The 259,582-nt window shown below is 42.9% G+C and overlaps 3 protein-coding genes and 1 non-coding gene across 34 annotated transcripts; 2 read left to right on the top strand and 2 right to left on the bottom strand.

Moving 5' to 3' along the window:
- The first annotated feature begins 3,988 nt into the window (after positions 1-3,988).
- On the top strand, positions 3,989-161,504 carry BPTF (bromodomain PHD finger transcription factor). 31 transcript variants are annotated; one of them, XM_063656485.1, is made up of 32 exons: positions 3,989-4,830; positions 32,344-33,166; positions 44,840-45,063; positions 52,849-53,052; positions 53,584-53,772; positions 64,114-64,302; positions 70,185-70,375; positions 71,706-72,061; positions 72,366-72,497; positions 82,332-82,461; positions 83,246-83,384; positions 88,174-88,353; positions 89,469-91,779; positions 97,307-97,431; positions 98,574-98,702; positions 101,387-101,537; positions 103,111-103,153; positions 106,876-107,122; positions 107,480-107,641; positions 107,859-108,010; positions 110,429-110,537; positions 118,971-119,188; positions 122,677-122,899; positions 123,939-124,852; positions 126,228-126,310; positions 126,583-126,808; positions 137,985-138,319; positions 141,754-141,927; positions 142,634-142,826; positions 144,985-145,069; positions 154,194-154,380; positions 159,836-161,504. In XM_063656485.1, exons 1-32 carry the CDS (start codon positions 4,215-4,217, stop codon positions 159,840-159,842), a joined length of 9,447 nt encoding a protein of 3,148 aa, XP_063512555.1. In that variant the 5' UTR covers positions 3,989-4,214; the 3' UTR covers positions 159,843-161,504. The 31 variants fall into 31 exon arrangements, with proteins under 31 accessions (XP_063512555.1, XP_063512553.1, XP_063512554.1 ...); XM_063656483.1 differs by having other exon boundaries at positions 160,484-161,504; XM_063656484.1 differs by having other exon boundaries at positions 64,117-64,302; positions 160,603-161,504.
- Positions 161,505-169,098: 7,594 nt separating this feature from the next.
- On the bottom strand, positions 169,099-174,447 carry C19H17orf58 (chromosome 19 C17orf58 homolog). Its single transcript, XM_054459642.2, has 4 exons — positions 174,101-174,447; positions 171,412-171,972; positions 171,039-171,230; positions 169,099-170,103 (listed from the first exon to the last, which is right to left on the bottom strand). Exons 1-4 carry the CDS (start codon positions 174,174-174,176, stop codon positions 169,913-169,915), a joined length of 1,020 nt encoding a protein of 339 aa, XP_054315617.2. The 5' UTR covers positions 174,177-174,447; the 3' UTR covers positions 169,099-169,912.
- Positions 174,448-199,207: 24,760 nt separating this feature from the next.
- TRNAR-CCG (transfer RNA arginine (anticodon CCG)) lies at positions 199,208-199,280 on the bottom strand. Its single transcript has one exon. It is a non-coding gene; the product is annotated as a tRNA-Arg (tRNA).
- A 15,250-nt stretch (positions 199,281-214,530) lies between these two features.
- On the top strand, positions 214,531-226,714 carry KPNA2 (karyopherin subunit alpha 2). The gene is made up of 11 exons (XM_054459643.2): positions 214,531-214,866; positions 216,137-216,234; positions 216,386-216,523; positions 220,354-220,442; positions 221,772-222,040; positions 222,297-222,391; positions 222,490-222,753; positions 223,253-223,486; positions 223,735-223,917; positions 225,630-225,779; positions 226,368-226,714. Exons 2-11 carry the CDS (start codon positions 216,160-216,162, stop codon positions 226,458-226,460), a joined length of 1,590 nt encoding a protein of 529 aa, XP_054315618.1. The 5' UTR covers positions 214,531-214,866; positions 216,137-216,159; the 3' UTR covers positions 226,461-226,714.
- Positions 226,715-259,582: the final 32,868 nt, after the last annotated feature.

A 259,582-nucleotide genomic window follows, 5' to 3' on the forward strand; every position in this document is an offset into this window, starting at 1 on the left:
TCTTTTTTGAGATGGAGTCTTGCTGTGTCGTCCAGGCTAGAGTGCAGTGGCACGATCTCGGCTCACTGCAACCTCCGCCTCCTGGGTTCAAGCAATTCTCCTGCCTCCCTAGTAGCTGGGATTGCAGGCGCACAGCACCACGCCCAGCTAATTTTTGTATTTTTAGTGGAGACGGGGTTTCACCATGTTGGCCAGAATGGTCTCAAACTCCTGACCTCAGATGATCCACCCACCCTAGACTCCCATAGTGTTGGGATTACAGGTGTGAGCCACCACACTGGGCCAAGACTGCTTATATTTTTATCAATCCGTAGTGTTTTGTTCTGAGACAGGGTCCTGCTCTGTCACACATGCTGGAGTGCAATATAAACATATATTAATATTTATTGAAATAAATGACTACCAAAAAGTAATTTAAAGAAAAATAGTTGTCTGGGCGTGGTGTCTCACACCTTCAATCCCAGCCCTTTGAGAGACCAAGGCCAGAGAATAGCTTGAGGCCATGAGTTTGAGACCAGCCTGAGCAACATATTGGGACCTTGTCTCTAGAAAAAATTTGAAAATTAGCTGGGCATGGTGGTGCGCACCTGTGGTCCCAGCTGCCCGGGAGCCTGGGAGGTGGACTGGGAGGTGGACGTTGTAGTGAGCTGCGATTGCACCACTGCACTCTAGCCTGGGTGACAGAGCAAAACCCTGTCTCAAAATTTAAAAAGAAAGAAAGTAAAGAAAAGAAACCTAACAGGATTCTGATTCCATCTACCAAACGGCTTATTTCTTTTTTCTTTTTTTAAGACAGAGTCTCACTTCATCACCCAGGCTGGAGTACAGTGGTGCGATCTTGGCTCCCTGCAACCTCCGCCTCCTGGGTTCAAGCGATTCTCCTGTCTCAGCCTCCAGAGTAGCTGGGATTACAGGCAAGTGCCACCATGTCCAGCCAATTTTTGTATTTTTAGTAGAGATGGGTTTTCACCATGTTGGTCAGGCTGATCTCGAACTCCTGACCTCAGGTGATCCGCCCGCCTCGTCCTTCCAAAGTACTGGGATTACAGGCATGAGCCACTGAGCCTGGTGGCTTATTTCAATCTAGATAGGAAAACATAACACATATGTGAAATGAAAAAATACAAGCACTAATTGCCAAATAAATGTATTCAATATAGTTTGGTTGAGCACTACGGGTGACAAATCTGTATATGCCTCCAGGAACCAGGTAAGTAATGAAAGTCAATAAAGTAGGGCAAGATGAGGACTTGGCCAATGGAAGTGCCTCCCGCTTTCTTTTTTTAGACAGACTTTCGCTCTGTTGCCCAGGCTGGAGTGCAGTGGTGTGATCTCCACTCACTACAGCCTCCACCTCCCAGGTTAAGCGATTCTCCTGCCTCAGTCTCACAAATAGCTGGGACTACCGGTGCCCCACCACACCTGGCTAGTTTTTAGTAGAGACAGGGTTTCGTCATGTTGACCAGGCTGGTCTCGAACTTCTGCCCTCAAGTGATCCGCCCGCCTTTGCCTCCCAAAGTGCTGGGATTACAGGCATGAGCCACCACGCCCGGCCCTGGCCGCGTATTGAGGGACCCGTATTGAGCCACCCCGTTTAAAGAGGGTGGCTGGGTACAGTGGCTGTGGCCTGTAATCCCAGCACTTTGGGAGGGAGGCACTGGTGGATTGCTTGAGCTTAGGAGTTTGCAGTGAACCAAGATCGCTGGGATATGCATATTTAAGGTTTCAATTTTTGTGTCTCCAAATAATTCTCAGTTCCTCACTACCTTTTTTTTTTTTTTTTTTTTTGAGATAGTCTTGCTGTGTCACCCATACTGGAGTCCAGTGGCACGATCTTGGCTCACTGCAACCTCTGCCTCCTGGGTTTAAGCGATTCTCCTGTCCGCTTCCCAAGTAGTTGGGATTACACGCATGAGCCACCACGCCCAGCTAATTTTTGTATTTTTAGTAGACAGGATTTCACCATGTTGCCCAGGATAATCTGGAACTCCTGGGCTCAAGTGATCCGCCCACCTGGCCTCCTAAAGTGCTGGGATTACAGGCCTGAGCCACCGTGCCTGGCCACCCTCTTCTAACAAAATATGGGCACCTACATTGGCCTAGGTCTTCATCTTGCCTACTTTATTGACTTACATTACTTACCTGGTCCCTGGAGACATATACACATTTGTCACCCTTAGAGCTCAACCAAATTGTATTAAATGCATTTCTTTGGCAATTAGTGCTTGTATTTTAATTTTCATTTCACGTATGTGTTCCATTTTCCTAACAAGATTGAAATAAGCCATTTGGTATACAGAATCCTGTTAGATATTTTTATTTATTTTTATTTATTTATTTTTGAGACGGAGTCTTGCTTTGTTGCCAGGCCGGAGTGCAGTGGTGTGATCTCGGCTCACTGCAACCTCCACCTCCCAGGCTCAAGCGATTCTTCTGCCTCAGCCTCTGGAGTACAGGCTGGGACTACAGGCACGCATCACCACACCTGGCTAACTTTTGTATTTTTAGTACAGAACTTTTGTATTTTTAGTAGAGATGGGGTTTCACCATATTGGCCAGGCTGGTCTCGAACTCCTGACTTCGTGATCCACCCTCCTCAGCCTCCCAAAGTGCTGGGATTACAGGCGTGAGCCACCGCGCCCAGCATCCTTTTAAAAAAATTTTGAGACAGGGTCTTGCTCTGTCACCCAAGCTGGAGTGCAGTGGTGCAATCACGGCTCACTGCAACATCCACCTCCCAGGCTCAAGCAATCCTCCCACCTCAGCCTCTCGCTAGCTGGGACCACAGGTGCACACCACCATGCCCGGCTAATTTTTCAAATTTTTTCTAGAGACGAAGTCCTGCTATGTTGCCCAGGCTGGTCTTGAACTCTTGACCTCAAGCTATCATCCAGCCTTGGCCTCTCAAAGGACTGGGATAGCAGGTGTGAGCTACCACGCCTGGCCAACTATTTTTCTTTAAATTACTTTTCGGTTGTCACTTCTCTCAATAAATATTAATATGTTTATAAAACCTTTCTCTTATCTGAAAAGCTGACCTCAACCACTCAGGGTTGAGTCGCTGTGATAAGGTTTGAGGTTGCCTGAAATGTCATCATGATTCGTCCTTTGGGCTAAGCTGAAACCTAGTGACTTGTCAGGTCAATAAATTAAGGTTATTTCCCGATAATACAAACGTGTAACATCGTGAAGAAGGTTTTAGGCAGGATTCCCTCTTTTCCACTGCAAAGGAGAGGTAAGTTCTTGCTGAGGTGATCAAAGTCCCACCTGGGGCACTGGGAAGGTGGCGGGACATTGGAACGTGCAGTAGTTGCGTTCTGGAATTTACTGAGGCTTTCCCAGTGCGGATTCCACGCCACAGGTCTTAGGGCGCCCCTCCCTCCGGGCGCGGCAGCCCCAGGCGTGGCTCCTGGCACAGATCCCGAGCAGTTGTCATTGGAGTCATTTTCTGGACTCCAGCTCCAGGCTTCGGAGTTTCCTAAGTTCAGGGGGCTTGTCTCTCTGTCCCCTTGACTAATTTCCCTCCGTCGCTGGCACTGCCCGGTGCCCTCGGTCGCTTGGGCCGCCCCTCTCCGCGACTTTTTTTTTTCTTTCTCTCCTGGCTCTTTCAGCATCAGTCTCCACAGGGGGCGGGAGGGGAATGATATTTGGGGGCTCCCTTGCCTTCCTCTCCGAGCCGTGAAAGGGGAGACGCGGGGAGGAGGTCTGGCCGGCTTTGGGCTCCAGCCAGGGGTCCGTGGAGACTTTGGTCTCCGAAGGCCTTTGACGCCGGGCATTTCGCGAGCTGCGCGCCCCTCTCAGCCGCGCCACCTGCGCCCGGAGTCCAGCCGCACCGCGCTGTGCCGAGCCCAGGCGCCCAGGGCTCCCCGCCCCGACTCGACGCTCCCGCGCTCCCCCTAGCGGCCGCCGCGCCGCCTCGCTCCGTCCCAGGCTCGTCGGCGGCGCAGCTCACGTGACCGCGCTCTGGGCCTGCGGCCGCTGTCGGTTCTCCCAGTCACCGAGCGAGAGGGAAGAAACAAGATGGCGGCTGAAGGCGATCCGGAGTGGGGCCCCAGCAATTCGGATTGAGCCTTCTCCCTCCACCCGCTTCCGTCGGCCGGGCCCCTCCCGCCCGGCCCCGCGGGCCTCCCCACCCGGCCCCGGCGCTCCCCACCGCCCCCCCTGCGCCCGCCCCTCCCCCTTCGCTTTCCTTCTCCCCCCGCCTCGGCTCCGACATGAGGGGCCGGCGGGGCAGGCCGCCCAAGCAGCCCGCGGCTCCCGCTGCGGAGCGCTGCGCCCCGGCCCCGCCGCCACCGCCGCCGCCGCCCACGTCCGGACCCATCGGGGGGCTCCGCTCGCGGCACCGCGGCAGCAGCCGGGGCAGGTGGGCCGCCGCCCAGGCTGAGGTGGCGCCCAAGACGCGGCTGAGCTCGCCCAGGGGGGGCAGCAGTAGCCGGAGGAAGCCGCCGCCGCCGCCGCCGGCCCCCCCCAGCACCAGCGCCCCGGGCCGGGGGGGGCGAGGAGGCGGGGGCGGCAGGACGGGGGGCGGGGGCGGCGGCGGCGGCCACCTGGCCCGGACCACCGCGGCCCGGAGGGCCGTCAACAAAGTGGTGTACGATGACCACGAGAGCGAGGAGGAGGAGGAAGAGGAGGACATGGTCTCCGAGGAGGAGGAGGAGGAGGACGGCGACGCCGAGGAGACCCAGGATTCTGAGGACGACGAGGAGGATGAGATGGAAGAGGACGACGATGACTCCGATTATCCGGAGGAGATGGAAGACGACGACGACGACGCCAGTTACTGCACGGAAAGCAGCTTCAGGAGCCATAGTACCTACAGCAGCACTCCAGGTACCCACCCAGCCCAGTTGCTGCAGACTCCTTCCCCACCTCCTCTGCCCTCCCCCCTTGCTCACTCGTGTGCTGTGCATCCTGCTCGGATCTCCCCCCAACCCCGCCTCCCCCCCAAACAGAGGGGAAATGCGACGGCACATCAAGTGGCAAAAAACTAGATTTACAAGAGGAAAGAGGCGCATTGTTCAAAATGGAGATTGCATTGTTGCAGTTTGCAGGCCACACTCGCTCGCTCTCTCTCTCCCCCCCCCCAACCCCCTCTTTTTCCTCTTCAAAATTTGTGCCAGTGCAGTGTCTCCACCGGGCAGGATTGAAACTTTGGCAAACATATCCATTGCATTCATTTTTCTCCCCTTGTTTTGGTGTGGTTTTCTGGAATGAAAGAAGCCTCTTGTTTTGCAAACCTCTTTGCATTTCTAATGTGGTTTCTTTCGGATTTTTATTATATATCTGTTACTTAAAAGGGAATTAAGGATTTGGACAGATTGTGGTACACAAACACACACACAAAAAATGCGTTTTCACACCCCTAGCTGTGGTTTCAAAATTGTGTTAAGGAAACGGATCGTTTGGGTTAGTAGGGGAACCTTATCTGGTCCTGTGTGTTTGTTTTTATTCTTCGAGTGCTAATGGGCCCGTGCAACAGTTGCTGTTAAATGGCTGATTAAAAAGCAAAGCAGAAAGCCAAACAAGAGCCAACCAAATTTGGTTATTCATCCGATTCGGAATTATTTTGGTTAAATCAAAAATAAAAGTACAAAACCGCAGGAACGCGCGTCTTAACTCATTTGATCGCGTTGCCTTGCTTGGGAAATGCAGTTTCGTGTCACCTGTTGCAGAAGATATGTAGTTGATCATCTAGACATAATTGCCGAAGATGAACTTTTGGAACAACTTCTAAGTCACACAGCATCATTATCAGATTTATTACACAACGACTTTTTCTTTTCACTCTATTTCTGAGGAAAAAGCCCTCCCGAAATCCGTAATGAATTTCTCCATGGTAACCCCTCTTATGTTTTCTCACAGAAAGTTTCTCTAGGCTGGTGCTGAGATGCATTTTGTTAAACACCCCCGGCCCACCGCAAAAGGCTGCTTTGTACGTAGTTGCAATTTACTAAATTGTGAAATTAACATAACCAAAGCAACAACCGGCAAGACTTTTCCTTTATAATTTTGCAAATCTGGATTAATTAAATTAGAATCTGGTTTTAGAAGCCTTTAAAAAATAAAGTTTATGAGAAAATATTTGTGAAGAAAAAAGACCTTTTTTTCCTTGAAGTAAGGTGTGTCATGTCTTTCTCAGAGAGACTAGGGTAGTAGAAGTGGTTAACTTGAAAAGTTTGATTTTAATAAATGCTTAAGTACTTATTGGAGAAGTAGGGTAGTATTAAGCCAAATGTAAACCCACATAGGTTATCCTAACATAACTGAAAAAGGGTAATTTCTTTTGCCCAATGGTCAGAATCGTTGCCAGTCTTGTCCGGGGCAGGCTGTCTGGTGAATGAAGGGAATGAATCAAGTGTCAGGTATTTATGTCTTATGTGTAGAAAGGACTACATGTAAATCCTTGCCAACTTCATTTTACTACTTTTTTTTTTTTTTGAGAGGGAGTCTTGCTCTGCAACCCAGGCTGGAGTGCAGTGTCCCGATCTCGGCTCACTGCAACCTCCGTCTTCCAGACTCAAGCGATTCTCCTGCCTCAGCCTCCCGAGCAGCTGGGATTACAGGTGCCCACCAGCACACCCGGCTAATTTTTGTATTTTTAGTAGAGATGGGGTTTCACCATGTTGGCCAGGCTGGTCTCGAACTCCTGACCTCGTGATCCGCCCACCTCGGCCTCCCAAAGTGCTGGGACTACAGGTGTGAGCCACCGTGCGCAGCCTAGTACGTCTTTTATAGTAATAATTTTTACCTTAAATCACATGTTGGTCTTCTTTGTACCCAGAGCCGGTAATTGAAACATGGAGACTGAATTGCATACACCCCTGGAGGAAGTTTTTTCTGGTTAAACAGAGCTGAGACATTTTGGCAGGGCAGTTCAGCTAACTTTAAGTCCTATTCGAAGGCATGGCAAATAATATTTAAGATTGATGGGTGTGCATATGCTGATTTAAATTACAATTTGTAGCTAGGTGTTCTTTAAGAAAAATGTGTTTACTTTTGATACTTTTGTGACATTTTGTTTTTCTTTTTATGAGAAGGAGTTTTGCTCTTGCTGCCCAGGCTGGAGTGCAATGGCACAATCTTGGCTCACTGCAACCTCCGCCTCCTGGGTTCAAGCAATTCTCTTGCCTCAGCCTCCCGAGTAGCTGGGATTACAGGCATGCACCAGCACGCCCAGCTAATTTTGTATTTTTAGTAAAGACGGGGTTTCTCTGTGTTGGTCAGGCTGGTCTTGAACTCCCAACCTCAGTTGATCTGCCTGCCTCGGCCTCCCAAAGTGCTGGGATTACAGGCATGAGCTACGGTGCCTGGCCTGACATTTTGTTTTTCTTAATGACACTTGTAGCCTACCATGTGTCTAGTTGTCTTATCTTTATATGAAATTATTAACTCCTTAGAGATAAGTATTGAGCTTATTCCCCTTGCAGCTTCTGTAACAGTGTTTTGCACATAGCAGGTGCTCATCAAAGATTGGTTGGATAAATTATTTTTAGTAGATGAGAACTGTAATAGATGAAGTTTTGATAATTCTACAGTGGGTGTCATAACCCCTAAATACTTTGGATTTAGGAAACTAAAAATTGGTCTAATTGTTTTTTGTTTTTTTTGGTTGTTGTTGTTTTTTCTAATTGGGTTTTGATGGACAATTTGATCAGTGAATGTTTTTCTTTTTTTTCTGTGAACATTTTTCATTGCAAGGGTTACTTTGTTTTTGAGTTGCTATTTCATATTGCTTGCCAGGCATTTTCCTTTATTGGCTGTGATGTTAATTTGGATGTTTTACCTTTTGCAACACATTATTTTTTAAGATTATGGTAAAATGGATGTAACTCTTTTTTCCTTATCTCTTCTAAAAAAAAAAAAACGGGATAAATGTGCAGAACGTGCAGGTTTGTTGCATAGGTATATGTGTGTCATGGTGGCTTGCTGCACTTACCGACCAGCCCTCTTAAGTTCCCTCCCCTCGCCCCCCACCCCCCATATGACATTTTGAGTTCTAAACTTTTAAAACATGCCCACTTGCCTGGAATGAGTAACAACGCATGACAGTGAGTTGATTAGGCTAAGTACCAGTGTCATTGGTTTTATAGTCTGTACTTCCTGGAGGAAGGCTGTCAGGTAAATGTGTAGATAGAAGAAAAAAAGTTTTAGAACTGGTTTAAGATATCCGAATAACACACAAAGAAGTATGATTGATGAGTTTGAATCCTGTTGTACTGTGAAGGCTGAAAGAGGAATTTATTGGTAATTTAGAGTAATTTGATTAATTTTTACAGTTTACAGGGTTGGTTTAAGTACTGACGTGACATTCCTAACATAAGAAATAGCTCACTCCTAATACAAGAAATAACTCAGTATTTTGTAGGTAATGTAACTTAATGCAAAGACATTAGTTGACATTACTAAAGTCATGAAAGGTTTATTCATTGAAGATTGTTTTCCTTTTATGGAAAAAATATAAGGATGGCAACTTTTTAGTATAAAATTGAAATCACCTAGTTTTGTTTAAGCTAAAGGCGTATGGCTGAATAATGCTTTAACTCATTTTTACTTTTTAAATTTAGAATTACTTCAGCCTATAGGTTTTATGACATTGCCAATATACTGAGAAGGATTGTATAGGAAGTGTTTTCAATAGGCATTTGGTAAGGTTCTGACAGCACTTTGAAATTAAGCATTTGCTAATTTTAAGAAATTATATTTAAAACAGAATGGTTCTTGTGTTGCAGTCTCAGTCTTGTGTGAGACTTCTGAGAATACTTACCTGGAATTTTAAAACTTGGAACCTCTGATAAATTCGTAAAACAAAAACCCTGGTGTTACCCTGGGAGAGTTAGTGATTTATGTCCTCTAAGGATTGTGACATTGGAGATCAGTGGCAGAGATGCCATGAATGAACCATAGATTCAAATTCAAGCAGAATTTGTCACTGGTTTGACAATATTATTCCTACCAGTGTCAACTTAATATCTTTTCAGTATAATTTCTGATTGTGGCATGTGAGGTACGAAGTGCAGTGGGCATTTTAAGGAGGGCGAGATAATATACCCCATTTAAGGGGATTGATGTGGGCATACACTTCCTGGATGGGCATGTGGAGAGTAAGGAAAGGCAGATTGAAGGAGGGAGGGAAAGGGAGCGGGAGGGAGCAGCAGGCACTGATAGTAAAGTGTGGGCAGTCTCAAGTAACTCGGTTTAGCAAGAGCCTGAGTGTGTGAATAGGAAATAAACCAAAGCTCCTTTGTATGCTGTGTTGGGTAGTACCTAGAGGATCAGGCTATAGCAACTGTACTTTCCCCCTTTTCTGTAGAATAGGGATTGGGCTGGATCGTGATCCTCAGCCCTTTTTCACTCCTGAGCACCCAGAGGAGTTATGTTGTATTCCCAGCAGCACCATGCACAAACATGAAACAGAACCATATCAAATCACAGAGATGCTGTTGAACCACTGGTGTAGCTGTTTCTCCCAAATTGAGAGAATTACTGGGGAAATGGCCTGAAGCTCTCTCTCTTTCAAATCTATTTCAAATCTGTTTAATTTTGGGTATTGGGATGATCGGAAGATCTTGAAAGAGTGGGGTATGATTTCAGAGGGATGCCACGAAGTATAGCTTAGATTCTCTTCTGCAGGATGGATTGACAAGGACGAGATAGCTGGTGGGTTTTGTAGCCCTGGATGGAAAATCAGTCCAGGAGGTACTTTAGAGTTCTTCAGGCCTTGACACATAGATGTGTAGAGAGAGGAATGCATTACATATGCCTCCCTAAGAATGGTAGCACTTTCAGTAACAATGGGGAGGTCAAGATTATAAGGGAGATAATGACATCTGTTTTCAGGTATCAGCACCTCAAGAGGTTAAACATGAGAATTAAACAAAATGAGAGCCAAAAGGGTTATGAAAAAGTTGGGCAATATGATTTGTGAGTAGTAGAGAGGTGTGTCCTAGGTATGCATTAATAAATAGTCTTGCACACAGTTCGTGCTTTTCTATTCTGCTCACCCACGGGTGTGTTTGGAAGTTTGTATTGAAACATGTATCACAGGACTGGGGATGTTAAGACCAGGAACTCTGGTCTCTTCTGTTGGGTCCTCCTTTCCTCTCTCCTCAAGACCCTGTGTCTTCCCTTTGACTAAAGACCCTTAATGGTGGAGACATGGGGGTGAGAGAGTGGTAGTCATGGTGGGCAAGTAGTAACCTGGGTGACACAGGAGCAAATCCTAGCTGATGCCCTTTTCCCTTCCTGCTCCTTAGCCAGGCTGGAATCCCTCTTCCTGGGAGGTCTTCCCTGAGTCCTGTTTTGCACCTTGGTCTTCCTTCTCTTTGAGTGCCTGCTTACAGTGGTTATGATCTCAGCACTAGCTTAATGCAGACACTGATTATTCTAATTTTATTTATTTATTTATGAGACAGAGTCTCACTCTGTCACCCAGGCTGGAGTGCAGTGGCATAATCTTGGTTCACTGCAACCTCCACCTCCTGGGTTCAAGCGATTCTCCTGCCTCAGCCTCCCGAGTAGCTGGGACTACAGGCGCCTGCCACCGCGCCCGTCTAATTTTTGTATTTTTAGTAGAGACAGGGTTTCACCATATTGGCCAGGCTGGTCTCAAACTCCTGACCTTGTGATCCGCCCACCTCGGCCTCCCAAAGTGCTGGGATTACAGGCATGAGCTGCCATACTCAGCCTCTAATTTTTTTCATGCTTTTGGTTTTTTAAAATGATAAGCCTCAGGAGGCAGCATGTTTCTTAATTTAAAAAAAAAAAAAAAACACTTATACATCAAAATGCACTTTAAAAGATCGAAGGTGACCATATAGAAATAATTAAAATGCACGTAGTTAAATATAATTATAATGTTTTAATTGTTTTGTCTGCTGGTATATATCTAAAATTTTTATGTTTTTCTAGATAGTAAGTTATATTCAAATATTTTGTGATTGTCACATTTTAAAAATAGTGACAGTAATAGCTAACATTTATTGGACATCTTCTGAATTGCTGAATGATTTTCAAGCAATATTTATGAAAATTCAGTTTTTAAAAGGTAACAGCTTTATGGAGATATAATTTATATACTGTAAAATGTACCCTTGTAAAGTATATAATTTAGTGGTTTTTTTAGTATATTAACAGAGTTGTGCAACCATTAACACTACCTAATTCCAGCACGTTTTTATGCCCCCGCAAAAGAAGCCCGTACCTATAGCATCACTCTCTGTTCTTCACCTCCCTCCTGCTCATCCCTGGCAGCCACTAATCTACTGTGATTCTCTGTTGATTTGCCTCTTTTTTTTTTTGAGGCAGAGTCTCGCTCTGTCACCTGGGCTGGAGTGGAGTGGCGGGATCTCAGCTCACTGCAACCTCCACCTCCCGGGTTCAAGCGATTCTCCTGCCTCAGCCTCCCAAGTAGCTGGGATTACAGGCACCTGCCACCGTGCCCGGCTAATTTTTTGTATTTTTTTTTTTTTTTTTAGTAGAGACAGGATTTTACTATGTTGGCCAGGCCGGTCTCGAACTCCAGACCTTGTGATCCACTCTCCTCAGCCTCCCAAAGTGCTGGGATTGCAGGCGTGAGCCACTGCGCCCGGCCTGATTTGCCTCTTATGGACATTTCTTATAAAGTGGAATCATATAGTATAATATATGGCTTCTGTCATTTAGCCTAATGTTTTCAAGGTTTATGCATATCTTAACATGTATCAGTACTATATTTGAATAACACTTCATTGTATGGCTATACCACCTTTTTTTTTTTTTTTTTTTTTTTTTTTAATGGAGACAGAGTCTTGCAATGTTGCCCAGGCTGACCTCAAACTCCTGGGCTCAGGCAATCTTCCTGCCTCAGCCTTCCAGCCTCCAGAGTGGCTAGGTTTACAGGCACACACCTCTGTGTCCAGAGACCATGTTTTGCTTATCCATTTCTTAAGTTCATGGACATTTGAACGGTTTCCACTTTTTGGCCATTAGGAATAATGCTGCTGAGCACATTCGTGTACGTTTTTATCTATACGTATGTTTTCATTTCTCTTGGGTATATAACTAGGATTATTTGCTGGATTATTGCAAATTCAGTTTTAATTTCTTTCTTTCTTTTTTTTTTTTGAGACAGAGTCCCTTGTAGCCCAGGCTGGAGTGCAGTGGCATGATCTTGGCTCACTGCAACCTCTGCCTTCTGGGTTCAAGCGATTCTTCTGTCTCAGCCTCCTAAGTAGCTGGGACTACAGGTGTGCGCCACCATGCCTGGCTAATTTTTATATTTTTGGTATAAGAGGGTTTCACCATGTTGGCCTTGCTTGTCTTGAACTTCTGATCTCAAGTGATCCACCCGCCTTGGCCTCCCAAAGTGCTGGGATTACAGGTGTGAGCCACCGTGCCTGGAAAAAAGTAATTCAGGAGTTAGAATGAATCCTTAGTGATAGATTGGTTAGGCTGGGATGTGGTGAATGGGAGAAAAGGATTCAAGGATGAACTGACTTCTGAATCTCCCTTATTTTTCTTTTCCTTATTCACTCCTTATTTCTTCTCTTCATCTCGAATGGATCTAGTAATACTGATTTCTTTGTAGTTCTCACACACCTAACTCCTAGTCACCCATCCATCACCTTCTCCAGCCTGCCTTCTCTGATCACCATTCCCTTTACCCCCAGGTGGGGCTAAGTTCCTTTGTTTCCCACCCATGTAACCTCCAGGACCATGTGCATTAATTGTTTTAGTTTCCAAATATTTGGGAATTTTTTAGTTATCTTTCTGTTACTGATTTCTAATTTAATTTCATTTTGTTCAGAGAGTATACTTTGTATGACTTTAATTTTATAAAACATTTTTAGAGGTTTGTTTTGCACCCCAAAATTTTGTCAGTCTAAGTGAATTTTCCATATGTACTTGAAAAGAATTTTGTATTCTGCTCTTGTTGGGTGGAATATTGCATAAATGTCAATTAGGTCAAGTTGGTTGATAGTGTTATTAAGATCTGTCTTTCTGCTTGTTCTGTTGATTACTGAGAGAAGTCTTGAAGTCTACAGCTATTGTGAGGGATTTGTCTGTTTCTCCTTGAAGTTCTAGCAATCTTCATGTATTTCGAGGCTTTGTATTCATGTATTTTGAGGCTCCTTCCTAAAGTCCATAAACCTTTAGGAAGGATTATTTTGTCCTCTTAATTATTTAACCCCTTTATCTATATCTTTGTCTGTTAAGACATGGAACTGAAATGGGCTTTTAGTATCTGGCCCTTTTTTAATTACAACCTACTTTGGGCAGGAACAGTCTCATTCAGTCTCTGTAGTGCCTGGTTCAATCTCTTGAATGCGGTAGGCAGCACAAGTAATTGTGGAACCGAATGATGAGTCAAAGAAAGCCTGTGGATTCTTTTCACGCTCTATACTGTCGAGTAGGGTAGCCACTAGCCACATGTGGAGAGTTAAATTAATTAAAACTAGGTAGGCCAGGCGTGGTGGCTCATACCTGTAGTCCCAATACTTTGGGAGGCTGAGGTGGGAAGATCACTTAAGGTAGCAGTTGAAGACTAGCCTGAGCAACATAGTAAGACACCGTCTTTACAAAAGAATTAAAATAGTTGGGCATAGGATGGCGTGCCTGTAGTCCTACCTAATTGGGAGGCTGAGGTGGGAGGATTGCTTGAGCCCAGGAGTTTGAGGCCCTAGTCAGCTATGGACCATGCCACCACACTCCAGCCTGGGTGACAGTGAGAACCCATCTCTTAAAAAGAAAATTTAAGTAAAATGAAAACTTAGTTTCTCCTGTGGCATTAGCTGTTATACATTCATTTCATTTCAAGTGCTCTGTGGCCACGTGTATTGCACCACACAAATGTAGAGCATTTGGGGCATTTCATATCATTGCAGAAAGTTCTCATTGTAGTCAGTTTGCCTCTGTTAGACCAGAGGGAATTTACCAAACATCTCTTTTTCTCTAGCCTTTTATTTGCCCTAAATCCTGCACAGCTTGGGTAGCCCCAGCACTCTGGCTGAGTGAGGTCCTCCTTTGTGGAGACTCTGGGCCCAGCATTATTTGTGTATGTGATGGTATTGCATTTCTGCAATAAGATTTGGGGTCATGAGTGAGATGACTTTCCATCATTTGTTGTTCTTGGTGGTAGGGTGAAGAGGAAGTTAAAGTGATTAGAAAATCTGCCACAGTCCTGGTAAATTTTTTTTTTTTTTTTTTTTTTTTGAGGCGGAGTCTCACTCTGTCGCCCAGGCTGGAGTGCGGTGGCGCGATCTCGGCTCACTGCAAGCTCTGCCTCCCGGGTTCACGCCATTCTCCTGCCTCAGCCTCCCAAGTAGCTGGGACTACAGGCACCTGCCACTGTGCCTGGCTAATTTTTTGTAATTTTAGTAGAGACGGGGTTTCACCATGTTAGCCAGGATGGTCTTGATATCCTGACCTTGTAACCTGCCCACCTCAGCCTCCCAAAGTGCTGGGATTACAGGCGTGAGCCACCGTGCCCGGCCCAGTCCTGGTAAAATTAAGCTAAAAGTTATGTATATAGGCCAGAAGAGAAGGAAGGATTAGGATTCAGAGACTTTTGGTTGAGAAATTAAGTTTCATAATTCAGAGAATTTCAGTGTTATAAAAGTGTAAAAGCTGATATGCAAACTGAATTGTGAGATGTTAGTATGTCCTAGTGTGTCTGGGTTCTCCTGTATAAAACCTTTCTCAGGAGTCACTGGCCAAATTATTTATCTGTGGAACCCCCTGAGATTTGCTAAGAAAGTTAGACTTCTTTCTACTCATGGATATGTTCTGTAATTCACACACTTGGGAAATGGCATGGCCATGTGATTCATACCAAATGGCAATGTTCAGTAGGTGCAGTTTATATATTTTACTAGAAATATGGCTTCTTGCTCGATTTCAGTATGTTCATAGTGCCTCTTTTGAGGTCTGTGTATAGTATATAGTATATTCTATTTATGGAAGTTAAGTATTTCAGAAATGCATGTATTAATCTGTGTGGAATTTCTCTTGTCCTTTTTCCTTTCTAATTCTTGCATAGATACTTGTCTCAAGAGATGGTCCAACATTTAAAATAGTGAATGACATCTTAGCCCATCCTAAAACGATCATTTCTAAAGGTTTATGAACTTATTAACGAGCCTCAAAATACATGAGGACTGATAAAACTCCAAGGAGAAACAGACAAATCCTTAACAATATCGTAGACTTCACTCTTCTCACAGTAATCAAGAGAACAAGTAGACAGAAAGAAAGTGCAGTTTTCCCTGTTTTTGTAGACATCAAAATTATTTCACACACTTCTTAAAGTCTTATTCAGTAAGTTACTCATTTCTCCACCTTATGACTGTACTGTGCTTTCAAAGTGCTGTGCAAAGAGTAAAAAGTTTTAAAGTGGTTTTACTGTAATTTCAGATACATATTTGAACTTTTGAGTCTGAATTATCCAGGTGAAATGCATTGGATTTCTGATCCTGTGTAAACTTGGAAGATTACCTTCTTCCAGGTATATTGGTTTTCCTTAATTGCCTTAATAGCATGAGTTGTGAATCTTCTCTGTATCTCAGAAGGAACCTAACAATGGAGATTGTTTAAGGCAAGGGTCACAAATTTACATGCTCAGGTTAGGAGCCTCTGTAAGGTAAAGACATGAAGTGCCCCCCTCTTTATTAATACATAACTGCATTTGCTGATAATATTGATTTGCCTTAAAAAACTAGTCCTATTGAGAATTCAGGCTTTTTTTGCTTTTACAGACAGTGCTGTCCTGAATGTGCTAGAGATGTACCTTTGGTCTCTTAAGCTGGTGTTTCTGTAGGGTAGATTCCTAGGAGTGGGATTGGATTGTTGCGTTATAGTGTGTGCCATTTAAAAGTCTGGACCAGATTATACTCTCAACATCTGTTTTTAAACCTTCCCTAGTCTGTGCTTATGTGTTTTTGTTTTTTTTTTTTGGGGGATGGAGTCTCGCTCTGTCGCCCAGGCTGGAGTGCAGTGGCATGATCTCGGCTCACTGCAACCTCCACCTCCCTGGTCCAAGCAGTTCCCCTGCCTCAGCCTCCTGAGTAGCTGTGATTAAAGGCGCATGCCACAACGCCTGGCTAATTTTTTTGTATTTTTAGTAGAGATGGGGTTTCACCATGTTGGCCAGACTCATCTGGAACTGCTGACCTCAGGCAATCTGCCCACCTTGGCCTCCCAAAGTGCTGGGATTACAGGCGTGAGCCACCGTGCCCGGCCTATGTGGTTTTAAATTAACTTTCTAGAATCTGCTAAGGTTTACTCAGACCTTTAGCAGGTGTTCTTGGATACTGACTAGGCCCAGAGTCCTCTTCTCATCAATTTATTGGCAAATACACTCACTTGCGATGTGATAGGAGACCCTGAGTTTTACCTCCCAAACTGCAGGATGTCTGTTTTGAGAGTTTCCTGGCCAAGTGGTGGAAAGTACCATGGAAAAGGAGTTCTTCATTGCTTCTTACTTAACTTGAGTTTGGACCATAGAGAAGTCATTCTTGTGTGGACCTCAGTTTACTCACCTGTACAGTATAGGATGGACTACATGATCTAATGGTCAGGGGATTGGCAGACTTGTTCTTAGGTTACCAATTAGTAGATATTTCAGGTTTTGCAGGCCGTCTGGCTCTGTCACAGCTGCTCAGCTCTGCCCTCATAGCAGGAAAGCAGCCATAGACAATAAGTAAACAAATGAGCATGGCTGCTTTCTAATAAAACTTTATTTACAAAAACAGGCTGTGGCTGGCCATAGTTTATTCACCCTGTTTTTGAGCTCTTGACATTCATTAGTCTGTGATTTCGATAATTAGTTTAGGAAAAAGCTTTGAGTTTTACAAATAATGCTTCTGAAAATCTAGTAAAACCTTTAAATTTTATTTTTGCTTCTTCTCTTTATCAGAAAAGTAATGTAGAACATTTAGAAAACCCAGAACATTAATATTTTGGTTCCTCTCATTAGGTAACCATCTTTGTGTAAACATGTGTACGTACATACTTTTTTTTTTGAGCTGGAGTATCGCTCTGTCACCCAAGCTGGAGTGCAGTGGCACAGTCTTGGCTCACTGCAACCTCCACTTCTTCAGGTGATTCTCTTGCCTCAGCCTCCCGAGTAGCTGGGACTACAGGCGCTCGCCGCCATGCCTGGCTAATTTTTTGTATTTTTTTAGTAGAGATGAGGTTTCACCAGCCCAGGCTGGTGTTGAACTCCTGAGCTCAGTCAGTCCTCCCTCCTCGGCTTCCCAAACTGTTGGGATTACAGGTGTGAGCCACCGTGCCCAGCACATGTGTGCATACATACTTTTTACAAAATTGGATGAAGTATAATTCATTTGCTAAATATTTTCACTTATGCCATGAAATCTTATTTTATCTTTGTGTATAAAGATACCTGCTCTGCTGGGGCTTCTAGTTGAAAACTAATGAATTTTAAAAATTAATTTTGTATTTAGCCACCTATTCTTTTTTCTAATTGTTTCTTGTAGCTTTTGCTTTGATTGGAATAATTTTATTCTAGGAATAAAGTTGTGTCATCTGCAAAAATGAATCATATGTACACATCTGATTTTCTTATATTTATATCTCCTTTTTCTCTTCAAATTATATTACCCTCTACCATTGATGGGAACCTGGGTAATAAAAAAAAAAGGAAAAAAAAGAAACAAATTGCATTGCGTACCACCTCCAAAACAATGTTAAATGTTAGTTATAACAATAGGCATCTTAGTATGCTTTCCGAATTTAATGGAACTGATGCGAATATTTCATGGTTAACTGTTGGTTTGAGACCTTCAATATGTTGAATGTATTCACCTGTTTCTCTTTTTTTTTCCTGTTTTATTATTATTATTTTTTAAATCAGCTATGGCTATTGTATTTTGTCACATGCCATCTTAGCATCTTTTAAGATGATCATATAGTTTTTCTCCTGCATGCTACATATTAATTACAGTGGTGTATATTCATAGAATTATATTAGATCTTATAATATTGATCCACCCTTACATTCCTGCAGCAAACCTCTCTTGATCCTATTTTTTCATGTACTGTTTGACTTTTAAAAAGGTATTTTAATTTTTAAATAGTTTATACATGTACAGTGCGTAATGTATTTGAGATTCATCTGTGTTGTTGTGTGTATCAGTAGTTTCTTTATTGCTGAGTAGCAGTCCCTTATATGAGTGTATCACAGTGCATTTATCCGTTCAATAGTTGGATATTTCAGTTATCTCTAGTTTTTGGCAACTATGAATAAAGCTGTCCTAAACGTTTCCATAATGGTTTTGTATGAACACAATACTTGTTTCTCTTGAGTAAATACCTAGGAGTATGATTTCTGGGTTGTATGTTTATGAGAAACTGCCAAAACTGTTTTCCAAAGTAGCTGTACCATGTTGCCTTCTTACCTGCAAATGTATGAAGAGTTCCGGTTGCCCTGTATCCTCCCTAGCACTTGATATTGTCAGTTTTTGTTGTTTTTTTTTTTTAAGACACCTTAATAGGTATATAGTGATATCTCCTTCTGGTTTTAATTTGCTTGTCCCTAATGACAAATGGTTCTGAGCCTCCTTTTATGTGCATCTTTTTATTTGCCATCTGTATACCATTTTTTATGGAAAAATACTGAATTTTTTTTTTTTTTTTGAGATAGGGTCTTGCTCTGTTGCCCAGGCTGGAGAGCAGTGGCGCAGTCACCACTCACTGCAGCCTCCACCTCCTAGCCTCAAGCCATCCTCCCACCTCTCAGCTTCCCCAGTAGCTGGGATTTCAAGTACGCACCTCCACAGTTGGCTAATTTTTTATTTTTATTTGTAGAGATAGGGTTTCATTATGTTGCCCAGACTGATTTCAAGCTCTTGGGCTCAAGCAATCCACCTGCCTCGGCCTCTCAAGGTGCTGAGATTACAGGCATGAGCTGCCATGCCTGGCCAAGATACCAAAATCTTTATTTGAGATGTTTAATTGGGTTGCTGCTGCTCCTCTTGTTGTTGTTGTTGTTGTTGTTGCTGCTGCTGCTCCTCCGCCTCCTTCTTCCCCTCCTCCCCCTCTTCCCCCTCTTCCCCCTCTCCTTCTCCTCCTTCTATTTTTTTAGACAGACTTTCGCTCTTTCACCCATGCTGGAGTGCAGTGGCATGATCTTGGCTCACTGGAGCCTGTCATTCCCTGCCTATCCAAGGCTCAAGGTGATTCTCCCACTTCAGCCTCCCAAGTAGTTGGGACCACAGGCACATGCCACCACACCTGGCTAATTTTTGTATTTTTAGTAGAGATGGGGTTTCACTATGTTGCCCAGGCTGGTCTTGAACTCCTGAGCTCAAGCAGTCCGCCTGTCTCAGCCTCCCAAAGTGCTGGAATTACAGGCATGAGCCACCATGCCCGGCCAATTTCTTATTATTGAGTAGTAAGAGTTCTTTATATATTTTGGATATAAGTGCTTTGTTAGGCTGTGTGATGTACATATATTTTCTCTCCATCTGTGCCTTGTGTTTCATTCTCTTAACAGTGTCTTTTTCCCAGAGCATAAGTTTTAAATTTTGATAAAGTCTAATTTACCACTTTTTTTCTTGTAGACATTTGGGGTTCGTCTAACAACTCTGCCTAATCCAGAGCTTGCCAGACTTTTTTTGTAAAAGGTCAGATAGTAAGGCCAGGCACTATGGCTTATGCCTGTAATCCCAGCACTTCGGGAGGCCAAGGCAGGCAGATCACCTGAGGTTGGGAGTTCGAGACTAGCCTGACCAACATGGTGAAACCCCGTCTTTACTAAAAATACAAAAAATTAGCCGGTCGTGGTGGTACATGCCTGTAATCCCAGCTACTCGGGAGGCTGAGGCAGGAGAATGGCTTGAACCCAGGAGGCGGAGGTTGTGGTGAGTCGAGATCGCGCCATTGCACTCCACCCTGGGCAACAAGAGCGAAAATCTGTCTCAAAATAAATAAATAAAAAATAAATACCACTATTTAATACTAATATAAAATTATTTTATATTAGCAATAATATAATACTTTTTTTGACTAGTGATAAAATGACATATCTTTTTCTGCCCTTTTGCTTTTAATCTATGTATCATGATATTCATCTATTTTTTAATTTGTGAAAATAAAGATGGGGTTTTGCCATGTTGCCCAGGCTGGTCTTGAATTCCTGGGCTCAAGCAGTCCACCCACCTCACCCTCCCAAAATGCTGAGATTACAGGCGTGAGCCACCATACCTGGCCATATCATTATAATTTGAAATGGTTTCTTGTTTGTTTTTCTTTTAAATTTAATCTGACGGCCTCTTTTAATTGATGTGTTTTGGACCATTTACATTTAATATGATTGATAATGATTGGATTTAGGTTTCTTATTTTATTATTTGTTTTCTGATTATCTCTTTTTTGGGGGGTTTCTTCTGTTTCTTTTTTCTGCCTACTTTTGGATTAATTGAATTTTTTTAGTGTTTTATTAATTGGCTTTTGGTTATATCTGTGCTATGTTTTTGCTGTAGGAATTACAAAATATATACCTAAACTGTCTACTTAGAGTTAGCATCTTACCTCTAAATAAAATGTAAAATAAAACGTAAAAGTATTGCAACCATACAGGTTTCTTTATTCTAGCGCCCCTCTTTTATGTTATAATTGTACATATGTGTGTATGTATGTGTGTGTATATATCTTTATACACCTTCAATCTATGTAGATATATATAGATATGTATCCACATACACTTTCAGTGTATATCTATATGCATACATTGTCTATATACATAGACATCTGTCTACATACATGGAAAGGTATGTGTCTACATACATGGAAAGATATGTATCTACATACATATACAATGCATGCATGATACCTTTGGCCACTACATCCTTCTTAAATTTCCTGTTGCAACTCATGACTCAATTTCCTTGACCAGTTACTCCTCTTTCAGACATCCCTCTTACATGTGATAGTCCTCAGCATTTAGTTTCCCCAACTTTCCCCTAATTATCAGTTGACTCAGTTACCGCCAAAATATCAATGACTTCTAGATCCATTTTTCTTCTCAGACCTCTCTTCTAAACTCCAGTTATGTATTTCCAACTTCCTATGCTGTCCCAGATAAACTCCACATTGTAGAAAATAAAAAGAAAGGAGTTATAAAAGTTTAGGTTCAAAGCAAAATTTAGAAACTCACAAAGGAGACAAAGATTTTGTGATGACAAAGGCTGTGGTCCACAATGAAAATACAAAATATGTTTCTATAAAACATATATGTGATAGAGTCGGTCCCCAACTTTAAGCCTTCCAGTAATTCATGTAACTGTAGAACATCTTTAAAGTACTGAGAGAAATGTCAATCCAGAATTCTGTATCCAGCAAAAATACTCTTTAACAATTAAGGCCAAAAAAAAAAAAAAAAAGACATTTAGGATGAAGAAAATCTAAGAGAATGTGTTGCCAAAAGTTCTGCTCTAAAATAAATGTAAAAGAAGGTCTTTAGGCCAAAGGAAATACTAGAACTTCAGAGATAAAGAGCAACAGAAATGGTATCTGGGAAAAAGTAAAAACACAAACAGTTGTTTCTTAAGCTCTTTAAAATATCTATAGTGGTTGAAAGCAAAAGTTATAACACTGGTGAGACTTTCAATGTGTGTAGATGTATATGTAGATACATATATCTATATACATGTAGATGTATGTAGATATATACCTATATCTCTACATACATGTAAATATATATCTACATATACAGATAAATACATATAGATATGTAGACATAGATACATATAGATATATATCTACGTGAGATTGAGTCTAGCTTTATCGCCCAGGCTGGAGTGCAGTGGTGTGATGTTGGCTAATTTTTGTATTTTTAGTAGAGACAGGGTTTCACCATTTTGGTCACACTGGTCTCGAGCTCCTGACCTCAAGTGATCTACCCTCCTTAGCCTCTCAAAGTGCTGGGATTATAGGCATACCCAGCCTTACGTGAGACTTTGAATGTATGTAGATATATATCTAGATATATATATGTATAAATATCTGTGTATATCTAGATATACATACAGAAAAGCTTAGTTAATGTCTCTGTAGCACCTTTACTATAGAGCAGTTCTATCACCTTTGGGGGTGAGGGTGGTCTTTTGTGATAATGAAATTTTTAAATTGTCTGGAGCAGTTGTCTTTTTTATGAGATGCAGTTTTGCTCTTGTTGCCCAGGCTGGAGTGCAATGGCACAATTGTGGCTCACTGCAACCTCCGCCTCCTGGGTTCAAGCGATTCTCCTGCCTCAGCCTCCTGAGTAGCTGAGATTAGAGGCATGTGCCACCACGCCCGGCTAATTTATTATTATTAGTAGAGATGGGGTTTCACCATGTTGGTCAGGCTGGTCTCAAACTCTTGACCTCACGTGATCCACCCACCTCAGCCTCCCAAAGTGCTGGGATTACACGTGTGAGCCACTGTGCCCGGCCCCTGCCTTTTTTTTTTTTTTTTTTTTTTTTTTTTTTAAGATGGAGTCTCACTCTGTCACCCAGGCTGGAGTGCAGTGGCATGATCTCAGCTCACTGCAACCTCCACCTCCCAGGTTCAGGTGAGTCTTGTGCCTCAGCCTCCGGAGTAGCTGAGACTACAGGCATGCACCACCATGTCTGGCTAATTTTTTTTTTTTTTTTTTTTTTTTTGAGATGGAGTCTCCCTCTGTCGCCCAGGCTGGAGTGCGGTGGCACAATCTCGGCTCACTGCAAGTTCCGCCTCCCGGGTTCACGCCATTCTCCTGCCTCAGCCTCCCGAGTAGCTGGGACTACAGGCGCCCGCCACCACGCCCGGCTAATTTTTTGTATTTGTAGTAGAGACGGGGTTTCACCGTGTTAGCCAGGATGGTCTCGATCTCCTGACCTCGTGATCCACCCACCTCAGCCTCCCAAAGTGCTGGGATTATAGGCGTGAGCCACCACGCCCGGCTAATTTTTTTTTTTTTTTTTTTTCTTTTTTTACTAGAGACGGAGTTTCACCATGTTGCCCAGGCTGGACTTAAACTCCTGAGCTCAGGCAATCTACCCATCTCGGCCTCCCAAAGTAGTAGGATTGCAGGCGTGAACCACTGTGTCCAGTCTGTTGCTTTATAGTATGTCTCGCCATTTGGATTTATCTGATTTTTTAATTTTATTTATTTTTTTTGAGACGGAGTTTCACTCTCGTTGCCCAGGCTGGAGTGCAATGGCACAATCTCGGCTCACTGCAACCTCCGCCTCCCAGGTTCAAGCAATTCTCCTGCCTCAGCCTCCCTAGGAGCTGGGATTACAGGCATGTGCCACCACTCCTGGCCAATTTTGTATTTTTAGTAGAGACAGCGTTTCATCATGTTGGTCAGGCTGGTCATGAACTTCCAACCTCAAGTAATCCGTCCGCCTCAGCCTCCCAAAGTGCTGGAATTACAGGCATGAGCCACTGTGCCCAGCCTATCTGATTGTTTTTTACGTGCATAGATTGAGTTTAGATACTTGCAGTAGGAATGCTGTATAAGTGCACATCTCCTCCTCAGCACATCTCATCAGGAGGTACACCATCAATTTGTTCCATTATTGATAAGTTTGATCACTTGGTAAAGGGGACATGTGCTAGAATTATCCCTGTAAAGGTATCTTTCACCTTTGAAAGTCATATTTATCTGTAAGGTGATTCTTTGAGAATATATCTATTGCCCAACAACCTTTCACCCAATAGTTTTAGGATCTATTGATGATTCTTGCTTGAATCAATTACACCGGTGATTGCAAATGGTGACTTCTCTGTTTCTATCATTTCTTCGTTCATTATCTGGCATTTGAAGACATCTCCCTTTCTTCCTGTCTCCCTTTGGAGTCTTACTGAAGAGTGGGCTCGAGTTCTTTTTTTTATTCATTGTGAAAAACAAGAGACCAGGTGCTTCACGCTTGTAATCCTAGCACTTTGGGAGGCCCGAGGTGAGAGGATTGTGTGAGCCCAGGAGTTCAAGACCAGCCTGGGCAATATAGGGAGACCCCATCTTGACAGAAAATTTAAAAATCAGTTGGGCATGGTGGTGCATGTCATTAATTTTTAATTATTGGGACATAATTTAATTTTGTCCCAGCTACTCAGGAGGCTGAGGTGGGAGGATCTCTTGAGCCCAGGAGGCGAGGCTGCAGTGAGATGTGATAGCACCACTGTACTCTATCTAGCCTGAGCGACAGCAAGATTCTGTCTCAAAAAATATATATTTTATTTTATATATATTTATAACTATATATCTATATAAATGTATATAATAAAAAAGAAAAACAGGGGATCTTTATGTTGTAGGGTTTGAGCCACATTTTAGGAATGTTTACCAAACTATCCTAGAGCCATACTTCTTGGGGAAAAAACCAAAGAGATATGTGAAAGCTATTTTTATCTTTCAAAGGCTAAAAGACATTAAATGAGTTCTTAAACTTTTTCGAAGCCAAAATTTTTCTTTGTCCTGTTTTTCTACTGAAGCAAAATTTTTTCTTGAATATATGATAACATTCACTAGTGGTTGATGAACATTGTATTTGGTGGCAATCTTCTGTAAATAAATCTTTCAAATATAAAAGAAGTTCTCCCATTAAAATAATTATAAAATAGTCCAAACATTCAGAAAAGTTTTAAAAATATAGGCTGGGCATGGTGGCTCACACCTGTAATTCCCACACTTTTGGAGGCTGAGGTAGGAGGATCACTTGAGCCCAGCAATTTTAGAGCAGCCTGGGCAACATAGAGGATACTGAATGTATTTTAGCTTTGTATTGATAACCCACTGGGTTATTTGAACTTCAGTTATTGTGTGGTAGTCCCTAGATGTATTTCTAGACCAAGGCTGTCCAATAGAACTTTTTGTGATGTTGGAAATATTCTGTGTGTGTACTGTCCTGTATGGTAGCCACGAGACACATGGCTATTAAGTAAGCACCTGAAATTTTTGTTCAGGTCTCATACTTTATAACATTGTCACTTCACTGATTTGTCTCCTTTATCTGTCATTTCTCCCACCTGCACAATAGGCACTTGTTATTTCTCAAATTCCCTTTCACTGAGAGGTCAAGTCAGATGGTTTTTAACAATATGGGAGGAAGTCTAATATAGTAGTAAAGACCATAGCTTAGGACTTGTGTGGGTTTGTTTGTTTGTTTGGAGACAGGGTCCCTGTCGCCTAGGGTGGAGTGCAGTGGTACAGTCTGGGCTTACTGCAACCTCTGCCCTTTGGGTTCAAGCAATTCTAGTGCCTCAGCTTCTGGAGTAGCTGGGATTACAGGCACACGTCACCACACCCAGCTAATTTTTGTTATTTTAGTAGAGACAGAGTTCGCCATGTTGGCCAGGCTGGTCCTGAACTCCGGACCTCAAGTGATCCACCCGCCTTGGCCTCCCAAAGTGCTGGAATTACAGGCATGAGCCACCAAGCCCAGCTGGACTTGTGGGTTTGTTGTTGTTTTTTGTTTTATTTGGGACCTGTGTTGGTTGTAACTCTTAGTGGTACTGGCTGTGACCTTGGACAAGTCATTTAGCCTATAAACATCTTTGAAAGGAAGTAATAATGGTATCTATTTTATGGAGTTGATCTGAGGATAAAAATAAGATAATGCACTTTAAAATGCTTACTTAGCACAATGTCTGGCAAATAGAAAGCACTCTATAGGCCAGGCTTGTTAGCTCACACCTGTAATCCCAGCACTTTGGGAGGCCGAGGTGGGTGGATCACCTGAGGTCAGGAGTTCGAGACCAGCCTGGCCAACATGGTGAAACCCCATCTCTACTAAAAATAATAAATTAGCTGGGCGTGGTGGCACATGCTTGTAATTCCAGCTACTTGGGAGGCTGAGGCAGAAGAATAGCATGAACCGGGGAGGCGGAGCTTGCAGTGAGCAGAGGTTGTGCCACTGCACTCCAGCATGGGTGACAGAGCGAGACTCCGTCTAAAAAAAAAAAAAAAAAAAAATGGCCGGGTGTGCTGGTGGGCGCCTGTAATCCCAGTTGCTTGGGAGTGAGGCAGGAGAACGGCTTGAACCCGGGAGGCAGAGCTTGCAGTGAGCCTAGATTGCGCCACTGCACTCCAGCCTGGGCGACAGAGCGAGACTCCATCTCAAAAAAAAAAAAAAAAAAAAAAGAAAGCACTCTATAAAAGCTAGCTGCTGATTTTTATATTATTACTGACACAGAAGATAGGGATTGGGGGCAAATGGAATGTACTCGAAGTGCATAACCTTGTTCAGTAATAATGTTAATACTAGATTGGGACACTATTCCACATGAAAAGGTGAGTCCTTGTTACATTTGACAAATAAGTTTTATAATTTTTAAAATATTTCAATGCATCACAGATTATTTCTTCTTGATGTGCCAGTCATGGTTTATATATATGTAACAGTAGATTAAATAATTAGATTTTATTAGTTCTGGAGTATTAACTTCGGCTGGAAATGAACTTCCCCCTTCTCTATACCAATACCGAGTGAGGCCACTTTCTCTCAGATACCAATTAGAAATAAGGGGACAATGTTACATTTTTTTCTTCTAGAAACACACATTATATAGAGTTGTCTTTTGAGGTCTAGAAGTCTGAAAACACTGTAAATTCTTTTTTTTTTTTTTTAATTCAATAAATGTAGGGGTCAACTCTAAAAAATCGACAGTGGTTTCTGGGATTTAATCTTGGCATGACTTTACCCCTGCATCTCTGCCCTCGGCAGGTAGTTTTGTTTATGGGTGTCATTGGTTGAACAAATATTTTTTTAGTTGCTACAATAACTAAAACATGATCTGTCCTCTAAAGGAGTCAACAAATGAGCCAGGGGGCATGAGTAATTGCCTGTAATATAATTGTGCTCACGCTGTCATGGAGGACCGTACAAAGTGTCAGAAGCACAGCGCCTGGAGGCACAGCAAAGGGTAGTAGAGGTGACATTTGAGCCCGGCCTTGAAAATTGTTTAGGATTTCTCAGAATTTCAGCGAAGTAAGGCAATTTCTGTCTAAAATATATAGGCAAACTTTTTTTAAAAATTAAAAATATGAGAAATTAATTAAATAACAGATAATGACTACAATGCATATTTAAAAACCAAGGCATGATGAGTGCTGTTGACCAGTTCATCCGAACAGTTCAGAGAAGAGAACATCCATGTAGATCCCTCTTGTGTTACAGAATACAAAGGAGCGGAAAATTTTGCCTCAATAACTGCCAGGTCATTCTAATTAGAATACCTATACATTGTAACATAATTCCTCCATTGAGGTAATAACCGATCAGGTGGTCCAGAGTTTGCCATTCAGTCAGGGAATTCACTCCCTTAACCTAGACTGTGCTGGAAATTCATTGACAAATTTTGTTCTTTGATTCTCCATTTTTCTTCAGAATTCATGCAGACCACTTGACTTCCTTAGCATTTTCATTTGTGGGCATATATTAATGTCTTTGGTTAAGCTTCAGCTTCCCTTTGCATCAATCCTGTTGTAATTGTGCCTCCTGAGGCATCTTTTTGCTTCCCTTGCATGAGTTTCCAAAACCCTTTCTGCTTGGTAAGGGGAGTATCCATTTTCTTTAAAGCAGTGGTTTCCAAACTGGCCTGCACATCAGAATTATTTGGGGAGAAGGATAAAAATACAGATTACTGAGCTTCACCTGGGGTTCTGTGAATTTGGGTTGCATTTGAGATTACTTTTAACAATTTACCAGATGATTTTTCCTGCACCTCTGTTTCAGGGCAGCTTTTCAAACTTCAGTGACCATATAAATCACCTGAAGATTGTGAGAAACTGCAGATCCTAATTTAGTAGGTCTGGGCTTGGGCCTGAGATTCTGAATTTCTCTCAGACATGATAATGCCAGTCACTTGTTGAGTAGCAAGTTTTTTGTTTTTTATTTTTTGTTTGTTTTTCTAATATTTTCATGACATTCAATGAATAACAAGGTTTGAAGGTAACTTCTGGAATTTCATCTAATGTGTATTAATTTTTACTCATCTGGATCTTAGGGGAAATAACCTATCAGGTTATAGGGAGGTGTTTCTCAGAGTATGGTTTGCCAGAACAGCACAACCTGGGAATTGTTAGAAATGCAAGTTCTCGGCCGGGCGTGATGGCTCACACCTGTAATCCCACAACTTTGGGAGGCTAAGGCGGGTGGATCACTTGAGGTGAGGGGTTTGAGACCAGCCTGGCCAACATGGGGAAACCCCTTCTGTACTAAAAATACAAAGAAAATTAGCCAGGCGTGGTGGTGGGCACCTGTAATCCCAGTTACTCGGGAGGCTGAGGCAGGAGAATCACTTGAACCTGGGTGACAGACGTTGCAGTGAGCTGAGATCGTGCCACTGCAATCCAGCCTGGGCAACAGAGCAAGACTCCATCTCAGAAAAAAAAGAAATGCAGGTTCTCAGACTCTATTCTAGACCTATTGAATCAGTGACATATGCACTCTGAAGTTTGAGAACCACTGTTTTAAGGCTTCTCACTGTAGTCCTGTACTTACATAGAAATCAAAACACATTTCTAATGTCAGATAATGCAAGAATATCATTTTCGTGTGTAAGTGCATGTGCTAGTACTTTCAAAACTACTAATTCTTGTAATAAATCTTTATTTAATAGCCTATTATATGCTAGCCACTACTTAACATTGGCAAACTTAAAAAATCCCTGCCCTTAAGGAGATTATATTCTAGTGGTGATATTAACTACTAGTTCATATATGTATTCATCCGTAAGTAGTATATAAACTGTATTTCCATGGTTTTACACTTTAAAACTTTTCTTTTGCTTCATGGTGTTTTTGTTTGTTTGTTTGTTTTTTGAGACAGAGTCTCGCTCTGTTGCCTAGGCTGGCAGTAGCATGATATCGGCTCACTGCAACCACTCCGTCTCCTGGGTTCAAGCGATTCTTCTGCCTCAGCCTCCCAAGTAGCTGGCAGTACAGGTGTGTGCCACCACGCCCAGCTAATTTTTGTATTTTTCTTAGAGACGGGGTTTCACCATATTGGCCAGGCTAGTCCAGAACTCCTGACCTCGTGATCTGCCCACCTCGGCCTCCCAAAGTGCTGGGATTACGGGCGTGAGCCACTGTACCCAGCCCTGTGTTTTTGTTTTTAAGATTGATCCATGTTGATATGCATAGCCTTAAATTACTCAAAATTGATCTATAGAATTCTATCCAATGAATAAGCCCACAATTTGACTGTTTTCCTGTTGATGGACATTTTGGTTGTTTTCAGCTTGGTTGATTGTTTCTTTGCTTTTATAAACAATATTAAATGCTCTGCATTGTTCTGTGTGGGAAACATGCTAGGGGAGAAGAAAAGACACACACGCAATACCTTTAAGGGTAAACAAGCTTTATCCCACGTAAATGGCAATGCAGATATAATAAGCAAATGATATAATAAGCAAATTGATACAATAAGCAAATTGTAATGGAAAGGGGAGAAGGGAAAAGAGGTATATATATATTTACACTCGCCAGACTATGGAGGATTCATCACCAGACTGGGAAGCAACAGCCTGGGCTCCAGAGTCGACCACTTATCTGTGCACATGCAAGGAGAGGTCTCATGAAGCTTCGGTAGTGTCTGGGACCCTAGCTCTTTTTGTAATGAGTTGTTTGGCATGAGGTCCAGTCACGAGGGGCCTTCGTGACTGGGCTCAAGGAACACAAAAAGGTCAACTTGTTTTTGCGATTTTCTGCTTTTTTTTTTTTTTTTGATAACCATCATATAGGAATAGATTGAAATAGAGATTTCTCTGAGACAGTGCTGGATGAACGCCTCAAGGGGCTCACACAACCTTTTCCAAGACTTGGTGACCATTGTTTGTGTGCACGTTCAATTGAGTTCAGATTTAATATTTAACTTCTCCTCCACATGTATATGCATAAGGATAGTGTCTCTAGAGAAGTGTTTTTCTAATTGTGAGCTGCAAGCGGCATGTTTTAAAAGTAGAGAATAGAATAGACAATGTTGGTAGGAGAGAAGATACTAGTATAAGGCATGTAGTGAGAATAGTGTTTTATAGAGCTTTTGTTTTCAGGGGTATGTGTACTGGATAAGATGTAAAATATATTTCTTACTTTGGTTGTGGGCAAACAGGTGTGCAGGCTGTTCAGTTATATGCAGAACCTTAAACTTGACAATCCTGAATTTCTCTCTGAAGTTGTGATACCAGTTTACAGTCCCACTGGTGGTAGACTGGTGTTACCATTGTTTTGCATCCTTCCCAATAGTTAGTTTGGTTAAACTGTTAAATTTTTTTCCATTGAGGAGTATGAGAACAGTTATCTCATTGTGGTTTTACTTTGCCTTTCCTTGCTAACTAGTGAGATTGGGGTCCTTTTTTTTTTTAATGCAGGAAAATTAATATAATTCACCTGGTAGAGAGATACCAGATTAGTGTTGAAAATGATAATGAGTGTAATGCTCAGTGGCATATTCTAAATACACTTGTGTGAAGAAGTGAAATGACTTGACTTGCTAATACTAATGATTGACAGTTGAGGGGTTTAATTTAATGTGTTCTCTCTTTAAATACTGTAGTCTATGTTCAATTCTATAAACTTGAATCTTTGAATTTAGTATAATGACTTTGTATTTATACAAGACTATGAGTAGTCATTAGTGGCAGCATCATTTTATTGATTTGAGTATTAATATTTTTATGTTTTTATAGATACCTGTCCAATTTTTTCTTTTAAAATTTTATAATGAAAATACATGCATGAATTATTTTTTAAAGTATAAAAAAGTAAAAAGAAATTAGTCTTCTTTTCCTGTCCAACTCTCCCCAGAAGCAACTACTATAAAAGGATTCTTATATGACCTCTTAGATATATATATACTTTATCACTATCCCCTTGCCCTCCTCTTTTTATTTTTAGTTTATTTATTCAAATGACATTCTATTCATTGTTCTGTAGCTGTTCATTCCTTCTGCTTAACACTGTATCTTAAAGATTGTTTCATTTTAACACATAGGAATTTTACCACTACTGAATTTGATTCCATTCTGTAGATGCATCATAATTCATTTGACTATTTATGTATATTTAGATTAAAAAGAAAACCCACATAAATTTCAGCTTTTGTAAACTATATTGAATTAAATATTTTGTACTTAAATGAATGTGTGAGTATAGGTTAAATTCCAGGAGGTGGAATTACAGGGTCAAAGGGATATACATTCAGATAGATGTTTGCCAAATTGCCTTCTAAAAATCCAACCAATTTATACTCTCCCAAAAATAGATCAGAATGGGCCGGGTGCGGTGGCTTACGCCTGTAATCCTAGCACTTTGGCAGGCCGAGGTGGGTGGACCACCTGAGGTCAGGAGTTCGAGACCAGCCTAGCCAATATGGTGAAACCCCATCTCTACTAAAAAATAGAAAAATTAGCCAGGGGTGGTGGCGCCTGCCCGTAGTCCCAGCTACTCAGGAGGCTGAGGCAGGAGACTCACTTGAACTTGCGAGGTGGAGGTTGCAGTGAGCCGAGGTCACGCCACTGCACTCTAACCTAGGTGACGGCTATAGGTGATTAAATGAGATAGATACGTTTGTTAAAAAACAAAACTCTCGATTATTTATATTGATTCATTTATATACTTACATATGTATATCTGGACATCACATCTCATAATTGGGGAACAGGTATCTAAAAAGTTGTTTAACTGACTGTTAAGAAATGTAGTCTGTTGTCTGTTTCCTAGGTAAGCCACTTTTCTTTTCTCCCAGCATTGGAATTCTTCTCTTCTTTCCTCCTCTGCACTTCTTTTCTGTCTTCACCTTGAGCCCATGCTTCACTGTGGAACTCCGCTTAGGAGGTACTTCTGACAGAAAAAGAGGTCTACACTGGGAATTTCCTGTCTGGTTGTTGACAGGCATTTCTGTATTGCAGCTGACAGTGTGAGATCTGTTGCCCCTACTTTGTGCTGTGTATCTTATGTGTAAATGTTTTTTCTCATTTATATTCTTGTCAAATCATTCACAAATGCAGTTATTTATTATTATCATTATCATTATTATTATTATTATTATTATTATTTCCTTAGAGATACTTGTTCTGACACTGTTATTTTTTAATCATGATTGCCTGTGAGCCTGTTAATCTCTCTAGGTAATTGAGAACTGATTATAGTTTATAATTTTTTTACTTCTGGTTTATAATCTAATGGGAAAACTTTGCATTTAGATTTTCTATAGACTTAAAAATTAGAGCTGAATCATTGCTGCTTTGTATTATTTTAACTTGACAATTATAAAAGAAATGTACTTATATATTTTAAGGGGGTATATGTTCAAATAGGAAATTTGTAGAAATGATGTAATGTATTGATTTGTAATGATGTCATATCTTTATTTACAGGTAGGCGAAAACCAAGAGTACATCGGCCTCGTTCTCCGATATTGGAAGAAAAAGACATCCCGCCCCTTGAATTTCCCAAGTCCTCTGAGGATTTAATGGTGCCTAATGAGCATATAATGAATGTCATTGCCATTTACGAGGTACTGCGGAACTTTGGCACTGTTTTGAGATTATCTCCTTTTCGCTTTGAGGACTTTTGTGCAGCTCTGGTGAGCCAAGAGCAGTGCACACTCATGGCAGAGATGCACGTTGTGCTTTTGAAAGCAGTTCTGCGTGAAGAAGACACTTCCAATACTACCTTTGGACCTGCTGATCTGAAAGATAGCGTTAATTCCACACTGTATTTCATAGATGGGATGACGTGGCCAGAGGTGCTGCGGGTGTACTGTGAGAGTGATAAGGAATACCATCACGTTCTTCCTTACCAAGAGGCAGAGGACTACCCATATGGACCAGTAGAGAACAAGATCAAAGTTCTACAGTTTTTAGTTGATCAGTTTCTTACAACAAATATTGCTCGAGAGGAATTGATGTCTGAAGGGGTGATACAGTATGATGACCATTGTAGGGTTTGTCACAAACTTGGGGATTTGCTTTGCTGTGAGACATGTTCAGCAGTATACCATTTGGAATGTGTGAAGCCACCTCTTGAGGAGGTACCAGAGGACGAGTGGCAGTGTGAAGTCTGTGTAGCACACAAGGTGCCTGGTGTGACTGACTGTGTTGCTGAAATCCAAAAAAATAAACCGTATATTCGACATGAACCTATTGGATATGATAGAAGTCGGAGGAAATACTGGTTCTTGAACCGAAGACTCATAATGTAAGTGAATCTGGTCTTAATTTTTTGTATGCATTTAAAATTAAACCAGCTTCCTTCATGATTGATGTAGCAGAGCTATGCTGTTGATGTGGTATAAACCTTTGTAACTTAATAGTAAGAACAGTTAAATAATTTCTTAATTGAAGGAATATGTGCATTAAAATAGCTTTTAAGAAGGTAAAGGAAACATATATGAAAGAAGCAAAATTCCATTGTTTTTGATGCCTAGGATAGGAAATAGAATGTTTCTAGTTGGGACTGGGCACAGCAGCTCCCACCTGTAATCCCAGCACTTTGGGAGGCCAAGGTGGGTGGATCACCTGAGGTCGGGAGTTTGAGACCAGCCTGGCCAATATGGTGAAACCCCACCTCTACTGAAAATATAAAACTTAGGCAAGTGTGGTGGCGCACACCTGTAATCCCAGCTACTCAGGAGGCTGAGACAGGAGAATTGCTTGAACCTGGGAGGCGGGGGCTGCAGTGAGCTGAGATCACACCACTGCATTCCAGCCTGGGTGACAGAGACAAATTCTGTCTCAAAAAAAAAAAAAAGTTTCTAGGTGGAATGCCACTGTGGGCCTGTTTTTGGTTATGTTCCCCTATAGCCTAACTCAGCTTATCCACCCTTAACTTTGGTGTTAGGGTTGTTTTACTTCTCTTTTTTGGTTTTACCATATCTATGTAAAATGGAACAGCAAGAAAATGTTGTCTAAGGAAAGGTGAGGTCTGCCATTATTGGTTGGAATCCCCCAGGAGAAGATGATCCCAACAGACTCGGGGTCATAGTCTGGCCTCATTGTTCCCAAGGGTTTTCGAGAAGCTCTTCTGGGAAGACTGTGGGCGAGGTCAGGAGATAGTCTCAGGGTTTACCTCAGTCAGGGCATCAGGCAGGGTTATAGTGTGGACTGAGTATCTGACATCCTGTAGATATATGGTCAGAGGAATGGGCTACTTTGTGTCTTCAGCTTCTGAAGTCTTCAAAGTCCTCTTCCAGTTCTTAGAATTAGGTCAAATGAAAAAATCTGGTAGGATGAAATGAATGTCAGAGCAGGGCATGGAAAGGAGAGTAGAAACTTTATCAGTGTGCTGTCGAGAAGTCTGAATCCACACTGATTCTTGATTCTTTGTGGCTGGAAGCTTATAGAATCTTCACTGTCTATGGTGTTCTGCAGTTTTACAGTGATACGCCCTTGTGTGGGCTGCTTTCATCCACGAGGTATTTTTGGTGGGCATTTTCAATCTGGCAATTGTGTTCTTTGATTCTGAGAACTTCTCTTGACAACTTCCTCTTTTCCCTCTTGTATTTAACTTGAGCTATGATTTTATTGAATGTTGGACTTCCTATTTTGGTCTTCTGACTTTCTTATCATTTCTCTCCAGTTTTCCTCTTTGTCTCTTTTTCTCTTTGGGGTATGTGTATGTGTTCAGTTTTTTAAGATTTCCTTATCTTGGTCGTCCAGCCCTACTATCCAGTTTTTCCTTTCTGCTACCATATTTTTATTATCTAAGAGCTCTTTTGTTTTTAGAATCTTCCTTTAAAAGAAATAGTAAAATCCTGTTTCTGTGTCTTGGATATAGTATTTTCTCTTACCTTTCTGAGGCTATTAATGACAGGTTTTTTTCTCTCCTCTGTGCATGGTCTGTTTCTTCTAAGTTGCTTCTTCCTATTCTTTGTTTTGTTTTTTCTATTTCATATTCAGATGTTTATTAATTCTTAATTTTCTGCTCCTCATTAACATTGTGGTACTATGTAGCCAGTTGGAAGCTCTGAGCAAGTGGGTGGGCCTTATCAATTTTGACTTAACCATTGGATGATTTTCATTGTCTCTTTTATTGGGGGAAATCCCTCTTGTCAGTATCTTGAGGTCTGTCCTCGAGACTAAGCTCTAGAGGAGTGATGGCATGGAAGGGCCTTTTCCTGTGTCCTGGTTGAAACATGAAGGTCTTGCTGGTGATATTCTGGTGGCTGAGTGGTGGAAGAAAGCTTCATTTATTGTGCACACAGTATTTACTATGTGTATTGTCACTTAAATCCTCAGTTTTCTGTACAGTACCTTTGTTCACAATTGAGCGTGGTTTCTCCCAGTCCAGGGAGCCTCAGTTTACCTCCTCTAGAGACTAGACCTTTGGCAGCTTGAAGGGGAGAGAGATGGTTTAGGAATCTGCTCCAGCCAGTTCCCTATTCTAGAGACACCCTTTCTCGTTATCATTGCTTTTTGAGGATTGTGTTCTCAACCTTACCTTTCTTTTTAGTTTGAGATCAGGCTTTCTTGGGTCTGCTGAAGCAGTAATCACTTGTTCATCTACTTTCAGATTGTTTTTTTTGTTATCATGTCTCCCCTACTTTATCCTTATGAGTTTGTCTTTAACAATTTTTTTTTTTTTTTTTTTTTTTGAGACAGAGTCTTGCTCTGTTGCCCGGGCTGGAGTTCAATGGCGCGATCTCGGCTCACTGCAAGCTCCACCTCCCGGGTTCACACCATTCTTCTGCCTCAGCCTCCAAGTAGCTGGGACTACAGGTGCCCGCCACCGTGCCTGATTAATTTTTTGTATTTTTAGTAGAGACAGGGTTTCACTGTGTTAGCCAGGATGGTCTTGATCTCCTGACCTTGTGATCTGCCTGCGTCGGCCTCCCAAAGTGCTGGGATTACAGGTGTGAGCCACCGTGCCTGGCCAGCAAATTTTTTTTTTTTTTTTGAAGACAAGATCTCCCTTTGTCATCCAGGCTCTGGAGTGCAGTGGCACTATCTCGGCTAACTGCAGCCTTGACTTCCTGGGCTCAAGCAGTCCTCCTGCTTCAGCCCACCAAGTAGCTGGGACTACAGGTGTGTGCCACCATGCCCGGGTAATTTTTGCATTTTTTGTAGAGATAGGGTTTCACCATGTTACTCAGGCTGGTCTCGAACTTGTGAGCTCGAGCCATCTGCCCTCCTCGGCCTCTCAAAGTGCTGGGATTACAGGCGTGAGCCACTGCGTCTAGCCTAACAATATTTCTTTAGCATGGTTTTAAGAAGGTTTCAGGAGGGAACAAAATGAAGTCTGTCACCTTAACCCAGAAACTGCTGTGAGAAACAATCCATAAGGTTTTAAATGTATATTCTGTGTCTTTTGGTTTGGATCAGATATTTTAAGAAATATGTGTAAAATATGTGTAACTTTTTTCTTTTCTTGCTCCCTTACCTCCCAAACATCTGGTCATGGTATTCATTGTGCCGTTTTTTGTTTTTGTCTTTGTTTTGACATTTTGCTGTTGAGGTGGTAACACGGAAACCTTTGTCAGCAAGGTCATTCCAAATGGTGAAATAACTGTAACCACATTTTTAAAGTTTAAAGTTTAAAGTTTATTGCTCTCGGGAAGCTGTGGCACAGGAATTACTTGAACCTAGGAGGCGGAGGTTGCAATGAGCCGAGATGGCGCCACTGTACTCCAGCCTGGGTGATGGAGTGAGACTCTGTCTCCAAAAATTAAAAAAAAAAAAAAAAAAAAAAGTTTACTAATGTGTTGTCATTGTAAGTGGAAATTCAGTCATGCTGCCTGTCAGGGAGCCCAGTGCTTGTACTCTGTATAGACATTCAGCAGTTAGCAGGTCACGTTCATGCAATCTCAAGTGCCCTCTTGAAAGGAGCTCATAGTCATCAGGATGGCTGGGAACAAATTAGGAAGTAAGTGAAATTTAGTCCATGCTCCAGTTCTCCCGTTCCTATGCCTTCCTTCCTGTGCTGCTTGTCCACACCCTTTGGATATTCACTCTCAACTGCCTCTTTCTTTCCCTGTGCTGCCCTTTTTGGCCAGATGGAGACCAAAAGTGTCTTGTCCGCATACAGAAAAACCTTGACATCTTAAGGCTCACTACACAGTAATCAGTGGTATAGGTCTTAGTTTCAGAGACCTGTAAAAAGTAGTAGTTGTGATAAGTAGTAACAGCCAAGAGCAACATTTATTGAGCACTTCCATGTGTGCCTCACAGTGTCCTAAGCATTTTATGTATTTTAAAATTAATCCTCCCAACAGCCCAATAATGCAGGTACTATATTTTTTAATTTTTATTTTATTTTTAATTAATTAATTACTTTTGGAGACAGGGTCTCACTGTCGCCCAGGCTAGAGTGCAGTGGTATGATCATGGCTCACTGCAGCCTCAATCTCCCAGGCTCAGGCCATCCTCCCACCTCAGCCTCCCTAGGAGCTGGGACTACAGGCATGTGCCACCATGCCCAGCTAATTTTTTTATTTTTTATTTTGAAGAGGTCTCACTGTGTTGGCCAGGCTGGTCTCAAACTCCTGGGTTCAGGCAATCCTTCCACTTCAGCCTCCCAAAATCGTAGGGTTACAGGCCTGAGCCACCATGCCCTGCCTTGCAGGCACTATTTTTGTCTGCATCTTATAGATGAAGAGACTAAATCTCAGAGAGGTTAAATAATTTGCCCTTGATTTGCCCAAGACCCTGTGGCTCTTAGGAGGTAGAACCTGAAATTTTTTTCAGAATGTGTTTTGTAAGAGTATTTTCAATACCTTATTTTATACTGTAGTCTAGTTTTCAAACCATGTTGAGAAATCTGCAACTTGCATTGTTTTAGCTGTTAAAACCAATGCTTATAACTTGGGGAGAAAGATACTGTAATGGTTTCTGTTGTATCTGCAGTGAGTATTTATGAAATCTTTAAAGATTTGAAATAAAGGCGTTTTTAGAAAATCTAAACTAAGTGGCAGTTTCAGAAAAGTTCTGTTTCCTGATATATCAGTATCAGTCTATGAAACAGCATTCAGGGAAGCAAAATGTATACTATTTGATAGTTACATAAATGCAAACCTTTGAAATCACGTGACTCAGATGACGTTTTAAATACGTGTGGGTGAATTTTTGATACATTGTCGAGGAAATAAAATATTTTATTTTTCTTAGTGGAACAGTAAAATACTTATGTTTGTCAATAAAACTGTTCATTTAAGTTTATTTGCTTTAAAAGCTATAGTTGTCATTCAAATTGCCTTTTTTTGATGCATAATAAAGTGCACAGATTTTAAAGATGATTTCAGGCAAATAGTATTATCTTTTTCCATGTTGTGATATCTTGAGTATTTTTTTATGTAAAATCAAGTAGGAAACTTTAAACATAGTGATATGTGTCAACAATTTTGACAAATCTGAAAGATTTTACATCTTTTATGAAAATGAGATTAAAATAATTTCAGTTTAACTGTACTTTTGTGGTAGATTATATGTGGACTCCTCGTGATAGTTTTAAAACCATGTAGAATTTTCACGCAGTTTATAGTATGCAGAGGTTTTAATTGTAATGTTACCAATTTATAGAAATTAAGTTTTCCGTTATTGCTTTTATTTAATAAGTGCTTAAAAATATGTTATTTGTATAGATTAGTGAAGCTTATAATAAAAAAAGGTTCTTATACATGAATTTATAGTCCATCTGAGAAGCCAAGACATATTCAGCATATAACTTAGAGGCCAGTTTTCATTCATTATGTAAGTGGGCCAATCTTTCTTAACTATTGCTTTTATCCTGTCAATCCTTTGCTCTGAATTAGGATCTACTAAAATAGAAATTACCAGATTAGATTAGCATGTTTTTCTGTCACTCTCCATTCTAAATAAAATTACGTGAACACAGCATTATATTTTATTTTTTTGCAGAGACAGAGTCTCACTATGTTGCCAGGCTGGTCTCGAACTCCTGGGCTCAAGCGATCCTCCAGCCTTGGCCTCCCAAAGCGCTAGGATTACAACAGGCGTGGACCACCACATGCCTTTAAACAGCATTTTAAAAATCTGTATTCGTTTTCCGAATGAACTAAACTATGCTTTTAAATCTATACAGCTTTCTACTCCCCATTCTAGGTACAAACCACATATTAACTTACTGACTTCCTGTTCCTGAATTCCTTCTGTCCACGTTCAGTTCTGTATGTCCAGCAGACTCCTGGACGTGTCCGCAAAGCAGGCACCTCAAATGTGTTTAAAACCGAACTCATCATTTCCACCCATTACCTACTCTTCATCCAGTGTTCTCATCTTAGTAAATGGGATTACTGTCCCACCAGCTGCTCAAGCTAGAAATATGGGAATAAACTTTTTCCTTTATTGTTTGTTATGCCTTTAAAATAAATATTGAATCAGTTTCTCTCCATTCCCACTGTCCCTCCATGATACAAACCAGTGTCATCTTCATTAGACTAGTCAGTCACCCCTAAAGTGGTCTATATGTAACCCCCTACCCCAACCTTCCAAGATTTTCTTTTTTTTTTTTTTGAGATGGAGTCTCACTCAGGCTGGAGTGCAGTGGCCCAATCTCAGCTCACTGCAACCCCCTGCCTCTTGGATTCAAGCGATTCTTGTACCTTAGCCTCCCGAGTAGGTAGGATTACAGGCGCCTGCCACTACACCTGGCTAATTTTGTATTTTTAGTAGAGACAGGGTTTCACCATGTTGGCCAGGCTGATAATGAACTCCTGACCTTAGGTGATCAGCCCACCTCGGCCTCCAAACGTGCTGGGATTACAGATGTGAGCCACCATGCCCAGCCATAGCTGGATGATTTTTAAAATAGCAAGTTTGATCAAGTCTCCTTTTCCCTAAGTGGAAAAACCTTTTAATTACAATTACTTCCATTTGCCCTTAACCAAAACTTGACTCTTTAGCACAGATCCGTAACTTTGTACATTTAATTATCTTGCTTTCTAACACTTAAGACAACATAAATAAAAAGCAAACCAAAGCACCTAAAAACCTCTTGGCTAACTGGCTCGTTCTTGAGGTCTCAGCCTATTTATGCTACTTCCTAGGGATTTCTTTGCCTGCACCCCTTTCTTTCTCTGAACCCCTTTTTCTCTTGCATCGTGAAATACTACTTTTTAAAACACCCATCCTACCAATAGTTTTTTTGTTTTGTTTGGCTTTTTGATACAAGTCTCACTGTGTCGCCCAGGCTGGAGTGCAGTGGCACAACCTTGGTTCACTGCGATCTCCGCCTCCCAGGTTCAAGTGATTCTTCTGCCTCAGCCTCCCAAGTAGCTGGGATTACAAGTGCCTGCCACCACACCCGGCTAATTTTTGTATTTTTAGTAGAGATGGGGTTTCACCATGTTGTCCACGCTGATCTTGGACTCCCAACTTCAGGTGATCCACCTGCCTCGGCCTCCGAAAGTGCTGGGATTACAGGCGTGAGCCATTGCGCCTGGCCTAGTTACTTGTTTTAAGGTAAATATTATACACTTCATAAGGGAGGAAAATGATGACAACTATGTATATTATACCCATGAAGTGTTGGTATTACTATAAACACTTCATATATTTTAATTAATTTAATTCTAGCAACAGCATCTTCCAGGATACGTACCATTACCCTGTTTTTGAGATGGAGAGACAGGCATAGAGAGTTTTAAGTAATTTATCCAAGATCACACAACTGCTGAGTGGTGGGATTGGGATTTGAACCCAGGCATTCTGGCTCCAGAATGTGTGCTCCTAAGCACTACTTGGGCTGCTTGACCAAGAGCTTAGGACCTAGCTTTTGTCTTTAATTGCTGAATTGCTAGTTGTATCAGTTTCCTGCAGCTGCTATAACAAAGTACTGTACAAAAAAAAAAGTAATATAAAACGGGGTAGTTTAAAACAGTAGAAATCGATTATTTAACAGTTTTGGAGAATAGAAGTCTAAACTCAAAGGTGTCAGCAGGGCCATGCTCCCTCTGCAGGCTCTAGGAAAAAATCCTTGCTTTTTTTTTTTGGCCTTTTCTAGCTTCTAGCACCCCAAGTGTCCTTGGCTTGCTGGCAGCATAATTCCAATCTCCCTGTCACCATCTTTTCAAGGCAGCCTAGGTGTTTTCTATCAAGCACCTAACAGTTCTTCCAGCCTCTTCCCATTACCCAATTCCAAAACCACTTTCACATTTTTGAGTATGTTAGCAGCAGCACCCTACTTCCCGTACCAAAAGTTGGGAGTTTCCTAGGGCCACCATAACAAAGTACCACAAATGGGGTGGCTTGAAAAAATATGAATTTATTGTCTCACAGTCCTGGAGGCCAGAAGTCTGAAATCATGAGTCAGCAGGGTTGGTTTTTCTGGAAACTTTCAAAGAGAATCTGTTCCATGCCTGTCTCGTAGCTTCTGGCAGTCCTTAGCATTTCTTGGTTTACAAACAGACATATCACTCCAGTTTCTGCCTCTATTCTACATTCTTTTCTTTTTTTTGAGACACAGAGTCTCTGTCGCCCAGGCTGGAGTACAGTGGCACGATCTTGGCTCACTGCAACCTCCACCTCCCAGGTTCAACCGATTCTCCTGCCTCAGCCTCCCAAGTAGCTGGGACTACAGGCGCATGCCACCATTCCCGGCCAATTTTTTGTATTTTTAGTAGAGACGGGGTTTCACCGTGTTAGCCAGGATTGTCTCCATCTCCTGACCTTGTGATCTGCCCGCCTTGGCCTCTCAAAGTTCTGGGATTACAGGTGTGAGCCACCACGCCCAGCCCATTACCTTGTTTTCTATGTGTCACCTTGGGTCCTCTCCTTTTCTAAGGATACCAGTCAGTTGACTTAGGGGCCACCCTAAATCCAGGATGACTTTTATCTCAAGATCCTTAACTAATTACATCTGCCAAGACCCTATTTCCAAATAAGATCGCGTCCTGAGGTTGCAGGTGGACATGAACTTTGGGGACATTATTCAACTCATTTCACTAGTGTTCTTTACTCTTCATTTCTGTGGGTTTGTTTAGAAACGAAAGTTGAAACTTACTGTGAGTAATTAACCTTCTACTTAGCTAGCCTAGGTAAAAGTCAAAGAAGCTTTAAAATGTAGACATGTAATATGTATGTTTGCTCTTAACTATATTTTTAGCAAACCTTTTCTTGCCAGTCTGTCTTCTCTTTGCCACCCTATGAGTCCTTGAGAATGTGTGCCGAGTGGTAACTTCAAGGAAGCCTGGCCAATTTGGGTGAGCCTGAGGAACATGGTAGGCCTTGTAAGAACCAGAGCTTCTACAGAACCACATTATAACTCCAAAACCAAATATACATACATAATGTATGTTTATGCGGAAAGCTGTTGTCACTTTTACAATGAGGACAAATAATTTTGATTATATAAACTGTATATAGGCCAAGTAACTAAGTATAAAAAAACAACTTTTCATCCCGGTGTGGTGGCTCATGCCTGTAATCCCAGCACTTTGGGAGACCGAGGCGGGCGGATTGCTTGAGGCCAGACGTTCAAGACTAGCCTGGCCAACATGGCAAAACCCTGTCTCTACTAAAAATACAAAAATTAGCTGGGCGTCGTGGTGTGTGCCTGTAAATCCCAGCTTCTTCAGAGGCTGAGGCATGAGAAGTGCTTGAACCCAGGAGGCAGAGGTTGCAGTGAGCCAAGATTGTGCCACTGCACTCTAGCCTGGATGACAGAGTGAGACTGTCTCAAAAAAAAAAAAAAAAAAAAGACTGGCCACAGTGGCTCACGCTTCTAATCCCAGCACTTTGGGAGGGCGAAGCAGGTGGATCGTGAGGTCAGGAGTTCGAGACCAGCCTGGCCAACATAGTGAAACCCCGTCTCTACTAAAAATACAAAAATTAGCTGGGCATGGTGGCGTGCACCTGTAGTCCCAGCTACTTAGGAGGCTGAGGCAGGAGAATCGCTTGAACCCAGGAGGTAGAGGTTGTGGTGAGCCAAGATTGCGCCACTGCACTCCAGCCTGGGCAACAGAGTAAGACTCCGTCACAAAAAAAAAAAAAAAAAAAGGAAAAGAAAAAAGTTAAACAAAACAAAACAGACCAAAAAAACCCCCAACTTTTCTTTGAATGGATTAGCAGGTATTCACTGTTTTGCTACTTTATGCTTTAATGAATTTATCTTTCTGTGGCTTCAAGAAGAAAAATGTTAAGTCAGTGAATACTGTATAGGTTGAGTATCCCTTATCTAAAATGCTTTGGATCAGAAGTATTATGGGCTTTGGAATATTTGCATTATACTTACCAGTTGATCATTCCTTATTTATTTATTTTTTTGTTTGTTTTTGAGACAGAGTCTTGCTCTGTCGCCCAGGCTAGAGTGAAGTGGCGTGAACTCGGCTCACTGTAGGCTCCGCCTCCCGGGTTCACACCATTCTCCTGCCTCAGCCTCCCGAGTAGCTAGGACTACAGGCGCCTGCCACCACGCCCGGCTAATTTTTTTTGTATTTTTAGTGGAGACCGGGTTTCACTGTGTTAACCGGGATGGTCTCGATCTCCTGACCTTGTGATCTGCCCACCTCAGCCTCCCAAAGTGCTGGGATTACAGGTGTGAGTCACTGTGCCCGGCCAGTTGATCATTCCTAATCTGAAAATTTGAAACGCTCCAATGAGCATTTCCTTTGAATGGCATGTTGGCACTCAAAAACTTTTGGATCTTGGAGCATTTTGGATTTCAGATTTTCAGATTAAGGGTACACCACCCATATCCTTTTATTTATCTATGATTTAATATAGGCCTTCTTTCTTCAGAATTACTGAATGACTTATTCCTGGAATGCTGCTAAATTTTTATTCATTTATTACCTTAATAATAATATTTAACATTTATTGATCACTGATGTGCCCAGGCACTGTGTTAGATGCCTTATCATTATACCTTTAAGTCTTATAGTGGCCTTCAGGCAGGTTTTATTATATCTTCATTTTACAAGTGAGGTAAATAGAATGGCTTAGAGACTCAGAGAGGTTGTGTCTTGTCCATGTCCACATATCTTATAAGCAAATGAGTGTATTTAAAGCCAGATCTCTCCTAAAGCCCAGTTCTTTCAGTTCCCTCAGTTTCCCTTTGAGTAAACAGGAAAATCAGGCTCACTTTCATCGAGTGCCTCACACATACTCTTGAATTCCTTTTGAGTGGGGACAGAAATACCATTGTATGTGTTCATCTGTGTCTAGTTCTAGACATTAATTTGCCTGTTTGTTTTAAGTTAGTGACCATCTCTGTTGAAGTCTTTAACTCCATTAAAAGTGAATGGAACCTTAGGAGAGTTTTAGGCAGGAGAGGAAGCTCCTCTTCTCTCCAGTTTGGGCTTCGATTGTCCAGAAGTAAAGAAGAGGGATGAGATATTATTTGAGATAACTCCTTCAAAAACCAGAACTTAGCAAAGCATTTACACCATTTTGTTAGAAATATTTCTAAACTATATTATAGAGTTAGCTGGGTATCGTGGCACATGTCTGTAGTCCTAACTACTTGGGAGGCTGAGGCAGGAGAATTGCTTGAGCCTAGGAGTCTGAGTACACAGTGAGCCACGATGGTGCCACTGCACTCTATCTAGCCCGGGCGACAGAGTGAGACTCTGTCTCTAAAATAAATGTATTTTATTCTAAAATAATTCTAAATACATTCTTCTCATCATATTGTTACATCGATGATCTTAAAGTTGGTTGAGATGTAGCTGAAACTGGCTTCCACAAAGTACTCTCACACGGTTCTGAATTTTGAGGTCATTTTTCTTTGTGTCATGTTTTTTAGATATCATTTCTCAGAGTAAATCAAGTTTGAGTGAGACCTGCAGGGTTTTCTTGTGAGTGCCTATATTGAGTTTTAGTGCACAAGCTTTGTTTTGAGTTTTCACTGGGTAGATGAACTGTCAGATTAGTGGCATTATGTCTAATATATAAAGTATTTCCCCCCATTTTTAAACAGAGAAGAAGATACAGAAAATGAAAATGAAAAGAAAATTTGGTATTACAGCACAAAGGTCCAACTTGCAGAATTAATTGACTGTCTAGACAAAGATTATTGGGAAGCAGAACTCTGCAAAATTCTAGAAGAAATGCGTGAAGAAATCCACCGACACATGGACATAACTGAAGACCTGACCAATAAGGCTCGGGGCAGTAACAAATCCTTTCTGGCGGCAGCTAATGGTGAGAGGGGCATTTTCTCATTTTATTTTTGTTAAGTCTGAGCTAAACCGTTGGTATGAAATCACTGCAAAATTTGAAAACAGATTAAAATTTTCAAGTACAGTCATGCATTGCTTAATGATGGGGATACATTCTGAAAAATGTGTCATTTGGCAATGTCCTCATTGTATGAACATCATAGAGTACACTTACACAAACCATACACCTAGTTTATACAGCATAGCCTGTTGCTGCTAGGCTGCAAACCTGTACATCATGTGACTGTACTGAATCCCATAAGCAGTTGTAGCACAATGGCAGGTATTTTTGTATCTAACCATATCTAAACATTTAAAAAGGTAATACGTATAATCTTATGGGACCACCATCATGTATGTGGTTCCTAGTGGACCGAAACATTGTGCAGTGCATGACTGTGTGTATATTTTACTTTAGTTCTCCATATTTCATTTTCCCAAGAGAACCTTGTTCATTCCACTGTAAATTAGGGATGCTATACATTTTGGTGTTTTATTTCTGCTTGGGTCATTACTGATATTCCCCAAAATGTTAGTTTGTTTCTTTAATTCAAGTATCTTATTAAACTTTTTTTGGCATTCCAGTTTTTAAGAAATAATATTCTTTTTGAACTTTTTGCCTTTTTTAAAAAAATAAAACTTTAAATTTTAGAGTATTTTTAGATTCATACAAAAGTTGCAAAGATAGTAGAGGGTTTCCATATATCCTGCACTTGGTTGCCCCTGTTATTAATGTCTTAGATTAGTATGAGATATTTGTTACAACTAATGGACCAGTATTGATACACTGTTACTAACTCAAGTCCATACTTTATTCAAATTTCCTTAGTTTTTACCTGATGTCCTTTTTCTGCCTCATGATCCTGTACCACATGGTATTTAGTCATCATGTTTTCCTCTGGTTTGTCGGTTTCTCAGACTTTCCTTGTTTTTGATGGCCTTGACGGTTGGAAGGAGTAGTGGTTAGGTATTTTGTAGAAAGCCCTCGTTCTGGGTTTTTCTCATGGTTAGCCTAGGTTTATGCATTTTGGGGAGGAAGACCACAGAAGTGAAGTGCAATTTTCATCTTCTTATCAAGAGTGCATGCTGTCCTCGTGACTTATCACTGATGATGTTAACCTTGGTCCCTGGGTGAGGCAGTGTTTGTCAGGTTTCTCCACATCCTCCGGCATCCCCTCAAACCCCCAATACTGTACTTTCTGGAAGCAAGTCACTATAAACAGCCACATTAGCGGGTGAGGAGTTATGTTCTACCTTCTTGAAGGGGCAATATCTACATAAATTATTTGGAATTTTTCTGCACAGGAGATTTCTTTATTTTTTCAGGCATTTATTTCTATGAGTATACATTCATGGATATTTTATACTTACTGGGTTATAATTGGATATTTATTAGGTTATAATTCAATGTCACCTTATTTATTTTGTTACTCAACTCTTTATTTTTTTAAGTTATAAATACATATATATTTCAAAAGTTTAAATAGTATAAAGGGTGTGCTGTGAAAAAATGAATCTCTCTCCTCCAAAATCTCCAATCTGACCTTCCTTTCTCTGGAGGCAATCATTATTGCTATATGTTTTTTTGTCCTGCCAGATGTATTCTGTGCATGTTTAATAAATACCACCTGTGTTTTCTAATATAGCCATCCCTCAGTATTCTCAGGGATTGCTTCCAGAGCCCTCTGCAGATAGCAAAATCCATGGATGCCCAAGTCCTGCAGTCAGCCCTGTGGAACCTGCTGATATGAAAAGTTGGCATTCCATATCCAAGGGTTCTGCATCCTGAGATACTGTATTTTCAATTTGAGGTTGGTTGAATCCAAGGATGCAGAACCTTTGGCCACAGAGGGCCGACTGTAGTGCCTTTTAAGTTTTAACTTAGATAAAATTATTAGGTAAGATTCTGCAAGTACACTTTTAAGTGCCTGGTTCTGAGTTCTGCTCTTCTGCATACATTATCTGCCATACATATAATCCTATTTTCCCCATTCTCCATTTGCTTGAAAATAGAATGTTTATATTTAATAAAGATACCCAGATAGCTGTATCCAAGCTTGTTCTCACATATTCTACATCAATATTCCTGTGAATTCATGCATATTTTTGGAGAATGATAGGCTCTCACATATAAATACTGTTGGGCACAAATATACTTTGTCTTCAGAAAAAGCATTCTTAGTTACCATGAATTATATTTATTCATATCTGGTGGTTGGAAGTATTTCTCTATTAGATCTGTTTAGAAAAATGTGTAATTTTTTTATTAGAAAAGTTTTAGTGTTCAGAAGTCTTTGGAGGATAAGTAATTGCAGTAACACAATCTCCATCTTACTCTCCCCTCCATATAGATCAAATCATAGGAAATTTTATTAATTTCAGCCAGCTTACTTCCCCCCTTAATTTCCTTTTATGAATCATGGCATTAAAATAGACAAATCCCTTTTTGCTCTCCTGTGTTTTAGTACAACAGAGAACCATCTTCAGTCCTCTAAAAGGCAATGCGAGATAGGATTTTATAAAGTACATTGAATTAAAATATTTTCCAGAATAAAAAATAAAAATAGAAAAAACAAAAAATTTTTCTGCGTATTAAATTATGTATACAGTATAATCATAATTAAATAAAGAACAAAGTCAAAACAGGAATGGGCAATCAAGTGTTAAGTGGTGTGATTTGGGGGAATGTAAAAACCTAAAAATGTTAATATAGGGGAATTGATAAATTTCGTTATGAATTATGTGATAGAACACTATGTATTGGAGAGTTAAGTGTACCATGCAAAAACTGTGAGATGCTTAAATTCTTCTTCCTCTAAATAACCAACTGGATCAGGTTTTATCATTAAAAAATAACCAATTAGCATAGTAGAATTGTAGCTGGTTTCCTTTTCATATTTTTTGCATTTCCTACAATGAGCATGTTATAGTTCAGTATGATTCAGCATGTAATGTACTTTTAAAAATTAGTTAAACCGGCAGGGCGCAGTGGCTCACGCCTGTAATCCCAGCACTTTGGGAGGCCGAGGCAGGCGGATCACGAGGTCAGGAGATCGAGACCATCCTGGCTAACATGGTGAAACCCCGTCTCTACTAAAAATACAAAAAAAAAAAAAAAAAAAAAAAAATTAGCCGGGCATGGTGGCAGGCACCTGTAGTCCCAGCTACTCAGCAGCCTGAGTTAGGAGAATGGCGTGAACCCGGGAGGCAGAGCTTGCAGTGAGCCGAGTGAGCCACTGCACTCCAGCCTGGGCGACAGAGCGAGACTCCGTCTCAAAAAAAAAAAAAAAAAAAAAATTAGTTAAACCTTTTGTAGTAATGGGGAACAACAAAGAGAACATTCAGCTTTAGGCCACAATATGCTCTTAGAAAGTTAGATGACTAAAATTTGTGTGCTGTGAGATTCCCTTGCAACCTGCAGTTATCCTCTTAGTACTACATGGAGTACATGGAAATAAGGTGAGTTGTACCTTGGATTTGATGGTGAGATCTGGACCCCAAAAATGACATAAATATTTTTTTCTTTCTTTCCTTTTTTTTTTTTTTTGTTGGCTAAGGTACAACATCAACCTGGTACTGTAGGAGGAGGGATTCACAAGAATTGAAAATTGTTGGGGAAGAGAAGGGGACACTGACATTTTTGGGTGCCTCCTGTGGGCCAGGTGCTCAACTAGGTGTTTTACAATTCTTTAATCCTCTCAGCAACTTTTTAAGGAGTGTATTGGTAATGAATTGAACATTCAAATAGAAGATTCCCGATTAAAACACCAATCCACCACTGTTAACCTTTATTTGTTCTCTCTGGTAACTAAAATCTTGGCTGTGATAGTCAGTTTAGGACCACCCAGTCCAGGTAAATACCCAAAATAATATTTAATCATGTTCTTTAACTTGGGGTTTTATGAGATGAAAACAATGGAAACTACTGGGGTTCTGATAAGAGCCAAGAATAATTTACAGCATAACAGGAATTTCAGAATTGTGGCCTGTCCTGATGACTTTGACTTGATGTTAACCTCTCAAAGAAAATACTTCATTTCTAATGTATAACTCTCTGGTTTTTATGTACACACACACGTGTCTACTTTAGGAGAGTTTAATTCTATTTTTGATAGTTAAATTTTTCTTCTCCATTTTTCCTCAATATTTTACAAAAAATTTCAAATATACACAAAAGTTGAAAGAATTATACAGTTACCAGCCTGATCAACATGGCAAAACCTCGTCTTTACTAGAAATACAAAAATTAGCTGGGCTTGGTGGCGCACGCCTGCAATCCTAGCTACTCAGGAAGCTGAGGCAGGAGAATCGCTTGAACCCAGAGGTGGAGGTTGCAGTGAGCCGAGATCGTGCCACTGCCCTCCAGCCTGAGCAACAGAGTGAGACTTTGTCTCCAAAAAAAAAAAAAAGAAAAAAAAAGAATTATACAGTAAATACTCATATATTCATTGTATAGATCTGTACTTTATATTTGTAACTAAATATACAGCTTACTATATTTGCTTTATCCTATGCTTGTATGGTAATTATGAAATGCTTTATTTTGCTTATTTGAGGGAAGTTTATTTTTAGAAGAATTTTTTCTAAGTAGAGATGGCTTCTAAAACCCGGTAGGTTAATTCTTTGTTTAGTTTTGAAATGTTCATGCAAAGTATAGAATATACTTGTTGATAGAATATGCATATTTAGTATAGATCAGATACAACGTAATTTTCTTTCATCCTTTAGTGTTTTTCTCTCTGCTGAACATTTTGGGTCTCTTTTTCTTTTTTTTTTTTTTGTTGTTGTTTGTTTTGTTTTTGTTTTTTTGAGACAGTCTCGCTCTGTCACCCAGGCTGGAGTGCAGTGGCATGATCTCGGCTCACTGCAACCTGTCTCCTAGGTTCAAGCAATTATCATGTCTCAGCCTCCCAGGTAGCTGGGATTACAGGCGTGTGCCACCACGCCCGGCTAATTTTTGTATTTTAGGTAGAGACGGGGTTTCACCATGTTGGTCAGGCTGGTCTCAAACTTCTAGCCTCAAGGGATTCACCTGCCTTGGCCTCCCGAAGTGCTGGGATTACAGGCGTGAGCCACTGCGCCCAGCCCTATTTTTGGTCTATTTTTCTTATGGCTATGATTGCCATAGTTTTTTGAACCTAAAACTAGTATGAATGTATGTATGTATATGTGTATTTAACAATACAGACTATTTGAAATTAGAATCTTTATAGAAAGTCAGAGAACTATGGTCATGCAACCTGTGCTTTTCTACCAATTTAAATGGTCTAAACTTAGTAGGCAATTAAAACTATTTTTTTGGTTTTATTTTCATTAAATGGCACTGGGAAAGTAGGGAGGAAGTACAATGATTTGGTTAAGAAAAGCTATAGGATGTAGTTATGTTTGAAAATGGCCGGGCGTGGTGGCTTACACCTGTAATCCTAGCACTTTGAGACGGGTGGATCACTTGGGGTCGGGAGTTTGAGACCAGCATGGCCAACATAGTGAAACCCTATCTTTACTAAAAATAAAAATATTAGCCAGATGTGGTGGTACGCGCCTATAGTCTCAGCTACTTGGGAGGCTGAGGTGGGAGAATCGCTTGAACCCAGGAGGCAGAGTTTGCAGTGAGTCGAGATAACGCCACTGCACTCCAGCCTGGGCAACAGAGTGAGATTCTGTCTCAAAAAAAAAAAGAAAGAAAAAGGAAATCTGTGCCTCTAAGAAAAACAGATAATCGGTAACTACATTTTCTTTTTCCAAATAAAATGTTCTTTAAAATATAGTAATTAAGGGCTGGGCACTGCTCACACCTGTAATCCCAGTGCTTTGGTAGGCCAAGGCACAGGGGAGTTCAAGACCAGCCTGGGCAACATATTGAGACTCCATCTCTATTTTAAAAAAGATTAGAAAATTAGCCAGGCGTGGTGACACATACCTATAGTTCCATCTACTCGGGAGGCTGAGGTGGGAGGATCACTTGAGTCTAGGAGTTCAAGGTTACAGTGAGCTATGATCACACCAGTGTACTCCTGAGCAAGAGTGAGACTCTGTCTCTAAAAAAGTAAAAAATACATTTATAAAAAAGGAAACACAAACCCAAAAATCCAAGAGGAGTACTGTGGATATACATGGTATTAAGTGTTTCTTCTGGCCCGGTGCAGTGGCTCACGCCTGTAATGCCAACACTTTGCGAGGCTGAGGTGGGCGGATCACCTGAGGTCAGGAGTTCAAGACCAGCCGGGCCAACATGGTGAAACCCCGTCTCCACTAAAAATACAAAAATTAGCTGGATGTGGTGGCAGGCGCCTGTAATCCCAGCTGCTTGGGAGGCTGGGGCAGGAGAATCGCTTGAACCTGGGAGGCGGAGGTTGCAGTGAGCCAGGATTGCGCCATTGCACTCCTGCCTGGGTGACAAGAGCAAACTCCGTCTCAAAAAAAAAGAAAAAGAAAAACCGTGTTTCTTCTTATTCACAAGTAGTGTACTCTAGTTGATAAATTTATTTTTATGAGGAAACAGTTTAGCAATTCCGAAACTATTCTACTGTGTGTACTAGGCATGAACAAATAACTAGATATATTATAGATAATGTGAGTCAGATTTCTCACTGTCAGAGAAGTTACAGATAAGCAAGTGGGCAATGGTAAATGAACCCTATACAGACACGTAGGCATTCACTCATATACATATGTACCCACACAAATAAATACAGAAATAATATAGATGTGTATATTTATGACTACATTTTTTAGCTCTGTTGGCTGAGAGACTCTAGAATAGCGACACCCCAATAGTAACAAACACACCAGCCACTTAGATTGTGACTTCTAACATCATTCTCCAATTTGTTCTTCAAAAAAGAACAAAAGCTCCTTGGAGAGATGGTGGATTGTAGGGCTGGGGCAGGGAAAATACAAGGTGAGCCCGGAGCATCTTGTAATAGTGGAAAGTAAGAAAATGCTGGATGGATGGACGGATGGATGGATGGATGGATATGTGTCAAAAGGACACTGGACTCGGAAAAAGTCCCCAGTGGCCAAAGCTGAAACAATTTGTGCAACAAAATTAAAAGTGATAGTATTGCATGATAACCCAAAGAATATAATTAATATCCATGAGTGCATACTGATATACCGTGTGTTCTGTACACTGTGGTCCTTCTGTATCCCGTGGTCTGTAACATGCCACAGTATCACTCTGTCTAAGTTGAAAGAGGGTATGTGTACTTAGAGACTTAGTGACTTTCAGGACAGTTAAGGGACTTCAGAAAGAAAGTTGTTTCCAAAAGGGCCTCTGTTTTCTCTTTTTACAGTTGAGGAAATGACGGCCTGGAGAGGTTAGGTAGCTTGTCCAGAGTCACACAGCTAATCCAAGTTAGATTTGCAGTGGGTTTTGGGTTTCTAGGTTTTGATCACTACAGTGTGCTGCTCAGACTGTGGGTCTATGTCAGCTTGTAGTTTTTGTCATCTGTCACAGATATCCGTGACAGATATCTATATCAAGGCTATATTTTAAAAAGAAAGACTAATTTTACTTTTTTTAAAAAAAAAATAGAGCCCATAATTAGCATGTATTACCTAGAGGTGAAGGTACAGCAAATTGATTGAATTCTGTGAACACTATTTTGTTTGTAATCTTGATTTTTATTTCATAGGTCTAATGCTTTAAAAATACTTAATTTTTCCTCTTTAATAGCTTGTATTGAAACTCGTAAGTGACATTTGTGGTACTGTTCTATTTGGTTATATATTGGAATAATTTTTTTGTTTGTTTTACACATTATAGAAGAAATTTTGGAATCCATAAGAGCCAAAAAGGGAGACATTGATAATGTTAAAAGCCCAGAAGAAACAGAAAAAGACAAGAATGAGACTGAGAATGACTCTAAAGATGCTGAGAAAAACAGAGTAGAATTTGAAGACCAGTCCCTTGAAAAAGACAGTGACGACAAAACACCAGACGATGACCCTGAGCAAGGAAAATCTGAGGGTAAAAAAATTACTTGATTAAAAAGAAATATTTCATTAGTGTTATTTATGAAATCTCCAGTTTTACTTGCAAAATGAAAGTGAAATATTGCAAGCAGCTACCTAATATTTCTAAAGAGATCAGGATACCGTCCCCTCTTGTAACATGTGTAACAATTGTAATGAGTTTTATGTATTAGTGAATTTACTATAATGTTATATTCATGTCTCTATAATTCCCATTAAGTTGCCATTTCCCTATGAAAAAGTACTATTTTTTAATATTATACCAGAGTATACACTTTTGTATGTGATAAAATGTTCATTTTTATATTAATTACTTAAGCATTCTTAATATATTATTAAATATTCTTAAATACTCTCTGAATTACCTATTGCAGCAATATCCCAGAATCTACTTGCTTTAAAATGGCCATCCAATGGAAGCAGGTTTTTTGGTGATTGATCATTTAGTAGTTGACTGAATGTGGCCATTTGCTCTGAAGCAATTTTAAAGAATATCTTTAAAGTTTTGTTGTGCATTTTGCTGTAGAGCCAACAGAAGTTGGGGATAAAGGTAACTCTGTGTCAGCAAATCTTGGCGACAACACAACAAATGCATCTTCAGAAGAGACTAGTCCCTCTGAAGGGAGGAGCCCCGTGGGGTGTCTCTCAGAAACCCCCGATAGCAGCAACATGGCAGAGAAGAAGGTGGCATCTGAGCTCCCCCAGGATGTGCCAGGTACAGAGGGCAGCATATCAATGCCTCTGTAATGGGGGGAATCCTTCCCTTTTGTAGTAAAAGCCGAATGTCACCTAAAACTTTAAACTATGTGTTCATTCATGCTGCTTGCTTACAGTGCCATCCCCGTTTGCTAAATTGTCACCTAACATTTGGAGTTTGATAAATGTCCTCACAGTTAGTGCTTGAAACTCATCATAATTTTCATGCTTCTTAAACTTCATTTAGCTGTTTTTGTTTAATAGATTTATTTTTATATTTTATCACCAGACCATAGTGGCAGATATTTTGGTTTTAATTACTTATGTACTAATGGCTCAGTGTTGAATGATCTGACCTTTCCAGTTCTGTAGATACTAACAAATTAATTTTATGTTTGCATGTGCTCGTGTAATATTTATAGCATTTCAAACCGTAGTGTTATGGTAGAAAACCATTATCACAGAACGTTGTTGTCAGATGTATTTTGACATAAAAATGTAAGTTGACCAGTAATTCACGTTTTCAGTTTTTAAAATTAAAGTTATACTCCAAGTAAGTTATAGCACACCAAGAATGTCCTGTTGCATAACATGAAGGATTTTGACAACCTACAGTTCTTATGGGGACGACTTCCATTTGAGTACTGGTCAACAGTGAGCTGTGTTGCTGAAAACACCAGTTTAACAGGGCGCTACAGATAGGGATGTAAGTGTAAGCTCCAGAAGAACCACAGCAATCAGCAGTAAGTCCACCATATTTTATACTGATGAAAGATTGGTCATTAAGATCAAGAACAGGGCCAGGTGTGGTGGTTCATGCCTGTAATCCCAGCACTTTGGGAGGCCTAGGCAGGCAGATCACCTGAGGTCAGGAGTTCGAGACCAGCCTGACCAACATGTTGAAACCCCGTGTCTACTGAAAATGCAAAAATTAGCTGGACATGGTGTTACGCACCTGTAATCCCAGCTACTTGGGTGGCTGAGGCAGGAGGATCGCTTGAACCCACAAGGCAGAGGTTGCAGTGAGCTGAGATCGTACCACTGCACTCCAGCCTGGGCGACAGAGCAAGACTTCATCTTAAAAAAGTAAAAAAAGAAAAAGAAAATATATTTATATGAAAACATAAGCAAGAAGTTTCAAGGAAACTAGAATGGGAGCAAATATAGCAATTGTCAGTGGCTGGCATCAGAGAGGATTTTGGGTCATTAGCAGGGTGAGAGTGTTGGACAGCTGAAGATGCTGTCCCAACAAATTCAAAACCTTCCCATTTAATAACTCATAGTTCTCTTCTTGAGTAGAGTAAAAAACAAAACAATTATCAAACATGAAAAACGTTTTAAAAGACTTTATTAAATATATCATACCAGATTTTAAAGAGCAGTTTGGTACTTTTGTAAAGTAGATAAACATTTTAATAGGTCCCTGACTTCAGAATATACTAACGGGGATGTATCAGTGACCAAAATAGATAAGGTCTGGGCCCTTGGTGACTTACATTCTAGTGGGCAGTAGACAGACTGAATAGAGTTCTGACCTTCACCTGCTTCCTTCTGTTTCTGCGGCTCTCTATGCAGTTATGTATTCAACAGCTATTTACTGAGTGCCTACAATGTGCTAGACACTTTTGTGATGTCCCTGGACCAAAACTCTGTTACCACTGTTTACTACCTATGGTCAGTGGATGAGATGCCTTGTTAGAAGAATTGGGGCGGGAGAGTTATTAAAGGCAGATTAAGAACAATAGTCATGATAGAAGACGTCTTACTTGGTTTTCTTTTCTAAACTTTCAGAATGTATTTAGACACCTAATTTAATGATTAAAACTTATTGACAAAAGATAACTGTCAGATTGGAAAGCATTTTGGATGGAAAGATATTTTTGGTAAAGTTTTTTTTTTGAGAGAGAGTCTCACTCTTTCACCCAGGCTGGAGTGCAGTGACGTGATCATGGCTCACTGCAGGCTTGACCTCCCAGGCTCAAGTGATCCTCCCACCTCAGCCTTCCAAGTAGCTGAGACTACAGGTGTGCACCACCATGCCCAGCTTATTTATTTATTTATTTAGTAAGTAACTAAGTAGAGACAAGGTCTCACTGTGTTGCCCAGGCCAGTCTCGAACTCCTGGGCTCAAGCCATCCTCCCACCTCAGCCTCTCAAAAGTGCTGGGATTACAGGCATGAGCTACTGCACCCAGCAACTTTAAAAAATTGAAATATAACCTGCAGTAAAGTTTATAAATATTAAGTGAATAACTTGATGGATGTTTACGAAGTTAACACATCTGTGTTACCATATCATGCCCCCTTTTAGCTACCACTACACCTAGCCCAATAAAGGTACTAACTATTCTGACTTCTATCACCACTGATTGGTTTGCCTTTTTTAAAAAAATTACTGGAACCATACAGTATATACTCTTTGATGCCTGATAGCTTTTTTCTCACCTCAACAAAACATCAATGAGAGCCATCCAGATGTTGCTAGTAGTAGCAGCTTATTCTTTTTTATTGCAGTATGATATTCCATTATATAGATATGTCATGATTCTTGTTATATTTTGGTGGTGATTTTAATGGTTTTTGGTTTGGTACCATTATGAATAATACTACTATGAATATTTTACATGTTTCTTGTGCACATATATATGCATTTCTGTAGGTGTAAGCCTAGTTGTGGATTTTCTAGGTCATGGAGCTGGTTTATGCTCATCTTTGGTAGATACTGCTAAACAGTTTTCCACAGGGGTTGTAGAAGTATTCAGTTCAGCAGTGTATGAGAGTTCTAGCTCCTCTGCATCCTTGCTAACACTAGGTATCATCAGCATCACTCTTTGTCTTTTTGGAGGACTGAGGGGACATGCTGGTGGGCATGTAGGGATATTTTATTGTTCTTTGCACTTGCTAGCTCCCTCGTGACTAAGGATGTTGAGCGTCTTTGTGTGTTCATGTGTGTGTGTGTGTGTCAGTCATTTAGATATCCCTTTTTGGGAGGTACCTGTCTGCTCCTTTGTTCGTTTTCTATAAATGTTCTGTTTTTTGCTTTGTAGTTGTTTCATGGGAGAGGGTAAATCTGGTTCTTCCACTTTACCTTGACTAGAAGCAGAAGTATCTACACTGAATTTTGAATGTTAACCTAATCTCATGTTCCTGGGGTAAATATAACTTGTTGTGATGTATTTTCCTTGTTATATATTATAGCATCCAGTTTATTAATATTTTGTTAGGATTTTTGCATTTACTTTCATGAGTAAAATTGGCTTGCATTTTTCTTCTCTGATAATGTCAGTCTTTAGTATCAAGAATATTTTGGCCTCATGTCATGAGTTGGTACTAGAAGAGTTTTTGTGGGGCTGTTGTTAATTATTTCTTTTCTTTTCTTTTTTCTTTTTGAGATGGAGTTTCACTCTTTCACCCAGGCTGGAGTACAGTGGTGCGATCTTGGCTCACCACAACCTCCGCCTTCCTGTTTCAAGTGATTCTCCTGCCTCAGCCTCCCAAATAGCTGGGATTACAGGTGCCCACCACCACGCCTGGCTAATTTTTGTATTTTTAGTAGAGACGGGGTTTCACCATGTTGGCCAGGCTGGTCTTGAACTCCTGACCTCATGATCCACCCGCCTTGGCCTCCCAAAGTGCTGGGATTAGAGGTGTGAGCCACCGCGCCTGGCTAGGGCTGGTGTTATTTCTTAAATGTTTGCTGGAGTGATTTAGTTCTGGAGTTTTCATTGTGAGAAGGTTATTATAGATTTCATTCACTTCTTTAATAGATAATGGGTGTCTTAGTCCATTTGTGTTGCTGTAAAGGAGTATCTAAGGCTGGTAATTTATTTAAAAAAAGAGATTTATTTGGCTTTGTGGTTCTGCAGACTGTACAAGAAGCATGGTACTGACATCTGCATCTGGTGAGGGCCTTATGATGCTTCTACTAATGGCGGAAGGGGAAAGGGGAGCCAGTATATATTGATACCTCATGTGAGAGAGCAAATGGGGAGGCAGGGGTGGCAGATGACAGGCTCTTTTTATACCAATCAGCTCTAGTGGGAACTAATAGAGTGAGAACTCACTCACCCCCAACACCCAACCCAAGAGCATTAATCTGCTCTTGAGGGATCCGTCCCAGAATCCAGACACCTCCCATTAGGCCCCACCTACAACACTGGGATCAAATTTCAACATGAGATTTTTGGGAGGACAAACATCTAAACTATCTAAACTACATCAGTGGGCTATTCATATTTTCTGTTGTTTTCTTAGGTTCATTTTCTTTAATCGCCTTTTTTTAAGGAATCTGCTCATTTTGGCAAATTTTTACAATTTATTAGCATAATAACATCATATCTTTTTTATATATATAGGGTCTATACTCGCTCTATTTTTCCAATCCAGAAATTCGTTACCTGCCCCCGTTAATCGTGTTGTGAGGCTGTTAGCAATTCCATTAGTCTTTTTTTTAAAAAAACAACTTTGTCTTTGTTGACCTTCTTTATTGTATGTTTTTCTCTAAATTAATTTCTGGTCTTAGTATTTTGTCCTTCCTTTTATTTTCTTTGTACTTTTGTGGATTTTCTTTCCTAGCTTCTGAAGATGGTTGCTTTGATGGTTTGTAGTTTAGTTTTGTTTTTTTATGATGTCTACTATCAAGGCTATCAGCTTTCCTCTGTGTCCTGCTATAGCTACATCCCACAAACTTATTTTATTTTTAAATGCATGACCAGAACACAACCACAAACTGTAATATGTCATGTTCCCTTTATCATTTAGTTTAAAATATTGTCTAATTTCTGTTTTAATGTGGTGTGTGATGAAGTATATTGCTTAATATTCAAACATTTGTAGGTTTTTGTTTTTGTTTTTTGGTTTTTGGTTTTTTTGTGTGTGTGTAAGACAGGGTCTTGCTCTGTTACCCAGGCTGGATTGCAGTAAAGTGGCCATAACTCTATGTAGCCTGGAACTCCTGAGCTCAAGTGATTATCCCACCTCAGCTTCCTAAGTAGCTGAGACTATAGGCTAATTATCTTTTTTTTTTTTCCTGGTTGATTTCTAGTTTAACCCTCTATCAGAGAACATTCTATGCATGATTTATGTCCTTTAAATTTTATTGACGCTTGTTTTGTGGTCCAACATTTAATTAATGTTGATAAATGTTCCATGAACAATTGAAGAGGGTGTATGTGTATTACATATATATATACACACACACACATACACGTATGTATATTACATATATATATTTTAGGCTTTACTTTGAAATAAAATCTTGTCAGAATACTGTCATTTTCATATAATTTGGTAGAAGTTATTATGTGAAGGAAAAAATGACAAAATTGTGGTATAAAAAATGATGGGAGTGAGAACATAAGAAAATTGGGCAGATTTCATGATACCCATTATATTGAGTATGATTAGTGATCAGAAACATTTTGTGTGGCTCAGATTAAAGATTAAACTGAAAAAATTGGGCAATATTTGGGGAATGATTGCTACATATCACTTTTAAAAGTTAAAAAGTTAAATCTCTTAATACCTATTCAGTTTCAACTGTCTTTGGCAAGAATACTTTATAAACAATGTGCTGGTTAATTGATATTGTATCACATCAAAAGGCTCATGGTATATGGTTTTTCTACCTTCAGAGATGCCTAGATTGATCGGTTAGTTTAGGTGGTGAGATTACAAGATTCTCTGTTAACCTCTCACTCATTAATGATCTTTCCAGAATCAGGGTTTGTTTGTTTTTTGTTTTTTTTTTTTTGAGAGACAGAGTCTCGCTCTGTCACCCAGGCTGGAGTGCAGTGGTGCAATCTTGTGGCTTACTGCAGCCTCCGCCTCCCAGGTTCAAGTGATTCTCCTGCCTTAGCCTCCCGAGTAGCGAGGACTATAGACGCGTGCCACCACATCTGGCTAATTTTTGTATTTATAGTAGAGATGGGGTTTCACCATGTTGGCCAGGCTGGTCTTGAATTTCTGACCTTGTGATCTGCCCGCCTCGGCCTCCCAAAGTGCTGAGATTGCAGGCGTGAGCCACCTACCTGGCCCAGAATCATTTATTTGGAGACTGTAATATGGAGTTTGGGGACTTTTTTTTTTTTTTTTTTGAGACAGGGTCTTGCTCTGTCACCCAGGCTGGAGTGCAGTGGCACAATCTCAGCTCACTGCAACCTCTGCCTCCTGAGTAGCTGGGATTACAGGCGCCCACCACCACACCCAGCTAATTTTTGTATTTTTAGTAGAGACGGGATTTCACCATCTTGGCCAGGCTGGTCTCGAACTCCTGACCTCAGATGATCCGCCCACTTCAGCCTCCCAAAGTGCTAGAATTACAGGCGTGAGCTACCGTGCTGGCCGGACTTCTTGCTTTTTAGCAGAATAAAATGTTTGAGGCTTATGTTACACAGTACCCATCCCGACTTGGAGTCCTTTTTTTCTCCTCCAAGAAGTCCTGGTTCCTTTTAATGGGAAATGATATTTAGAGACCACAATCTAGACTCAGGGATACTTTTTGCGGTTGGGCTGTCACTGTCCCTGTGCTTTTTTGGTGGGTAGTGTTATGAAAGACATATTTTTGAAAAGAAAAAGATCATCAGTTTACATTGACATTTCAGATTCAGATTGCGGATAGCATACTTAGTTTCTTTGTTTACATTTGTATCTCTGTTCCTTTACACTGAAAGCCTCAGTTCCAGCAACAGTAATTCAGCTGTATATTTGCTTTATCCCAATACAGGGTATTCCTATCCTAATGTGCATTAATAATAAGAGGAAGTGATTTATTTTAAATAGTAGTATTTTCATCATACCAGTGTTACTGCTCACACTAAGACTACTGAATGGCATTTACGACTTTTTGCTGCTCTTTATTTCTCATTATACTACATTTCTAGTAAGGATGTACAGACAAAATATCATATTCCAAAGTCACTTAAAATAATCCCCTGGGCTGGGTGTGGTGGCTGACACCTGTAATCCCAGCACTTTGGGAGGCCAAGATGGGCAGATTGCTTGAGCTCACAAGTTCAAGACCAGCCTGCCCAACATGGCAAAATTCCTTTTCTATAAAAATTAGCCGGGCGTGGTGGTGCTTGCCTGTAGTCCTAGCTACTCAGGAGGCTGAGGTGGGAAGATGGCTTGAGCCTAGGAGGTAGAAGTTTCAGTGAACTGAGATCACGCCACGCCACTGCACTCCAGCCTGGGTGATAGAGCCAGACGTTGTCTTAAAAAAAAAAAAAAAAAGAAAAGAAAAAGAAAAAAAGGGCTGGGCTTGGTGGTCCACGCCTGTAATCCCAGCACTTTGGGAGGCCGAGGTGGGTGGATCACAGGTCAGGAGTTCGAGACCAGCCTGGCCAGTATTAGTGACACCCTGTCTCTACTAAAAATACAAACAAAATTAGCTGGGCGTGATGATGGGTGCCTGTAGTCTCAGCTATTTGGGAGGCTGAGGCAGGAGAATCGCTTGAACCCAGGAGGCAGAAGTTGCAGTGAGCTGAGATCACGCCACTGCACTTCAGCCTGGGCGACAGAGCGAGACTCCATCTAAAATAATAATAATAATAATAATCCTTTGTGTAGTTATGCACAACTTGATACACAGTTCATTTGTTTCAGTTTAATTTTTAGGGATTGCATTTCTATAATAACTTTAATTTTTTGAAAATGTAGAACATGTACATTATTATAAATTCAGAACTATGTAACTGGAGATATTCAGAGAATTTTGACTTTCATTCCTTCTCTCTCTAGGTAACTATGTCTTTCTTTTCTCTTATAAGTAGCCATTTTTATTGGTTTTTGGTTATTCTTGAATGTTGCTTGTTTGTTTTGTGTGTTTTGTTTGTTTGTTTGTTTTTGTTTTTTTTTTTGAGACAGAGTATCACTCTGTTGCCCAGGCTGGAGTGCAGTGGCACGGTCTTGGCTCACAGCAACCTCCACCCCCCTGAGTTCAAGCAGTTCTTCTGCCTCAGCCTCCCAGGTGGCTGGGATTACAGGCGCCTGCCACCGCGCGCCCAGCTAATTTTTGTATTTTTAGTAGAGACGGGGTTTCACTATGTTGGCCAGGCTGGTCTCGAACTCCTGAGCTCATGTTCCACCTGCCTTGGCCTGCCAAAGTACTGCGATTACAGGCGTGAACCACCACGCCTGGCTCGTTTTGTTTTTTATAAATAAAAGTAAAATCTGTTTATAAATTTGTATTTCCTCCTCTTCTCACACAAAAGTAAGCATATTATAAGTATTGTTCTACACCTTGCTTTTGACATTTAATCTTGGAGATCATTTTATGTGTGAACATAGTGATTATCCTCAGTTCTTGCTACAATGCATGGTATTTCGTTGTGTATACCAGCTTTTATTCAACCAGTGCCCTATTGATGGGCATTTTCTTTTTTTTTTTTTTTTGAAACAGGCTCGTGCTGTCACTCAGGCTGTAGTGCAGTGGCGCGATCTCAGCTCACTGCAACCTCAGCCTCCCGAGTAGCTGGGATTACAGGCGTGCACTACCACACCTGGCTAATTTTTGCATTTTTAGTAGAGACAGGGTTTCACCATGTTGGCCAGGCTGCTCTCGAACACCTGACCTCAGGTGACCTCAGATGATCCGCCCACCTCAGCCTTCCAAAGTGTTGGGATTACAGGCATGAGCCACTGCACCTGGCCCCTCCCTTTTTTTTTTCAGACAAGGTCTCACTTTGTTACCCAGGCTAGAGTGCAATGGCACAATCACGGCTCACTGCAACCTCCGGCTCTTGGATTCAAACAATCTTCCTGCCTCAGCCCCTCAAGTACATAGGACTAGAGGCATGCACTACTATGCCTGGCTAATTTTTGTATTTTTCATAGTGATGGAGTTTCACCGTGTTGCCCAGGCTGGTCTCGAACTCCTAACCTCAAGTGATCTGCCTGCCTCAACCTCCCAAATTGCTGGGATTACAGGTGTGAGCCACTGCTCCCAGCCTTCATAGGCATTTTCTTTGTTTCTGGGTCTTTTGCCATTTTAAATACTCCAATGAATAGCTAGCTCTATAGAAAAGTAATTTAGTATTTTTTTTAGCATATTTTGGGCTAGATTTCTAGACACAGGATTGCTATGTTAAGTAAATGCAAGTGTAATTTTCCCTTCGTGTATTGTGAGACTTGGATTTTTGCCAGTTGATAACTGAGAGTAGTTTCTTCATATAGTTTTATTTTACATTTCTCATAGTTTGAATTGGGCGTATTTCCATATTCCTAAAGGCCATTTTCTTTTCTTTCATGACTGTTCACATATTTTCCCATATTTTATCAGGTTGTCAGGTTTTTTTCCTGAAACCCAACATTATACATTAAAGATCGTTACTGCAATAGACTATCAACCAATTTTTACTTTAGGTGATTTGAAGAGTATCTTGTCAGTGGCAAAAACAAATGGAGAGGGAGACTTTTAATTTCTGAACTACCATGGAAAGACAGGCTTTCTGTTCATGGTAGTGGTAATTTTTATATGCTTTTAAGAACTATACTCTTAGTGATACTATTAAATTGTCCTCAGAAGTTAACAATCACAGCTGGGCACAGTGGCTCACGCCTGTAATCCCAGCCACTTTGGGAGGCCAAGGTGGGTGGATCACCTGAGGTCAGGAGTTCGAGACCAGCCTGGCCAACATGGTGAAACCCTATATCTACCAAAAATATAAAACAATTATCCAGGCATGGTGGCGTGCACCTGTAGTCCCAGCTACTCAGGAGGCTGAGGCGGGAGAATCTCTTGAACCTGGGAGGTGGAGGCTACAGTCAGCTGAGATTGAGCCACTGCACTCCAGCCTGTGCAACAGAGTGAGACTCCGTCTTAAAAAGAAGAAGAAGTTAACAATCGCATTTAGGCATTACTTTTCAGTTAATTTGGGGGGCATAGTATTCAGGCAGAAAACCATGGAGTTAAATAATCCTGCTTAATTCTGTTTCTAATACTATTTGAGTACTTTTGAAAAGTAAGACTATAAGCTTCAGATTTTGAATATTAGCATACTACCTCTGCAATATCTGGTGCACTGTAAGTTTTGAGAGATAGTCATATCACTTGGTTATTCTCCAGCTCTGGGGTATCCGAAAAATTGTCTGCCTTGTGCTGGAGACTAAGGTGATACGAGTCAGTGAGTTAGAGTTGGGTCCTCACCCCGCCAAAAAAAGTCAGTGAGTTAATAGCCTGGAAGACTTAAAAAAATAAGGTGTTGCCTACCACTTTCTTTTATACATTGCATTACTGATACATGAACAGATTTTCTTTTAAAAATACAGCTTTGTAATGAAATCCTAAAACAAGTGTCTTTTCTGACAATTCGTCATTTTTCATGTGATTTCCAATTTAAAAATCAGGTATTCTATTTTTCTAGAAGAACCTAACAAGACATGTGAGAGCAGTAACGCTAGTGCTACCACTACCTCCATCCAGCCTAATCTGGAAAACAGTAACAGCAGCAGTGAACTAAATTCTTCCCAGAGTGAATCTGCTAAGGCAGCTGATGATCTTGAAAATGGAGAAAGAGAATCTCATACACCTGTCTCTATTCAGGAAGAGATAGGTAAGAATATACTTCATCCATTCCATTAAAGGGAGGTTTTTTCTTTTTTTTTTTTCCTTTTTGTGTGTGTGTGTGTGTGTGTGTGGTTTTTTGTTTTTGTTTTTGTTTTTAGTTTTTTAGTTTTTTTTTTAGTTTTTAATTTTTTAAATGAAAGTTTGGTGGGGGGTGGAATTTAGATGTTCTTTTCCTTTATTTTTCATTTTTTTTTTAAACACAGATAGCACTTGCACTCAATGTTTTTGTTTTAAAAATCTACAAAAGCACACAGAGCGGGGAAGAAAGATCCTTTTCATACTCCCCTCCCCAAAGGTAACCACCATCCATCAACAGTTTGGTGTATAACATTTTAGATCTTTCTCTCTGCAGTTACATTTATGTATGTATGTTTACAAAGTTTTTGGAGGGCTTTGGGTGATTTTTTAGTTTTGGGGGTTTTTGAAATATAAACAGGATCATTCTGCATGTGTTGTTCTGCATCCTGCTTTTTTTACTCAGTGATACATTGAGAGAATCTTTTTGTGTTATGAATTGAATTCATTTTTTTTTAAAACTGCTGCATGGTACTCCAGAGTATGGATGAACCATAATTCATCTACTATTTCTCTATTAATGGACATTTTTGTTGTTAACAGTTTTTCATTATTACAAATAGTGGTGCTTTTGAACATCCTTAACATATATCTTTGTGTACTTGTGCAGGTATTTCTGGCAGTATAGAAACAGTAAGTGGACTTGCTGGTCAAATGGTAGCTACATTTAAAAACAGTGATGGCTACTGCTTAATTGTATATCAAAAGAGATTTATACCAGTAACTTTCATACATTTTTGTTTCCTTATTCTCTCACTTAAATTCAACAACATCATTCCTCTTAACATTTTTGCCAATGGTGAAAAGTATTTCGTATACAAATTTACATATTCTTACTCACGTGGTTAAGTTTCTTACATGTATTTGTTGAACTTCCTGTGAATTGCTTATTCATATCTTTTTCTCACTTTTTCCTAATGAGTTTTGTTATTTTTCTTTAATGAATTTTAGGAATGCTTTATGTGTTATGGCTATTAATCTTCAATTTTACATATATTTGCATAGTAATTGCCTACTTTTAGCTCTTTGTTGTCATACAGAAATTTTTACATTTTTATATAGTTAAATTTATCAATCTTTATCTTTAGAGTTTCTCTAGATTTTGTGTTTTATTGAGGAGGGTTATCCCCATCCCAAGAATATACATATGTTTTACAGTAATTCTTCATAATACTTCTATAACTTTGTTTTCAACCTATCTAAAGTAATAATTTTCATTTGATATGAATTGGAAATCTGTTTTAATTAGGACATTTTCTTTTTTTTTTGAGACGGAGTCTCGCTGTGTCCCCCAGGTTGGAGTGCAGTGGCACGATCTCAGCTCACTGCAAGCTCCGCCTCCCAGGTTCACGCCATTCTCCTGCCTCAGCCTCCCGAGTAGCTGGGACTACAGGCGCCCGCCAACACGCCCGGCTAATTTTTTGTATTTTTAGTAGAAACGGGGTTTCACCGTGTTAGCCAAGATGGTCTCGATCTCCTGACCTCGTGATCCGCCCGTCTTGGCCTCCCAAAGTGCTAGGATTACAGGCGTGAGCCACCGCGCCCGGCGGGACTTTTTCAATTGCAAGTTGCAAACCAACTTAAACTAGCTTAAGTGAAGAGAGAATTTAATTAGCTCACGTAGTTGGAAAGTCTGAGCCATCATCAGGTATAACCGGACCCTCAGGTATCAAACTCTTTGTTTTCCTCTCTCACCTTTTAGGTCTACATATATTTATGTGTGTTAACCTCATTCTCTCCCAATACAGACAGGCTATTCCCATGTGGCAGGGAAGATGGCACCATCAATTTGAATTTATATGTTTCCAAGGTCTGTGACCCAAAGGCAAGGCCCCTACTTCTGCTCCAAATCAAAAGCCCTTGAGGAAGGAATTTGAGTGGCTTATCTTGGATCATATTGTTTCTAACCCTATGGCCAGGGCAGGCAAGGTACTACGATTGATGCCTCCAGCAAAAGTGTATGACTAGAGTTGGGTAGGAATGGTTTTCTAAGGAAAGAGGGACGCTGCAAATATTATAGCATAGTAAATATCTACACTTCCATCCTTTGGTAGCTCAGCATGTGTGTGTACTCACATTTGTTCCCATACATACAATTCAAAAATGGTTCTGCCTAATATAATGCAAAGATTTCACCCACAACTTAAAACTTTTTCAAAAACCTCTTTCCCACAGTTACATCCTATAGTTGTATCTAGACCTAAATCTAGTATTTCTCTGTGTGTATGTTAATTTCAGTAGATCTGGGCCGGGCTCAGTGGCTCACGCCTGTAATCCCAGCACTTTGGGAGGCCAAGGCGGGTGGATCACGAGGTCAGGAGTTCGAGACCAGTCTGGCCAACATAGTGAAACCCCATCTCTACTAAAAATACAAAAAATATTAGCCGGGCATGGTGGTGTGTGCCTGTAATCCCAGCTACTCGGGAGGCTGAGGCAGGAGAATTGCATGAACCCAGGAGGCAGAGGTTGCAGTGAGCTGAGATCGCACCACTGCACTCCAGTCTGGGTGACAGAACGAGACTCCGTCTCAAAAAAAAAAAAAAAAAAAAAATTAAATTCTAGTAGATCTCGAGGTGACTTATCTTGATCTCACAATCCATGAGCCACATTATGAATTTAACTGCCTATGACACTCATAAACATAGTAGAGGGTGTTCTTTAATAAATCTGGATGCCATTGGTTTTCTGGGAGAATGGCTGTGTTTGAGAGGTGAGAAGCATATAAGAAGATTCCCCTTCTGGAGGCCATTCTGTTTTAGCTGCCTAGTTCCTGCTGTCTATTACTGGGGTTGGGTTACTGGGGACTTCTATAGGATTAAAAAATCATATAACCCTATTTGGCAGGTTTGGGGTTTTTTCTGACAGTAGCACTCACTTGTAGATTCCTAGGTTCCCAGCTAGTACTTAATGCCCAGTAACTTGCTTTAGGATCCATGAAGGTGAACACCCTCCACTTCCTCAGTTTATCTGTTTAGTAGGCCAGTAGTCCTAGTCCTCAGGTGAAGAGTTTGTGTAGGCTTATGCCTGCTGGTATCATTAAACAATGAGCTGCAGAGGCTGATGTAGATCTGTAGCCTGCTGCCAGGCTGCATCACAAGGATCCACTGCTTTATAATAGGAGGAATATGGCCTTTGGGCAGAGGGTGTTCAGTAAAGACCTCTACCCTCAGTTTAGTTCTTTTTCTCCATTCCTTTAAGTCTTACCCCTGTGGTAATTTTCTCCTCCTTTCCCTTATTTGCACTCAATTTAGCAAGTGATAAAGGATTGACTCTGAGTAGTTTTGGATTGTTGGCTCTGAATTAGGAAGCTTTTTAAAAGCACTGTGTCATTGTCTTTCTCTTTTCAGGAAATCTGACCCAGACCAAATGATGTCTAAAAAGTATCTATTACAGGACTTTATAGATGGTCCCAAGAACTAACCACCATAGTTCAACATGTTGGCATAAAACTCCATGATCTCGAGGCCAGGCGCAGTGGCTCACGCCTGTAATCCCATCACTTTGGGAGGCTGAGGCGGGTGGATCACCTGAGGTCAGGGGTTCAAGACCAGCCTGACCAACGTGGTGAAACCCCGTCTCTACTAGAAATACAAAAATTAGCTGGGCATGGTGGCGGGCGCCTGTAATCCCAGCTACTTGGGAGGCTGAGGCAGGAGAATCGCTCAAACCCAGGAGGCAGAGATTGCAGTGAGCTGAGATCGCACCACTGCACTCCAGCCTGGGTGACAAGAGTGAAACTCCATCTCAAAAAAAAAAAAAAAAACCTCCATGATCTGAGACCCAAGAGAAAATTGATAATCTGACCAACTGCTTTGTTACCACACATCCAAAGTGACTTGCTTTCCAGCCTGGGGTGGCAAGATGCTCAGCACCCTCTCTCCATTTTGACTTATTATTTAAGGAGGGCAAAGAGGTGTGTTCTTTCTGTTTAAAACAAAAATCTGTGGAATGTGAGATAATTTTAATTACCATACTTTAAAAATCAGGGCTGGAAATTTGTAGAAATTTCTAGACCTACTTTTGAATTGTATTTTCTTTATTTCCAAAACTGTAGTAGTGTGATATTTTGGAGTCAAAATCTTAAAATATGCTACCGGATTATTTAGAATTTACTGATTTTGATAGAAATACATCAAACTTGCTTAAAAAGGGAATTTTATTGACATACACTATTGAGAAGTCCAGTGTTGGTGACAGCCTCAGGTGCATTGTTGGATCTAGGGAGCCAAATGAGGTTATCGAGGCTACTTCTGGTTTTGCTGTTTGATATTTTTCTGTTTATTTTTTCTCTGTGATGGGCTTATTGTTTGCTGTTATCAACAGTTTTCTCCATGTTGTGGGAATAAAAGTGGCCAACTTCTGATTTATACCCTTCCTCCTCATTAGTACAAAAAGCAAAGACCCCTTCTCCATCTCTGGATTTTAAAAACTGGAAAAGGGTGCTGAGAGGATTGAGCCAAAGAGCCAGTCCTGGGACAGTCACTGTGGCCAGCTAGTGGTGTGCTTTGTCTGGCCACGCTGGGTCCTGCTGCTCACTCCAAAGGGGCAACATACTTGATTTGCAGCCCTGGCAGAATCATATGATTAAAGTGTGGGAGGGCGGTGGTGAGGGAAGGGAAGTATCTCCCCAAAGGAAAGAAGGGGTATGGAACAGGTAAAATTAACAGATGTTTACAAAATTGTCTTAATTATTTTCCCCAAAATGCATAGCCAGTTTTCCCGATCCTAGTTTGTCTCTATTTACTTAAAATGCCATCTTTATTATATATAATATAGTAAATTATCTGTCTTTTCATTTGCCAGTGCCACAGTGTCTTCATTTTTTAAAGCTTTAAATTAAAAAGGAAAAATCAGAACTTATTCAACTGTCTGGTCAATGGAAATTTAACAGTGATGCAGTAGTTTTAGAATGTATACAAATTTTTCCAGCCTGGGCAATATGGCAAAACCCCATCTCTGCAGAAAATACAAAAAAATTAGCCAGGTATGGTGGTGCATGCCTGTGATTCCAGCTACTTGGAAGGCTGAGATGGGAGAATCACTTGAGCCTGGGGGGTTGAGGCTGAGGTGAACTGAGATTGTGCCACTGCACTCCAGCCTGAGCAACAGAATGAGACCCTGTCTCAAAAAAAAGAAAAAAAAAATTCAGCCAAAGTGAGATTGATCAGTATATAAAGCAGAAATTGCTCCTGTGCAGTTTAGAAATTGCTCCTGTGTCTTTAAAAATTTACTAGGAAAATGTTGAGAGGTCTTTATTAGGTTATAAAAAACTAATTTAGTTGATTTTTTTATATTGATAAGCATACACAGTTAATTATCTAAATTCCCTAGTGGAAAATTCATGACATTTATGTTTATAAGCTCAAAACTATTTGGTATTTAAACAATTTCAGTGGAAATCTTTCAAAAACTTACACCTTTTTATACAGATATTTTTATTGAATATATAAAGCAATGCTTTGTTAGTTTGCTTTTTGAGTTATTATTATGTTTGTTACTTGTAAGTTTGTAGCAGCTCTTCCTGTTTTCAAACAGATGAGCTTTTAAACAGATAACCTAGCATTTTTGAATTTTTTGTGGAATAATAGATGACTCACAGTAAAGTTACAACATATTTTCTTTTAAGTAAAACCTCAAGGAATAATGATACTTGCTTTGCCATTCAAGGGCCTTTTTTTATCTGTTTACTTTGTGGATCTTACACATACACCAGATACCTGTTTTGGTGAAATAAGGTGGTTATAATTATTTACTTATTGTCAGCAATTGCTTTGTGGCCTATTCATTTGACAGTAGGTGATTTCAAATCGGAGAAGTCCAACGGGGAGCTAAGCGAATCTCCTGGAGCTGGAAAAGGAGCATCTGGCTCAACTCGAATCATCACCAGATTGCGGAATCCAGATAGCAAACTTAGTCAGCTGAAGAGCCAGCAGGTGGCAGCCGCTGCACATGAAGCAAATAAATTATTTAAGGAGGGCAAAGAGGTGTGTTCTTTCTGTTTAAAACAAAAATCTGTGGAATGTGAGATAATTTTAATTACCACACCTTAAAAATAGGGGCTGCAAATTTGTAGAAATTTGTAGACCTATTTTTGGATTATATTTTCTCTATTTCCGAAACTGTAGTGGTTAACCAGATTGAAAATATTAGGCTTTATAAGTATAGTTGTATACCCAAATTTCAGTCAAGGCATAAAAATGCTATAAATGGCTGATACACTTTCTTACTACATGATCAGTTTTATTCTGCATATAATTCCAAAGAATTAAAGCCTTCTTTACACATATGAGTAGGCTATTTTGGGTTTTATGGTTTATTAAAGAACTGTAGATGATTCACTGCTCAGATCTAGCTATGATCACTTCAGGTGAACCTGCAGCTAATTAGAGGATGAGGCTTACCCATTGATAGCAGAGTACTATAGATAGGACAGCATGGCATCCCAGCTCTGATCATGAACAATGGGATCAGAGCTAGGACTCGGTATCTCTGCGCTTCGGCTAGCCATGGTGACAGGACATGGCCCCAACTTTGTCTCCCATATTCGAGAATTATTTGCAGGGTAGATATGCAAGAATAAAGGACGTTCTTAACATCACAGCAGTTGCTTAAAAGCAGTGGCTTTCATACTTCTTTTTGACTCTGACCCTCAGTCACATACACATTTTTTCATAGCAGCCCAGTATACATATTCAAAAGCTTTCTGAAATACTGTTTTACCTTATTATGTGGGAAGCACTCTGATATTTTCTGTGCTAGCCTATTGCATTATATTTTATTTTTTAAAAAGCTGAATAAGGCCACTGTTTATTTCATAGTCCACTAAGAGTTGGGATCAACTGTCTGAAAATACTATTTTGAAGTATCCATGGGGTCTTACACTATAGCTGGAATGATAAAAGGACCCGAAAGGATGTTTTTAGGAATATGTTTTTTGGGGGATAGTACATGCAATGCCCTTCTTTTTCACTTAAGTATATGTTATAAACTTGAAAAAAATGGTAGGTGAGTAATTTATATGTATGGTTTCTTGGGTATATTTGAAGTATTAATACATGAAAGCAGTGAATAATAGTATCTGACATGTAATAGGTACTTAATATGTGTTAGTTTTCTTTCTGCAGGCATATCTTGGTGGTTTAATTGTAAACAATTAGCTTTAGCTTTTAACTTAGCTTTTAGACTTCAAAAGTTCTATCGTAAGATTTATCTTACTTTGAATGATTAATTTTAATTATTGAAAGACAGTTGATTAGATGAAATTTACATCTTTGATTGACATAAATAATGCAGTCTTTTACTTTTTTTGGTCAGGTACTGGTAGTTAACTCTCAAGGAGAAATTTCACGGTTGAGCACCAAAAAGGAAGTGATCATGAAAGGAAATATCAACAATTATTTTAAATTGGGTCAAGAAGGGAAGTATCGCGTCTACCACAATCAATACTCCACCAATTCATTTGCTTTGAATAAGCACCAGCACAGAGAAGATCATGATAAGAGAAGGCATCTTGCACATAAATTCTGTCTGACGCCAGCAGGAGAGTTCAAATGGAACGGTTCTGTCCATGGGTCCAAAGTTCTTACCATATCTACTCTGAGACTGACTATCACCCAATTAGAAAACAACATCCCTTCATCCTTCCTTCATCCCAACTGGGCATCGCATAGGTAAAGGAAACTAAGGTTAATTTATTGCTGTAAATACACTAAATGTTTATAAAATGATTGTTCAAGATGTGCACTTGAAAACGTCGTTACCAATGAGTTGAATGAAGTCAGTGTGGTCAGCAGACAGGACGTTAGAGGCATGAGTGTACTTCTAACTTACTGAACCAACACCACTATTTGGAGGATTTCTAGGAGTCATACTCTTTATCCCTGGAATCAGATGGAGGCCAAAGTAACAACTATTGTGCTTTTAATTTAAGGTCAACCTAGTGAAATAATTTCTTCCATTTCTTCTGAAATATAGGGCAAATTGGATCAAAGCAGTTCAGATGTGTAGCAAACCCAGAGAATTTGCATTGGCTTTAGCCATTTTGGAGTGTGCAGTTAAACCAGTTGTGATGCTACCAATATGGCGAGAATCTTTAGGACATACCAGGTAAGTGAATTCTGAGCCTTGTAAATGATGAATGTTGGACTCGCTTTTGAAAAACTAGCCTACTAATTGTGAAAGGTAATATATTTAAGAGGCCATATTGAAGACTTTACTTTTGGCCTCATTTTCTTCCTATATAAGTTGTAAACATGAATGAATATTATTAGTTCTTTCTTTTTTTTTTTTTTTTTTTTTTTTTGAGACAGAGTCTTGCACTGTCACCCAGGCTGGCGAGCAGTGGCGCAGTCTCAGCTTGCTGTAACCTCTGCCTCCCGTGTTCAAGCGATTCTGTTGTTTCAGCCTCCCGAGTAGCTAGGATTACAGGCACCCGCCACCATGCCTAGCTAATTATTTGTATTTTTAGTAGAGACATGGTTTCACTGTGTTGGCGAGGCTGGTCTTGAACTCCTGATCTTGTGATCTGCCCTCTTCGGCCTCCCAAAGTGCCGGGATTACAGGTGTGAGCCACCACACCCACCATGAATGTTAGTTCTTATTTGCCATACAGGATTGTGATGAAGATCAAAAGAGATCTGGTATATGAAAATTTAAAATATTTTCTAAAGTAAATAGCATTTTTATTGACTAGAAAGAGCACTCACATTTTTTAGTGTTCTAGAATCTTGTAGGCACTATGCTAGGAATCTGATTTACATCCTTTTTTAAAGTTCATTGTCCAACCAAAGATCATGTGGCTCCCAAGTAGACCCAGGGCTGTGCAACTTCAACAGATGATTAAAAAGAAAGAAAATTTTGTGACTTGAATCTACTTTTTAGCCCTGATAGACTTGCTTTGTAACTTTAATCTTTAAAAAGTTATTATTACAAAACTAAGGTTATGGTAAATAATAGAATATTTAAGGCCATGAAGCAAAAAGTAAGAACCATTTTATCTTCTCTGCCCCAATCTTTTCTACAGAGTCCACTCCAAAGGCATAGCCCTATAGTTTTTAAAATATAAATACAAGCCAGGCACAGTGGCTTAACCTCTGTAATCCCAGCACCTAGGGAGACCGAGGTACTAAAAACACAAAAATTAGCTGGGTGTGGTGGCACATGCCTGTAGTCCCAGGTACTCGGGAGGCTGAGGCAGGAGAATCGCTTTAACTCAGGAGGCGGAGGTTACAGTGAACCGAGATTGCGCCACTGCACTCCAGCCTGGGTGACAGAGCAAGACTTCATCTCAAAAAAAAAAAAAAAAAAAAAAAAAAGGAACATAATATATGTTTTTGAGAAAAGTAAATTTATGCCTGCTAAATGGTTTTCATCTGCTAAAGGTATGGCTCCCAGTTTTCTTTGGTGTTTCCACCACATACATTTTTTTTTTTTCTTTTTGACACAGGATCTCACTGTCACCCAGGCTGGAGTACAGTGGTGCCATCACAGCTCACTGCAGCCCTGACCTCCCTGGGCTAAGGTTATCCTCTCACCTCAGCCTCCTGAGTAGTTGGGACTACAGACGCATTCCACTATGCCTGGCTAATTTTTGTATTTTTTATAGACATGGGGTCTCATTATGTTGCCCAGGCTGTTCTTGAACTCTGGGCTCAAGCGATCTGCCTGCCTCAGCCTACTGGAGTGCTGGGATTACAGTTGTGATAAATTTCTGATAAGAGTGCAATTAGTACAATGGTTGCTATAACCATTTTAGAGAATGGTTTGACAAAAACAAAGTTAAAAATGCAATTCGACTCCTTCCTAATACAGTAGAGAAACTTTTACCCTGTGTACATGAGAAGACATTATAGCAGGGTGTTCCTTATAATATTATTTCATAATGGTGAAATTTGGAAACAATTCCTAAGTACTCATAATCAGGCTTTTTTTTTTTTTTTTTTTTTTTTTGAGACGGAGTCTTGCTCCGTCGCCCAGGCTGGAGTGCAGTGGCATGATCTCGGCTTACTGCAGCTCTGCCTCCCAGGTTCATGCCATTCTCCTGCCTCAGCCTCCCGAGTAACTGGGACTACAGGCACCCACCACCATGCCCAGCTAATTTTTTATATTTTTAGTAGAGACAGGGTTTCACCATGTTAGCCAGGATGGTCTCGATCTCCTGACCTTGTGATCCGCCCGCCTCAGCCTCCCAAAGTTCTGGGATTACAGGCATGAGCGACTGCACCCGGCCAATATTGGGCATGTTTAAATTGTGTTATTTCATAATGGACTGTTACATAGCAGTGAAAAACACACTGGAGCAACAAGTGTCAAGATTGAGTCTCGTAAGTTTACAATAGAATGAAAACATTTGGAGAGGGTGGGAGGGGCACAAGGGTTGTAAAAATTACCTATTGGGTACGGTGTTTACTATACAGGTAATGAGTAACTAGAAACTCTGTTCCCCCCAGTGCACATATACCTCCTGAATCTAAAATAAAAATTTTTAAAAAGAGAAAACAGTTCCATCACTAAAAATACATCAGGATAAATGTATATACTACATACATTTGTGTAGATTTTAAAAGCATATGTGATAATACAATGTTACAGTATTGTTTAGGGATATAGATATTTGTAAAATTTTAAAGGCAAGGGCTATATGCTTGAAAGGTAAGAAATATGCTTCTAAATAAATAAATGCTCAACTATAAATCATAAAACTGGAAGACATTTTGATCTGGATGTTCATGAAAGTACTACATACATTGAAATTTGTCAGATGCAATTAAAGATTTCCTAGGAGAAGTTGCTAGCTTTTAGTGCTTATATTAGAAAAGAAAAACTGCGAATTAATTAGCTAGGGGTACATCTCAAGGAACCAACCTAAAGAAAGAAAATATTAAAGATGAGCAAATATGATGAAATAGAAAACAAATATACCTTTAGATCCCATTATGTTTTATAAGTCTCTGATAAGATTATCAAGGGGGGAAAAATAATACAGCACAAATAACCAATATCAAGAATAAAAAAAGAGGCTGGGCACGGTGGCTCATGCCTGTAATCCCAGCACTTTGGGAGGCCAAGGTGGGCAGTCGCCTGAGGTCGGGAATTCGAGACCAGCCTGACTAACGTGGAGAAACCCTTTCTCTACTAAAAAAAAAAAAAAAAAAAGCGAAATTAACCAGGCATGGTGGCACATGCCTGTAATCCCAGCTACTCGGGAGGCTGAGGCATGAGAATCGCTTGAACCCGGGAGGCGGAGGTTGCGGTGAGCCGAGATTGTGCCGTTGCACTCCAGCCTAGGCAACAAGAGTGAAACTCTGTCTCAAAAAAAAAAAAAAAGAGTAAAGAAAGAGACATACTAACCAATATTTCTGATTCTCTTTTACTAGAACTTGGAATTTTAAAGCCTTCACAGGGTCACTAACACAGTATTCAGGTTTCCTACATCCACAAAGGGGTCCACCTAGAAAGAGTGGACCAAGATGGTGGAATAAAAGTCCCCAACTCATCGTGCCCCACCTTCCATCCCCACCGCCACAGACAGGGACCCACCAAGCTCCTTTTGGGTGGGGGGAAGGGTTGGGGAGGACGCCACACTGATCTTAGTCCTTAGTAGGGCAGAAGCCACACTCTTAGGCAGGAAAAGGATTTCTGGTTGTTTATCACTGCACCTGTCATCAAGGTGATGGCAGGACCAGATGATTTCATAAGGTATTTCTTAAATTTCAAGAACCAGATAGTTCTATGTAAACTTTTCTACCAGAATAGAAAAAGGAAATTTTATAGATTATTGTTTTTGTTAGTGTGAAACTGTTAGGAAACTTGATAAATAGACAAATAGAAAATTATGGCCCTGTTTTCTTTATTAATATTTATTAATAATTAATAGCAAATAGGTGTATCTATAAGAAATCTGAAAATATTGGTATGCAGATACATTCAGGAGTAAATTTAAAGAATAAGAAACCATGGCTAAATTGGCTTCACTTTAGACACCAATCTCCAATACTAGGAGATTACTAATACCATGCTATTTTAAGAAGTCAAAGAAAGGCTGGATGCGGTGGCTCACACTTGTAATCCCAGCACTTTGGGAGGCCAAGGCGAGTGGATCACTTGAGCCCAGGAGTTTAAGACCAGCCTGGCCAACGTGGTGAAACCCCATCTCTACTAAAAATTAGCCAGGCATGGTGTTGCATGCCTTTAGTCCCAGCTACTAGGAGGCTGAGGCAGGAGAATCACTTGAACCCGGGAGGCAGAGGTTGCAATGAGCTGAGATCGCACCACTGCACTCCATCCTGAGCAACAGAGCAAGATGCTGTCTCAAAAAGAAAAAAGTTGAAGAAAAGAAACCTTTTGATCATCTTATTGGATGCCAAGAAGGTATTTTATCTAAGTTCATTATTGTTTATTGGGTTTTATTATTTTTAATTTTTTTACATTTTTAATTTTTTTGTAGAAATGGGGTCTCCCTATGTTACTCAGACTGATCTTGAATCTCTGACCTCAAGTGATCCTCCCACGTTGGCCTCCCAAAGTGCTGGGATTACAGGTGTGAGCCGCTGCACCTGGCCTATTTTTTCTTTTTTCTTTTTTTTTTTTAAACTCTTAGATAAATACGAGTATATGAAGTCTTTTTTTTTTTTTTTTTTTGAAGATGTATTGCAAACCAAATTATTATGCCTTTTGGTGAAACCCTTGAAGCATTCCCAATAACATTCAGATGGAACAAAAAAGATACCCACTATTGGCTGCGTGAGGTGGCTCTCCCACCTGTAATCCCAGCACTTTGGGCAACCACGGCAGGAGAATTGCTTGAGGCCAGGAGCTGGAGGCTGCAGTGAGCCATAATTGCGCCACTGCACTCCAGCATGGGCAACAGAGTGATACCCTGTCTCAAAAAAAAAAACAACAACAACAACAACAACAACAAAAATTTTCTAAAAGTACCAGGAAATGCAGTTTGCCAAGAGAGATAAAACTTATAAATATTGTCAAGATACAGACACAATTATTATATGCAGTTGATCTAATTAATTAACCATGTAATTTTGTTCCACGCTGAACTCCACCAAAACTGTGGCCAAACTTTTGTAAAATTACAGACCCATAGGGACAAGGGGAACAACAGAAAATACACCACCTATAAAATTGCTGAAGCAATAATGCAGGTAGACAAATGGCCCCCTACCCACGAAGGCCAAATCCCAAATCAGTGGGAGAAAACAGTCCTTAAAAGAGCCAAAAGCAGGAAGTACAGAGCCAGCCGCTTTGGATGCTTCGCTGTAGTAGACCTGTTTTATGCTGCAGTCACGCCAGATACCTTGATTGTGGTGAGCCCTGTATCTTCTAGGGTTTGCTCATGATCTCGCCCACTGATTTCACCAAAAGAGGTCTGTAAACTTTCCTGAAAGCTGAAGCCAGACTGTGACCTAGAGACAAGTTTATATTTTCCTGGCAACCTTTTTTGATAGTAACAATACTGCTCTATGCAGGTAGTTTTATACTTGATGCTGAGTTTTCTTTTTTTTTTTTTTTGAGACAGAGTCTTGCTCTGTCGCTCAGGCTGGAGTGCAGTGGTGCAATCTCAGCTTACTGCAACCTCCACCTCCCGGGTTCGAGTGATTCTCCTGCCTCAGCCTCCTAAATAGCTGGGATTATAGGCATGTGCCACCACGACCAGCTAATTTTTGTATTTTTAGTAGAGATGGGGTTTCACTGTGTTGGCCAGGCTGGTCTCCAACTCCCAACCTCATGATCTGCCCACCTTGGCTTCCCAAAGTGCTGGGATTACAAGCGTGAGCCACCGCGCCCGGCCTATGCTGAGTTTTCAAAAGGCAAACTTTATACTGTTTAGGATGCACACACATAGGTTCTAAAAGTATAAGGAAAAACAAGGGAATGTTTAGCACAAAAGTATTGATTGCCAGGGAGTTGGACACACAAGCATCTGATGTATTGGTTGTAGATAAAGTTCTGTTTCTTAACCTGGTTGCATTTTACATATTTTTGAAAATTTTAATGAAGCAAAAGATTCCAGGAACAACAACAACAAAAACCTACAACACCTAGGAATAATTGTGTGTTTGTGTGCATAAGTGTGTCTGTGTGTTTTGAGACAGAGTCTCGCTCTGTCGCCCAGGCTGGAGGGCAGTGGCGCAATCTCGGCTCACTGCAACCTCCACTTCCCGGGTTCAAGCAGTTCTACTGCCTCAGCCTCCTGAGTAGCTGGGATTACAGACAAGTGCCACAATGCCCGGCTACTTTTCGTGTTTTTAGTAGAGATGGGGTTTTGTCGTGTTGGCCAGGCTGGTCTGGAACTCCTGTCCTCAAGTGATCCACCCTCCATGGCCTCCCAAAGTGCCGGGATTACAGGCGTGAGCCACCGTGTTCGGCCAAATGTAACAAGAAATAGTCAAGGCCTGTGTAAAGCAATCTTTAGGCCAGGTGTGGTGGCACACGCCTGTAATCCCAGCACTTTGGGAGGTGAGGCGGGAGGATCACTTGAGCCCAGGAGTTCAAGACCAGCCTGGGCAACATAGGGAGACCTTGTCTCTACCAAAAATAATAATTAATTAATTAATTAATTAAAAAGTTAAGCAATCTTTAAAGCTTAACTAAAGACATGAAGAATACTTTGGGAATAAGATTTTCCATCCTGGAGCAGGGGAGGTTTGACCAAAATGATACTAATATTTGATCTAGAAAAGTTAATGTGCAACAAACTGCGCACAGTAGCTCACGCCTATAATCCCAACACTTGGAGAGGTTGAGGAGGGAGGATCACCTGAAGTGAGAAGTTTGAGACCAGCCTGGGCAACATAGCAAGGCTCTGTCCCTACAAAAAAATTAAAATTGGCCAGGCATGGTCTTGCGTGCCTGTAATGCCAGCTACTTGGGAGACTGAGCCCAGAAGTTGGAGGAGGATTGCTTGAGCCCAGGAGTTTGAGGCTGCAGTGAGCTATGATTGCGCCACTGCACTGCATCCTGGGCAACGGAGTGACAACCTGTCTTTAAAAAAAAAAAAAAAAAAAAAAAAGTTATTGTGTAAGAATAGCCAAAAGGGGAAAAAATAGATGTTAGTGAAAAAGGTACTAGATATTAAAGCACATTTTGAAGCTTCAGTAATTTGTTCTACAGAAGAAGCAAATCAGTAGATAAAATACAGAATCCAAAAATAGACCTAAGCATGGGGATTTAGCTGTAGTAGCATTGCACATCACAAAGGGAAAGCATGTTTGGGAAAATATCACTTAGATCTCTGCCTTAGCAAAAAAACATTTAGATTGATGACGAATTATTTTAAAAAAACCCAGAACCCTAAAAACAAAAGAAAACTTCAATAAGAAAGCATGAATTAATTTCTGTTTTTGTTGTGATACTTTCTTTTTAAACAGATAAAAAATCCAGATGCCATAGAGGAAAAAAGTGGATACATGTATTTAAAATTCTGAGTGGAAAAATGTTACTGTAATCAAACTCAAAAGACAGATGACAAACCGAGGAAAAATATTTGTACCACAAATGGAAAATTTTCTTAATTGACAAAGACCTTTTATAAATGAGAAGTACTAATAGTCTAATACAAACAAGACAAAGGATTTGAATAGGCATTTTGCAGAAAAATAAATATGAAAGGCCAGTAGACATAAAAAATGATTACTTCTCTCATAATTAAAAACAATGGGATAGCATTTTTTACCTCTGAGTTTAACTAACAGTTTAGAAGTTCAATACTAACTCAGCATGAGTTAAGGTGTAGGAACGCAGGGTGGCTTTATGATTGCACTGTTCTGAAGAGCAGTTTGACCCTATATCTGTCAGCATTTTCAGTGCAAGAACTTTTGGACCCAGCCATCCCACCACTGGAGGTTAGAGAGGGGTACTCCCCAGATTTACCAAGAAAGACATAAAATATTGTTTGTTACAGCTATGGCTGTGATAGCAAAACACCACAAAACCCTGAGCACCAGTGGAGTTGAAGTTCAGTTCATTCTCTTGGTTGGACTTCGTTGGCCAAGGAGAAGTAGAAAGAAAATCTGCCACTGGCACACCCACCAGCATGCTACTGTGGGATAGGTAGCATCACACCCACCAGCATGCTACTGTGGGATGGGTAGCATCACACCCACCAGCATGCTACTGTGGGATGGGTAGCATCACACCCACCAGCATGCTACTGTGGGATGGGTAGCATCACACCCACCAGCATGCTACTGTGGGATAGGTAGCATCAGAGATTAGCCATAAGACTGCCTAACTGGCCTTGCTTCCTCCACAAAGAGAAGCCTTTGTATTTGGTGATAAAAGGGACCTCTTTGCCTTGTGGACACCAAGAACACAACTGAGCACCTTGCCCAGCTTTGAGCTCCTAGGGTGTCACTGCGCTAGAGTCCTTCAGACAGTGCTCCATTCCTGGCCTCTCTCAGCGAAAATGGCCCAGTTGCCATGCTGGACCTGGCCTTTCAGAGGTGTATAGAAGCCAAGCCCTCAAAATCTCCATGAGAAATCCTACACAGTCCTCCTGGCATAGTCACCCGGCCTTACTCCTGTAGCCTGAGACTGTCAGGTTATCCACCGTATTGTGCCTGCAGAGCTTGTCCTTCTCCTTAGTTCCAAGCGTGTTGGCAGAGGGATGGAATTTGAGTACATTAGCTCCCAGTGAGGATCCGCTCCCTTTCCCCTCCTCCCATCAGCTTATGAGAGACTGTGAAGAGCCTATGGAGAATGTTTGCTACACCAGTTGAGTGCAGTTAATAGGCATGAGCTGTCAGCCTGGGGGAGACTGTATTCTGGGAACCTACAATCACAGGGACACAAAGCCTTCGTAAAAGTTGGGAGGGAGAGAAGAAGCAGGGAGGGTGATGGGGAGTTTTTGGTGGGGGGGAAAGGGGATAAAAAGACTGAAATCCCCTCCCACATCTTTTCGGCATCACTACTCCAAGTTAACAAAAGGTCTCTATTCTTTCCGCAGAGCTGTGCATGAGAAATTGGCTGCATCTGGTTAGGGTGTGATAAAAGCAGTTCTTCTGCCACTAGCGCTCTTGGAGACAAGAGCTCCTTTCTTTGTAGGTTTTGCTTCGTGTCTCTCTGAGAAATATTCTGATTCATAAAAATCTAGTCTAATCCCCTAAATGTAGAGCCTCACCATAGGCCTGGTCTTTGCTGGTAGGTGCAGTGATTTCCTTTCCTGCCTGAGAAGGAGTTGTGGCCGATGCCTGTGTCTCATGATTTAGGTCAATATGGGCCAACCTTCCTCATCCTTCCTCTCTTTCTCTCTCGAAAGATGGGGCCCCATGGGCCCCTTTCTCTGCGGATGTAAGAAACCTGATTTCTGTTAATAGATTCTGTGAGTGCTTTAAAATCCCCAGTCCTTGTGAGAATCAGAAATACCGGTTGATAAAATAAATGTTTTTGTATTCTTTGGTCTTTGTTTTTTGGAAGGAAAAAACTCTGGAAACAAAGTATTCTTTAACAGTGACCTGGTTTAATAAATTATGGTGTATCCATGCAATGGTGTATTTTTTAATTCCTTAAAAAATCTGTATATTTTGATAAGGAAAGGTCTTCTGGTGTGATTATCCATTGATTAAAAACTGTGGTTGTGTGTGCACTAAAAAGTACATATGTGTGAATATGTAATGGACTATGTAAAGAGATACATAAATGTTGGTATATACCATATATACGTGAAATGTTTTAGAAATAAATAATAATTATTTCTTATGGGGAGGCATGGAAAGGATAGCATTTCTTGTTTTTGCCTTTTTGTACTCTTTATCTTTTCTTATTAAGGAATTGTACAACTACAACTAAGTTTTGTCAGTTGGGGTTGTCTGGTTTGTAGGATTATAACTAAGTCTGCTTTGTCTTCCTGATTTTTCAGTATTGCATTTTTATCTTTTGTGTTTATTTTTCCAAGTTAACATTGTCTTTCTATGCATGAATTCTTAGGTTACACCGGATGACATCAATTGAAAGAGAAGAAAAGGAGAAAGTCAAAAAAAAAGAGAAAAAACAGGAAGAAGAAGAAACGATGCAGCAAGCGACATGGGTAAAATACACATTTCCAGTTAAGCATCAGGTAATTTTTAAAACAACCCTTTAAAATAGTGTTAGCCATTTCTGAGACTTTTGTTCTGAAACTTTGAATACTTAACTAATTTTATTTTATTTTTGACATAGTCTTTGTATTTTATTTATTTATTTATTTTGAGACAGAGTGTCGCTCTGTTGCCCAGATTGGAGTGCAGTGGCACAATCTTGGCTCACTACAGCCTCCGCCTCCTGGGTTCAAACGATTCTCCTGCCTCAGCCTCCCAAGTATCTGGGATTATAGGCGTGCACCACCACGCCCGGCTAATTTTTGTATTTTTAGTAGACATGGGGTTTCACCATGTTAGCCAGGTGAGTCTTGAACTCCTGACCTCAGGTGATCCGCCTGACTTGGCCTCCCAAAGTGCTGGGATTACAGGCATGAGCCACTGCTCCTGGCCTACTTTTGACATAGTCTTTTAATTAATATGTTAGGGATAAAGTACATCTTCCTGGCAAATTTACAAAGCATCGGTTTATCTTAGAATATTGGAGGCTTACAAGGCCAATTTGTTGAAATTGTTATAAAACTGTAAAATTGTGTTAAATTTTACATGCTAAAAAGGAGTATTACTTCATTAATCTTTGATTCCCAGTGAAAGCTAAATTGATTAGTAAATTTTTTTTGTCCCCACTTGGAAAAACCTGGGGATGATTAGTAAATTTCGTTTGCCTGACTTTGAAACTTGTTTGGTAAAAATGCATGAAACCACATGTGGTTTATAAGCATTGTTATTCTTATTGTTTAATCAAAATGTTTTCATTTACACCAGGTTTGGAAACAAAAAGGTGAAGAGTACAGAGTGACAGGATATGGTGGTTGGAGCTGGATTAGTAAAACTCATGTTTATAGGTTTGTTCCTAAATTGCCAGGCAATACTAATGTGAATTACAGAAAGTCGTTAGAAGGAAGTAAGTAATTAAAATTACATGTCCTGCATAATCGTTTCTGCTTTATATTTCTTATAAATTTGTAGTATATTGACTATATTTTAGATAAAAACATTTTTCTGAAATTTTTATTAGTACTGCAGAATTACTAGTTTAGTTTACTAAAACCCTAAAACTTTAAAAATTACCTTTATTCACAGGAATTTGATGTCTCAGATTTCCGTAAGATTGTAGAATGGAACTTGTTTTTTAGAAGAGGCCTTAGCCGCCTGATTATCATTTTTCAAAATCTTAAATTCAGGCCAGGCAGCCAGGCGGGGTGGTTCACGCCTGTAATCCCAGCACTTTGGGAGGCCATGGAGGGTGGATCACTTGAGGTCAGGAGTTCTAGACTACCCTGGCTAACATGGTGAAACCCTGTCTCTACTAAAAGTACAAAATTTGCTGGGTGTACTGGCACACGCCTGTGATCCCAGCTACTGAGGAGGCTGAGGCAGGAGAATGGCTTAAACCCAGGAGGCAGAGGTTGCAGTGAGCCAAGATTGCACCACTGCACTCCAGCCTAGGTGACAGAGCAAGACTCTTGTCTCAAAAAAAAAAAAAAAAAATTCAGGCCAGCCACAGTGGCTTACACCTATAATCCCAGTGCTTTGGGAGGCTGAGGCAGGAGGATCACTTGAGGCCAGGAGTTCAAGGCCAGCCTGGGCAACATAGCAAGACCCCATCTCTACAAAAAAGTTTTAAAAATTAGCCAGGTGTAGTGCCACATGGCTGGGGTCCCAGCTACTTGGGGGTCTGAGGCAGGAGGATTGCTTGAGGCCAGGAGTTTGAGGCTGCAGTGAGCTATAATTGTGCTGTTGCACTCGAGCCTGAATGACAGAGCGAGACTCAGTCTCTTAAAAAAAAAAATCTTAATTCAGTACTAATTCACTTCTTGAGGAGTCATGTATCTAGTAACCTTAGCATTGCTGCAAGTAAGAGAAAACCAGAAAGGAAGTGATAGAGGCTTCCAAAACACTGTCACATAAATGAGGTTTTTTCAATGAGAACATTTGGACACAGGATGGGGAACATCACACACCGGGGCCTGTCGTGGGGTGGGGGGAGGTTGGGGTATAGCATTAGGAGATATACCTAATGTAAATGTAGAGTTAATGGGTGCAGCACACTAACATGGCACATGTATACATATGTCACAAACCTGCATGTTGTGCACACGTACCCTAGAACTAAAGTATAATTTAAAAAAATAAATAAATAAATGAGGTTTTTTCGGGGGGGGGGGGGGGGGTTTGTTTTTGTTTTTTTGAAATGGAGTCTTGCTCTGTCACCAGGCTGGAGTGCAGTGGCGTATCTCGGCTCACTGCAACCTCCGCCTCCTGGGTTCAAGCAGTTCTCCTGCCTCAGCCTCCCGAGTAGCTGGGACTACAGGTGCACACCACCATGCCCAGTTAATTTTTGTATTTTTTATAGAGACAGAGTTTCACCATGTTGGCCAGGATGGTCTCAATCTCTTGACTTTGCAATCTGCCCACCTCGGCCTCCCAAAGTGCTGGGATTACAGGTGTGACCACTGCGCCTGGCCTATAAATAAGCTATTAATTGAGTTTTTACAACTGGCTAATGAGCTTTAGTATTTAGAATCACAGAACTCTACAGAGATGAACTGCTCTTTTAAAAGATCATGTGTTTTTAAACTCATGTTCAATGAGCTGATTATTTCGTGAGGGTGCTAGGTGACATAGTGAAGACCACATATACACAGAGTGATAGAACGCTGGCAGGACCCAAGCCCTTTTCTGTGATTCTTTTCTTACCTCACCACTATCTTGCTCTTGACAGGATTACGGTTTCTTTGCACCGTCTTCCCTTCCTTCAGCCAGACCTTTCTGGAAGAAATCATTCATTTAAATTAAAAATAGATATATTTTTTATATCTATTTTCTCACACCAGTATCTTGCTCACAACAGAATTATGATTTCTTTGCACTCTCTTCCCTTCAGCCAGACCTTTCTGGAAGAAATCATTCATTTAAATAAAAAATAGATATACCTTGCTAGGTCCTTGGGATATTTAGGTTCAAGTGAAGAAGAAGGTAAAGAATAGGAAAATGCCTTTAAGGCCAGGTACCGTGGCTCACACCTGTGATGGGATGCCAAGGCAGGGGAGGATCAATTGAGCCCAGGAGTTCAAGAAACAGCCTGGGTGACATGGCAAATCCCCATCTCTACAAAAAATGCAAAAATTAGCCGGGCATATTAGTACACACCTGTATTCCCAGTTATTCAAGAGGCTGATGAGGGAGGATCGCTTGAGCCCAGAGTTCAAGGCTCCAGTGAGCCGAGATCAACCCACTGTGCTCCAGCCTGGGTGACAGAGCAAGACCCTGTCTCCAAAAAAAAAAAAAAAAAAAAAGCCTTTAAGGCCCAAGAATATTCATCTAGACAGTAGTTCTGTTTTGGGAGGCTTGATTTTTTTTTGTAATTATTATGGGAAATTTAAAACTACACAAATACGAAGAGAATAATGAACTCATTCAGCTTCAACAATTATCAAAGTTTATCACTTCTTTTTTTTTTTTTTTTTTTTTTGAGATGGAGTTTTGCTCTGTCACCCAGGCTAGAGTGCAGTGGCATGGTCTCAGCTCACTGCAACCTCCACTTCCCGGGTTGAAGCAATTCTCTTGCCTCAGCCTCCCAAATAGCTGGGATTACAAGTGCCCGCCACCACGCCCAGCTAATTTTTGTATTTTTAATAGAGACAGCGTTTCGCCATGTTGGCCAGGCTGATCTCGAACTCCTGACTTCAAGTGATCTGCCTGCCTCGGCCTCCCAAAGTGCTGGGATTACAGGTGTGAGTCACTGCTCCCAGCCAAATTTTATCACACTTTGTTCAGTTGTCACTGACCACTTTTTTTAATCCTGCAGTGTTTTAAAACAAATCCCAGAAATCACGTTTCACCAGAAGTTCAATATGTATCTCTATGTAGACATTTTTCCATAACCGTCATGTCATTATCACACTCAACAAATTAACTGTAATTAACAAATGAATCATCTGATTCTCAGTCCATTTTCCACTTACCCTCGTTGTCTTAGAGATACTTTTTTACTGTAAGCAGTAAACAAGGCCACAAATTGCCTATGATTATTTTTCTTCAGTCTTTTATTCTGTTACATAAACTTCAAGGAGGCCAAGAACCATCGAAATAGATTACAAAAGTTTATATACATAACTTTTTTCCTTGGTAGAGGATCATAGCATTTATCCATTTCTAATAGGGTTCTGTGACACAAACTATGTTAGAAACCACTGATATGGACTTTCTGGAATGATCGAACAGGTTGTGATAATCCTTCATACACGAGTTTTCTTTCATTTTTGTGTGTGTGTGACAGTCTCGCTCTGTCAGCCAGGCTGGAGTGCAGTGGCACCATCTCAGCTCGCTGCAAACTCCACCTCCCAGGTTGAAGGAATTCTGCTTCAGCCTCCCAAGTAGCTGAGACTACAGGCTCGTACCACCGTGACTGGCTAATTTTTGTATTTTTAGTAGAGATGGGGTTTCACCTTGTTGGGCTGGTGTTGAACTCCTGGGCTCAAGTGATCTGCCTGCCTCAGCCTCCCAAAGTGCTGGGGTTACAGGCATGAGCCACCACACTCACCCAAATTTTATCACATTTGTTTCAGTTGTCACTGACCACTTTTTTTTTTTGAGATGGAGTCTCACTCTGTCACCCAGGCTGGAGTGCAGTGGTACGATCTCAGTTCACTGCAACCTCCAGCTCCCAGATTCCAGCGATTCTCCTGCCTCAGACTCCTAAGTAGGGATCACAGTTGCTCACCACCATGCCTGGCTAATTTTTGTATTTTTAATAGAGGCGGGGTTTCACCATGTTGGCTAGGCTGGTCTTGAACTCCTTGTCCTCAAGTGATCCGCCCACCTTGGCGTCGAAAAGTGCTAAGATTACAGACATGAGCCACCACACCCATCCAAATTTTATCACTCTTGTTTCAGTTGTCACTGACCACTTTTTTTTTTTTTTTTTTTTTTTTTTTTTTTTGACGTGGAGTCTCGCTCTGTCGCCCAGGCTGGAGTGCAGTGGCGTGACCTCAGCTCACTGCAACCTCCGCCTCCTGGGTTCAAGCAATTCTCCTGCCTCAGCCTCCTGAGTAGCTGAGATCACAGGTGTGCACCACCACACCCAGATAATTTTTGTATTTTTAGTAGAGATGGGGTTTCACCATGTTAGCCAGGCTGGTCTCAAACTCCTGACCTCAGGTGATCCACCCACCTCGGCCCCTCAAACTGCTGGGATTACAGGCATGAGCCACCGCACCGGCCTGTAGTATTAATGTTTATCTTGTAGCTGACTATGTTACTGAATCACAGTTTTGTTTTGTTTTTTTATTTTTGGACACAGAGCCTCACTCTGTCACCCAGGCGGGAGTGCAGTGGGTCCACTTTTTTTTTTTTTTTTTATCCTGCAGTGTTTTAAAACAAATTTCGTAAATCATGTTTCACCAAAAATGTTCACAAAGTTTTCTGAAATGTCTAAAGGCATTCCTTCTATGTTTTAGGTCAGCCAGGCATTCCTTCTATGTTTTAGATCAGCCAGGCATATAGGATTATATGGTACCTATACTCAATGAGACCTTTGTCCTTTTTTTTTCTTTTCTTTTCTTTTTTTTTAATGAAAAAATGAAACATAACTTGCTGGAAATTACTTGTTTATTTTCACTAAACTTGACATATTAAAGTGTTAATACTCTGGAAATAACGTTAATTATCCTATACGTGGTTCTTTTTAGCCAAAAATAATATGGATGAAAATATGGATGAGTCAGATAAAAGAAAATGTTCACGAAGTCCAAAAAAAATAAAAATAGAGCCTGATTCTGAAAAAGATGAGGTAAAAGATTCAGATGCTGCAAAAGGAGCAGACCAAAATGAAATGGATATCTCAAAGATTACTGAGAAGAAGGACCAAGGTAAGGGGAGTCAGCTGTGGAGGGCAGCCTGGGGGTGATAAGAATGCACTGGATCAGGGTCCCACCACAGGAAAGGTACTGCGTTGTGTTTTCTTGATAATAGCTTTATCAAAACGTAATTGATATCCCATACAATTCACCCAATTAAAGTGTAAATTCAGTGGCTTTTAGTATATTCACAAAGTTCAACCATTATTACCTCAATCTTACCACGTTTTCATAACCTTGAAAAGAAGCTTCGTTCATACCCATTAGCAGTTACTTCCCAACCCCTCCCCAAAGTGCCACCAGCTTAGTGGTCTACTTTCTGTCTCTCTGGATTTGCCTATTTTGGACAGTCCATAGAAATGGAATCAGACAATATGTGGTTCTTTGTGGCTGGCTTCATCTTTGTAGCATGTTTTTAAGGTTCATCCATGTTGTAGCATGTATCAGTACTTTCTTTCTTTTTGTTTCTGAATAAAACTCTATATGGATATGCCACATTTTGTTATCCATTCATCAGTTGATGGACATTGGGCTGTTTCCTCTTTTGGCTGTTATGAATAATGCTGCTATGAACAGTCATGCAGAAGTTTTTTGTGGCCATGCATTTTCACTTCTCTTGGAGATATACCTAGGAATGGAATTACTGGATCATATGGTAACTCTGTTTAACCTTTTGAGGAACTACATTGTCTTTTGTAACAAGTCGTTTTTTAAAAAAACTAGATAAGCTAGATAATGCATGTGGCTAGAGATACTTTAAAAAATATTTTTGGCTGGGCGTGGTGGCTCATGCCTGTAATCTCAGCACTTTGGGAGGCTGAGGTGGGCGGATCACCTGAGGTCAGGAGTTCAAGACCAGCCTGGCCAACATCGCGAAACCCTGTCTCTACTGAAAATTCAAAAATTAGCCAGGCATGGTGGCACATGCCTATAATCCCAGCTACTTGGGAGGCTGAAGCATGAGAATTGCTTGAACCCAGGAGGCGGAGGTTGCAGTGAACTGAGGTCACGCCACTGCACTCCAGCCTGGGCAACAGAGTGAGACTCCATCTCAAAAAAAAAAAAAATTTATAAATTCCTCCTTTCAGAGTAAAAATTACATTTATATAAATGTCTTTGTTTCACAGATGTGAAGGAGCTCTTAGATTCTGACAGTGATAAACCCTGCAAGGAAGAACCAATGGAAATAGACGATGACATGAAAACAGAGTCACATGTAAATTGTCAGGAGAGTTCTCAAGTAGATGTGGTCAATGTTAGTGAGGGTTTTCATCTAAGGACTAGCTACAAAAAGAAAACAAAATCATCCAAACTAGATGGACTTCTTGAAAGGAGAATTAAACAGTTTACATTGGAAGAAAAACAGCGACTCGAAAAAATCAAGTTGGAGGGTGGAATTAAGGGTATAGCAAAGACTTCTACAAATTCTTCAAAAAATCTCTCTGAATCACCAGTAACAACAAAAGCAAAAGAAGGGTGTCAGAGTGACTCGATGAGACAAGAACAGAGCCCGAATGCAAATAATGATCAACCTGAGGACTTGATTCAGGGATGTTCAGAAAATGATTCCTCAGTTCTTAGAATGAGTGATCCTAGTCATACCACAAACAAACTTTATCCAAAAGATCGAGTGTTAGGTGATGTCTCCATTCGGAGCCCAGAAACAAACTGTCAGAAACAAAATTCCATTGAAAATGACATAGAAGAAAAAGTCTCTGACCCTGCCAGTAAAGGCCAGGAACCCAGTAAGAGTACAACAAAAGGAAATGATTTTTTCATTGATGACTCTAAAGTAGCCAGTGTGGATGATATTGGTACTTTGATCTGTAAGAACAAAAAACCGCTCATACAGGAGGAAAGTGACACCATTGTTTCTTCTTCCAAGAGTGCTTTACATTCATCAGTGCCTAAAAGTACCAATGACAGAGATGCCACACCTCTGTCAAAAGCAATGGACTTTGAAGGAAAACTGAGATGTGACTCTGAATCTAATAGCACTTTGGAAAATAGTTCTGATACCGTGTCTATTCAGGATAGCAGTGAAGAAGATATGATTGTTCAGAATAGCAATGAAAGTATTTCTGAACAGTTCAGAACTCAAGAACAAGGTATTGAAGGCTTGGAGCCATTAAAATGTGAATTGGTTTCTGGTAAGTCCACTGGAAACTGTGAGGACAGGCTGCCAGTTAAGGTAACTGAAGCAAACGGTAAAAAACCAAGTCAGCAGAAGAAATTAGAGGAAAGACCAGTTAATAAATGTAGTGATCAAATAAAGCTAAAAAATACCACTGACAAAAAGAATAATGAAAATCGAGAGTCTGAAAAGAAAGGACAGAGAACAAGTACGTTTCAAATAAATGGAAAAGATAATAAACCCAAAATATATTTGAAAGGTGAATGCTTGAAAGAAATTTCTGAGAGTAAAGTAGTAAGTGGTAATGTTGAACCAAAGGTTAATAATATAAATAAAATAATCCCTGAGAATGATATTAAATCATTGACTGTTAAAGAATCTGCTATAAGGCCATTCATTAATGGTGATGTCATCATGGAAGATTTTAATGAAAGAAACAGCTCCGAAACAAAATCGCATTTACTGAGTTCTTCAGATGCTGAAGGTAACTATCGAGATAGCCTTGAGACCCTGCCATCAACCAAAGAGTCTGACAGTACACAGACAACCACACCTTCAGCATCTTGTCCAGAAAGCAATTCAATTAATCAGGTAGAAGATATGGAAATAGAAACCTCAGAAGTTAAGAAAGTTACTTCATCACCTATTACTTCTGGAGAGGAATCTAATCTCAGTAATGACTTTATTGATGAAAATGGTCTGCCCATCAACAAAAATGAAAATGTCAATGGAGAATCTAAAAGAAAAACCGTCATCACAGAAGTCACCACGATGACCTCCACAGTGGCCACAGAATCAAAAACTGTGATCAAGGTAGAAAAAGGCGATAAGCAAACTGTGGTTTCTTCCACAGAAAATTGTGCAAAATCCACTGTCACAACCACCACTACAACGGTGACCAAGCTTTCCACACCCTCCACAGGCAGCAGTGTGGACATCATCTCTGTAAAGGAGCAGAGCAAAACCGTGGTCACCACGACAGTGACAGACTCCCTGACCACCACAGGAGGCACGCTGGTTACATCTATGACTGTGAGCAAAGAGTATTCCACACGAGACAAAGTGAAACTGATGAAATTTTCAAGACCAAAGAAGACTCGTTCAGGTACAGCTCTGCCATCCTATAGAAAATTTGTTACCAAGAGCAGCAAGAAGAGCATTTTCGTTTTGCCTAATGATGACTTAAAAAAGTTGGCCCGAAAAGGAGGAATCCGAGAGGTCCCTTATTTTAATTACAATGCAAAACCTGCTTTGGATATATGGCCATATCCTTCTCCTAGACCGACCTTTGGCATCACTTGGAGGTATGTACTTTAAAATGTATTTGGGGGAGGGAGAAAATTTTAAAAAGAATTATCTCACAAGAATATCTCATTTTTTAAAAATGAGATAATACAGATAAGACAGGAAACATATTAATGGCCAAAGATAGTAATGGAAACAGGATACAGAAAGCTTCAAAATTGGCCAACTGGTATGTACTAAAGTTTTTGTAGGGAAAAATGTTTAAAGACTTAAAATTTAAAGGAATGTTTTAAAAATGAAATTCAGTTTTAACTTTCATAAGACAAAAGGAACATGTCAGATGTGATTGTTTTTGTGGTCTGATTTTCTGAGTTACTGCTCTGGGAACAAGATAATCACCAACTTTCTGGAATGTTTGTATTTTATTTTTATTAGGTAATTCATAAAAAAGACATAAACACGCCTGTAAATTTCATAAAGCTTATCATAATGTGAAAATCTTCCTAATGTAGTTTATTTGCATGATAAACATTTGTTTTGGAGTTCTCTGTTACTTATGTATGAATAGGTAGTCTCTAAGATTCCTTAGAAATTTTTTTAAACCCAGAAATAGTCCTAATTTAAAATTTTCTGGACACTTTAGGTTTAGGGGATGCGTCCTAAATAGTCTTGGTAGTTATAAAATCATGTAGTTTTATGTTGGGAAGGGATCTTAGAAATTCTTATCTTTTGTAAATGTACAGTAATTTGCCTGTGGCTACAGAGACACAGGAATAGTGCCCGGTTTTCCTAAATCCCAGTCTAGTACTTTATCTGCTATATCACATTTCACTTATGTGTCCTTGCTTTCTCCTTTTTCATGTCCTTGTCTTTATCTTTTCACCCCTGTAATTGAGAAGGATGGAACATAAACATCGAAAACATGAGAGTTCTGGGAACATCTTTAGAAATCAGAATCAGTCATAGTTGCAGTTAGATTTTGCTAGGACCCTCAAATTATTTCAGCGAGTTACTGAGCCGTTTTCATTTCCCCTTAGGCTTCGTTTTTGTGTGTCTTAATATTTTTCCAGTTTCTTTAAAAATCACACTTTTTTGGTTTATATTAATTATAATCAGCTAGAAAAAAATATAAGTACTCTCTATAAAGGAATTCATTTATTAATACAACCAGTCATAGTTTGTTTGACCAAGTTTTTTATAACTCATCTTTTGATTTGAAATAAAATATCATCACTCCATTACACATTCAATAGAGACAGCTGAAAAGTACAATTTCTCTGCAGGGCCTGCAATGAAGGATTTGCAGAATCCTGCAGGGAATCAAGGAACTCTTCATTACAATTCATGGATTTATAGGATTACTCTGCACTTTTCTGCTTTCTTCATTGAGAGCGGTCCCAAAATGTATCCTTGACTGTCCTGCAGGTAACTTCTTTCCCACTGGAAAAGTTACTATGTACAAATACTTTAATTAAAGTGATCTGGCAGTTGTGGAGGCCAACCTTTCTGCTCTTTGTATTCTAAAATGGAGGGTAGGCTCAACTGGGAAGCACTCTTCTCTGAACTCTCCAGGAGAGTTAGGCACTGGTCCCAATCAAGTGTTGCTCGGGGCCCTGTTCTGCACAGCTGAATTTCTGGAGCTGAATTTCATGTCTTAGTATGCACTGTGGTACAGTTTGTATTACTTGATTTCACATTTTTTAATGGAAGGAAATACCTTCCATTAAACATTATTCATTTTAAACTGATACAGCCTTCAAATGTATGCTAACGTCTTAATTTGCTGAAACAAATTTGAGAGAAGCATAATCCTTTCTGTCTAATGGAGGCATGGGTAAATATGTAAATTGATCATGACTTTAGAATGCATTTTTTAAAAGCATATTGCTATAAAAAGCCATGCACGTGAAATGCATTTTTATACTAACACTAGAATAGAATACATCTGATGGTTAGGAGTTAAGAATGCCAAAGGTGCATGTATGATCTTTGTTATTAATGTTAAGGCTGAGCAATATTGGAAAACTTGTCTCATACACTCAATAGGGCCTCTCTTTCCCTCCACATCATCCATTCCCTTATGCCCATCCTCCCAGGCCCTGATTCTGTGCTTCATTGTCACGTTGAACTGATAGTTGTCCTCCACAGTGCTGCCAGAAAGATTCTCCTAAAATGCCCCTCTATCCTGTGAATAGTCTAACTGAGCTAAGGGACTTGGTAACTACTGCAGCAAGGAGCGGGGAAAGCATTTGTCACCTGTAGATCACATTCATGGAAAGTACTTCCCTTTACAACCCATCCAGTACTGGATAAATCTCAGAGGACTTAATATGCATACCCTTTAATGCTCTTCTTTAATCTTTTATTTTGGTACGGCGCATTCTGGCTTCTGCCTTTTTCTCTCATGCCACCTTCATCTCTTTCTGTACCTCTACACCCCTTCCCTCCAGTCGTAAAACACTGGATGTGGTTTCTGGGAAGAAATGTGTATTCCTGCACACTGTTCTCTTTAGCATATGTGTGCCCCTTGCCTTTGATCAGCAACCCCCATACTCTTAACTTGTCCTTTGAGACTCCAGCTCTGAACCTCATTCCCGAGCCAACTCAGATGTCCCTCCCTTGTCCTTTCCTCTCTTACAGCGCCTTGAGAACACAGACAGATTCCAGTTCACCTCTGTGTCCCCAGCTCCTTTCACATAGTCTAACACATAGAAGATGCTCAAGTATTTTTTGAATGAATGCTTGAATGAGCAGACTTACCATGCATGTGGTGTGTTCCTCTCCGGTGTTATTTCCATTTTAAAATAAGGATACTTTAAAGTCATTGTATGACCACAGAGAATGAGGATGAACTTTTCCTTGCAAATAAATATTTATTTGCTTTCTCTTATGACACTAAAGATCTCTAGGAATTACTATAGGGTATGGTCTGAAAGTGACAGATACTTTCCCCCTCTTGGGACATCCCTGCAATAGTTAACATTTCCCCTCTGATTTCCCCTTGACCTGCTCTGTCCAGGTCAGAGGATTCATAGTGCGATAACACAGCGGAGAAAGTAATGGTGTCACAAGTGGATATGGGAAGTTAAGAAGCTGCAGCAACTTTTTGGCTAGAGCTTTCTCTTTCACAGTGTTCGTTTTTCCAACTGAATGCTGTCAATAGAAAGCATTGTCTTTCAGGTCGGCACGGTGGCTCACGCCTCCTGTAATCCCAGCACTTTGGGAGGCCGAGGCAGGTGGATCACCTGAGGTCAGGAGTTCGAGACCAACCTGACCAACGTGGTGAAACCCCATCTTTACTAAATATACAAAAATGAGCCGGGCGTGGTGGCGGATGCTTGTAATCCCAGCTACTCAGGAGACTGAGGCAGGAGAATCGCTTGAACCCGGGAGGCGGAGGTTGCAGTGAGCCAAGATCGCGCCATTGCACTCCAGCCTGGGCGACAAGAGCAAAACTCCGTCTCAAAAAAATAATGATAATATACAAAAATTAGCTGGATGTTTGGGCGGGTGTCTGTAATCCCGGCTACTCGGGAGGCTGAGGCAGGAGAATTGCTTGAACCTGGGAGGCGAAGGTTTCAGTGAGCCAAGATCGCTCCACTGCACTCCAGCCTGGGTGACAGAGCACTACTCTGTCTCAAAAAAAAAAAAAGCATTGCCTTTTACATACAGAGTTGTTTGAGATTTATCTTCCACCTCTGTTAGAGGAGGAAATTATTTTTATTTTATAGCCTTTGTCTACACCATAATCAACCACTAAGTTCATTTAAGTAGAGTAAAAATGTCAAAGTATTCAGTTACACAAAGATATATAGTGAATTCCATTTTAGGACATGATATTTAATGCAGTTAAGTAAATTTATTTTGAAATACGTTTTTAGTATTTTTTAAGAATGTCTAAAACGTTTAGTACCTCCACACACAATGTTTAGAAACAAACATGAACACAGAGAGATTTGTCTGTTGATAAGTAACTAATATGGTATTGTCCTTTTTCTTTCTTTTTTTTTTTTTTTTTTTTTTTTGAGATAGAGTCTCACACTGCCGCCCGAGGTGGAGTGCAGTGGAGCGATCTCGGCTCACTGCAACCTCTGCCCTCTGGGTTCGAGCTATTCTCCTGCCTGGTCCTCCCAGGTAGCTGGGATTACAGGTGCCCGCCACCATGCCCAGCTTAGTTTTAGTAGAGATGGGGTTTCACTATGTTGGCCAGGCTGGTCTCAAACTCCTGACCTCGTGATCCCCCGCCTTGGCCTCCCAAAGTGCTGGGATTACAGGTGTGAGCCACTGCGCCCAGCTGATATTGTCCTTTTTCTAATATTTTATTATTCATTGTAGAATTTGAAAACTACACTAATGCTGTTAAAGTTTTATTAGTATTAACTTTATTCATCATCCAGTTGTTCATGTTTTGAAGAACCACCATTTGGATGCAGAATGTTTTTGTTTGTTTGGAAAGGTCTTACTAGATTTGTAAGATTTTTTTTGGTTAAATTAAATTAAATTAAATTAATTTATTTATTTATTTATTTAGAGACGGAGTTTCACTCTTGTCGCCCAGGCTAGAGTGCAATGGCATGATCTTGGCTCACTGCAACCTCTGCCTCCTGGGTTCAATTGATTCTCCTGCCTTAGCCTCCCAAGTAGCTCGGATTACAGGCGTGCACCACCATGCCCAACTAAGTTTTGTATTTTTTGTTTTGTTTTGTTTTGTTTTTGAGACTCTCGCTCTGTCGCCCAGGCTGGAATGCAATGGCCGGATCTCGGCTCACTGAAAGCTACACCTCCCAGGTTCATGCCATTCTCCTGCCTCAGGCTCCTGAGTAGCTGGGACTACAGGCACCCACCACCAAGCCCGGCTAATTTTTTGTATTTTTAGTAGAGGTGGGGTTTCACCGTGGTCTCGATCTCCTGACCTTGTGATCCGCCCACCTCGGCCTCCCAAAGTGCTGGGATTACAGGCGTGAGCCACCACGCCCGGCCCTAAGTTTTGTATTTTTAATAGAGATGGGGTTTTGCCATATTGGTCAGGCTGGTGTCGAACTCCTGACCTCAGGTGATCTGCCCGCTTCGGCCTCCCACAGTGCTGGGATTACAGGCGTGAGCCACCGCATCTGACCTCATTTTATTCTTTTAGAAAATTTAAACATTTTCAGGTTTCTTGTTTTTGCAAAAGTTAGGATTTTTCCTTCAAAACTCCTTTATCACATTTAATAACAATTATCTATTTCTCTATATTTGGTCCCCAAAATTTTCCTAACAGATATTTTGGAATTAGGTTAACTTTATAAAGTCTTCATGAATTTTTGCCTTATCAACCTTACAATGAAACATTCTCATTTTATAAACTTATATGGCATTTAAAATGAATATAGACCCTTTTTAAAAAAAATGTTAGGTGCGTGTTATGCCTATGAACAAGTTTTTCTTTTAAAGGACATATAATACCAAAGTCTTACAAAACCATATTATAAATACTGAAGTCCTAATGAGGACAAGAAACACAGCCCTTCAGTTTAGTAGAGTGAATATGAATGTGTATGTGTGTGTATATACATATATATGGATTTCTTTGGTTTTTCCTTTCAGGTATAGACTTCAGACAGTAAAGTCCTTAGCTGGAGTGAGCCTGATGTTACGGTTACTGTGGGCAAGTTTGAGATGGGATGACATGGCGGCCAAGGCTCCTCCAGGAGGAGGGACTACACGGACAGGTAACGGGGAGAGGGGTTATTCTCTAATTGAAGTTTAAAAGCTAAAATCACAGGCCAGTCGCGGGCACTCATGCCTGTAATCCCAGCACTTTGGGAGGCTGAGGCGGGCGGATCACGAGGTCAGGAGATCCTGACCATCCTGGCTAACATGGTGAAAGCCCGTCTCTACTAAAAATACAAAAAATTACCTGGGTGTGGTGGTGGGCTCCTGTAGTCCCAGCTACTCGAGAGGCTGAGGCAGGAGAATGGCGTGAACCCTGGAGGCGGAGCTTGCAGTGAGCTGAGATTGTGCCACTGCACGACAGAGCGAGACTCTGTCTCAAAATAATAATAATAATAATAATAATAAAATATAATGCTTGTATTTTAAAAATACAGTTTTGGCCATGTGTGGTGGCTCTCACCTGTAATCCTAGCACTTTGGGAGGCCAAGGCAAGAGGATCACTTGAGGCCAGGAGTTTGTGACCAGCCTGGACAACATAATGAGACTTTGTCTCTTCAAAACTCTAATTTAAAAAGAAAAAAATCAGCTAGGCCTTGTGTTTGTAGTACCTGCCACTTGGGAGGCTGGGACCAGGAGGATTGCTTGAGCCAGGAGTTCAAGGTTGCAGTGACTGTGGTCCACTAATGTCTTCCAGTCTGGATAACAGAGCAAAACCCTGTCTCTTAAAAAAATTTTTTTTTCACATACAGCTTTGTTGAAGTTTGGCACATGCTATAAAATCCCAGGGGCCAGGAGGGGAGGTTCAGATTATAAAGTGAGTCACTTATGTGTGAACCAGTCTACATTTTTTAAAAGACATTTATTATTGTTTAATTAAAAATTTAAACTAAGACTTCTGGAGGCCTGTGCTTGCTGCTTCTGTCCTAGGCTTTTTATTATTTTGATTGAGTATTGCCACCAGGAGCTCAGCTATACCCAGCAGCATTTTGTTTCATTTAGGAATTTGCAGTGAGGAAGAAGCTCGGTATTGTTGCAGTCTCGCAGTGATCCTGCTAGATGTTAGTGATCCTATTAATTAAGTCAGGTGTTTCCAAAAGTTTATTCCACATGTGTCTCTTTTTGAAAGCACCAGATGTACCTTTTTAGTCTCTGAGTATTTCAGTTGGTTATTAATACTATTGAATTAAATCACCATAGAAACATCTGAAACTGAAATCACAACAACAGAAATAATTAAGAGGAGAGATGTTGGTCCTTATGGCATTCGATCTGAATATTGTATCAGGAAAATCATTTGTCCCATTGGAGTTCCAGAAACACCAAAAGGTAAGGAATAGAAAGAATTCTGTTCTTTCATTATTAACCTGTTAACCGTGTATTTTATGAATTGAAATTTGATATAATTTTTTCTTCTCTGTTCACCTTTTAAAAAAGACATTTTTTACAATTACCAAATTTTGAAAATGATATTAAAGTAATAAACATATCAAGATTCTGGTAGGTACACATTGATGCCTATAAGCCTTGTTCCAAGCACAGCAAAGGGCTATAATAATACCTCTTGTAATTAAGATGTGAGACATTGATTGACCCCAGACCAGCAGCTCCTGGAGAGCAGCCATCTCCTATGTCTGGTTTATTGAAGTCATGGCAGCTAGTACCGAATCTGATATGTAAGTGGGTCAATAAAGGTTTCTTAAGGATTAAAACTATTGTGAAATACTTCAGTGCTCAAGGTAGAGATAATCTAAGAGGCATAAAGAGTTACTCAAGAAATGTTTATAGAGCACCAATACAATAGGCACTGGGTGGCAAATACATAGAAGAATGATATTTGGCCCCTAATCTCAAGGAAGCAAAGAAAAGCTTATAGTATTATAATATCAGTGTTATATGTGTTGCAGTAAGCTAATAGAGTAATATTGGAAAAGAAGATTAACACTAATTTATAGATAATTATGAATGTCTACTTAGAAAATTCATGAGAATTAAAAGTATTAGCACTAATAGGAGTTCATTGTAGTATCCAGATTGAAAATATATAAATTCCATTTTATTTTATATAAACAATAAAAATATTTAGGAAAAAACCTAGTAAGAAATGTATAAAAGGCCGGGTACAGTGGCTCACACCTGTAATTCCAGGACATTGGGAGGCCAAGACAGGTGGATTACTTGAGCCCAGGAGTTCGACCCCAGCCTAGACAGTGTAGTGAAACCCTATCCCTACAAAACATACAAAAATTACAAAAATAGTGGTAACGTGCACGCCTGTAATCCCAGCTACTCAGGAGGCTGAGACCTGAGAATCGCTTGAGCTTGGGAAGCGGAGGTTGCAGTGAGCTGAGATCGCACCACTGCACTCCAGTCTGGGTAACAGATTGAGACTCCGTGTCAAAAAAAAAAAAAAAAAAAAAGAGAAAAGAAATACAGGCCAGGCATGTGGCTCAAGCCTGTAGTCCCAGCACTTTGGGAGGCCAAGGCGGGCAGATCACTTGAGATCAGGAGTTTGAGACCAGCCTGGCCAACATAGCAAAACCCCATCTTTACTAAAAATACAAAAAATTAGCGGGGTGTGGTGGTACACACGTGTAGTTCCAGCTACTTGGGAGGGTGAGGCGGGAGAATCACTTATACTCAGGGGGCAGAGGTTGCAGTGAGCCAAGATTGTGCCACTGCATTCTAGCATGGGCAACAGAGTGAGACTCCATCTCCAAGTAAATAAATAAATAAAAAGATAATGTCCTTAGATAGAAACATAGTGTTTTTATAAAAGTTAGTTCTCCCCAAATGTATACAGTTAATTTTTGAAACTTGATTAAATTAAATTGGAAGTTCTTCTTGGAGAATAACCTTTTTGAAAAGAGTACCAATGAAGCAATACCTGTTCCTAGTAGATGATAAATTTTAGCTTACTTAAAACAGCGGCCAGGCGTGCTGGCTCACGCCTGTAATTCCAACACTTTGGGAGGCCAAGGCGGGTGGGTCATTTGAGGTCAGGAGTTCAAGACCAGCCTGGCCAACATGGTGAAACCCTGTCTCTTCTAAGAATACAGAAATTAGCCGGACATGGTATTACACACCTGTAGTCCCAGCTACTTGGGAGGCTGAGGCAACGAGAACCGGTAAACCCAGGATGGGGGTGTTGCAGTGAGCCAAGATCACACCACTGTACTCCAGCCTGGCCAACAGAGCAAGAGTCTGTCTCCAAAAAAAAAAAACTGAAAATCACAAGGTCGTCCTGGCACAGAAAGAGCTCTGTTGATGGGCAGAGACACAGATGGGGGATGTACCTGACAGGCCTTCAGTCTCCTTGACCCCACAGCCTCTGATGCAAACCACTGCACTCCCCTAAAATCACTTTTCTTTGGCTTGTATCCCTTTGTACAATTCAGGTCCTGCTTCCATTTCCGTTTCCTTCTGCTGCTTCCTTGTGATTGAATATATGGGAAGGTTCAATGCTTGTCCCTCTCTACTTTTTATTTTTTAAATGTTTTTATGAGGAGATTTTATCTATTCTTAGATTTCACATCTCCCCTTTATATTGGTAACTCTCAAATCTCCCTTCTCTATGCGGTGATAGGGAAACACATATTGTACACCCAAGTGTGAGAAGAACATGCTAGGCTTTTGTAGGAAGTTGAATTCATGTTGGGGTCTGGAGGATGAATTGACATTAGTCAGATGAGCAGTGGGGGCTTGGAATAGTGCTCCAGGTGTATAAAGGCTCATAAGCCTTTTATTTTGGGGGTCAACAAACCACAGCCCATGAGCCTTGGCCTACCCTGCTTTTATAAATGAAATTTGATTGGAACACAGCCACATTTACTCACTTATGTATTGTCTTTGGCTGCTTTCATGATACAAAGGCACAGCTGAGTAGCTGCAGCAGAGACCATCTGGCTATTTAAGAAGAAGTTTGCCAACCACTTTTTCATAGTAGAAGATGCCAGAAGTACTTTAATTTTAGAAGCAATATTGCTTAAAATATTCTGATTTCCTTTCCAAAGAAACACCTACACCTCAGAGGAAAGGCCTTCGATCAAGTGCACTGCGGCCAAAGAGACCAGAAACGCCCAAGCAAACTGGCCCTGTTATTATTGAAACCTGGGTAGCAGAAGAAGAGCTGGAATTGTGGGAGATCAGGGCATTTGCTGAGAGGTAAGGAAATGGTTAATACCTGGTCAGCTATTTGAAGATTTTATCACTTCAGAATCAAGAAATTACTTTTTTTTTTTTTTTTTTTTGAGACAGGATCTTGCTCTGTCACCCAGGCTGGCATGCAGTGGCACAATCTTGGCTCACTGCAACCTCTGCCTCCCAGGCTCGAGTGATCCTCCCACCTCAGCCTCCCCAGTACCTGGGACTACAGGTGCATGCCACCACGCCCAGCTAATGTTTGTATTTTTTTGTACAGAGATGGGGTTTTGCTATGTTGTTCAGGCTGATCTTGAACTCCTGGGCTCAAGCAATCCACGCAACTTGGCCTCCCAAAGTGCTGGGATTACAGGCATGAGCTACCCTGCCTGGGGTGAAAGAACACTTTAATCATTTATTCAGTGCAGTAAAGTCCTAGCTTGACTTTACTCCACCTTTGATTTTAAGTGCTAGCTGTAAATAGTTTAGTAAGGTCCTCTCTCTCTCTCTCTCTCTTTTTTTTTTTTTTTTTGAAACAGAGTCTCGCTCTGTCAGCTAGGCTGGAGTGCAGTGGCATGATCTTGGCTCACTGCAACCTCTGCCTCCTGGGCTCAAGCAATTCTGCCTCAAACTCCTGAGTAGCTGGGATTACAGGGGTGTGCCACCATGCCCGGCTGATTTTTGTATTTTTAGTAGAGACGGGATTTTACCATGTTGGCCAGGCTGGTCTCGAACTCCTGACCTTGGGTAATCCACCCGCCTCAGCCTCCCAAAGTGCTGGGATTACAAGTGTGTGCCATCACGCCCGACCCTCTCTCTTATTTTTAATGTGTTGCCCATTTGTCGATTTCTAATGACCATAAATATTTTATCTTTATTTTTTATTTTATTTTATTTTTGAGACAGTTTCACTCTGTCCCCCAGGCTGGAGTGCAGTGGCGCGATCTCGGCTTACTGCAACCTCCACCTCCCAGATTCAAGCGATTCTCCTGCCTCAGCCTCCCAAGTAGCTGGGATTATTAAAGGCATGTGCCACCACGCCTGGCTGACTTTTTTTTTTTTTTTTCAAGATGGAGTCTTGCTCTGTCATCCAGGCTGGAGTGCAGTGGCACAATCTCGGCTCACTGCAAACTCTACCTCCCGGGTTCAAGCAGTTCTCCTGCCTCAGCCAGGCGGCCACCACCATGCCTGGCTAATATTTTTGTATTTTTAGTAGAGATGGGTCGAACTCCTGACCTCAAGCAATCCACCTGCCTCGGCCTCCCAAAATGCTGGGATTACAGGCATGAGCCACCGCACCCGGCCTGAGCCACTGTGCCCGGCTCCAGCTAACTTTTGTATTTTTAGTAGAGATGGGGTTTCACCATGTTGGCCAGGGTGGTCTTGCACTCTTGACCTCAAGTGATCTGCCTGCCTTGGCCTCCCACAGTGCTGGGATTACAGGCATGAGCCACCTCGCACAGCCAAATGTTTTATTTTTAAATTGAGATAATATCATACCTTTGTATGATGTGAAAATCAACCAGATTTCACTTTTATTAGATGCCAGATGCCTAATAGGATAGTTTCTGATAAGTTTCTCCTTTTTTTCCTGCAGAGTGGAGAAAGAAAAGGCACAAGCAGTTGAGCAACAGGCTAAGGTTAGTGAACAGAAGAAAGCAGAGGACATCAAGGCCCAAATGGAGGCTCTTTCAAAACAAAAGCACTTGACTTCCCATCAGCAGGGGGAGTTGGTGCTGGTCCCACTTGACAACATACGTACATTTTTTAGCCAAATTCATGCACAGTAATGATACATTCTTGTGGGTTTTGGTGTTTATTTTTTTGAGACAGTGTCTCACTATCACCCAGGCTGGAGTAGATCACAGCTCACCGAGCCTCGACCTCCCTGGTTCAAGCGGTCCTCAGCCTCCCTAGTAGTTGAGACTACAGGCACACACCACCATGCCCAGCTAATATTTGTATTTTTTGTAGTGATAGGGCTTAGCCATGTTCCCCAGGCTGATCTCAAACTCCTGGACTCAAGCGATCCACCTGCCTCAGCCTCCCAAAGTGCTGGAATTTTAGGTGTGATCCATTGCACCCATCCAGGTTTTTTTTTTTTTTTTAAGTGTATCTCACATATATCTTATTGTCATTATTTGAAAACAGCTCTGTGGGTACACCAAGCTATGGTTTTGTAAAAAGTACACATATTTGGAGGACATCTGAAATAAGATTTCTATTATTTATTATCTTTAGAGTTTCATAAATAATTTCTGAAAATAATTTTTTCTTGTGCATTTCGAATCTGGAAAATTTCTGTAGTCTATGAAAAAGCAAAGTATACTAAAACTCCATAAGAGTTTGTTGTAATTGATTATTATAAAGCTACTGATGGTTTCTTAGTGTTTTCATACTGTAAATAATGTGCCATGGCCAGGTGCAGTGGCTCATGCCTGTAGTCCCAGCATTTTGGAAGTCCAAGGCAGGAGGATCCCTTGAGTCCAGGGGTTTGAGACCAGCCTGGGCAACATAGGGAGACCCTGTCTCTAATAAAAGAAAAAAAACAAAATTTTAAAAATAAAAATACAATGTGCCATATGTGCCTAAACATTGAGGACCTGAATAAAAGATGATTACCACTTATTCCTATTGAGAAAATACTATAAAAGTTTTTACCAACTTCAGTATATAAACATTGAGGATACAAGTGAATAGATATATCTATATACAGTATTACTAACATAGTTATACATAACTAAAAATTGCATATAAACCAAATTATTTGTTTCAAACTAGTTTTCCCTTGCATTCTATAAAACATTTTTTCAAATTCTTGTGTATCTTTCAGTTTACTATAGGTCCTTATCTTCACTTACATCAAAGTTTGAGATGATAGCACTTTTGGATTCTATGTATGATGCTCTCTGTCACAGGAAATCAATCACTAAACCCAAATATCTATAACAACTGGCTAGTTGTATTGTTTTTTATTTTATTGGGTGTATTTTCTCATCTCTGCAATGTAACCTAACGTATTACTTTTTTTTTTTTTTGAGACAAGGTCTCACTCTCTTGCCCAGGCTGCCGGAGTGCAGTGGAAGGATCATGGTTCACCACATTCTCAATCTCCTGGGCTCAAGCAATCTACCCACCTCAGCTTCCCAAGTAACTGGGACTACAGGCATGCACCACCGTGTCTGGCTGATTTTTGTGTTTTTTTGTAGAGATAGGACTTTTGCCATATTGCCCAGGCTAGTCTTGAACTCCTGAGCTCAAGCGATCTGCCTACCGGGGCCTCCCAAAGTGCTGAGATAGCGAGCACCACTGCATTTGGCCCTAATATACTACTTTTTTTTTTTTTGAGATGGAGTCTCACTCTGTCACCCAGGCTGGAGTGCAGTGGCGCGATCTCGGCTCACTGCAAGCTCCGCCTCCTGGGTTCACACCATTCTCCTGCCTCAGCCTCCCGAGTAACTGGGACTATAGGCACCCACCACCACGCCTGGCCAATTTTTTGTATTTTTAGTAGAGACGGGGTTTCACTGTGTTAGCCAGGATGGTCTCGATCTCCTGACCTCGTGATCCGCCTGCCTTGGCCTCCCAAAGTGCTGGGCTTACAGGCGTGAGCCACCGCACCCAGCCAGTATATTACTTTAAAAAATTTATTTAAAATGCTTATTTATGAAGATAGCTAACACTTCAACTTTGAAGGCATATCCTCCTATAAATAAAGTACTAATATATCTGTTCTATTTCTTTGCCTCCTTTTTTTTTTTAGAGATAAGGTCTTGCTCTGTTGCTGAGGCTGGAGTGTAGTGATGAGATCATAGCTCATTGCAACTTTGAATTCCCGGGCTTAAGGTGATCCTCCGGCCTCAGCCTCCTGAGTGGCTGGAGCTACGGAAACACTACCACACCCACCTTTGCCTCCCTCTTTTTTTTTTTTTTTCTTTCTTTTTTTTAACTGATTTAATCAGGTGATGTCTCTAAGAGTTGAAAACTAAGCTCTTTTTCTTCTGAGGAATGAGAAATTGTGTAAAGTACTTTATATTATATTCAGGTATATAGGATAGGTACAAAAGTAGTCCTAAAAAAATTGGACATGTTGTCATAGGTGAGCAGTTTGCAAAGGTAGGAGATAGTGGTGCAGGATTGGAATTTGATTTTAGCAGACATCCCAACATGACCCTTAACTAGCTCTGTGGCCTTGGGCCAGTTACACAACCTCTCTAGTCTCCGTTTCCTCAGCTTATAAGATAATGAAGGTAAAGCATCTGCCACCAGGTTTGAAATAAATTTCACCTGTTGTTTTACATGTGTATGGTTATACTGTTACTCATCACACCACTGTTGATAAGCTGTTAGAAAAGTTTAGCAATCTATAATAAAGGATATACAGAATATCTTTAATAACTGTAGTTTTAAAGATCGTATTATACTACTCTGTATATTATAAAGTATTTTTCTGTAAAAATATTTGAATGTATAATAGAAGAAGTCTAGGAAAACTATTCTATAATTTTCAGCTTGCTTGATTGCAGGTTTGCCAACTTTAATAATAGTGTCATTAACTATTGACATGTTTTTATAGTTGGATAAATTAACATTACAGTGAAACAGAAACCTTCCACAGCTCCATTTGTTCTCAGCTCTGAATCTCACTGCTGATAAGCATGGTGTTTCTGTCTCCAGTAAGCTTACCCACATCTCTGTTGTTTTCAGTCTGAAACCTTGGATATTTGTACAAGCCAGAAAAACTTGATATAAAATTTTCTGCTATGAACAGCTTAGTACTTTTAATGTTATATATGTGGTATAGAGACATGAAAATACTGCCTTCATAGATAGGTACCTTGGAGGAATTAAAAATATATATATGGCCTTCATCAAGAAATTAAATTCAGGTAATTTTTTTTTTTTTTTTAAGAGATGGAGTCACTCTGTCACCCAGGCTGGAGTGCAGTGGCATGATCTCAGCTTACTGCAACCTCTGCCGCCTGGGTTCAAGCAATTCTTCTGCCTCAGCCTCCCGAGTAGTTAGAATTACAGGCATGAGCCACAATGCTTGGCTTATTTTTGTATTTTTAGTAGAGGTGGGGTTTCACCATATTGGCCAGGCTGGTCTAGAACTCCTGACCTCAGGTGATCCGCCCACCTCAGCCTCCCAGAGTGCTAGGATCACAGGTGTGAGCCACCGCAGCCAGCCATAAATACGGGTAAATTTATATGGACATATATTCTTTTTGGAGGTAAAATACTTCAGAAATGTAGTGGAATTTCTTAAGGTGAGAGAAATTGTGGACAGACTTCTTGTAGAATGGTATTGTTTTTATTTAGAACTATTTTGATTCATGTTTCCTCTCCCTCACTTTTTTAGAAACGACTGGAACAGCAGAAACCGACAGTGATTGCAACTTCCACTACTTCCCCAACAAGCAGTACAACCAGTACCATCTCTCCAGCACAGAAGGTTATGGTGGCCCCCATAAGTGGCTCAGTTACTACTGGAACCAAAATGGTACTAACTACTAAAGTTGGATCTCCAGCTACAGTAACATTCCAACAAAACAAGAACTTTCATCAAACCTTTGCTACGTGGGTTAAGCAAGGCCAGTCAAATTCAGGTATGGAACTATCATTAAGTAAAAGATTACTTTGGTTCAGGAAAAAGAATTTTCAACCCTTTAGCTACTGAAATGAAACATTTTTTTAGAAGATTGTTTTTCTTTTGCAGCCAGTTGAGCAAACAAGCTGTAACAGTTGGTTTGTTACAAATAATGTTCATAATATTACATTAGCAAACTCCTCTCTTACATTATTTCACTTTCAACATTTACATAGTTCACTTTGAGTGGAGAGGAATGTTTTTATTAAAAATACAAAATGAGCCACATTTCATGCATTGGTGCCCTTTCCTAGAAGTCACTACGTTGCTGGTTATTTTAAATCTAAAGCTTATTAAATGTCTTATACCCCATTAGCCACCAGCACAGCTGCCACATCTGCTACAACCATTGCCAGCACAGGTCAGACGTTCCAAATTACAGGCAATCCAGTCACTATGGCAGGAAAAGTAATTACCAAACTGCCACTTCCTGCAAACAGCAAGATTGTCGCTGTAAATGTGCCAGCAACACAAGGAGGTAAGGGAAATGTGAAGAGTTTTAATTCACATTTGCCAGATCATACTGTTGCCATTATTTTTCATCTCCTTTTCACTGATTTCAGTCCTTGGATCTCACATTCTATGTAGCCCACTATAAAACCCTGCCACACGTAGTTTCTCCTCAGCAACCGAGCACCACGTAATGCTTTCCAATAAAGTGATAGTTTTTAATTATGGCTTCATCTTTTTTTAAGGCGTTGTTCAAGTACAGCAGAAAGTCCTGGGTATCATTCCATCAAGTACAGGTACCAGTCAGCAAACCTTTACTTCATTCCAGCCCAGGACAGCCACAGTCACAATTAGGCCCAATACCTCAGGCTCTGGAGGAACCACAAGCAATTCACAAGTAAGAATTCTTACAGACTTATTTGGTTTGATGTGTTGAGCCCATCACATTATTTTTAGAATGACTTCTTCCAAGACTAATCCAACTCAGTTTCCTTTGCCTATTACTGAATCTGTGACAGAGTACTGATTTGGAAAAAAATCTGTTATATTTCTGATAAGTGAAAATGGTACATGAAGTATTAATGTTTAACATTTAGTTAATGACACATTAGTATGGTTTATGAAGAATAATAATTGCTTTCTAGGATTTTATAAAGAAAATTTCTTTATGTAAAACAGTGGACAGCACTAGACCACCCAAGGAAGTGTGCTGTGCAGGCTCGCTAAGAAATTGAATTTAAAATGCTGGGCCAGTTGCAGCGGCTCACACCTGTAATCCGAACACTTTGGGAGGCGAAGGCGGGTGGATCACTTGAGCTCAGGAGTACAGGGCCAGCCTGGGCAACATGGTAAAACCCCGTCTCTACAAAAAATACAGAAATTAGCCAGGCGTGGTGGTGCTCACCTATAGTCCCAGCACCTCAGGAGGCTGAGGTGGGAGGATGGCTTGAGCCTGGGAGGGGAAGGTTGCAGTGAGCTGAGATTGTGCCACCACACTGTAGCCTGGGCAATAGAGCCAGACCTTGTCTCAAAAAAAAAAAAAAAATTAAAAAGTAATCAACAGTACTGTTAACTAGTTTGTTATCAGCTAATATGTGCACATATTAGATAACATCATTTCTTTTTTTGAGACAGAGTTTCAATCTTGTTCCCCAGGCTGGAATGCAATGGCGTGATCTCCGCTCACTGCAAACTCCGCCTCCTGGGTTCAAGCGATTCTCCTGCCTCAGCCTCTCAAGTAGCTGGGATTACAGGCACCCACCACCACGCCTGGCTGATTTTTGTATTTTTAGTAGAGATGGGGTTTTACCATGTTGGTCAGGCTGGTCTCAAACTCCTGACCTCAGGTGATCCACCTGTCTCGGCCTCCCAAAGTGCTGGGATTACAGGCCTGAGCCACCGCACCTGGCCCAGATATGTAATTTCTTTGTTAGTAGTATGGAAAAGTCTTAAAGTTTTGTAGACTAGCATTGTGGAAAAAGGTTTAAAGTTTTAAATTTTTGAAAATGTTCTGAACCTAACTATAAAACTGAAAATAAAATACTTTCTAGTTTCCCTTTTAAAACTACGAAAGGACCAGGGGCAGTAGCTCAAACCTGTAATGCCAGCACTTTGGGAGGCTGAGGCTAGAGGATCACTTGAGGCCAGCAGTTCCAGAACAACCTAAACAAAATGTCAAAACCCCATCTCTACTAAAAATATAAAAAATTAGCTGGGCATGGTGGCATGTGCCGGTAGTCCCAGCTATTCCCAGCTGCTTGGGAGGGTAAGGGACGAGAATTGCTTGAACCCACAAGGCAGAGGCCACAGTGAGCTGAGATGGTGCCACTGCACTGCCGTCTAAGTGACAGAGTGAGACTCTGTCTCAAAAAAAAAAAAAAAGAAGTTCAAGGATTAGCTGGGCCGGATGCGGTGGCTCACACCTGTAATCCCAGCACTTTGGGAAGCCTAGGGGGGCAGATCACGAGGTCAAGAGATCGAAACCAGCCTGGTCAATATGGTGAAACCCTGTCTCTACTAAAAATACAAAAATTAGCTGGGTGTGGTGGCACACGCCTGTAGTCCCAGCTACTTGGGAGGCTGAGGCAGGAGAATTGCTTGAACCTGGGAGGCGGAGGTTGTAGTGAGCCAACATTGTGCCACTGTACTCCCGCCTGGGTGAAAGAGCGAGACTCTGTCTCTAAATAAATAAATAAGCAAGACTGTCTCTAAATAAGTAAATGAATGAATGAATAGCTGGACATGGTGCCATTCACTCATAGTCCTAGCTTCTTGGGAGGCTGAGGCAGGAGGATTGCTTAAGCCCAAGAGTGAGCCAGGCTACGATAAGCTGTGATTGCATCACTGCATTCCATCTTGGGCAACAGAGTGAGACCCTGTCTTTAAAATAAATAAATAAATAAATAATTTTTAAAAAACTTTGAAAGAACATTTGGTTTCTGATCTTCCTGTTATATTCTGTGGGTTACAGGTATGGTCTGGAGCTTACAGAAAGTGGGACTCCACATTTTCCTGTGAGCACTAGTTACAGAGCAGAGCCTCGCTGGCACACGTTCCTTCCTTTTATTCCACAGGCTATTTTGGTATCAAGTGGCAGGGAATTTTGTATGATAGCATTTGAATTAAGTTTTCTTTCCTCAAAATTCCGTCTTTATTCTGATGTTTAATACAATTTAAAATGTAATGTTCAAGAGCCCCTGTCATTTCTGTAAACATTTTTATTAATATAGAATGTTTAAAGATCTTGTGTTCTAAGTCCATTATACTTTAGTCTTTTTAAAGCATTTTAATTCATTGTTCTTTGTGTCATTTATAGGTAATCACAGGGCCTCAGATTCGCCCTGGTATGACCGTGATTAGAACACCACTCCAACAGTCAACACTAGGAAAGGCAATTATTCGAACACCTGTGATGGTACAGCCAGGTATTTATCCATCCAGCATTATCATTTTACATCTCAACAGCCAGTCTAGGAAATATGTAATTCTCTGCATTTGGCACTACATATGAGAAATACAATTTGAATTAATACTTCAAAGCATGCTAAATTTCTAATCCATTGTGAGCTCTATTCATTGATATTATTTCATTTTGACATTGACAGTAAAATAGGTTGAAGTATGCTTATTAAAAATGTAACAGAAACCACTAATAAATAAAATACATAATTGAAGTAAAGAAAACAGTCTGTATAGCAAAAGACAGAAAATCAAGGAGACAGCAAAGAAACATATAAAACAAAATTACAAATGCAGTGCCAGACGTTCATTTATTACTCTTAATGTGAATACATTAAAACTACCATTTTAAAAGTTGAAGACTGGCCAGGCTAGGTGACTCTCCCCTGTAATCCCAGCACTTTGGAAGGCCAAGACAGGGGTATCACTTGAGCCCAGGAGTTCAAGGCCAGCCTGGCCAACATGGCGAAATGCCATCTCTACTAAAAATATAAAAAAATTAGCCAGGCGTGGTGCCTCATGCACCTATAATCCCAGCTACTGGGGAGGCTGAGGTGGAAGAATCGCTTGAACCCAGGAGGCAGAGGTTGCAATGAGCCAAGATCATGCCACTGCACTCCAGCTTGGGCAGCAGAGTGAGACCCTGTCTCAAAAAAGAAAAAAAGTTGAAGATGTTAAAGATTTTTTTTAAACCCTATACATTTATGAGAAATTTAGCTAAAGTCAAATTACTACAAAAGCTACAAAAGATAAAAAAACTAAAGATGGACACAGGCACACAAAATAAAGGCCATAAAAAGAAAGAAAAGACAAGGATGGCCGTACTGATACTGGACAGAATAAAATTCACTGTTTAATGAAAAGGAAAAATTTATGAAAAAGAGTCATTTTTTATTGGCTTAAAGATAAAGATCAGCCAGGCGCAGTTGCTCATGCCTGTAATCCCAGCACTTTGGGAGGCCAAGGCAGGCCAGATCACCTGAGGTCAGGAGTTTGAGACCATCCTGGCCAACATGGCGAAACCCTGTCTCTACAAAAATTAGCAGGGTGTGGAGGTGGGCACCTGTAATCCCAGCTACTCTACTCGGGAGGCTGAGGCAGGAGAGTCGCTTGAACCCAGGAGGCGGAGGTTGCAGTGAGCCGAGATTATGCCACTGTACTCCAGCCTGGGCAAAAAGAGTGAGACTCCGTCTGAAGGAAAAAAAAAAAAGGTAAAGATCGTGGCCAGGCACAGTAGCTCCAGCCTATAATCCCAAAACTTTGGGAGGCTGAGGCAAGAGGATCACTTGAAGCCAGGAGTTGGAGACCAGTCTGGGCAACATAGTGAGACCCCATCTCTACAAAAAATAAAAATTTAGCCAGGCGTCCTGGAGCACGCCTGTAGTCCCAGCTACTTGGGAGGCTGAAATGGGAGGATTGCTTGAGTCCAAGCATTGGAGGCTGCAGTGAAGTATGCTCATGCTACTGCACTCCAGCCTGGGAGACAGAGCACGACCTGTTTAAAAAAAAAAAGAAAAAAGATTGCAGTTAAGGTATAATCTTGAATCTTTATGAATTAAGTAACATGTCATATTAAAGTGTACAAAGCAAAACTATTTGAAATCAAGGAGAAATTAATAGGAACATAGTAAGCCACAGTTAAACTATGTATCAACTTTTGTACCTTCCAAAATACACATTCATTTAAAATATTTGTAGGCTTAACCCAGGCGCAGTGGCTCATGCCTGTAATCCCAGCAGTCCGGGAGGCCGAGATGGGCGGATCACCTGAAGTCAGGAGTTTGAGACCAGCCTGGCCAACATGGTGAAACCCCATCTTTACTAAAAATATAAAAATTAGCTAGGCATGGTGGTGGGCACCTGTAATCCCAGCTACTCGGGAGGCTGAGGCAAGAGAATTGCTTGAACCCAGGAGGCGGAGGTTGCAGTGAGCTGAGACCCTGCCATTGCACTCCAACGTGGGCAACAAGAGTGAAACTCCATCTCAGAAAAAAGAGAAATAATAATTCATAGGCTTTTTGGTGGAAAAGTAGTTCTTGAGTCATAGATAAAACCTTGATAAATTCCAAAAAATAAAATGTGTATAGGCCACATTCTTTATAGTAAAGCTAGAAGTTAATATTAAAATACTATATTATGCTGTAACAAGATGTGTTAGGAAATAAAAGACATGACCAGGCGCTGTGGCTCACACCTGTAATCCTAGCACTTTGGGAGGCCAAGATGGACAGATCACCCAAGGTCAGGAGTTCGAGACCAGCCTGGACAACATGGTGAAACCCCTTCTCTACTAAAAATACAAAAATCAGCTGGGTGTGATGGCGAGCACTTGTAATCCCAGCTACTCGGGAGGCTGAGGCGGGAGAATCACTGCATCCTTGGGAGGTGGGGGTTGCAGTGAGCCGAGATTGCACCACTGCACTGCAGCCTCGGCAACAATAGTGAAACTCTGTCTCAAAAAAAAAAAAAAGAAAAGATATTAGATATTATACTAATAACCTTAACTTGCTTAGAAGTATGTAAGTACAGCTGGGTGTGTGTGGTGGCTCACGCCTGTAATCCCAGTACATTGGGAGGCTGGCGGGTGGATCACGAGGTCGAGAGATCAAATCATCAACATAGTGAAACCCCGCCTGTACTAAAAATACAAAAATTAGCTGGGTGTGGTGGTGCACGCCTGTAGTCCCAGCCACTCGGGAGGCTGAGGCAGGAGAATCGCTTGAACCCAGGAGGCGGAGGTTGTGGTGAGCCGAGATGGCACCATTGCACTCCAGCCTGAGCAACAAGAGCGAAACTCTGTCTCAAAAAAAAAAAAAAGCATGTTGAGTACATTCTGAGTAACTTTTAAGTTAAAGATACATCAAATATGTAATTACAAAACAATTCTCAAATAGCAGCCTTAAGCCTTGAAGCCGCAGTTAAACTTAGAGGTGATTCAGTTTATTCAATACATATTTGAACACCTACTCTAGACAGCTGAAATAAATCAGTGAATAAAACAAACCAAAAATACCTCTATTCTTAATCAAAAGTTAGAAACATACGTGAAACAAGTTTCGAAAGAAAACAAGACCTGATGCGGTGGCTCACACCTGTAATCCCAGCACTTTGGGAGACCAAGGCAGTCAGATCACTTGAACCTATTAGTTCTAGACATCTTGGGCAAAGTAGTGAGACCCCCATCTCTACAAAAAATTTCTAAAAAATTAGCCAGGCGTGGTGGCATATGCCTGTGGTTTCAGCCACTTGGGAGGCTGAGGCAGGAGGATCACATGGGCCCAAGAGGTCAAGGCTGCAGGGAGCCACAATCTTGCCACTGCACCTCCAGCCTGGGTGACAGAGTGAAACCCTCTCTCAAAAAAAGAAAAAAGGAAAGAAAATGAGGGAGGAAATGAAAGCACAAGTAATGATAATTACAAAACAGAAAAGACCAAAAAAATTAGACCATTATTTTGCAAGTCTAATCTAGGGAAAAGGGAAGAATATGCTCGTTCACAGAATTAGGAATGAAAAAGTACAATAAAAATAAAGTGAGCTTTTTTAACTCAAAAGGAATTGTAGATCACCTGAGGTCAGGAGTTCAAGACCAGCCTGCCCAACCTGGTGAAACCCTGTCTCTACTAAAAATGCAAAAATTAACCGGGAATGTTGGCAGGTGCCTATAATCCCAGCTACTCGAGGTTGAGGCAGGGAGAATTGCTTGAACCCTAGAGGCAGAGGTTGCAGTGAGCCAAGATTGCGCCACTGCACTCCAGACTGGGCGACAGAGTGAAACTCTCAAAAATGAAAAAAAGAATTTTGTATAGGTATCCTTGTAGTAAGACTTTCAGAAGTGTTACTATCCATACTTAGGATGTAAATCTATTCGAATAGCAAGACATAATTAAATATTGTGCTTAGAAATTGAATGTCTCAATGACATATCAACAGAAGAAATTTGAGAAGTTGCCATAATGTTACCTATAGCAAGGAATTACAGACTTCATGGTTTTACAGGTAAAGTTCTTGGAAATGGATAGGAAATAATTTTCTTATTATAAAAGATGGTTCCAGGGCATAAGGGGAAGGATAGATAAAATCTTTCCCATTTTACTAATTTAGCACCAATTCTAATATGAAATATAGCAGGGTTTTTTTTGTTTTGTTTTGTTTTAAGGCAATCGTCTTGCCTAAGTAGCATTTACCTGAGAAAAGAAAGGAAGATGGATTATTTCAGTTAATGCTGCAGGAACAATTGATAAGATTTAATATCTATTATGTGAGACAGGTAGCTACTAGGAAAGAGAACTAATATAAAGGAGAAAGTGAAATTTATAGGTGATGAATGTTTTCTATATACTTAGAAAACTGACAGTTGTGGTAAAATCGCCAGATAAACTGTAAATGCTGGTATTACTATGGATACACAGAGCCTTTGTTGCATAATGCCCTATGTAGCTACAAGTATGTGTTTGTCTGACATGCATAAGTGAATGTGTAGTTTCCAAACCACTCTCTTCTTCAGGGTTTTGCCACTTTTCTTCCCTGGAGTCTTGAATCCCCGGTGAGGATAGGGTTTGTATAATGAACTACCCAACCCTACCACCTGGCTGTGCAGCGCTCATTTAATGTACTTAAATGAAAGTCTGCCTTAAACGAATTAATTCTTAGTAGTAATACTCTAAAATAGCAACTGTCATATATTCATCATTTAGTCTGTGCCAGGGTGTATGTGTTTTGTACATAAGCATTCATTTAATCTTCATATAAAGCAGGTACTAATACTATCCCCATTTTACCAATGAGAAAATTGAAATTCAGAATGTTGAGTAATTTCCCAAGCTATTAATCTGGGATTCAAACCAGATTTATCTGATTCCGAAGTCCAGATATTCATTTATTCATTCAACAATTATTCAATACTACCTGTGTGCCAGATGCTGTTCCAGGCCCAAATGGCCATGGTTATAAACTAATCAGACAAAATAATGCCCTCATGAAACTTATAGTCTAGTGGAAAATGCAGATAATAATGAGGTAAATTAATTATACGTATATTTAAATATACTGTATAATAATATATGAATTTTACACATATATCATGTTAAATAATGAAAAGTACTGGCCAGGCACGATGGCTCACACCTAATATCCCAGCACTTTGGGAGGCTGAGGCAGGTGGATCACCTGAGGTCAGGAGTTCAAGACCAGCCTGGCCAACATGGTGAAACCCCATCTCTACTAAAAATACAAAAATTAGCGGGGCATCATGGTGGGTCCCTGTAATCCCAGCTACTAGGGAGGCTGAGGCAGGAGAATCGGACTTTGTCAAAAAAAAAAAAAAAAGAAAAGAAAAGTACTTAGAAAAACTGAGGGGAGGAACGATAATGTTTAGAGTTGGGATTTGGGAATGATTTGCAGGGAGGGTTGAAATTTTAGGAAGGATGGCCTGAGAAGGGCTCACTAACAAGATGAAATTTGGATAAAGACCTGAAGGAAATGAGAGAGCTGTGGAGCTGTGCAGATATATGAGGAAAGAGTGTTTTATGAAAAATAAACAGCAAATGCAAGGGCCCTGAGGCAGGAGTGGACCTGGTGACATTGAAGGGATGGGTAGCCAGTGGGTTTCGGGGGACCCAAGGAGGACAAGAAGTGGGAGTCAAAGGAGTTATGGTCAGAGAGGTGGAGGGTGGGTGGGTGTGGGTTGTGTCTTCAGGTGTGCACAGATCACACTGGAACTTATCCCTCTTCCTACGCCACACTAGCTTTTCCTAAGATGAGATCCGGCCAGGTACAGTGGCTCACGCCTGTAATCCCAGCCCTTAGGGAGGCCAAGGCAGGTGGATCACCTGTGGTCAGGAGTTCAAGACCAGCCTGGCCAACATGGCAAAACCCCATCTCTATTAAAATACAGAAAATAGCCAGGCATGGTGGTGCAGCCTGTAATCCCAGCTATTTGGGAGGCTGAGGCAGGAGAATCGCTTGAACCCAGGAGGCAGAAGTTGCAGTGAGCTGAGACTGCCCCTCAGCCTGGGCAACAGAGCGAGACTTCACAGACCCTCGGAGTACAGTCAGAAATTATTAAATTTTTGAATTTCCATTTTGATCTAAAAATAAATTGATATATACCTATTGGAGATCATCTGGGTGGCTTATAAAAATCAATCAGTACCAATCCTTTTATCTGTCTCTGCTTATGATGGCAATGTATCTGTACCAGGTGATCTCTGGAAGTGGTAACTTTTCATGTATTGTTTCTCAAACTACAATGCAAGAACATAGCGCTGGGATATAGGAGTTGTCAAAGACCTTGGCCACACTATGTTATGCTGTCTTTCAGTTCATCTTGAATAAATGAATGAGAATAACCAAGAAAAATTTAGAAGAAAGAGTAATAATGGAAAACTTGTACTACCAGTTGTTAAAGCATATTATAAAGCCACCAAAATTAGCATGATACCAAAGGAAGCAACACAGATAGTTACAGAGGCATTTTATATATATATATGTGGGAATTGGCTGCATGACAGTGGTGTCATTTTGCATCAGTAAATGATACTAGAATAATTGGTTTATAGTTTGGGGGGAAAATAGACTTCCGTGTTATAACATATACTAGGACTAAGAACATTCTTGGGGGGATATATCTAATGAGAGAATACAAGAGAACTTTGCAAGCAATAATTAAAGCCAAAATTTTTAAAAAGACTAGTCTGTTTGGCCACATTTTTTAAAATTGCAAGTTTAGAAATAACATAGATGGCAAAGTGGAAAAAACATTCTTTAAAAATATGTGTTAAATAAGTAGGAAAAGAAATGGGCAGAGTGTGGAGAGAGAATTCACAAATGAAGAACAATGACTTAAAACAGTTTTTAATGCCAACCTGTGGTAATTGACGAAATTTAGCACTGTGATACATGATACTATTTGCAGTTGCGTGAATATTTTACTTTACTGGTGATATCAATGGTTGGCAGGGTTCAGTGAAATAGGCACACAGAGGTGGCAGTAGTGTGAATTGGAATAACCTTTCAAAACTTCAACTTAGTACTATATTCCTACTATGAACCCAGTCATATTTTTTGGAGGGTTACTTTAAAGAAATAATCAGAAGCACCCAAAAATGGATAAGCAGGGATTTTACCATGGCATTAGTTTAACGATAACAACAACAACAAAAAGGTGTGGGGGAGGTATTCTGAATGTCAAAATAAGTTTCATTTTATACATGTACAGTAATATGAAGTATCATTCAGCCATTAAGAGAAACACAAAGAAATATATGTGTATTCACAGATGGAAAAAAGGCAGCAAGTAAATATTAAAAGCTTGAGAAATTTGATGTTATTCAGTAGTTAGTAATGAGTCTGTAAACGTCAAATTAGCTGCCAGAAAATTATTCTTAGCAACTGTTCTACGTGGGGGAAAATTCCACTTGCCTATTCTAGTTTCAGCAAGTTAAACTAAAAAGAGGTTTATGGAAAACTGTAGAGCCATTCCAGTGCAACTTCATTCATTCAATAGACATTGAACAATTACTATGAAAGCATTATTTGGGCCAGGTGCGGTTGCTCATGCCTGTAATCCCAGCAGTTTGGGAGGCCAAGGCAGGCAGATCACGAGGTCAGGAGATCAAGACCATCCTGACTAACACAGTGAAACCCCATCTCTATTAAAACAAATACAAAAAATTAGCCAGGTGTGGTGGGACATGCCTGTAGTCCCAGCAACTCAGGAGGCTCAGGCAGGAGAATCGCTTGAACCCAGGAGGCAGAGGTTGCAGTGAGCCGAGATCACGCCGCCGCACTCCAGCCTGGGCAGCAGAGCGAGACTCCGTTTCAAAAAAAAAGAAAAGAAAGCATTATTTGAGCACTCTGCCCTAGTATTGAGGATATAGTGGTCCTTGCCTTCATGGCTCTCCCAAGCTGTCTGTTAAATAGCTGTAAGAGAAGCTGATTATAAATGCAGTTGGCCCAGAATATTCCAGATTCTTTATATTTTGTTTAGAATTCATATTTGTTTAAAATTCATAAAAAATTAATTTTTTATTAAATTAGCATCTTTTAATATTATATTCCTGAGAAAAGGCAGCCTTATAAATGGCATATTTTACGTATTCTTTTTTGTCTTCCCTATTATCATTTTGGTTTTAGATTTATAGGAAGAATTTTAATTGGTTTTTTCCATTATCCTACAGACAGCAGAGACTGGATAACGGTTGGCAGTGAAAACACACTCACTGCCAACCAGGCAGGACCTTTGGATGTGGGTATATGTCTGAATGTATCCTTAGGCTCTGAATATCCCAGTGTTTTTTTGAAGACGGAAAAGAATACGTTCATCTGAGGTGTTGAATTATTTCAATTCAAAATAATGCCAAGGGTATATAAGCATTCATAATGTTTTGCTGTTTGTGTAGGTGCTCCTCAGCAAGTGATGACTCAAATCATCAGGGGGCAGCCTGTCTCCACTGCAGTCTCCGCCCCTAACACAGTTTCCTCAACACCTGGGCAGAAAAGCTTAACTTCAGCAACATCCACTTCAAATATACAGTCTTCAGCCTCACAACCCCCTCGCCCCCAACAAGGACAAGTGAAGCTCACCATGGCTCAACTTACTCAGTTAACACAGGGCCACGTAAGTAACATAAGCTTTATTTTAACTTTAGAGGTGATCTTATTTATTCTTGCCGTAAGTTTAAAAACGTGAACTTATTTTGATATGTTTTTAAATGTGCTGATTTGAAGAAATGGTTACTTCCTGGAGTCAAACAGAAATACCTCTTAGACAGGATATAATAAACCCCAACTACTAGAGTAATCCTTAGACAGTGAGCTATAACAGTGAGACAGATAACCCTTTTAAACACCAAAATTTTATTAGTTGGCTAATCTCCATGAGACAAATAAAATTTGAGTACATTAAGCTGCTTCCTTGCAAGACTCAATATTGTTAGCAAGTCTTCTAATATTGATTAATAAATTGAATGCAGCTCCCATGAAAATCCCAAGAGGTTTTATTTTTAGTGAAACTTCACAAGCTGATACTAAAAGTTTATATGGAGGTACAAAGTATTAAGAATATCTGTACCTTTGAAGAACAGGATTATTTGCCCTATATGATAACCTGATATCAAAACTTAGTATAGGCTGGGCATGGTGGCTTGCGCCTGTATCCCAGCACTTTGGGAGGCCAGGGCGGGTGGATTGCTTGAGGTCAGGAGTTTGAGACCAGCCGGACCAACATGGTGAAACTCCGTCTCTACTAAAAGTACAAACAAATTAGCTGGGCGTGGTGGCATGCGCTTGTAATTGCAGCTACTCAGGAGGCTGAGGAAGGAGAATTGCTTGAACCTGGGAGGTGGAGGTTGTAGTGAGCTGAGATTGCACCACTGCACTCCAGCCTGGGTGACAAAGCAAGACTTCATCTCAAAAAAACCCAAAAAACTTAGTATATAATACTTCACTAATTAATATAGTGAGGTACAGACATAAGGAGAGGCAGATAGACCAACAGAACAGTAGAGAGTGCAGAACATGAACCCCATGTATGTGGACACTTGTTATATGACAAAGGTGACATTGCAGATCATTGAGGAAGAGATGACTTTTCAGTAAATGGTGCCAGGACAATTGAATATACATGGGAAACTGTGAAATTGGACCATTATTACCTCACTCTACATAAACTCAATTCCAGGAGGATGAAAGTCCTAACTGTGAAAGGTAAAACTATAATACCTTTAGAAGATAGAAGAATATCTTTATAGTTTTCCTAAACAGACAGAAAATGCTAACCATAAATGAAAAGATTTGTAAATTCAATTACTTTAAAAATAAGAATAAGAACCTCTGTTCATCAAACGCGCTACAGAGAGAGTGAAGAAAATGAGAAAAGAACCAACCAAGGACTATTGTATATCCAGAATATATAAAGAATTACTACAAATCAAGAAAGAAAAAAAATCCAGATAGATCAGTAGGAAAAAAGACAAACAGGCAAGGTGCGGTGGCTCACACCTGTAATCCCAGCACTTCGGGGGGCCAAGGTTTTGGGAGGCCAAGGCAGGTGGATCACGTGAGGTCAGGAGTTTCAGACCAGCCTGGCCAACATGGGGAAACCCCGTTTCTACTAAAAATAGAAAAATTAGTCGAGCATGTTGGTGTACGCCTGTAATCCCAGCTGCTTGGGAGGCTGAGGCAGGAGAATTGCTTGAACCCAGGAAGGGGAGGTTGCAGTGAGCCAAGATATACCACTGCACTCCAGCCTAGGCAACAGACTCCATCTCAAAAAAAAGAAAAAAGAAAAAAAAGGACAAACCAACATTATGAGGAAAGAAGAAATCTAAATGTCCCAAATTCCAAAAAACTGCTGAACATTAATAATGAGAGAAGTACATATTAAAACCATATGCTTAAGAGATTGATACAAATTTAAATGTCCAACAAAACCAAGAGTTAGCAAAGACATAGAGCAGAAAGAATTCTCATGCACAGCTGGTGGGCGTATCAGTCGGTTCAGCCATTTTGGAAACCTCCTGGACATTGTCTGGTAAAGTCAAAGCTGTGTATGCCCAAGGTCCCAGTATACCTTCTAGGTATATCCCTAGAGAAGTTATTGGTCATGTGAGCACCAGAATACATGGCATAAATATTTGTAGCAGCATTGTTCATAAGAATCAAAAACTAAGAACAACTCAGGTATCTGTCAAAATCAGTTAGCTAAGTAAATTGTAGTATATTCCTACAGCAATAAAAATGAATAGACTTCAACCACACAGAACTATGCAGATGATTCTCACAAATATATAATGGTAAGCTAAAGAAGCAAGTAGCTGCCAAAAAAAACACATGTTATAATTTCATTTGTATAAGATTCAGAAATAGGCAAAACTAAGCTATTTTGTGTAGGGATACAGGGCTGCTGCATTGCCTGCCTGGAGGGGGCACCATTCCCATTGTATTCTTCATGAATATTGCTCCTGAGTTTGTGAACCTCAGTGGCTCTATATATACCTAAGATACATACCGAAGTAGTAATGAAATACAGTGTTATCATCAAAGTGAGGCTGGTGCTTACCTCTAGGGGAGAGGGAGGGAATTGAGATCCGGGTGAGTCGTATGGGGGCTTCTAGGACATTGGCAATGGTGACCACAGTCGCGGTTTTATAGATGTTTACTTTATAATTTTTAAATTATACTTGGTGTTTTGTGTATTTTGTGCATAAAAAACGTATTTTAGAAAAGCAAGAGTAAATAAGTTTTGAGGGACTCACATGTATATGGAGCTTACTTAGCACATGGACTTTGCGCCATCAGTTTTGGTCATTGGGAGTTTAGGGGATGGTTTTTACTTTTACTTTCCAGTTCTCCAGCATGTTCCTAGTATTCAAGGTTTCTAGTTTAATTAAAGTTCTGGACAGAAGAGACAGCGCCTAAAGAATTTTAAATTTCTGGACCCCATTTTGGTAACTGCTCAGACCTTAGTGATCCTCTTTACTTCTTGTTTGCATTACATATCTAAAACCCTAAGCTTTGTACACTTTAGCACACACACATCCCATAGGTAATTTGGCATGTATTGAAAGACAAAATTCAGGAGATCTGGGTTCCTTCTTTTCTCTCACCTTTAAGTTGGGCAGGGTACTTGACCTTTCTAACCTGAATTTCTTAGTTGGGAATCAGAAGAATATTTTCTCTGCCTACCCCATAAAGTCACAAGTCCATTGTGAGAATCAAATGAGGCAGTAGCTATGAAGATGCTTTTGAAATTGTAAAATATGAATATAAGATTATTTAAAATCAGAATTTTGTGGGAACCTTAGTTATTCAATACCTTTATTTTATAGATTGGGAAACTTGGTTCTGGAGGAACAATGTTGCTTGTGGACAGATAACTGGCTGACCATTGGGGGAGCTTGACCTGGAACTCTGGATTGTTGATGTTTTTCCTACTAAGCAACATAAATATTCTTACTTTAGCTTATCTAAATTCCTGCTGGTGACATTCAAATATGTATTTTCATTATATTAAAAGATCATTACACATAAAAATGATTTAATAAAAATGATATACATACAGATTGATGCTTTGAACACTGTTTACATGTTGTGTTTTTTCCACAGGGTGGCAATCAAGGTTTGACAGTAGTAATTCAAGGACAAGGTCAAACTACTGGACAGTTGCAGTTGATACCTCAAGGGGTGACTGTACTCCCAGGCCCAGGCCAGCAGCTAATGCAAGCTGCAATGCCAAATGGTACTGTTCAGCGATTCCTCTTTACCCCATTGGCAACAACAGCCACCACAGCCAGCACCACCACCACCACTGTTTCCACGACAGCAGCAGGTAGAGCTGTGGGTTTATCAGAAATGTCGGATGTTACTACTACACGTTGCTGGGCTAACAGAGGCCAACAGGAGAACCAGTATTTACCTTTGGAAGGATATGCCTCAAGCCAGTGAGCTCAACAGTTGACATAGTCAGCCTCACAACGTCTCGAAGCTTTTGTACCCTATTCTTACAGGCTCCCTGTTACCACCACCCTCTCCCTCCTATTAAAAAAGAGAGAGAGAGAAAGGGGGCAAAAATAATGGTTATCTTGGTAACTATTCCCACACTTACTCCTTGCTAAGCCTTGTAGGTGCTGATTCAGTCATGGAGGTGATCTCAGGGAGGGTGGGTAAATCCAGTTCATGACCTGAGATTGAGAGTGGGTCCAGAACCACTTTGTTGACCTGCTGCTGCAAGTCATTGTAACTAACTACCACCACATCATGGGAGAAAAGTGAGGCGTGACAGTTAGCCTGGGCCAGATGACCCGGCTGATTTCCAGAGGCTGCAACTTACTTTGGAAACCAGCCCTCTAGAGTTAGGAGAGTGTACAGGGGACAGCCAAGAAGCAGGGCCCAGGCTCCCCAGTTTCAGAGCCTCCTGCCCTAAGCATGTCCAAATGGAGCATTTCAAAGGCATAGACCTTCTGTACCAAAATACAAAATTCTCAACTTTATTTACTTTATTTATTTTTTCGAGACAGGGTCTTGCTCTGTCGCCCAGGCTGAAGTGAAGTAGCACCATTACTGTTTACTGCAGCCTTGACCTCCTGGACGCAAGCAATCCTCCCACCTCAGCCTCCCGGGTAGCTTGGACCATAGGCATGCTCCACCATGCTCAGATAATTTGTTTTTATTTTTTTTTTGTTTTTGTGTAGAGACGGGGTCTCACTGTGTTGCTCTAACGATCCTCCCACCTCAACCTCCCAAAGCGCACAGGCGTGAGCCACCGCGCCTGGCCAGAATTCTCAACTTTAGAAAATTTCCTTCAGATTCTTCTTTAACCAGTCTTATGTTCCAGAGTAATAGAAATGGTTCATCTTTCCTTTTTACAGGTACAGGTGAACAAAGGCAGAGTAAACTGTCACCCCAGACGCAGGTACATCAAGACAAAACCCTGCCACCAGCTCAGTCATCAAGTGTGGGTCCGGCAGAAACCCAGCCACAGACTGCTCAGCCTTCAGCTCAGCCCCAGCCCCAAACCCAGCCCCAGTCCCCAGCTCAGCCTGAAGTTCAGACTCAGCCTGAAGTTCAGACCCAAACAACTGTTTCATCCCATGTCCCTTCTGAAGCACAACCCACCCACGCACAGTCATCCAAGCCCCAAGTTGCAGCACAGTCTCAGCCTCAAAGTAATGTCCAAGGACAGTCTCCTGTTCGTGTCCAAAGTCCATCACAGACTCGAATACGTCCATCAACTCCATCCCAACTGTCTCCTGGACAACAATCCCAGGTTCAGACTACAACCTCACAACCGATTCCAATTCAACCACATACATCTCTTCAGATACCTTCCCAAGGCCAGCCACAATCACAACCCCAGGTACAGTCTTCAACTCAAACTCTTTCATCAGGACAAACTTTAAATCAAGTTACTGTTTCATCCCCATCCCGTCCTCAGCTACAAATACAGCAGCCACAGCCCCAAGTCATTGCTGTGCCTCAGCTGCAACAAGTCCAGGTTCTCTCTCAGATCCAGTCACAGGTTGTGGCTCAGATACAGGCTCAGCAAAGTGGTGTGCCCCAGCAAATCAAACTCCAGTTACCTATCCAAATTCAGCAAAGCAGTGCTGTGCAGACTCACCAGATTCAGAATGTGGTTACAGTGCAGGCAGCCAGTGTGCAAGAGCAGTTGCAAAGGGTTCAGCAACTCAGGGATCAGCAGCAAAAGAAGAAACAGCAACAGATAGAAATTAAGCGTGAACACACCCTCCAAGCTTCTAATCAAAGTGAAATCATTCAGAAACAGGTAAAGTTATTAAGTAAAAGCAGCATGTTCAGTAGCTTGAATTATTGTGCTGTGCAGTAGACTTAGTGTTTGGTTGTGTTAGGTTTCCTAAATGAGACAAAGTCATTAATGTTTAAATTTAGAAGAAACACTGAATTGACCAAAAAAAATACTGAATGACTACTGTGGTGTGGAACACTTCGTTAGATACATATAATATATAGTCAGTGCTTATTAGGAATGACCTGTATTTTGGGAGGACTAAGATGGGAAGAATGGAGTTATGAGCTTTAATCATTAATATAAAACTTGAGGGTTTAACTAAGTTATAAAGCCACTTCAGACATTATAGCAATTCCTTTAAAGTTATTCAAAGTTGTCATTCCTTAGTTTGCATGTAGACTATGCAAATTACAGACAGATTAAACTCATTTGCATTTCTAGCCACACCTTTGTAAAAAAGTTTTTGAAAACATAGTATTTCTTAGCTTAAATAAAAAGTGGCATCATCCAGCAACATCTTGCAATGGCACATTAGTGAAATAAAGCAATTTAGATGAGTTAGAATTAGTCTACTAAAGTGAAGTCATACATATAACATCCGATAACATTACTGGCAGAAACCATCTTTCGTCTACCTATAGCTTGCTTCGCTCAGCACTATGCAGGAGTTTGAATGTGGATTTTAAGTGTTACCAAGTTGTGAGACCTTCATTCAGTTCCTAGGTCTCCCATTCACAGTCCATGAAACTCATTTATCCTTCCTTAGCTATAGCCTCTTAAAACCCTTCTCTTTCCAGCCACATGAGATTATTGCAATGATTAAATGAGGTCATAAATGTAGAAGCACTTTTTAAACAGCGAAGTTATTTTAAAGATGTAGTATTCTTATGAAAATGATGGTCATATATATTATATTTAAATGTATTATTACCCAGCTTTACTGTGTATCTATAAACTGAGTGTATCCCCTTATCTTTGTATAGGGGAGACAAGGGACAGCTCTTTAAAATTCATTCCTGGGAAGAAAGCATAATGTTAAAAATATGGCCTTTGGAGAAGGATAGCCAGGTTAAAATTTCAGCTGTATTATTGTTTCTCAAACAAGGTGGTTAATTTCTTTATGTCTCAGTATCTTGTTTATAAAATTATTGCTATGGTTCAGTGTTGTTATAAGGAATAAACGAGGTAATGTCAAGTGCTTAGCCTAGCACGGTACCCAGCAGGTGGTAAGCACCCAGGCCATCTGGTAGCTGCTAATTTTATTTATGTTACGATATAAAATTCTTACAGTTTCTTTAAAAAAACACATATGTGCTCAAAGTTCTACTGTTATCTGTGTACTAACCTGTGGTGATTATAAAATATGCGCTTTTGGATTTATTCTGTCCTGAAGGTGGTGATGAAGCATAATGCTGTAATAGAACATTTAAAACAGAAAAAGAGCATGACTCCAGCTGAAAGAGAAGAGAATCAAAGGTAGGGGAGACGCAGGGTCTTGTTGTTTGTCCGTCTCTTCTCTTTATCGTGCACACGCACAGAGTTCTGAGTTTATACTTGTTTATCTTGATTGAAGTTCATTAAATGAGAACACTTGGCACTAATAGTGGCTCATAACTAGTTTGAACCACTCTTGACGTTTTCCAGTCACAGAAAGTTTTTGTCTCATCTGTAGAGGCATAGAAGAATCATGTCTTAAGCCTTTCAAAATGAAACGCCCAGCATTACATAGGTTGTGTATTTTTCTCTAGAATGATTGTCTGTAACCAGGTGATGAAGTATATTTTGGATAAGATAGATAAAGAAGAAAAACAGGCAGCAAAAAAACGGAAGCGTGAAGAGAGTGTGGAGCAGAAACGTAGCAAGCAGAATGCCACTAAGCTGTCAGCTCTGCTCTTCAAGCACAAAGAGCAGCTCAGAGCCGAGATCCTGAAGAAGAGAGCACTCCTGGACAAGGATCTGCAAATTGAAGTGCAGGTAAGAGGGCACGTCCTTTTCTTCTGTGTCCAGTGTTTAGCATCTAAGCTTCTGCTTTTTTCCCTTGCCTTTTTAATAAAGCTTAAAATTTCAGTATGTTTTCTAGAATTTACGTTTGTGTACATAGAGTAAAAAGCAGTGCAGAGCGTGTGTCTTACAAAACAAGTCAGAGCTTTTATAACTAAATGTGTAGTTATATTGTATTCTCCAGACTAGCAACTCTGAGAGGTGAGCTTGTTGATTGAATTGTTGAAAAACTCTGAGAAGAGCTTTTCATGTCTATGACATAGTCTGGCCAAAAGTAATTAGGAGCAGAGCTTCATGAGAAAGGTACAGAGACAGTGAAGTAACGTTGAAAGAATGAAAAATAACATGATTCCATTAAATAAGACAAATTGCACCAGGATGAGGTGGCTCACTCCTATACTCCCAGCAGTTGGGGAGGCCAAGACAGGCAGATCACTTGAGCCCAGAAGTTCGAGACCAGCCTGGCCAACATGGCGAGACCTCATCCCTACACAAAATGAAAAAGTTAGCCAGATGTGGTGGCACACAGCTGTGGTCCCAGGTACTCAAGAGGCTGAGGCAGGAGGATCACTTGAGCCTGGCAGGTTGAAGCTGCAGTCAGCCCTGATGGCACCACTGCACTGCAGCCTGGGCAACAGAGCAAAACCTTATCTCATAAACAAACAAAAAAAAAATTTATTCCTTGACTTGTAAATGATTCTGTAGGTATTGCTAACCTGCTTTCTAGAGGACTTTATTAAAAAATGAAGTAGGCTGGCTGTGGTGGTTCATGCCTGTAATCCCAACACTTTGGGAAGCCAAGGTAGGCAGATTGTTTGAGCCCAGGAGTTCAAGATCAGCCTAGGCAACATGGCAAAACCCTATCTCTACAAAATACGCAAAATTAGCCAAGCATGGTGGCGTACGCCTGTAGTCCCAGCTACTTGGGAGGCTAAGGCAGGATGGTCACTTGAACCCAGAAGGCGGAGGTTGCAGTGAGCCTTGATTGCACCACTGCACTCCAGCCTGAGGAACAGTGAGACTCTGTCTCAAAAAAAAAAAAAAAAAAAGTAGGGCCGGGTGCTGTGGCTCACGCCTGTAATCCCAGTACTTCGGGAAGCTGAGGCGGGCGGATCACGAGGTCAGGAGTTCGAGACCAGCCAGACCAACATGGTGAAACCCTGTCTCTACTAAAAATACAAAAATTAGCTGGGCGTGGTGGCAGGCACCTGTAATCCCAGCTGCTTGGGATGCTGAGGCAGGATAATCGTTTGAACCTGGGAGGCAGAGGTTGCAGTGAGCTGAGATCACACCACTGCACTCTAGCCTGGACAACAGAGTGAGACTCTGTCTCAAAAAAAAAAAAAGTAGACATCTATTTATACATATATATACACACACACATATATATATACACATACATACATATATATACATAGATATACAGAGACATACATATATATACATGCGTATACACACACATATATATATAATTTACACAGAGTGAGACTCTGTCTCAAAAAAAAAGTAGACATCTATTTATACATATATATACACACACACATATATATACACATACATACATATATACATAGATATACAGAGACATACATATATATACATGCGTATACACACACACATATATATATAAAATTTACACATAATTACACAGCTTTTTTAAAGAGAAGTAGGTTATCTCAAGCATTTCAAAGCCGGGCACGGTGTCTCACGCCTGTAATCCCAGCACTTTGGGTGGCCGAGGCAGGTGGATCACCTGAGGTCAGTTCAAGACCAGCCTGGCTAACATGGTGAAACTCCGTCTCTACTAAAAACAAAAATTAGCCGGGCGTGGTGGCAGGTGCCTGTAATCCCAGCTAGTTAGGAGTCTAAGGTGGGGAGAATTGCTTGAACCAGGAAGGTGGAGGTTGCAGTGAGCCAGGATCGCACCACTGCACTCCAACCTGGGCAACAGAACGAGACTGTCTCAAAAAAATAAAAATTAAAAAAAAAAAACATTTCATAACATGTCTTAAACATTTTAAGAAGGTGAGAAATAGACAGGCACGGTGGCTCATGCCTATAATCCCAGCACTTTGGGGAGGCCAAGGCAGGCAGATCACTTGATGAGCTCAGGTGAAGGTTGCAGTGATCTGAAATCATGCCATTGCCCTCCAACCTGGGCGACAGAGTGAGACTGTCCCCCCCTCCACCGCCAAAAAAAGAAGGTGAGAAATAGTAAGAAAATATTAACCAGACTAATAATACTACCTAACTGTGAAACATTAGAGATCTTCCAGTTAAAGTCAGAAACCAGAAACCCCAGTGATGCCAACAATCAACATTATTATTTAGCATTTCTGGAAGTTCTGGCAAATGTGTTAAGCCAAGAAAAAGAAACAAAAGACAAAAAATTGAGGAAAGAAGACAACATTGTTTTTATATGTGATATGATTATTACATCAAAACCCCAAGAAAATAATTATTACAATTTATAATTCAAGGCTGGGCACGGTGGCCCACACTTGTAATCCCAGCACTTTGGGAGGCCAAGGCGAGTGGATCATTTGAGGTCAGGAGTTCGAGACCATCCTGATCAACATGGTGAAACCCCATCTCTACTAAAAATACAAAAAAATTAGCCAGGCATGGTGGCGGGTGCCGGTAGTCCCAGCTACTTGGGAGGCTGAGGCAGGAGAATCGCTTGAACCCTAGAGGCAGAGGTTGGAATGAACTAAGATCATGCCACTGCCCTCCAGCCTGGGTGACAGAGTGAGACTAGGTCTCAAAAAAAAAAAAAATTCAGTAAGGTAGTCAGTTACAAGATAAACATTGAACCTGCCTCCCAGGTTCAAGTGATTCTCCTTCCTCAGCCTCCCGAGTTGCTGGGATTACAGGCATGTGCCACCATGCCTGGCTAATTTTTTGTATTTTAGTAGAAACGGTGTTTCACCATGTTGGTCAGGCTGGGCTCGAACTCCTGGCCTCAAGTAATCCACCCGCCTCAGTCTCCCAAAGTGCTGGGATTACAGGCATGAGCCACTGTGCCCGGCCTCAATTTGGGTTTTTATGGAAGCTTCATTACATGGTCATTAATGATTACATCATTGGCTGTTGGTGGTCAGCTTAACCTTCAGCCTCTCTCTCTCTCTTTTTCTCAGAGGTTGGGAGGTGGCACTGAAAGCCCTGAGAATCAGCCCCAGTCCTGAGGCTCTCTAGGAGCCTCCAGCCATCAGTCAATCATTAGCATGAAAAAAAAATCTTATTTTGCAGATTCTGAGGGTTTTAGGAATTGTATGCTGGGAAACAGGGAGGAAGATCAAATATATATTTCACAGTATCACAGAACCACAAAGAGGAGATTGGTCATCAGTGTTTCTCAACAGAAGCACTTTGGCCTTTTGAACAAGCCAGTTTACACACTGTAGAAGTTTAGCATCATTTAAGGTGTGCTACACATTGTTTCCATTCCACATTCTACACAGTGGGAAAATAGTTGTAGTTTGTATCCTTTATATATAAATAAGTTGGTCAGTTGCCCTTCAAAGCCAACAAATAAAAATGATCTCTAAATCTAACCCCCAAAGGCAATCATTTTTAAACAACTTTAGAATATATCTTGTATATATTACTTTAATGTATGTATTCATATATAAACACGTTTTATACAAAAACAATCTAATGAGGAAGAAAAATTATACTTTGAGAAAGGAGGAGCCAGGTGCAGTGTGGTTCATGCCTGTAATTCCAGCACCTTGGGAGGCCAAGGCAGGTAAATCACATGAGGCCAGGAGTTCGAGACCAGCCTGGCTGACATGGCGAAACCCCATCTCTACAAAAATACAAAAATTAGCTGGGCATGGTGGCGCACAGCTGTAGTTCCAGCTACTCAGGAAGCTCAGGCAGGAGAATCGCTTGAACCCAGAAGGTGGAGGTTGCAGTGACCCGAGATCATGCCAGTGCACTCCAGCCTGGGCAACAGAGTGAGACTCTGTCTCAAAAACAAACAAAAAGAATTATTTCTAAGGTAATTTGCTTTGAGTTTGAGACCAGCCTGTCCAACATGGTGAACCCCCTTCTCTGCTAAAGTTTCAAATACGTATATGTACTGGCATATTTTAAAAATAAATTTTAATTTTATAAGATATGTGATTGCTTCCTTACATCTGCCTATTCTTATTTCTGCCTCTTTTTTTTAATAGGCTTAATTTTTTTTTTTTTTTTGAAATGGAGTCTTGCTCTGTTGTTCAGGCTGGAGCGTGTAGGGCCATCTCCGTTCACTGCAGCCTCTGCCTGCTGGGTTCAAGCAATTCTCCTGCCTCAGGCTCCTGAGTATCTGGGATTACAGACACCTGCTACCACGCCCAGCTTTTTTTCTATTTTTAGTAGAGATGGGGTTTCACCATGTTAGCCAAGCTGGTCTTGAACTCCTGACCTCAAGTGATCCTCCCTCCTCGGCCTCCCAAAGTGCTGGGATTACAGGCGTGAGCCACCACGCCCAGCCAATAGGCTTAATTTTTTAGAGCAGTTTTACGTGCAGAACGTACAGTTCCCATATTATTCCTCCCCCACCCACACACAATTTCCCCTATTAATGTTAGCATGGCACATTTGTTAGAATTAATGAGCCAGTAGTGATGATTATTATTATTAACGAAAGTCCAGAGTTTACATTACGCTTCACTCCTCGTGATCTGTGGGCTTGGCAAATCCCTAATGTAACGTATTCATCATCACAGTATCATTCATAATAGTTACACTGCCCTAACAATCCCGTGTGCCACCTTCTTATTCCTCCTCCTTCCCCCTGTGCTAGTCTTTTGATAAAATAATTTGTTTTTTAATAAAGCTTATACCTTCATTACATCTTTGAATATATCAATAAAGTTTTTGTCAAATTGTTCTTTTTTTTTTTTGAAATAGAGTCTCGCTCTGTCGCCCAGGCTGGAGTGCAGTGGCACAATCTCGGCTCACTGCAAGCTCCACCTCCCCGGGTTCACGCCATTCTCCTGCCTCAGCTTCCTGAGTAGCTGGGACTACAGGCGCACGCTGCCACGCCTGGCTATTTTTTTGTATTTTTAGTAGAGATGGGGTTTCACCATGTTAGCCAGGATGGTCTCGATCTCCTGACCTTGTGGTCCACCCACCTTGGCCTCCCAAAGTGTTCGGATTACAGGTGTGAGCCACTGTGCCTGGCCCTTTTTTTTTTTTTTTTTTTTTTTTTTGGAGACGGAGTCTTACTCTGTCACAGGCTGGAGTGCAATGGCGCTATCTCGGCTCCTGCAACCTCCTCCTCCCATGTTCAAGCGATTCTCCTGCCTCAGCCACCCAAGTAGCTGGGATTACAGGCGCCCACCACTGCACTCGGCTAATTTTTGTTTTTTTGTTTTTTGTAGAGATAGGGTTTTGCCATGTTGGCCAGCCTGATTTCAAATCCCTGACCTCAGGTGATCCACCCACCTCAGCCTCCCAAAGTGCTAGGATTACAGGCGTGAGCCACCATGCCCGGCCCGTCAAATTGTTCTATAATTTTTTTTTTTTTTTTTTGGATAAAGAGTTTTGCTCTTATTGCCCAGGCTGGAGTGCAATGGCACAATCTCGGCTCACTGCAACCTCCACCTCCCAGATTGAAGCAATTCTCCTGCCTCAGCTTCCCGAGTAGCTGGGATTATAGGCGTGCACCACCACGCCCAGCTAATTTTTTTGTGTATTATTCAGAGAGATGGGGTTTCATCATGTTTGCCAGGCTGGTCTCGAACTCCTGACCTCAGGTTATCCACCCACCTCGGCCTCCCAAAGTGCTGGGATTACAGCTGTGAGCCACCGTGCCCGGCTGTATAATTTCATTTGGAGTGAATTCAGATTAGACCATTGATTTTATTGGCTTTTTTATCTTTTTTCTTTTTCTTTTCTTTTTTCTTTTTTTTTTTTTTTGAGAAGCAGGGCCTTGTTCTGTTGCCCAGGCAGGAGTGCAACGGTGCAATCACAGCCCACCACAGCTTCCACCTACCCAGATCAGTCAGTCCTTCCGCCTCAGCCTCCCAAGTAGCTGGGACTACGGGTGAATGCCATGGCACCATGTCTGGCTAATTTTGGGGTGTTTTTTGTTGTTATTGTTGTTGTCGTTGTTTTTTTGTAGAGACAAGTTTTTGCCATGTTGCCCAGGCTGGTCTCAGAATCCTGGGCTCAAGCAAGTGATCCTCTTGCCTCAACCTCCCAAAGTGCTGGGATTACAGGCATGAGTCACCGTACTCGGCCCTGGTTGTCTTTTTTTCATATTACATGTTTTCCTTTTCAGACATTTAAGTTTTGCAAGCTTATTTTGAGTGAGAGGAGTTTTGTTTTTGTTTTCTCTCCCAAAGCCCAGTGGAGCCCAGTCAACCCTTAACTTCCAACAGGGAGCCAGCTCTTATCACTGCCTCACACACAGCATGTTAGTCTCCCTTACCCCCCAGAAACCCTTAAGTTAGTGTTTGGCCACCTCTTCCTCCTTCTGAATCTGGAGCCTAGCGGGCCTGCAGTTTTAGTCCTGCTCACAGTTTTGTGTCTCTATTCCATTGAGATTGTTTTAACTTATTTAAGCATGACTATTTCTTCTCAATTTCTCTTTCTTATGTTTTATTCTCATTTGTATGTTTTTGAAGGGAGAGGGAAGATCAAAGTGTGTGCCCACTATACAATCTTGGTTTTCTCAAAATCCGTCCCATGATGTTATAAACATATGAACTAGGAAATGCAACTCAAGGTTTTCTTTCTAACCTAGGAAGAAGTTCAGTCTCTCTCTATAAATAGAGAAGGGCTGTTGAATAATTTGTTGCATGACTTGTCTTTTGACTTTGTAAGACCAGATAGTCTATAGACAGAAACAGATTCATTAAACCAGGGCCATTCAGGTTTATTTAGTAAAATATTTGTGATATGTTTAAAAGCTTTGGCCGGGTACAGTGGCTCATGCCTGTAATCCTAGCACTCTGGGAGGCTGAGGTGGGCGGATCACGAGGTCAGGAGATCGGAGACCATCCTGGCTAACATGGTGAAACCCCGTCACTACTAAAAAATACAAAAATTAGCCAGGCATGGTGGTGGGCGCTACTCGGGAGGCTGAGGCAAGAGAATGGCATGAACCCGCGAGGCAGAGCTTGCAGTGAGCCGAGATAGCGCCACTGCACTCCAGCCTGGGCAACAGAGCCAGACTCTGTCTCAAAAAAAAAAAAAAAAAAAAAAGCTTCCTGAAGTACTCGTGTAATGATTGTTACTAGTGTAATTGGTGCATAGGGATGGGCGACCCTGCAAAAAAGGGGCACAGCAAACTCTATTTCAGGTACAAATGGACCTTATCTTTAGGCAAATCCTTGAAATTTTGGCAGGGGGAATCAGGTTTTCCTGTGAGTTTTTTGTTTGTTTTTGGCTTTTCATAGACATCTACATGAAGTCTCTGCTTTAGAATCTTAAAACTGTAGCTTCAGAGGCCGGGCGCGGTGGCTTATGCCTGTAATTGCAGCACTTTGGGAGGCTAAGGCTGGAGGACCACTTGAGCTCAGGAGTTCGAGACCAGCCTGGCTAACAGGGCAAAATCCTGTCTCTACTAAAAATGCAAAAATTAGCCAGACATGGCGGCAGGCGCATGTAATCCCAGCTACCTGGGAGGCTGAGGGAGGAGAATCACTTGAACCCTGAAGGCAGAGGTTGCAGTGAGCAGAGATGACACCACTGCATGACAGAATGAGACTCCATCTCGAAACAAAAAACTATAGCTTCAGAGATTCACTTAAATTATCATTTATAGGCCAGGAGAGGTGTGGCTCATGGCCTGTAATCCAAGCACTCTAGAAGGCTGAAGCAGGTGGATCTGTTGAGGCCAGGATTTTGAGACCAGCCTGGGCAACATGGCAAAACCCTGTTTCTACAAAAAAGAATTCGCTGGGTGTTGTGATGCACGCCTGTAAAGGCAGGGTGTCACTTTGTCACCTACGTTGGAGTGCAGTGGTGCCATCATAGCTCACTGAAGTCTTGACCTCCCAGGCTTAAGGGAGCCTCTCACCTCAGCCTTCCAAGTAGCTGGCACTATAGGCATGTGCCACCACACCTGGCTGATTTTTGTATTTTTAGTAGAGATGGGGTTTCACCACGTTGGCCAGGCTGGTCTTGAGCTCCTGGACTCAAGCGATCTTCTAGCTTCAGCCTCCCAGAGTGCTGGGATTACAGGTGTGAGCCACTGTCCTGAACCAATTTTTTTTAAAGAAAGAAAAATAAAATTTTCAGTTCTACTTTAAAAAAAAAAAAAAAAAAAAAAACGGTCAGGTGCAGTGGCTTACGCCTGTAATCACAGCACTTTGGGAGGCCGAGGCGGGCAGATCACGAGGTCAGGAGATCAAAACCATCCTGGCTAACGTGGTGAAACCCCATCTCTACTAAAAATACAAAAAAATTAGCCGGGTGTGGTGGCGGGCTCATATAGCCCCAGCTACTCGGGAGGCTGAGGCAGGAGAATGGCATGAACCCAGGAGGCGGAGCTTGCAGTGAGCTGAGATCGCACCACTGCACTCCAGCCTAGGAGACAGAGCAAGACTCCGTCTCAAAAAATAACAAAAAAAAGCTCTTTAAAGGAAACGTGCCGGGCATGGTGGCTCACGCCTATAATCCCAGCACTTTGGGAGGCTGAGGCGGGTGGATCACCTGAGGTCTGGAGTTCGAGACCAGCCTGACCAACATGGAGAAACCCCGTCTCTACTAAAGATACAAAAATTAGCCAGGCGTGGTGGCGCATGTCTGTAATCCCAGCTACTCAGGAGGCTGAGGCAGGTGAATCGCTTGAACCTGGGAGGCAGAGGTTGCTGTGAGCTGAGATCGCGCCATTGCACTCCAGCCTGGGCAACAAGAACAAAACTCCGTCTCAAAAAAATAAAAATAAATAAAGGAAACATGGGCCAATTTATTTTCCTGAGAGACTATAAATCATGATGAAACGTTTTGGGAATATTTTTGGTACTTTAAATTATTGTAGAAATTTATAAATGTGTCAGATTTTGGCTAGAGTGGCTCACACCTGTAATCCAAGCACTTTGGGAGGCCAAGGTGGGTGGATCACCTGAGGGTAGGAATTCAAGACCAGCCTAGCCTACATGGTGAAACTCTGTCTCTAAAAGAATGTTTAAAAAAATTTTTAAGTCAGATTTTAAGAAATATTCTTATGGCCGGGTGTAAGTGGCTCATACCTGTCATCCCAGCACTTAGGGAGGCCAAGGCAGGCAGATCACTTGAGCTTAGGAGTTAAGTTACCTGGACAACACAGCAAGACTCCATCTCCTCAATAAAATTAGCTGGGCATGGTAGTGAGCACCTGTAGCTACTTGAAGGGGTTGAGGTGGGAGGATCACTTGAGCCTGGCAGGTCAAGGCTACAGCAAGCTGTGTTTATGTCACTGCGGTCCAGGCAGGGTGACAAAGTGAGACATTGTCTCCACATAAGAAATACTCTTGGTCATAGCTATGATTTCTTTACACCAAGTTTGTTTGTGGATGCCAATCACAATGGGTTTGTTCCTAGGGTAATAAGATTTGCTTTGATCATTTCCAAGAGTAAGTTGTACTACTAGATAGCAGAAGAGGTGTGCTTAAAAAGTATGGCAAATGCATATTGAGAAAGTAGTATGTTGGCCAGACACAGAGGCTCACGCCTGTAATCCCAGCACTTTGGAAGGCCGAGGTGGGTCACTTGAGGTCAGGAGTTCAAGACCAGCCTGGCCAACATGGTGAAACCCCGTCTCTACCAAAAATACAAAAATTAGCTGAGCTTGGTGGCACATGCCTGTGGTCCTAGGTACTTGGGAGGCTGAGGTGGGAGGATCACTTGAGCCTGGGCGGTGAAGGGTACAGTGAGCCAAGATTGTGCCACTGCACTCTAACCTGGGTGACAGAGTGAGACCCACTCTCAAAAAGAAAAAACAGTACAGTAAAGAAGCCAGCCAAAACCAAGATGACAATGAAAGTGACCTCTGGTTGTCCTCACTGCTCATTAAAACTTTTTTAAAAAAAATATGAAAAGGTGCCAGGCAGTGTGGCTCACACCTGTAATCCTAGGACTTTGGAAGTCTAAGGTGGGTGGATTGCCTGAGGTCAGGAGTTCGACACCAGCCTGGCCAACATAATGAAACTCTGTCTCTACTAAAAATACAAAAAATTAGCTGGGCGTGGTGGCGGGTGCCTGTAATCCTAGCTAGTCGGGAGGCTGAGAGGTTGGAGTGAGCTGAGATTGTGCCACTGCACTCCAGCCTGGACAGCAAGAACAAAACTCTGTCTCAAAAAAAAAAAAAAAGAGTCCAGGTGCAGTGGCTCATGCCTGTAATCCCAGCACTTTGGGAGGCCGGGGCGGGCGGATCACCTGAGGTCAGGAGTTTGAGACCAGCCTGGCCAACATGGCAAAACCCCGTTTCTACTAAAAATACAAAAAAATTAGCTGGGTGTGGTGGTGCACGCCTGTAATCCCAGCTACTTGGGAGGCTGAAGCAGGAGAATCGCCTGAACCCAGGAGACTTAAGTTGCAGTGAGCTGAGATTGCACCGTTGACAAGAGCGAAATTCCATCTCAAAAAATATGTATATGAAAAGAAAGTTACCTTTTAAAAAAAGAAAATAGTGCGTTATGTTGCCCAACTCTCCCTGCAGTCTGAAATTCTAGACATAGGAGCATCATAATAAATAAGGCAAATCTGCTTCTTTTCTGCTTTATGCTGGTCAGACCACATTTTGAGTCTCAAGGCCAGTTCATGTCCAATCTCACTGTAAGGACAGAGAGCAAGAGCAACTAGAAAAAAGCAGCCAGTGAGTGAGGATGCTTGAAATCACCTTCTGAGCAACCCCAGAAAGAGCCCAGATGGGACGGGGCAAGCCGGGAGGGACGCTCTTCCTAGCCACTTGGCTCATCTTTCAGTCAGCTCTCCTTTGAAGATAACTAGCAGCTTTCTAGTTGTTGTTACATAGTCTTCATTTTGTTTCTAGTTGTCTTAGTTGGGTTTAAGATATAAGAAAACTCTTGTTTGCACCTAACTAAAACTCTCACATTAGGCTGAACTGTGGAGCTACTTCGACAAGAGTGGGTAATGTACCATCTTCTGGCCAGATCACACATTTACATGACTCTAATGATAGTCTTGTATTGTCTTTAATTGACAACAGGAAGAGCTGAAGAGAGACCTGAAAATTAAGAAAGAAAAAGACCTGATGCAGGTGGCTCAGGCCACAGCAGTAGCTGCACCCTGCCCCCCAGTGACACCAGCTCCTCCAGCCCCTCCAGCCCCTCCACCTTCACCTCCCCCTCCACCTGCTGTGCAACACACAGGCCTTCTGTCCACGCCCACCTTACCTGCTGCTTCCCAGAAGAGGAAGCGGGAAGAGGAAAGAGACTCAAGCTCAAAGTCCAAGAAAAAGAAAATGATCTCTACTACCTCAAAGGAAACTAAGAAGGACACAAAGCTTTACTGTATCTGTAAAACGCCTTATGATGAATCTAAGTGAGTAGATCTTTTTGAGCTCTAGTTTTTTGTCTTGAAAGTTTAGCTATGAAATTGAATTTTGAAGAAAATGAATATTTTGGGAGTGATATAAATGAAAATATTAAATTTAAGAGTAATGTTTCATCCATGGTCTTGCATGTGATATTCTTACCATTGATGCTAGTAAAGTAAAATTTGCTGTTTCACATGTTTGTGATTGTCCTTTGTTATATTCTTTTCTGTCAAAAACAAGCTTTCTGTTGCTCCTTTGCTTTCTCCTCTTCCCTCTGAATTAACTCCAAATCAATGAGTAATTGATGTCTGGAGAAGGAGGTGTATTACTGTTGCCCAAAATGGAGAGCATCCTTTCTGGGATCTGTTCAAAGCCCTGCGAATACATGAAATCCTGGAAACCATTTGAACATGAATGGTCAGAGGTTTTGAATTTGAGTGGTTCGGTTTCTTACTTGTTTTATTTTAAGCAGTTGTTTTTTTGTATTAAAATACTGCAACTCATATTTTTGTCAAAGTTTCCACTTTCTTATCAGAAACAAAAGCCAGAAAAATACAAAAAGTGTTCCTTTCCCCCATTCCTCAAGCATAACGTCCAACAGTTTGGCAGCTGGAAGCTGTTTTTGACAGTTGTGACTTGTATTTGGTGATATAAACAAGATTATAGAGGCACTAAACCGTAAATGTAGTTTCATTTTTTTGGTCATTACTATCATTTTACAAAATATTTAACTCCTACTTTGAACATTAAAATGTAGTCCAGCTTTTTAAAGCCACAGTTAACCACCATACTTTTTACAGGACCAAAAAGTTTGATTGTGCTTTAAAAACTGATCATTTAGAATCAATTAGAATTAGGAATGCTTAATGCCTACCTTAAGTGGATACCTAATTGATTCCTAAAATAAAATTGTGGTCCCTTTAATGATGTTCAAGTTGCAACATTGAAGCTGCTTTGGTGGTGCTATCTAAATGATAATCTGTTTGCAAATGCCAAATGAAAACTCTTTGTTGGCAGATTGAGCTTTGTGCTGAATTAAACACAAATCAATTTAGGCATCTTCACTTTTCATTATCTTATCTCATTGGAAATTATGCATATGTAAACAGTAGAACATGATTCACTGATTTTTTTACCTTAGTTTAATACAAGTGTGCCTCACTTTAAGCAAAATATACTAAATGATTTCTGAAACAGGAGTTTCCTTACTTTTTCAGTTAAAAAGATTTGTTTACAGAATTTCTTTAAATAACAAGGCTTCTTTGGCCTGTTTAGAGTATTCACATCGCAGAAATTGATTTCACACACAACTTCTTTGAAATACCTACATTGCATAAAACGAGGCACACAGATACATGTGCCCATTCCATCGAGATTGCCTCATTATTTTGTGTTATTTTATATTTTTCATTTTGTCATTATTAACACTTTAGTATACCAGATTCATTCACTCCCTATTTTAGTTGAGATGAGTTAGTGTTTCTAAGGACTGTTTTGTAATCTCTTGTCCCAAACTAGGCTGGTTTGGGAATCCAGTGAGAGTGACTGAAAACTGAAATTCAAGTCCTGAACATCCTTCCAGAACACAGCCTATCACCCTGTGGAGATAACACACAAACTATCTCAGAGGACCCCCACCTGTGGCAGTGAAAATCATGTGAGAGTCATAGTTCAAAAGAAAAAAGTGCTGGGCACCGTGGCTCATGCCTGTAATCTCAGCACTTTGGGAGGCCGAAGTGGGAGGATCGCTTGAGCCCAGGTGTTTGAGACCAGTCTGGGCAACATAGGGAGACCCTGTCTGTACAAAAAATTGGCCAGGCGTGGTGGCTTACGCCTGTAATCCCAGCACTTTGGGAGGCTGAGGTGGACGGAACAGCTGAGGTCAGGAGTTCGAGATCAGCCTGGCCAACATGGCGAAACCCTGTCTCTGCTAAAAATGCAAAAATTAGCCAGATGTGGTGGCACACACCTGTAATCCCAGCTACTCGGGAGGCCGAGTCAGGAGAATCACTTGAACCCCGGAGACTGAGGTTGCAGTGAGCTGAGATCATGCCACTGTACTCCAGCCTGGGAAACAGAGCAAAGCTCTGTCAAAAAAAAAGAAAAAAAAAAAGCCGGGCCTGGTGGCGCATGCCTGTAGCCCCAGCTACTCGGGAGGCTGAGGTGGGAGGATCACATGAGCCTGGGAGGTCCAGGCTGCAGGGGGCTGTGATCCTGCCCCTGCTCTGCAGCCTGGGCTATACAGCGAGACAAAAGAAAAAAGTTAGTGGTAACAGGATAAACTACATAACCATATATTATTCCTTCACATTCATGAAGCAGGTCAATTTGAAGCTTGAGGACGACTTCCATTCCTCTAGGTGAATCTACCAAGAAATGCCTTGGTAGAACTAAGAGTGCCAATGGTATCAGCAAGGCCAGTCTGGTTCCCTGTGATTCATGGTAATTCTCACTATGACTTTGACATGGTGTTCCTACACAGTGCCTATCAACACTTACAGACACACTGTGTAAGCGTTTGTTACATTGACTTTTCCTTTTGTCATTAGGTCTTTTGTTACAGAGGCCACTCTGCTCTCCACAATCACACATTTACACAGTTCCCCCTTGCCAAGCAGTGTAGACCCTCACAGGTTTTGGATAACTATCCTTGCATCATTCTCCACACCTTGTCCCCGGTGTTGAACTGAAGCAGCTCCTTCCACGTTCCCTACCCGTTAGTTAGCCAGGCCACTGCCCACATTGTCACAAACATTATATTAACAGGAAAACTGGCCCGTGCCATATTCCATTATGAGAGGTTATTTTTAATTCGATTAAATTCCAATGTTTATTCAGAAAACCTGGTAGAGATTGAATTGCTATATGTACTTTCTTAGTTTTCTTCTTCATATCATATTTTGACCATTTATCTTCTACACCTGGCTGACCTGCATGTTCCTTGTAGTGTAACTTCTACTTGGTGTTTGCGCTTTGCTTTGTTTTCAAATTTAAATTGTGAGATACATTTTCAAACCTATCTAAGAAATAGCCCTGATATTGAAATGGCTTCTGTGGAATAGGTTTGACAGATGTAAGTCTTTGATTCTTTGGCTTTGGTTTTTGTGCCTGTTACAGTTTTACACACATTCATTCAGAGGAAGACATTACCATCAATGTGTTTTCTTTTTTCAAATTCCAGTATGTTTTGAAAGACCCATATTTCACTAAGCAGTGTACTTGTTGAAACTGATATGAGTGACTTTATGTTTCCACACGTGATAGAGCATCAGATACTGGAGTTTGCCAGGGGTAGCATGGTTGGATTCAGAAATGTTTAGCTGACTCATTGCAGGAAGTTACACTGTAAAAAAGTGAATCAAGGCAGGGAAGACAGATTTAAGTACCATGCAGCTCAAAATGACAATTACATTGTCATTTTCATTGTGAATACTTTTAGGTTCTATATTGGCTGTGATCTTTGTACTAACTGGTATCATGGAGAATGTGTTGGCATCACAGAAAAGGAGGCTAAGAAAATGGATGTGTACATCTGTAATGATTGTAAACGGGCACAAGAGGGCAGCAGTGAGGAATTGTACTGTATCTGCAGAACACCTTATGATGAGTCACAGTGAGTTCTGATAAGAGCATCATATTTAATAATTTAGGAAGCCAAATTGCTCTGACTGGTTACTTATTTATTTTAAAATAAAAAGCAGATTTTTTTTCTACATTTATTATACACTTACATTACAAATTCCTTTTCATTTTTCTCTTTTTCCCTTTTTACCTACCCTTCAAAATTTATCTTGCTTCATAGTGAATGTTTGAGACACATTGGGGAAAATGTGGTTTAATGGTAGATTTGATTCTTCAATATGTAACATAGAAATTAATGAGATTAAAATAGCCTGACTTGTTTGGACTTTATCAGTGTTTGAAATGGTGCTTTATTGTAGGTTAGAAAAACACTAATTTGGGTACAAGCTCTGAGACTCTGTTATTAGCTTATAGGATTTTGAACACCCATATGGTACAGTACTAGTTGAAAGATTTTTGGCTTTGTTTTCAGCTTTAAAATCAATTGAATGTTTCATATTTATCTTTAAATTGGTTCTCCAGTATTACACAGTGTTCTTATAAATTTTTTTACTGCTTGTTCTTAACATCAAAAATACTAAATTAATGAACTGGAATGTCAATCTTGAAAGTATTAAAACCATAATACTAAAACTATTTTATATCCCAGGGTTTAGCAAATTTTCAGGTGCATGCTTTATTATAAGTAACATCATCCCATCTGTTTTGAACTCACATTTCCATTTCGGATCTTGCAGATTTTATATTGGCTGTGATCGGTGTCAGAATTGGTACCATGGGCGCTGCGTTGGCATCTTGCAAAGTGAGGCAGAGCTCATTGATGAGTATGTCTGTCCACAGTGCCAGTCAACAGAGGATGCCATGACAGTGCTCACGCCACTAACAGAGAAGGATTATGAGGGGTTGAAGAGGGTGCTCCGTTCCTTACAGGTGAGACCCCTCTGTGTGCAGCATTTCAAAATGAAATCAGCCAGCATAATTTTGGAAGCATTTCTAGGATTTCAAGTTTCCAGTCTTAGAGTGATTATTTACTGGCTCCCAGCTAGTCTAGTGAAGTGCCTAACAAACTTCAGTCCTTCACATACCAGTGCCATGAGCTTTACCATATCCCCACACCACCTCAGCTTATCTCACACTCACAAGAGTGTTAACATGACTCACTTCTTTATACATTTTATTTTTAAGGAAACTTCCTCTCACCCCCATGGATTGAGAAGCAGTATGATTAGATTATAGTTATTCTTGGCCGGGCGTGGTGGCTCACGCCTGTAATCCCAGCACTTTGGGAGGCCAAGGCGGGTGGATCACAAAGTCAGGAGATCCAGACCATCCTGGCTAACATAGTGAAACCCCATCTCTACTAAAAATACAAAAAATTAGCTGGGCGTGGTGGCGGGCACCTGTAGTCCTAGCTACTCCGGAGGCTGAGGCAGGAGAATGGCGTGAACCCAGGAGGCAGAGCTTGCAGTGAGCCGAGATGGCGCCACTGCACTCCAGCCTGGGCAAGAGTGTGAGACTCCATTTCAAAAAAAAAAAAAAAAAAAAATTATTGTTCTTCTTTTCCTTATGAAAAACAAAAAGGGGACTGGGCGCAGTGGCTCACACCTGTAATCCCAGCACTTGGGGAGGCTGAGGCGGCGGATCACAAGGTCAGGAGTTCGAGACCAGACTGGCCAAAAGGATGAAACCCCCTCTCTCTACTAAAAATACAAAGAATTAGCCAGGTGTGGTGGGGCACGCCAGTAATCCCAGCTACTAAGGAAGCTGAGGTAGGAGAATCACTTGAACCCGGGAGGCGGAGGTTGCAGTGAGCCAAGATCGAGCCACGGCACTCTAGCCCAGGTGACAGTGTGAGACTGTCTCAGAAAAAAAAGAAAAACGGGATCAAGATGGTTTGCAGGATTAGCAAGTGATAGAGATATATTGAAGACATAGAAAGCCAGTGTGGTTGCTCACACCTGTAATCCCAGCACTGTGGGAGGCCAAGGCAGGAGGATCACTTGACTCAGTGAGTTAGAGACCAACCTGGGCAGCAAAGTGAGACCCCATCTCTACAAAAAATTTTTTAAAAAATCAGCCGAGTGCGGTGGTGTGCACCTGTAATCCCAGCTACTAAGGAGGCTGAGGCAGGAGAATCGCTTGAACCCGGGAGGCAGAGGTTGCAGTGAGCCAAGATCAAGCCACGGCACTCCAGCCCAGGTGACAGTGTGAGACTCCATCTCCGAACCAAAAGAATAACAGGATAGGGATGGTTTGCAGGATTATCAAGTGATACAGATGTACTGAAGACACAGAAAGCTAGTGTGGTTGCTCACATCTATAATCCCAACACTTTGGGAGGCCAGGGCAGGAGGATCACTTGAGTCGACAAGTTAGAGACCAACCTGGGCAACAAAGTGAGACCCCCGCCTCTACAAAACATTAAAAAAAAATGAGCTGCACATGTTGGCACGCACCTGTAATCCCAGCGACTCGGGAGGCTGAGGTGAGAGGATCACTTGAGCACAGGAGGCTACAGTGAGCTATGATCACGCCACTCGACTCCAGCGTGAATGACAGAGCGAGACCCTGTCTCAAAAAAGTGAGGGGAAATAAAAGGATATAGTGCACTGGATTGAAACTTTCTCCTGTTGTTATCATAATCACAAGAATTGAAGTAACTAAAGAGAATCATAGTCTCAATGTGTGGTTGAATGTTATTTAACATCACATCTCTGCCACCTCATCATTAACCAGCTGTGGTAATGACGCCACACTTTGAACCCATCCCACCTGTTTACAGAAGCGACTGCAATGCCAGCATCACTCAGTGACAGCTCATCATGTAGGGCCCAGAATACTGATTTTGTGACGTCTAAGCTTGTGCTTCATCCCCGACACAAAGTCTTCTGACCAGCCTTTGAGTACCATTATTGTAGAGGAAGCTCATCTTAGGTAACTTACTACTAGAGCAGAAATCAAATATAAAGTATTTCATGTATCAAATTTAAAACTCACTTTTGGGTTCATTAATGTAGTAACTCAACCGGGAAACTTAAATGGAATTAGTGTTTTCACTGACAGTAATGATGCTACTTTTTCATTATAGGCCCATAAGATGGCCTGGCCTTTCCTTGAACCAGTAGACCCTAATGATGCACCAGATTATTATGGTGTTATTAAGGAACCTATGGGTAAGTACATGAGTTGAATATGAAGTTTTTCAGAAGTCTCAGTGGATGTTTTATTATCCATAAAATTAATATCTTAGAATATTTTTAGCAAGGCTGGTGGGGGTATAAATTGGTATGGTCACTTTGGAGGGTAAATTGTTAGTATCTATTAAAGTTTAATTGTGGCTGGGTGTGGTGGGTCACGCCTGTAATCCCAGCACTTTGGGAGGCCAAGACGGGCAGATCATGAAGTCAGCCAATCGAGACTATCCTGGCCAACATGGTGAAACCCCGTCTCTACTAAAAATACAAAAATTAGCTGGGCATGATGGCGCATGCCTGTATTCCCAGCTACTCAGGAGGCTGAGGCAGGAGAATCGCTTGAACCAGGGAGGCGGAGGTTGCAGTGAACAGAGATCGCGCCACTGCACTCTAGCCTGGCAAGAAAATGAGACTCTGTCTCAAAAAAGTAAATAAATAAATAAATAAATAAATAAATAAATAAAATAAAGTTTAATTGTGCATACTCTTTTTTTTTTTTATGAGACGATGTCTTGCTCTGTCACCAGGCTGGAGTGTACTAGTGCGATCTCACATCACTACAACCTCCGCCTCCCAGGTTCAAGCAATTCTCCTGCCTCAGCCTCCCGAGTAGCTAGGACTACAGGCACGAATCACCATACCCGGCTAATTTTTATATTTTTTGTAGAGACAGGGTTTCACCATGTTGGCCAGGATGGTCTCGATCTCCTGACCTCATGATCTGCCCCCCCTCAGCCTCCCAAAGTGCTGGGATTACAAGTGTGAGCCACCACACCCGGCCAATTGTGCATACTCTTGAACCCAGCAGTTTCATTTCTTAGGATTTACATGTGCACAAGTATGTTCATTGTGGCAGTGTTTATAATTACAAAAACATTGGAAATGGTGGGGTGGCTCATGCTGGAATCCCAGCACTTCCGGAGGCCAAGGCGGATGGATCACCTGAGGTCAGGAGTTCGAGACCAGCCTGGCCAACACGGCGAAATACGTCTCTACAAAAATAGAAAAATTAGCCAGTTGTGGTGGCAGGCATTTGTAATCCCAGCTGCTAAGGAGGCTGAGGCACAAGAATCACTTGAACCCGGGAGGCAGAGGTTGCAATGAGCTGAGATCACGCCACTGCATTCTAGCCTGGATGACAGAGCAAGACTCCGTCCAAAAAAAAAAAAGATTGGAAATGAAAGAAGTGGCCATCAATAGAGGAGTAGCTATATCAAATGGTGTCTGAGTGGAGTATTATGCAGCTTTATAAAAGAATGAGTGAGATTAATGAATGGGTTGGGATCTGTTTGATCCTCTCATCCTTCTCCATTTACTTCTTTTTCTGAAGGAGAGTAAATTTTATGAACTAGAGAGAATACCCTCATTTACCAGAAAAAATAATGGTAATAGGAGCCACAAGTAATCGTATCAACATGAATGGCTACAAATGATTTTATTAAAAAATAATTTATCTGCAAAAGAAATTAGAAAAATTAAAACATAGCTAAAAGCTTCCAAAGGATCACTTACCACTAATGAAAGAATTATGTTCCAAAAGCCAGCTAAGCATTTTTTTAAAAGAGAAGAGTTTGTGTTTCATGGTAGCATGAAAGGGGGGGGAAACATGAAGTAGAAATAAATGAAAACTATCTCTGAAAAATGAACATAATGAAGTAGTTATTACCTCTGTTCTCCTGATGTTGAAAATGGAAGGAGTTAATCATTGTACATATTTCAAATTTGGGTAGTCGCCTTTGAGAAAGTACCTGGGATGTTTACTAAAATTATAAGTTAATTATGCTGGTAATAGAAGTAATAATACAAGTTAATGGTAGAAAATTCATAAAATAAGGTCAGGCGCGGTGGCTCACGCCTGTAATCCCAGCACTTTGGGAGGCCGAGGTGGGTGGATCACGAGGTCAGGAGATCGAGACCATCCTGGCTAACACGGTGAAACCCCGTCTCTACTAAAAATACAAAAAATTAGCCGGGCGTGGTGGTGGGCACCTGTAGTCCCAGCTACTCAGGAGGCTGAGGTAGGAGAATGATGTGAGCCCAGGAGGCGGAGCTTGCAATGAGCCAAGATCGTGCCACTGCACTCCAGCCTGGGTGACAGAGCGAGACACATCTCAAAAAGAAAAAAGAAAGAAAATTTAGAAAATAAATACTATACAAAATTAGCCCGGCATGGTGGCACACGCCTGTAATCCTAACTGCTCAGGAGGCTGAGGCAGGAGAATTGCTTGAACCTGGAAGGCAGAGGTTGCTTTGAGCCGAGATCGCGCCATTGCACTCCAGCCTGGGCAACAAAAGCGAAACTCCATCTCAAAAAAATAAAAAACAAACAAAATAAATAAAGAAGATAGGCCAGGCACAGTGGCTCATGCCTGTAACCCCATCACTTTCACAGGCAGAGACAAGCAGATGGCTTGAGCCAAGGAGTTCAAGACCAGCCTGGACAACATGGCAAAACCCTGTCCCTCCAAAAAAAATTTTTTTTTAATCAGCCAGGGCCAGGCACAGTAGCTCATGCCTATCATCCCAGCACTTGGGAGGCTGAGGCGGGCAGATTGCTTGAGATCAGGAGTTCAAGACCAGCCTGGCCAACATGGTGAAACCTCATCTCTACTACAAAAAAAAAATACAAAAATTAGCTGGGTGTGGTGGCAGGTGCCTGTACCCAGCTACTAAGGGGGCTGAGGCACAAAAATCGCTTGAACCCGGGAGGCAGAGGTTGCTGTGAGACAAGATCGTGCCACTGCACTCCAGCCTGGGCAACAGAGAAAAACTCTGTCTCAAAAAAAAAAAAAAAAAGAGAGACAAAAAGAGATAGACATTACTTTTGGTGTGTTCTTGTATGCATGGGTGTTAAAATTCATATCATACAGTGAATACCTTTTCCTATGTAAATCTTCTTCAAAAACCCATGATTTTAATGGGTTTTTATGGTCCCTTAGTTGACTATAACTTAGCTTATTTAACCAAAATTATTTTCTTGAAGACCTGGTTTTCCTGTTTGTTTCTGTTTTTTTTTAATACCAAGATAAGCCCCAAATGGTGGTTCACCCAGCACTTTGGCCAAGGCAGGTGGATAGCTTGAGCCCAGGATTTTAATACCAGCCTGGGCAACATAGTGAGATCCTGTCTTTACAAAGAAACAAAAAATGCTCAGGAGGCTGAGGCAGGAGAATCGCTTGAACCCAGGAGGCAGAGGTGGTGGTGAGCCAAGATCGCACCATTGCACTCCAGCCTGTGGAACAAGAGCGAAACTCTGTGTCAAATAAATAAATAAAAACAAAAAATGGCTGAGCGCAGTGGCTCACGCCTGTAATCACAACACTTTGGGAGGCCGAGGCGGGCAGATCACCTGAGGTTGGGAGTTCAAGACCAGCCTGACCAACATGGCGAAACCCTGTCTCTACTAAAAATACAAAATTAGGCGTGGTGGCACATGCCTGTAATCCCAGCTACTTAGGAGGCTGAGACAGGAGAATTGCTTGAACCTGGGAGGTGGAGGTTGTGGTGAGCTGAGATCACGCCATTGCACTCCAGCCTGGGCAGCAAGAGTGAAACTCCATCTCAAAAAAAAAAAATTTAGCCAGGCATGGTGCCTCATGCCTGTGGTCCCAGCTCAAGAGACTGAGGCAGGAGGATCGCTTCAGCTAGGAGGTGGAGGCTGCAGTGAGCCATAATCTCACTACTGTACTCCAGCCTAGGCAACAAGCGAGACCTTGTCCCACAAACATAATAATAAAATAATAAAATACATACGTACATACACACTAAGTTAAACATAACTTAGTATGTTATGTTTAATATAACATACTAAGTTAAACAATCTCCTATATCTCCTAAGTAGGTACATAGAGATAATAATATAGATCTCTAAAACGTATTGTTGGGAAAAGAAGTAAAAGTTACAGAGCAGTACCCAGATTTTAAGCAGTAAACATTTATTTTCTAAGAGTACCTAAATGTGTTTAGAAATGCATAGAAAATGTCTGGAACAATATAGACTAAATTGAAAATAGTAATTTTCTTTGAGGATATAAGGGAACCAACAAAATCAGCAACTTTTATTTTCTTAAATAGAAATAGGTTTAAATGAATTATGTTTGGTAATGTATTTTGTAAACTTAATACTTTTTCACATCAGCTGTTATAGACCTACATCATTTTTAATTATATGAAATTAAAATTAACAGCCCCCATCAATAGATTTTTTATTGTGTGTAGTTTTTGCTAGTATAAACAACACGCCACTGGACATCTTTGTTTATACATCTGCCTGTACTTGTTTGTTCTAAGAAAACAGTCTCCAGGTGAAAGGGTCTAAGTACATTTTAGGCTTTGCTATTGTTCTGCCCAGGCTGGAGTGCAGTGGCGCCATCACCAGCTGACTGCATCCTCGTCCTCCCAGGCCCAGCTGATTCTCCCACCTCAGCCTTCTGAGTAGCGGGGATGTAGTGTACTTTTTTTGTTTGTTTTTTGAGACGGACTGCCCAGGCTGGAGTGCAGTGGCGCTATCTCGGCTCACTGCAACCTCAGCCTCTTGGGTTCAAGCGATTCTCCTGCCTCAGCCTTCTGAGTATCTGGGATTACAGGCATGCACCACCACACCCAGCTAATTTTTGTGTTTTTGGTAGAATCAGCGTTTCACCATGTTGGCCAGGCTGATCTGGAACTCCTGACCTCAAGGGATCCACCCTCCTTGCCCTCCCAAACTGCTGGGATTACAGGCGTGAGCCACCGCACCTGGCCTGTTTCAGGCTTTTTTTAAAAAAAAACAATGTCCAGGCCAGGCAAGGTGGCTCATCATTGTGACACCTCCACACTTCAGCCTGGGCTACAGAGTGAGACGCTGTCTTAAAAAAAAAAAAAAAAAAAAAAAAAAAAAAACGAGTTATTTTTAAATTACACTTTAGGGCCGGGCACGGTGGCTCATGCCTGTAATCCCAGCCCTTTGGGAGGCTGAGGCAGGCAGATCACAAGTTCAAGAGTTCAAGACCAGCCTGGCCAACATGGCGAAACCCCGTCTCTACTAAAAATACCAAAATTAGTCGGGCATGGTGGTGTGTGCCTGTAATCCCAGCTACTCAGGAAGCTGAGTCAGGAGAATTGCTTGAACCCAAGAGGCAGAGGTTGCAGTGAGCCAAGATCATTGCATTGCAGTGAGCCAAGATCATGCCACTGCACTTCAGCCTGGACAATAGAGCGAGACTCCATCTCAGAAAAAAAAAAAAAAGAAAAAAATTACACATTAGCAAACTGAACCAGCTTCCACTAATAGTGTATATCTATAGCTTTCTGTCTGCACTATTGGAAAACACTGAGTATTATCACTCTTTTGAGGGGTATATTTTTTGTCTTTGAGAATATTTATTTCAAAAGTAGTGTGTTTTATGGTGTACAAATGCAGATGTTACAGAGATGTAAAATGTAATATTTACCACTACTCCCATAGTGTCCCCTATAGTTAACCTCTGTTAATAGGCCAGTGTTACCATTTTTAATTTCTGCTAATTTGGCAAAGAAAGTGTTTTTATGTAACAGTTTCCTATTCGCATATTTCTTCTATTTTTCTCTCGAGATATTTGTATTGTTATCAGTATTATTTAAGGGCTTTTATTTTATTTTATTTTATTTTTTGAGAGGGAATCTCAGTCTGTCACCCAGGCTGGAGTGCAGTGTCGTGATCTTGAATCACTGCAACCTCTGCTGCCCGGGTTCAACCAATTCTTCCACCTCAGCCTCCCAAGTAGCTGGGATTACAGGCGCCCACCACCACACCCAGCTAATTTCTGTACTTTTAGTAGAGACGGGGTTTCACCATGTTGGTTGACCAGGCTGGTCTCGAACTCTTGACCTCAGGTAATCCGCCCGCCTCTGCCTCCCAAAGTGCTGGGATTACAGATGTGAGCCACTGCATCTGGCTATTTAAGGGCTATTTATATACTAAAGACAAGTAAAAGTTTTATAGTTTTTTTGGCATATGGTAGTTTTTAACATTTTTTGGAGTCATATCTATTAATCGTTATAAATTCAGCCTTTGGTGTCATGCTTGGAGTCTTTTTCCTCCTCCATGATATATACTCACCTATGTGTTCTCCTAGGACTTTAAGGGATACCTAATTAACTTGGAACCATACAACGTCCAAGCATTATTCACATACTTTATTAAAATGAAAATTAGTCAAGCAGTAAGTAACCAGAACATAATATAAGTATGAACCAAGAATGTCCTAGTGTGATGTGTGCGCTCTTTCCTGAACACCTTACATGAACCTACAGCATTGATGTGTCAAGTCTTGGAATCAAGCTCTGTGTGTTTTCACAGTTCTTCACATTTACACTTTTTTTTCTTTAACTACATAAACTGGAGCTTTCAAAGAGTAGTGAGTGTGTTTGTGTGTCTGTGTGTATACTAAAATATATATAAGGCCAGGCACGGTGGCTCATGCCTGTAATCCCAGCACTTTGGGAGGCCGAGGCAGGCGGATCACGAGGTCAGGAGATCGAGACCATCCTGGCTAACACGGTGAAGCCCCGTCTCTACTAAAAATACAAAAAATTAGCCAGGCATGGTGGCAGATGCCTGTAGTCCCTACTCCAGAGGCTGAGGCAGGAGAATGGCCTGAACCCGGGAGGCAGAGCTTGCAGTGAACTAAGATCCCGCCACTGCACTCCAGCCTGGGCGACAGAGCGAGACTGTCTCAAGAAAAAAAAATAAAATATATATATATAAAACAAAATTTGCCATTTTAATCATTTTAGTAAACCCACAATTATCTTGGCATATAATGAGATAGAATTTTTTTTTCCAGATATGTAGGCAGTTGCCCCAAACCCTTTTTTTGTTTTTGTTTTTTGAGATGTTGTCTCGCTCTGTTGCACAAGTAGTGGTGAGTGCAGTGGTGCGATCTTGGCTCACTGAAGCCTCCACCTCCTGGGTTCAAGGGATTCTCCCCTCAGCCTCCCTAGTAGCTGGGATTAAAGGCATGCGCCACCATGCTCGGCTTATTTTTGCATTTTTAGTAGAGACAGGGTTTCGCTGTGTTGGCCAGGGTGGTCTCGGAACTCATGACCTCGGATGATACGCCCGCCTCGGCCTCCCAAACTGCTAGGATTACAGACGTGAGCCACCCTGGCCACAACCTCATTTATGAATGAACTCCTTTCCCTACTGACTTGAAGGGACATCCTTAACATATGTGAAATTCTTACACTAGATACAGTTAAATCTGTTCCTGTTTTGAACTTGTCTCCGTTAGTGTTTGTGTTGTTCTGCATGCTGCCACACTTTTCATTATCACAGCTTTAGAATATTTTTTAATGTTTGACAGATAAGATTCTCTCTCATTACTTTTCAGATGTTTCTTAGGTATTCTAGTACTTTTATTTATTGAACTTTCAAATCACTTTCAAATTCTAAAATATTCACTAAGCTTTAGTTGGAAGTGTGTTGTCTGTCTACCCTAGATTGATTGGAGATTACTGGCCTTTCACTCTCTCAGATATTTATGTCAAATCGTATACAGAATTTTATTTCAAACACATCGTTCTCCTAGGATCAACGTTGTTTCAGATAGATTTATTTCAGTCAGTACATTCCAAAGCAGTTGCCTGCTCTACAGCAAAAAAAACCAAACTTGTTTTCCTGTGCTCTCACGCTATGGTCAACATGGGAGAATTCTGTTTGGCAGCTTCTGGTCACCAGGAAGTGGGTGGGGATTTCTCCCCATGAACAACCAATCCAGCCTCAGACCCCAACTGAGTGTCTTCTAATTCAATTCAATTCAATTCTGACACTACCTACCTGAAGATAGGGTCAGATCCCACAGGTTGGGGACTCAGTCCCCGAGATTACCCCCTCTTCAGATGCCGGTTGCCAGCCCCAGGTGGTTTTACCTGCACATCTGACCATCTGGCTATAAATCAGGGTTCCCACAAGCCTCTCCTAAGTCAGTAATTTGCAGGAGCAGCTCACAGAACTCAGGGAAACACCTACGTAGGCTTACCGGTTTCTCAAGGACACTGCAAAGAATTCCGATGAACACCAGTTGGAGAAGATGCACGGGGCAATGCTGTGGGGAGGGGTGTGGAGTCTCCATGCCCTCTCTGGGCACACCACCTGCCAGTCACCTCCACATGTTCAGCTGTATCAGGAAGCTCTCCGAACCTGGTCCTTTTGGGTTTTTAGGAAAGCTTCATTACGTAGGCATGAGTGATTACATCGTTGGCCATTGGTGATCAGCTTAACCTTCAGCCCCTCTCCCCTTCCGGAGGTTGGGGGATGGGACTGAAAGTCCCAACCCTCTAATCCTGACTAGGTCTTTCCGGTGACCAGCCCCAATCCTGAAGCTATCTAGGGAATTCCAGCCACCAGTCATTAACATATAAAAGAAACTGTTATCACTCCGGAGATTCCAACCTTGTCAGGAGCTAAGTGTCAGGAAATGGAGACAAAGACCAAATATGTATTTCACAATATCAGACCCATCTGTCACCATAATGATTTTCTCCTTTCTGCATATTGCCTGTACTATTACATATTAATATTCATATCAGCTGATATTTTTCCCTTACATTTAAGTGGACACATCATTGCAGTCATGAATGGTAAGACAGTATCACTTTGTCACAAATATAAGGTAACAATAAAAATGAATAAAGAAAGCAAAATGATGTTATTAAAGTCTAATACAAGGATCATAAAGCCACTAGTAGAGAGATTTTGTTCTTGATTCTGGATTCCCACCTTTGTACATACACTAAATTGTTTGCATGTAAAAATGTATTATACTTAGATATGCATGGATCATGTTGGTGTGTTTCCTTGATCTCAAACCATTTGAATGAAGAACTGTTCTATGCAGTTACCTGAAAGTAAAAGAACCTTCTTAACAGCAACCAGGATTTATGTTTTAGAACCTCAATCAGAAACAAAATTTGAAAAGTACTCTTTTGTTCTTCATGAATTGCAAAATAACCTCCAGGGTGAACCAGCCTGGCTCCAGGACTGCTTGCACAGTAAACATATATACTTGTTAGAACTTCGGAGAATATTCACATTGGAAAAACCTTAAAGCTCTGAAAATGTTTTACATTTTGTGTTTTTAAGACCTTGCCACCATGGAAGAAAGAGTACAAAGACGATATTATGAAAAGCTGACGGAATTTGTGGCAGATATGACCAAAATTTTTGATAACTGTCGTTACTACAATCCAAGTGACTCCCCATTTTACCAGTGTGCAGAAGTTCTTGAATCATTCTTTGTACAGAAATTGAAAGGCTTCAAAGCTAGCAGGTGAGCAAATGGGTTCGGTATTCTGAATTAATTCAACTCTTCACACTCTTTATACTATTCTGTCTAACGATTCAACCAGTGCAGTTTATGGTAAATTTAACCTTAAATATCTTTAAAAAAAAAAAAAATCAAGACTCCAGGGTTATGATCTACTGCCAAGGAGAAGTGGACAAATTGCTGGGTTTGTTGCTGATCTACTTAAAGTCTTTTTTTAAAATTCAAGAAGTGGCCGGGCATAGTGGCTCACGCCTGTAATCCCAACACATTGGGAGGCCAAGGCAGGCAGATCACCTGAGGTCAGGAGTTCGAGCCCAGACTGGCCAACATGGGGAAACCCTGTCTCTACCAAAAATACAAAAATTAGCCAGGTGTGGTGACGCACGCATGTAATCTCAGCTACTTGGGAGGCTGAGGCACGAGAATCACTTGAACTTGGGAGGCGGAGGTTGCAGTGAGCCAAGATCACACCACTGCATTCCAGCCTGGGTGACAATGAGACTCTCACAGGAAGCGGGGGAACATCCCAGCCTTGTCAACATAATGAGACCGTGTCTCTACAAAAATTTTAAAAATTAACCAGGCATAGTGGCATGCACCTGTAGTCCTAGCTACTCAGGAGGCTGTGACAGGAAGATTACTTGTGCCCAGGAGTTCAAGGCTGCCGTGAGCTGTGATTACACCACTGCTCTCCAACCTGAGTGACAGAGTGAGACCCTGTCTCAAAAAAAAAAAAAAGACAAGAATAAAAGAAAAATTTCCTGAGCTGATGATTGTCACAGGACTTTAAATTCTAGCAGAATAAATTCCTTCACTCAGCAAATGACTTTTGAGAACCTGGGGTGTGCCTGATACCGGGAATTTAGCAGTGAATAAATTAAGGCCCCTGCACTCTATGAGGGGTGGATGGAGCAAGGGGGACAGTTGATAAACATCATAAACCAGGTAGACAAATGGAAAAAGACTCACCCCTACATATGTCGCTATAAAATTTCCAAATGCTAAGAATAAAAGAAACTCTAGGTAAAACCGACAATCTATAAAACAAAAATTAGATTGGTGTAAGATTTTTCTGCTGTGACATTTAGTGCTAGAAGATTATGGAAGAATAAATCTAAAAGTTTAAAAAAAAATGATTGTCAGCCTAGAAGTCTGTGCAGTCAGTCAAGTTTAGAGGCAGAATAAATACATTTTCAGTCATGTGAGGACTCAGGGCATCCTTTCTTGGCAGGTATTTTTAAAAAGTGTGTGCTATTGGCCAGGCAAGGTGGCTCACGCCTGTAATCCCAGCACTTTGGGAGGCCAAGGTTGGTGGATCACTTGAGGTCAGCAGTTCAAGACCATCCTGACCAACATGGCAAAACCCCATCTCTTCTTAAAATACAAAAATTAGGCAGGCATAATGGTGCACGCCTGTAGTCTCAGCTACACAGGAGGCTGAGGCATGAGAATCGCTTGAACCCGGGAGGCACAGGCTGCAGTGAGCTGAGATTGCACCACTGCATTCCAGCCTTGGTGTCAGAGTGAGACTCCATCTCAGAAGAAAAAAAAAAAAAATGTGTGCTATCAAAAATAAGGAAACAAATTTTTTCCTTTTAATAATGTATCTTCCTGTAATCCCAGCACTTTGGGAGGCCGAGGCAGGCGGATCATGAGGTCAGGAGATCGAGGCCATCCTGGCTAACACGGTGAAACCCCATCTCTACTACAAATACAAAAAAATTAGCCGGGCCTGGTGGCACATGCCTGTAATCCCAGCTACTAGAGAGGCTGAGGCAAGAGAATCACTTGAATCCGGGAGGCGGAGCTTGCGGTGAGCCAAGAAGGCGCCACTGCACTCCAGCTTGGGCGACAGAGGGAGACTCCTCTCAAAAAAGAAAGAAAAAAGTATCTTTTTTCTTTTTGAGACGGAGTTTCACTCTTGTTGCCCAGGCTGGCGTGCAATGGTGCGATCTTGGCTCACCGCAAGCTCCACCAACCGGATTCAAGTGATTCTCTTGCCTCAGCCTCCCTAGTAGCTGGGCTTACAGGCATGTGCCACCACGCCTGGTTAATTTTGTATTTTTAGTAGAGACCTGGTTTCTCCATGTTGGCGAGGCTGGTCTCAAACTCCCGACCTTAGGTGTTCCGCCCACCTCGGCCTCCCAAAGTGCTGGGATTACGGACGTGAGCCACCGCACCCGGCCATGATGTATCTTTTTATTTAGGGACAGGGTCTTGCTATGACCCAAGCTAGTCTTGAACTCCTGAGCTCAAGCGATCCTCTCACCAGCCTTGGACTCCCAATTTGCTGGGGCCATGAACCACTGTGCTGGGCAAGAAATTTTTTTTTTTTTTTTTTTTGAGACAGAGTCTCACTCTGTTGCCCAGGCTGGAGTTCAGTGGCACAATCTCGGCTCGCTGCAACATCTGCCTCCTGGGTTCAAGCAATTCTGCTGCCTCAGCCTCCCAAGTAGTTGGGATTACAGGCACCCACCACCATGCCCAGCTGATTTTTGTATTTTTAGTAGAGACGGGGTTTCACCATGTTGGCCAAGCCGGTCTCAAACTGCAGACCTTGTGATCCGCCTGCCTCAGCCTCCCAAAGTGCTGGGATTACAGATGTGAGCCACCGTGCCTGGCCAGAAATTTTTGTTTATTTGAGTTCAGAAAACAAGAGGTTCAGGAAAGCAATGAGAATTACTCTGACCCAAGATGACATTTATACAGCAGGCTGTAAAATGTCAGCAGACCAAATCCTAGCAGGAGAATGGAGCACTGCCCAGAGGCTCAGTAGAGCAAGAAAATGACTCATACATTAGATAATTTGTTTAAGACAGAAAAACATAAGGCTATGATTAAGCCAAAGAATGTCAGGGATAAAAATGAAAGGCAATTAGAAACGCCACTAAAAACAGAAAGTTGTGTAAGTGTGCCCTGTTGGGCACGGTGGCTCATGCCTGTAATCCCAACACATTGAGAGGCTGAGGCAGGAGGATGCTTGAGCCCAGGAATTCTAGACCAGCCTGGGCAACATGAGGAAACCCCATCCTTACAAAACACAAAAATTAGCCAGGCATGGTGATGTACACCTGTGGTCCCAGCTACTTCAGAGGCTGAGGTGGGAGGATTGAGCCCATGAGGTAGATAGACGCTGCAGTGAGCCATCTTCATGCCACTGCACTCCAGCCTGGAAGACTCAACAAGACCCTCTCTCAAAAAAAAAAAAAAAAAAAAGCCCTGTTAGCAAAGGACTAGGTGCTAGGTGCTACAGAGAAAAATATTTACATTTTCATAGTAACGTAAATAATGACATTGGGCCGGGCACAGTGGCTCACACCTGTAATCCCAACACTTTGGAAGGCCAAGGCACGTGGATCATCTGAGGTCAGGAGTCGAGACCAGCCTGGCCAACATGATGAAACCCCGTCTCTATTAAAAGTACAAAAATTAGCCAGGTGTGGTGGCACATGCCTGTAATCCCAGCTACTGAGGAGGCTGAGACAGAATCACTTGAACCTGGGAGACGGAGGTTGCAGTGCACCAAGACCGCGCCACTGCACTCCAGCCTAGGCCACAAGAGCAAAACTCCGTCTCAAAGATAATAAAAATAATGACATTGATTTTCAACTTTTAGAATCACCCTATAGACAAAGCATAGAATGACATAATTTTTAAATTATAGGGAAATAAAACTTGGACTCAAAAAAGGAGGTGGGAAAATGGTTAAGTGAGCTTGGTTCTCCTTGCCATAGCAGGGCTTAAACAAAAGTTGATAAAACAAGAAATAGCAGTATAAGAAATTACCCTGGCCGGGCGCAGTGGCTCATGCCTGTAATCCCGGCACTTTGGAAGGCCGAGGCGGGTGGATCACCTAAGGTCAGGAGTTCAAGACCAGCCTGGCCAACATGGTGAAACCCTGTCTACACTAAAATAAAAAAATTAGCTAGGTGTGGTGGTGCACGCTTGTAAGTCCCAGCTACTCGGGAGGCTGAGACAGGAGAATCACTTGAACCTTGGAGGCGGAGGTTGCAGATCGCACCACTACACTCTAGCCTGGGCAACAAGAGTGAGACTCCGTCTGAAAACAAACAAAAACCTACCCAGGCCGGGTGTGGTGGCTTATGCCTGTAATCCTAACACTTTGGGAGGCTGAGGTGGGTGAATCACTTGAGGTCAGGGGTTCAAGACCAGCCTGGCCAACATGGTAAAACCTCGTCTCTACTAAAAATACAAAAATTAGCTGGGCCTGGGGGCAGGCACCTGTAATCCCAGCTACTGGGGAGGCTGAGGCAGGAGAATCATTTGAACCTGGGAGGAGGAGGTTGCAGTGAGCTGAGATCCCGCCACTGCACTCCAGCCTGGGCAACACTGAGGCTCCATCTCAAAAAGAAAAAGAAATCTACCCAGAGAACTGAAAAGTCAAAGGGATTGATCATAGGGAGCCTGGATTTCAGATGGAGTTAAGGTAGGACAGAGGAGCACAACTTCTCATTATAAGCCCCTCTATGCTTTTTCATTTGTACATCGTGGTTATTCCTCTGGTTCAGTTTCTAAAATTGCTTTTTTAAATTGGGAAGGCCTTTGGTGGTAACTGTGAGGTAGAAGCCAAGGGTTGTGAATCCTACCCTGCTGCCAGCTTGCCGGCAGAGCCCAGAGGATGACTGCTGGCAACTGCTGATGAAGGAGAGGAAATTGCCTGGAGGTCCTGGGGCCTGTAGGCAAGACAAAGGGAATTGGTAAAGGAGAGATGGAGGCCTAGGCTGGGTCTGCACAGTGAAGGGGCCACTTAGGATGTCTTCTTGCCACGTGGTTATTTTATGTAGCTTTCTAATATACTCAAGTTGACATAATGTTCATTAAAGCACATGGGAGCTGAATTGAGAAGTTTGCTCAATTCTGCTTCAATAAACAAATTAGGCTGTGTGCGGTGGTGCACGCCTGTGATACCAACACTTTGAGAAGCCAAAGCAGGCAGTTTGCTTGAGCCCAAGAGTTTGAGACCAGCCTGGGCAACATGGGGAAACCCCACCTCTACAAAAAATACAAAAAATTAGCCGAGCATGGTGGCATGTGCCTGTAGTCCCAGCTACCCAGGAGGCTGAGGTAGGAGGATCACCTGAGCCCTGGAGGTTGAGGCTGCAGTGAGCTGTGATTGCGCCACTGCACTCCAGACTGGGCTACAGAGTGAGACCTTGTCTCAAAACAAAACAAAACCAAACAAAATTACAATGTAAAGAATTGTATAAGGGCAACTTGCTGTTGCCTTTTTAGGGAATTTCTGTTGCTTTCCAGATTTAAGGCAGAGTGAAACATAACTAGCCAGTTATTGAAAATTGATTTATTTATGGATTTCCAGAATTTCCTTTGCCATATTTTCCCATTTTATGATCTCCAGCATTGTTTGCACATTGTTTTCATTACTGTACTTTGTTATAATTCATCATTTATACCATCCATATTCTTTCTTTTCTTACAGATTGTGATATCTTTAGTCTGAATTTTTAACTGGAATCAGAACTGGATGTTGGGGTCACTCTTTGTTTTATTGTACCTCGTGATTACCTAATTCAAAATTGCCCCCCAAAAAGTCAGATTAGTTAATTTTTTAATGTTAAAGACATATCGTGGTAAAAAATTTATTCTAGCAGCCATGTTGAACAATGTATTTAAAAATTGTAAACTCTTGGAATACTGTATTTATCTGCTATTGCAATATAAAGTCCTTTGACTTAGTCCTGGTAACTGTACAGTAATTTGGTTTACTAATGAAAGTTGTAAATAAAACTGTGAAACTAGAAGGGAGACTTTCTGGACTTTAATAGAAAAATGTGATTTTAAGATTGCTTTTTCTTTTGTTTTAGCATAATTTTTCGCTTTATATTCCCCTCATCAATGTAAATAAACACACACACACACACCTTTCACCACAATGGTAATGCTTCTGTAAATGCCTCTGTTTGTCCAGTTGGCTGAAAATGTTGTAATCTTTATTAGACAAATATATATATATATATTTTTAAATATTGGCTTTTTCCAGTGACCTATTATGTTTAGTGTACAGTGAAAAGTTTTAATATTATAGGTTAAAAATTTCTTAATCATTCTTTTCTATTCGCTTGCCAAGGGTGAATGAAAGAACATGGCTGCTTCTCCCAGACTGACTGACCTTGGCATCCGCATAAAGCATCATTGTTTTCAAAAATGAAGGGTGCTTAATTGTTCCCTTTTTTCTATATTCTGTAGGTCTCATAACAACAAACTGCAGTCTACAGCTTCTTAAAGTTCAGCGTGTTAACCTAACATAAAACACAGCAAGAATCTGGTTGTCTGAACTATTTTAAATTAAGGAGCCAGATGTTTTTAGTCAGGCTATCCTGACAAGACTTGACCTAAACTTCGTTTTTATTGGTCATAACAGTCCAATTATATTCTTGGCCAATTTTGTCCAACGGACAAGAAAAAAGCAAAGTCAACGACACCATTATCTTGTCAAGATCAAATGGTTTTACTATTGTGGCAGAAGCGAGAAAACTTTGTTTATTGAAAAAAAAAGAAAAAGAAAGCAAGAAAAAAAGATACTATGGGGTCAAGTGTAACTCCATGGAAATGCCACGTCTGCTCTTCAGTGAAGAAGCTGGTTTAGAGTCTCACAGAAAACTTTTGACTGTATTTATTTATTGTTGCAAAAAAGACGCTTTTTTATTGCTGCCCTCATTTGTCAGCTAATTATTTTTTCTTATAAAATCCAGCCCCGGTTACATATAATCATCTGTATCTTATCATGATTCCTGTAGGTAAAAGTACAAGACGACCTCTAGATGTCTTTTCTTTCTATGAAAGGAGCTGCTATGTACACATGTGCACACACACACAACTGGGAATCAACAATGAGTTTATTGTTCATGGTAGATTAAAATTAAGCTTGCATAAAGGTTGGGCTAAGTGGTCCTAGACTACAGACTTTGTTGCCTTGAATATAACAGTACAGTTTGTCAATTACTCCGCACCAGGCTAAAATGAGTAAAATCTATTTCAAGGTATCTTGTTTGTAAACATTTGTCAGATTCTAATTTTTTTCTTTTGTATTAAAATTCAACTATGGATGTATATGAAACAAAATAAATGGAGATAATTTTTCTCCCACAGACAGAGGTGTCTTTGAATGTGCGCTAATGATTATCTGTAAGCCTTTGTGGGGAGGGAGGGCTGCAAGGTCATGAAAGGCAGAAGAATCTAATTGTGCCTGGATTTCTCCAGGACAGCAGTGGCCCCTCGTTTTATCATTCCCAGTCCATTGTCATCACGTCAGAGAAAAATCTTCAGGGGTGCTAATCCTGTTGCATCAGTTGATCATACTAACGAGAAAGGTAATGTGATGAGATACACATTGCCTTCATCTGTACATTCTGTGATACCAGGCAAATTACCAATTACAGACAGCTACTTATATTTTATGAAGGGCATTTTTTAGATGACCTCATCCTCTGTGTTATTTGTTGATTGGGTTTGTTTTCTGTTTGTTGGTTGGTTTGTTTCTTCCACGTAAGGAAAAGTAGTGTAAACAGTAGCGAGAAAATGGAAACCACAGAGGAAGATGTATTTTGCATGTTTTTCCTTTCAATGTTCTTACACGTTGTATCACTGCATTGTGGTAATAGCTTCTGTAAAATCTGCCATAGTTGGATTATGCAGCTTTGCAAAAATTTTTACTAGATTTTGCACTAACTCATATTAGCTTTGTCCTACCAACTTCTGGAATTTATCTAATTATTGTTTTTAAAAGTTTCTTTCCTTTTAATGTTTCCCTGCTATGCAAAACCTTTCCCAGACCTCAGTTTCTTAAAAGAAAGATGTTGCTACAGTTCCCGATTCTTTCTTATTACAGGCTCAGGTGTACAGGTTATTCTGGGTTAATTTTATCTCATGAAGCCCATTCCTTTTTGTACATAAAGATGTCACTTAAACCTTTGCTTACAAACTAAAGAGACTAATCGCTCAATATGAAAACATGAAAAAATTTTTGCTTAAAATATTAAGATGGAAGTAGTTAAATATGGGTTATTTTGTCCTTTTACTTTTTTAAAAAATGTTACATATTGTATGCACTGTGCTGATGCAAGAATTCTACATTTTAATGAATTATAAAATTATTCTGCATCTCATCACGTCACAGTATTTCTGTACTATTTATTCATATATATATAAATATATATGGGCTTAACCATTTAAAATTTGTTGCAGCAAGAACTTTCCTACCTGTAGGCAATAGATTGCTATGTTTTTAACAAATTGTGGCAAATTCTAAACAGCAATTCTTTTGTACGTAATAGGACATTTCATCCTAGAAAAATAAAGTAATGTTTTTGACATTGGATTTGGTGCAGTTTCTAATGAAGCAATGGTTGGTTGGTTAATATGTTTTCTGTAGCTGTTAGCCTTGCCAAATTGTACAAAAAGGATAAATTTTATGGAAGTCTGAAACCAAGAAGATGTTAATTTCATATGTGTATTTAACGGTATAGTGTTTTATAGTTTTTATCACCATATAAATACATAGACATTTTATAGTTTCATCAACTAGAGAGCTTTAGTCCTTCAAAAGTGATTTTTGAAAAACCTGCTTCTTTTTTTTTGAAATGGAGTTTCACTCTTGTTGCCCAGGCTGGAGTGCAATGATGCCATCACGGCTCACCACAACCTCTGCCTCCTGGGTTGAAGCAATTCTCCTGCCTCAGCCTCCCAAGTAAGTGGGATTACAGACATGCGCCACCACGCCCGGCTGATTTTGTATTTTTAGTAGAGACAGGGTTTCTCCATGTTGGTCAGGCTGGTCTTGAACTCCCGATCCCAGGTGATCCGCCTGCCTAGGCCTCCCAAAGTGCTGGGATTATAGACATGAGCCACCACGCCCGGCCTGAAAACCATACATTCTTACAGAACATAATGAATTCCAAAAGCTGCTTTTCTGTGACAAGCAGAAATCTTTGACAAGCTTCTGCTATTCAGAAAGATCTACATAATACAGCTATTTTGCTTCCAATAATTCAGATAGTAAACTGTACATTTGTGATACTCTTAGGATGTTTCTACCCCAGGCCTTGGGCTTATAAATACATTTAATTTGCATCAATAGATTTCCTTGGCTAAAAGTATTTTCAATACCTGTTATACTTTACCTGCCAAGTTCACAATCCTTGAAACCATTTCATGAAAAGTATTTTCCTATTGGTAAAGCTTTTATTCTCCTATCCAAATTCTGCAGGAGGTTTAAATAAAATTGTGGCTGGGCATGGTGGCTCACGCCTATAATCCCAGCACTTTGGGAGACTGAAGCAAGTGGGTCACTTGAGGTCAAGAGTTGGAGAGACCTGCCTGGCCAACATGGTGAAACCCTGTCTCTACTAAAAATACAACAATTTAGCCGGACAAGAGGCACACGCCGGTAGTTCCAGCTACTCAGGAGGCTGAGGTGGGAGGATGGCTTGAACCCAGGAGGCAGAGGTTGCAGTGAGCGGAGATTGTGCCACCACACTCCAGCCTAGGCGACAGAGCGAGACTCCGTCTCAAAAAAAAGTGAGCTTTAGGAGATATTTTCTGAAGTAAAATAATTACCTTTTTATATTTCAAATGGCCTAGAGTGTTATTTAGAGACACTAAGATTTGCTGTTGTTTGTAATCTACATTCCTAGGATCTGCAAATAAAAGTTATTTCCCTATTTGTGTTAATTCCTTTAGGCAAACTCTCTGCTTCTTTATGTTAAAGAGCCAACCTGGTGTCCTTTCAGATCTCTGCACACTTAGTTAGACAAAGCTACATGGTTATTACAGCTTTCACTCTTCATGATTGAAGCTATTATTACCATAGGTCTCAGATTTCTTGTCCTTAATGTGAGAATGGTGATATTTCATGGATAAAATAATGAAGTACTTGAAGAGGTGGGGGGAAGAGCCAGCTGAGAAGTATTTTTAATAATTTGAAACATTCTGAGGTACTTCTAGATACTTGGAGCGAAATACTAAAAGATTTTCTCAGAAGATCATACCGCTTGATCCAATTTGAACCAAATTCAACTAGAGAAATTAGCTATATTTTCAACTAAAGAAATTAGCTATATTTTAAAAATGTTAACGTCCTGCTTTATCTAATTTATTTATTGCTTGCTCAAATATTTCCTGAAATTGAGGTGATGCATTGTAGGTGACAGGTCAGTTTTTAGGAGTTTGTTTATATGTGTTAATGGTCAACCTTAAAAATGATTTCGGCCGGGCGCGATGGCTTATGCCTGTAATCCCAGCACTTTGGGAGGCCGAGGCGGGCGGATCACCTGAGGTCAGGAGTCCAAGACCAGCCTGGTCAACATGGTGAAAACCCCGTCTCTACTAAAAATACAAAAATTAGCAGGCCGTGGTGGCACATGCCTGTAATCCCAGCTACTCGGGAGGCTGAGGCAGGAAAATTGTTTGAGCCCGGGAGGCGGAGGTTGCAGTGAGCCAAGATGGTGCCACTGCACTCCAGCCTGGCCAATAGAGCAAGAATCTGTCTTAAAAAAAAAAAAATTCAAGAGAAATACAAACAGTGCCAAATGATACTTTACAAGGCAGTTGTAAAAAGCTATGGGTCGGGTGTGGTGGCTCACGCCTGTAATCCCAGCACTTTGGGAGGCCAAGGCAGGTGGATCACAAGGTCAGGAGTTCGAGACCAGCCTGGCCAATGTGGCGAAACCCTGTCTCTACTAAAAATACAAAAAGTAGCCGGGCGTGGTGGTGGGTGCCTGTAATCCCAGCTACTTAGGAGGCTGAGGCAGGAGAATCGCTTAAATCCAGGAGGTGGAGGTTGCAGGGAGCCAAGATTGTGCCACTGCACTCCAGCCTGGGTGACAAGAGCAAGACTCAGTCTCAAATAAATAAATAAATAAATAAATAAATAAATAGTGTGTGTGTTTTATAGACGTTTTCCTACCCAAAGAAAAACAAGTACTTGGCTGGGCGCGGTGGCTCACACCTGTAATCCCAGCACTTCGGGAGGCCGAGGCGGGCGGATTATGAGGTCAGGAGATTGAGACCATCCTGGCTAACGTAGTGAAACCCCGTCTCTACTAAACATACAAAAAAATAAGCGGGGCGTGATGGCGGGCGCCTGTAGTCCCAGCTACTCAGGAGGCTGAGGCAGGAGAATAGCGTGAACCCGGGAGGCAGAGCTTGCAGTGAGCTGAGATTGTGCCACTGCACTCCGCAGTGCGAGACTCCGTCTCAAAAAAAAAAAAAAAAAAAAGAATAAAATACTTTTTTCCTTGAATTGTGAAATAATAGCTTCATTTGAAGGAGGGATGCTATTGAATTACTATTGAAGGCAAGAGAGTATTCCATTTAGGGACTATTAATGTGTGCACATAGGCACAAACCCATTTGCTAAGAAAAATCTATCAATGGGACAAGATTATAAGAAACTATAGTGAATTTGCGCATTAAAATTTTCCATAAAATTGGCAGGGTGCAGTGGCTAATGCCTGTAATCCCAGCGCTTTGAGAGGCCCAGGTGAGTGCCTGGGCAACACGGCCAAACCCCATCTCTACTAAAAGTACAAAAGGCCAGGCATGGTGGCTCACAACTGTAATCCTAACACTTTGGGAGGCCGAGGCAGGTGAATCACTTGAGATCAGGAGTTCTAGACCAGCCTGGCCAACATGGTGAAACCCCATCTCTACTAAAAATACAAAAATTAACCGGGCGTGGTGGTGGGTGCCTGTAATCCCATCTACTCAGTAGGCTGAGGCAGGAGAATCGCTTGAACCCGCAAGGCAGAGGTTGCAGTGAGCCGGGATCACTCCACTGCACTCCAGCCTGGGTGACAGAGTGAGATTCCATCTCAAAAAAAAAGGACAAAAGTTAGCCGGGCATTGAGGCCGGGCGCAGTGGCTCACGCATGTAATCCCAACACTTTGGGAGGCTGAGGTGGGTGGATCACGAGGTCAGGAGATCGAGACCATCTTGGCTGACACAGTGAAAACCCGTCTCTACTAAAAATACAAAAAAATTAGCCGGGCGTGGTCACCCAGGCTGGAGTGCAGTGGCACGATCTTGGCTCACTGCAAGCTGCAAGCTCCACCTCCCGGGTGCATGACATTCTCCTGCCTCAGCCTCCCAAGTAGCTGGGACTACAGGCGCCCGCCACCACACCTGGCTAATTTTTTGTGTTTTTAGTAGAGATGGGGTTTCACCATGTTGGCCAGGATGGTCTCGATCTCCTGACCTCGTGATCTGCCCGCCTCGGCCTCCCAAAGTGCTGGGATTACAGGCGTGAGCCACCGCGCCCGACACAGACCTGGTTTTGAATGAAGACCTTAATGTTTAGCCAGGACGTTTCTAAGAATCTGGCCTGCATGTGTTTTCCAAGGTGTGCATGTTAACTATGTGACCTCCAAGTATCACAGTTATCACAGACAGCTCTGGCACTTTTTTTGTTTCCAGAATTACCCAGAAACTGACTATTATCAAACCAATCTAAGTCAAACCCTAAACTTAAGCTTCAGGATTATGTAAAAGTTATTTTTTTCCTTTTTCTTTCTTTTTTTTTTTTTTTTGGAAACTGGGTCTTGCTCTGTTGCCCAGGCTGGAGTGCAGTGGCACAGCTCACAGCAGCCTTGACCTCCTGGGCACAAGCCATCCTCCTACTTCAGCCTCCCAAGTAGCTGGGACCAAAGGCACACGCTAGCACACCTGGCTAATTTTTTTATTATTTGTAGCGATGAGGTCTTGCTATGTTGCCCAGTCTGGACTCAAACTTCTGGCCTCAAGTGATCCTGCCTCGGCCTCCCAAAGTGCTGGGATTACAGGCATGAGCCACTACACCTGGACCTTTTTTAAACTAGAGTTATTTCAGCAGGATACAGACTAAAATAAAAAAGTCAGCCCAGCGCAGTGGTTCACGCCTGTAATTCCAACACACGCAGGCCGAGGGGGTTGGATCACTTGAGGTCAGTAGTTCAAGACCAGCCTGGCCACCATGGTGAAATGCTGTCTCTACTAAAAATACAAAAGTTAGCCAGGCATGGTGCTGGGCACCTGTAATCCCCAGCTACTAAGGAGTCTGAGGCAGAAGAATCTCTTAAACCTGGGACGTGAAGGTTGCAGTGAGCTGAGATCACACACCACTGCACTTCAGCCTGGGTGGCAGAGCAAGACTCCGTCTCAAAAAAATATTCCAGAACTATTTATAACTTTTCTCTTTAACATCTGACCATCCAACCAATAATTTATCTATTTGGTCATCTTGTAGTTGTCTCCACCACATTATTTGAGATAACCACTTAGCCTTTTTTTGTTTGCTTGTTTTTGAGATGTTTTGAGATGAAGTCTTGCTCTGTTTCCCAGGCTGAAGTGCAATGGCACAATCTCGACTCACTGCTACTGCTGCCTCCTGGATTCAAGCAATTCTCCTGCCTCAGCCTCCCGAGTAGCTGGGATTACAGGCATCCGCCCCCATGCCTGGCTAATTTTTCTATTTTTAGTAGAGATGGGGTTTCACCACGTTGTCCAGGCTGGTCTCGAACTCCTGACCTTAAGATCCACCACCTCGGTCTCCCAAAGGTGGGATTACAGGCATGAGCCACCGCGCCTGGCCTAGCCTTTAGACATTTAAAAATTCAACTTTGATTTGACTGGCCTGAGTTATGCCAGAGTTAGTTTTTTATCTTAAAGAAAACTAACTCAGGAGGTCTTCATTAGCTATGTACTCTATCACCAATAGTTCATGTAATAATGCCGCTGACTCCCAAAAAGCAATTCTAGTAAAATTTATAAGTTTGGACAAAACTCATTTTTGGAAAATACTTGAAAAATCCCTCGGTAGTGCTTTACCATAGAACACTCAGAACCTCTCAACCCTTTATTACCTGTATGCCCAATAATTGGAACAAATAATAGTATCAGATATTGTAATGTTAGGCTATTGCTTCTTGGCTCCTGTGATTCCCTAGCGTCCCATCCTGGATGTCCTTTAGGTACACAGTGCTACTACTGTGTGCCATGGACAGTGTTACGACACATTCTGAGCTTCCTGAGTGCATCACCGTGAGGCCAAATAGGCTGTTCTCTCTCCAGTGAAATTCCTGTCTGTCTTTAGGCAGTCATCTTCATCTATGCATTAGTGGTGTCTCTGTTCACCATGCTTCATATAAACTAAAGTACAGCCTGATCTTCCGAAAAAATACTCTTTTTTGTGGACTCAAGTATAAAATCAATATTTAATTTAGCTAGTGATTAAACCATTTTGTTGTTGTTGTCTTTTGAGACGGAGTTTCACTCTTGTTGCCTAGGCTGGCGTGCAGTGGTGTGATCTCAGCTCACCACAACCTCCACCTCCTGGGTTCAAGCGATTCTCCTGTCTCAGCCTCCCAAGTAGCTGGGATTACAGGTGCCCACCACCACACCCAGCTAATTTTGTATTTTTAGTAGATACAGAGTTTCTCCATGTTGGTCAGGCTGGTCTCAAACTCCTAACCTTAGGTGATCCAGCGGCCTCAGCCTCCCAAAGTGCTGGGATTACCGGCATGAGCCACCGCGCCCGGCCAATTAAACCTTTTTAAAACCAACTGAAAAATGTTTAAAATTCACTTGCTTGTGAGCTGTCATTGGTGAATATTGGTTCCAAGGTTTGGGGAATGAATTTGAGAAGGCCTTTTTCTCAAACCTTTAGGGCTCAGTAAGGCTAAAACAAAAACAAACAGGTGCATCCAAGATCTGATTTCAAGGCAAGATTTATTGCTTTACAAACAAACATTATGCTTGGTCTTAATAGAAAAATGACATCAGATACATCCAGAATACATTTCACATTGGGATAGCTGCCAGTTCAGCACAAAACATACATTATTAGGAGCAGGGAAGCATGAAAATAAACTATATCTTACTTTTTGGTACATCAGGAACACTTTTGCCTGAAGTAAGCCCTTTAGTACTATTTTTTATTTTATTTATTTTTTTAATCCATCCATCTGCACACTGGCCCTTTAGTACTCTTTAAGTGTAAAACTTTAATACTTGTCCTGGGCTTTGACCCTTGTGTTTGATCTAAATGACATTTCAAACATAAATGTCTTTTGACTAGTGCGTTTACTGTTATGTACAGAATTTAAAATGTGATAGTTTGAATATAAAATCTGGTTTGATACATGATATAAAAGTTGTATATTTAAATTCAAGAAAATGTTTTTGTGGACTATTTCTACTAAAGAATATTAAATTAAAATAATTTAAAAACTTATGAAGCAGTGATCTGTTAACTGGTCAGGTCAATTATCTGAGCTGTGTAAATCATTGTCTGGCACTACAGTTGAATCACCTTGACACTGAACTCAGGAGCAGCCCATTTAAGAAGCATCTTGTAAATAACAAAGTGACACCTTCGAGATTACAGTTGCAACTATGCAAGTCATTCATAGAGTAGCTGTGGGCTCTCTTCTAAAGGAGGACCCATTACATGAAGATAGACCTTTCGTGTCTTGTTGCCGACGTCCAAGTCTCTTGTGGTCCAGAAATGCCAGGATGGTTGTTTCAAATGCATTGGGTATGAATTGCACCTTGAATCTGCCCTTCCCTTTTTCGGTTAAACCTTTTCACATAGCTGCTGCTGCTCCTTAGCAGTCCATCCCCTGGACGGAGGCGGCCTCTCAGGACCTGAAGCAGAGCTGTAGGGAGCTGCCGTCTTTTATGGTAGATGTGGCCCATCACAATATACCTGCTGCCTGGACAAAATAACCAGAACATTAATTCATACTGTCTTTTAAATGCCATGAAACAGAAAATGTAAGGCCTTTAAGAAATGCCTAAGCTGCAATCTATTATCTTGCTGCACAAGTTGAAACTGATATTGAGTCTCCAGGCATCTGGTGGAAACAGCCTAGCGACCTTTAGAAGATAACCAACCAGGCCGGTGTGGTGGCTCACGTCTTTAATCCCAGCACTTTGGGAGGCCGAGGTGGGCAGCTCACTTGAGGTCAGGAGTTTGAGACCAGCCTAGCCAACATGGTGAAACCCCGTCTCTACTAAAAATACAAAAATTGGCAGGGCGTGGTGGCACATGCCTGTAACCCCAGCTGCTTGGGAGGCTGAGGCAGGATAATCGCTTGAACCCAGGAGGCGGAGGTTGCAGTGAGCTGAGATCGAACCACTGCACTCCAGCCTGGGCGACAGGACGAGACTCAATCTCAAAAAAAAAAAAAAAAAAAAAAGCAGTATGTAACCGGACCACATTACAGAACAAAGGTCCTTATCACAATCTATCAGGATTTCCCAGAGCACATGTCTAGAAAGATGTGGGAGTGGGTATTCCCCGCTATCAACCCCACATACACACCCAAAAAAGCAGCTTTTCTAAACTCAGTTCTGTACAGTCCCTTCTGGCAATGGTGTTTGGTTGTCCACCCCATTTGTCAACATCTATTTATTGACAGCCCGCTTTGTGCCAACCTTTGCTGTTCTCACCCTTGAGGGTGGGGGCTGACAGGGCTTAAATCACAGAGTGGCCGAAATAATACCTGTCGTCTAAATCCCATTCATGTCACTGTCCCCCATCCCTCCCAAAAAAAGGCTGGGCGACCTACAGCCCGGGCTGTGGCACCCACGTTACAAACGGTGGTATAAAGTACATATGCAGCGTCATTCAGGTCAGTTTCAATACCAGGTTTAAACTCTGGACACGGCTTATTGCAGCTGGAGGAGTCCAGGGCTAACATGTGGACTCGGAAGAAGAAGCCGTCGGGGGTGAGGTACAGGCGGTTCATCTTGTACAGCCCGTCCCGATCCACCAGCAGGGTCACCAGCCGGATTCCCGCGCCCAGCACGTCCACATCGTGCACGATCCCGTTCACTGCTGCTTCCGAAAAACAGTTTGGAGAAGAGCATTACCCCGAGTTCCTCTCCCAGTCCCCCGGGCGGTGGTTTTTAGCAACCGCGAAACGGCCCGCACGGGTCGGGCGCCCTGGGATCTCGCGGGCGGGCTTCTCCGGGGCTCGGAAAGGCTCGCGGGGCGGCGGCGCGGCGGCCGGGCTCACCGAATTCGCTCTCGCAGAACGCCTCGCGTTCGTCCAGGTCGGACCGGCAGGCGCGCGCGCAGGGCTCAGGGCCGGGCTCCGCGTCCCTCTGGGGCGGGCTGAGGCCGAAGCTGAGGCTGAAGAGCGGCGGCGGCGCGGGCGCGGGTCCCGGGGCCAGCGCGGCGGCGCGCGGCCGGTTGGGGTGGGCGTGGTCGGCGGAGCCCTCGGTGGCGAGCGCGGGCGGCCGGGCGGCGGGGAAGCGCAGAGCCCGTGAGCGCGCGCGTCGCGGGGCGTCCTCCGACGCGGGCTCGCGGCGCGGCGACGCGCGGTTCTCGGCTTGCGCCAGGCGCGGGCCCGGCAGGCCAGCGGGCGCGCGTGCGGCCTCCCGGAAGCTGGCCTGGTTGTCGGCCGGCGCGGGGGGCTTCCGGCGGCGCGGGTCAGGCCAGGCGCGGGCGGCGGGGGCGGCCTCGGCCGCGCGCGGCCGCTGCGGGGCCTCAAGGAGCGGCTGCGCGCGGGGCCCCGGTGTCTCCTCCGCGGTCGGGCAGCCGCGGGAGTCCGGCTTTCTGCTGTGCGGCGGCGAGGCTGTGGGGAGAGAAGAGGAGAGGCGGGAAGGCGGTGGGGGAGGAGAAGCAGTGAGGGGAGGCCGTCGGGGAAAGCCGAGGAAGCCGAGAAGGGAGAAGAGGGAAGGGGAGGCTGAGACGGGAGGCCGAGAGGGGAAGGGAGGCCAGGAGGGAAGGAGGCCGCTAGTGGGGCAGGGGCGCTGCAGAAGAAGGGCTTTGGGAGGGGGAGAGGAGATAGGGGACAAGGGAGGCTTCGCAGGCACCTGCAAGAGGAGAGATGGGAGGGAGGCCCGGAGGCCTGGAAGTGAAGCAGGGAGAACCCGGACGCAGCGTCGCGGCCAAGCGGGGCACGCGCTTCCCAGGCCCCAAAGGAAGAAGGATACGAGGGTCTTGCCCTCTAAGATTATAGCTTTTAAAATTACAACCCGCTATTTACTCTAAGACTAAACATGTCTGACAACACTGGTTAGATAACAAACTTTTTTGCCCTTCCTTTAATATATACGTATATGTGTGTATGGGTGCATGTGTGTGTGTGTGTGTATGTATATATATATATATATATATAAAACATATATAAACATCCGCCTCTTTGCTATTTACAGTTTGTTGAGAAAGTACCAAGAGCAAACCCCAGGGGGAAAGGTCTCATATTACAGGTTCTCCTAATTGTTTAAGCGCCCCTGACAACAGAACTATTTGGTTTTCCCATCCGTGTTTACACTGTCATCCTGGTCTCTGCAGAATCGAGCATTTGTAAGTGGATTTTTATCTGGCTTCTTGGACACCACTTACTGGTAAACCACAGCTAAGGAAGGTTTTAAAAGCTTGGCTGGGAGGCAGAGGCCCCTAGTTAAGTATAAAAGCACACATCGCTTACATTTTTTTCCCCATTAGATGGTGGAGGAAAGACTCCTAAATGGTATGGCATGAAAACAAATTTTTAAAATTATTAATGATTTTCCCTAGTTCTGCAGACAGGTTGGTGAGTAAACCTCAGCCAGCTTGGGAGCTGGGCACCTTTCCATACCAGTTACACAATTTCACCTCCTTGCTTGCCTGGGTCCCAGTGCCCTCCAAACAGGGAAGAACTCGCCTTTATTTTTCTCTCTCCTTGTATTAAAGAGATGGATCTGCCCATTTGCAGCTCTGGCAACACTTCATTTAAAGTTGATTGGTATTGCCAAATCGATAATCTGCTTTAAAATCAGCTTTCACCCAGCAATAATAGCTGGTTAGAGTTCATGTTTTTGCAAAGAGGTTGATTCTGACTCATTATGTTGTTAAACGGTTGTGCCATGCACAGCTGAATAAAGTTCTGGTGGATATCCAATTCCTGACTGTCAACTGTTGACCTCACAACTGCTTCCCCATTGATATCACCATCTGTTGTCATGGGAAAGATTGTCTGATATTTGGGTTAAATGCCACTGAAGTCATTCAATTTCCATGTGGAAAAATAACCCAGAGTAAATTGCCCTGTAAGGTACGGAAACTTTTTCCCAGAGATAGCGAAGCCGACAGAACATCCAAATAAAAGCAAAACAAAAACACGATTCCCCAGAGAACCCCTCATTTCTTCACGGGCTGAGTAACTTAATTTCATTTCGTGCATGAAGTATAAGAGTGTGTGCGTGTTAGTTAAACCCCGGCTCAGGTGTCCCAACGTTGTGCGCTGGGGCTGCGGGGAGAGCAAAGTGCCCGGGGCTGCCGGATTTCGGCCCGGCTTCCCCCTAGCCTTCCCCAGCGCCCCCCGCAGCCCCTGCTCACCCAGCCGAGGGGGGCGGACCCCGCGGCGTCCTGCGAGCCCGGCCCGGGCACGGCTCCCGAAAGGCGCGCCACGACCCCTTTTGACACTTTCCCTCCTCTGTGATGGAGCAACTACTTAACATGCAAAGTTTTCCCCAGCCTGCCCGGCTTGCTCGGGATCATTTCAGTAGCTGAATTGGCTTCTTTCCGAAAAGGCTGCCAAGAGACACGAAACCTTGGGGACACACTTTGCTCCTTTATAAGACGAACGCAGATCCGGGGTGTCCTCTCTTGCGAGCTCTGACCCCCCCCTCCTCGTCTCGCGTTTCACTGAGCCTCCTTCCCAGCTCCCCCCCAGATCCCCGCTCCGCTCCCAGAGCCCCGCACCACACCGATCTTACTTTTTCTCTCCGCCACCGGTGCTTCGGGGGATGATCCGACTATCAAACAGAGGAGCCAGAAAGCTCTAGCTGTCATTTTTGCAGACAGGATTCCCAGGCTCTAAAAGTGAGCCTGGGCTTTTGCTTGCTTTCTCTCCCCCAACCCCTTCTCCACACCCCCACCCCCGTTCATGCTAATGAGGGGCAGCCTTTGGGGAAACGGGAATCACTCGCTGAGCAGACCATTGGAACAAAACCGAGCCGCAGGGATTTCTCCCTCTTCCTTCCTAAGGGGGACGAGCACATGGCCTCGCAAAGTTGTCCCCGGGAGTGTCTGTCCTGTGATCTGCGGGCGAGGATAGCATCACAGCCTAAACTTTAAACCTGTGTGCGTTTGCGCGCTGGGGTGGGGGCAGCAGAGGGTGGGGTGACAAGTGCAGAGAATAAGCGTGTTTCGGGACTGAGGGACTGGGTGGGGGAGAACGAGTGACGGGAGCTTTTTTCTAGATTAGGTCAACAACAAATAGGAAAATAGTGCTTAAGACAGCGTGGGTTTGTGGAAGGGAGATTCCAGATGACAGAGAATGTATCCTGGAATGTGTGTGTTAGGCAATTTCTAGAGAAACCAAGTCACTGCTTCCTAAGTTTAGTAAAACTGTTTCATTATATATCACAGCTCATTGTAACCTGTGCCTCCCGGACTAAAGCGATTCTCGTGCCTCAGCCTCTCAAGTAGCTGGGATCACAGGCATACACCACCATGCCAGGCTAATTTTTGTATTTTTAGCAGAGACGGGATTTCACCGTGTTGGCCAGGCTGGTCTCAAACTCCTGACCTCGAGTGATCCACCCACCTTCGCCTCCCAAAGTGCTGGGATTACAGCGTGAGCCACCAGGACCGGCCCAGAGGTCTAATTGTTAATCAGAAGGTTGCCTGTTGAGACCAGGCAGGGTGGTTCATGCCTGTAATCCCAGGACTTTGGGAGGCCGAGACAGGAGGATCTCTTGAGCTCAGGAGTTCAGGACCAGCCTGAGCAACATGGAGAGAACCTGTCTCTACAAAAAATACAAAAATTAGCCAGGCATGGTGGCTCACATCTGTGGTCCCAGCCACTTGGGAGGCTGAGGTGGGAGGATCACCTGAACCTAGGAGGTGGAGGTTGCAGTGAGCCGAGATTGTGCCACTGCACTCCAGCCTGAGTGAGAGACAGAGAGAGGCCCTGTCTCAAAAAAAAAAAAAAAAAAAAAAAAAAAAGAAGAAGGAAAAGAAAGAAAAAGGAGGAGCCGGGCGCAGTGGCTCACTCCTGTAATCCCAGCATTTTGGGAGGCCGAGGCGGGCGGATCACGAGGTCAGGAGTTCAAGACCAGCCTGGCCAAAATAGTGAAACCCTGTCTCTACTAAAATTACAAAAAAATTAGCAGGGTGTGGTGGCACACACCTGTAGTCCCAGCTACTTGGGAGGCTGAGGTAGGAGACTCGCTTGAACCTGGGAGGCAAAGGTTGCAGTGAGCCGAGACTATGCCATTGCACTCCAGCCTGGGCAACAGAGTGAGACTTTTGTCTCAAAAAGAAAAAAAAGAAAGGAGGAGGAGGAGGAGAAGGAAGAAGAAGAAGAAGAAGAAGAAGAAGAAGGAGAAGAGGGCTGGGTGTGGTGGCTCACGCCTGTAATTCCAGCATTTTGGGAGGCCGAGGTGGGTCGATCACGAGGCCAGGAGATCCAGACCATCCTGGCTGACACGGTGAAACCCCGTCTCTACTGAAAATACAAAAAATTAGCCGGGGGTGGTGGCGAGTGCCTGTAGTCCCAGCTACTTGGGAGGCTGAGGCAGGAGAATAGCGTGAACCTGGGAGGCGGAGCTTGCAGTGTGGCGCCACTGCCCTCCAGCCTGGGTGATAGAGTGAGACTCCATCTCAAAAAAAAAAAAAAAAAAAAAAAAAGGAGAGGAGGAAGAGGAGGAGGAGGAGGAAAGAAGTTTGCCTGTTGAGCATTAAATCAAAGAAAAGAAATTTGCTGGCTGGGTGCGGTGGCTCAACCTGTAATCCCAACACTTTAGGAGGCCAAGGTGGGCAGATCACGAGGTCAGGAGTTCGAGACCAGCCTGGCCAACATAGTAAAACCCCATATCTACTAAAAACACAAAGTTAGCTGGTCATGATGGCGGGCGCCTGTAATCCCAGCTACTTGGGAGGCTGAGGGAGGAGTATCGCTTGAACCCAGGAGGCAGAAGTTGCAGTGAGCCAAGACTGCGCCACTACACTCCAGCCTGGGCAAAAGCACAGGACTCCGTCTCAAAAAGAAAAAGAAAAAAAAGAAAAGAAATTTGCCTGTTGAGCATTAAATCAAATTGCAGCTAAGGAGATGAGCTAATCTTCCCTCATTCAGGTGTTAGAGGAGTGAATTATATTCTCCATCCAAAAGAGTAAAGCTCTACAGCCACTGCAAAGCTTGGGTACACCAGAGTCAGGGTCTCCAGACCCTAGACAAGACCAGATAAACACTAGTAAATTCATGCCTTCGGGGCCCTGTTTATAGGTGTCCTCAGATCCCCTTCTTTCACGTGCTCTTTTTTTAAGTCAAGTGGAATAAAATTCACTAGGCTTAAGATTTCTCAGTTACAACCACATCTCTGACATACCTTCTTACCATTACACTCAAATCACCCAGAACCTATTGGTGGTGTTCCCGAAACTCTTCTGTTGCAGGAATGTTGTGAATGCCCTGAAACCCACACCCTGAAATGTAGAGGCAAGGAGCAGGCTGGATGGCTCCCAGGGGCTCCCAGAGGCTCCTGGGGTGGCACCAGCTGGAAGAACTTGCCAGAGTCCAGTCCTGGGTCTTGAGCAGTGTCTGGCTTGAGCCTTAGAAATCACACTAATGGGCCGGGTGCGGTGGCTCAGGCCTGTAATCTCAGCACTTTGGGAGGCCGAGGTGGGCGGATCACCTGAGGTCAGGAGTTCAAGACCAGCCTGACCAACATGGTGAAACCCTGTCTCTACTAAAAATACAAAAATTAGCCAGGTTTGGTGGCAGGTGCCTGTAATCCCACCTACTTGGAAGGCTGAGGCAGGAGAATCGCTTGAACCCAGGAGGCGGAGGTTGCAGTGAGCTGAGTTCGCACCATCGCACTCCAACCTGGGGGACAAGAGTGAGACTTCGTCTCAGAAAAAAAGAAAAAAAGAAACCACACTAATGGTGGAAGTTACAAAGAGTTCAAAGAGACTGATCTATGTAGCCAGAATGTCAGTTTATTAATTTACAATGAGAAATCAACTCAGAAATGCAAACTCATGTCAGCCTGGGTAGCATTCTCATTCTATAAACAAGCCACAGAGGAAGCCAAATTATCCTCAGGGTGCTTGGTAATATAAACCAGAGCCTGGGGAGTTTGTCACCTGGTTGGAATGTTTAACAGTATTGGTTTCTCACAGCCTAAGTGTTTGTCTCTGCAATAGGTGTATACTTGTCAGGAGGAAGAACCCAAGAGACCAACTGGCATTCCCTTCCTTGATAATTTCTGGTATTTTGAGTGTGTTTCTGCTTAGCAGATATTTATTGAGCATCTACTCTGTGTTGTATGATAAAGAATTTGAAGTCCAGGCGCAGTGGCTCACACATGTAATCCTGGCACTTTGGAAGGTTGAGGTGGGCGGATCACTTGAGCTTAGGAATTCAAGACCAGCCTGGGCAACATGGTGAAACTCTGTCTCTACAAAAAATAAAAATAAAAATAAAAATAAAATAGCCAGCTGAGGTGGTAATTCTAGACAGTTTGAATTCTCTAGAATGACTCACAGAACTCAGGATAGCATTTTACTTACAATGAGTTGTATTATTATTTTGTTGGTTCGTTATTTTATGTTTATTTTATCTTATTTTAATAGAGATGGGGGTGGGGGCCAGGTGCAGTGGCTCACGCCTGTAATCCAAACACTTTGGGAGGCTGAGGCGGGCAGATCATTTGAGGTCAGGAGTCCAAGACCAGCCTGGCCAACATGGTGAAACCCCATCTCTTACTGAAAATACAAAAATTAGTTGGGTGTGGTGGCATGCACCTGTAATCCCAGCTATTCAAGAGGCTGAGGCAGGAGACTCACTTGAACCCGGGAGGCAGAGGTTCCAGTGAGCCGAGATCATGCCACTGCACTCCAGCCTGGGTGACAGAGTGAGACTCCGTCTCAGAAAAAAAAAAAAAAATTCTCTTCGTTTTAATGCACATTTCTTTAATGGCAGGTGAAATTTTACATTTTTTTCATAGATTTATTGGCCATTTGCATTTCTTCTTTTGTTAATTGCCTGTTCATATGGTTTGTCTATATGTTTTCCAAATATTTCCTGTCAAAATTTTGTTTGTTAAAACCTTTTAGTGATTTTTGCCATAGAACTTTAAAATTATGTATCATAAAATCCATCAAATGTTTTTTTTTTTTGAGGTGGGTTTTTGCTCTTGTTGCCCAGACTGGAGTGCAATGGCACCATCTTGGCTCACTGCAACCTCCGCCTCCTGGGTTCAAGCGATTCTCCTGCCTCAACCTCCCCAGTAGCTGGGATTACAGGCATGCTCCACCACGCCCGGCTAATTTTGTATTTTAAGTAGAGACGGGATTTCACCATGTTGGCCAGGCTGATCTTGAACTCCTGACCTTGTGATCCACCCTACTTAGCCTCCTAAAGTGCTGGGATTGCAGGTATGAGCCACTGCGCCCGGCCGAGAAAGACTTTCTTGAAATCAAAATTTTACATATATATATATATACACACACACACACACACACATATACACACACACACATATATATATATATATAAAATCTCCCTATATTTTTATAATGCTTATAGTTAAATCTTGATTCCATCTGGAATTTATTTTGGTATTGTAGTCTGATGTAAGAATCTAATTTTATTTTTTTCTTGAGTAACCGTAAGTTGTCTAATCCAATTGACAAATAAATCCATCCCTTCCTAAATCTGAAATCTGAGCTATCATCTTTAACATAGACAGTATTTATTTTTTGTTTTTTAAATTTTTTTGAGATGGAGTCTGGCTCTGTAGCCCAGGCTGGAGTACAGTAGTGCGATCTCGGCTCACTGCAACCTCCACCTCCCAGGTTCAATCGACTCTCCTGTCTCAGCCTCCTGAGTAGCTGGGATCATAGGCACACACCACCACGCCTGGTTAATTTGTATATTTTTAGTAGAGACGCGGTTTCGACATGTTGGACAGGCTGTTCTCAAATTCCTGGCCTAAAGTGATCCCCCCGCCTTGACCTCCCAAAATGCTGGGATTACAGGCGTGAGCCACCGCGCCCGGCTAGGGTATTATCATTTTCTTCGTCTAAGCTCTAAACATTTCTTCTTAGATTTAATTCCTGGGTATTTTATATTTTTGATGTAATGTGGATAGCATATTTTTTCTTTTATATTTTCTAACTGGTTTTAGTAGGTGTCTAGAAAAACTACTAATTTCTTTTTTTTTTTAATTTTGAGACGGAGTCTCACTCTTGCTCAGGCTGGAGTGCAGTGGCGCGATCTCGGCTCACTGCAAGCTCCGCCTCCCGGGTTCACGCCATTCTCCTGCCTCAGCCTCCCGACTAGCTGGGACTACAGGCACCCACCACCACACCCGGCTAATTTGTTTTGTATTTTTTAGTAGAGACGGGGTTTCACCGTGTTAGCCCGGATGGTCTCGATCTCCTGACCTCGTGATCCACCCGCCTTGGCCTCCCAAAGTGCTGGGATCACAGGCGTGAGCCACCGCGCCTGGACTTTTTTTTTTTTTTTTTTGAGACAGAGTCTTGCTCTGTCGCCCAGGCTGGAGTGCAGTGGCGCAGTCTCAGCTCACCGCAAGCTGGGCCTCCCGGGTTCATGCCATTCTCCTGACTCAGCCTCCAGAGTAGCTGGGACTACAGGCGCCCGCCACCACACCCAGCTAATTTTTTGTAGTTTTAGAAGAGACGGTTTCACCGTGTTAGCCAGGATGGTCTCGATCTCCTGACCTCGTGATGTGCCTGCCTCGGCCTACCAAAGTGCTGGGATCACAGGCGTGAGCCACCACACCCGGCCATGCATTAATAAGAGCTTTCTTTCTTTCTTTTTTTTTTTTTTTTTTTAGACAGAGTTTTGCTCTGTTGCCCAGGCTGGAGTGCAGTGGCGTGATCGCAGCTCACTGCAAGCTCCACCTCCCAGGTTCACGCCATTCTCCCGCCTCAGCCTCCCGAGTAGCTAGAACTACAGGTGCCCGCCACCGCGCCTGGCTAATTTTTTTGTATTTTTAGTAGAGACGGGGTTTTACTGTGTTAGCCAGGATGGTCTCGATCTCCTGACCTTGTGATCTGCCCTCCCCGGCCTCCCAAAGTGTTGGGATTACAGGTGTGAGCCACTGCGCCCGGCCTTAATAAGAGCTTTCTAAGCTTTGTTAATAATATTAATCATAGCCATCATCTTTGTTTTATTAATATTCCTCATTTTTAGAGAGCATTTCAAATATTTCACTTTCAAGTAACTAAAAACTTGATTTTACACCGATTATATAGAGCTTTTTTTTTTTTTTTTGAGATAGAGTCTCGCTCTGTCCCCCAGGCTGGAGTGCAGTGGCGCGATCTCGGCTCACTGCCAGCTCTGCCTCTTGGGTTCACGCCATTTTCCTGCCTCAGCCTCCCAAGTAGCTGGGACTACAGGCGCCTGCCACCATGCCCGGCTAATTTTTTTGTATTTTTTTTTTAGTAGAGACAGGGTTTCACCGTGTTAGCCAGGATGGTCTCAATCTCCTGACCTCGTGATCCGCCTGCCTCGGCCTCCCGAAGTGCTGGGATTATGGGCGTGAGCCACCACGCCTGGCCTATGTAGAGCTATTTTTATCCGCACTCCTGGGCTGTTGTTTTTGCCTTAGGAATCTGACAAATATTCCTATTTTCTTGTTATGTTATCAGTGTTGATATTCTACTTTCGGCCTTCCATTTTATCTTCTATCTCTACTATTATTTATTTGCTTGTTTATTTATTTATTTATTTTTTGAGACAGGGTCTCACTGTTGCTTAGGCTGGAGTACAGTGGCAAAACTCGATCAAGGCTCACTGTGGCCTTGACTTCCCGGGGCTCAGGTGATTCTCCTACCTTCGCCTCCAGAGTAGCTGGGACTACAGGCACGCACCACCACACCCAGCTAATTTTTGTATTTTTTGTAGAGATGGGGTTTCATCATGTTGGCCAGGCTTGTCTCCAACTCCTGGGCTCAAGCTATCCAACCTCCTTGGCCTCCCAAAGTGCTGGGATTATAGGCATAACCTACCACACCCGGTTTTCCTTGTGATTCTAGGAGACATTCCGGAATTTGTACATTTGTCGCTGATTGCATTTTCAGTAGCATCAGTTCTGCCTTTTGCTCTTTCCAATAAGGATCTTCTTTCCTTTCTCCCCTCCCCTCCCCCGGCCCCCGTTTTTTTTTTTTTTTTTTTTCTTTATTAATAGAGATGGGATTTCACCCTGTTGCCCAGGCTGGTCTCAAACTCCTGGGCTCAAGCTATCTGCCCACCTGGGCCTCCCAAAGCCCAGGGATTAAGGGAGTAAGCCACTGCACCTGGCCCCAGTAAGGGTTTGAAAGCTCAGGAATTAATAGTCAGCTTCCTTTTTTGTTCATCCTGTTGTTTGTTCATTTCAGTCTATTGTCTTCTTATAATTTCCTTCTTTACAAGGACTAGTTCTCCTTTTTTTTTTTTGAGACAGAGTCTCGCTCTGTCACCCAGGCTGGAGTGCAATGGCGTGATCTCGGCTCACGGCAACCTCCGCCTCCTGGGTTCAAGCGAGTCTCTTGCCTTAGCTGCCCAAGTAGCTAGGACTACAAGTGCGTGCCACCACACCCAGCTAATTTTTTGTATTTTTAGTAGAGATGGGGTTTCACCATGTTGGCCAAAATCGTCTTGATCTCTTGACCTTGTGATCTGCCCTCCTCAGCCTCCTAAAGTGATGGGATTACAGGCGTGAGCCACCGCGCCCAGCTGAGAGTGCCTGTTTCTTAAAATTGTCTTGGCCAGGTACAGTGGCTCACACCGGTAATCCCAGTACTTTGAGAGGCCGAGGCAGGTGGATCACCTGAGGTCAGGAGTTTGAGACCAGCCTGGCCAACATGGTGAAATCCGTCTCTACTCAAAATACAAAAATCAGCCGGGCCTGATGGTGGGCACCTGTAGTCCTAGCTACTCCGGGTGCTTGCTGAGGCACGAAAATCACTTGAGCCCATGAGGCAGAGGCTGCAGTGAGCCGAAATTGCACTACTGCACTCCAGCCTGGGCAACAGAGCACGACTCTGTCTCAAAAAAAAAAAAAATATATATATATATATATATATTTTATATATATATATATATATATATTTTTTATATATATATATATATATTTTATATATATATATATATATATATATATATATATATATGTATGTATGTATTTGGCCCGGCACAGTGGCTCACGCCTGTAATCCTAGCACTTTGGGAGGCCAAGGTGGGTGGATCACTTGCGGCCAGGAGTTTGAGACCAGCTGGGCAACATGATGAAACTCTGTCTCTACTGAAAATACAAAAATTAGCCGGACATCATGGTGCTCGCCTGTAGTCCCAGCTGCTCAGGAGGCTGAGGCAGAATTGCTTGAACTTGGGAGACAGAGGTTGCAGTGAGCTGAGATGGTGCCACTGCACTCCAGCCAGGGCGACAGAGCGAGACCCTGTCTCAAAAAAAATAATAATAATTGTCTTTAGGATTATTTGTCAACATTATGTGAGGTATGCTTTGCACATTTTTAAGGAGAAAATATTTTTATTTTTATTATAAAACATTCAAAAAGTTATAGAGAATAGTGTAATGAACAGCTGCACAAGTATAACCCTGTTTTATCAGATCTTAGTATTTTCCCATACTTGTTTCTTTTTTTTTTAGTGGTTAAAAAATTACAAATATAGTCGGGCGCGGTGGCTTAGGCCTGTAATCCCAGCACTTTGGGAGGCCAAGGCAGGGGGATCACTTGAGGTCAGGAGTTCGAGACCAGCCTGACCAACATGGAGAAACCCCGTCTCTCCTAAAAATACAAAATTAGCCAGGCGTGCTGGCACATGCCTATAATCCCAGCTGCTTCGGAGGCTGAGGCAGGAGAATCGCTTGAACCCAGGAGGCAGAGATTGCGGTGAGCCAAGATCGCGCCATTGCACTCCAGCCTGGGCAACAAGAGGGAAACTCTGTCTCTATCTTTTGTTGTTGTTGTTGTTGTTGTTTTGAGGTGGAGTTTCCCTCTTGTTGCCCAAGCTGGAGTGCAATGGTGCGATCTTCGCTCACTGCAACCTCTGCCTCCCGGGTTCAAGTGATTCTCCTGCCTCAGCCTCCCCAGTAGATGGGATTACAGGCGTGTGCCACCACGCCCGGCTAATTTTGTATTTTTAGTAGAGACGGGGTTTCTCCATGGTGGTCAGGCTGGTCTCGAACTCCCGACTTCAGGTGATCGGCCCACCTCGGCCTCCCAAAGTGCTGGGATTACAAGCGTGAGCCACCACACCCGGCAGGAAACTCTGTCTCTAAATAAATAAAATAAGGCCGGGCACGGTGGCTCACGCCTGTAATTCCAGCACTTTGAGAGGCCAGGGCGGGCGGATCACGAGTGAGGTCAGGAGCTCAGGACCAGCCTGGCCAACTTGGTGAAACCCTATCTTTACTAAAAATACAAAAAATTATCTGGGTGTGGTGGTGCATGCCTGTAATCCCAGCTACTAGGGAGGCTGAGACAGGAGAATCACTTGAACCCAGGAGGTGGAGGTTGCAGTGAGCCAAGATCATGCCATTGCACTCCAGCCTGGGCAACAGAGCAAGATTCCAACTCAAGAAAAAAAAAAATTACAAATATGGTTTGTTGTAACCATCCTCCAAGGAGCCAGCCCCCAGTGCGCCCACTTTTTGGTATTCACATCCCATGTAGTCCCCACCTACCCGGTAGCAGGGTTGGTCTGGGAGACTGATAGGATAGGATAATATATACTTCCAAGATTAGATTACAGAAAGAATGAACTCTTTTTTTTTAAAATTTTTTATTTCCATAGGTTATTGAAGAACAGGTGGTGTTTGGTTACATGAGTAAGTTCTTTAGTGGTGATTTGTGTAATTTTGGTGCACTCATCACCCGAGCAGTATACACTGCACCTAATTAATAGCCTTTTATCTGTCACCCCCTTCCCACCCTTTCCCTCTGAGTCCCCAAATTCCATTGTGTCATTCTTATGCCTTTGCATCCTCATAGCTTAGCTCCCACTTATGAGTGAGAACGTAGGATGTTTGGTTTTCCATTCCTGAGTTACTTCACTTGGAATGATAGTCTCCAATCCCATCCAGGTTGCTGCAAATGCCATTAATTCATTTCTTTTTATGGCTGAATAGTATTCCATTGTGTCCATTGTGTGTGTATATATATGTGTATATATGTATATATATGTGTGTGTATATATGTGTGTATATATATGTGTATATATGTGTATATATATACATGTATATATGTGTGTATATATGTGTGTGTGTGTGTGTGTGTGTGTATATATATATATGTATATCATGGTTTCTTCATCCACTCATTGATTGATGGGCATTTGGGCTGGTTCCACATTTTTGCAATTGTGAATTGTGCTGCTATAAACATGTATGTCCAAGTGTCTTTTTCATATGACTGAGAAAGACTGAACTCTTATCTGGGGTGTGTGCGTTCTCACTGTCTCTCTTTTAGCTCATTCACTCTGGCTATGTGGGGAGGACATCCAAGCAGTCTATGGAGACCCCTGTAGCAAGCCAGTGACATCTTCAGCAACATTCAGTAAGAAACTGCAGCCTGCCAACAACCAATGAGTGACTTGTATGCATATTTTCTGCCAGTTGAGTCTTCAGATAAGAGTGCAGCTCCAGGCCACTGCTTGACTGAAACATCCCGAGAGACCTGAGCAGAACCACTCAGCTAAGACCCTCCCAGATTCCTGGCCCACAGAAAGTGTGATATAATAAATGGTTTTTGGCCAGGCGTGCTGGCTCACGCCTGTAATCCCAGCACTTTGGGAAGCCAAGGTGGGGAGATCGCCCGAAGTCAAGGGTTCAAGACCAGCCTGGCCAACATGGTGAAACCCCGTCTCTACTAAAAATATAAAAATTAGCCAGGTGTGGTGGTAGGTGCCTGTAATCCCAGCTACTTGGGAGGCTGAGGCAGGAGAATCACTTGAGCCTGGGAGGTGGAGGTTGCAGTGAGCCGAGATTGCACCATTTGCACTCCAGCCTGGGGGACAAAAGTGAGACTTCATCTCAAATAATAATAATAATAATAATAATAATAATAATAATAATAAATTTTTTTTGTTTTAAGCTGCTAAATGTTGGGAATAATTTTTTTTTTAAGATGGGTCTCACTGTGTCGCCCAGGCTGGAGTGCAGTGGTATGATCATGGCTTATTGCAGCCTCAACCTCCCAGGCTCACGGGATCCTCCCATCCCAGCCTCCCAAGCAGCTGGGATCACAAGTGTGTACTACCACACCTGACTTTTTTTTTTTTTATTTTAAAGTAGAAACAAAGTCTTGCTATGTTGCCAAGGCTGGTCTGGAATTCCTGGGCTCAAGTAATCCTCCCTCTTCAGCCTCCCAAAGTGCTGGTATTACAGGCATGAGCCACCATGCCTGGCGCAAGTGTTAAATCTTTTTTTAATTTTATTTTTATTATCATTTTTTCTTTTGTTCAAAGTGTTAAGTCTTTTTTTTTTCTTTTTTTTTTTTTTTTTTTTGAGATGGAGTCTCGCTCTGTTGCCCAGGCTGGAGTGCAGTGGCACAATCTCAGCTCACTGCATCCTCCACCTCCCAGTTTCAAGCGATTCTCCTGCTTCAGCCTCCTGAGTAACTGGGATTACAAACGCATGCCACCACACCTGGCTAATTTTTTGTATTTTTAGTAGAGACAGGGTTTGACCATGTTGGCCAGGCAAGTCTTGAACTCCTGACCTCAGGTGATCCACCCACCTCGGCCTCTCAAAGTGCTGGGATTACAGGCGTGAACCACCATACCTGGCCTAGTATTAAATCTTTATAACAACATAATTACAAGCTTGAGACTTTTATTACCCTGTTTTACAGATGAGTAACTGGGGCACAGAAAGGTTGAGTAATTTGGTCAAGGTTATACAGCTAGTAATTACATGATACCAAAACCGATAGCTTCTGCCAGTGCTCTTAATATAAGGTTGAAAGAGGCTGGGCGCAGTGGCTCATGCCTGTAATCCCAGCACTTTGGGAGGCCGAGGCGGGCGGATCACAAGGTCAGGAGATCGAGACCATCCCAGCTAACACGATGAAACCCCGTCTGTACTAAAAAATACAAAAAATTAGCCAGGTGTGGTGGCGGGCGCCTGCAGTCCCAGCTAGTCGGGAGGCTGAGGCAGGAGAATGGTGTGAACCCGGGAGGTGGAGCTTGCAGTGAGCCAAGATCGCACCACTGCACCCTAGCCTAGGCAACAGAGCAAAACTCTGTCTCAGAAAAAATAAATAAATAATAATAAGGTTGAAGGAAAAAAGAAAATAGCCAATTAACATAAAACATAGCTGTCAGAAGCCTCCTTCTACAAATGGCCATGAAGTCTAAGTCGATAATTATATCTGCTTTCTTTCTTTTTTTTTTCCTTTTTTGAGACAGAGTCTTGCTCTGTCGCTCAGGCTGGAGTGCAGTGGCGTGATCCCGGTTCACTGCAACCTCCACCTCCCAGGTTTGAGCAATTCTGCTGCCTCAGCCTCCAGAGTAACTGGGACTATGAGCATGTACCACCATGCCTGGCTAATTTTTGTATTTTTAGTAGAGACAGGGTTTCACCATGTTTGTCAGGCTGGTCTCAAACTCCTAACCTCAGGTGATCCGCCCACCTCAGCCTCCCAAACTGCTGGGATTACAGGCGTAAACCACCGCACCCAGCCGATAATCATAGCTGCCTTCTTCCACCATTTCTTCCAGTCCCCTTTTGAAGGGTGCCTCACAGGGTCACCCAATACTTTATTCCCATAAGACCTGACTTCTTGGTAGTCTTGTTTTTACTGGATTGCTCTACTTTTCCATTAACCAGGTCTTAGAGTCAAGAGCCTGCTAAGATGTGCCCCCAGTGAATTTTTGGTTTCCAGACATAGCCTCCTTCCTCTTTTAAGTAACAGAGCCATTTTCCTCTTGCTAATCATATATACAGAGGCTAATTCAGTGATGGTTTTAGTCAGCTCAGGCTGCTATTACAAAATACCACATACTGGGTGGCTTAAACAACAGATAATGATTTCTCACAGTTCTGGCAGCTAGGAAGTCCAATATCAGGTTGATAGCATGATTGGGTGCTGGTGAGGGCTCTTTTCCTAGCTTGAAGACAGCTGCCTTCTTGCCTCACTTGGTGGACAAAGAGAAGAAAGGCTCTCTGGCATCATCTTCTTTTTTTTTTTTTTTTTTTGAGATGGAGAATCTCAGATGCTCTGCCTGTCCAGGCTGGAGGCTGGAGTGCAATGGCTTGATCTGGGCTCACTGCAACCTCTATCTCCTGGGTTCAAGCCATTCTCCTGCCTCACCTTCCCAAATAGCTGGGATTACAGATGTGTGCCACCACGCCCAGCTAATTTTTGTATTTTTAGTAGAGACGGTGTTTCACCATGTAGCCTAGGCTGGTCTCAAACTTCTGTCTCCAAGTGATCCACCCGCCTTGGCCTCCCAATGTACTGAGATTACAGGCATGAGCCACTGTGCCTAGCCATCTGGTCTCTTCTTATAAAGACACTCATCCCATCGTGGAGCACTGTCTGCGTGATCTCCTCTAAGCTTAATTACGTCCCAAAGGCCCCACCTTCTTCTATTTTTTTTTTTTTTTTTTGAGACGGAGTGTTGCTCTGTTGCCAGGCTGGAGTGCAATGGCGCAGTCTTGGCTCACTGCAACCTCCACCTCCTGGGTTCAAGCGATTCTCCTGCCTTGGGCTCCCAAGTAGCTGGGATTACAGGTACACGTCACCACACCCGGCTAGCTTTTGTATTTTTAGTAGAGATGGGGTTTCACCATGTTGGCCAGGCTGGTCTTGAACTCCTGACCTCATGATCCACCCACCTCGGCCTCCCAAAGTGCTGGGATTACAGGCGTGAGCCACTGTGCCTGGCCAGGCCCCACCTTCTAATATCATCACGCCGGGGTTAGGGCTTCAACGTAAGAATTTGGGGGGGATGCAAACAGTCCATAATAGTGGCCGCCTTCTCTCCTTATTGATTCAGCAGCATGAGGAACTTTAAATGGACAGCCTCGGCTGGACAAAGTGGCTCATGCTTGTAATCCAAGCACATTGGGAGGCCGAGGAAGGACGATCAGTTGAGCCCAGGAGTTCCAGAGCAGCCTTGGGCAACATACTTGCCCATAGTTTAAAAATTAGCTGGACAGGGCTGGGCACAATGGCTCACACCTGTAATCCCAGCACTTTGAGACGCCAAGGTGGGCAGATCACCTGAGGGCAGGATCATGAGAACAGCCCAGCCAACACGGTGAAATCCTGTCTCTACTAAAAATACAACAATTAGCTGGGTGTAGTGGAGCGTGCCTGTAATCCCAGCTACTCGGGAGGCTGAGGCAGGAGAATCACTTGAACCCGGAGGCAGAGGTTGCAGTGAGCCATGATCATACCACTATACTCCAGCCTGGGTGACAGAGCAAGACTCCGTCTTAAAAAAAAAAAAAAAGGGCAAGGTGGCATGGGCCTGTAGTCCCAGCTACTCAGGAGGCTAAGGTAGGAGGATCGCTTAAGCCTGGGAGGTTGAGGCTGCAGTGAGCCATGATTGCACCATTGCATTCCAGTCCGGGAAACAGAGTGAGATTCTGTCTCTAAATAAATAAATAAACAAACAAACAAACAATAAAATAAATGGCCAGCCTCGGCTTCCAGTTGAATAAAACCACAATTCCTGATCTACACATTCCTTCCTTTGGCACTAGGACCTCTGGACCCACTCAGTCCCGGGTCCCTGGCAAGGAAAACAAAAATTCTTCGTGTGAATTCTTAGAGGCCACAGTGGGTGGAGCCACTCCCACCTCCTCTCCTCGCTTCCTGGACTCATTCTAACATTGTCTAAGTCTAGGAACGGCAGTGCTAGCAGAAGCCCCGCAGGCAAGGGAGGAAAATCCACACCCAGAACACGGGTCTGTCGCCATAAGAGGCACTGTCCGCACACCCCAGTCTGGTCACTGCAAAAAATGATGGCCTCTCAGGGTGCGACCTTCACCTTGGAGCAGCGCCCTCTGCTGGTCACCCCTAAGATCTGCGGCCACGCGCATCCCCCTTCCAATCCTCACCAACAGAGGTAGGGGTTGGTGTTTGTTGTTGTTGTTGTTTGTTTGTTTGTTTGTTTTGAGACGGAGTCTCGCTCTGTCGCCCAGGCTGGAGTGCAGTAGCTCAATCTCGGCTCGCTGCAACCTCCGCCTCCGAGGTTCAAGCGATTCTCCTGCCTCAGCCTCCCAAGCAGCTGGGATTACAGGCGCCCGCCACCATGCCCGGATAATTTTTGTATTTTTAGTAGAGACAAGGTTTCACCATGTTGGCCAGGCTGGTCTCGAACTCCCGACCTCAAGCGATCCGCCCGCCTCGGCCTCCCAAAGTGCTGGGATTACAGGCCTGAGCCACCGCGCCCAGCCTCTTCACTGTTTTTGTAGCCTTTTTCTCCTTTTATTTGAAGTTTCTGATATCCCCCAGTTTCTTTTTTTTTTTTTTTAATTTTTATTTTTATTATTATTATTATTATTATTATACTTTAGGCTCTATGGTACATGTGCGCAACGTGCAGGTAAGTTACATATGTATACATGTGCCATGCTGGTGCGCTGCACCCACCAACTCGTCATCTAGCATTAGGTATATCTCCCAATGCTATCCCTCCCCCCTCCCCCCACCCCACAACAGTCCCCGAAGTGTGATGTTCCCCTTCCTGTGTCCATGTGTTCTCATTGTTCAATTCCCACCTATGAGTGAGAATATGCGGTGTTTGGTTTTTTGTTCTTGCGATAGTTTACTGAGAATGATGATTTCCAGTTTCATCCATGTCCCTACAAAGGACGTGAACTCATCATTTTTTATGGCTGCATAGTATTCCATGGTGTATATGTGCCACATTTTCTTAATCCAGTCTATCATTGTTGGACATTTGGGTTGGTTCCAAGTCTTTGCTATTGTGAATAATGCCGCAATAAACATACGTGTGCATGTGTCTTTATAGCAGCATGATTTATAGTCCTTTGGGTATATACCCAGTAATGGGATGGCTGGGTCAAATGGAATTTCTAGTTCTAGATCCCTGAGGAATCGCCACACTGACTTCCACAAGGGTTGAACTAGTTTACAGTCCCACCAACAGTGTAAAAGTGTTCCTATTTCTCCACATCCTCTCCAGCACCTGTTGTTTCCTGACTTTTTAACGATTGCCATTCTAACTGGTGTGAGAGATATCCCCCAGTTTCACTGAAGCGGTCTTTGTGATTCTGATTCTCATCCCCCTTGTTGCTTTTGTGGGATTTCCAAGAAGAGTAGAAAAAAAAAAAAATTGCATCTTCACTGTCTTTTTAACGGTGGAACCTGGTACATGTTAAAAGTATTATAGTATTATAATTTCAAATACTGTGTTAAGGGGCAGGCATGGTTGGCTCATGCCTGTAATCCCAGCACTTTGGGAGGCCGAGGCGTGCGGATCGTTTGAGCTCAGGAGTTCAAAACCAGCCTGGGAAACATGATGAAATTCCATCTCTACAAAAAATACAAAAATTAGCTGGGCGTGGTGGCGCACACCTGTAGTACCAGCTACTTGAGAGGCTGAGATGGGAGAATCACGTAAGCCCAGGAGGTAGAGGTTGTAGTGAACTGAGATCACGCCACTGCACTCCAGTGTGGGCAACAGAGCAAGATCCTGTCTGGAAAAAAAAAAAAAAAATCAATCAATCAATGAATGGTGACCCCAGCAAACACCTGATACTTTATTTATCTGGCTCAATTAAAATAAAAAAGAATTTTATGCAAACATTTCAGACCACTGAATTTTGCCAAATGATTCCATTTCCTAAGGATTCCATCTTTGGTTCTAATGTAATGTACGTTCCCTGTGGAGGAAATGGATTTCTCCAAATAACTGGATCCATAGTCATGTAATGCTAGTGGGGAATATCGCCCCAGCTTAGATACTATCAAATGAATTCCAACATATTTGGGCTCTCCCATTATTTGTCTTCTCACCTGGCAGCCTGCCTCTCTTGGCAATGCTAGGGTTCCAGAATCAGGCCCTAAACTCAGCAAGGGCCTCCACGAGGGCCATATTACACCCTAAGATTCCCAGATGTCTATTTGGAACCACCTTTGACTTACGTCCTTACTTTGCCCCTGAAACTGCATGGGGACAAAGAAGAAATCGTTAAAACAGGGACAATCGATGTGGCCCTAAATATTTTAATGTGGCCTATCAATAATGCTGTCCCTGTTTGCCAAGCCTTTACGGCAGTTTCTTCAGCTTGACATTGTTGACATTTTGGGCGGGATCATCTTTTTGTTTTGTTTTTTGTTTTTTGTTTTTCTTTTGAGACGTTGTCTTGCTCTGTCACCCAGGCTAGAGTGCAATGATACGATCTCGGTTCACTGCAACCTCTGCCTCCTGGGTTCAAGCGATCCTCCTGCCTCAGCCTCCCAAGTAGCTGGGATTACACGCACCCACCACCACACCCGGCTACTTTTTGTATTTTTAGTAGAGATGGGGTTTCATCATGTTGATCAGGCTGGTCTTGAACTCCTGATCTCAGGTGATCCACCTGCCTCAGCCTCCCAGAGTGCTGGGATTACAGGCATGAGCCACCACGCTCGTCCTGGATCATCATTTTTTTGTGGGGGACTGTCCTGTGTGGTTTAAGATGTTAAGCAGCATCTCCGACCTCTGCCCGCTAGATGTTAATAGTAACCCCTTCCAATTCCACTGTGACAATTGCAAATCTCCAGATATTGCCAAATGTCACTTGGGGAGCAAAATTGGCCCAGTTGAGAACCACGGGAATAAAGTAAGCAGAATTATCAGGATAAAACAGACAATTCACCTCTATCATAGCAGAGTTTTTTGTTTGTTTATTGTTTGTTTGTTTTCAGAGACAGGGTCTTGCTCTGTCACCCAGGCAGGAGTGTGGTGGTGTGATCCTTGCTCAGGAGGTTGAGAAGCAGTGCCACTACAATTGTGCCACTATACTCCAGCCTTGGCAATGATCTTGTCTCAAACAAGAAGAAGAGGAAGAGGAAGAAGAGAAAGAGGAAGAAGAGGAAGGGGAGAGGGAGGGGGAGGGAGAGGGAGAAGGAGATGGAGACTCTGGGGCTCAAGCCATCCTCCTTCCTGAACCTCCCAAAGTACTGGGATTACAGGTGTGAGTCACTGAGTGTGTTAGGTTTCTCTAGAGGGACAGAACTATATATAAGAGTTTATTGAGTATTAAGTATTATTAAGTATTATAGGAGTTTATTAAGTATTAACTCACATGATCACAAGGTCCTACAAAAGGTGGTCTGCAGGCTGAGGAGCAAGGAGAGCCAGTCCAAGTTCCAAAACTGAAGAGCCTGGAGTCCGATATTCGAGGGCAGGAAGCATCCAGCATGGGAGAAAGATGTCGGCTGGGAGACGAGGCTAGTCTCTCTTTTCACATATTTCTGCTTGTTTATATTCTAGCTCTGCTGGCAGCTAATTAGCTTGTGCCCACCCAGGTTAAGGGTGGGTCTGCCTTTCCCAGCCCACTGACTCAAATGCTAATCTCCTTTGGCAACACCCTCACAGACACACCCAGGATCAACACTTTGTATCCTTCAGTCCAATCAAGTTGACGCTCGGTATTAACCATCACACTGAGCCTGGCCAAAGCTGGACTAATTGTAAGCTTTTGTCTGGAACCTTGATTCAGAAGCAAGTGGCCCGAGGATGATGAAAACCATCAGACGTGGCCAGTCATGGTGGCTCATGCCTGTAATCCCAGCACTTTGGGAGGCTGAGATGGGTGGGTCATTTGAGGTCAGGAGTTTCAGACCAGCCTGGCCAACATGGCGAAACCCCATCTCTACTAAAAATACAAAAATTGGCCGGGCATGGTGGCTCACACCTGTAATCCCAGCACTTTGGGAGGCCAAGGCAAGTGGATCAGCTGAAGTCAGGAGTTCGAGACCAGCCTGACCAACATGGTAAAACCCCGTCTCTACTAAAAATATAAAAAATTAGTTGGGCATGGTAGTGAGAGCCTGTAGTCTCAGTTACTTAGGAGGCTGAAGCAGGAGAATTGCTTGAACCCAGGAGGTGGAGGTTGCAGTGAGCCCAGATCCTGCCACTGCACTCCAGCCTGGGCAACAGAGCAAGAGTCCATCTCAAACAAACAAACAAACAAACAAACAAACAAACAAACAATCAGAGGCGCTGACTACAGTGACGGCCATCTGGCTCTGACATTTGCTGTGCTTCCAGCTTCTTGCTATTTCAGGGGCTCTGGTCTTGATTCTTGCAGTTTCTCAAACCTGGTCCTACAGCTCCCCACCTCCTGTCTCTTTAGTGGTTTAGTGGGCGCCCCCTCCCCTCTATCTTTCCAGTGAGTTATAATGTGCTTTGCTTAGGTAGGGCTGGTTTGTTTCCATTATTGGCAACAAGAGGGAATTGGTCAAGGAGTCTAAGGAGTTGTCTGGAGAACCAAGAAAAAGATTTCCTGGAAGCCTAGAAAATGTGTGTTTCCAGAAGGAAGATTCATTGGGAATTTCAAATGTCAGGGCCAAGTTAAGCAAGACAAGGACTGAAACGTGTTCCTTAAATTTGTCTATGAAGAGGCCACTGCTGGGGAGGAGTGTGTCCGGTGGCAGTGGAGGGAGGACAGCAAGTGAAGAGGAGACTCTGGACATGTAGACACCACTCATGATGCAGCCTGACTGCTCAGAGAGAGGGCAAACAGGACTTGTGAGAAGCGCCATAGGCCCAGGGCTGAGCTTGGAATGGGTGGAGAACCTGCAACCTGCAGAATGTTTTTTTTTTGTTTGTTTGTTTTGTGTCGGAGTCTTGCTCTATCACCCAGGCTGGAGTGCAATGGTGCGATCTCAGCTCACTGAAACCTCTGCCTCCTGGGTTCAAGCGATTCTCCTGCCTCAGCCTCCTGAGTAGCTGGGATTACAGGCATGTGTGACCACACCCGGCTACTTTTTGTATTTTTAGTAGAGACAGGTTTCACCATGTTGGCCAGGCTGGTCTTGAACTCCTGACCTCAGGTGATCTGCCCACCTCGGCCTCACAAAACGCTGGGATTACAGGCTTGAGCCACTACACCCAGCCTTGCAGAATGTTTTTGGACTCAGAGGCAAGAGCCAGCAGAGGGACAAAGTAAAGGCACTCAATCACTGTTTGCTGACTCCAGCTCAATGGACTATGGTGAGTGAGGCTAGAAACATCTTCCAGAGAGAAGAAGCTGGGCTCAGAAGGAGGCTAAAGGAGGGGAAGGAGGTGGGAGAGGCAGATGAGCACCGTGAAGGACTGAGCAGCTGTCAGAAGCTCAAAGGGCAGAGAACCCAGGATGAGTTTGTTGTGCCCAGCCTTGGGGGCTGCACATTCCAATATCTGTGCATTTGGGGGACCAAGGATACATTGTCACTGTCTGTAATTTCCAGACGCTGCCTGCAGGTGGGGGACAGGAGACCATGCAGTTTAGTTTTTTTTTTAAGCGATTCTTTTGCCTCCGCCTCCTGAGTAGCTGGGACTACAGGACCGTGCCACTATGTCCGGCTAATTTTTGTATTATTATTAGACACGGGCTTTCACCATATTGACCAGGCTGGTCTCGAACTCCTTACCTTGTGATCTGCCTGCCTCGACCTCCCAAAGTGCTGGGATTACAGGCATGAGCTACTGCATCTGGCCGTTTTGTCTGTTTTGAGATAGCGTCTCGCTCTGTTACTCAGGCTGGAGTGCAGTGGCATGAACACAGCTCACTGCAGCCTCAATCTCCTGGGCTAAAGGGATCCTCTGACCTCAGCATCCTAAGTAGCTGGGACCACAGGTGTGTGCTACTGCACACCAGGCTAATTTTTTTTTTTAATTTTTTTTGTAGAGATGGGGGTTTCACCATGTTTCCCAGGCTGGTCTTGAACTCCTGGGCTCAAGTGATCCTCTCGCCTCGGCTTCTCCAAATGTTGGAATTATAGGCGTGAGCCACTTCACCTGGCCTCAGTTCAGATTTTTTGAATACCTACTGCATCCAAGGACCTAATGTGGCCACCAATATTCAACTCTGAGATACCTACCAGAAATTGAACTGGAAATTATCCTTGGTCTTCTGTATTAATGCTTTCTGGTTTGAACATTGAGCACTAAGTGCTCGGTCTCGATCTCTTGACCTCGTGATCCGCTCGCCTTGGCCTCTCAAAGTGCTGGGATTACAGGTGTGAGCCACCACGCCTGGCCTAATTTCTAATCTTAAGGGACAAAGGTGTCCGTTAAAATTCTCCACTGGTTATTAGTAGTTGGGTTTTCTTTCTTTTTTTTTTTTTTATTATTATTATACTTCTAGTTTTAGGGTACATGTGCACAATGTGCAGGTAAGTTACATATGTATACATGTGCCATGCTGGTGTGCTGCACCCACCAACTCGTCATTTAGCATTAGGTATATCTCCTAATGCTATCCCTCCCCACTCTCCTCACCCCACAACAGTCCCCAGAGTGTGATGTTCCCCTTCCTGTGTCCATGTGTTCTCATTGTTCAATTCTAGTTGGGTTTTCTTTTAATACACTTTTTATTTTGGAATAAATTCAGATTTACAGAAAAGCTGCAAATGTAGGGCAGAGTTCTGGTATATCCCTTAATGCTAATGTTAACATCTTATGTCACTATGTATATTTGTATATTTGTCAAAACTAAGAAATCAACACTGGTACATTACTAGTAATGAAATTCCACAATGTATAGTATTTGAGTCCACTGATTTTTTTCCACTAATATCCTTTTCTGTTTCAGACTTCAACCCAGGATACCACATTGCATTTAGTGTTTAGTTGTTTTTGAAGAGTAGTGATGAACTCAGTGGATGTTCCTTTTGTACAAGTGTGCAAGAAGAGTTTAAACTTTCCAGGCTAGGCCGGGTGCAGTGGGTCATGCCTGTAATCTCAGCATTTTGGTAGATTGAGGCGGATGGATCACCTGACGTCAGGAGTTCAAGACCAACCTGGGCAACATGGTGAAACCCCATCTCCACTAAAAATATAAAAATTAGCCAGGCGTCGTGGCGCACGCCTGTAATTCAGGCTACTCTGGAGGCTGAGGCATGAGAATCGCTTGAACGTAGGAGGAAGAGTTGAAGTGAGCCCCCATCATGGCACTGCACTCCATCCTAGGCAAAAGAGCAAGAAACTGTCTCAAAAATAAATAAATAAATAAAATTTTCAAGCTAGTCAACTGAACTGGTCTGAAAAGCTTAAACTCTGATTGTTGTGTGTGTGTTTTTTTTATCTCACTAATTTGCAGATCTCTGTCACACACACATATGCACAAACACACGAACTGTTCTAATTAAAATTTGTTGTTCATAATATTTTGAAGACAGCAACAATAAATTATGTTTATTGTAGTTGTATGGTGTAACTCCACAGTTACTCTGCTATAAACTTTCCTTAGTACCGTCCTGGAAATCTGAGGCCAGCACAGTTGGACCTGCTCACACATCCCTTGGGATAAGAATAGGGAGAAAGCTTTGTAAGTGTGGCTGCCCATTGTGAACCTCAGCTTGAAAAAGTAGACAGAACTCGGAAGGCTGAGGCAGTAGAATCGCTTGAACCTGGGGGACTGAGGTTGCAGTGAGCCAAGATCGCGCCATTGCACTCCAGCCTGGGCTACCATATCGTGACTCCGTCTCACACACACAAAAAAAGTAGACAGAAAAAGAGATGATGCCACATGTCTAGTCGCCAGTTTGTGTTTGCTAAGGTCTTTTTCTTTTAAAAATCAGTATAAGTTAAGCAAGAATAAATGCTTCCTCAATGTGTGCAATTTTTATTTGTCAGTTATATCTCAATAATGCTGGGGAAAAACACTTTTAAATTTTTTTTTTATTATTATTATTTTTTTAAGAGGGAGTCTGGCTTTGTCACTCAGGCTGGAGTGCAATGGCACCATCTCGGCTCTCGGTTCACTGCAACTTCCAGCTTCCGGGTTCAAGCGATTCTCCTGCCTCAGCTTCCAGAGTAGCTAGGATTACAGGCATGCCCCACCATGCCCGGCTAATTTTTGTATTTTTAGTAGAGACAGGATTTCACCATGTTGGCCAGGTTGGTCTTGAACTCCTGACCTCAGGTGATCCGCCCGCCTTGGCCTCCCAAAGGGCTGGGATTGCAGTTGTGAGCCATCGCTGCCGGCCTAAAATAATTTTTTTTTTTTTTTTTTTGAGACGGAGTTTTGTTCTTGTTGCCCAGGCTGGAGCGCAGTGGCGCGATCTCGGCTCACTGCAACCTCCGCCTCCCGGGTTCAAGCGATTCTCTTGCCTCAGCCTCCCGAGTAGCTGGGATTACGGGCGTGCACCACCACGCCTGGCTAATTTTTTGTGTTTTTAGTAGAGACGGGGTTTCACCATGGCCAGGCTGGTCTTGAACTTCTGACCTCAGGTGATCCGCCCACCTTGGCCTTCCAGAGTGCTGGGATTACAGGTGTGAGCCACGGTGCTCAGCCAATAATTTTTTTTAAGAAAATATTTCTTTTTAGGGGGCAGATTTCGTGTTCACTTGCAAGCTCTCAATGACAGTGTTTTTTGCCTCGGCCTCCCAAAGTGCTGGGATTACAGGCGTGAGCCACCGTGCCCGGCCATTTTGGTTTTTTAATTTTTTTTTTTTTTTCTTTTTGAGACAGAGTTTTGCTCTTGTTGCCCAGGCTTGAGTGCAATGGCGCAATCTCGGCTCACTGCAACCTCCATCTCGTGGGTTCAAGCGATTCTCCTACCTCAGCCTCCCAAGTAGCTGGGACTACAGGCATGCACCACCACGTCCGGCTAATTTTTTTTTTTTTTTTTTTTTTTTTTGAGACGGAGTCTTGCTCTGTCGCCCAGGCTGGAGTGCAGTGGCGCGATCTCGGCTCACTGCAAGCTCTGCCTCCCGGGTTCACGCTATTCTCTTGCCTCAGCCTCCCGGGTAGCTGGGACTACAGGCACGTACCACCACGCCCGGCTAATTTTTTGTATTTTTAGTAGAGACAGGGTTTCACCGTGTTAGCCAGGATGGTCTCCATCTCCTGACCTCGTAATCCGCCCGCCTCAGCCTCCCAAAGTGCTGGGATTACAGGCATGAGCCACTGCGCCCGGCCGCGGCTAATTTTTTGTATTTAGTATTTCAACAGTTGGTCAGTCTGTTCTCGAACTCCTGACCTCAGGTGACGCCTCGGCCTCCCGAAGTGCTGGGATTACAGGAATGAGCCATGGCCTGGTTTTAAAATTCTTTTTAAAGATTGATACTTCATATCGATTTTGAATTTTTTTGTTTTTGTTTTTTGAGACAGGGTCTAGCTCCGTTACCCAGGCTGGAGTGCAGTGGCCCAATCATATTATAACTTACTGCTAATTTTAAAATTTTTTTCTGGGGAGGTTGGGGTTGGGGGTAGTGTCGTCTCCTTATGTCGCCCAGGCTGGTCTCAAACTCCCGGACTCAAGTGATTCTCTCGCCTTGGCCTCCTAAAAAGCTGGAATTACAGGCGTGAGCCACCCCACCCCGAATAACAAGTGATATTGCGTTACATTCGTATAATGTGTAATGATCAAATCAGGGTAACTGGGATAGCTGTCACCTCAAACACTGATCATTTCTTTGTGTTAGGAGCATTCAAGTATTTTCTTCTAGCTACTTTGAAATATACAGTAAATTACCGTTAGCTATAATTACCCTACTGTGCTTCCGAACACTAGGTCTGATCGTATTTTAGTACCCATTCGCTGACAGTGTTTTTAAAACTCTCAAAAGCACCTCTTCATTTGTGATGACGATAGCTGCCAAGAACCGAAAGAACCATCTCTTAATCTACTGTGCAATGATCGCCCTCTCTTCCACCAAAACTAATCTTCCGCGACCCAGATGGGACTCGAACCCACAATCCCCAGCTCCGGAGGCTGATGCCTTATCCATTAGGCCACTGGGTCACCACAGGATCCGGCTTCTCACACCCTCTCCTTACGCGATGCCATCATCACGCTCCCGCCCCCGCGCATCGCGGTCTCGCGCCGAGCCGCAAATGATTTGGCCGCCGCCCCCAGCGGTGGCGGCACGCGCCTGCGCTTTTCTGCGTCGCGGTGCCTGTCGGCCGCCTGGACTTCCCGCGCGCCTGCGCCGTGGGCCCGGAGCGGCCGCAAGGGCCCCGGAGCGCCTGCGCGTGACCCTCCGAGCCCTCCTGCCTGGTAACTGCATGGCATCCGCCCCGCCGGGTTTGGGTGCTATCCTTCTTGTCGGGTTCTTCAAGCGTTCTTAACTCCAGTTGTCCATTGGTCTCACCTGGGGAACTTTAAACAAGATTCCAGTGCCTGCCCCATCCCATTCTAGTTCAGTTGACTTGAGCGGACCTGGGCGCTTTCATTTTACAAAGTTCCCCGGGACCCTCTGCAGGGCAGGCGGCGTTGGGAGCCACTGCAGATCTTGAAATCCTCCCGCAGCCTCCCTCTCCCGCCAACCTTTTTGTCCCTGTCTTCTCTTTCTTTCCCGCGTTTATTCAGCAGAGATTAATGTGATAACCTGTTATGTGCTGGGAACTGTTGGGCTCCTGGGTGAACAGGCTTTTCCACCCCACGAGAACTTCAAATCTAACCTCTGTCCCTACGGCCATTCACCTTCAGCCGTTTTCCTCCCCCTGACTCTTCTTTCCCTCTGGAGTAAAGGGAAAATGAACATAACAAAGTCCCTAAGTGCAAAATAGTACGGGTTTGGCTCCCCCGCCTCCCCCAACCAACATCCTGAAGTTAAGTTTTGAGTAAAGATTTGGAGACTTTCTGGTGCCATGCACACTATCTGTATGCTTGTTGCATGTAAAGATGCTGCATTTGTGACTTTTACAAATACACAATTTCGTTTTCTTCTTAGACACGTAACACTTGTTCTTCACAAGTTTGTATAAAATATGGCTAAGCCGGCCGGGCGTGGTGGCTCATGCCTGTAATCCCAGCAGTTTGGGAGGCTGAGGCTGGCGGATCACTTGAGGTCAGGAGTTGGAGACAAGCCTGGCCAACGTGGTGAAATCCCGTCTCTACTAAAAATAAAAAAAAATTAGCCGGGCGTTTTGTGGCGTGCGCCTGTAATTCCAGCTACCAGGGAAGCTGAGGCAGGAGAATCGCTTGAACCTGGGAGGCGGAGGTTGCTGTAAACCGAGATTGTGCCACTGCACTCCAGCCTGGGCGACAGAGCAAGATGGTCTCACAAAAAAAAAAAAAAAAAAAAAAAAAAAGGGTAAGCCGAGTAAAGAGAATGGAAATTGGGCCGGGCTGGGTGGCTCGCGCCTGTAATCCCAGCATTTTGGGATGCCGAAACGGGCGGTTCACTTTAGGTCAGAAGTTCGAGAGCAGCCTGGCCAACAAGGTGAAACCTAATCTCTACTAAAAATGCAAAAATTACCGGGGCGTGGTGGCGAGCGCCTGTAGTCCCAGCTGCTTCGGAGGGTGAGGCAGGAGAATCGCTTGAACCGGGGAGGCGGAGGCTGCAGTGAACCGAGATCCCGCCACTGCACTGCAGCCTGGGTGATACAGCAAGACTCTGTTTCAAAAAAAAAAAAAAAAAAGGGCCGTGCGCGGTAACTCACGCCTGTAATCCCAGCACTTTTGGGAAGCCGAGGCTGGCGGATTACGAGGTCAAGAGTTCGAGACCAGCCCGGCCAACATGGTGAAACCCCGTCTCTACCAAGAATACAAAAATTAGCCGGCTGTGGTGGCGCGTGCCTGTAATCCCAGGTACTGGGGAGGCTGAGGCAGGAGAATCGCTTGAACCTGGGAGGCAGAGGTTGCAGCGAGGCGAGATTGCACCACTGCACTCCAACCTGGGCGATAGAGCAAGACTCTGTCTAGGGGAAAAAAAAAGAAAATCGAAATTCTGTAAGTCGGAGTTAACCACTCCTACAAAATGTATTAACATTTTGGTGCACATCTTTCTAATTTAGTCTGTGTGTGATGTGTCACTTAACTCTTTTGTTACCCTTGGCCTGTGAACTCTGAGGCATTCAGGAAATGCTTTTCATGAAAACAGGTTATTTATTGCGTTGACATTTGCACCGATGGTGCAGAGGCAATAGCGGGTGAAATAGCAAATTTAAGGCATTTGAACTAAACTAATAAGAGTCATATTCTTTACCTTCGTGCACTGGCAGAGGGAAAAAGCCAGGTTTACTGTAGCATATCCTTGGTGATGCTGTAAGAATAATTAAGTGTATTAAGTTTCAACGCTTGAGTGCACAGCTTTTTAATATTTTCTTTGACAATGGGAAGTATGAATAAATCACCTCTATGCATACCAAAATACAATGGTTTTTGCTTGAGTAAAGCACTTGTGGGATATTGGAGTTGCACTCCGAACTAGCTGCTTTTCAGTCGTACCGCATTTTCATTGAAGGAACAACTGACCGACAAACTAGATTATTCAGAGTTGGGCATTTTGCAGATATTTTTTAGAAAATGAACAAAGTGAGCATGTCGCTTCGAGGAAAACAATTTACACTGTTTGTGGCTAATGAAATAACTTACCTTTTCAAGGGAAGGCCGGGCGCGGTGGCTCAGGCCTGTAATCCCAGCACTTTGGGAGGCCTAGGAGGGCGGATCATGAGGTCAAGAAATCAAGACCATCCTGGCCAACATGGTGAAACCCCATCTCTACTAAAAACACAAAAATTAGCTGGGCGTGGTGGCACGCGCCTGTAGTCCCAGCTATTCAGGAGGCTGAGTTAGGAGAACCTCTTGAACCTGGGAGGCGGGGGGTTGCCGTGAGCCTAGATGGCGCCAGTGCACTCCAGCCTGGCAACAGAGTGAGACTCCGAGTCAAAAAAAAAAAAAACTGTCAAGGGAACATTTAAAAGCTTGAAACCTTGTATCCACCACTGTAAGCTTCATAGCTTTCAAATACTTAAAGACATTTCTGTTTAATGAGTGCAGTGTTTTGATGTTATACAATTCAATGTGTCAACACTTGGAAGATCTGCATACCTCTTAGTGTAATGTGTTTCAAATGACCAGTGCATAATGTTGGATATTCCTGCATGGGTAAAGGTAAAATATGCATCCAAGTGGAGTACAGACTAATGAGCCACCACCACACGGCCAGACTAGTGGATTTTAATGTAACAGAATACAGAAAGTTTGGCGATATGCTCTAGTTTTCACATTGCAGCATATTTTCTTAATTAATTGACTTTATTATTTTTTAGCAGTTTTAGGTTTGCAGAAATATTGAGTGGAAAGTACAGAGGGTACCTGTATATTCCTTCACTTTCCCTCACCAATTTCCCGTTATTAACAGCTTGCGTTAGTATGGTATATTTGTTACAACTGATAAACTAATACTGATACATTATAATTAACTTCATTAACAATATAATAATTAATATTAATAATATAATAATATTTAATATACATTATTATTAAAGTCCATAGTTGACACTATAGGGTTCACTCTTTGTATTTTGCACTCTATGGCTTTTGACAAAGGTATAATGTCCAATATCCACTGTTACACTATCACACAGGATAGTTTCACTGCCTTTAAAATGCCTTATTCCACCTATTCATTCTCCCCTTCCTCCCCTGAAACCCTTTCCAACCAGTAATCTTTTTTTTTTTTCGAAATGGCGTCTCGCTCTGTCACCCTTGCTAGAGTGCAGTGGCGCAATCTCGGCTCACTGCAACCTCCACCTTCTGGGTTCAAGCAATTCTCTCTTCTGCCTCAGACTCCCAAGTAGCAGGGACTATAGGTGTGTGCCACCATGCCTGGCTAAATTTTTTTTTTTTTTTTTTTTTGAGATGGAGTCTCACTCTGTCACCCAAGCTGGAGTGCAGTGGCTATGAGCTCGGCTCACTGCAACCTCCACTCCTGGGTTCAAGCAATTCTCCTGCCTCAACCTCTGGAGTAGCTGGGATTACAGGCACATGCCACCACACCCGGCTAATTTTTGTATTTTTAGTAGAGATGGGGTTTCTCCATGTTGGCCAGGCTGGTCTCAAACTCCTGACCTCAGGTGATCCACCCACCTCGGCCTCCCAAAGTGCTGCGATTACAGGTGTGAGCCACTGCACCCAGCCTATATTTTGTATTTTCAGTAGAGACGGGGTTTCACTGTTTTGGCCAGGCTGATCTCAAACTCAAACTCCTGACCTCAAGTGATCTATCTGCCTCGGCCTCCCAAAGTGCTGGGATTACAGGTGTGAGCCACCGTGCCCGGTCTGCTTGTTTTTTTGAGACTGGTTCTCACTCTGTTGCCCAGGCTGGAGTGCAGTGATGCAATCATGTCTTACTGCAGCCTCCAACTCCCGGGCTCAAATGATCCTTCTGCCTCAGCCTCCCAAGTAGCTGGGATGACAGGCGTGCACCACCACGCCTGGCTAATTTTTATATTTTTTGTAGAGACCAGGTTTCACCATGTTGCCCAGGCTGGTCTCAAACTCCTGGACTCAAGCAATCTGCCCACCTCAGCCTCCCAGACTGCTGGGATTCTAGGCATGAGCCACCATGCCCAGCCTTCTTTTCTTTTCTTTTTTTGAGACAGTCTTGCTCTATTACCCAGGCAGGAGTGCAGTGGCTCAATCTCAGCTCACTGCAACTTCTGCTTCCCAAGTTTAAGTGATTCTCCTGCCTCAGCCTCCCTAGTAGCTGGGATTACAGGTGCATGCCACCACGTCTGGCTAATTTTTGTATTTTTTTTGTAGAGACGGGGTTTCACTGGGCTGGTCCTAAACTCCTGACCTCAGGTGATCCGCCCGCCTCGGGCTCCCAAAGTGCTGGTATTACAGGCGTGAGCCACCATGCCTGGCCCAGCCTTTTTTTTTTTAATCATTGAATAATATTCCATTGTATGTTTGTATACCAAGGTAGGAGGATTGCTTGAGCCCAGGAGCTTCGAGACTAGCCTGGGCAAAATGACAAGACTCCATCTCTACAAAAAATAAAAAAAATATTAGCTGGGCATGATGGTGCATTCCTCTACACAGCTACCTGGGAGATTGAGGCAGAGGATCACTGGAGCCCAGGAGTTTGAGGTTGTTAGCAATGATCACGCCACTGCACTCCAGTCTGGGCAACAAAGCAAGATCCTGTCTCAAAAAAAAAGGAAAGAAAAGAAAAAAAATCTGAAAAAGAAATTCCATTATATGGATGTACCACAGTTTGTTTATCCATTCACCTATGGAAGCACATCTTGGTTGGTTCAAATTTTGGCAATTACGAATAAAGCTGCTATATGGGGTGGGGGGAGGGGGGAGGGATAGCACTGGGAGATATACCTAATGCTAGAGTTAGTGGGTGCAGCGCACCAGCATGGCACAAGTATATATATGTAACTAACCTGCACATTGCGCACATGTACCATAAAACCTAAAGGATAATTAAAAAAACAAAACTAAACTAAAAAACTAAAAAGTAAAAAAAAAAATAAAAAAAATAAAGCTGCTATAAACAGTTGTGTGCAGGTGGAGGTTTTTGTGTAGACATACGTTTTCAACTCACTTGGATAAATACCATGGATTGCGATTGCTGGATGGTATGGTAAGACTATGTTTACCTTTGTAAGAAACTGCCAAACTATCTTTTGAAGTTGCTGTACCATTTTGCATTCCCACTAGCAATGAATGAGAGTTCCTCTTGTTTCCATATCCTCACCAGAATTTGGTGTTGTCAGTGTTTTGCATTTTAGCCATTACAATAGATGTGTAGCGGTATCTCATTATTTTGATTTGCAATTCCATAATTTCGCTGTGAGGTGAGTTTCTTGGTTGGAGCAGTGTTGTCTGTCTGGGAATCCATGACAGCATAAAAGACTTGCAAAGTGAAAGGAGGGGCCGGGCGCGGTGGCTCATGTCTGTAATCCCAGCGCTTTGGGAGGCCGAGGTGGGCGGATCATGAGATCAGGAGTTCAAGACCAGGCTGGTCAACATGGTGGCCCCGTTTCTACTAAAGATACAAAAATGTAGCTGGGCGTAGTGGCACGCGACTGTAATCTCAGCTACTCGGGAGGCTGGGGGAGGAGAATCGCTTGAACCTGGAAGGTGCGGGTTGCAGTGAGCCGAGATCATGCCACTGTACCCCAGCCTGGGCGACAGGGCAAGACTCCGTCTCAAAAAAAAAGAAAGTGAATGGATGGTGGTGCTGGCAGCAGAGTGACACATTGGAAAGTAAATATGGCCCAATCCAGATAAAATGTCTCTTCCTCCTGATCTATTATGGAAAGGGTCCAATGTTATTGTCATGATCACCAGGTAACTGAATGGTCCCTTCAGGGTGTGAAGTCAACATCAGGGCTGATTGGGTCCCCAGCAGGAATAGTAGCCAGACCAGACTCAGTAGTAGGAAGTGAACAGCCTCTGTCTCTGCTGCCTTGGCCATGTGGTTCATGATCCCATCAAGCAAGCTCTAGCCTGGCAGGGGAAGGAGGATGATGGACATCTACAGAGCAGGCCATCATGGCCACCTGAATATTAATAGCCTATTCCACAGTGGAGGCCTTTGGGTGAACATCCGTATAACTCAAATCCACACCTTCTAAGTTCATTCCAAAAGATCCATACATCTACCCCTTCTCCAAACCACCTTTGTTGTCAATCCTATCTTCCTCTCACAAATTCCTGACTGTATTGTTTATGACTCTTTTGGTTGCAAGAGGCAGAAGACCCAATCCTAAGTTGGCTTATGAATAAAGGAATTTGCCACCTCAAATAAGAAGGCTGGGTGCAGTGGCTCATGCATGTAATCCCTGTACTTTGGTAGGCTGAGGTAGGAGGATCACTTGAAGCCAGGGGTTTGTGTAACCAACAGAGGGAGACCCCCTTTTTCTACCAAAAAAAAAAAAAAAATTAATTATCCAGGTGTGGTGGTGTGCACTTGTAGTATCAGGTACTTGGGATGGTGCGGCAGGACAATTGCTTGAACCCAGGAGTTTGGGGCTGCAGTGAGCTATGATTGAGCCACTATACTCCAGCCTGGGTGACTGAGCAAGACCCTGTCTCTAAAAAAAATAATAATAATAACAAAAGTCCAGACCGGGCGTGGTTGGTCGTGCCTGTAATCCCAGCGCTTTGGGAGGCCAAGGCCGGTGGATCACCTGAGGTCAGGAGTTCGAGACCAGCCTGGCCAACTCCAGTAGAGATGGCAAAACTCTGTCTCTACTAAAAATACAAAAATTAGCTGGGCATGGTGGCAGGTGCCTGTAATCCCCGCTACTCGGGAGGCTGAGGCAGGAAAATCGCTTGAACCCAGGAAGTGGCTGTTGCAATGAGTCAAGATCAAGCCACTGCACTCTAGCCTGGGGAGACGGAGTAAAACTCTGTCTCAAAAAAAAAAAAAAAAAGAGTCCAGAGATAGGTCTGCCTTTCAGATATGTCTTGATTAGGGGTTTAAAAGAAATCAGCCGGGTGCGGTGGCTCATGCCTGTAATCCCAGCACTTTGGGAGGCCGAGGCGGGCGGATCACAAGGTCAGGAGATCAAGACCATCCTGGCCAACACAGTGAAACCCCGTCTCTACTAAAAATCCAAAAAAAAAAAAAAAAAAAAATTAGCTAGGCGTGGTGGCGGGTGCCTGTAATCCCAGCTACTCGGGAGGCTGAGGCAGGAGAATGGCGTGAACCCAGGAGGCGAATCTTGTAGTGAGCCAAGATCGCGCCACTGCACTCTAGCCTGGGCAACAGAGTGAGATTCTGTCTCAAAAATAAAAAATAAATAAATAAATAAATAAATAAATAAATGCAATAAAAGAAATCAGAATCTGGTGTCTCTCTTGAACCTGTTCTACTTTGTTCTATTGTCGCTCTATTTTCAGACAGGCTCCAGGCTCTTTCTTTACAGTGGTAAAATATTTACAGCAGCTCCAGACTTTACATCCATTATCATAATTCCAAGTGTAGAGGAAGTACATCTCTCCCCTATTAGTCAAAGTCCCAGGCCTGATGCTTACAGGTCCCTATTGAGTTATATGCTCTCCATGAAACCATCCCTGTGACCTAGGGGAAGGGTTTCCTCCTTGGCTTATGCCAGTTAGAGTCCACTCAGGGTATGAAGTCAACCTCATCCAACCACATGGACTGGTGTGGGTGAGCTCTGGTTCCTGCAGGAAAGTTAGGAATTATTCTTTTAATAGAAGTGTGCATATCCGCTGGGCAACAAAAACAAAATTAATGACCCTTATACCAACCAGCCAGCTAAACTGGTTTTCACTGTTTGGGAATCAGTGTGGATCTCACCTCGGGATGTCTGCTCTTTCAGAAAAATGTGTACCAGCTGCATGCTTCAAGGTTCTACCCACTAGGGAGTTTGACTACTTACTTTCCTTCAGAGCTGTGTGTTAGTCCATTTTGTATTGTTATAAAGGAATACCTGAGGCTAGGTAATTTGTATTTTTTTAAAAAGGGGAGGTTTAGTGGCTCATGGTTCTGCAGGCTGTACAAGAGGTATGGTGCCAGTATCTGTTTCTGGTGAGGGCTTCAGGAAGCTTCGAGATGGAGTCTCACTCTGTCACCCAGGCTAGAGTGCAGTGGCACGATCTCGGCTCACTGCAACCTCTTCCTCCCAGGTTCAAGTGATTCTTCTGCCTCAGCCTCCTGAGTAGCTGGGATTACAATCATACGCCACCATTCCCAGCTAATTTTTGTATTTTTAGTAGAGGCGGGGTTTCACCGTGTTGGCCAGGCTGGTGTCTGGGCCCAACACTCCCAAAGTGTTGGGATTACAGGCATGAGTCACTATGCCCGGCCCAGGCTCTTTTTAACAGTCAGACTTCAGCCAGGCACAGTGGCTCACACCTGTGAGCACTCTGGGAGGCCGAGGTGGGGAGATTGCTTGAGCCCAAGAGTTTGAGACTAGCCTGGGCAACATAGTGAGACCCCGTCTCCATTTTAGAAAGAAAAAGAAAGGGCCGGGTGTGGTGGCCGGGTGTGCTGGCCTGTAATCCCAGCACTTTGGGAGGCAGAGGCGAGTGGATCACGAGGTCAGGAGATGGAGACCATCCTGGCTAACACGGTGAAATCCCGTCTGTACTAAAAATACAAAAAAAAATTAGCCGGGCGTGGTGGCGGGCGCCTGTAGTCCCAGTTACTTGGGAGGCTGAGGCAGGAGAATGGTGTAAACTCAGGAGGCAGAGCTTGCATTGAGCGGAGATGGCGCCACTGCACTCCAGCCTGGGCGACAGAGCGAGACTCTATCTCAAAAAAAAAAAAAAAAAAAAAAAAAGAAAGAAAAGAAAAAGAAAGAAAAAGAGTCAGATCTCACAGTAACTGACAGTCAGAACTCCCTTGTTACCATGGGGAGGGCACCAAGCCATTAGTAAGAGATCTGTTCTCATAACCCAAACGCCTCCCACTAGGCCCCACCTCCAATACTGGGAGTCAAATTTCAACATGAGATTTGGAGGAAACAAATAGCCGAACTATATTAGGTTGCCTACATGTAAGGCCATCGGTCAGGAGCAATCCACTTCAGCTAATGTCAACATAGTATGCAGAGCGCCTAGCTTGACCTTCATCTTGCTGGTCATTGATTGTCCCATGAGGCCACAGATGTAATCTGTTGGCAGGAGTCGGCAGCTGGGAACATAAGTCACTTGTTCATGCAATTTTCTTCTACCTTCTGGGTCCTCTTGGTCCAGGTCCCTCCCATCCCACTTCTACTTCGTTATGGAGTGCTGCTGTGCCCACCCAACTTCATGGGATCAGATAATGCCCAATTCGTCATGAGTAGCTCACATTACATTGGTTTTATTTTGTTTGTTTTTGAGACAGGGTCTTGATCTGTTACCCAGGCTATGGCACAGTGGCATGATCACATGGTTCACTGCAGCCTCGACCTCCTGGGCTCAGGTGATTCTCCCACTTTAGCCTCCTGAGTGGCTGGGACTACAGACACGTGCTGCCAGGGCTGGCTACACACCAAGCCTGGCTAGTTTTTTTTTTTTTTTTTTTGAGACAGGGTCTTGTTCTGTCACCCAGGCTGGAGTGTGGTGGTATGATCTCTGCTCACTGCAACCTCCACCTCCTAGGTTCACGAAATCGTCCCGTCTCAGCCTCTTGAGTAGCTGGGACTACAGGTGCATGCCACCACGCCTAGCTATGTTTTGTAGAGATGGGGTTTTGCCATGTTCCCCAGGCTGGTCTCGAACTCTGGGGCTCAAGCAATCCACCCATCTTGGCCTCCCAAAGTCCTGGGATTACAGGCATGAGCCACCCCACCAGGCAGGTTACATTTTTATTTGGAGTTCAGTAGGTGATCAAGAGCTCTTTCTCAAAACGAGGATAGTTCTTTACTGAGGAGTCTCCATATGTGGCACTAATCTCTGCAGTTTCCCCAAGGATGCGGTTTTGCTTCTGAGTTACTGTTTTTGTGGGGAAGGGAGCACCAATGGCCTTCATTTAGCCAAGCCTGCCACAGTGACGCAGAGGGTAAGAAAGCCAGCGTGGGGGTTCTGCCAGCAGCTGGGAACATCCTTCCCACCTGCAGACTCAGGAACAGGCAAGTAAACCTAGGATGGGTTTGGAGACTCTTCAGCTGACACAGGGACCCAGGTTCCTTCCATGTTGCAGCTCTACCACCTTCCTCATAGGGCTCCCAGTGTGGCCAGGCTTGTCTGCTTCAAGCCAGGGAAAGGAGAGAGAGAGAGAGAGAGACACCGTTTTGTAAGCGCTAACCCATTAGACAAATGCATTACTTTCACTTGAACTAGACTTATGGCCTCACCTGGATCCAAGGAAACTGAAAAGTAGAGTCACTGGCTAGGTACCCGTCTACCAGCAACAAGTAGACCAAATGGAAGGTGAAACATGAGTTTTGGTGGATAATTAGGGATTGCTGCCACACTCAAATCAGAAAGGGCTGTATTTGGATGAGCACGGTGGCTCACGCCTGTAATCTCAGCACTTTGGGAGGCTGGGGTGGGCAGATCTCTTGAGCCCAGGAGTTCTAGACCAGCTTGGGCAACATGGCAAAATCCCATCTCTACAAAAAATACAAAAATTAGCTGGGCGTGGTGGCGTATGCTTGTAGTCTCAGCTACTTGGGAGGCCGATGTGCGAGAATCACTTCAGCCCAGGAGGTTGAGGCTGCAGGGAGCTCTGATCGTGCCACTGCACTCCAGCCGGGATGACAGACCAAGACCCTGTCTCAAAAAGAAGAAAAAAGTGAGATAGTGGTGTGTTTGAGGGATGTTATATAGTTCACAGAACTGAAACATGAGTTTACAAGATGGCCTAGAAAGACAGAAACTAAAGGGCCTCAGCCTCAGCAGCTGGTGGTCCTATGTCTTTCAGCCAGCTCAGCTCCGGCCCCTTTCTTTCTTTCTTTGCATGTTTTCACTCAACATTCATATTTTCAAGGAAGAGAATCTGAATGGATTTTTTTTTATTTTTTTATTTTTTTTTGAGACAGCACCTCACTCTGCCACCCAGGCTGGAATGCAGTGGTGTAATCTCGGCTCAATGCAGCCTCCGCCTCCCAGGCTCAAGCCATCCTCTCACCTCAGCCTCCCAAGTAGCAGGGACTACAGGCATACACCACCATGCTTGGCTAATTTTTAATTTTTATTTATTTATTTTTTTAGACAGAGTGTCACTCTGTTGCTCAAGCTGGAGTGCAGTGGCACAATCTCAGCTCGCTGCAACCTCTGCCCCTGCGTTTGAGCGATTCTTGTGCCTCAGCCTCCTGAGTAGCTGGGACTATAGGCACGAGCCACCGCGCTTGGCTAATTTTTGTATTTTCAGTAGAGACAGGGTTTCACCATGTTGGCTGGGCTGGTCTCGAGCTCCTGACCTCAAGTGATCCACCTGCCTCGGCCTCCCAAAGTGTTGGGATTACAGGCGTTAGCCACTGCTCCCAGCCTCTGCTAATTTTTTTTTTTTTTTAATTTTTGTAGAGATGGTGGTTTGGAGGAGGGCATCTCACTATGTTGCCCAGGCTGATGAATGGATATTAAGAACTGAATGTTTGCATCCCCCTCAAAAATTCATATGTTGAAAACCTAACTCCCAGTATGATAGTATTTGGAAATAGGGCCTCTGGGAGGTTGAGATGAATTCATGAGGGTGGGGCCCTCATGATGAGATTAGTGTCCTTATAAGAAGAGACATCAGGCCGGGCGCAGTGGCTCACACCTGTAATCCAAGCACTTTGGGAGGCCGAGGTGGGTGGATCACGAGGTCAGGAGTTCGAGACCAGCCTGGCCAACATGGTGAAACCCCGTCTCTACTAAAACTACAAAAATGAGCCAGGTGTGGTGGCATGCACTTGTAATCCCAGTTACTCGGGAGGCTGAGGCAGGAGAATCACTTGAAACCAGGAAGTGGAGGTTGCAGTGAGCTGAGATCGCGCCACTGCACTCCAGCCTGGGCGACAGAGCGAGACTCCATCTAAAAAAAAAAAAAAAGAAGAGACACCAGAGAGCTTTCACTTTCCCTCCTCTGCGCTAAAATGAAGAGATCATGCTAGCACACAATTAGGCGTGGTCATCTGGATGCCAAAGAGGGGGGCCCTTCCTGGAAACTGACCACTCTGGCACCCTTATTTCAGATTTCGTGATCCAGAAATGTGAGAAAAATAAATGTTATTTAAGCCTCTCAGCCTGTAGTACTTTGTTATGGTAACCTAAGCAGACTATGCTAGTGGACTAAATACATCAGCTAAAACTTGGTCGTAAATGATAGGACTTTTTTTTTTTTGAGACGGCGTATTGCATTGTCGCCTGGGCTGCAGTGCAGTGGCGCCATCTCAGCTTACTGCAACCTCTACCTCCCAGGTGTAAGTGATGCTTGTATCTTAGCCTCCTGAGTAGCTGGGACCACAGGTGTGTGCTACCACGTCTGCCTAATTTTTTATATTTTTAGGAGAGACAGGGTTTTGCCATGTTGGACGGGCTAGTCTTTTTTTTTCTGAAATGGAGTTTCGCTCTTGTTGTCCAGGCTGGAGTGCAATGGTGTGATCTCGGCTCACTGCAACCTCTGCCTCCCAGATTCAAGCAATTCTCCTGCCTCAGCCTCCCAAGTAGCTGGGGTTACAGGTGCTTGCCACCACGCCCAGTTAATTTTTTGTATGTTTTAGTAGAGACAGGGTTTCCCTATGTTGGCCAGGCTGGTCTTGAACTCCTGACCTCAAGTGATCTGCCCACCTCGGCCTCCCAAAGTGCTAGGATTATAGATGTGAGCCACTGTGCCTGACTATATCGTATCTTTCAAAGGCAATTTTGGGCATTATACTTCTGTTTCAGGTTGTTTTTAGGTGCAAGTACAGAATAGTGGTTTGGAACACAGATCCTGGAACCAGACTGCTTATGGCTGAATCCTGTCTTTGCCATTTACTGGCTGTGTGATTCTGGACAACTTACATAACTTGTGATTCAGTGCTCTCTTTTGTGAAATAGAGCAAATAACAGTACTACCTCACAGTTGTGAAGATCAAGTGTATTAATACATGGTAAACACTCAGAACACTTCTGGGCACATAGTAGTCAGTACTTTCAAGCAAAAGAAACTCAACTTGGCTTGGTATGGTGGCTCAGGCCTATAATTCCAGCACTTTGGGAGGCCGAGGTGGGTGGATTGCTTGAGCTCAGGACTTCGAGACCAGCTTGGGCAAAATACTGAAACCCTGTCTTTACAAAAAATACAAAAATTAGCTGGACGTGGTGGTGTGTACCTGTAGTCCCAGCTATTTGGGAGGCTGAGGTGGGAGGATGGCTTCAGCCCAGGAGGCAGAGGTCACAGTGAGCTGAGATCGTGCCACTCCACTCCAGCCTGGGCAACAGAGCTAGACCCTGTCTCAAAGAAAAGAAAAAAAAAGAGAAGAAACTCAACTTGACAATACAAAAGAAATGTGTATCGGATCTTATAACTGCAAACCTTCAGAGATAGAGCAGGTCAGACCTCTCAAGGTTTCCCTACAGTTTTCTTATTCAGATTTCTAGGACTCACATCCCTTACTTCAGAAGAACAGAGGCTGCTTTCCTACCTCCAACCATAAACAAAAGGCACAGGCTGTCCAACTGGATGAATTTAGGTCATGTGCCTGCCCCTGAACCATTCTCAGTAGCTGAGAGAATGCCCCACAGTGATTGGTTTAGGGGTGGATTCCTTCCACATTCTTGCATTTAGGGGGATGGGATTATGCTGATTAAGAGTAGGTACAACCCTTTATGAACTCTGGCTGCTATACGATGAATGAGGCTGGCATTAATGCCTGCAAGAATGGACAAAGTTGCTGTTTGAATTTATTTATAGTAAGAAATAAACCATGAAAACTTTTCTAAAATGTAATCTTTTAGAACACAAAAAAATTGCAGAAACAAAAATGGCCCAGAATCCTGATGCTCTGCTGACCATCTTTGTTTTGTTTGTTCGTCTGAGCATATGGCAAAAAATGCAAAATTCAGAAATGCGTAATGAGCATAGAATGTTACTGTAACAATTGAGAAAACTTGAACACAGACTACATACTAAACAACAGCATGAAATTTCAGTTTTTCTGAATTTGATGATTGCAGTGTGGTTATATAAGAGAATGTCTTTTCTTAGGAGAGACACCGTGAAACAGAGGAAAAAGGACATGATTCTGAAACTTACTCTTAAATGTTTAAAAAAGTAACATATTAAAATCACACATATGTACATGCGTGCATATGTATACATATATGTATAGAGAAAGCAATAGCAAATGTGGCAAAATGTTAAGATTTGGCAAATCTGGATAAGGATTTGCAATTCTACTGCATTTGAAATTATTTAAAAATAAAAAACTTGAGTTTTTGGAGAAACAGGCATAAGAAACCTTTTGTTACCATATTTGCGGCTTCTATACAGTCTTTTATGACGCAATTAAAAAAAAAAAACTAAACTAAAAAATGTAACACAAATCTTCCCTCCTATAGTGGCCAGAAACCCCCGGCCGAGTACTTTGGGTGTCATAATAGGAAAAAAATGCAAAGCAATATGTTTTTCTATAAAGATTACTTATTTACTAATTAGAATTTTTTTATTTTCATGAAGATCAACAACAAAGTTTTTTTAAAATAACGACTTTGAGAATTATTCTGTGGTATTTGTTTAAGGCTGTCGCCCAGGAAAACGCCCAGGGACCATGCACGCTTCAACCCTATGGAAACACGAACTGCCCAGGGAACCGCCCCTTCGCGCTGCTTGACGGGATCTGGAGTCCTCCCGCTCCGCCCTGCCAGGCGTTCAGGGACCGCCCGGCCGCTCCCTCACCGCCCGGCCGCTCCCTCATCTCGCGATGCCATCCTCATTTTTTTTTCTTTTTTTCTTCCCCCGGCCCCCACTCGCCCCCAAGCCCTATGACTCCCTCCCCTCCCAACGTGTTTTTCAAATCCACCAATGGGCACACAGCTTAGGCTCGAACCAGCCAATCGGAATGCGGAGTCACCGGGAAATTTAAATCGCGCCGGCCGGCTGCACGAGCCACACGGTCTTTGAGCTGAGTCGAGTTGGACGCTTTGAGCGCAGTCGAGCCACAGCCGCTGATTCCCCCCGCATCGCCTCCCGTGGAAGCCCAGGCCCACTTCGCAGGTACAGACTCAGGCGGCGGCCCGGCCCGAGCGCTAACGGCTTGCCCGTGGGCGGCGTTCGCCTTTTGGGTGGGGGGAGGGAGGCCCCGGGTCCACGCCGAGGCTGGCTCTGCCTCCCGCATTGACTAGGCCTCGGGGGCGACGTTCATTGATCAGGCGGCTGAGTTTCGCGGGGTCTGCGGGTTTAGGGCGCCGACGCTCTGCAAACGGCAGCGGAGGCCTTAACGCGTCGCAGCCGGGAGAATCGGAGCGAGCCAGGCCTGAGGGCGAATGTCCCGGGAGGGCTTGTGGCGGCCCTGGCCTCGCCTGCCGCTTTCTCGTTGCATCTTCCCCGGCGTAGGGGCAGGGGCTGGGGGTGGCAGTTGGGAGCACCGTCTCTGACACCTAGGCCCCGGGGTGGCTTGTGCCACCAAGTCGTAGGCGAGCGTAATAAAAGCAAAGATAGCAAATTGTAAGGAGGGCTTTGACTTTTGTCATCTTCTGAATGACGCACAGCTGATGTCATCCTAATTAAGTGCATTCACTCCTAGTCTCTGGAAATGCAAATCAAATATGCGAGATGCGGCACTGCATTTTTAATGTTGACCATAATGTAATGATGAAGCAAATTTTTATTTAATTTTCGAGTCTGCACCTATTTTGGCCAAGTAAAAACAGTAAAATAGGGAGAGCCTCTTGAGGATCTGAATTTATTGCCCTGGCACATAATTTTTAGCTGTAAGTTAACTTGGTTCCCTTACTTTGTCTTGAATTAACTATTCGGGACTCTGGAGTATCGAACCAGGCTGTCAGAAACGGTGGACACATGTGGCTAGTCCAAATTGAAATACGCTGTAAGCTTAAAGTACACAAAAGATATCAAAGATGGAGTATGGAAAAAGAATGTAAAAGATGTCAGTTATTTTATATATTGATAACACGTTGAAATACTATTTGAATATGTTGGGTTAAGTAAAATACATTATTAAAATTAGTTTCACTTGTTTCTTTTCGCCTTTTTAAAAATATGGCTACTAGGAAGTTTCAATTTATGTAGCTTGCATTCTATTTCTGATGGACAGCCCTCTCCAGGAAGTCTCAGCCCTTCAGAGGGAAGGGGAACAGTTCCCCTTTGGGTAAAGCTATTACATAGTGTTGAAAACATGATGATCCCCCCCTCTGGTATACAGGTGTGGATTCAGTAGATGCTTGATAATTCAATTCTTATTTGGTACTATTTTTGACAAAGGAAAATGATAAAGGAAATATTTTTCTCTTCCCCCGTCTTTTAGCTTTCTCCCTTTGTCTCATAACCATGTCCACCAACGAGAATGCTAATACACCAGCTGCCCGTCTTCACAGATTCAAGAACAAGGGAAAAGACAGTACAGTGAGTACCTTCTGTTGCTTTCCTGTGGTGGTATTTAAATGCGAAGACATTTGGAAAGGGGTGAAAACTGAAGGATTTTTTTAAAAAAATGCCCTCACTTAGCAACAAAGACTGGTGCGATAGGTGAAACGGCATGTTATCTTTTCTCAAGGAAATGAGGCGTCGCAGAATAGAGGTCAACGTGGAGCTGAGGAAAGCTAAGAAGGATGAACAGATGCTGAAGAGGAGAAACGTAAGCTCATTTCCTGATGATGCTACTTCTCCGCTGCAGGAAAACCGCAACAACCAGGTAAAAAATGTATTTTAGTTTATGAGTAACGTGAAATCCAGAAAATCAGTAGGGACTTTTCTTAGAAATTCAAGTAAACTTAACATTTCTAGTCTTACGGTTTTAACTATCTGTGAAGATCTTTTTCTCTGTTTGCAATTAGTAATTGTCTTCCTTCCTGCCTTCTATAATCCACTGAAGCTGATTTAGGATCTTCCTTTAGCTCTGACCTTCCTTCAGACTTCCCTGCATTTCTAGCTACTAGCTGGGTACCTTGACCTGACCAGTGTGTCCAGAGCCAGCCAGTTTCTGGTTTATTTTTTCTTTTTTTTTTTCCCCTGAGATGGAGTCTTACTCTGTTGCTCAGGCTGGAGTGCAGTGGCACAATCTCGGCTCACTGCAACCTCCGCCTCATGGGTTCAAGCAGTTCTGCCACAGCCTCCTGAGTAGCTGGGATTACGGGCGCGCATCACCACGCTTGGCTAGTTTTTGTATTTTTTTGTTTTTGTTTTTTTGAGACAGAGTTTTGCTCTGTTGCCCAGGCTAGCGTGCAGTGGTGCGATCTCCGCTCACTGCAAGCTCCATCTCCCGGGTTCACGCCATTCTCCTGCCTCAGCCTCCTAAGTAGCTGGGACAACAGGCGCCTGCACCCTGTCCGGCTAATTTTTTTGTATCTTTAGTAGAGATGGGGTTTCAACATGTTAGCCAGGATGGTCTCGATCTCCTGACCTCGTGATCCACCCACCTCGGCCTCCCAAAGTGCTGGGATTACAGGCATGAGCCACCGCCCGGCCTGTTTTTGTATTTTTAGTAGAGGCGGGGTTTCACCATATTGGCCAGGCTAGTCTTGAACTCATGACCTCGTGATATGCCTGTCTTGGCCTCCAAAAGTGCTGGGATTACAGGCGTGAGCCACCAGGCCCTTCCTGTTTTTGATTTATTTCTGCCTTTTTTGGTATTCTCTATTTTTTTGTATTTGTCACCAGCTTTGTTCAGGACTTTCCTTCTGAAATATTTACAGTAGCCTCCTAATTTATCATATCCTTCTTTGTGCCACATACTATTTTCCTGAAATTTTTCCTAAACTACTGCTTTAGACATGTGTTTTCTCTCCTTAAAATCCATACTCCAAATTGCTTGAACCTGGGAGGCGGAGGTTGCAGTGAGCTAAGATCATGCCATTGCACTCCAGCCTGGGCAACAAGAGCGAAACTCCGTCTCAAGGAAAAAAAATAACAATAAAAATAAATCCATACTCCAGCTGGGCATGGTGGTTCATGCCTGTACTTCCAACACTTTGGGAAGCTGAAATGGGAGGATCACTGGAGGCTAGGAGTTTGAGCCCAGCCTAGGCAACATAGGAAGACCTTGTCTCTATAAAAAGTAAAGTTAGCTGGGTGTGGTGGCGCCGGCCTTTAGTCTTAGGTATTCATGGGGCTGAGACAGAAGAATCACTTGAGCCCAGGATTTTGAGGCTGCAGTGAGCTGTGATTGCACCACTGCACTCCATGCTGGGTGACAGTGAGACCCTGTCTCTAAAAAATCCCTACTCTATGAAAGCCTTCCATAAAGTAGACTTAACTTAGATTTTCATATTTATCTTTCATCTGGGCCCTTTCCTACATCTTTTTCTCACAATGTGCTTCCTTTTTTTTGTTTTGAGACAAAGCCTTGGTTTGTTGCCCAGGCTGGAGTGCAAGGTGCCATCTTGGCTCACTGCAACATCCGCTTCCTGGGTTCAAGCGATACTCGTGCCTCAGCCTCCGGAGTAGTTGGGATTACAGGCACGTGCCGCCACGCCCAGCTAATTTTTGTTTTTTTAAGTAGAGATGGGGTTTCGCCATGTTGGTCAGGCTGGTCTCGAACTCCTGACCTCAGGTGATCTGCCTGCCTTGGCCTCCCAAAGTTCTGGGATTACAGGCGTGAGCCACCGCGCCCAGCTACATTATGCTTCCTTTAGCACTCCACATTTATCTTTTTTTTTTTTCATTGAATACTACCTATGTTCTATTTCTAGGGTACTAACACTCAAAGCTCATCTCCTTATAGCACTCCTTAGCCTCGTAGGAAAGACACTCCTTTCTCAGGATTCTCTAGCTCCCTGATTCTGCACCCAAAATGGGGAGTAAATGCCATGTAACCCATTTATTTACCACTTGTTTTATGCTGTTCGTCGACTTGTCACATTTTCTCTGTTGGGTGTAAAGCTCCTGGAGAGACAGGGATACTGGCTTTTTGAATTATGGGTAGCATTGGTTCTCAGACCTCCTTTCTAGTATGATTCACAACATAAAACATTTTTTTTTTTGGGGGGTGGGTGGGGAAACGGGTCTTGATCTGTTGCCCAGGCTGGAGTGCAGTGGCATGATCTCGGCTGACTGCAGCCTCCGTATCCTGGGTTCAAGTGACTCTCCTGCCTCAGCCTCCCAAGTAGCTGGGATCACCATGATGTCTAGCTAATTTTTGCATTTTTAGTAGACATGGGGATTCACCATGTTTCCCAGTCTGGTCTCGAACTCCTGACCTCAGGTGATCCACCCGCCTCGGCCTCCCAAAGTGCTGGGATTACAGGCGTGAGCCACTTCGCCCAGCCAAACATAAAACATTTATATTTGCAGCAACACTTAACCATGGAAATATGTAGATTATAAAATTAGATATGAAAATCCTCGGCCGGGCGTGGTGGCTCACGCCTGTAATCCCAGCACTTTGGGAGGCCGAGGTGGGTGGATCACCCGAGGTCGGGAGTTTGAGATCAGCCTGACCAACATGGAGAAACTTCATCTCTACTAAAAATACAAAATTAGCTGGACATCGTGGTGCGTGCCTGTAATCCCAGATATTCAGAAGGCTGAGGCAGGAGAATCGCTTGAACCTGGGAGGCGGAGGTGGTGGTGAGCTGAGATCACGCCATTGCACTCCATCCTGGGCAAGAAGAGCAAAACTCCGTCTCAAAAAAAAAAAAAAGTCGGGCATGGTGGGTCATGCCTGTAATTCCAGCACTTTGGGAGGCTGAGGCGGGTGGATCACCTGAGGCTGGCAGTTTGAGACCAGCCTGACCAACATGGAGAAACCCCGTCTCTACTAAAAATACAAAAAAAATTAGCCAGGCGTGGTGGAGCATGCCTATAATCTCAGGTACTTGGGAGGCTGAGGCAGGAGAATCGCTTGAACCCAGGAGCCGGAGGTTGTGGTGAGCCAAGATCATGCCACTGCACTCCAGCCTGGGGATTGAGTGAAACTCCGTCTCAAAAAAAAAAAGAAAAGGAAATTCTCAGAACGTTGCCTATGACTTCATGTCTTTCTCCCTCAAAGTATATCTGAATGCAAGTGATTGAGATTTACGTAGAAATAATCTTCAGTCTGCTCTGATTCTTGATTTTTGAGACAAGGTCTTGTATGGCGACAGGCAAACACCACAATGCCTGGATAATTTTTTTTTTTTTTTTTTTAATTTTTTGTTGGGAGGTCTCACTGTGTTGCTTAGGCTGGTCTCACCTGAGCTCAAGCCATCCTCCCTCCTGAGCCTCCCAAAGTGTTAGGCTTACAGGTGTGAGCCACCATGCCTGGCCTTCTCGTTCATTTTTTAAAATTGTTCAAAGTGCCTTTTTTAGCGACAAAACACTTGGATACTCCATAACTTGAGACTCCAGTGAGTCATGACACCAAGTTTGGAAACTTCTACATATAAAATAATGAATATTTAACAGGCAAAATTAAATGTAGGGCTAAATATTTAGTAGCTGGCTATAAGCCTAACAATGTTTACACTTACCTTCACAAGTAAGTGTGGATTTTATTGTTTCTATTTAATCTTAATGATAATGTACAAAGTTTCACTTTTCTTCTAGGGCACTGTAAATTGGTCTGTTGATGACATTGTCAAAGGCATAAATAGTAGCAATGTGGAAAATCAGCTCCAAGCTACTCAAGCTGCCAGGTAAGTCTTGTCTGCGATAGCATGGGTAGCCTAAGAAATTCGTGTGTTTAGATTTTTTTTTTTTGGGGTGGGGGCAGGAAGGGACAGACAGATAGTACAAGGAAAAATTAGGCCAGCCAGCCATAAGCCAAATAGTATTTTTTATTTATTAATTTTTTTGAGAGGGGAGGCCTTGCTATTTTATTTTGCCCAGGCTGGCCTTGAATGCTTGGGTTCAAGCAGTCGGCTCACCTTGGCCTCCTGGAGTGCTGGGATCACAGGTGTGTGCCATTGCACCTGCCCATAAAGTTTTTACCAAAGTAATGTTTCAAGTGACTGGCAGGGGAAGGAAGAAATAAATAGTAAGTGGGATTGAGACATGCATTTAGAATGATAGATCCATTTAGGAGATAAGTATAATTTGACCTTTACCTCCCACCATACATGGATATTTATGATATAATAGAAAAGATTAATAAGTTCTATAGCTTGACAGTGTGCAGAAGAAAAATTTCAACGGTAAATTATCATTAAAAAGTTCTAGGCTGGGCGCTGTGGCTCATGCCTATAATCCCAGCACTTTGGGAGGCCAAGGGGTCGGTTACTTGAGCCCAGGAGTTTGAGACCAGCCTAGGCAACATGGTGAGACCCAGTTTCTACAAAAGAAATTATTAGCTGGGTGTGGTGGCACATGCCTATAATCTCAGGTGTTCGGGAGGCTCAGGCACAATAATCACTTGAACCCAGGAGGCGGAGGTTGCAGTGAGCTGAGATCTTGCCACTGTATTCCAGCATGGCGACAGAGCAAGACTCTGTCTCAAAAAATAAATAAATAAAATTACCTGGGTATGGTGGTGTGCACTTGTCATCCCAGCTACTAAGGAGGCTGAGGTGGGAGGATCACTTAAGCCCAGGAGGTCGAGGCTGCAGTGAGCTGTGATCGTGGCACTGCACTCTAGCCTGGGTGGAGTGAGATCCTATCTCAGAAAATCAAAATGTGCTTAACCACAACTATCAGGGACAACAAATTCAGTGAGAGTATAACCCTGTCAGAATGTGAAAAGTTTTTTTAAAAAGTGACAAGATCTATAGTAGATTTCTGCCAAGATGGAGAGGAGGGTAATCTACATTAATTTCTGGAAAAATGGTAGTTAATTATACCACATATGTAGCACCATACAAGTAATCTGTTCAGCTTCTGTTAGGTTCCAGAATGTCTCAGCATTTAGTGATTTACTTAAAAGGCTGTCTGAAGTTCTAAACTCTTGAATTGCATTTTGAATTGGTTTTTATACAAACTCCTTTTGTTAATCACTGCCAACTTTTATTTTTCTTTTTGTTCCCCTTTAGGAAACTACTTTCCAGAGAAAAACAGCCCCCCATAGACAACATAATCCGGGCTGGTTTGATTCCGAAATTTGTGTCCTTCTTGGGCAGAACTGATTGTAGTCCCATTCAGTTTGAATCTGCTTGGGCACTCACTAACATTGCTTCTGGGACATCAGAACAAACCAAGGCTGTGGTAGATGGAGGTGCCATCCCAGCATTCATTTCTCTGTTGGCATCTCCCCATGCTCACATCAGTGAACAAGCTGTCTGGGCTCTAGGAAACATTGCAGGTACTTGGACTTGAAGTTCTTTTGACTGAACGTATCTAAGCGTAATTAGTTGGAAGAAAGGCCTTGTTATAAGTAATAGTGACTTTGTCAAGTTTTGAGCTTGCTTTCAAGCCCTTATTAGGAATGAAAGTGTTGTCTTTACAAAGGCAGCAGAGGGGCATCTAAGTAAGTTTGGGAGTTTTTGCTGGTGCATTCAGTCACTGAACATTGATGGTGTTGGACAAGGTAATAAAATTAATTTTGCCTTTTTTTTCAGGTGATGGCTCAGTGTTCCGAGACTTGGTTATTAAATATGGTGCAGTTGACCCACTGTTGGCTCTCCTTGCAGTTCCTGATATGTCATCTTTAGCAGTAAGTTACTAACATGAGTAAAGTTACTCACTTCTTCATTCTAATTTCCCCCATCTTCTCAAAAGACAGAAACTCTCATTGCCTTTTTTTTCCCCCAGTGTGGCTACTTACGTAATCTTACCTGGACACTTTCAAATCTTTGCCGCAACAAGAATCCTGCACCCCCGATAGAGGCTGTTGAGCAGATTCTTCCTACCTTAGTTCGGCTCCTGCATCATGATGATCCAGAAGTATTAGCAGATACCTGCTGGGCTATTTCCTACCTTACTGATGGTCCAAATGAACGAATTGGCATGATCGTGAAAACAGGAGTTGTGCCCCAACTTGTGAAGCTTTTAGGAGCTTCTGAATTGCCAATTGTGGTAAGTTATTTACTTGTAGATTAGAACCTAAGTATAAGAAGCATGATCAGGGCTGGGCGCAGTGGCTCACGCCTATATAATCCCAGCACTTTGGGAGGCCGAGACGGGTGGATCACCTGAGTTCAGGAGTTCGAGGCTAGCCTGGCCAACATGGTGAAAGCCCATCTCTACTAAAAATACAAAGAAATTATCTGGACGTGGTGGCACGTGTCTGTAATGCCAACTACTCGGGAGGCTAAGGCAGGAGAATTGCTTGAATCCGGGAGGCAGAGGCTGCAGTGAGCCAAGATTGTGCCATTGCACTCCAGCCTGGGTGACAAGAGCAAGACTCCTGTCTCTCAAAAAAAAAAAAAAAAGCATAATCAGTTGATAGTAATATTGAAATATTGCCTATTTCAGGCCATGATGGGCCTCTTGTTAAAACTTTTAGGGTATAGAATTTCTGAAGTGCTGGGAAAAAAATAACCAGCACCAACATTTTTTTTTTTTTTTTTTTCAGACTCCTGCCCTAAGAGCCATAGGGAATATTGTCACTGGTACAGATGAACAGACTCAGGTTGTGATTGATGCAGGAGCACTCGCCGTCTTTCCCAGCCTGCTCACCAACCCCAAAACTAACATTCAGAAGGAAGCTACATGGACAATGTCAAACATCACAGCTGGCCGCCAGGACCAGATACAGCAAGTTGTGAATCATGGATTAGTCCCATTCCTTGTCAGTGTTCTCTCTAAGGTAACGAAGTCTCAGGATTCAATCAAGTCATTTTTAGTATGTATAGAAAGCTGTGCTTGATAAGCTGCTTCATGTGCAAGAATCTTGGGTTCTACTAGGAGTCCTTTGCTGAAAAATACCCAGTAACCCCTTTCACTTAAGGTTGGATAGAACCTTAGTACTTTCAGTCATTGTTTTTGTGAAAAAGTACTCTTGGAATCTTATTCTTGCAACTTTCTGAAATAAAACCATTTCCTTATGTTTAATAGGCAGATTTTAAGACACAAAAGGAAGCTGTATGGGCCGTGACCAACTATACCAGTGGTGGAACAGTTGAACAGATTGTGTACCTTGTTCATTGTGGCATAATAGAACCGTTGATGAACCTCTTAACTGCAAAAGATACCAAGATTATTCTGGTTATCCTGGATGCCATTTCAAATATCTTTCAGGTAAGTCCTATCAAGGTGGCTTTGTTTAAATTTGGACTTGATAATAATCAGTTTACTATTTAGACCTGGCGGAGGGCAGCTGTTGTAAGTTTACTCACTAGTAAGCCACAGAATCAGAAAGCCTGTTTATGTGGCCACACCTTTGATTAAAAATGTAGCAGGCATTATAAAAGATATAAAAGAGGTGACAAGTGGATGATGTTGAATTGAAGTCAGGCGCTTATGTGGACTCATCACACCTGTTTACTGGGTTGATTTAATTTCCCAATTTCATACCGAATTTTGGTGAAATTAAATTTGAATGACTTGGCCAGGCACGGTGGCTCATACCTGTAATCACAGCACTTTGGAAGTCCGTGGTGGGTGGATCACCTGAGGTCAAGAGTTCGAGACCAGCCTGGCCAACATGGCGAAACCCTGTCTCTGCTAAAAATGCAAAAATTAGCCACGTGTGGTGGTAGGCACCTATAATCCCAGCTACTCGGAAGGCTGAGGCAGGAGAATCGCTTGAACCCTGGGCAGGGGGCAGAGGTTGCAGTGAGCTGAGATCATGTCATTTCACTCCAGCCTGGGCGGAGGAGTGAAACTCTGTCTCTGGGAAAAAAAAATTGAATAACTTGTGTTTTTTCTTCTGGTTCTATCCCTAATTGATCCAAGCATACCAGCATATGGCACTTTGTCATAGTGATTGGTGGTAGGTAAGTCCTACTCATCGAGTTTGGATTATAGAGATTTTTACATATAGAAGTTTAGCCTACAGGCTGGGCGCGGTGGCTCACGCCTGTAATCCCAGCACTTTGGGTGGCCGAGGCGGGCAGATCACGAGGTCAGGAGTTTGAGACCAGCCTGGCCAACACAGTGAAAGCCCGTTTCTACTAACAGTACAAAAAATTAGCCGGGCGTGGTGGCGGGCGCCTGTAATTCCAGCTGCTCAGGAGGCTGAGGCAGGAGAATCGCTTGAACTCGGGAAGCGGAAGTTGCAGTGAGCCAAGTTTATGTCATTGCACTCCAGCTTAGGCAAGGAGAGTGAAACTGTCTTAAAAAAAAAAAAAAGTTGAGCCTTCAATAATGGTTGCTGGCGTATCTGTCACTGTGTATAAATAATTTGTTAATATGTGGCCAGTATTTCTTCCCCTCATCTAATCCCCTAAGTTACTTTAAAGCAAATCTGTTTTTTTCATCTATAGATATTTATGTATCTGTTTAAAGTTGAAAATTTAAAGGAAAACTAACCTACATACCATTCCATATGTCCAGTAAATCCTTAATACCAACACACATTCTGTTTGGGGACATTTAGTTTAGCACTCCGTAGGCCATCTTTGCCCTTAGACACCTTGGCTATACCTTGTGATGACATAGGATGCTTTACAAAACAATACGCCCCTGTTCCCATAGCAGACCAGTTGAACTGGAATGTAGTGTTGTATTAAAAGTTGCCCACATGATTTTGATACATAGAAAAGGTTGAGAGCTACTGATTGTAAGATCTTCGGCTCCAGTTGAAGTAGTGCTAAAAGCAGGTATAGATCCAATCACATTGAGTTTCAACAAAATATAACATGGACATAAAACTGTGATAGGCTTGATGAAGGAACTGTTAGGTGCTTATTTCTGCCTGATGTATCAATTATTCAAATTATCGATGTTTTCTTCATTAAAATAAAACCAGAGTATACGCCAGTAAACTTGGAATTTTTTTTTTTTTTTAGGCTGCTGAGAAACTAGGTGAAACTGAGAAACTTAGTATAATGATTGAAGAATGTGGAGGCTTAGACAAAATTGAAGCTCTACAAAACCATGAAAATGAGTCTGTGTATAAGGCTTCGTTAAGCTTAATTGAGAAGTATTTCTCTGTAGAGGTGAGTAATGGATGGTAATATTAATAACAACTTGGAAACATATAAAGTCAAGGTCATGAGCCTTTTTTTCCCTTATACTTTTAAAAATAAGTCTCAGATCTTTGTTAAATATAGTAAAATATCAGTGTGCACAGGACATAATATACTTATTTGCCCCTCTAGTTTGGCTCGATGGTAATAAAATCTTTTTAAACTGAGATTTTAAAAGCCACCAGATTAGTTTCAAATGAACAGCCTTGAGAATCTTAGAATATCTTGAGAGTAAGTTAATGGGTGTCATTGTAGGAGGTGATAAGAGAAGTAGGCCAAACCCACCACCATGCTCTGGGCCTAATACAGTCTTTTCCTATTGAAAAGTGACAGTTGGGGAAGAAAAAAATCTCGGCCTGTTGCTGTTACTGTAGTAGCATTCATGAATTGGCAAAGTTTCGGAGACCCTCCCTCGCCTATGTCAAATACTAGAATATCAGACAGGATTAAAGGTGTAATATGCAGATCGAGACCTAGAGATTAAATACAGACTTCTAGGTAGGCTGCTGCTTGGAATACTTATATTATTTTTATATTTATTTTTTAATATATTTCCAGGAAGAGGAAGATCAAAACGTTGTGCCAGAAACTACCTCTGAAGGCTACACCTTCCAAGTTCAGGATGGGGCTCCTGGGACCTTTAACTTTTAGACCATGTAGCTGAGACATAAATTTGTTGTGTACTACGTTTGGTATTTTGTCTTATTGTTTCTCTACTAAGAACTCTTTTTTAAATGTGGTTTGTTACTGCAGCACTTTTTACACTGAAACTATACTTGAACAGTTCCAACTGTACGTACTGTATGAAGCTTGTCCTCTGACCAGGTTTCTTATTTCTATGTGGAATTTCCTATCTTGCAGCATCCTGTAAATAAACCTTCAAGTCCACCCTTTTCTTGACTTCACCATGCCTGTGTGTTGCTTTCTAATTTGAGGCCTTTAATGTTGCCAGTGAAAGGTAACCCGTCCAAACTGATGGGATTAACCAGAGGTAGTCCTGGCTGCAGTTTTTACAGGAGAATGAATAAAATTTTCCAGAAACCCTCAGCCAGTTTCTCCTTAAGTCTCCTTGGCCAGGGAGATGGGCTAAACACCTTAAATTTAATCATAAATCTCTCCTGGAGCTACAAGTGGAATTCATTCCTCCCAAACTTCAAGGCCGAATGGGGTTCCAAGGTAAATTATGGCTGCATATGGGCCTCATCTGGGAAAGTACCCAGTTCTGTTTCATTGATGAGAGGCATGAGGGTCCACCTTGTGTCTTTTTTAAAAATGTAATTCCCAAGGGCTCCTGTACAGTGTAGGTTGATAGCCACTACTTTTTTTGAGATGGAGTCTTGCTGTGTTGCCCAGGCGAAACGCTGTCTCTGCTAAAAACACAAAAAATTAGCTGGGATTACAGGCATGGTGGGAGCCTATAATCCCAGCTACTCAAGAGGCTGAGGCAAGAGAATCACTTGAACTCAGGAGGCAGAGGTTGCAGTGAGCCGAGATTGCACCACTGCACTCCAGCCTTGGTGACAAGAGCGAGACTCTGTCTCAAAAAAAAAAACCACTTTGATGAATAATATATCTTTACCTATAACTTTAATTTTTGTATTTGTTTTTGTTGTAAGCAAGGGAGGAAAGGTAATATTCCTAATACCATTTGGCAATTATAGTAAAAACTGCTAACACTTATTTTGCTTGTTGAAATAATCCTAAAAGAGTAACATTAAAAGATATCAGTGTTAAACATTTCACAAAATACTCTTTCATTGCTATATTGCATCTTGGCTAAAAATAATGAAGCTGCTTGATTATTTTTAGAACAAATGAACTCAACATTCTGTTTCCTAATGATTTTTTTTTCTCTCGTCAATCTGGCTGCATCATCACTGAAGAAAAAACTTGGGTTAATTTTTTGTTACTGTAAATCCTCATTGTTAAGTAAGATTTTTGTTTCAGCATTTGGCCTCTTTAATTGCATAACAGCAGTAAGAGCAAGGTCAGTTTTGTTCATACGAGCCATTGGAAACCTTGTCAGATACAGCACCCAAGTTTAGAAGTCCATTAAGGCCTGGCTGCCCCTTACCCCTCTCCACCCTTGCTGGAGCTTGCCAAAACCCGGTGGACTGATTTTGGAAAGCCCTTGAAACATGTCATTTCACTAATGGTGCTTTCTTTTGGGATTGGGCTGTTGACCTAATTTGTGATGAAAAAAACCTGGCTAAATCATGCAGCCTCCCTCTAACTCCCCATGGGAAAGTGCTAGAGAAAAGTGTTTTAGCAACATCACCCATTTAAGTTTCATAACTCCAGCTAATAAAGATGATAAGAAACACCCAAGCTATCAACTAGGGTTTTTTGAGGGCAGAAGTGCAATTTAATTTTGAGCACTTGTATGTTAAATGACATGTTGGCATAGTTTGAAAGCTAATTCTAGTGTCTGTAAACGCTCAGTTCCTCCTAAATATTTGGGACAGTTTCATAACACTTGTGTAGGAGGTGTATGCATTGAACCCTCTTAAACTGATCAGTTCGTGCGTTCCAGGCTTTTCACAATCGTAAATGTCATTTCCCATCCTAGTTGTGGGAGGTAGCATGGTGCGGTGAAGTGGACTAGTATTTAAGAGCCAGATCTGTCTGAATTCAAATCCTGCCTCTTTATTATGTCAGTGAAAGACCTTTTGGTGGGGCAGCTAAGTGCCTGGCTTAAGAAAAGTATAGATACTAATTCCTACATAATAGAAATATCCCAGATGAGTATTACGGCTATTCCAAACTTTTTGTTGTTGGGAATAGCTGTAATAACTGAAGAAACAAAGTCTCGCTGTGTTGCCCAGGCTGGTCTCAAATTCCTGGCCTCAAGCTATCCTCCTGCCTCAGCTTCCCAAAGTCCTGGGATTACAGGCGTGAGCCACTGCACCCGGCTGCCTCTAAGCTTTTAACACCAAAGATTTGTTTGTTCTTACGTAGACCCTTGTTTTGATATATTTTACCCTCTAGGCTAAGTTTATTGTTACTCTTCCTTTTTTTTTCCCCCTTATCAATCAGATACAAATCAACATAAGATCACCATACTGGATTGTTTATATACTTAATGACAGGATTCTACCAAAAAGTCAGATGTTTTGTCAGCCTTTAGGTCTTTTAGGGGCTTGGCATAGCTCTCCGAACAGTGGAACTGGCTCAAGGAGGGCCCACTGTGACTAAGTTCCTAGACTGGCTGTTAGCCTTTGCAGTATCCCAGTGAGAGGTCCAGCTGTCTTCCTGTGCCCACTGATTCCCTTTCTCTTAATTCTATTGGACAGAATAATTGGAGCACCTCCTCACCTAACTTCTCATTGGCCATGAGAACAGGACTGAACCACCCAAGTCCAACTTGGTGATGGAAGCTTGTCGTATCAATACCTGATAGGCCCCTCATACTAGTGTTAATGAAGTTTCTTGAATGAGCAAACACTTGACTTGAGACAGCAACCACAAAGCCATATTTTCTACTATGAATGAACTCATGTTTGAACTTGAACAAGTTTAGGCAGAAATATTGGAAGCTTATCCATAAAAACAAGGGAATATGAGGAGAGATTGGATGAATAAGAAAACTTTGAATCAATTCAAAATTAAAATTAATGGTCAAAGGATGATATCCAGAAGGCATCTCCTGATTGTGGCTGCAAAAATACATGTTTTAAAAGCAAAACTGTTGAAATAGAGGAGAAACGTAGAAAAACATGTATGAATGAGATGGTCTTTTTCTTTTCTTTTTTTTTGAGATGGAGTTTTCTCTTGTTGCCCAGGCTAGAGTGCAGTGGTGTGATCTCAGCTCACTACAACCTCCGCCTCCCAGGTTCAGGAGATTCTCCTGCCTCAGCTTCCCAAGTAGCCAGGATTACAGGCATGCACCACCACACCGGGCTAATTTTGTATTTTTAGTAGAGATGGGGTTTCTCCATGTTGGTCAGGCTGGTCTCAAACTCCCAACCTCAGGTGATCCGCCCACCTGGGCCTCCCAAAGTGCTGGGATTACAGACATGAGACACCACACCCGGCCAAGATGGTCTCTTTCAACCCTTTGGCTTAGACTAAAGTTGTAGGTGACCAATGACTGTCACCCTACTCTGTTCTTGCCCATCCTTTCAACCAACATCTCAGCCACTCAGCAAAGATTAACTTAGGGAACACAAAGCTAATTCATTTTCCTTTCTCTCCCTTTCCCTTCCCTTTCCCATCCCTTTCCCCTTCCCTTTCCCTTCCCTTCCTTCCTTCTTCGCTTTTTCTCTCTCACTCTTTTTTCTCTCCCTCTCTCCCCTCCCTCCCTCCCTTCCTCCTTCCTTCTTTTCTTTCTCTCTCTCACTTTCTTTTTCCTCTCCCTCTCTCCCCTCCCTCCCTCCCTCCCCCTCCCTCCCTCCCTCCCTTCCTTCCTTCCTTCCTTCCTTCCTCTTTCTTTCTTCCTTTTCTTCCTGGTAACTCTTTAAAATGTATTTTCCTAGTTACAGAAATAATACTAATTTTAGAAAGTTTGAAAAACAGAATACCACAAAGATTAAAATAATAACCTAAAATTGTACCTTTGGATTGTATATTTTGGCATGAATAAGAATTCCTAACCTGTGTAACCTGAGATCCAAGATAGGTTATGGGGCTCCTGAACCTCTGAAAACGTATGCATAGTTTACTGTTAAATACATGTGGGTGCTTTTCAAAGAAAGGGGATCATAGCCTGGGGAAAATTAGGCCCTCAAAGGTAGAGCTACCGTCAAAATATTACAAGTTTCAGGTGTAGTTCCTTTCCATTTCTTTTCTTTTTTTGTTTCTTTTGAGACGAAGTCTCACTCTGTTGCCCAGGCTGGAGTGCAGTGGCAAAATCTTGGCTCACTGCAACCTCCATCTCCCAGGTTCAAGCAATTCTCCCACCTCAGCCTCCCGAATAGCTGGGATTACAGGTGTGCACCACCATGCCCAGCTAATTTTTGTATTTTCAGTGGGAGATAGTTTCACCATGTTTGCCAGGCTGGTCTTGAACTCCTGACCTCAGGTGATCCACCTACCTTGGCCTCCCAAAGTGCTGGGATTACAGATGTGAGCCACTGCGCCCGGCCTATTTTCTACACATTTGTAAATGTGGTTTATTTATTTTTTGGAGACGGAGTCTCGCTCTGTTGCCTAGGCTGGAGTGCAGTGGCGTGATCTCAGCTCACTGCAACCTCTGCCTCCCAGGTTCAAGCGATTCTCCTGCCTCAGCCTCCCGAGTAGCTGGGACTACAGGCACATGCTGCCATGCCCGGCTAATTTTTTGTATTTTAGTAGAGATGGGGTTTCACTGTTGTTGACCAGGCTGGTCTCGAACTGCTGAGGTCAGGCAATCCACCCGCCTAGGCCTCCCAAAGTGCTAGGATTACAGGCGTGAGCCACCGCGCCCGGCGTTTTTTTTTTTTTTTTTTTTTTTGACGGAGTCTTATTCTTGTTGTCCAGGCTGGAGTGCAATGACGCGATCTCGGCTCATTGGAAACTCCACCTCCCGGGTTCAAGTGATTCTCCTGCCTCAGCCTCCTGAGTAGCTGGGATTACAGGCATGCACCTCCGTGTCCAGCTAATTTTTATATTTTTAGAGACGAGGTTTCACCATGTTGACCAGGCTTGTCTCGAACTCCTGACCTTGTGATCCGTCCACCGTGGTCTCCCAAAGTGCTGAGATTACAGGCATGAGCCACCGCGCCCAGCCACTTTTTTTTTTTTTTTTAATGTCACTCCCTGAGCCTAAGTAGTTTAAGACCTCAGATCAATGAACGTAACTGCCATTTGACTAAAGAACTCCAGTTGAACAGGTGTTTTTGCCGCTGTCCGTAAAAGATGGTATTTGGTTGACATTCGTTCCAAAAGCATGATGAAACACACTAAAAATCTGTGGTGCCTTTGTTCCCGGAAATAGAAGATGGCAAGGGTTTATATTTCTCATTTGGCCAGGAGTTCAGTTTCCCTGCAAGCCCCAGAGAGTGGGTGGTAACAATGGGACGTGTTTGGCTCCTCATCCTCCTGCTGACAGCCAGGTCTCAGAGAGGCAAGTCCCACACTTCCCAAGCTCTGGATCCGAGCTCCACCGCCGCAGGAGGAAAGGCTTCTAACTGTGGTTAGGAAGCACAGAACTTGCCTGGCCTTCACCAACATAATCAGATCTGTCATTCTCTTTAGGAACTGGCACTGCTCTAGGCCTTGTTCTTTGCTCTGGAGGTAACAATTGCCATTTTTCTTTGGTATTTCTGCTGCAGTGATCATACTTGCCCTTCTCATAGGAAACCATGGGATTTAGCCCAAGTCACAGCTGGCTCCCAGATGGCTCTTGATCCTGTGACCCCACCAACATTCCAATGCTGATTTGCTTGGGAGGTTCAAACTTGGCTTGCAGGGGCACCATGCTTCTGGAACCCCACCCTGGGAGATTTATAGGCAGGCCTTGGAGAGAACAAATCTCTAGAGGTGGGATGGGGCCAAGCAGTTTCCTTTTGTTGCATGTTCTAGAATTCTGCCTAAAACAGAAGAGGCTGACCTCATTCTTGCCCCACCCGAAGATTGAGCGGGAATAACTAACTAGCAAACTATTATTGACATTGCTAAATTACCTAACAAAGTTCTTCATTCTTTCTGTCTCCGTCTCTCTTGATATATACTAATATATGTGTATGTATACTATATATATAAGAGAATTCTTCATATATATGTGCATACACAAGAGGAATTCTCTTCCAGTGTGTGTTCTTGGTGTAGGATGCTAAGTTTGACATAAAAATGATCTAAGAAGATTGTATTCTCCAGGTCCCAGGCTGAGAGTATCCAACCTGTTCAGGTAGAAATGGCCAGTAGAGCTCAAATAGTTTCTCGTTGCAAAGAAATTCTTTGGTGTCCATTTCCTGGAGATTCTGTGGAGGATGCTAGCAGGTTTCTAACGTACTTCAGCTGTTCAGGAAATACTTTAAATAATTTCCTGCTCTAGAGAATAGGAGGAGGGCCTGAAAGTTGGAATTCGTTACTCTTTTTACGGTCTCAAATGCAGTTCACAAGGACCCTTCGCTATTCACACACACGCTCCGAGGCGCTCTTTTCTGCCTCCACCAGCCTTTTTATGTGGGAATGTAACACTTTTTTTAAGTGTGGCGAGAATCCTAGTAACTTGGACTTCCCATAGCATGCTGGCCTGAGCTTCCTAAGGAACTTTACAAACATGAGCTAATTAAGCTTGGAAAGCCCCATGGCAGTCCTCCCGGCTGTTATTGAAATGAGGCCAGCTCTGAGGTGGACCAGCCACAGTTTTTGCCCGGCACAGCAACAATTCAAACAGTGGAGAGGAAGGGAAGCTGGCTGCCTAACGCAATTGAAACTGCAAGGGAGAAGCGAGTTAGGCAACACGTAATTCATTGCCTTCTTGGTTTGCTTTAGTCTAACAGTGGGGCTCAGATTTTAACTCAGTATTTTAACTGGGTCAGTTAGGCCTTTGTCCAAGATTTCAGGCAATAGCCCAAAAAGTCTAAGATTTTGCTTTTTTTTTTTTTTTTTTTTGAGATGGAGTTTCACTTTTGATGCCCAGGCTGGGTGCAATGACGCCATCTCAGCTCACTGCAACCTCCACCTCCCAGGTTCAAGTGATTCTCCTGCCTCAGCCTCCCAAGTAGCTGGGATTACAGGCACGTGCCACCATATCCAGCTAATTTTGTATTTTTAGTAGAGTTGGGGTTTCACCATGTTGGTCAGGCTGGTCTCCAACTCCTGACCTCAAATGATCCACCCACCTTGGCCTCCCAAAGTGCTGGGATTACAGGCATGAGCCACCGAGCCTGGCCTAAGATTTTGCTTTTATCTAAAGCAGTGGTTCTCAGTCGAGGGAGATATTGCCCCCCAAGATGACATTTGACAAATTCTGGAGACTTTTTTTTTTTTGAGACGGAGTTTCGCTCTTGTTGCCCAGGCTGGAGTGCAATGGCATGGTCTCAGCTCACTGCAACCTCCGCCTCACGGGTTCAAGCGATTCTCCTGCCTCAGCCTTCTGAGTATCTGGGATCACAGGCGCCTGCCACCATGTCTGGATAATTTTTGTATTTTTAGTAGAGATGGAGTTTTGCCATGTTGGTCAGGCTGGTCTTGAACTCCTTGGCTTCCCAAAGTGCTGGGATTACAGGTGTGAGCCACTACACCCGGCCTGGAGACTTTGGTTGTCACTTCTGGGGGAGGGCGATGCTACTGTCATCTAGTGGATAGTGACCAGGGATGCTGCTAAACACCCCATAATGCACAGAGCAGCCCCGCAATAAATAATTTTCTGGTCCAAGACGTCAATAGCGTGGGGATTAAAAACCCTGATTTCAAGCTTCAAAGTGACTCAGCGTTGGCTTGTCTCCTCTGTGTTAGCCCTAAATCTTAGCCTCGTGACCTTTCAGCCCACTCAAATCTAGGATCTAAGCTCATGGCAGCACCCTGAGCCTCTTGTGGGTTCCTGAGCTCAGCCCTGCCATCGATGCCTCTGTGAGTGATGACATTGTCCTGAGCTTCTGGGTGATGAAGACACGCCTCTCACTGTGCCATATGTTCCTGGGAAATTGGACGTCTCTGCGTCTTATGAGCGGGCTTTCTGGAAAAGGAACCACTTGTGTAGTTCTCGGTTGGGCCCCAGAGCTTTGAGGTCCTGTGTTTCTTGCAGTGAATACAGTGAGGCAGTCCCGTTTCTCCGAAGAGCCCATTCAGAGAACAGTTATTTACTTCCTGCCTCTTCCGGGCCCAGCTGCCAGGGAGACCCCAGGCTTCAGCAAGAGGCAGCTACAGGGAAATTCAGCCAATGGAAAGAAACCAGGGAATTTAATTTCAGCCTTTCCTTTTGTAAACTTAAAATTCTCTCATGAGAAAGCCTGGGAAACCTTCACTTCAGCCAGGGAGACTCCTCAAGCAAATCCTCCAGTCTTGGCCTCCCAAAGTGTTGGGATTACAGGTGTGAGTCACTGCACTCCCATCCAATTTACTTTTTGTTGTTGTTGAGACAAAGTCTTGCTCTGTTGCCCAGGCTGGTGTGCAGTGGTGCGATCTTGGCTCATTGCAACTTCTGCCTCCTGGGTTCAAGCTATTCTTTTGTGCCTCAGCCTCCTGAGTAGCTGACGGGTGTGTGCCACCAGGCCTGGCTGATTTTTGTGTTTTTAGTAGAGATGGGGTTTCACCATGTTGGCCAGGCTGGTCTGGATCTCCTGACCTCAGGTGATCCACCTGCCTCAGCCTCCCCAAGTGCTGGGATTACAGGCGTGAGCCACCACGCCCAGCCAACAATTTACTTTTAAAAGGTAAAAGTAAAGCTGGTGACAATGAAAAGGGCATGTCTTTGCCCTTTTCTGCCTAAGAGATTAAAACGTGGGCAACATGCAATAGCCTTCAACTCTGGTCTCCCTGCCTTCTCGTCCTCTGTTGTCCCACACCAGTCCTCACAACCACCACAGGGGGTGTGTGCGTGTGTTTTATGAACCTTGTTCGCCCTCACAACAGCTTATTCTCCTAGATTCCTCCCTTTCTATTGTCTTTATTTTATTAAGGTACAACTTTTTAATTTAATTTTTTTTTGAGACGAGTCTTGCTCTGTCGACCACGTTGGAGTGCAGTGGCGCGATATCAGCACGCTGCAACCTCCACCTCCCAGGTTCAAGGGATTAATCTGCCTGAGCCTCTCAAGTAGCTGGGACTACAGGTGCCTGCCACCATGCCTGACTAATTTTTGCATTTTTAGTAGAGACGGGATTTCACCATGTTGGCCAGGCTGGACTCGAACTTCTGACCTCAGGTGATCCGCCCATCTCGGCTTCCCAAAGTGTTGAGATTACAGGCGTGAGACACCACACCTGGCCTTATGGTGCAATCTGTATTCAGTAATGAGTGTGAAGTGCCCTAATCTGAAGTGTGCCGCTCAATGCTTTTTTTTTTTTTTCAGACAAGGTCTCACTCTGTCATCCAGGCTGGAGTTCAGTGGTGCAATCTTGGCTCACTGCAACCTCTGCCTCCCGGCTTCAAGCGATTCTTGTGCCTCAGCCTCCTGAGTATGTGAGATTACAGGCCCGAGTCACAATGCCCAGCTAATTTTTGTATTTTTAGTAGAGATGGGGTTTCGCCATATTGCTCAGGCTGGTCTTGAACTCCTGGACTCAAGTGACCCTCCTGCCTCTCAGTCTCCCAAAGTGCTGGGATTACAGGAGTGAGCCACTGTGCCCAACCACTCAATGCATTTTTACCTACATGGACACCCAGGTAACCACCATCCAGATAAAGATATGGAACATTTCAGCCAAGTGCGGTGGCTCACTCCTGTAATCCCAGCACTTTGGGAGGCCAAAGCAGGAGGATTGCTTGAGTCTGGGAGTTCAAGACCAGCCTGGGCAACATGACAAAACCCTGTCTCTACAAAATACAAAAATTAGCCAGGCATGGTGGTGAGCACCTGTAGTCCCAGCTACTTGGGAGTCTGAGGTGGGAGGATTGCTTGAGCCAGGGAGGTCAAGGCTGCAGTGAGCTGAGATTGCACCACTGGACTCCAGCCTGGGTGATACAGTGAGACTCTATCTCAAGAAAAAGAAAAAGAAAACTAACTTGCCTCCTTTATCTAAAACACCAATATTAACAACAACGATATTTCTAAAAATTCAGAGCTAGGTGTCAAAATGAATTCACCCCAGAGTGCACCAAGCATCGTCAGATTCTCTTCACTAGATTCAACCCCCAGGGCTCCTAAGTGGCTTCTAACCTGTGCTGTGGATGGACAGTGAGTGAATGCTTTTGGTTTTACATAGGAAGGGTGAGGGCCGGGTGCCGTGGCTCACGCCTGTAATCCCAGCACTTTGGGAGGCTGAGGTGGGCAGATCACCTGAGGTCAGGAGTTCGAGACCAGCCTGATCAACATGGCGAAACCCTATCTCTACTAAAAATACAAAAAGTAGCCAGACATGGTGGCAGGGGCCTGTAATCCCAGCTACTTGGGAGGCTGAGGCAGGAGAATCACTTGAATCTGTGAGGCGGAGGTTGCAGTGAGCTGAGACCATGCCATTGCACTCCAGCCTGGGCAACAAGAGAGAAACTCCGTCTCAAAAAACAAACAAACAAACAATAAATGGGAAGGGTGAGAGCAAATGTTTTTCCTTCTAATAGTTTAGAAAGATAGAAAGTGGAAGTTATTGATTAACACACACACACACATCAACAAAGTATTTTTTTTCTCGTGGTGGACCAAGATTTTATGCATGTCAAAAATATGAACACAGGGCATAGGGTTTGCTATGAAAAGCAACAGGGGGAGACTGAGTTCCGTGTGTTGTGGGCGAGGGAGGTATAGTCTTTGTGAAAGCTGCTGAAGACTCCCTCCTGACTGGAAAACCGCCACAGGGAGGCAGTAGAGTTTAGTGGCAAATAGCGTTGGCTCTGGAATCAGATTTGAATTTCAATCCAGCTCTGACACCTAAATAGCTGTGTGACCTCCAGCAAGTTGCTTAACTGCTCTGTGCCTCACTTTTCAACGCAGCAAAATGAGGATAAAACTAGTATCTAACTCCTACCGGTGCTTTAAAGGTGATTTGAATACCCACCTGAACCAGTAAGCTCTCAGTCAGTGTTAGTTTACAAAGTAGGAGTTTAAGGGGACAACTAATTTCATTTCAGATAGATAGATAGATAGATGATAGATAGATGGATCTTGGATAAATAGATTTTGTTTGAGAGCATAATATTTTTCAAGCTGTGCAAAATGGTTTAACCCAAAATCTAAACAGTTGCTCAAAGAGCCTTTTTCCAGCCTCCACCTACAGTCATATCCCCTTCTGATCATAGACCAGATTTCAACAGCTCCTTCAGAGAAACCAGGACCCTCCACAATGTTATTCTTCTAGCTCTTTCTTGTCATGCAAAGGATGTATAATTTGTTCCATTTCACTCCCTCTTTCTTTTTTTTTTTTTTTTTTTTTGAGACAGGGTCTCAGTTTGTTACCCAGGCTGGAGTGCAGTGGAGCAATCATGGTTTACTACAGCCTCCACCTCCTGTCCTCAGCAATCCTCCCACCTCAGCCTCCCAAGTAGCTGGAACTACAGGTGTGCACCACCATAGCTGGCTAATTTTTATATATTTTTGTAGAGACAGGGTCTCATTATGTTGCCCAGGCTGGTCTTGGTCTTGAACTTCTGGCCTCAAGAAATCCTCCTGCATCAGCCTCCCAAAGTGTTGGGATTACAGGCGTGAGCCACTGAGCCCAGCCCCATTTCACTCTTGAGTGTGGAAAACTTTCTTTTAGGCTTTGGGGTGACTATAGATAGATGGAGATAGATGGATAGATGATAGAAATTTAGAATACATAATACCTATGTATTCCAAATATATCTAATATGTATGCATATGATAAATACATTATGATATATTATCATTACTTATACAATTTATTTTGAGTATCCTACTTGGAGTTTTACCTACAATTTCACCGAGATTGGGAGATCTGCTTTTTTCAGCTCTTTTTCTTATTCAAAGTTTCAAAGTAAGAGCTTAATGTGAAAGCTCCCAATGTTGCGTGTCCATTAATTACACCGAGTGTCTAAGCTTGGGAGAGGAGGAGTAGTAAGCTCTTGGCTGGTGGTTAAACAGGTGATTGGAGGCATTTAGGGGATTGGTAACACTTCTGGAGGAGGAGGGGGTGAATTGGATAGGTAGGGATCCCAGTGATCAGATGGGAGGAATTTAGATTTAATCCCTGATTGGATTGTAGTTCACTGGCTGGGATTGCAGGCTGGTTTATAGGAGTGGATTCCATGTTGATGGAATATCAGACTCCTTGCTTCTGAAAGGAGTGAGAGAAACTGCATGAAGGGGCTGGGCATGGTGGCTCACGCCTGTAATCCCAGCACTTTGGGAGGCCGAGACGCGCAGATCGCCTGAGGTCAGGAGTTTGAGACCAGCCTGACCAACACAGTAAAACCCCGTCTCTACTAAAAATGCAAAAAATTATTCAGGTGTGGTGGCAGGCGCCTGTAGTCCCAGCTACTTGGGAGGCTGAGGCAGGAGAATCGCTTGAACCTGGGAGGCAGAGGTTGCAGTGAGCCAAGATCGTGCCACTGCACTCCAGCCTGGGCAACAAGAGCAAAACTGCATCTCAAAAAAAAAAAAAAGTCATTTTTACAGATGAGAAAACTGAGGCACAGTGAGGTCAAATGATTTGCCAAGGTGTAACCAGTTTGTCTAATTTCACCTTCTCCGAAGGACCAAGGCGGATGGTGTCCCGGGCTTTTGCTTTGTAGGGGCTCCTGGACAAGGGCTTTTTTTTTTTTTTTTTTTTTTTTTTTTGAGACGGAGTCTCCCTCTGTCTCCCAGGCTGGAGTGCAGTGGCGCGATCTTGGCTCACTGTAACCTCCTGGATTCAGGCAATTCTCCTGCCTCAGCCTCTCAAGTAGTTGGGACTACAGGCATGCGCCACCACACAGGGCCAATTTTTGTATTTTTCGTAGACACGGGGTTTCACCATATTGGCCAGGCTGGTTTTGAGGCCCTGACCTTGTGATCCACCTGCCTCGACCTCCCAAAGTGCTGGGATTACAGGCGTGAGCCATCAAGCCTGGCCGGCTAAGGGCTTTTGACAGTGGACAAGTGGGCCCACGGAAGCGGACTCCCCAATAACACCCTGGAGGGCGCTGGAGGAGAGCAAGCTGGTTGCATCTGGCAAAGGGGCAACGTCCTTTTCTGTAAGTTTGGGGACAGCAAGAGGTGAGTTCAGAGTAGGAAGCTGAGGTCTCTACAAGGTGCTGGCCAGGATGTGGGCCTCAGGGCTCTTTCCAGAATGAATCTGCTCCCTGCTGTCTACTGCCGATTTATTTATTTATGAGGCAGAGTCTCGCTCTGTAGCCCAGGCTGGAGTGCAGTGGCACAATCTTGGCTCACTGCAACCTCCACTTCCCGGATTCAAGCAATTCTCCTGCCTCAGCCTCTGAGTAGCTGGGATTACAGGCATGAGCCACCATGCCGGGCTAATTGTTGTATTTTTAGTAGAGATAGGGTCTCGCCATGTTGACTAGGCTGGTCTCAAACTCCTGACCTCAAGTGATCTGCCAGCCTTGGCCTCCCAAAGTGCTGGGATTACAGGCATGAGCCACTGTGCCTGGACTTATTTATTTATTTATGAGTCAGGGTCTCACTCTGTCACCCAGGCTGGAGTGCAGTGGCACGATCATGGCTCACTGCAACCTCTGCCTCCTGGGCTCAAGTGATCCTCCTGCCTCAGCCTCCCAAGTAGCTGGGACTACAGGTGTGCGCCACCATGCTCAGCTAATTAAAGAAATTTTTTTGTAGAGATTGGGCTTCACTATATTGTCCAGGCTGGTCTCAAACTCCTGGGCTCAAGTGATCCCCCTGCCTTGGCCTCCCAAAGTGCTGGGATAACAGGTGTGAGCTGTTGTGCCTGGCCATGGTGCCACTTACTGAAGAGGAAAGAACTAACGCTGAGCAGAGAAAGGGCTGTACCCAGGTGGTTTTGAAAGGTGCTTTCCTGATGTGTTTCGCCTCCACCCAACAACTATTCTTTGAGCCTTTAATATGCGCCTGGGAAGGAAAATAGTATTTACCACAAACCATACGCTTCTCTGATATGCATTACCCCTCCGAATTCTCACAAATACCTGAGAGGTAGGGCAAGAATTCTGCCTTGACAGAAGAAGGAGCTGAGGCTAAGAGAGGTTAAGGAAGTTATTTAGTGTCACACAGCCACCAAATAGCAAAACTGGAAAGTCATCTGTGGTCTGCCTGCCACTTGCCTCAAATTGCCAGGGATAGTACTAATTGCTGGAATACAAATCCTAGAGGAAAGTGTTTTTTTCCTAAAACTTTTTTTTTTTTTTTTTGTTTAGACAGAGTCTTGCTCTGTCACCCAGGCTGGAGTGCAGTGGCGTGATCTTGGATCACTGTAACCTCCACCTCCCAGGTTCAAGTGATCCCCCTGCCTCAGCCTCCTAAGTAGCTGGGACTACAGGCACACACCACCACGCCCAGTTAATTTTTGTATTTTTAGTGCAGACAAGGTTTCACCATGTTGGCCAGGATGGTCTTGAACTCCTGACCTCAGGTGATCCACCTGCCTCGGCCTCCCAAATTGCTAGGATTACAGGCATGAACCACTATGCCTGGCCTAGAGGAAAGTCTTTTTTTCCCAAAACTTTTTTTTTTTTGAGACAGAGTCTCGCTCTGTCACCCAGGCTGGAGTGCAGTGGCATGATCTTGACTCACTGCAACCTCTGCCTCCTGAGTTCAAGTGATCTTCCTACCTCAGCCTCCCAAGTAGCTGGGACTACAGGCTAACTTTAAACACCCAATAGAAGAGATAAGGCTGGAGTCCAAATGACCAGTAGGAATGGTGGACATTGATTGAGAGCTTTTTGGCACTGTGGCTGGGCCTGATGCTCAGTAACTCTAATAGGCCAACCATGACCCCTTAAGGAGGAACTGTTGTTTCCATATTATAGCAGGGGAAACTGAGGCTCATAGAAGTTAAGAAAGTTGTTCCAGATCCTACAGCAAGCCGTTGTCTCTTCCCAGCCAAGGGAGACATTACACGAAGCACAAACAAGCCCTATGGGTGGACGTGGTGACATCTGGCACGTGTGCAGTCTCAGTCTCGTTCAAGGGCCTGAAATGAGTCATCTACAAATCAAAGAACCAGCCTCTCCGGACACACAATGAGGCTGGTTTGTACATTAGGAGGAGCTGGACCCAGATAATGTGGTTCCAAGCAGAGAAGATGGCCTTATTCCAACCGCGTTCCCTCTGCAAGCCCTTGGGAGCTGGTCAGGCCCAGTGACCCGTGGAAGAGGGGATGCTGTGCCCTAGTGTCTGAGCAGCACGGCTTGGCTCAGTCTGCTGGGCTTCTTCCAGCTCACGAACCTGTTTGTTTTTACCCTTCAATGTGAACCAGATGTGGGCACCTCGCTCTCCAGGAGGTCCCTCGCCCATACCTCCCCCAGCAGGCATCATTGGCAGCTGCAGCTGATGGACCAGCCTCCTCCCTGCTCTCCGGCCTCTCTCACCTCCATGCCCCCTCCCTCACTGCACCTCCTGCACCTTCCCTTCCCCCAGCACGATTTGAAACAGGAAATGACACTGGACAGATCTCAAAAGTCCGCATGTCCTGGACACTCTCTCTAGGAATTTCCTGGGCCTCCAGCTTGCTCTATGTGTCATGTCCTTCCCACTCACAGTATCTGGGGGGAAAGAAGTGCTAAAGGAAAATGAGAGTGAGCGTCCTTCATCCCCAGTGCTACCTTATCCCATTGCGATCTTGGGCAAGTGATTTATTTATGTCTGCCCGGACTCGTGAATGCAATAGGTTGTAATCCATGACTCTCACTATTCACTGTAATCATTAAATTATTCCCAGGCCAGGCACAGTGGCTCATGCATGTAATCCCAGCACTTTGGGAGGCTGAGGTGGGTGGATCACCTGAGGTCAGGAGTTCAAGACCAGCCTGGCTAACATGGTGAGACCCCGTCTCTACTAAAAATACAAAAATTAGCCAGATATGGTGGCACATACCTGTAGTCCCAGCTACTTTGGAGGCTGAGGCAGGAGAATCGATTGAACCTGGGAGGCAGAGGTTGCAGTGAGCCGAGATTGTACCACTGCACTCCAGCCTGGGCGACAGAGTGAGACTCCGTCTCAAAATAATAATAATAATAATAATAATAATAATAATAATTCCCAGTATGGCCAGTGGGAACCCACTCAGATTTGCAACTGTGCCCTTTTGCGGTGACCCATCATTCTTTGAGCTTTTTAGTACAAGCTGTTACAGAAGCATCTGTATTTTTTTTGTCCCAGCCCTGGAATCAGTCTGTTCTCCGAAGATCCTGGTTCTCCTTTTTGAAAATGGTATTTAGAAGTCAAGATCTGGCTGCTACATGTGCTCATTGCCACTAGGATCAGGCTGTTCCTTGTCCCTCTCAGTGGGTACAGCTGGGGAATGTAGATGTGTACACACACAGGCACATGCACATATACAATCAGTCACATCTGTGTTGATTTCTTTATTATTTTAAGAAATTGTGAGTTGGGTGCAGTGGCTCACACCTGTAATCCCAGCACTTTGGGAGGCTGACTTGGGCAGATCATCTGAAGTCAGGAGTTCGAGACCAGCCTGGCCAACATGGTGAAACCCTGTCTCTATTAAAAATACAAAAATTAGCCGGGCATGATGGTGGGTGCCTGTAATCCCAGCCGCTCGGCAGGCTGAGGCAGGAGAATCACTTGAACTTGGGAGATGGAGGTTGCAGTGAGCCAAGATTGCACCATTGCACTCCAACCTGAGCAACAGAGCGAGACTCTGTCTTAAAAAAGAAAAAAAAAGAGAGAGAGAGAAAAAAGAAATTGTGGTAAAATACATATAACTATTTTTATTTGGCAATCTTAACTATTTTTATTTTTATTTAACTTTTATTTTTATTTTTTGAGACAGAGTCTCACTCTGTCACCCAGGCTGGAGTGCAGCGGTGCGATCTCAGCTCATGGCAACCTCCACCTCCCAGGCTCAAGCAATCCTCCCACCTCAGCCTCCCAAGTAGCTGGGACTACAGGTGCACCCCACCATGCTTGGCTAGTTTTGCATTTTTTCACCGTGTTGGCCGAGCTGGTCTTGAACTCCTGACCTCAGGTGATCCACCTGCCTCAGACTCCTAAAATGCTGGGATTACGGGTGTGAGCCTCCGCACCCTGCCTCATAATTTTTATTTTATTATTTATTGTTTATTATTATTTTAAGATGGAGTCTCGCTCTTGTCGCCCAGGCTGGAGTGAAATGGCACAATCTCCACTCACTGTAACCTCTGCCTCCCTGGTTCAAGTTATTCTCTTGCCTCAGCCTCCTGAGTAGTGGGGTTACAGGCGCGTGCCACTAGGCCCAGCTAACTTTTGTATTTTTAGTAGAGGCAGGGTTTCACCATGTTGGCCAGGCTGGTCTCAAACTCCTGACCTCAAATGACCCACCCAACTTGGCCTCCCAAAGTGCCGGGATTACAGGTGTGAGCCACCTTGCCTGGCCTAGATCCATGATTTTTCAACTGGACTACACACTTTCTTCAGGTCTCAGCAGTTGTCTTACTAATGGCCTCTTTCCCTTCCTGGACCTAATCCAGGACACCGTGTTGCGTTGAGTGTCCATGTCTCCTTAGTCTCCGCTGACTGGTGACAGTTTCTGGTCTTCTCATGATTAGACTGGGACTGCAGAATTTTGGGAAGAATACGTAAGAGATGAAGTGCCCTCATCCTATCACATCCGGGATGTGTGATATCAACATATATGAGTCATGTTGGAAAGATAGACAAAGGGGGCTTCCAAAGCTGTTCGTCACAGTCAGCAAATGGATTTGAACTGGGGCCATTCTGAGATGTGTGCTCGTTTCCTTAGTTTGAGAAAAAGAACTGTCTGGTGAGGAAAACAAGGAAAGACCTCCGGTATTGAAGCAACGGTGGGAGGTAGAAGTCTGCACCCAGATGAGGTCCTTCAGGCGGGCTGGATTTGCCAGCTGTGGCCTCTTTCCCAGGACCTTGTCCAGGCTTGTCTTAGCTTCTCTCTGTCTGGTGCAAGTGGCACTATCTTTTGTCCATTACGTGGGATTGTCCGGTCTTTGTGCCACTAGTGCAAAGATGAAAATAATAATCCATCAAAAATGCATGTTTCATGAGAATTCAAGTTATACAAGAGTCTTATACTATGCCAGCCAGCAGTCATAGGTCATCTGTACCCTCCTTCCTGCTCTCCCTGCAACCCTGCCTTCAGAGCTCTTACCAGTTCTTGGAGCCCCTCCTAGTGGGATGCCAGCAGAGGAGGCTGTCCACATGGAATTGGCTTATGGCTGTTGGTGACACTGGCTTTCCTTTACCCGCTGTGGACACCTTTGTCTCGTAGTCATCAGGAAAATCACTGTCACTACATCAGAAACGCTGGAACAGCCTGAAGTGTCAAAGCAGAAATTCCAAACCATGTCCTCTGGTCAGTATTCAACTAGCATATGTGTTTCGTTTGGCCCTCACTTAATTTAAAAAGCTTAAAATTAGTCCACAACATGAAAAAATCAGCAGCTCATTATAAAAGACTGGCTTTTGGCTTCTTTTGAAAAATCAGATGTGGTAATAGATGGCCCACATTCCCGCCTGGTGGCATGAGGGCAAGCGGAGTGGTGGCTGCCCCCGTGGCTCCGGCACATGTCCCCACTCCACCCCTGTCCTCTCCACTCCCTACGAATCACCACCCCCAACCTCATTCATTGGTGGTGTCTGCCTGGCCTCTGAAGGCGTTTGAGTCCACAGCCCTTGCATGAGATTCTTGCAGTTCATTCATTCACTCAGCAAACGCTTACTGCGCTTCTACCCAGGCCAAGTTCTGTGAGAGGCTCCCGCATCAACAAATGATACATTGGTGATTCTAGAGACACACACTAGGTCCTTGATTAAGGCAAATCCTGCTGATGTGGGAGCATGGATGATGGGTCTGCAGCTCAGCCTGCAGGGAGTCAGGAGAGGCATCCCAGAGACACACACCCCTGGGAAGTTGGTTGCCATTTAAATTCTTTTTCTTTTTTTTTTCTTGAGACAGAGACTCGCTCTGTCGCCCAGGCTGGGGTGCAATGGAGCGATCTTGGCTCACTGCAAACTCCGTCTCCCGGGTTTAAGGGATTCTCCTGCCTCAGCCTCCTGAGCAGCTGGGACTACAGATGCGTGCCACCACACCTGGCTAGTTTTTTGGTAGAGACAGGGTTTTGCCATATTGGCCAGGCTGGTCTCAAATTCCTAACCCCAGGTGATCTATCCGCCTCGGTTTCCCAAAGTGCTGGGCTTACAGGTGTGAGCCATCATGCCCAGCCTGCTGTCTAAATTCAAGTGAGGTATAAAGAGGACCCTGACCTCGGGCTGAGCCATCTGTCTCTCTGGACTTGACCTGGAGTTTGCTCTCCAATGCCTCATCTCTGTGCTGATTTTGATGGCCTCTTCACAGAGCAGGACTTTCTGTGTTTATCCAGGGAGTGCGGAAAACACAGTGCAGGACACTCCGCTGTGGTGTGAGGCAACATCAGGGCTAGAAAGATCTATCACAGGCAGGATGGAGGCCCCATTCTTGGAGTTTGTGTGTATGTTAGCAGGCAACATGAGAAAGGGCCAAAGCCTTGGAGTCAGGTAGACTTGGTTTAAGTCTTGGTTTTGCCACTTACCAGCTATGTGACTGGGTGGTGATTACACTCTCTCAGTGTTTCCTTGATTATAAAGTGGGGGATATAGTGTTTATTCCTAAGGTGACTGTCTGGTTTGTTTTTGTTTTTATTTTTATTTTTTGAGACAGACTCTTACTCTGTTGCCCAGGCTGGAGTGCAGTGATGCAATGTTAGCTCACTGCAGCCTTGACCTCCCAGGCTCAAGCAATCCTCCCATCTCAGCTTCCCGAGTAGCTGGGACTACAGGCACACACCATATTTTTTTTTTTTTTTTTTTTTTTCTGTAGAAACAAGGTCTCACTATGGCCCAGTCTGCTCTCGAACCCCTGTACTCAAGCGATGCCTGCCTTGGCCTCCCAAAGTGCTCGGATTACAGGTGTGAGCCACCGCACTTGGCCAGTTACTGTCAATGTTGTGTGTAATATGTGTAAAGTCCCAAAAGCAGTGTTGGGAACATAACAGATACACACAAAAGAGACACTCATCTTTTTCTTTTGGTATGTAATTCTATGAAAAAAATTTTTTTGAGACAGGCTGGAGAGAAGTGGCACAATCATAGCTCACTATAACCTCAAACTCATGGTCTCAAGTGATCCTTTCACTTTGGCCTCTTAAAGTGCTGGGATTACACGCCAATGAGCCTGGACAAGTTTTATGAAATTTTATCACATGCATAGATTCAAGTAACCATCCCCACAATAAGAATACAGAAGTATTCCATCACCACTAAGAAATTTCTTCCTGGGGCTGGGCATGGTGCCTCATGCCTATAATCCTAGCACTCTGGGAGGCCGAAGCAGGTGGATCACTTGAGCTCAGAAGTTTGAGACCAGCCTGGGCAACATGGTGAAACCTCATCTCTACAAAAAATACAAAAATTAGCTGAGCGTGCAGGTGGCACACTCCTCCTGCAGTCCCAGCTATGAGGGCAGCTGATGTGGGAGGACTGCTTGAGCCTGGGAGACAGAGGTCTCAGTGAGCTGAGATCATGCCACTGCACTCCAGCCTGGGTGACAGAGCGAGACTCTGTCTCAAAAAAAAAAAAAAAAAAGAAGAAATTTATTCCTGTTACCCCTCAGTCACATTCTTCCTCCAACTGTAACCCATGGAACTGCTGATCTATTCTCCAACTCTATAGTTTTGTCACTTCAAGAATGTATATAAGGCCAGGTACAGTCGCTTATGCCTGTAATCTCAGCACTTTGGGAGGCCAAGGCAGGCAGATCACTTGAGGTCAAGAGTTCAAGACCAGCCTGGCTAACGTGTTGAAACCCTGTCTCTACTAAAAATACAAAAATTAGCCGGTCATGGTGGTGCACGCCTGTAATACCAGCTATGCAGGAGGCCAGGGCCCTAGAATCACTTGAACCAGGGAGGCAGAAGTTGCAGTGAGCTGAGATCGCGCTGCTGTACTCCAGCCTGGGCTATAGAGCGAGACTCCGTCTCAAAATATAACATAACAAAACAAAACAAAATGTTGGCTGGGCACATTGGCTCATGCCTGTAATACTAGCACTTTGGGAGGCTGAGGCAGGCGGATCATGAGGTTAAGAAATTGAGACAATCCTGGCCGACGTGGTGAAACCCCGTCTCTACTAAAAATATAAAAATTAACCGGGCGTGGTGGCGGGCGCCTGTAGTCCCAGCTACTCGGGAGGCTGAAACATGAGAATTGCTTGAACCCAGGAGGCGGAGGTTGCAGTGAGCCGAGATCGTGCCACTGCACTCCAGCTTGGGTGACAGAGTGAGACTCTGTCTCAAAAAAAAAGAAAAAAAAAAGAATGTTATATAAATGGAATCAGATGGTATGTGGCTTTTTGAGATTGGCTTTTTCTACTAAGCAAAAAGCCCTGAGATCCAGCCACATTGTTGCCTGGATCAATTGCTCATTACCTTTTATTGCTGAGTTACTTCATTGAATGGATAGACCGTCATGTGTTTATCTGTTTACTTGTTGAGGGACATTTGGCTTGTTTCCAGTTTTTGACTTGTGATGGTTAATTTTATGTGTCAACTTCACTGGGCTATGGGGTGCCCTGATAGTTGATCAAACAGTATTCTGGGTGTTTCTGTGAGGGTGATTTTGGGTGAGTTTAACATCTAAGTCAATAGACTGAATAAAGTTGACTGCCCTCCCTAGGGTGGGTGGGCCTCATCCAATCAGTTGAAGGCCTGAATAGAACAAATAGACTATCTTCCCTGAATAACAGAGAATTCCTCCTGCCTGACTGCCTTTGAGCTGAGACATCAGTTTTTTTCCTGCCTTTGGACTGGAACCGAAACATCTGCTCTTCCTTGGTATCCAGCCTGCTGGCCTTGGCACTGGAACAACACCATCGATCCTCCTTGGTCTTCAGCTTGGCTGACTGCACATCTTAGGATTTGTCAACCTCCATAATCACGTGAGCCAATTCTTTGTAATAAATGTATATATTATAAATATATATATGATTTATTATATATATATCATTTATCTATATAGATCAATATATATCATTTCTTATCCCTATGTCCTTTTTTTTTTTTTGAGGCAGGTTCTTGCTCTGTCACCCAGGCTTGAGTACAGTGGTGTGATCATGGCTCACTGCAGCCTCAACCTCCTGAGCTCAAGCAATGCTCCCACCTCAGTCTCCTGAGTAGCTGGGACCACAGGTGTGCACTAGCACACCTGGACAATTTTTTTTTTCGAGCTAGGTTCTCACTTTGCCACCCAGGCTGCAGTGCAGTGGCATGATCTTGGCTCACTGCAACCTTCACCTCCCTGGTTCAAGAAATTCTCCAGCCTTAGCCTCCTGAGTAGGTGAGACCATAGGCATGTGCCACCATGCCTAGCTAATTTTTGTGTTTTTTGTAGAGATGGAGTTTCACCATGTTGCCCAGGCTAGTCTTGATCTCCTGAGCTCAAAGCAATCTGCTGCCTCGGCCACCCAAAGTGCTAGGATTACAGGCATGAGCCACCGTGCCTGGCTCAACCTGGCTAATTAAAAAAAAATTTTTTTTGTAGAGACAGGGTCTCACTATGTTGCTCAGGTGGCCTCAAACTCCTGGACTCAAGTGATCACTGCAAGCTCCGCCTCCCGGGTTCACGCCACTCTCCTGCCTCAGCCTCCCAAGTAGCTGGGACCACAGGTGCCCGCCACCATGCCTGGCTAATTTTTTGTATTTTTAGTAGAGACGGCGTTTCACCATGTTAGCCAAGATGGTCTCGATCTCCTGACCTCGTGATCCGCCCGCCTCGGCCTCCCAAAGTGCTGGGATTACAGGCATGAGCCACTGCGCCTGGCCTACTGATGCTTAATATTATGACTTTCTCCTTTCCACCCTCCCTGCACCCCTCACCCCAAGTTAACATGTACAAATATATGTATATATGTAATATATATATCTTTATATTATATTTATATATTTTTTATAGAGATGGGGTCTTGCTATGTTGCCCAGGTTGGTCTCAAACTCCCAGCCTCAAGTGATCCTCCTGCCTTGGCCTCCCAAAATGCTAGGATAACAGTGCGAGCCACCACACCCAGCCCATATTTTTTATCTTGTTTACGGTTATTATTACCTAACACTATAAGGTTTTTGAACATACTGCATTTGGGTACTGTTTTGATAAATAGATTCAATTAGACATCACAATGGTATGGACCTTTCTAGTTTTACATTTTCTCGTCTGAGGCAGGTGAACTGTTAACTCCATTTTATCCAGAATTTCCCAGGGCTAGAACCTATAGATTCAGAGCTTTTCTTTTTTTTTTTTTTTTTGAGACAGGGTCTCACTCCCATCACCCAGACTGGAGTGCAGTGATGCAATCTTGGATCACTTCAGCCTTGACTTTTGGGGGTTCAATGATCCTCCCACCTCAGCTTCTGGGGTAGCTGGGACTGCAGGCCTGTGTCACCATGCCCGGCTAATTTTTTTTTTTTTTTTTTTTTTTTTCAGTAGAGACAGGGTTTCAGCCATGTTGCCCAGGCTGGTCTTGAATTCCTGGACTCAAGCGTCAAGCTGGCCAGGCGCGGTGGCTCACGCCTGTAATCCTAGCACTTTGGGAGGCTGAGGTGGGTGGATCACGAGGTCAAGTGATCGAGACCATCCTGGCCAACATGGTGAAACCCTGTCTCTACTAAAAATACAAAAATTAGCTGGGCGTGGTGGTGCACACCTGTAGTCTCAGCTACTCGGGGGGAGGCTGAGGCAGGAGAATCCCTTGAACCTGGGAGGCGGAGGTTGCAGTAAGCCAAGATTGTACCACTGCACTCCAGCCTGGCAACAGAGCGAGACTCTTGTCTAAAAAAAAAGAAAAAAAAAAAAAAAAGCCTCAAGCTATCCGTCCATCTTGGCCTCCCAAAGAATGGGATTACAGGCGTGAGCCATGACGTCTACCCTAGATTCATAACAATTAAGGCACTCTCCAAAGCTCCCATGGCTATAAGTGGTTGATCGGGAGCTGGAAGCAGGGGGACTGAGTCTAGTTCTGTGACTTACTGTCATTCTAGTGTGGAGCTGTCCGATGTGGAAGCCACTAGCTGCATCTGGCAGGGGGCACGTGATGTGGCTGGTCCATAGTGAGATGTGTGGGAAGTGCAAAATCCACATGGTATGTTGAAGACTTGGTATGCAAAGGATAATGAATGTAGGGTATCTCATTAATATATTTTTATACAGATGTTTGTCAACTTATGATGAGGTTATATTCTGATAAATCCATTATTAAAGTCAAAAGAATCCTTTAATGGAACCATGGTTAAATTGGGGACCATCTGTATTATTTACATGCTGAAATGATATTTTGGATTTGTTGGGTTAAATATTTTATAAAAATGAATAATCCCATCTGTCTTTTTTTTTTTTTTTTTTTTTTGATTCAGAGTTTCGCTCTTGTTGCCCAGGCTGGAGTGCAATGGCTTGATCTTGGCTCACTGCAACAGCTTGATCTTGGCTCACTGCAACCTCTGCCTCCTGGGTTCAAGCGACTCTCCTGCTTCAGCCTCCTGAGTAGCTGGGATTACAGGCCCTGCCACCATGCCCAGGTAATTTTTGTATTTTTAGTAGAGATGGGGTTTCTCCATGTTGGCCAGGCTGGTCTTGAACTCCTGACCTCAGGTGATCCACCTGCCTCGGCCTCCCAAAGTGCTGGGATTACAGGTGTGAGCCACCTTGCCCAGCCCCCCATCTGCCTGCTTCCCTCCCTCCCTCCCTCCCTCCCTTCCTTCCTTCCTTCCTTCTTTCCTTCCCTCTGTTTCTCTATCTCTCTTTCTCTCTCAGGGTCTTACTCTGTTGCCTCGGTTGGAGTACACTGGCATGGTAAGGGCTCACTGCAGCTTTGATTTCCCAGGCTCAAGTGATCCTGCCACCTCAGCCTCCCTGCGGGGATCACAGGTATGAGCCACTGCACCCGGCCTCATATTTTTATTTACAAATATTTTAGACATTTGAAATACTACAGCATTCAGATCTGCTTACAAAATGAATGAACATGACTGCTTATCAAGAAATTACCATGACTTTGTGACATGACTATAGCAGTCTTATAAGTAAATTTGGAGTAGTTAAGCAGATCTAAAATATGGAGTAACATTTAGGCTGGGTGTGGTGGCTCATGACTGTAATCCCAGCACTTGCAGAGGCCAAGGTGGGTGGATCACTTGAGGCCAGGAGTTCAAGACCAGCTTGGCCAACATGGTGAAACCCTGTCTCTACTAAAAATACAAAAAAAAATTAGCCAGGTGTGGTGGTGCATGCCTGTAGTCCCAACTACTCAGGAGGCTGAGTCATGAGAATCGCTTGAGCCCGGGAGGCAGAGGCTGCAGTGAGCCGAGATCATGCCACTGCACTCCAGCCTGGGCGACAGAGCAAGACTCTGTCTCAAAAAATAAAATAAAATAAAATATGGAATAACATTTTAAACCATCATACGCCACTCCAAAGCTCACTTGTTTCCTACAATTAAACATTTGCTTGGCTATAGGAGACAGGGGCAAACATTCTTGATGACCACATTGCAGCGTATAAAACTGGATTTCTGACACTGGGCTCCAGCTTCATTTCCTCAGGGTCTTTGTAGGAGGGCAAGCATTTGAACAGTGTCCAGCTCACACTCCCATTATGCTGTTCTGAACCTCCTCCTAGGGGCAAATGGTGGAGGTGATATAGAAATGGGCAGAGCAGGCCACAAACTTTAACAGAAGATTCTCGATGTGTGTGTGTGTTTTTAATTGAGGTATAATTGATGTGCCATAAAATTAACCCTTGTAAAGTGTACATTTCAGTACTTTTACTGTATTCACAAAGTTATGCAACTGTCACCACTATCTAATTTCAGAAGATTTCTTCATTCCCTAAAAGAAACTGTGCATCTATTAGCAGTCACTCCCCATTGATCCCTTCCTCCCCAGCCCTAGGCAACCACTCACCTACTCTCTGTGTCTATGCACTTGCCTACTCTGCAGGTTTTATGTACATGGAATCATACACTCTGTTGTCCTTTGTGTCTGGCTTATTTCACTTAGCGTGTTTTCAAGGTTTATCCTTGTTGTAGCATGGATCAGTACTTCATTCCTTTTTATTGCCAAGCAACATTCCAATGTATGGAGATACCACATTCTGTTTATCCATCTGTCAATTGAAGAGCATTTGGGTAATATCCACTTTTTGGCTTTTATGAATAATGCTGCCATGAACATTTGTGTACAATTTTTTGTGTAAATGTACGTTTGCAATTCTCTTAGATGTATAGCCAGAGGTGGAATTGCTGGGTCATAAGGTGATATAGGGCAACTCTGTGTTTAAGATTTTGAGAAAGCCATCAACATGGTGAAACCCAGTCTCCACCAAAAAAAACAAAAAACAAAAAACAAAAAAAAACCCCCCAAAACAAAAAAACCAAAGAAAACTCTGCCAGGCGTGGTGGCTTACACCTGTAATCCCGACACTTTGGGAGGCCGAGGGGGGTGGATCACCTGAGGTTGGGAGTTTGAGACCAGCCTGACCAACCTGGATAAACCCCATCTCTACTAAAAATACAAAAATTAGCTGGGCGTGGTGATGGGTGCCTGTAATCCCAGCTACTCAGGAGGCTGAGGCAGGAGAATTGCTTGAACCCAGGTGGTGGAGGTTGCGGTGAGCCGAGATTGCGCCATTGCTCTTCAGCCTGGGCAACAAGAGTGAAATTCCATCTCCAAATAAAACAAAACAAAAAAAACAAAAACCAAAAAAGTAGCAAGGCGTGCTGGTTCGTGCCTGTAGTCCCAGCTATGCAGGAGGCTGAGGTGGGAGGATTGCTTGTGCCTGGGAGGCAGAGATTGCAGTCAGCCGGGATCGCGCCACTACACTCCAGCCTGGGCGACAGAGTGAGACTCAGTCTCAAAACAAAACAAAACAAAACAAAACAAAAACTTCAGCATGCTTTCAAATTTGTTTTTGAAATTTATCCATAGTGATATATGTGGCTCTCGTTCTTTTTTTTTCAACTGTATGCAACTTGTTTCTCTGGCCTTCTGTTGAATATTTGAGTTGTTTGCAGTTTTTTGCTATTACACACAGAGTTACAATGGGCATTGTTGTTTACTCCATTTCGGGCAAGTGTGTGAGCTTATGGTGTATATCCGGAAGCAGAACTGGTGGACTGAAGGATTTGTTCACCACTGATTTTACTAGCTATGGCCAAATTGTTCTTCAAAGTGACTGTAGTAATTTACACTCTGGCCAGCAGTGTGTATGAGTTCCCATTTCTGCGTGTCCTTGCCAACACTTGCCATTGTCAGTCCTTCAAGCTCCTGCCAAGCTGAGGGATACAAAGTGGTCTTTCCGGGTTGTTTTAAGTTTCATTTCCCTGTTAATGAGTTTGGAGGCTCTTTTCACATGCCCTTGACCATTCTGTGAGTTTCCTTTTAATATCCTTTGCCCATTTTCCACTTGGGTTGTTTGTTATTTTCTTCTTGATTTTATGGGAGTTTTAAAAAATATTTTCTGAAAATGAATCTTAAAGTCTGTGGCTTTATTTTCACTGTTGTTATGGCTTTTACATTTTCCTTCTTGTTTCCTTTCTTTCTTTTGGTAAGAAGTTTCTAAAATAATTTTATAGTATATCCTTTTTCTGTCTTATTTGAGAAACTCTTTTCTACTCTGCTATAAAGAAAATCCCCTATATATTTTTTCTAACCATTTTTGGAGTTTTGCCTCCACATTTAGATCTTCAATTCACCTATAATTTATTTTTGTGTATGCTATGAAGTAAGGATCAAGCTATTTTCTTCCATTTGGGTAACTAATTAGGCCAGCACCACTATCTTCTTTTCACTGATCTCTAATGTCTTCTCTGGCATATATTGTTTTCATATGGCATGGGTCATTTTCTGGTTATATTTTGTTTATTTTCTGGTTATATTTCCACTGGGTTCTTTGTTTCTCCCTGCACAAATACTACATTTTTTTTTTTTTTTGACACAGGGTCTGGCTCTGTTGCCCAGGCTGGAGTGCAATGGCACCATCATGGCTCACTGCAGCCTCTGTGGACCTCCTGGCTTAAGCAGTCCTTCCACCTCAGCCCCAGCCTTAGCCTCCCAAGTAGCTGGGATTACAGGTGCACACCACCATGCCTGGCTAATTTTTTGGTTTAGTAGAGGTTTCATCATGTTGGCCAGGCTGGTCTCAAACTCCTGGCCTCAAGTGATTTGCCCGCCTCGGCCTCCCAAAGTGCTAGGATTACAGATGTGAGCCACTGCACCCAGCTGGATTTATTCTTAAGACTTTTATAACTTTTGTTGCTATTGTAAATGGGATTTTTTGTTTTTGTTTTTGTTTTGAGATGGAGTCTTGCTCTGTTGCCCAGGCTGGAGTTCAGTGGTGCGATCTCAGCTCACTGCAACCTCTGCCTCCCGGGTTCAAGCAATTCTCCTGCCTCACCCTCCTGAGTAGTTGGGATTACAGGCGCCCGCCACCACACCTGGCTAATTTTTGTATTTTTAGTGGAGACAGGGTTTCACCATGTTGGCCAGGCTGGTCTCGAACTCCTGACGTCAAGTGATCCACCTACCTTGGCCTCCCAAAGTGCTGGGATTACAGGCATGAGCCACCGCGTCCGGCCTGGCCCTCCAATGTTAAATAGAAATGGTGACAATGGGCTTTCATTCTTTGTTTCTGCTCTTAAAGAGAAGGCTTCCACATTTCCATTATTATTTCTCCTGTGTGTTTTGATAGAAAATGTTCGTCATGTTAAGGAAGTTGGCAGCTAGTCTAGTTTCCTATGAATTTGTTATTACTGTTTTTTTTTTTTTTTTTTTTTGAGACGTAGTCTCCTTGCTCTGTCGCCCAGGCTGGAGTGCAGTGGTGCAATCTCAGCTCCCTGCAACCTCCGCCTCCTGGGTTCAAGCGATTCTCCTGCCTCAGCCTCCTGAGAAGCTGGGATTAAAGGCGCCTGCCACCATGCCCGGCTAATTTTTTGTATTTTAGTAGAGACGCGGTTTCACTGTGTTCGCCAGGCTGGTCTTGAACTCCTGACCTCGTGATCTGCCCGCCTCAGCCTCCCAAAGTGCTGAGATTACAGGCGTGAGCCACCGTGCTCAGCCACTCTTTTGTATTTTTAGTAAAGTCAGGGTTTCACCATATTGGCCAGGCTGGTCTCAAACTCCTGACCTTGTGATCCGCCTGCCTCAGTCTCCCAAAGTGCTGAGATTACAGGCGTGAGCCACCGCGCCCAGCCTATTACTGTTATTTATGAATGTTGAATGTTATTGCATGCTTTTTCTGCTTTTATTAAGATGATCCTACATCTTTCCTCCTTAATTATTCATTTTCTTTATTATGAAATACTTCAAAAACAGAGAAATAGAGAACAGTACAACAGCTTCAATAAGAGTTCTCAGTCGCAGGCCATAGGAATCAACTCTAGCGGTAAAATGATTCATGAGGAGGAGAGTGGCATCTCTCTGAATTACAGGGAAGATGGGTTCTCTGAACTGTAGATGCTGCTGCTGCTCCTCCCACCTCTCCAGCACTGAATCCTTCAGACTGCCAGTAGCACTGCTGCACCTGCTCCAGGAACTCTATCCTATGCCACTGGAGGTGGGGCTACTCATGTTCCATTCGAATTAGGGCTGAGTGTTTTTATTTTTTATTTTTTTATTTTTGAGGCTGAGTCTTGCTCTATTGCCCAAGCTGGAGTGCAGTGGTGCCGTCTCAGCTCACTGCAACCTCTGCCTCCCGGGTTCAAGCGATTCTCCTGCCTTAGCCTCCCAAAGTGCTGGAATTACAGGCGTGAGCCGCCTCGCCTGGCAAGGGGCTGAGTGTTTTTATATGGCTGAGCCCAGGTCATCTGCTTGTACCCTAGAGATATAGGAAGAAGGTTCAGGTGTTGGGTGGCCAAAAGGAAAGATATTTGTCTTTCCTTCCGTGCCTGCTGGATCAGTGACATAAGTATCCCCAGATGGCCTGAGGGAAGCCTTAGCGTCCAATTTATCAGAACCATGACCGTGGTTGTACAATCCCCTGGGAGAAACAGTCCCTACCTTAGGCACTAGAATATTCAGACTCCCAAATCCAGGGTCATAGGGATGGGCAACAAGAGTTCTTCAAGTGTGTTCTTAGGTGTAAGAGTGAGAAGAGCTACTCCTTCACCCTCTGTTTCCTAGATGTACACTTTCTTTTTTTTTTTTTTTCTTTTTTTTTATGAGACAGAGTCTTGCTCTGTCACACAGGCTAGAGTGCGGTGGCGCGATCTCAGCTTACTGCAACCTCCTCTCAGGTTCAGGCGATTCTCCTGCCTCAGCCTCCCAAGTAGCTGGGATTACAGGTGCCCGCCACCATGCCCGGCTAATTTTTGTATTTTTAGTAGAGATGGGGTTTCACCATCTTGGCCAGGCTGGTCTCAAACTCCTGACCTCCTGATCCACCCACCTTGGCCTCCCAAAGTTCTGGGATTACAGGCGTGAGCCACCACGCCCGGCCTTTAGATGTATACTTTCTAGTTTTGAAGGAGACAACTCCAAATGTTAGCAGCTTTTAAAAGACATAACTGCATCCTGTAGGCCAACACTTGAAGCCCACGGGGTGTCGTCTCCAGGCTAACCCTGTAAATGAACTTTCAGCAGCCATTTCACCGCCCTCTAAGCCAGCTGCTTCTGGGTGGTGGAACTTTAACTTTATGTCTCTATTAAGTCAAGTCTGAGTTAGCCTTGTAGATTATTCATGCCAACTCCAAAGCCCAAACCTGGGTGAGTATATCAGTGAATTCAGCCCAATCAAGCCTTTTATTTATTTATTTATTTTTGAGACAAAGTCTCATTCTTTTGCCCAGGCTGGAGTGCAGTGGTGCGATCTTGGCTTACTGCAACCTCCGCCTCCTGGGTTCAAGCAATTCTCCTGCCTTAGCCTCCCAAGTAGCTGGGATTACAGGCGCCCGCCACCATGCCCAGCTAATTTTTATATTTTTAGTAGAGACAGGGTTTCACCATGTTGCCCAGGCTGGTCTCAAACTCCTGACCTCAAGTGATCCACCTGCCTCGGCCTCCCAAAGTGCTGGGATTACAGGCATGAGCCACCGTACCCAGCCAGGTCTTGTCTCATCTTGTCTTCTTTTCTTTTCTTTTTTTTTTTTGAAATGGAGTCTCACTCTGTTGCCCAAGCTAGGGTGCAGTGGTAGGGTCTTGGCTCACTGCAACCTCCACCTCCCGGGTTCAAGCGATTCTCCTGTCTCAGCCTCCTGAGTAGCTGGGATTACAGGCTTCTGCCACCATGCCCAGCTAATTTTTGTATTTTTAGTAGAGACGGGGTTTCACCATGTTGCCCAGGCTGGTCTCAAACTCCTGACCTTAAGTGATCCACCTGCCTTGGCCTCCCAAAGTGCTGGGATTACAGGCATGAGCCATCGCACGCAGCCAGGTCTTGTCTTTTTCTTTTCTTTTCTTTTTTTTTTTTTTTGAGACGGAATCTCACTCTGTTGCCCAAACTGGAATGTAATGGTACCGTTTTGGCTCACTGCAACCTCCGCCTCCCCAGTTCAAGTGATTCTCCTGCCTCAGCCTCCCGAGTAGCTGGGATTACAGGTGCCTGTCACCACACCTGGCTAATTTTTGTATTTTTAGTAGAGACGGGGTTTCACCATGTTGGCCAGGCTGGTCTCGAGCTCCTGACCTCAAGAGATATACCCGCCTCGGCCTCCCGAAGTGCTGGGATTTCAGGCATATGCCACCGTGCCTGGCCAAATTTGTGATATTTTAAAAATGAAAGAAAGTTAACTTTTAAGCAGTGGTATAAATTGCTGAGCACTTGATGTTAGCCTCTTCCATGGTGCATAAGCTGTATTACATTTGAAATTTACACTACAAAAATAGCTTTGCAGGAGTACAGTTATTAACATAACCTTACCTCACACAGATTTTTTATTACTGGAGACACCTCTTGTATATAAAAATATATATTAATGGCTGGAGCAGAAGAAAAATACCAACAACAGATGGTAAGCATTTTCTTGCAAAGTCACATCAAATTTTGACATTAGCCCTGGAAAACAGAAAAATGTTTTAAACAAAAGCTTTGAAATATTCTGATAACCATGTGTAGATTTTCACTTATGGTCTCGGATGCTATCATAAAGAATACAACTTTAAGTGATTAGTAAAATACGTTAACGAAAAAGTTTAAAACTTTTGGTCGGCTGGGTGCAATAGTTCACACCTATAATTCCAGCACTGTGGGAGGCCAAGACAGCAGGATTGCTTGAGCCCAGGAGTTTGAGACCAGCCTGGGCAACATAGTGAGTCCCTGCCTCTTAAAAAAGAAAAATCAGTGGAGTATGTTGTCATATGCCTGTAGTCTCAGCTACTCAGGAAACTGACGAGGTAGGATTGTTTGAGCCTGGTAGGTTGAGGCTGCAGTGACCCATGATCATGCCACTGCACTCCAGCCTGGGCAACAGAGTGAGACCCTGTCTCAAACAAACAAAAAACGTTTTCTTAGGAAATGCTATTGAATGAGTTGCTGTTATAGCATTTCATTGGACAGTTCCATTAAATGGCATTTATGGGAAAATATTAATTTTATTGGTATAAAATAGGTGGTGTCACTATATTTGAGACAGAAACCTAAAACAATGATCTGATAAAATGTGAACAAGTCTCCTTAAAACAAATTAGAAGTCATAAGGGAATAAAAAGGATTTGAAAAGATTTTCTGCAATTTTTATACCCATCAAAGACATGTGCATGCGCCATTTACTTTGGAAGTAGATTTCCATTTTAGGAAGAGAGTAAAGGGTGAATTCCCTAAGAATTGTTATGTCTCCCATTTTTTTTCTCAAGAATATATCTAAAAGTGTTGCTGTGATAAAGCCATTGGGTGCATTTAACGCTGAAAGTTTAGCTTTCCTTAATACTGTAATTTAGAAGAGTGCAGTTCATTTTGTTGTTGTTGTTGGCTTAGAACAACACACATTTATTCCCTTTACAGTTCTGGAGGTCAGAAGTTTGAAAATGGGCCTCACTGGGCTAACATCAAGGTGTCAGCAGGGCTGCCTTCCTTCTGGAGGTTCTAGGGTACAATCTGTTTCCTGCCTTTTCCAGT

The sequence above is a fragment of the Pongo pygmaeus genome, chromosome 19 (genome assembly GCF_028885625.2).
Source record: "Pongo pygmaeus isolate AG05252 chromosome 19, NHGRI_mPonPyg2-v2.0_pri, whole genome shotgun sequence".
Lineage (NCBI taxonomy): Eukaryota > Metazoa > Chordata > Mammalia > Primates > Hominidae > Pongo > Pongo pygmaeus.

What these genes read in the sequence shown, in the direction of transcription:
- C19H17orf58 (XM_054459642.2), bottom strand. Translation starts at nt 174,176, where the DNA reads ATGACAGCTAGAGCTTTCTGGCTCCTCTGTTTGATAGTCGGATCATCC. An exon ending in ACCGGTGGCGGAGAGAAAAA is followed by an intron (nt 171,973 to 174,100) that starts GTAAGATCGGTG and finishes CTCTCCCCACAG; the next exon opens with CCTCGCCGCCGCACAGCAGA. An exon ending in GTGTCCAGAGTTTAAACCTG is followed by an intron (nt 170,104 to 171,038) that starts GTATTGAAACTG and finishes TATTTTGTCCAG; the next exon opens with GCAGCAGGTATATTGTGATG.
- BPTF (XM_063656483.1), top strand. Translation starts at nt 4,215, where the DNA reads ATGAGGGGCCGGCGGGGCAGGCCGCCCAAGCAGCCCGCGGCTCCCGCT. An exon ending in CTCAGTTAACACAGGGCCAC is followed by an intron (nt 119,189 to 122,676) that starts GTAAGTAACATA and finishes TTTTTTCCACAG; the next exon opens with GGTGGCAATCAAGGTTTGAC. An exon ending in GAAAGAGAAGAGAATCAAAG is followed by an intron (nt 126,311 to 126,582) that starts GTAGGGGAGACG and finishes ATTTTTCTCTAG; the next exon opens with AATGATTGTCTGTAACCAGG.
- KPNA2 (XM_054459643.2), top strand. Translation starts at nt 216,160, where the DNA reads ATGTCCACCAACGAGAATGCTAATACACCAGCTGCCCGTCTTCACAGA. An exon ending in ACAAGGGAAAAGACAGTACA is followed by an intron (nt 216,235 to 216,385) that starts GTGAGTACCTTC and finishes TCTTTTCTCAAG; the next exon opens with GAAATGAGGCGTCGCAGAAT. An exon ending in CCATTTCAAATATCTTTCAG is followed by an intron (nt 223,918 to 225,629) that starts GTAAGTCCTATC and finishes TTTTTTTTTTAG; the next exon opens with GCTGCTGAGAAACTAGGTGA.